This window comes from Melozone crissalis, unplaced genomic scaffold, assembly GCF_028551555.1.
Source record: "Melozone crissalis strain CALT ecotype California unplaced genomic scaffold, PUWL_Pcris_2 ptg000041l_1, whole genome shotgun sequence".
Classification (NCBI taxonomy): Eukaryota; Metazoa; Chordata; class Aves; order Passeriformes; family Passerellidae; genus Melozone; species Melozone crissalis.
Genome location: NW_026535819.1, coordinates 9,488,276 through 9,738,301, shown reverse-complemented (window position 1 = coordinate 9,738,301; position 250,026 = coordinate 9,488,276). Strand labels below are relative to the sequence as shown.

Genomic DNA, 250,026 nt, shown 5'->3' with positions numbered 1-250,026 from the left:
AGACTCTGCTGGTGCCCAGCAGTGGGCAAGAGGCAGCACTGACACACAGGGAGTTCCACCCAAAGATGGGGAACAATTTCTTTCCTGTGTGGGTGACCAAGCACTGAACAGGCAGCCCAGAGAGGGTGTGGAGTCTCCCTCACTGGAGATATTCCAGAACCTCTGTGTGAAAAATGCCAATCACTTGTTTTTAAAATTTTAAAAGTTTAATAGCAATAAAATGGTTATAAAAATAGTAATATAATTAGAATAATAATAATTTGGACAATTTGAATTAGGACAATTGAGACAATAAATACAAAGAGTTACGGACGTCCAGGTACCTTTTTCTGGGCAGCACGAGCCCAAAAAAGGACCCACGTTAACAAAGGATTAACCCTTAAAAGCAATAGCCTGTTGCATATTCATACACTTCATACATGATGCATAAATTCCATTCAAACACAGGATTCTGTCTGGTCATCGTCAACTTCTTCCTTCAAATCCTAACAGCGCCTTCAAGGCGGGAAGAAATTAGTTTCTTCTGATAAGAGGGCAATAAATTCTCTTTCTCTGAAAGATTCAGGGGTCCTGTGGCTGCTATCTCGCTGCAAGCCCTTTCTTTAAAAATGTATCCTACATAGCATCGTTTCTATTTTAACAATTTTTAGAACCTAAAACTATATTTAACACAGTACTTAAGAGAATTAATACAGCATTACTTTCTAACACAACACATATAATATTCATTTCAATATTTGTGAAAAGCCAATCATAAAATACATGCATTTTTCACACTCTGGACACGACCCTGTGCTGTGTGCTCTGGGATGGCCCTGCTTGGAAAGGAAGGTGGGCCCGGATGACCCTCTGTGGTCCCTTCCAACCCGAACCATGCTGTCATTCTCTGATTCCATGTGCCTGACAGCGCTGTCCAAAGGCTCCCTGAGCTCCATCCGCCCTGCCCGGCGCTCAGCCGAGCCGCACCGAGCTCTTCGGGCTGCGGGGAGCCCGGGGAGAACCCGGGCAGCGCCCGCGGAACCTTGGTGCGGCGGAACCTTGGTGCTGCGGCGCGGGGCCCGCGCGCGGCGGGGCCGGGCTGGGGCGGACCGCGCGGGGCCGGGGCGGGAGCTGAGGCGGGACCGGGACCGGGACCGGGACCGGGAACTGAACCGGGATCGGGAGCGGGATCTGAGCCGGGATCCGAGCCGGGAGCGGCCCCGCGGGCCCGGCCAGGCCGACATGTACGCGGGGCTGCAGGAGCTGGGAGTGGCCAACGGCGAGGATCTCAAGGAGACCCTCACGAACTGCACGGAGCCGCTGAAGGCCATCGAGCAGTTCCAGGTGCGTTAGGGGCCGTGTGGGGCCGGGCCGAGCGGGCACCGGGAGCACGGCACGGCCCGCAGTGCTGTCCGGGCTTTTCCTGGCTTTGTTTGTTATCCCGAGCGCCGCTGTCAGTCCCTCTGGCCGTGTTGCAGACGGAGAACGGGGTGCTGCTGCCCTCGCTGCAGTATGCCCTGCCCTTCCTGGACCTGCACGGCACCCCCCGGCTCGAGTTCCACCAGTCCGTGTTCGATGAGCTGCGGGAGAAGCTGCTGGAGAGAGTCTCGGCCATCGCTTTGGAGGGGAAGGTCGAGGAGAGGTTTGTCAGCAGTGACTTCTCTAAAGGTTACTCAGGGCCTGAGCTCCAGTGGCTTTGAGGTGGCCACTTTATTCCTTTGCTGCTGCATGGTACCTAGTGTGGTGTTTTTCCATGATTTCAGATACAAGAAGCTGGAAGATCTCCTAGAGAAGAGCTTTTCCCTGGTCAAGATGCCCTCGATACAGCCCGTGGTCATGTGTGTCATGAAGCACCTGCCCAAGGTGGGAGCACTGTGCTGTTTGGCCTGGTGTGATGTGGTGTGACATGCTGTGACACTGGTGTGACATCCCTGGTGTGCCTCTGGCAGGTGGGCTCTGCTCCCTCTGCACCTTCTGCAAGTGTGTTGTTCACTGTCAGGGACTGACTGAGGATTCAGTACATTCTTGTGTCTGCTAATAGCTCAGTGGACTAATTCAAAAAGCATTTCACATTTTCATAATCAGACTAGACTATTTCCCTATTTCCTTCAATCCATGCAGCTTCCTAAAAAGCCAAGTTTGCTCATAGGTGAGTTTTTCCACAGCTGATTTACAAATCCCTGACAAGGGGAAGGTAAGACTTGAAGAGTGCAATTAAAAGTAGGCCGGAAGGAGAATCAGATCTCAGAATCAGTGAAATAAAAATCTCTAGGAGTGTCCTTACTAGAAGCATCATGTTGCACTCAAGGTAATGGAATCAAAACACTGCTGGAACTTCAGTAATTTATTGAGATTGGAAATATCACCTTAAATGTCAGCACTGGAGATTTAAAGTAAATATTTTTTCTTCCTTGAAAGAATTAAGGGGGTGTCATTTTGTTGTTGAAGAAGTCTCTTAGGGCTGCTCTGCTGCTACACCAGGTAGGTGAATGCCCAGACTGCCTGAGGTGGGGATCAGGGCATGGAGAGGATTGTCCTGCTCTGTGCTGGGGCAGCCTCACCTCGAGTCCTGGGGCTGTTTGGACACAAGATAAAAAACTATCTAAAGCTGTTGGAAAATGCTAAAAGGATGGGGAAGGGTCTGGAGGGGCAGTGAGGAGCAGCTGAGGGCTCTGGGGTTGCTCAGCTGGAGCAGAGTGAGGGCAGAGCTCCCCGGGGCTGCAGCTCCTCCCGAGGGGCAGCTCCCATCTCTGCTCTGGGACAGGGACAGGAGCCAGGGCACGGCTGGGGCTGGGCCAGGGCAGCTCAGGCTGGAGCTCAGGGCAAGGCTCTGCCCCCAGAGGGTGCTGGCACTGCCCAGGCTGCCCAGGGAATGGGCACGGCCCCGAGGCTGCCAGAGCTCCAGGAGCCTTTGGGCAGCGCTGCCAGGGGTGCCCAGGGTGGGGCTGCTGGCGGGGCTGGGCAGGGACAGGATTTGAACTGGATAATCCTGGTGGGTCCCTCCAGCTCAGGATATTCTGTGATTCCATGAGGTCAGCCAAGGATGTGCTGAATTATCCTCCATCCGTGCTGCAACTGGTTGTGGCACAGGCCAGTTGTGCAGACAGCCACTCCCCAGGAACCTGAGGTGAAAATGTGGATATTTCCTCAAATCAGAAGCACTGTGCTCTCCTGGCTTTTCATTTCGTGCTTCGCTGTGCAGCCTTTCAGAATCAACCAGTTTGCAAACCCCAGGGGGATAAAAAGGAGCTGACATGGATTTCTCAATTACAGAACAACCTCAGTTTCCTTTTCCTTTGGTTTGTGGGAGACAGGGCCTGGACTGGATGATCCTGGTGGGTCCCTCCAGCTCAGGACGTTCTGTGATTCCATGATTTGGATGGTTACAGTGACAGGCAGGTGAGGAGCTGCTCACTGTGTAACTGCTCTGGGATTGCAGGTCCCTGAGAAGAAGCTGAAGCTGGTGATGGCTGATAAGGATCTGTACAAGGCCTGTGCTGTGGAGGTGAAGAGACAGATCTGGCAGGACAACCAGGCTCTCTTTGGGGATGAGGTGTCACCCCTGCTGAAGCAATACATCCTGGAGAAGGAGAACATTCTCTTCAGCAATGACATTTCCTTCTTGCAAAATTTCTTCAGTCCGTCTCCCAAAACGAGACGTCAAGGAGAGGTAAGGACAAGGAAACCCTCACAGTGTGTGTGAGGGGAATTTATCAGCTTTCAGTCAACCATCACATAACATGGGCTGTTTTCTTCTGCCCACCTTCACTGCTGAAGTTATTTAGCTGAACAAACTCTTTGCAAGAAACACCAGGTCATTTTCTCCTACACATCTTGATGAAAACAGCAGGAATTATTTTAGTTGTTGTGTAATAAAAGATGAATGTTCTAAGCTGATTATGCACTTCCAAAAAAGAAAGGGCAGATTTTTTTCTCTGTTTGTCAGTCTGGTTTTAATTCACTTCAGCTGTTCTTAAGGCTGAACATCTCTTATCACATCAGTTTGAGTATGCTGATATGTTAAATTTGCTTACTTGGGAACTTTTTTAGTGGACATGGCTTAACTGAAGTTGCTTTTTTTTATTTTAAAAGATGTAGAAAGTTGTATTTAATTGGCATCCAGAAAAGTTGAATTAAATTAAGGCAGGATAAAGCTTTAATTTCAGAGAGGGCAGCACATCTGTTACATGAGGGGTTGTTTTAGGGCTGTTTTGCTTTCAGAATCATTTGGTGTAAGTGCCCTGGTGCAATTTACTCCAGATTTGCACTGCAGAGCAGGACACTCAGCACCACACCTCCACTTGGTCACTCCCCCAAGGGGATGGGGGGAGAATCAGAAGGGTAGAAAAAAGAAACTAGTGGTTGAGACAAAACCAGGTTATGGTTGCTGAAGACCTGGTGAATGTCTTGAACAAATGCTCTTGGAAATCTTGGTGTAAACAGTCCCTGCAGATGTTTCAATCTTGGTGAATCACATCAGATAATTAATTCACATTTGTGTGTGTGTAGACTGAGAGCACCTCGTGGTGCTGAGCCCTCGTTTCCCCTGAGCTCAGGTGGTGCAGAAGCTGACCCAGATGATTGGCAAGAACGTGAAGCTCTATGACATGGTGCTGCAGTTCCTCAGGACGCTCTTCCTGCGCACCAGGAACGTCCACTACTGCACGCTCAGGGCTGAGCTCCTCATGTCCCTGCACGACCTGGAGATCAGTGAGATCTGCACTGTTGATCCCTGCCACAAGGTACCTGTCACATGGGGGTGTTTGTGGAGAATTTGCTGGAAAAAGCCATGAGAAAATGAGTCCTTTCTGTAAAGAGAGTTCAGACCTTGAACCTAAACATCATCTTACATTCCTTAGACCTTTGGGTGAAAACTTCATCTTGGTTAACCAGCACTTTGCTTTCATTTCATAATCCATCGTCATTAAGATTTAGGGTACTTTGGAAGTGTTAACAGCAATGTCTAATCTGACATCTATTCTATGTGGATGCTGCAAAAATAATAAAAAGCATCAGCTGGCCCCAGATTCTTACTCCAGGCGTCCTTCCTATAGATTTGCTAATCCTGTGGATGTGCTCCATCTGTCAGTAAACTGTGTGTGACAATAAATACTTTAGATATTGAATGAAAACAAGAAACATGAATGAAAACATGAATCCATTCAAATATTGGGAAGTGACAGATGTGATAATGTCACAGCAGCATCTTGTTACTGGCCCATTGTTCATGGTAGCATCACTCTGACCTGGAACAAGGCCTTTTCTCTGAAGTAGTTGTTAAGTCTTACATGTATTCTGCTTAAAAAATAGTTCAGTAATACAGCTCTAAAGCAGGAATACCTCCACTGTGAATATTCCTTTATTTAGTGAGTGGGAGTGCTGTTGCAATGGCCAAAATATACCACATTATTGTTTCTAAGTGATGCTGCTTCTTTCTCAGTCTCCTCCTTGTGTAAATCCACAGATGTACAGGGCAGTGGTGGATTTAATAAATGCCTGCTCCTTAATTGCCAGGGAAGTGAGAAAGTGACCCCAGGTTAACTTCCCTGAGCATTCCCAACCTGCTTTTGGGCTGTTGGCCTTTCTGACCTCTGTGTTTGTCACCACTGTGGTACTGTGCCTAGGTGCACTAATGAAGCATCTCAACTGCAGATATTTTGAGGTCATTCTGAGCCTGTTTTGTCTGACATCATGTATTCTGTTGCTGTTTGATGAGTTCCTAAAGCTCCCTCCATTTTGCAGTTCACCTGGTGCCTGGACGCCTGCATTCGGGAGAAGTTCGTGGACAACAAGAGAGCTCGGGAGCTGCAAGGATTCCTGGATGGGGTGAAGAAAGGACAAGAGCAAGTGTTGGGGTAAGGCACTTGGGCTGTTCATTGGGAACCTGAAATTGGCTTCCTGGCACTCATAACATCTGACAGGTGTTCATTCTTCCCTAAAGCCAGCAAACCTCCAGCAGCCCCTCTGTGCAGTCACAGAGTCACAGCCAAGCACAGCCTGGTGGCAGAGCTTGCACTGCTTCACTTGCCACCCTTGAGTCTCCCCTGTGGCCTCATAACAAAATTCATTAGCCTTTCTTAAGGAGTCAGAATAACTTAATATGAATGACTTGTCTGGCTTTAAACCCAGAGAAAATGGGCTGGTGATGTTTGTCAGTTAAAGTATTTCATTAACTTCAAGTGAAAACCTTGCTGTGATCTGGTACACATATTTCTGGAAGGTTGCCCTCACAGTATTTTATTTAGCTGGTACTTTCAGATTTTCTCCATTGGTATTTTAAACTATTTAAGAATTCAGTTTTACTGTTGTTTTTCAAAAGCCTCTGAGACCTTTCTGTCCTCAGCACTCTGGAGATGGTCAAAACCTGCCAGCTCAAAGAGCCCCAGTACCTGTGGGCTGTCTCCCAGCAGACCTTCAACTGGCTGTGGGGGATTTTGTGCTTGATCTCAGTGCAGAAGACTTTCACAATTGTTATTTGTGCTCTTTCACATCAAAACCCCCATGAGTGTTATTTCTTTACAAGGCAGGACAAGGTTCAGCAGGTGCACACAGCTGGGTTTGGACCAGTACAATGGGGTTGTTGGTTATGTGTGACAAGTGTTTGGTTTTTACTTCTTCTCAGGGACTTATCAATGATCCTGTGTGATCCCTTTGCCATTAACACCTTAGCCTTGAGCACCATAAGGCACCTGCAGGACCTGGTTGGGCAGGACACCTTACCCAGGGTAAGCATTGCAGCTTGTGTAGCTAACCTGGACTGTGCTCCAGGCTGACTGACAGCCATCAGGGAAGGACTGGCACCATCCAAGGCTCATTAAGTTCCCCAATGTGGCAGCTGGAACAAGGGAAACATGATTCCTGTCCAATTGCAGAGCTCTGCAGGAGCTCTTTAGACATTTTGGATCTCTCTAAACTGGCCATGAATTCTTTGCATGGCTCATTCTGCCTGGCAGCTGTGCAAATACAGAATAATGTGTAGAATCTGTGCCTCCCTGCTTTGTCCCTCCATCAGTCTGTCTGACAGCAGCACCTTCCTCCTGCCATGGTGAATGCCATGGGTTTGTTTGCACAGCTCTGCTCTGGTGGCTGAGATAAAACACAATTCCTGCTAGTGGAGTCTGCAGGAGGTGCTGAAGGGTTAAAGAAGGGCACCCTGACAGGTGTCTGAACAATGGGAGCCACTTGCTGTTTCATCCCTGAGCTGTTAAATGTTCTTGCATGGAGCAACTTCCTTGTGACAGTTTAAGACTGAAAGTCCTTTGGGTTTCAGGACACAAACAATCCATTCTTACACACCCTTTCTCCTCCTTTCTTCTGCTGAGATGACTTGGTTTATGCTCTCACACATTACATTTTAATGCACTAATTGGGCTGGACACATTTTAAAAAGATGTTCTCAGATGACTGCAAACTTCCTGGTGCATTATAAATTTACAAACCCTCCCCAAACCCTGAGGTGTGGCAGTTATTTGATGCCCATTTGAGGATCAGTTTTCAATTAACTTGAACTGAATGCCTTTAGCAGTGTTGGACAAAGCTGCTAATCCAGAACAGCTTTGAATATAAACCACTTCTTCCAAATAAATATCTCATGTGAAAATTAAAATAGCTGTTTTTCTTCTCGCCTTGACATTGGAGGAAAGCCCAGATCTACTGCTGCTCCTTAGGATGCTGTCTTTGGGACAGGGGGCCTGGGACATGATTGACAGCCAAGTCTTCAAGGAACCAAAAATGGTGAGCCCTTTTGATGTTAAGAATTTAACACAATTAATCAAATTTAGACTTGTTTATTATTTTATTGCATTCCTGATTAAACATTTGTTCTCCAAATATCTCATCAGAGCTTTCTTGGGAAAAAACAGTGGTCAGAGAGCAGCTGTTCTGGACATGCTGGGAGCTTCCATTACCTTTTTATTTCCATGGGTGCCTGGTCCTTCCTGTTCTAAAATCAGCCTGTACCTCTGTTAAATACTCCACTGGTTGCTCATTGCTCTCTCATTTTTCCTGGAGTCTTGCACACAACTGATGGGTTTGAAGAACACATCTTGCATGAGGAAAGCAGGATTTCCAGGACTGTCTCAAACTCTGGTAGCAGTTCAGAGGCTTTTCATTGACAAGAAAAATGTTTTTTTCCCCTTCCAGCTCTGTGTTACAGCAGGTCAATGTAGTGCCACATTGAGCTGTAATCTTTCCATGCTTTGGAAATCCTTTCCCAGTGTTACAGGAATCCCTGGTGTGGCTCAGCTGAGGGCAGGAAGGCCAACCCTGGTGTTGCACAGCAGGGCTGTTCCTCAGGAGGAGTTTGCTGTTTCTGTTCTGAACTATAAAGCAGTAAATGTTTTATAAACACCTGGGGGCACATTTGAAGTCTCTAAAATGCATCCACTCCTGGCTGCTAGGATGTTTAATTCACCCAGGGAGGGTGTGCATAACACTGGGACTGTAGCAGTGAGAGGGACAAGTAATTCTGAAGGCGGTGCTGTCATTTGTGCTCTCTCATGAACCTCTAAGGGAAAATGCTGTTTCTTTCCAAAGGGAGTCTCTGAATCAGTCCTTAAAATCTGATTTATTTGTGGTTGTGTTACCACAAATAAGCCTGGGCCATGCTGGGAGTCAGTGATTGTTGATATCAGCATTTTGATGTCATCCTGAACACATCCCATGCCTGCAGCAGTGCTGGTAGAGCCTCTCAGGAGAAATGGAACACAATTGTCCAAAGAAAGGGTTTGAGCAATAGTGTTCCTATAGTGAGATGAAGCAGAGTTTTCCTAATTACCATGGAACTGTGTGGAAGTGAATTATTCAGGATTTTTTACTGGAATTAGATGTCTGTCCGCTGGTTTTCCTCACTGTAGGATGAGGCTCCTCACACTGCCTTGCTTTTGTCACAGCACTTCAGGACCATGGGGTGGCATGAAGTGACTGATGATGGCTTTGTTCTCTTCCCTCCCTCCAAGGAAGCCGAGCTGATCACCAGGTTCCTGCCCCTGCTGATGTCCTTTGTGGTGGATGACCACACCTTCACAGTGGATCAGAAGCTGCCCTCGGAGGAGAAGGGACCAATCCCCTACCCCAGCGCCATTCCCGAGGCTTTCACCAAGTACGTGCCTGGCCCCACCCACTGCAGCCTCTGGCTCCGAGGCAGCAGGAGCCAGCCAGACCTGGCAGGGAAAACTGCCTGTGCTAAAGGCAGGGCTTCCTGGGGTGAGATTCAGTGCTGATTCATCCAGTTTGAACTTTAACAAAACGGGTTTCCCTTGTGCTCCCTCAAATACAATTTATCTACATAAATAATGGTCCTATAATGGACCATTCTCTCATTGAATATGAGATATATATGAATATTAATATGAATATGAAATATATTTGGTGTTTCTGTTCAGCTTCCCAGGCAGTGGATGCTGAGTTTGGGGTGATGTTTGGGTGCAGCTGGATGAGTGCCCGTGTTGAAGAGCACTATTGGAAATCATAAAGTTGGCATTTTTGGCACCCACACTATCTCTGTTGATAACCTGTCGCTCCAGGGACATCAAAAGCATAATGAAAACCTCTCTCTGCTCTTTTCTGTTCAGATCATCTGATTTCTAGCAAAATTCTTGTCTGTGTGCCAGAATCTGGGTACTGGGTCCTGGTAGTTGTGCTCTCTTCTATCACAGTGTTATGTTTGACTTTTGGGAGACTAAAACATTTTTTGATTTTTTGTAATTTGGGCTTCTTCTAAAGCCCATTTTGAGCAGCACTTTTATCAGGAATACATTATAACTGTGGACAGGTAAACACAGATGTTTGCTGAATGTTCAGTTTTTGGAAGTGTGGTAGTGAACACAGGGGTGATCCATCTGCTCACTCACTGAATAGCTGCTCTTCAGTGGGTTTGAGATGAGCCACTGCTGTACCTGCTTGATAACCATCCTACAAGTACTTTAAACCTCTTAAGAATTAAAAAAATTTGCTTTATTGATGAATAAACTTTGCTTGTGCCATAACAGGTTCCTGCAGGAGAACAGGATAGCTTGTGAGATTGGGCTGTATTACATTCTTCACATCACCAAACAGAGGAACAAGAATGCCTTTCTGAGGCTGCTGCCAGCACTAGGTACGTTTTTGTCTCATCTTCTGTTTGCCTTGTAGGGGACACCCAGGAGGCCACTGAACCTGGAGTGGCAGGGATGTCAGACCAGGGACATGTGTTCTGCCTTTGGCTCTTTTGGTGACTTAGTTGTGAGTCCCTGCAGGATTGTTTGGGTTCTGCAATTTTCTGCTGATGTGAGAGTTTGGGGGCAGTGCTGAGGTCAGTGCTTCCTTGCATCAAGGCCTCCATTAACAATGAGATCAATTGGGAACTGTTTGGAATGAATCTGAAAAATAGCAGAGCAGGTGCCCCAATTCTGCTGCTGCCCACAGTGACTGCAGGTGGCCAGAAGTTGCTGGGACTTGGCTTTGTGTGGTGGAAAAATTGGTAACAAAATAAGTAACAAAATAGGGCTGAACACAGCCTTAATTTTTTCACCAGTATTATCTTGTTCACTGACTCCTCTGGGATGAGTTGCAGGAGAGCTCTGGAGCAATCTGCTCCTAATCTTTTATGTCTGAAGGATCAAAGCCACCTGCCTGGGCTGCCTGTTAGCAAAGGAAATGAGAAAAAAATGACTGAAAGGAAGTAGGCTCACATTAGACATTGGGGAGGAATTGTTCCCTGTGAGGGTGGGCAGGCCCTGGCACAGGGTGCCCAGAGCAGCTGTGGCTGCCCCTGGATCCCTGGCAGTGCCCAAGGCCAGGCTGGACAGGGCTGGGAGCAGCCTGGAACAGTGGGAGGTGTCCCTGCCATGGCAGGGGTGGCACTGGATGGGCTTTAAGGTCTCTTCCAACTCAAACCATTCTATGATGAAACCTCACTGCAGGATTTCAGCAGGAACAGGAGCTGTGTGGACAGGTGTTGGCACATCCTTGTCAGTCTGTGTCTCTTTCCTTTCCATGTTTCATAGTTGAGACATTCAGTGACTTGGCCTTCAGTGACATTTTCCTGCACCTGCTCACTGGTAACCTCACCCTGCTCAGTGATGAGTTTGCACTCGAGGAGTTCTGCACCAGTCTCTTTGATGGCTTCTTCCTCACTGCCTGCTCCAGGTAAAGCAGGTTGTTCTCACTGGAGAGAGGGAGTTCACAGAATGCCTGACAGAGTTTTACTGCTTTGAACAACAGTTTAATAGTTCACCAAATTCTTCACAAGCAGTGAAAATATCAGCCTGATGCTGTTTTCCTTTAAGGAAAGGTGAATGTTTTGGGATGAAGTTTTTATCAGCCAAATGGATATGTCTTGACTGTGAATTATTTCATTCATTATGCCTAAGGTGGAGTTGCAAAGGAGAATATCCTTCAGGCTTTGCAGTAATTCTGGCTATGCAGAGTTAACTTCAGCTCTTTGCAGTATCAGCAGCACACAAAAATCTGTTGTTACCTCTGGTCACTCACTCTGGTTTAGCTGGTGGCCTGCAGACAAGTTCAGCCTCCAGAAAGCTTCCCTGAAAGTGGCTGAAATTCCTGCTGGAGCACAGCAGCATCTGCTGCTGCTTCTGCTGCTTCCTCCACACACTCTGTTCTTAAAATCTCCCCCTCCCTCCTCATGGTTGTGCAGGTAATCCCCTCCTTGAATCCTTGAAGGTCTAAGGCAGTGTTAGTGCTTACACTACGTTAAGCCCTTCCAGAAGCTCCAATTCTCAGGGGTTTTTGGATAATTATAACAAAGTCTGTGGTGGGGAGAATTATTCTGTTGCTCTGGCTTCCTTGTTCTCAAGATGTTTGTTTGTCTTGGTAACTGTGCTTTCAATTGGCTCTTGCAGGAAGGAGAACGTGCACAGACATGTGCTCAGGCTGATGCTGCATCTGCACCACAAAGTGGCCCCAGCCAAGCTGGAGTCTCTCCAGAAAGCTTTGGAGCCCACCAAGCAGGTAGGAAGGGAAGCAGGAGAAAGGGAATTCTGATTGCAAATGAAAGCAGCTGCCTTGCCAGACACTGTTTAATGGAACACAAGCTCTGCTTTCCAAGGCTACCAAGCTGTGGCCTAATTAATTACCTTGTGGCTCCCTCCTCCTGTGTTGGTTTGTGTTAAACACACAGGGTGAAGCACACTCGGTGCTCTGGCTAGAATGGAGTGTGACTGTGCTGTTTGCCTGTCCCTGGTTCTTTCCTGCAGAGTGGGGAAGCTGTGAAGGAGCTTTACAACCAGCTCAGTGAGAAGCTGGAGCTGCGCAAGCCCAGCCCGGCTGAAGTGACTGAGACTCCCTCCATGGAGCTGCCCCTGCCCACCGTGCCCACCCCAGCCTCACGCTGAGCTGGGCTGCAGGGCAGGCCTGAGGGGAGAGGAGCTGAGCCTCTGCTGCCTTCTGAGTGCCTCTGCCCACGGGGTGGAGACAAAAACAAAGCCACTGAAGCTCCTTCAGGATTCGCTGCAGTTCACCCAGCTCACTGGCTCTGGCTGGTTAGAAAACTGTATGCAGTGCATTGCAAGGTTTACTTTTCTTAAACATAGCTGAGTGTCTTCTTGTAGATCCACTTGAAATCTGACTGTACATTTTTAAAAGAAAAAAAAGAAAATGCATATTTTTAAGCTTAGCATCCTGTGTCTTTAAGCTCTGCTCAGTGAGTGTGGAGCCCTGGTGTGGCTGAGCAGGTGCTGTGGGCTCTTGGGGCTGATCAAGGCCTTGGTCTGCCCCTCGGGGTCTCTGGACAAGATGCTCAAGAGGAGGAAGACTCAGAGGAGATGAGCTCCACTGAAAGCAGTTCCTGTTTGAGGTTCCAGCTCGTGTAGCACATGGTAAGATGTGCTGCACTATCAGAGATGTCCAGTGCTGCCACCAACCCAGGCAGCAGTCAGCAGCCTCTTCTCAGATGGGCTTCCACAAAGAAAGCCAGAAATGGAACCAGTCTCTCCTCTTTCCTTCCAGCTTTTCTCCAAAGGACTACCTTGAAGTGAGTCCTGGAGCCAGTTACAAAGGGCAAGGCTGGGATGTTCCTCAGTGGCAGTAGGGCTTAGGTGTAGGTGGAGTGATATTCAGTTTGTGAAAACATAGAATCATAGAAATTTCCTGGGTTGGAAGGGACCTTTCAGATCATCCAGTGCCACCCCTGCCATGGCAGGGACACCTCCCACTGTCCCAGGCTGCTCCAAACCCTGCCCCACCTGGCCTTGGGCACTGCCAGGGATCCAGGGGCAGCCACAGCTGCTCTGGGCACCCTGTGCCAGGGCCTGCCCACCCTCACAGGGAACAATTCCCAATTCCCAATATCCCATCCATCCCTGCCCTCTGGCAGTGGGAATCCATTCCTTGTTTCCTGGCACTCCAGGCCCTTGTACAGAGTCTCTCCCCTTTCCTTGAAGGCTCCCTTCAGGCCCTGGCAGGTTGCACTTGGGTTACCCAGAGCTTCTCTCCTCCAGGCTGGCAGGCCTGTCCTTCATGGCTCCCTTGTGTCACTGTTTCTGTTCCACTTCTGCTTTTGCTTCTGCCTCAGCTGGACTGTGCAGGGCCCTGTTCAGTGCCCAACCACCCTCTGAGGAAAGAACCTTATCCTCATACCCAACCTAAACCTCCTTCCTTCTTTACCCATCAGCTCTCATTTCCTGGGACTAGAGCTCTGAGTGCCAAGTCACGCTCAGGAGACTCCTCTGTTTCCTGAAGCTGTGTCCAAAACACCCAAACAAACACAGTAGCTAAGTGGAGGGGTGGGACTCCCTCCCCAGTGCTGCTCCCTCCCCCTCTGTGTGGTTTTCTTCCTCCTGAGCTCAGAAATGCTGTGTGAGGGCAGTGACACCCTGCCTTCACCACCTTGGTGCTTTATTTCTGCTTTGGTGCAGGAACAGGAAAGGTGGGAGGTGTTTGTGTTTGACACAGGGGCACTGTCCTGTACCCCACATTTCCTGTGTTCTCTTGTCTCCACTGCAGCTCTCAGGTAAGGGCTGCCTTTGGGAGCCTCTCAGCAGTTCTGACACTGGATTTATTTGAAAGAGCACCTGTGTAACAATTTCCTGATACTAGATTTATTTGAAACAGCACCTGGGTGTAACAATTTCCTGCAGAGTTTTGGTTTCAAACTGTTTAAACTGTCCTGGCAACTTAGACCAAATAACATCCCACCCTGCTGCCAAACTTTGGCCATGAACCTGCTCAGGCCCATGCTCTGCTCAGACTTGGAGGTAATTTTAGGATTGTTTTGGGGATTCTCTTGGTCACTTGAGGTTCTCCATATCCCAAGGCTGATGTGCTCTCTTGCAGCAGGAATTTGTCATCCAGGATGATTATTTTTTACTGTTTGGTACAAAGGCCTGTACCTGCAGAACTGTCACACACAATGGTGATTTTTCCCAGTTTTTTACATCCATGAAGAAACTGAAGCCCAGAATATGAACTGGCCATTCCCAGTGCTGGTGGCAAGTTTGGCTGAGGAGGGGAGAGCTGGGCAGCAGAGAGGGAGTGGCTGCCAGTCTGCTGCTGCTCAAGGAGACACAATTCCAGAAAACAATGTTAGTAGTGAACATCTCTCCCTGCTTGCCTGTTTTGGTAGTGAAAATGTTCCATGTTTTGAGATGAGAAAGGTTTCACTCCTGTGCCAGGAATGACACAGAGCCCTGTTGTGCAGGTGAACCCTGCATGGCAGGAGCTGAGCTGGCTGCACTGGGCTGCAGGGGCTGGGATTCCAGGGGTGCAGGGATATGGGGTGCAGGGACTGGGATTCCAGGGGTACAGGGGTGTGGGGTGCAGGGTTGGGGATTCCAGGGATACAGGGATATGGGATTCAGGATGCTGGATGTGCAGAGTCTGGAATTCTGGGGATATAGGGATATGGGGTGCAGAATCTGGGATTCTAGGGATCCAGGGGTGTGGGGTGCAGGACCTGGGATTCCAGGGATCTGGGCTGCTGGGGATCCAGGAGTGGGGGGTATGGGGTGCAGGGTGCAGGATGTGCAGGGTCTGGGATTCCAGGGGTACAGGAATATGGGGTGCAGGATCTGGGATTCCAGGGGTACAGGAATATGGGATGCAGGATCTGGGATTCCAGGGATTTGGGCTGCCAGGGATCCAGGGGTGTGGGGTGCAGGGTCTGGCATCGCATGGCTCCAGGAGTGTGGGGTGCAGGTTGCTGGATGTGCAGAGTCTGGAATTCCAAGGATACAGGGTATGAGGTGCAAGGTGCTTGATGTGCAGAGTCTAGAGTTATGGGGATACAGGGATATGGGGTGCAGGATCTGGCATTCTGGGGATCTGGGCTGCCAGGGATCCAGGGGTGTGGGGTATGGGGTACAGGGTGCTGGATGTGCAGAGTCTGTAATTCTGGGGATACAGGGATATGGGGTGCAGGATCTGGGATTCCAGAGATCTGGGCTGCCAGGGATCCTGGAGTCTGGGGTGCAGGATGTGCAGGGTCTGGGGTCCCAGGGATATGGGGTGCAGGGTGCTGGATGTGCAGAGTCTGGAATTCTGGGGATACAAGGATTTGGGGTCCAGGGCCTGGGATTCCAGGGTCTTGGCTGCTAGGGATCAGGAGTGTGGGGTGCAGGGTGCTGGGGTGTCAGGGATGCAGGTTACAGAGATCCCAGGGGTGTGAGGTGCAGGTTGCTGGATGTGCAGAGACTGGAATTCCAAGGATACAGAGTATGGGGTGCAAGGTGCTTGATGTGCAGGGTCTGGGATTCCAGGGATCTGAGGGTGTAGGTCTGGGATTCCAGAGATCCAGGGGTGTGGGGTCCAGGGTCTGGGATTCCAGGGATCTCTGGGCTGCCAGGGATCCAGGGATGTGGGGTATGGGGTACAGGGTGCTGGATGTGCAGAGTCTGGAATTCTGGGGATACAGGGATATGGGGTGCAGGATCTGGGATTCCAGGGATACAGAGGCATGTGGTTCAGGATCTGGGATTCCAGAGATCTGGCTGCCAGGGATCCTGGAGTCTGGGGTGCAGGATGTGCAGGGTCTGGAATTTCAGGGATACAGGGATATGGGGTGCAGGGTGCTGGATGTGCAGGGTCTGGGGTTCCAGGGATCTGAGGGTGTGGGGTCCCAGGGATCTGGGCTGCCAGGGCTCTGGGTGCAGGGTGCTGCATGTGCACAGTGCTGGGTGCAGGGCAGTGGCTTTTCGCCGTGCCAAGGCCAGGCCAGCCCTTGGTTCTGCCCTGGGTTCCCTCTCAGAGGAGCTCTCTCCCTTTGCTCCCAGCTGCTGTTGCAGGGCTGTGCCAGCCCAGCTCCGGGAGGCTCAGCCGGGCTGGATCAGGAATTTTTCCCATCCTTTGAGCACAGGCACTGCTGTGGGTGTGCACTAGAGGGTGGTGCAGCCTTGCCTGCCCTGAGATCCTCCCGGAGCTGGAATCGCCCCCTGCTCACACTCAGAGGGGACAGTTTGTCCTTGCAGCACGGGTGGGATCCCTGTGGCACGAACTAACCATGAGTTCTCTCCAAACCCACTGAGCCTGACTGCAGAGAGAGTTTTCACAAACAATTCAGGTCTGTAGGCTTTCCTGAGGGATCAGAGGAACTCAGTGAGGCTCTTCAGGCTCAGCTGGGCTGTGATTTACAGGATAACAAGAGGTGAACAACTGAACCATTGTCAGGTATCCTCACACCTCTGAATGCTCCAGAGCATCTGCTCCTGGGCACAACACCCTGTCCTGGTGCTGTGGGCACTGCACCCGCTGGAAAATGCTTGGGAACAATGAATGGGAACGGTGCAGGTGGCTGGAGGGAAGATGGACATGGAAAGGAGTGTCTGATAAAGGATGGAGCAGATGCTGCACAGCAGAAAACTGAGAGAGGGACTTTTCTGGCAGAGCTGCTGCAAGATTCAGGCTTTGCAATCTCCTTTAGGTTAATTCTGGTGAGTTGTGCATGGTGGGGAATTTGGTTTGTGACTTCCCCTGTAAAGGAGGAGAAGTTCCCCTTATCCAGCTCCCTGGATGAATGTCTGTCTTCAACTTTGGAAAAGCTGCATCTAGCCCAGAAAATGAAGTGACATGAAAAATCTTCTTAACTGCTGTCCTGGTTTCAGCTGGGAGAGAGGTAATTGTTTCTTAGTTATTTAATTACTTTTTCAGTATAATTCAGTAATTTTAGGGTAGAGAACATCCCTGATTTTGCCTGTAGGTGCATTAAAGGTGTTTCTATCTGCTCTAAATGCTGTTTGAACTCTCCTCAGGCTGGGGCTGTCTCAGGAGTGTTTAGAGGTGCCCAGCAGCAGGGCTGTGCCACACCTGGACCTGGTGTTTGAGTCTCTCTGGGGGCAGAGGCAGAGCACACAGGGCTCTCCAGCCTTTATTCCAGTTTTGGTGGGTGACACACAGATGTCAGAACTCTCTGTTCCCTTTTGTACAGCAGTGTGACCTGTCCTGGCACACAAGTGCCCCTGTTCCTCCAGATGTGTCCATGCATGGGAATCTTGCTGGAGCAGCTTTGCAGGAGGATGAAGTATTTCTGAAGTATTTCTGCACTTTCTGTCCTTGCAGCTCTGGCAGATCCTTCTGTGACCTCTCTGCTCTCTCCACTTGCCTTTGTCACCTTAATTTCCCCTCCAGGCTGTTTTGTTATTGAGGACTGAGCTCCTTCCCCATGGCTCTGAACCCCAGGCATGCTCTGGGTGTCCTTACCAGCACTCCCCTTCCACCAGAGCCAAGCTCAGCATTAAAAACAAGGGGAAAATCAGCATCTCAGAGCTTCAGGTGGGTGTAAAACCTGGATTGAGGGCAGCTCCACCCTGGCCACTCAGTGCTGAGACACATCACACAGTCCATGGGCATCCTCTGCATTCCCTGCTCTTTCCCAAGCCCTTCCCTGTTCTTGCCCTCTGTGGTGCAGAAATGACCATCAGCAAATTGGGGAGAGTCCAGCAGCACAGGGAGCCCACAGCAAAGATAACAAGGTCAGTGCAGCTGAAGGAGAATTCACCAAAGCAGCTGAACCATCTGAGTGGGTGGATTTCAGCCTGCTGGACCTGCCAGGGGAGTTTGAGGAGAAGGACGAGGCTGAACACCTGGAGGCAGTGAAACCTGCTTCCTTTTCTAGCAAAACAATTGCACAAGGGGCAGAGGTGTCTCAGCTGGGCTGCCAGAGCTGCCTTGGGCTGAGTCTGAGCTCTGCTTCTCCTCATCTGCAGGGCCTGGGCCCAGGGAAGGGGAAAAACATCCCTGGGAGATGCTCACATCTCACAGCCTCACATCTGCTGTGCTGGAGAGAGCAGCCCAGGAGTGAGAACTGGGGTCTGTCCTTCAGCAGCTTCTGTGGATGTCATTCTGTGGCAGGAAAGGGAGAAAGAATCAGCAGGGTTTGGGTTGGAAGGGACCTTAAAGCCCATCCCATCCCATCCCATCCCATCCCATCCCACCCCACCCCTGCCATGGCAGGGACACCTCCCACTGTCCCAGGCTGCTCCCAGCCCCATCCAGCCTGGCCTTGGGCACTGCCAGGGATCCAGGGGCAGCCACAGCTGCTCTGGGCACCCTGTGCCAGGGCCTGCCCACCCTCAAATATTCCTGTGATATTTGTAATTCTTGTAACCAGCCCTCCAGCCTAAGCCAGAATAAACTGTGCTGGTTCTTGTGCTATTGTCATAAAAACCAGTCCAGGACTCAGGAGACAATTGTTATTGTAGTTTTAATATTAATTTTTCCCCCTCAGGCCAGCATAAGTTTGCTGTGCCAAAGCTGAGTTGCCTGATGAGGGTTAACAGAACAAAGAAGTGGGGAAATGTGTACAAAACCCTGGTAATGAATCATTACCAATCTGATCCAAAACAACCCAGTGATTAGGAATGCAGTTTCATGTTACCACTTTTTCAGGCACAGTTGTAGGTAGAAGCAAGTAAATACCCTCAGAAGAAACGTGTCTCATAGCATCTGTTCTTTCTTCTGTTAATTATTGACTCATGTGAGCCTGTGGAAGGAGCTGACACATTCTGCAGAGCCCCTTGTTCTTTTTAACTCTGAAACTCCATTTTCCTCTCTGCTCTGCATTTTCCTCTCTGCTCTGCAGGCTGGGAGCTGCTCTGGCAGGTTGTGTCCACTCTCCTCTCTGTCCCTGGTGTGCTGAGAGAGCAGACAGAGCTGTGGCTGCAGTGCCTTATTCTTTTATTGCCCTGAGCTCACACCTTGGTCAAGGTGTCACCAGGGACTTGTGAAACCAAGCCTGGGTGCCAGAAACAACAAAACATCTTCTCCAATGGGTCACAGGTTTGTTCCCAGCCACCTTCTCCAAACCAGCACCAAGGTCTCTGCTCAGTGTCCACTGAATTATCACAGAATTCCAGAGGGATTTTACAGGTGGTTCCTTGAAGGGCAGCCAAAGGGCAGAGAAGGGAATCAGTTTTCCATCTCAGCTACACCCAGCAGGACAACATTCATGGGCTTTGGCTGTGGAGGTGCAGGGAAGAGCCCTGCAACCAACAGGGCCCTGCTGGGGGATTTGGGGACACCAGGGGACACCAGGACCCCCAATGCACCTTGGCCAGGGCTGTGTCTAAGCAGAGGCACTTGCACTTGCTGGTGTTTGTGGCCTGGCTCTGCCTGGGGGGTCACTGGACCTTTTGGATGACACAGGAATTTTGGGGTATGACCTCATGGTCTCTTGCAAGCGCTCCTTGTCCTGATGTTTCAGTTTGACCTCTGTATGGGAGGTTTGGTGTTTCCAAATCTTGTCTGCCCTGGTAGCTGGAGGGATCCTGCAGCCTTTGGGCCCCAAAAAGGAAATGCAGATCATTGTCTTTGCAGTGAAACTCAGGAATTCCTTCTAAAAAGCCAAAAATTGCAGTAAGGTTTAGGTCAAGCCTGATTTACTGTAACAAACCAGTTGTTGCTGGCTTTTGGTGATGCACCTTGGGGACTGTGAGAGTTCTGGGTCGATGGTGAGTTCCAGCCTCAGGAAGGTGGGTTTTGCCTTTGTTACTCAGCCACACCACATTCCAGGAGGAACAATGGGATGCTGGATGCTTCCCAGGAGCCTGGAGGAATGTGATTGTTGGTGCTGCAGGTGCCCTTGGGCTGCAATGAATATAAATATTAACTGGCACCTCCACCTCTGGTTGTTAAAATCTCTTGAGGAGTAAAGAGGCTTGGACTGACACCCAAACTGAGGGAAATGGGCCCTGGGGAGCAGAGGGACTGTTCCAGATTGCAATGCAAGATGTTTTCCATTACCATCTGAATGGCAGATTACCTTTGTCAAGTGGGCAGTTTGCCTTATCTCTCTCTTTGAGTGATCATATTCACACCTCCCTCGGGAGGGGACATTGCTGATAACAGCTATTGAATGTCACTGCATGGCTGATAAGAACGATAACATCCCATTGTGAGATGCCCCGCCCAGAGGGAGGAGCCAAGCATTGCTACCCAGATATAATCCAGAGGTTCTGAGACACCAGCACGGCTTTCTCCACGGGATTCCCCAGAGGAACAGCAGCTACCTCTCCTTCCACTGGATCTTCAGAGGAAGAATACATCCTTCTCTACAGATCCCCCTTGCTCCAACAGAACCACCCCTGACACTGCAGGAGGGCTGCAGCCACAATTCCAATGGGACTGCCACCAACACCCTGACCCACAGGGTGGCAGGTTGGGTTCTGGTTCTGTCAGTGTTGTTCTAGTGCACTGCATTGTTTATTTTATCCTTTTATTTTCCTTCCCTATTAAAGAACTGTTATTTCCTGCTCCCATATTTTTGCCTGAGAGCCCCGAGCCCCTTAATTTAAAATTTATAGCAATTGGGAGGGTTGGGGAGGGTTTACATTCTCCATTTCAGGGGAGGCTCCTGCAGCAGCTGGGCTTGCAAGGGCTGAAGGGTTGGTGAATTAGTCTGGGGTTTAATTCCAGCCCAACTAGCTGGACTGAGCCTTGGACAAAGCAGCTTGGCCTCATGTCCAGCCTGGTTTCACAAAGGAATTTCCAACCTGCCCTTGCTGCTGCTTAGGAATGAGGTGTTGTCATTGCTCAGGGCTCAGCTGCATCCCTTCTGTGCCTGCTTCAACCTTCTCTGCTTGGCTTTGTGCCCCACCAGAGCTGGGGCACAATGCTTTGTTTTTGTTTCCCAAAGTTTGATTTAATTCCCTGCTCTCCAAACCTGCCTGAGTTCCAGCCCCTCTGATGTAGGAATGTGCTCCTTGTTGAGGGAGTGACAAAACTCTCCTTTGTCCTCTTAAAAAGGAAAACAACGAAGAAGTTTCTCTCCTGGATTAGGTGAAAAAAGCATCTTATAGGACCTGGGGGGCTTCACCTATAACGTAAGGATGGCCAATTGGACAGGAGCAAAAAAGTCCCACCTGGGCAATTTATTAAAAAAAGAAGAGAACAAAGAAACTAATGGCTTTTGTGAGGTGTTTTATCAGGAGGGCCTCTTGCACCTAAATCAGTTTTTCCCTATAAAGACTTTGTTATTTTGCCTTTTATTAAAATCTCTTTGTTTCCAACACTGCCACAGAAGCCATCCTGCTGATTTTATGCCTTCTAAAGTAGCTGAACTATCTGAAGTGTAAAATAGACCTCCAAAAGCTTGTGAGACCTGGCTCAGAGCAGCTCCTATTTCACTCTGGTCCTGCTTCTCTCTTGTTCAAGCTGGGGAGTTCTCTCCTGTCCCAGGGGTTGTCATTGCTGAGGGGCTGTGTGAGAGCAGCAGGGACAGGGTGAGGAGTGCTGCTGTCCACCAGAGCCCTTTGCTGGGCTGGGGAGCAGCTCCAGGCTCTGCAGATGAGCTCTGTTTGGTGCCTGTGGTGTGTGATAACGCTGAATATACATTTTATTGGCTTATCTCTGGGAACTGATGGTTATCAAATAGGGCAAGAGCCCAGCTGTTAATTGCTCCCAACCCTTAGAAATCCACAGGGAGTTTGCAGACACCTGCTGGGCTCTGCTGGCAGTGTTGGACACATGAAGGGTCCTCACAAGTTCTGCTCCCACCAGACTTCAGGAGAACACCCAGGCTCTGCCCTTGGGCTGAACTTGTGGAATCACAGAATCCCAGACTGGTTTGGGTTAAAAGGAACCTTGGAGCTCATCCCATCCCATCCCTACCATGGCAGGGACACCTCCCACTGTCCCAGGTGCTCCCAGCCCTGCCCAGCCTGGCCTTGGGCACTGCCAGGGATCCAGGGGCAGCCACAGCTGCTCTGGGCACCTGTGCCAGGGCCTGCCCACCCTCACAGGGAACAATTCCTGCCCAATATCTCATCTAAATCTCCCTTCAGGCAGAGAGGAAACACCAACAGGCCAGGGCTCCCCACTGATGTGAGGGGTGTTCTGTACCCCCTGTAGCCCATGGCCATCACAGGGGTCCCTCAGCAGCACCCTGCCCTCCCCATCTGGGCTTTAATCTCTCTAAAATGTAAATATTTTTTTTACTCATTTGTCCAAGAACTTACTGCTCATGGCTAGTCACAGTTTGGAAATCAGCTGCTGTGCTCTCAGCTCACAAATTGTTGGCTTTTCTACCTTATGTAGTATTAAATATTATTTCTGTTCAGCTGTTGGAGCATCTCTTACAGAGCTGAGTGAGTTGTTAGGAGTTACTCTGCTGCTCCTGCCCTGGAAATGTCTCTCCCTGTGGGAGAAGCTTCTCTCCCCTGGAACAAAGGAGTCACATTGGGTTTACTCATCAAAAATTGCACATGGATAAAATATCAGTGTTGTCCTTGGTGTCCCCTCCCCATGTCTGACTGTGCCATACATGGGAACCCATCACCCACAGCCTGGCAGCTCTCTCTGTTGCCATGGCAGCAGCTCCACTATCCCTTCATGGAGAACCTCAGATATTCCCATTTTCAGAGCTGCTCCAACACCTCCAGCCCTGGCTGCTTTCATTCACTTGCTCACTCCCTCCCAGTTTTGAGTTACTCAGCACTTCTGGGCTCCTCATGAGCTGCCTGAAGTCCCACAGCACCTGAAGGTGCACATTTGTCTGGGGACCCTGGGGTTGATTTCATGTGCAGATCCAGCATGGAATTAGCATTCCCTAATGTGTGTTAAATTGGTATTTAATAGAAAATTAACAAAGCCCTGGCTGCTGCACACTTGTCTGTGCTTACACACCCAAGGGTAAAAGTTTCTCTGGCTCAGGTGGGTGGGGTGAGCTGGGCTGGGTGGGCAGCACCTTCCCCATGGTGAGTTTATGGTGGGAGGGTGATACAGACATCTTTTATGAAAAATCCTTTCCTTAGGGTTTTTCCTCCTGAGAAGCTGGGAGGCCTCAGGAACAAAATGTAAACAATGATTATCTGCTGCTGTGGAATGCAACAGGTGCATCTGGGATTGGTCTCATGTGGTTGTTTCTAATTAATGGCCAATCACAGTCAGCTGGCTGAAACAGAGAGCCCCGAGCCACAAACCTTTGTTATCATCTCCTTCTTATTCTATTCTTAGCTTGCCTTCTGATGAAACCCTTTCTTCTATTATTTTAGTATAGTTTTAATGTAATATATCATAAAATAATATATCAGCCTTCTGAAACATGGAGTCAGATCCTCATCTCTTCCCTCATCCTAAGACCCCTGTGAACACAGTCACAGGAGGGTGGTGATGTGTTTGTCACACCTGAACTGCACTGCCCAGCTCTCCCTGTCTGTGTGGGAGCTGTGGGATGGGGATCCTGGGGGTCCCTGGGTTTGCCCCTCCTCAGGGCCCCTTTTCTGCAGCCTCACAGCTCCATTTGGCACAGGTCTGGTTCTGGATAACCATGAATAGTTATTGAGGGTTTATTGTTTCACTTATGGAAATATCGCACTGGAAGAAGGTGAATTTTGAATAAGATGGTTTTAAAAACAATAATTGGGGGGGGATTTTTTTTTTTTTTTTGTTCATACAAGTGTCATAGCAAGACACTCTGTGCTTTTATCCTGCTAGAAACTCCAGGCACAGGTATTGCATTGTGTCCATGGAGGAAAAAAGGGAGAGGCTGAGGGCATCTCAGGGTGTTCAGATCCTGGCACAGGGTGCCCAGAGCAGCTGTGGCTGCCCCTGGATCCCTGGCAGTGCCCAAGGCCAGGCTGGGCAGGGCTGGAGCAGCCTGGGACAGTGGGAGGTGTCCCTGCCATGGCAGGGGTGGAATGAGGTGAGTTTTATGGTCTCTTCCAATCCAAACCAGTCTGGGATTCTGTGATCTGGTAATTTCAGCTGGATCCTCCACTCCAAGGGAAGGAGCTCGAGGGGCTGGAGAGGAGCTGTGCTTTGGGGAGCCTGGGGGCTGTGGCCACAGCTTTCCTGCATATCAGGAGCCTCACACCGGGAAAACAGCAGCTGAACATTCAGGTAAGGGATAACAGCAAGGAAAACAAAATAAGAGAGTGAGAGAACAACAGGAGAAAAAAATTCCCAGCTGCAAAACACTCAGTAACACTCCTGAACAAGATTGGCTCGGTGCAGCCCCAAATCCTGAGGCACTGGGAAGAGCCAGCTCGGAGGATCCCCAGGCAGTGCCCGGGGTTTGATTTATTCCTGGCAGCAGGCAGAGCTCCTGCTCCTGTTCCATCTCCATCTCCTGCTCCTGCTGGGCGCAGCAGCCCCGGCTCCCCTGCAGCCCCAGAGGGGCAGCTGCTGCTCCTGCTAGTGCTCCTACTTCTGCTCCAGCTCCTACTCCTTCTCCTGCCCCTGCTGCTGCTCCTGCCACTGCTCCTGCTCCTTCTCCTGCCCCTGCTGCTGCTCTGCTCCAGCTCCTGCTCCTTCTCCTGCCCCTGCTGCTGCTCCTGCCACTGCTCCTGCTCCTTCTCCTGCTCTGCTCCTGCTGCTGCTTCTCTTGCTGCTGCTCCTGCTCCATCTCCTACTCCTGCTGCTGCTCTGCTGCTGCTCCTACCCCTACTCTGATCCTGCTCTGATCCTGCTCCTGCGCTTCTCCTTCTCCTGCTGCTCCTTCTCTGCTCCTGCTGCTGCTGTTGCTCCATCTCCTGCTCCAGCTCCCGCTCCTGCTGTTGCTGTTGCTGCTCAGGTCCTGCTGCTGCTGCTTCTCCTGCTCCTCTCCTGCTGCTGCTGCTGCTCCTCTCCTCCTCCAGCAGAGCGCTGCGGCCCCAGCGGGCAGCCAGGGGGGCTCCGGGGGCCGGCTGTGACCCAGCCCAGCGCCGGGCTCTGATCCGCGGGGATTTCCTCGCTCCGCACCGAGCCCAGCCGCTCCCGCAGCCTCCCTCGCACCCCGCGGCTCCCGGAGCGCTGCCCCCGAGCCGATGCCACCCGTGCCCGATGGAGCAGACCCCGAGGTGCCGCGCATGGATCCCAGGATTCTCATCTTCCTCCTCTACGTGATGATCCTGCACGAGCTGGTGAGCGGCTGGATGGAGTACCAGAAGCAGATGGCCAAGCCCAAGAAGCAGGCGGGTCCCGTGTGGTCCTCCAGGTGAGCTGCCGTTCCCAAAGGGGATGCTTGCATGGGGAGATCGTTTTTGTGTGCATCCACCGGTCCTGATGGATGTGTCTGTGTGTCTGTCCGTGTCTGTCTCATCTGCTGGGCATTATGCACTGAGGGGGATTAAGGTCTGTTAATCCTCTGAGCCTGCATTGTCTGAGCATCCCGTGCATTTGACACACTTGCAGATAAACACGCCTGCCCGTCTTTTCCCTGGGTTTTTGGGTTTTTTTTTTTTTTTGTTTTGTTTTGGGTTTTTTTTGAGATTTTTTTCACTGGAAATGTGCTGTAACTCAGCATATTTGCTGTGACTCAGGTTCCCAACCAGCAGACCTGGAAGAGAAAAATGTGGGTAGCACAAGGAGCTACACTTCATGCATGATATTCATCAATGAGGCACAAAGCTCCAGAGACTGCAATCAGAGTATTTCATGTTAAACCACTACGTGCATGTCACTATCTCCCTGTCTCCTCCCACTCCCTGGGCTGTGCCCACTACACCAATCCCTTGTTTTCTGCCCAACAACAACAAAAATGAGCTGCCGAAATAAGGGCAATTAATGAAAAATGCTGCATATTTTTAAAATTCAGATCTGCTCCTGCAAACGTTATTTACATGTAACAGTGTTTGGGGTTGCAATCAGCTTCATTGGGGTCTTATCAGGAAGACTATCTGGATACAGACATTCCTTATCTTCCATCAGCCCTGATATTAGGGAATCACACCCCAAAATCCACCTCCTGCCAGATCTCAGGCCATGGCACACCAACCCCTCAGAGCTTTGGACCTAAAAATGAGCCCGTGACCCAGTTTGCTCCAGGTCTGGCTGCTGCAGCTCGAGTGCACAGAGCTGTCAGCTCAGTCCTGATCCTAATCCTGTGATGTGCATCATTCCCAGCCCCAGTTCCAGCCCTGCTGTGCCTGTGCTGCACAAACACCCCCAGAGGTGGCTCCATCCATGAAACCCCAGAGAAAGAAGGAGGTGAGAAAGAAAGGGTGAGGATAAACCCATGGCTGGCTGGAAATCAGCAGCTCCCAGCCCCTTCATCCACAGCTCAGGAACACCATCCGTGGCTGGAGTTCCACAGATCAGGAATACCATCCCTGGCTGGAGTTCCACAGATCAGGAACACCATCCCTCTCTGGATTTCCACAATTCAGGAGCACCATCCCTAGCTGGATATCCACAGATCAGGAACACCATCCCTGTCTGGATCCCCACAGCTCAGGAATACCATCCCTGGCTGGATCTCCAGACCAGCAGAGCTCAGCTGCACCTTGTGCAAGTGAAATGATCAGCACTGGGAGCACTGCCATGGGTGGAGACAGCACAGAAATAGCTTGAAAGGGATGGGGCTGGCTGGGTTCTGATCGAGGTCAGAGGCAGATTTCCTCGCTGTCTCCACGGCAGAGTGCAGGGAGGAACTGGGACACAACTTGCACTGAGCTCGGGGGCACCCTGATGCCAGAGAGAAAACCTGATGGAGTAATTTGGGTTACTCAGGAGCCACCAAACAACCTGGATCCAGCAGCCAGGATAATGTATCAGGACTGGGGTTTTTAAAGAGAATTAGGTGCCCTATCAAAACCAAAAATCCCCAAGAGCTGCCACTTCACCTTTGGGATGTGGGACCAAGCTGGATGATCTGTGCAGGGCTCCCCATCCTGGAGCCATCCCAGCCCTCTCCATCCCAGCTGGGTGTGCAGCCCACCCTGCTGTCATAGCCCTGTCCCCAAGCAGAGGGGGTTTTCCAGGCTCTTCCAGGCTTTTCCAGGCTCTGCTTGGAAAGCAGAGCCAGCAGGTCCGTGTGGATCACCTGGATCATTCACAGGCTGCACCACAAGCAGGTGAAGCTCTGTGGCCCAGAGAGCTGCAGAGTCACAGGAGGAATTGGGATCCTTTTAGAGGAATTAAGATTGTCCCGTGTCAGGCTGTCCTTGCTGGTTCTGGTGTAGCTTGGGCTCACATTGCGGCTCACTCCTGCTGCAATAATGTGAGGTGCTCTGGACTGATGGCAGTGGCAGTGTATTGTTGAGGGGGTCTGTGTACAAATCACCAACAGGATGGGGCTGCTGTGGGACGTGTCTCAAGCTGTTTTATTTTCCAGCATCAGTCTCATTACATGGGTATGACAATGGGAAGATGCCATCAGCTCACGTCCCCAGCAGCAGACAAAGAACTCAATGTTAACTCAAGTGTTAATACACAAATCATTATTTTATTTGCCCTTACTTTCTTATATAATATTTTACTACCAAATCTTATAGCTACTGCTTAACTCCACATTTCTACTATTTCTAAAGCCTACCTTTTACAACTTTCCCAAAACCCTCTAATTTTAAAGGTTCCCGCAGCAGGTGCCATCTCCAGCCAGGAGAGGGACAACCAGGGGCTGCTGTGCTCTGGTACTCCAGGGTTACAGGATTTTAGGAAGGATTTGCAGAGACTTCCAAGGCAGCCACCCAAAACCTTCCTGTAAGAGCTGAACCCTGAGGTGAGAGCAAGGCAGAGCTCCCTGGATGAGCAGGGTGTGAGGGCTCTGCTTCCAGCACAGCCTGGAGCTGGGCCAGCGCTGGGGAGCTGAGCCTCCATTCCTGCCACTGGTAAAGGTAATTAATATCCAAACCAATTAGGAAATTCAGTTATAAACAGCGAGCTAATGAGGAATTAGGACAGGAGGGTGCTCTCTCTCCAGTGTAGCCTCAGCCCAGGCAGATTTCAGGGCTCTCCCTCCTTTGGTGGCTGTTGAATAGTAGCAGGCTCTGTTGTGAGCAGCTTTTTCTCACATTCACAGCTTTGCCACAGCTCGGCCTCCTCCGCTCCCAGCGTGGCTGGCGGCTCCCCCGCCCCGCTCCATTCACAGCCTTGGGCCCTGAGCTCCTGCTCCCCTTTCCCCGCTCCCTGAGCTCCTGCTCCCCTTTGCCCTGAGCTCTGAACTCCTGTTCCCATTTCCCCCAGGCCCTGAGCTCCTGTTCCCATTTCCCCCTTTCCCTGAGCTCCTGCTCCCCTTTCCCCAGGCCCTGCGGGAAGGGGGAGCCCAGCCCAGAGCCCCGGACTGTGAGGGACCACAAAGACAATTTCACTGTCCCCACAGGGTCACTCGTGTTAAGAAAATCAATCCACAAACACCAGAGGTTTATGTCCAAAAAGGAGACAGAGGAGTCCTTTTACTTTATTCCAATAAAGGCAGAGGCCATGGGGCATTCCCCTGGGATCTCTCACATTTTTGGAGGACCCAGCCTCCTTCTTATCCCTATTTCCCAGCCACATTTTCCTTCTCTCTTTCCCCATTGGCTGAGGTACTTGAGAGGTACAGACTTCCCAGAACACCTGATACCAAAGATTTCCCTCCAATGTATAACCCTCCCTTTTAATTTTTAATTCTTACTGAATTTAGGGGTTTTTCTTCCCCATTGTTTCTTTCATCTCTCAACGTCTAATTTCATTTATCAGCAAACCTAAAGTTTATTTGCAAAAGCAAATATCTTTTTCCATTCATCAATCAGTGGAATCCTACCCAAGGTTTCTTTTATCTTCCAGAGCTGGTTTTATCTACCAGCAGACCCACAGCTTGTTTGGAAAGACAAATCTGCTATTCCTCTCACTCAGACAGGTTTCTCCAAGCCCCAGTGTCCAGCCTGGCCTTGGGCACTGCCAGGGATGGAGCAGCCACTGGACATTGAGGTTTTGCCTGAAGCCCAAAACACAAAAGTAAAATGCCACATTAAATTGCTGCAATCAGGCAATGTTGGGTCCCTTTTATTTATTATCTTTAGAGGTATTTTTTTAAAAAGCTTTAGAACACAGAGCTTTTCCTGGGCACTGCCAGGGATCCAGGGGCAGCCACAGCTGCTCTGGGCACCCTGTGCCAGGGCCTGCCCACCCTCACAGGGAACAATTCCCAATTCCCAGTATCCCATCCAGCCCTGCCCTCTGGCAGTGGGAGCCATTCCCTGTGTCTGTCCCTCCATCCCTTGTCCCCAGTCCCTCTCCAGCTCTCCTGGAGCCCCTTCAGGCCCTGGCAGGGGCTCTGAGCTCTCCCTGGAGCTTCTCCTCTCCAGGTGAGCACCCCCAGCTCTGCCAGCCTGGCTCCAGCCCTCAGAGCAGCTCTGTGGCCTCCTCTGGACAATGTTTGTTGGTGGAGCCACTGGGGATCACAGGACAAGGGCCTGAGCAGGATCCGGAAAGGGGAGAGGTCTCTGCTCACCAGAGATCACCATGGACAGCTCTCCTGGCAGGAATGGGGAGGGGCTGTGCTTCACCCCGAGGGAATGTCACCCCAAATTCCTACAGATACTGCTGTGCCCACATCCCCCTCTGCCCTGGCAGCACAAGGAATCCCAAAGAAGTGCATGGTTTGGTTTAGTGGTTTTAAGGAAAGCTGCTCAAAGATACTGGAGGTTTTGAAAGGGGTTGGTTTCTGTGGCTCCCAGGCAGAGGGGACAGTCCTGGGGGCTCTGGGGCTTATGGGGTTCTGTTTAGGGGGTTTTTGAGGTTCTGTTTTGTGGGGTTTATGGGGTTTTATTTAGGGGGTTTTTGGGGTTCTGTTTATGGGGTTGATGGGGTTCTCTTTAGGGGGTTTATGGGGTTCTGTTTTATGGGGTTTATGGGGTTCATTTTGTGGGGTTTATAGGATTCTGTTTTGTGGAGTTTATGGGGTTCTGTTTTGTGGGGGTTTGGGGTTCTGTTTAGGGTTTTTTTGGGGTTGTTTTGTGGGATTCATGGGGTTCTGTTTTGTGGGGTTTATAGGGTTCTGTTTAGTGGGGGTTTGGGGTTCTGTCTAGGGGATTTTTGGGGTTCTCTTTTGTGGGGTTTATGCAGCTCTGTTTTGTGAGATTCATGGGGTTCTGTTTACAGGGTTTTTGGGGTTCTGTTTAGGGGGTTTATGAGGTTCAGTTTTGTGGAGCTTATGGGGTTCTGTTTAGGGGGTTCTGAGCTGCTCCTGTAGCTCAGCAGCTCTTTCCAAGCCCTCCAGCTGCCAGGGCAGGGCAGGTTCCCCTCAGCCAGCAGGGGCAGAGCCCTGGGACAGGCTCAGCCCCGACTCTGCTCCCCTGAGCTCCAGGGCAGGATCCAGCTCTGCATCCCTCGGCAGCAGCAGTGGGGAACCAGAATTCCAAAATTCCCTGTCTGCGGGAGGGTCGGGGGGTGGGATGGTGGGGACGGACAGAGATAAGCGATCTCTGCAGCCAGGGCTGGAACTTGGGGTTTATTGCAAAGGGCCTGGGTGCAGGGCCCTGCTGGGAGCGGCCAAACACAGCTCAGAGCAGGAATGAGAGAAGAGAGGGGGAGAGAGGATGAGAGGGTGAGAGAGTAAAAGGGTAAGAGAGTGAGGTTCCCACTACAATACAATAACTCTTCTTCTGTGTTGAATATTCTGATTCTCACTAACCAATCTAGTACAAGATACAAATCCTATAGCATTTCCATACAGCCTATAAGAATCATTACATTACCACACTGTGTTACATTTTAAACCCTACAAACTCCTCTTTGGGCCCCTTCTGCCAAGCTGTAGGGTCTGCTCTGCCCCTTGGGCCTGTCTGCAAGCAGAGGGTGTTGTTCCATCAAAAGGGGATCACCTTCAGCTGGCCACACCATTGTTTTCCAGTTGTTCAGTAACTGAGGTATCTCAAAGCTTGCTTTCATTTCAATCTCACTTATAGTTTCTATATTCTCAAAATCTTTTGCCAGGCAATCATATTTATACGGCTTTCCTGTTTCATCTTCCCCAACACCTGTCCTTTAGGAGCCCCACTGGGTGCAGCTGTGCCCCAGGCAGTAACCCTGTGTTCTTGCTGTGTTCCTGAGCAGTAACCCTGTGTTCTTGCTGTGTTCCTGAGCAGTAACCATGTCTCCTTGCTGTGTTCCCCAGCAGCAGCAGCAGCAGCAGCCCCAGGACAGCCCCGTGCAGTTTCTCCCGGCCCCTGGTGCACTCAGCGCGCCGGGAGCGCTGCCGCGACTGGAGGAAGCCGGGCAGGATCATCCGCAAAGCCTGAGCAGGATCCAGGGGCCGTGGGGGGGCTGCAGAGCCTCAGACAGCCCCCCCAGGGGCTGCAGCACCTCCACAGGGACAGCATCCATCCGTCCTGCAGGGATCTGCTGAGGGGAAGGAGCCCCTTCCTCAGGGAATCATCCCTGCCCACGGAGGAGCCACCAGGAGCAGGGGATGGCCCAAGGTGGGACAGCGGCTCTGCCACCCATCACCACCAAGTGACTTTGCTTTCTTCTCCCCCAAGGGCTGAGTGGATGGAGAGCAGATTTCCCAGGGGAAAAATGGGATTTGCTCCTGCATGGGCAGCCCTGGGAAGGCTCCCAGTGGTTTCAGGCTCCTCTTCTCCATCTCCAGGACTGCGCAGCATTTCCCAAAGTGGCCGGAAAACCTTCAGTGCCCAGTTTGTCACCACTGCCAGGAGGAGCTGCCTCCCCTGGGACACCCAGAAGTGACTTTGGGAATGCTACCTCCCCTGGGACAACCAGAAGTCACAGCCCTTTGGGAATGCTCCCTGTTAGCCTCATGCACCAAGAGCCTGCCAGCTATTCTCTGCTTTTCCTCACCTTCGCTAAATGGGTTGCTTCAGGGAAGAGGAGGGAAAATGTCCTGAACCAGTGACTCAGAGTTATGTCATCAAATGCAATTTACTGCAATGGCCTTGCAATTAGCATTTTTGGAGCCTTCCCAGCAGCTGAGGCAAATAAATGTGAGAGCTGCTTTCTAATGAGCAGATAGGTGGGGAAGGAATAGAATCCTGCTCTTTAGACTCTGCTGTTCAGGCATAAAATCAGATTTTAGAGGCAAAAGTCAGCAGCCCACAGAGCTGGAATTGTGGAGCATGGAAGGATTTTGAGATTCTGACACTGGGCTCCAACAGCAGCTGCCCATGGCAAAACTGCTCCTTATTTGCTGAACATAATGTTTGGCTCAAACACAGCCTGTTTTCCTCATTGCCAGCCATTTGTGAGCCTGACTCAGGCTCCCAGACACATTATCCAGTAGCAGATAGGAAGGGGAATAGGAATAGATTATGCATTCATTACCCAGAAGTAGCCAGCAGATACATTTGCACATTTGTCTGCTGCTCAGTTGTTTGCAAATGGTTCCTGGTGGCTGATGTTGTGTTTGTTCAGTCACCCGGGGCTGGGAGTTCCCAATCCTCTCTCCCAGGCAGGCTGGATCAGTCACCTGGATGTAAATCTCTGCTTTCACCTACAGGAGATGAAGTTTCAACCTAGAAGTTCATGCCTTGTGTTGAGATTGTTTTGAAAAAGGAGGCAGAAGTAGCTGTGAACAGTTCCTGCACATTTCAAAGCATAAACTCTGTGAAATTGTATTTAAAAAATGTGAAATTCAGCATAAAAACTGAAATTGTGCCTCAGCTCAGGGACACTGGGGCTGCTCCCCTGTCCTGATCCATGCAGGTAAAAGTGACAGCAGCAGATGGAGATGTCAGGAGGGAAAATGCTCAGGAAATGTTCTTTGTGCTGGGGGAGTTTGTTTCCCTGGAGTTGGGTGTGTCTGGGGGATGTTCTCCCCACTCTTCTGCCAGAACCTGGGTGAGTTTGGGAGCTCTGGCTGTGGAAAAAGGATTTGGATGAATTCCTGCAGTGGGGCAGGGCTGGGGCCATGCTGGGCTCCCAGCCTCAGCAGGACAGACAGACTGACAGAGATGCACCTTTAGGAAGGGTGAAGGGCCAGGACTGCCTTGCCCTGATGATCACATGCTGGATTTATCCCTGTAAATATAAATTGTGTACTGCCAATAAACTCTTTTGCATACACAGGACTCAGCCTGTCTCTGTTCTCACTCAGCCCTTGTGTCTCTCTGGGTTTGCCTTTCCCAGCTGGGACCCAGGGGAGGTATTGGCTGGAATCTGGGGGTGATCCAGAATGGATAAAAGCTGCATTTACAGCACAAATGTTCTCATCCTTGATGCAGAGGAACCCAGGCCTGCCAACCAGAGCCTGGTTTTGGGTGGTTGTGGGTTTGGTTTGGGATTTTTAATATTCAGGTCACTCTGCAGCTCTGTTGGAGAAAGTCCTGCCCAAGCAACGTCCCCTGGGGTGGGAGCTGGTGGTGGTGGAGAGCTCAGGACCCCCAGTCTGCAGTGGTGTGGACCCCAGAGCCCTGGGGAGTGCTGAAACCCAAAGCTGCTCCAGACCCTGTAGGGACTCACCCTCCCCTTGGCGTTGGGCTGACCAATGCTCCAGGGTGAGGGGACACAGCCAGGGGTGGCAATGGGCTCCTGTCTGTCCCCTCAGCCCCCTGAGGGCCTGGGGCCTGGCTCTGCACCCCTCAGCACCCCTGGGCACACATTTCCCCCTGCAGGAGCCTCCTCTGCAAGGACAGGCTGTGCTGTGCTCTCCCAACACACAAGGAATGGCTCTGGACAGGAATTCCCAAACTCCCTCTCATGTGCTGCAACCAGCAGTGCCTCTGACCCCAAACCAGCACAGTTTAGGACCAAATATCCCAGCTCACCGCACTGAGCTGGGCTATTTGCTCCAAAAGAAGACACATGCCCCAAAATACCCAAAACGCCCAAGGACCAGCACTTCATGGATGTGCAGCTTCCCCTGAGGGGGACAGGGGAAGTCACCTCCTGTACCTTCAGCTGGGGCACGAGGCTGTGGGGGCTGTTGGCTCTGCTCAAAATAGACTCTGTGGGCTGCACCCCAAACCACACTTTTGTCAGAAACTTCCTTTTTAGCTTGAATTTCAGTTTGCAGCCCTTTCACAGTGAGTCAGTGAAAGCCCTGCTCGCCCTGGAGCTGCTCAGGGAGGCTTTGAATCATCAAATTTGGGCCATCCATGGATTAACCTTCCTGCAGGGACTGTTTCCATCAGGTGCCAAAGAGTTCCTCAGGATGGAGCACTGGGATTTCCCTCTCTGGGCTCTCACCCTCAGCTGGGGATGTGTCCTGCCTTGCAGGGCAGAGCTGGGCTCAGTGAAGGTGGAGCAGTTTCACAGGTTGGATTTGGATCTGCTGGAGTCCAGACACTGGAGATCACCTTCTGAACACCTCAGCAAAGCCCTCTTGGGATTTCCTTTGGCCTGGGAAGGCATTTTCAGAAATTTCCATTTTCTGACCCACCACATGGGGCTGTTTGGGGCATTTGGTGCCACCTGGAGACCCAGCCCTGCACCCACAGCTCATGGTGCCACCACTGCAGCTCCTCCTGGGCAAACTGCACCCACTGCAGCTGAGGTCAAGCCAGAGGGCTCCAAAGCCCCGTGGGTGTCAAATTCTGCCCTGGAGGGCACAGCTGTTCACATTTATTGGTGTCTGCAGCGCCTGGCAGCCCTGAGTGCCCAGCACACCTGATGGTGTGTAGGGGGAGAATGTAAGAACATAAAGATAAATCTTGCCCCTAAGGAGTTGCAGCTGGGCCAATTATCAGAGATTAGAAGCAGGCCTGACTTTAACTGGCCACAGCTGTAAGCAATGAGAAGAAGATGCTATAAAAGAGTGGGGTGGCCTTGAGAAGGGAGCTGGAGTCAGTTGGCTGCGTTGTGAAGAAGAGTCAGTGCTCTGAGGAAGTGCCCAGAGAAACACCAAGAAGGTGTGAAACTTCTGTGATAAGGAGACAACAGTATGGAGCCCCTGTGATGAGATAACAGCAATTCTGCACTTTGGGAAGTGATATCACACCTGATGTCACCCCAGCAGTTTGGGAAGTGATGTCACCCCAGCCCTGCTGAGCTCTGCTTCCCTCCTCGGTGTTTCCTCTGTGGCTGGACCCTGCTCTCAGCAGGACCAAACAACCCCTTCACCTCCATCCTCAGCTCGTGGTGTCTCCAGGCCCAGAGGCTCCTGCTTTTGGGGCATTTTGAGCAAACCCAGCTGCTGCTTTTGCTGCCTGCAGTTTGAGTGCTAACTCTGCCATCCCCTGCTCAGCCCCAGAGCTCCTCCTGCCCATCCCTTCCTGCCTGGGCACTCTGAGGGGCTGCTGCTGCTCTGCCTTGGCCTGGCATCGTGGAGCACAGGTGAGTGTCCCTGGGGCTCTGTGTGTGCTTTATCCACATTCTGCCTTAACAGGAATAATTTCTAAAGGCAAAGATTTCCATGGAGTCACCCCAGCACTGCTGAGGTTTGTGAGGGCTGCAATAGGGGAAGGGTTTTACATAAAGGGTGGGGAAAGGACAGAAATGCCGTCCTGCTCAGAGCTGGAGGGCTGGATGTGGGTTCTGATTACTCCCCTTCACATCCAGATCAGCTCTGATTAAAAAATCACAGAATTCGTGACTGGTTTGGGTTGGAAGGGACCTTAAAGCTCCTGTTCCACCCCTGCCGTGGCAGGGACACCTCCCACTGTCCCAGGCTGCTCCCAGCCCTGTCCAATCTGGCCTTGGGCACTGCCAGGGATCCAGGGGCATTTCTACTGCTGCTTCCCAAGTTTGTGGCTAATGGTTTTGGGATTCTCCTCCAGGTTAAACAAAAAGTAACTTTTTTTCTGCTTTTCCTTGTTAAGTTAAATCCCATTTCAAATTCTGTGGTAATTCCTAGATGTTTTCATCTTACCACTCAAAATCCTTCCTCTCATTAATAAATTATTGCACATATTAAAGCTTGCTTTGTACAGAGCAAGCATTAAAGCCAGCCTATGGCTATGGGGGGGAATAAAGCCCATGGGGCTTTATTGGGGGATTTTTGTCACCCTGAGCTGGTTGCTGTCACAGTTTTGGGTAGAAAAGCAAGGACCCACTTGTTGCCAGTTCTCGGATCTGGGCTGGGATTCTGCAGCTTTGTGGATGATGGTGCCAGAAGGCAGCAACAAAACATTGTGAAAAAACCCTTGATTTAGAAAGGTTCATTTTTGGGAAGGGCAGTGAGAGACAGAGGAAAGCAAAGGGTTAAAGGCTGCCTGTGTGAGGAGCCACTGTCCTTGGCAAACAATAACCAGCATTCCCTGAGCCCCTGGGCTCCCAAGTTTACCAAAGTGAGGTTGAAGCTGCACTGAGGAAAAGCCACCCTGCTCCAGGCAGGCTGCAGGAGCCCTGCTGGGGACAGGGGGACCCTCAGCACTTCCTGGGCTGTCCCAGGCACCTTCTGTCACCTTCTGTCACCTTGTGCTGGGGACAGAGGGGCTCTCAGCACTACCTGGGCTGCTCCAGCCACCTTCTGTCACCAAAACCAGGAGCGCAAGGAAGGGGCAGGTTCATTTTGGGTACCTCTGGCTGCCCAAACCAGGAGAGAGCAAAGGCGCCTCTGTCTGAAATTAGGGCAGTGTGAGATGCCCTGAGGCTGTTCCGTGCTGGGAATGTGTCCCTCATCCCTGGGCAGGCTGAGAGCCCCAATCCCACAGAACATTTTGGGGGGTGCTGGGATGTGCCACAGTGAGCAGCAATGGGCACGGGGTGTCAGTCCAAGTGCTGAAACACAACCACAATGTGATTTCAGGACCAGCCACAGGTGAGGCTGAGGCTGTGAAGAGGCCAGGGAGGTGTTTCAGAGCTGGGCTGAAAATCTGCCTCCCAAAGAGGGGCAGTGGGTCCCTGCCAGCAGTGCCAGCCTCACCGCTCACTCCCTGCCAGCCTGGCACAGCCTGAGTGCCCTCAGCGCAGGGAGAGCCTGGGGGATGCTGTGCCCCCAGCCAGCCCCCCCAGCTGCTGGTGCAGACACCTCTGGAGCCAAGATCAGCTCTTTGATCTCCTCCCTCAGCAGTGAGTGCTGGGAGCAGCTCCTGTGCTGCCCTTCCTCCTTCCTTTGGGGCACAACTGTGCTCTGGGCTGGGGCAGCCTCACCTGCGGTGCTGGGGGCATTTTGGGGCACCACGGGAGAGGAAAGATTTTAAAATATTGTAAGAAAGATGTTGAAACATCAGAGAGTGTCCAAAGGAGGTGGTGGAAGGGTTTTGGTAGGAACTCTGTGAGGAGCAGCTGAGGGGAGACTCAGCACAGTTGGAATTTCCTCATGAGAGGAAGAGGAGGAGCAGCTCCCATCTCTGCTCTGGGACAGGGACAGGAGCCAGGGCACGGCTGGGGCTGGGCCAGGGCAGCTCAGGCTGGAGCTCAGGGCAAGGCTCTGCCCCCAGGATCAGGGTCTGTGCAGGTGTGAACCCAGCACCCACACAAGGGAAAATCCCCATGTTCAGATTCCTGGCTGTCCCTGGGCCACCCAGAGCAGCTGAGGCTGTACTGACCCAAACTGGGAGAGAAGGGATGAAATGAGGGCTAGAACAAGAGATGGAGAGAGGAAATGCTCCCCAGGCAAGGAAGTCGAGGTTGATTTTTAGGATTTGCTGTAAACTCAACTCATGAACATGACACAGGATCCACATTTCACTTCTCCACCCCTGAAATCTGAATTACCCTTCCCACCTTGCCTCTTTCAGTGAAAAACCTGCAGTTGGCAAAGCAGCTGGGATTTGCTTTTTGTATCAGCAGAGCTGGGCACAGAGCCCTGGCTTTGCTCTGGGATTCTGTGGATGCTGTGTGAGTGCTGCTGTGAGGGGATGGAGGAAGCAATTCCTCATCTCTCAAGAGGAGCTGGGCAATGTTGGGATTTCCATCAAGGTTTTTGTTCCCAGTGCCCCGTTTTGGGTTTGGGGGCTGCTCTAACATAACCCCACAAATAACCTGATTATCCTGGAGCCTGGTATGGAGGGCAGGGCAGAAGTGAGTGATGGTTGACTTGTTTTCTAACTTGGCTTCTCTGTACTAATTAATTCCTTGATTAATCCCCACCTGCCTGCCTCACTGGGGTTGCTGTGAAGCTGAATTTGTGTCTCTGATGCACCTGGCAGGCTCAGAGGTGCTGTTCCCTGCTCTCAGAACCCTCCTGTTGGATAAATCCTGTCCCCAACAAACTGCACCTGGGGTCTGGGCTCTTTCTGAGGCGAGGAAATACTTTTGGATTAGTGATTGATGAATAAATAAGAGGACATTTGTACGTATCTGTGAGGAAAATTTCTGTCCCTGTGCCCACATTTGCCAAAGTGCCACAAACAAATGAAACCTCAAATGTCAACATTCGGCTGAGCAAGAGATGGGGAGGAGCTGAATCTGGATAATCCCTTTTTATTCCACCAGGGAGCATAACTCTAATGATTTTGGTACTAAACACTTCTGCAGGCCAGCAGGCACCTTTTGACTCTAAACCAACTGTTCTTTAGGGATTCCCTTGGCACAGGCACCTCTGAAACCCAGAATTGCTCCCAGGCATGGCAAAGAACAAGGAATTAAAGCAAATCTACAGTCCTGCAAGCAGTGCTAGCTCAGGCTACATTTAAACCCCAAATCCTACCCCAAGCACCCTCCAAACCCTGTTGTTTCTCCTCAGCTGGAACAGTAACTCCAGGAAAATCCTTCCATTCTAGACATGTTTGGTTTAAAGGAGTTTTTGGGAATATGGTCCCTATTCCTTAGAGGAAAATGGTTTTGAGCTTGTAATGTGATTTCCTTATGGCTCTCTGAGATGGATTTGTGCTTGTAAGGCGCATGACCAGCCCATTCCTTGTTAATCCAGATTCTCACTGCTGGTGGGGAATTAGGAGCAGATCCTAGAGCCAGAGCTCAGGGTTCCAGCAGGAAATTACAGCTGCAAATGCTTCCTTGTGCACATTCCCTGGCTCTCCCACAACCCCTCCTGCCCAGAAACATCAGCTAATTTGCATATTAGCACAGATAATGAGCCCTGGGAGGGCTTTCATGATGTCAGACCCTCGGTCACTGCGGGAGGAGGCTCCGGGCTGCTGCCCCGGGGCTGGGGATGCTCAGGGCCGGGCTGTGGGATGCCAGCGGTGCCAGCCTGGCTGTGTGGGCAGCCCAGACACTCCTGCCCAGCAGGAACCGTGGCCATTTGCCCTCATATTTAGGTGGTGACTTGCCCAGGAGCTTCCTGTTGCTGAGCTGGCAGAGGCTCAGCAGGGCAGGGATGGCAAAACTCAGCCCAGGGATGGAGGTGCCCTCCCAAAACTCACCCAGGGATGGAGGTGCCCTCCCAAAACTCACCCAGGGATGGAGGTGCCCTCCCAAAACTCATCCCAGGGATGGATGTGGCCTCCCAAAACTCACCCAGGGATGGATGTGGCCTCCCAAAACTCACCCAGGGATGGATGTGGCCTCCCAAAACTCACCCAGGGATGGAGGTGCCCTCCTGAAACTCACCCAAGGATGGATGTGCCCTCCCAAAACTCAGCCCAGGGATAGATGTGCCCTCCCAAAACTCATCCCAGGCTCTGGGAAATGAATCTGTAGAACATTTTTAAAGTTTGACAGGAGGTTTATATGGTGTGTATCTGTATGTAAACTTTGAGATAAGAAATACTGACTTAGGAATGCCTCCCGGTTGCCCTATCTCTAGGTCAGAAAAGAGCATAATGTACATATTATTATATGTATGTATAAAACCAGGCTGGCTGCACACATGGGATGCTGCCTTGCCTGGGGGCTCTTGGGAAAGACTGCTTTTTATTTCTTATTTTATTTCTTATTTTATTTCTTATTTTATTTCTTATTTTATTTCTTATTTTATTTCTTATTTTATTTCTTATTTTATTTCTTATTTTATTTCTTATTTTTAATCTTGTTTTTAATCTTGTTTTTAATCTTGTTTTTTATTTTTATTTGTTTATTTGTTTTTATTTGGTTTTTAATTTGTTTCTTATTGATTTGGTTTTTAAATTTGTTTTTTATTTTTTAATTATTTTTATTTATATTTTTATTTAATTTATTGAATTTTAATTTTTTTTTAATTTTTAATTTTTTATTTTGTTTTTTATTCTTTATTTTGTTTTTTCAATATATATTTTTTATTTTGTGGGGGTTTTTATTTTGGGTTTTTTGTTTTTTTTATTTTGTGGTTTTTTTAATTTTGTTTATTTTGTTTTTTATTTTGTTTTTTCTTTTTCTTTTTTTATTTTTTAAATTTATATTTCTTTTTATTTTTTATTTATTTATTGTTTTGTTTTATTGTGCTGCCCTGCCTGAGGGCTCTTGGGAAAGATTTTATTTATTTATTTATTTATTTATTATGCTGCCCTGTCTGGGGGCTCTTGGGAAAGATTGCTTTTATTTTTGGTTTATTTTTGGTTTTATTTATTTAGTTTTTATTTTATTTTTATTTTATTTTTATTTTATTTTTATTTTATTTTTATTTTATTTTTATTTTATTTTTATTTTATTTTTAAATTTTTTTTATTTTGGTTTTTTATTTTGGTTTTTAAAATTTTTTGGGTTTGTTTTTTTATTTGTTTTTATTTTTTCTTTTTATTGTTTTGTTTTATTATGCTGCCCTGCCTGGGGGCTCTTGGGAAAATTTTATTCCTGCTCCACAGAGCTGTGGAGGTGGAAGGGACCTCATGAGGCCACCCAGTGCAAACTCCTGCTCAGGCAGGGTCAGTCAGAGAGGATTGTCACATCCAGGTGGCTTTTGAGCATCTCCAAGGATGGGACATCACCTCCCTCAGGCAGCCCCTGCCAGCTCAGGGTGCCATTGTCACCTTTGTTGGTGGCTCATGTTCAGCTCAGTGTCCTCCAGGACCCCCAGGTTCTTTCCTGCCTTTTCCTGGTCCCTCTCTGGAGCAGAAATTTTTATTTCCTCACTGTTGATCTTTATAAAATTCCTGCCTCCCCCTCCCAGCCTGTCCAGGTCCCTCTGGCACATTGCACATCCCTCCCACTTTGGTGCCAACAGCAAAAATTGTCAAAGGGGCATTCTGCCCCCTCATCCAGATCACTACATGTTAGTGAGGATTGGAGCCAGGATTCCCAGGATTGACCCCTGGGATGCAGAATCAGCCGCTGCCAACTAAACTTTGTGGCCCCATCACCACCCAACCACTCCCCAGTTGTCAGTCCACTCATTCCCTGCTCCTCCAGCCCCAACAGCTCACACCCCAAATCACCAAATCAGTTCTGCAGTGTTGGAGGGGATGAGCGGCGTTTTCAGGTTCATTTTGCACCCAAACCAGCTGGAAAATTGACATGGGGAAATCTGCAGCTCAGTCAATCATCACGGGTGACCTGCAGGGAGCAGAGGCTGGAAACTGAAAAGGCCACAACCCCTGTGACCTGCCAAGCAGGACCTTGGTGGCTTTTCCTGCTCTGAGCACAAACAAAAGCAATTCTTAAAGCTCCTGTCCTGGCAAGAGGGCTCTGGACTCTGCCAGCACCTCCAGGGCAGCTCACTGATGGAACTGGGAGCAGGATAAATATTTACAGATGGATTTCTATGAAAAGGTGTCCTTGGATGCCCCAGGCACAAATTTCAGTTTAAACCTTCCATATTCATAGAAATCTGCCCCACTGGGCTGTGTTCAGCTCCATGCTGAGCTGGCTCGTGGCCCTGTTGGGGTCAGTCCCCCCAAAACCAGCATAAACCATCCCAAATCGATTTCTGCTGGAAATGGGGTGATCAGTGGCTGCTTTGCACCTCAGTTTACCCCCAGAAGGTCACAATGTCCATTTGGCCCAGCACCTCCCTGCCCCAAGGGGGTACCAGCCTTTCCAAGCCCAGCCAACTAAAAGATGATGAGCCAAGAAAACCAGTGAGATTGGAACCCAGGGGATGTCAGAGAAACTCCTGCTTTCCCACAGAATCACTGGGTTGGAAGAGACCTTCAAGATCATGGAGTCCAACCCAGCCCCAACCCCTCAACTCAGCCCTGGCACCCAGTGCCACATCCAGGCTTTGTTAAACACACCCAGGGATGGGGACTCCACCACCTCCCTGGGCAGCCATTCCACAACTTTATCAATCTTTATCTCCTCCAGCCAGCTGGCAAGGGCCCATCCTTGTGCCTCAGTTTCCCCTCAAAACCCACCCTAAGCACCCTCCAAACCCTCTTGTTTCTCCTTATCTGGGGCAGTAACTCCAGGAAAATCCTTCCATTCCAGACATGTTTGACTTAAAGGAGCTTTTGGGAATATGGTCCCTATTCCTTAGAGGAAAATGGTTTTGAGCTTGTAAGGTGATTTCCTTATGGCTTTCTGAGATGAATTTGTGCTTGTAAGGAGCATGACCAGCCTATTCCTTGGTTAATGCAGATTCTCACTGCTGATGGGGAATTAGAGCAGATCCTAGAGCCAGAGCTCAGGGTTCCAGTAGGAAATTACAGCTGCAAATGCTTCCTCCTGCACATTCCCTGGCTCTCCCTGTGCCCTCTGCTGGAGCTCATCCCCATCCTGAATGCAGCAGGGGTTTCTCCTGTGCTCAGGGCTGGGGGTGCTGATCCCATCCCACTGCTGGACCACGGCACAGAGGTGACCCCAGCTGAGCTAGGAGCAGCCCTGGCAGCCCCAGGGTGCTGCTGGAGCCTTGCTGGGAGCACTGGGACCTGCCTGGTGAGGGCCAAACTCGGGGTTGCTTTGCCTTTCTGCAGAGCGGGGTGATGGGGTACCTGCTGCCCCTGTTGCCGATTTCCCGACTTCCAAGATTTTGACCAAGCCCTCCCAGGGGGCTCCCCTGGGGCAGCCTCCTCTTCCTCCTGCCTGGCCCTGGGAGGATGAGGAGGGCCTGGGGCTGCACATGGGGCTGTTCCCTGTACAGGGTGCCTCTGTCCCCTCACTGCCACCACCCAGCCTGGTCACTGCAGCCAGGACACCCTGAGCATTCTTTACTGGTTAAATGAGGAGCTGTGTCCTTCTCCTCCCCCCTGTTATGGGCAGGACCAGGGCCAGGTGTGCTGGAGCCACCACAGCCGTCCCCAGGCCAAGAGGGACACAGCTGTGCCAGCTGGGGCCGTGTCAGGGCAGGGCTGTCCCCGCAGTGCCACTGGCTGGGGACCAGCAGGGAGATCCCACGTGCCCTGAGGTGACAGTGACACCTGTGCCCATGGGCTGGTGACAGTGACATTGTGCCCATGGGCTGGCCACTGTGCCAGGGTAAACGCACAGGGTCAGTGATGTCCCTGCTCTTGCTGGGCAGCACAGGAGGGGCAGGTGAGGCTGAGGTGAGGATGAGGATGGGGGGCTGCAGCAGCAGCTCACCCCAGCCAGTGCTGAGACAGCACCCCAGGATTTTGGGCAGGGGCAGAAGCTGCATTTGGGGCTCCGTGTTGTCCAGAGGGAATTGTGTTGGGAGCTCAGGATGAGCAGCCAGGGGGAGATAACTCTGCAGTGGCTGTGGCAGGAAAATAAACCTGGGTCTGTCACAGACATCTTTTATGGAAAATCCTTTCCTTAGGATTTTTCCTCCTGAGAAGCTGAGAGACCTCAGGAACAAAATGTAAACATTGATTATCTGCTGCTGTGGAATGCAACAGGTGCATCTGGGATTGGTCTTATGTGGTTGTTTCTAATTAATGGCCAATCACAGTCAGCTGGCTCAGACAGGGAGCCTGAGCCACAAACCTTTGTTATCATTCCTTCTTTTTCTATTCTTAGCCAGCCTTCTGATGAAATCCTCTTCTATTCTTTTAATGTATTTTTTAATGTAATATATATAATAAAATAATAAATCAGCCTTCTGAAACATGGAGTCAGATCCTCATCTCTTCCCTCATCCTCGGACCCCTGTGAACACCGTCACACCTGGGTCAGCTTAACCTCATCTGGGAAAGGGATGGGAACCAGCATGGATGGGGATGCCCTGCTGGAGAGCAAAAGGAAAAATGAAGCGCTTAGAGACCATTTTCACCCAGTACAAGGGAATTTCTACAACTCCGATTTGGTTTAAATTCACATTAAAGCCCCGCCAAGGGGAGCTCCTGGTTCTACCTATAGGATCTGGATTAAGTTACAGCCTCTGAGGTTCAAGCCCTGAGTGCTGAAGCACATCTGGCTGCTTTGCTCTGCAGGAACCTGCCAGGATTTACCTTTCCTTGGGAAGGAGGCCTGCAATAAGCTGCAGTAAGGTTGTTTTCCCTAGAAAACAAACATTTTCCCCCAAAATACCCAGCCAGCTGCACCAGAGGCCTCAGACACGGCCCCTCTTCAGGGCAGCCTTGTCCTGTGTAGCAAAGGCCAAACCCTGCAAGCTCTAAAGTTGCCTTAAAAGTGCTTAATTCACTTTTTGACCCTTTAAAAGTCCCAGTTCCTGAAATCATGTGATTGCAAGGAGAAGACATTGCTGAGGAAAGCACAGGATTTGGGTAAGCACTGAGAAAACAAAAACCACCAGCAAGGAGCCTCCTCCTGTTTTCTTCAGAAAAATCCCCTCCTGACTGGGACAAACACAGTGGGGCTGCCTTGGAGGCCCTGCTGGCAGCAGCCAGGGCAGGGAGGGAAGTGAAAAAGCTTTGCATTTGTGTAAGGCTGCAAAATGGGGTTGCCAAACAGGATACAGGCTGGGAAACCAGCTGGGCAAGGAGGCTGTGGCTGCCCGGGTGCAGCAGTTGCTGGTAATTGTATTTACTTTAAAAGGAGTTGATCTTTTTGGTGGCTCACTGCTTGTTTGGGCTCTGCTCTGAGCTCTCTGCTGCTGTGGGAGCTTTGGTGCACTTTTGAGATTTTTGATATTCAGCTTTGCTGAAATGAATGCTGCTGGTTGAAGTTTGCACCCCAGGGTTCTGGCTGGAGCCTGGGGAAGGATGTGAGAGGGCAGCAATCACAGAATTATGGAATCATTCAGCCTGGAAAAGACCTTTAAGATCATCAAGTCCAACTGTGAGCCCAGCACCACCACTGCTCACCACTGAGCCTGCAGAGCAGATTCTCACATTTGTGTGGGCACTGCCAGGGATGGGTGACTCCATCAGCTCCTGGGGCAGCCTGTGCCAGTGCTTTACAAGCTTTCAAGTTATTTTATTTTCTTAATATCCAACCTCAATTGTGACCGTGTTCACAGGGGTCTGAGGATGAGGGAAGAGACGAGGATCTGACTCCATGTTTCAGAAGGCTGATTTATTATTTTATGATATATATTATATTAAAACTATACTAAAAGAATAGAAGGAAAAGTTTCATCAGAAGGCTAGCTAAGAATAGAACAGCAAAGAATGATAACAAAGGCTTGTGTCTTGGGCTCTCTGTCTGTGCCAGCTGACTGTGATTGGCCATTAATTAGAAACAACCACATGAGACCAATCCCAGATGCACCTGTTGCATTCCACAGCAGCAGATAACCATTGTTTACATTTTGTTCCTGAGGCCTCCCAGCTTCTCAGGAGGAAAAATCCTGAGGAAAGGATTTTTCATAAAAGATGTCTGTGACGCTCAATCTTCCCTGGTGCAGCCTTCCTCTCCTTCTGTCACTTGTCCTCTCCCTGAAGCCCAGAGCTGGGTGGGACAGGGCTCCTGCTCCAGTGTGGGGAGCTCCAGCTCGTGGTTTCTGTGTCAGAAGAGACGAGAAGGGAGTTTCTCCTGTGAGTTAGAGCCAGCTGGGGCCTCCTCTGCAGAGATCCCAGGGAAATGGGTCCCTTTGGCTGCCCTGGGGTGCCCTGGCCCCTCTGCCTGCTGCCCTGGGAGCTTTGTGCCCTGGGAGCTTTGTGCCCTGCTTTGTGCCCAGCTTTGTGCCCAGCTTTGTGCCCTGCTTTGTGCCATGCTTTGTGCCCAGCTTGTCCTGCCTGGCTGTGGGTGATCCCGAGGGGGTTTGGGTGAAATTCAGCCCAGCTGCTCACCTGCCCAGTGGGTTTGTGTTCCTGTGCTGCCTGTCCTGCCCTGGCAATCAGCTCTTTGGCTGGAGGTTGTCCCTGGCACTTTGGTTTCCTGGGGTCAGGCATGTGCCACGTGCCCCCTCATTTCCCCCAGTTTATTTTCCTGCAGCCTGAAGTGAGTGTCACGGGATTACAGAGTAAATTCAGATGGGAGCCTGTCAGAGGGAAGCTGTTTGGGGTTTGTTCTGTCTGTGGGCTGCTCAGGGTAGCTCTGCTGAGCCCTTTCTGCTGCCTTGAAGCAGAAAAGCCTCACCCTTACAAATGTAACACACCCCTGAAGCTGAAAATAACCCCCAAAATGTTCAACCTGGAGAAAAGGAGGCTCAGAGCCTTTTCCAACCTCACTGGCTCTGAGATTCTGTGAAAATGATTTATAAGAGCTTTCTGCAAACAGCCCTAAAGCAGCTCTGTGCTGGAGGGAGCCTGGCCTGCTCTGGAGCTCACCCAGACCTGAGGCTGCAGGGGAATCCCTGCAGGGAGCAGAGCTCCCAATCCTGCCTGGGTGGGAGGATTTCAGCTTTACAGGGTTGGTGCTGGGCGCTGCTTGGCTTGGGACTGTGGCTTTCCCAGGCATATTCAAATATGACATAAATAATGATGTGTATGTGCATATATATATGTATTTATAGATCATATATATGTGTATTTATATGCCATATATATGTATTTATACATCATATATATGCATTTATATGTAATGTATATGTATTTGTCATATGTATATGTATTTATATACCATATATATGTATTTAAATGTCATATATATGTATTTATGTCATATATATGTGTACTTATATTCATATATATATATGTAATTATATGCCATACATATATATGGAATTATATGCAATATACATGTATTTATATGCCATATATATGTGGATTTAAATGTCATATATATATATGTATTTATACATCATATATATGTATTTGTAGGTCTTATATATGTATTTGTCATAGGTATATGTATTTACATGCCATATATATGGATCTAAATGTCATATATGTATGGATTTATGTGTCATATATATGTTCTTATATGCCTTATATGTCACATCTATATTTATTTATGTCATATATATGTGTACTTATATTCATATATATATATGTAATTATATGCCATACATATGTATTTATATGCCATGTATATGCATTTAATGTCACACATATATGTATTTATATGTGTGTGCCCAGAAAAAGGCATGGCAGCACTATTTGAATGAAGCCAAAGTGGTTTAGGTGCAGCTCTGAGGAGGTTTGCTGTTGCCTAAATGTGTTTAATTGTACAGGAAAACTGTCAGTTCAGCAGTTTTGCAGGCAAGTGTAGAAGTGGCTGTGTGCTGGGGACAGGGGGTGCCAGCACAGCCCCCCTGGCACTGGGTGGTCTCTGCTGGACCCCTCAGAGTGGCTCTGACACACTGTGGCCAACCCCTGCCGCATCCCATCCCATCCCATCCCATCCCATCCCATCCCATCCCATCCCATCCCACCCCATCCCATCCCATCCCATCCCATCCCACCCCATCCCATCCCAGCCCTGCTGGGGCAGCACCGTCCCCCCCAGCCCCTCGGGGTCCCCCAGCTGCAGGAATCCCCCCTCTCCCAGCACATTGCACACAGCACAATTCCCCCCAGCCCCTCTAATCCCTTTATGGTGTTTGTGCCTTGCTCCTCCTGCCCATGCTGCTCTTTGCCTTCCCTCTAATCTCCCCCCCGAGCTGTTTGGCAGGACAAAAGCCAGCCCGGGTTGGTGACACCTATCCCGGGGAGGGGAATGCTCTCTGCAGAGGCTCTGGGAGGTGATGCGGGGGTTCAACAACCAGGGAGGGACTCCCTCAGTTCTGAGCAGCGTCCTGAAGCCTGGAGGGTGATTTAGAGTAAAATCCAAACTCTCCATCCCAAAATCCCTGCTTTGTGCCCAGGGATCTTCTTGGACAAGTGTATGGAGGGATGTGACAGCCAAGGCCCAGCCCTCTGTGTCCAGCCCTCTGCTGCAGCACCAGGGGAAGGTGTAAAAAATCTCCCCAGGATGTAAATTAGTCCGTGCTTAACCCCTTTGTGGTAAAACATATCGTGTTACTGAAGATTTTCAATCTGATAAATGTCTTAATGATTTCTTACTATCCTATCAAAGCAAGAAATATCTCTGGTGCACTTTGGCAAGGCTGGAAAATGCTCGGGCTGATAAAGCTGTACGAGAAGGAAATGTAGGAAGTGACTCCCTTAAAGCATTAGGAGTGCTTTCTGCAGAAAATTGGAAAGCAGGATCTTTGCAAATTTGGTTTAAAACCTATATATATGCAGTAGGTCTGCAAAATGCTATCAGGAGAGAAGGATAGGGCTAAATCTAGTTTATTATAAGGCAAGGAGCAGAAAGGATTTTATGCACCCCTGAGGAAATGTTCTTTTCAGTTTGATAAATGCAGCGTAAGTATCTCTCAAAGAGAGATAAAAACTGGAAGAAGAATTTAGGGCTTGGCCAAGTCTCCCTAGGCTGGGTCTCCAGACTGATCCAAAAAAGACCCTGGGGAGGGGAGCAGCCCTGCTGCATCCCTGTGGGCACGGGGTGACATCCCAGGTGGCACCAGGGGTGATGCTTGGTCCGGGCTGGAGCAGCACGGCTGAATTTGCAGCTCCTCTCCCTGCTGTGCTCCATGTGGGGAAACCCCTCTGCTGCAGCTCTGGACGGGCTTCACAAAGTCCTCAGGAGGTTTAATCTGTGACCTTTTACTTCTCCAAGGACACTCCTGCTCCCTTTCCTGCCCTGGCTCCGACCTTGGGCCCGTGGCAGGTTCTGGGAGCTGCTGGTGGTTAATATTTACTGTACCTGGCGAGGAGGGGAGCAGGCAGCAGCCCGCTGATTGCAGAGCCGGAGCTTTTTGGGGGAAATGTTACTGCAGAGCCTCAGGAGCCAGGTGTGAGTGGTGCTGCTGTTGTTGGTGTAACAGGGTTGTCGCTATGGAAATGGCTGGAATTAGGCTTGGGGAGGTGAGGCTTGATCCCAGGAAAAACTGACCAAGCACGTGCCCAGCCTTACATGGCAGAAATGCTTTTTCCTGCTTGCCAAAATCCCTTTTGGTGTGAAATCATTGTGTGTGTTTGGTGAGCTGCCTCGGGGGTGGCACTTGGGGACCTGGTGCAGTGGTGGCCTTGGCAGTGCTGGGATAACAGCTGGGCTCACTGCCCTTTTCCAGCCTTAGGAATTCTGTGATTCCAGCCCTGTGCCCTCTCAGGCTGCTGCTGTCCCTGCTGTCCCCAAACACCACAAACGCACCGTGTTTGCCCTCCTGGGGCAGGGGGGCTCTGACCAGTGAGGGATTATTGGTGTTCGTTCTGCCTTCCCCTTTCAGGTGTTTTGGTGCTCAGTGATTCCAGCTGCTCACAGAGGAGCTTCCCAATCCAGGTTACTGGGTTAACTCAGCCTGGATTTTGTTCCATTTCTCCCTGGGTTTGAGCCCCCTCAAGCTCCGGGGTGTTTGTGCACAGGTGGGCACACCAGGAGGGAACCCAGAGGGATAAAATGAGCCTCTCCCCACCCAGCTGAGTCAGGAAGGTGCAGGGTCTCGGCAGAACCCTCCTATCACACTGAGCACACCCCTGCTGCTCCTGCTGCCTCTGCAGGATGCAGCTCCGCTCTCCTCGGTGGGGTTTGTGTCCTTCCCAAGGGATGCAGATCCATCTCTGAGCTCTCTGCTCAGCATCAGCCGCTGCTTCTCCAGCCCTGAGGCGGGTTCCGCGGGCGGGATGGAGATGATGGAGATGATGGAGATGATGGAGATGATGGAGGTGATGGAGATGGGGATGGGACAGGGAGCCGAGGACCCGGAGCCGCTGGCGCCTCCCCGGCTCGGTGCTGCTCGGTGTTGCAACGCCTCCGGGAAAGGGCTGCACAGCCAGGGGTGCATTTCCTCCCGCCCTGGGACGGTTTCCAAACAAGAATGAGGAAATGCTGAGCTCTGCAGCCACGTTCGTGGATGTGTCCCTAAAATACCCCGCAGAGGGAGGCGGCTGCTTTCGAGCTGCACCCCAGCTGCAGTCGCAGGAGAGCCTGAATGTCACCGGGGCGGCGACAAGGACACGGGGGAGACCTGCGTGGCTCCGGGACCTCGGGCACATGCCCGTGTGCCAATCCCGTGCCCAGGCTCTGCTCGGGCAGCACCCACGGGCCGTGGGCTGGGTGACGTCCGGCCCGCCCGCAGCCCGCTGCCACTGATGTCACCCAAATCGCTCATTGAGTTTTGCTTCTGCCGCTGCCAATCTCATTTCCTGGTTCTTGTGCAATCCCAAGGGCTTTCAGGTTTCTTCCCGATTCTTTATCTGCCTGCGGGACCAAAACACCTTCAGAAGAAAAACAGCGCTGATGTCTTGGGTCAGTGCCCGGGGAGGAGATGTCCTGTGGGGGGCCAGCCAGCCGTGAAGCAGGTTTTTTTTAGCCGCCTTGGTGTTTTGCAGAAAAAACATTCCTGGCGGTGAGTCAGGCAGCCACAAACATGAGGCTCTCTTAAGAACCGGGGGAATTAGCAAAAACCCAACTGCTTTGGAGCCCAGTCATGCCTTAAAGCCTGTTTTTCCTTTTGTAACATCGGGAAACTGCTTGAAACCCGAGGCTGGGGAGTCGAGGCGCGTTCACCCCGCCGGGTTTGCTTGGGGGGGTTGTTTGGAATCTTGCCTTCCTCCCAGAAAAAAATCCGGGAGTGTTTGAGATAACCCCGGAGGCGCCGGCACGGGCTGTGCCCATGTTGGCTGTGCCCTTTCTGGTTGTGCCCGTGCTGTTGTGCCCTGGCTGTGCCCTGGCACGTTTTGGGTCTGTCTGCCCCGACACGTGGGAGCCTCTCCCGCAGGATCCATGGAAAACCGGGAAGGCAGTGATGCGTTTAATTCACCTTAATTGGATCTGCGTTCGGCTCAATAGCTGGAAATTGCTGCTATATTGAAATAATCGACTCAAATTCACACCTGTTGGCTGAGGATTTTTAGCTGACTGTAAATCACGGCAGAGCCTGTGCTGAGCGTGGATGGTTTGGGGGTTTAAAGAGACTCTACCACGCTCTGGTGCTTTAAAATTGTGCTTTAACTCGGCGGTTTATAGATGGGAAGGGCTGAAGTAGGAGATTGCGGTGTTTTCCCAGCAGCTCTCAGCCCTTCCTCCCTTCCTTCCCAAGGAAAGCCTTGGGGGCAAACCCAGCCCTGCAGCCACGGGAGGGCTGAAGCCGGGTGGGAAGGGAGAAGGGGTCATTCCTGGGGTGGCCAGGGCAGGATCGGGGGAGAGAGGTAATGGTAGGGGGAATCTGGCTGTCCCTGTCCCGGGAATCTGGCTGTCCCTGTAACGGGAATCTGGCTGTCCCTGTCCCAGGGATCTTGTTGCCACAGCTGTCCCCAGGTCCACCCAGATCCATTCCATCACACATCCACATGGTCCCAGCCAGGTTTTGGGGTGCTGGGGGAGCACAACCCAGCAGCCTCCCCATTTCCTCCCCCGGCAGCAACTTAGCGGCGCTGGGAGAAAAACACCTGCACGCGTGTACGAGGGCAACCCTGCACAAACAAGGGGCCAAAACGGATGACACACGCAGAGAGGGGACCGGAGGTGGTGAATAAAATTTCCAATGAGTAACACCTGTTTCTTTAAATAAACAATAAGTTATTTAGCCAGTAACTCACAACTTTAAAGAAACAAAGCGATGTTTTAGCCGTGAAATAGCTGTCGTTTTTAATAAGAAAAGAAAAGAAAACGATACTAAACGTGGTCAGTGGGTGTCCCGGAGGTGGGGGCCGGGGCCTGGCGCTGCCGCCCCGGGGCGGAGCCGCCTCCGCACCGCCCCCGGGCCGCGGGCGCCTTTAAAGCGCGGGCGGAGCGGGTGCGGACAGCGCTGGGCCCGGTGAGCGCGAGGTCGCGGGTTCGAATCCCGCCGGGGGAGGCAGAGGGGGGAGCCGGGGTGGCTCGCTATGGGCTGGGAGGTTGGTTTGTAACACACCCCTGGGGATGATGGGCCGGGGGTGATGTGGCACTCACCTGTGCGCCCCCGCAGGGCCGTCGCCATGTCGGTGTCGCACAGCTCCAGGCTGAACAAGCTGGTGCGGGAGCAGTACATGAGGCTGCCCCAGGATGGGAGGGTGCAGGTCACCTACGTCTGGATCGACGGCAGCGGCGAGGGAGTGCGCTGCAAGAGCAGGACCCTCGATAAGGAGCCCAAGAGCATCGAAGGTAACGCGGCTGCTCGTCCCTCGGGTGATGGGTGGTGTGTTAAGGGCCCTGAGCATCACCTGGGAAAAGTTCTGGAGTGCTTCGGGCGGTGGGAGCCGCGACGGGCTCTCCCTGGTTGTGTTACACCAGTGATACCTGTTGCAGCTGTCTGGTGGGTGAGTATCCAATCTGCGTCCCTGCGGTTTGCTTAACCCGCTAATCTCTGCTATTAGTGCTGGGTGGGAAGGGGAGGATGAGCTCCTCGCCCCTTTCCTCCAGGCAAACAGGCATGGAGACGTGTCGGCATCTGGATGGGGTTTGGCAGAGGGAGGTGGAGTGGCTGGGACTGATCCTGCTCGTGCCTGATGGTGCTGGGGTGGCGTGAGCACGCTGATGCTCAGGGAGCACCGATGGGATGTGCAAGAAAACCTTTGTGGCTGACATCCCATGGGACTCGGCACTCCTTGGGCGCTCCATCCTGCATCCGAGCCACCAGCACTCGGCACAATCCGAATGAGGGCCTTTTCCCGAGCTCACTCCCACCTCCTGCCCCGCAGATGTCCCCGAGTGGAATTTCGATGGCTCCAGCACGGCGCAGGCAGAGGGCTCCAACAGTGACATGTTCCTGGTGCCCGTCTGCATGTTCAGGGACCCTTTTTGCCTGGACCCCAACAAGCTGGTGCTCTGCGAAGTGCTGAAGTACAACAGGAAACCCGCAGGTGAGCACCCCGCGCTCCCGAGGGTCACCCCCTTATTATTTAGGGTGTCACCTCCCAGGGCTCCTGCTCGGGACCGCCGGCCCTGGGGCGCAGCTGAGCAACGAGCACTTGGCCTGAGGCTCCGAAATCCAAGCGCTGGTGGCGGTGGATGCTTGCAGGAACCTGTTTTAGTGGCACGGGGCGAGGAGAGCAGCAGCGAGACGTGGAGTTCATTAAAGGCGTCTCCCGGCTCTTGGGCCCGAGCTCGCCCAGCCCGGGGGGAGCGGGAGCTGCAAGTGCGGGGTTCTGCCGTGCCCGGGTTGTGGTGGCTCTTCTGGCTGGTGGGAGGCTGCAGAAAAGGAAGGAGAAGATGCTGAGACGGCGTGTGCTGCTCGCTCGGAGTGACCTTTAGCAAACAGAACGGGCGGCTCTCGCTCTTATCGCCGAGCTGCGCTCGCAGGAGCCTGCAGTCCGTCTTGCCCCTGTGATAAAGCCCCAGACACAGGAAAAGGAGCCTGTTTGCAGGGACGCGCCGAGGGGCTCCCGGAGGGGTTATTTGCCGGCAAACAACCGGATATTTGCCGCTGGAGCAGGGCTGAGCCCGCTGGGTGTGCGGGGGAGGGAGAGGGCATCTGCGGGTGATGCAGCTCTGCCCGGAGAGCGGCGGGCAGCGATGGTGAAAGACGGGGCTGATTCCTCTGTGGGCTGATTCCTCCTCCAGCAGCCTCCAGACAGGGTGGGGGAAGTGTCTTGGTTGAGATTCCTGCCCGGCAGCTCCTGCGCTGCAGGAGTTTGTAAAGAGAGCTCCTGATCCTGGGGTTCCTGGGACACACAGAGCTCAGCCCGCAGCGCTGATGGTGAGAGGGCTGCACCCTCCAGCCCTCCCCGCGATGGTTTCCATGGACCTTAAGGGCTCTGCGGGCTCAGGATAAGAAATTCTCTTAGCTTTGCTCCCCCTCTTCTACTGCTTCCCTCCAGCCCCAGGCTCTGTTGTAGCTGCTCTGGGTTTTTATTGCAAGTTAGGGCAGAATGTGCAGCCTGGAGCCTGCCTGTCCCTGCCACAGCAGTTTTTCAGCCTTTCTGGCTGATGTCTTGGTCCAAGCTCTCATTCCCCTTGCCTGGTTCGTTCATGTCTGGACAGTTCTCTGCTATCTGTGTTTTCCTGGCAAAGCCCCAGTTGCCTTGAGCACCTCGAAAGGCCGAGTCAGGGCCAGCCAGTCTGGATGCTGACCAAAACCATGGAGCTGCAGGAAGATAAGGATAATTAAGAAGAGGATGGGGGTGAAGGAGTGATGGAAGTTCCCAGGTCTGTTGAATGCCTGCAGGATGGGGCTGGGGTAATGCTCCTCATCTCTCAGTGAGTAAGAGGAGGAGGATGGACCATCAGCAGTGGTTTGGGGAACAGGGTAATTAAAGCCTCTTGGCCTGTGGCCTGATGCTCTGGTGATGGGGTAACTGTGAGGAGGAATTTGGTGAGCAGGAAGGGGGATTCATCATGATTTCCTTAAGGCTTCTGTGGGAAGCCCTTGGCAGTGGTGGAGCCTCAGGGTGGGGTGGAGCAGAGAGTGGTGGGTGCTGCCTCACAGCACGGCTCTAACCTGGACATCTCTGCCCCCAGAGACCAACCTGAGGCACACGTGCAAGAAAGTGATGGACCTGGTGAAGGACAGCCACCCCTGGTTCGGGATGGAGCAGGAGTACACCCTGCTGGGTATCAACGGGCACCCCTACGGCTGGCCCGACAACGGCTTCCCCGGCCCGCAGGGTAAGAGCCAAAACTCCAGCCCAAAATCCAGCCCAAAATCCCCCTCAGCCCCCACCCTGCTGCTGTGGGGTGCAGGAGGGGGCAGTGAGCCCATCCCCAGCCCCGTGCAGCCCTGCTGTCAGGGGTGACCCCGGTAGGGGCTGTTTGCCCAGAGCACCTGGTGCCCGTGGCTCACATGAGCCGCTCCCGCCGGGCCCTGCTTGCACAAACAGCTCGGCTGCACGACTTGTTTGGCAAGGGCTGGAGAACCGGGCTGGAAAAGCCTCCTCCCCTTGGCTGTTGAGGAAAGGGCTTGGCATGGTGCGTTGTGCCCTCCTGCAGCAGCGAGCCGGCTCCTCTGCTGCCTCCTGGGACGGAGCCAGAGGTTTCCCAAGCTGATTTTCGTGTGGAGCGGCCGCTTGCAACATCTCCCTTCCCCCAGGCGGGAGAAGATCTTTGCCTTACCTGCCTGAATGAGGAAGATATCAAAGCCCAAGCGAATTGGATTTTCTAGCTGTGAACAATGCCAGCTGTTGTCAGAACAATCTCGGAAGCTTGATGTGCTCAGAGGGTGAGGGAGGTGCCCCGGGGCAGACCAAACTTTGCTTATCTCGAGGCCACCTCCCAGCTGATGTGTTACAAGTATTATTGAACTGCCCAGATAAGGCTGAGGTTGCACAGATGAGCTGCTCACACTGCTAATCCTGGAGCTGGGGTCGGTGGCTTAATGTGCTGTGGAGAGAAACATCATTTTAATTCCCATAAATCCCCTGCCCATAGCAGCAGGTACCTAGGAGAGTGGGATTATGTTACAGTGCCGTTGTTGTTCCTTGATGTTTTCCTTGGGTGGTGACTCCTTATTCTTTCAGGCCCCTATTACTGCGGGGTTGGAGCTGATAAGGTGTATGGGCGTGATATCGTGGAGTCCCACTACAAGGCCTGTCTCTATGCGGGGGTGAAGATCTGTGGCACCAATGCCGAGGTGATGCCCTCCCAGGTAGGTGTGCATGGCCCCAGGCAGCCCATTCCCAGGGATGGATCAGATATTGTGGGGCTGGAACGACCCAGCAACTCCCAACTCCTCTGGAACTCTGAATCCAGTGACTCCTCACACTGGTTTTGCTTAGGGGGGAGCAGTTGCACTGCTGGAATGGAAATGTGCATTTGATTTTCTCCTAACTCACCCCAGCTCCTTGCACAGCTCAGCCTGAGCTCTGGCTGCTGGAGCAGAGCTGGGAGCTCCCCATGGCAGCAGGGATGTGGGGATGGAGCTGGGATGGGCTGCAGGAGCACTGTGTGGAGTGATGGGGTCTGAGCCCTGTTCTGGAACTGGGAAGCTGGGGTGGGACATGGCCTTGGGCAGCAGTTGGGAGGATTTGGGTTTATCCAGGAGTGAGCAGCAGGGAGCCCCTGATTGCATTAGGCAGGTGGCCAGACTGACTGGGACCTGCAGCCCTGACTGTCCTGCTGCTGATGTGGCAGTGATAAGCAGGGGCTTATCAGCAGTGGAGCCAAGGCAGGACTTTTACCCACCCCACTGTTTGCCCCAAATTCTTCAGGGTCCTCCTTGGCTCCTTCCACATCCTGGGCTCGGGCTCTGCCATGCCAGCAGCCACAAAGACGTCACCCTGTGCTTAGTAACCGTGGGTGGTGCAACCCTGGCTCCAGCCAGGCAGGGAGCAGCCCTGGGAAGGTCTAACAGGCTCCTCATTAATCCCCTGTCCTGTTTGCAGTGTGGGCTGGGGTCCTGCTCCCAGCAGCTCCAGCCTCAGATGTGTTTATCTACCTCTGTTTTGATTTAAAACCCTTCTGATTTGCTCTACATAGCAATGAGCAGTTTCTTCCCATTTTTTTGCATGTCAAAGTTGTTTTGTTGCTTGCCTCAATGCTCTCCATTATTGTTGCTGATTGTTTGGATAGCAGTCCAGGCTGAGCGTGGCAGGGATGTTGTGGCTGGGGAGGCCCCCACCTGCCCATCCTCACCTGTGCATCTGCTCCCCCTTGCAGTGGGAGTTCCAGGTGGGCCCGTGTGAAGGCATTGAGATGGGGGATCACCTGTGGATGGCTCGGTTCATCCTGCACCGTGTCTGCGAGGACTTTGGGGTTGTGGCCACTCTGGACCCCAAACCCATGACCGGCAACTGGAACGGTGCCGGGTGTCACACCAACTACAGCACCGAGGAGATGCGCAGAGAGGGGGGTCTCAAGTGAGTCCTGGGGGGTCTCGAGGGGAGTCTCAGGACTCAAAGGAGTCCTTGGGGGCTCCCTGGGATGTACCTGGGTGTGACCGTGTTCACAGGGGTCTGAAGTTGAGGGAAGAGATGAGGATCTGACTCTATGTTACAGAAGGCTGATTTATTATTTTATGATGTATATTATATTAAAACTATACTAAGAGAATAGAAGAAACGATTTCATCAGAAGGCTGGCTAGGAATAGACAAAGAATGATAACAAAGGCTTGTGGCTCGGACAGAGAGTCTGAGCCAGCTGACTGTGATTGGCCATTAATTAGAAACAACCACATGAGACCAATCCCAGATGCACCTGTTGCATTCCACAGCAGCAGATAATCAATGTTTACATTTTGTTCCTGAGGTCTCTCAGCTTCTCAGGAGGAAAAATCCTAAGGAAAGGATTTTTCACAAAAGATGTGTGTGACGCCTGGGAGCTTGGGGGTGTCCTGGGCCATAAGGAAGCAAATGGGCCATATGGAACCTGTGTGGCTGCGTCAGGCAGGGTTGGGGTTATCCCAGCTCGTTATTTTAAGAGCAGCTGATTACATGAGGAATCCCCTGGGCTGTCCTGGTCCCTGCACAGGAGGAGGGGGTGAATGGACCTGCTGAACCCCCCGTGCTCTCCCACAGGCACATCGAAGCCGCCATCGAGAAGCTGAGCAAGCGGCACGATTACCACATCTGCGTGTACGACCCGCGCGGCGGCAGGGACAACTCCCGGCGCCTCACCGGCCACCATGAGACCTCCAACATCTTCGAGTTCTCGGCCGGCGTGGCCAACCGGGGCGCCAGCATCCGCATCCCGCGCCAGGTGGGCCAGGACGGCTACGGCTACTTCGAGGACCGGCGGCCGGCGGCCAACTGCGACCCCTACGCCGTCACCGAGGCCATCATGAGGACGACGGTGCTCAACGAGACCGGCGTGGAGACCAAGGACTACGCTGAGCACTGAGGCACCGGGGTGGGTGGAGGTTCTGGTGCCTACAGCAGCTTCTCCCGTGGGATTTGTGCCTGTGCGGTGTCTTCAGCTGCAAGCTCAGACTCTTCTTAGGAACCTCGCTTCTGGTCTTGTGAAACTTCGCCTTAGAAATGTGTATTTTATAGCAAGAGGGAGGGGCCCAAGCTATTTTCTCAACTACTTTGTTCTGGTTCCTGATTTTAGGTCATGAGGTTTTTTTTTAAAAAAAGCTTGGATTGAATTTTTTTTTTTCCCTGATGGACTTTACACTGTGATGTACATAGATTCCAACGTGGATGCTGCAGCTGCTGCTGTTTGCACCTGAGGAGGGTGGGTGCTTTTTTTTTTTTTCCCTCATATCTCTGTTGCAAGGAAATGATAATAAATAATTTTCCTGGCTGCGTGGCAGCTGGGTTATGCTGTAGTGAGTGCATTTTCCTGTGGCTCCTAGAGCTCCGTGGAGGTTTTAATTTGGGTGGTGCTGGTGGGTTGCAGCTACTGAGCAGCCTGGACAGGAGCAGGAGGAGCAGAGATGCTGGAGGATCCTTGAGGCAGGTGCCTGGAGCTGCCTTGCCTCATTTTCTGGACCAAAGGCCATCTCCTTCCATCGTGATCCCAAAGGCAAACAGAGCGGTGCGGGCTGAGCAAACAGCGGCCGGAGCAGCAGCTGGCGGGCGTTTACACAGGGTGTGTGCTGCTGAGTCAGCACAGCCAGCCCCGGGCACAGCCAGCTCAGCCCTCCCCTCTGGGGACACCTCTGCGTGCAGCAGGGGACCCTGGGGACTTCCCCCTACTGCCTTGGTGAGCCACAGGGTCACCTGCAGCTCCTTGAGTTGGAGTCCCTTCACAAGGTGGAGGCTGTAGATTTATTGATAGAATCACAGGAGGGTTTGGGTTGGAAGGGATCTTAAAGCCCATCCAGCTCCACTCCCTGCCACGGGCAAGGACACCTTCCACTGTGCCAGGCTGCTCCCAGCCCTGCCCAGCCTGGCCTTGGGCACTGCCAGGGATCCAGGGGCAGCCACAGCTGCTCTGGGCACCCTGTGCCAGGGCCTGCCCACCCTCACAAAGAAGGATTTCTTCCTAATATGTAACCTAAACCTCCTCTCTTTCGGTTTGAAGCCATTCACCCACACCCTATGAAATTCATGCAGTAAAACCCCCAGGCAGGGCATTTAAACCTAGATGGGATGTTAACAGAACCTCTAGTCCCAGACCCTTGGGTCCCTCTGCAGTGCAGCTGTGGGGTGATGGATACAAGCACAGGGGACATCCCCCTAATCCCAGGGACATCTCAGACAGCTCAGGCCACCTGCAGGCTGTGACCCAGCTGCAGTCACCAGCAGGGAGTCACTGTAGGTGGGAGGAAGCAGCAGCGTGGACAGAAGACATCCAGTGCAGTCATGTGGATTTTGAAACTGGATTTATCCTTGAATCTGACACAGGTGACGAGCTGGGCTGGAGGGAGGCCCCTGAGTCCCTCCTGCAGGGGCACAGTGCTGCCAGTGCACAGGGAAAAGGGCCATGGGAGATGGTCAAGCCCCAGATCACAAGCAGCCAGGAGTCCTCAGTGCCTCTGAGCTGTTTAAGAATAAATGCAACCCAGTCCCCACCCTAAAAAGGAAGGATTTTCCTTCCAGAAGTTGTTGTTTGGGATGTTTATCATTTTTCATCAAAACCACAAGCCTGTCTTGTTTTCCTCTCATTTCTATGGTATCTCTAATGGGTAGTTTGAGCACTGGGACAATGACTGATGGATACAGCTGGAAAATCAATAAAGAGCTAAATTTGGAATGGGAAGACTCCTGTTTGCTTCCCTGGCTGTACCAGTGGCTGAAGCACTTCAGCTTTCGTCATGCTGCTGTACAGACACTGTCAAATTTGGGAATCATGTGAGTTCACATTCCCAGCATGGGAATGTCTGGTTGGACACAGCTCTGTGGGACAGCCAGACATTTGTGTCTCTGGCTCTCACCCTGGCCTTCCCCTGCAACCAGCACCATCCTCTCCATGGTGGGCTAGTGAGGCTCCAGGGCTAAGCCAGGAGCTCTCCCAAAGCCACTTCTGGGGCTTTTCTCAGTCCTGTCCCCACATGCCAGGAGCCACTGTGTGCTTGGAGGGATTCATGCTGTCCTCTGCCAAAACACAGATCTTCTCACTGGTGCTTTTTTGAGGTCAGACTGGGCCAGAAAACACATGTCAGGGTTTTGGATTTTCCTAAAGCAGAAGTGATTCCCACCCACAGGGCCCATAGCACTGGGGAAACAAGGACAACAACACATTCCCACAAGAATTTTTCCAATAGTTTTGCTGTGTTTGCCACTGTTGGAGGTGGATTTTTGGGTTCAGTGAGGTGCTGGGGATGGAGCCGGCCATGGGGCTGAGCCTTGAGGCCGTGGCAGGGGTTAAGGTGTCCCCATCCCCATCCAAGGGTTGGACAATGCTGGGAGGAGACGCAGCCAACATCACCAGTGCTCTGTGCTGGACTGCAATGGTGGGAGCAGTGCTGGGATCCCAGCTGGGATCCAGCCTGGAATGGGGCTGCTGAGGCTGGGTCACTGCTAACCAGGGGACTGTCCTGGGAGCATGGGTCACTGTTATCTAGGGCTCCATGAGGGACTGTCCTGGGTGGGTGGGTCACTGCTAACCAGGGCTCTCCTGAGGGACAGTCCTGGGTGCATGCGTCACTGTTATCCAGGGGACGGTCCTGGCTGGGTGGGTCACTGTTATCCCTCAGGGCTCTCCTGAAGGACTGTCCTGGATGGATGGGTCACTGTTACCCAGGGTTCCATGAAGGTCTGTCCTGGGTGGACGGGTCACTGTTACCCAGGGCTCCATGAGGGACTGTCCTGAATGGCTGGGTCACTGCTAACCAGGGGACTGTCCTGGGTGGGTGGGTCACTGCTAACCAGGGCTCTCCTGAGGGACAGTCCTGGGTAGACGGGTCACTGTTATCCCTCAGGGCTCTACTGAGGGATTGTCCTGGGTGGGTGGGTCACTGCTAACCAGAGCTCTCCTGAGGGACAGTCCTGGATGGATGGGTCGCTGTTATCCAGGGCTCCATGAGGGACAGTCCTGGGTGGCTGGGTCACTGTTATCCAGGGCTCTCCTGAAGCAGCCTCCTGAGGTTGAGAGGTCATTGTCACCCAGAGCATTCCCCAGGAACATCCCAAGGTGGCTAGGTCAGTGTCACCAGAGCATTCCTTAGGAGTTTCCTGAGGTGAATGGGTCGTTTTCACCAGAGCATTCCCCAGAGCATCACGGCTGTCCCGGCAGTGTCACCCGGAGAATTCCCCAGGATCATCCCTGGGTGGATGGGTCCTTGTCACCAGAGCATTCCCCAGGAACATCCCTGGCTGACTGGCTTGGTGTCACCTGGAGCATTCCTCAGAGCATCCCAGGATGGATGGGTCAGCGTCACCAGAGCATTCCCCAGAGCATCTTGACTGTCCCGGTGGTGTCACCCAGAGCATTCCCCACAGCATCCCAAGGTGGCTGGGTTGGTGCCACCTGGGCCATTCCCCAGAGCATCCTGAGGTGACTGGGTCCTTGTCACCAGAATCATCCCGGTATGGATGGGTCAGTGTCACCTGGCCCATTCCCCACAGCATCGCGGCCGTCCCCGCGGTGTGGCCGCCCGGCGCGGGGGTGACAGGGACATTTGAGGGGCTGGTGCCCTCTGCAGACGCGGACAGGGATGGCAGTGAGCAGTGCCCGGTTTGTGCTGGGAAAATCCGCCCGGATCCCCGAGTCCCCGCGTCCCCCAGCACTGCCGAGGCCACCCCTGACCCATGTCCCATGTCCCCATGTCCCCACATCCACACGGCTTTAAAACCCTCCAGGGACGGTGACACCACCGCTGTCCTAGGCAGGGCTGGACAATCCTTTTGGTGAGGGAATTATCCCCAATATCCAACCTAAACCTCTCCTGTCGCGACTTGAGGCTGTTTCCTGTCATCCTTGTTATCTGGGACAGGAGCCCGACCTTCCTCTCAGGCTGTAGAAGGTGCTATATAAAACATGGATCCCTGCTTCACATATTTCTACTCTAATAAAGATATTTGATAGCCAGAAATCCAGCAGCTGCCGCAGCGCCAAGAACAGTGACTATGACCAAAAGACAATCTGATCCCAGATTGGATGTGGCTTTTGTACACCTTGCAGAACTACAATGAAATACTAGGAGGGGAAGGAAAATAAATCTGCTTAACGCACTCTAAATAATTTCTTGCTGCTGTAAAGCAAAATTCAAGTTAGTCAGATGGGAGGAGATTGCAACAAAACCTTTGCCTGCATCAAATTGTTGAAATTGTTGGCAGAATTGTTGGCAGTACTTTTAGGGAGAAAAGCACCACCAAAACATCAAGCTCCTTTGGTTTGGGCTCTGACCATGCCCACCTGCCCCCAGGACTACCCTCACCCATGGGGAAAATACAAATCTTCTATTTCCACACAGATAGTGGCAAATACAGACCCCATGGGGCTGTACCCATTCCCCATGGCAGCCCTGGGCTGCAGGAACCCAGCTGGTGCTGCTGAGGGACCCCTCAGGAAGGGATGTCCCCAGGGCTGTGACCCTGCAGGTGCATAAGAGACTCTGAGACGTGGCTCCAGTAGGTGACCAAGCTGGGACACATCCTCATACCCTCATCCAGCATCCCTGAGGTCTCTTCCTTCACCAGGCACCCCAGGAAGGTGCTGCAGAGAGGCTGCCAGGGTGGGTGAGCACTGTGGCCACCCCATGACTGGAGTAACAATGCAGGGGTTTGCACATTTCTCCCTTTTCAAGTCTCTTTTTACCACTATAAATTCCATTACTTTGAATTTAGTGAAAGCCTTCAGGATTTATTATTTTTCTCCAAGCCAGTTATAAAAAGGACAGTAGAATTACAGTTCCAGTGCTAACAATAGCATTACTCAAAGCTGCTGCCGAGAAGCAGGGAGCTCTGGATAGAATAAAGACCTAAACTAAAATGTCAATAATAACTCCTTTTTTTTTTCTCTCCCTGTCTTCCAGCCCACACAATCTGCTTGGGTCCCTCTATCTTAATGAGCATTAAAATGGTTTCAAATTAGATCTACAGAAAATTGAATTTTTTTTTCTCCTGAGAAGCTCAGTCTGGCCTTTAAAGGCCACTGATGATATTTTGGTTTTGTATAAGAGCATCTTTGATCTCCAAGGCTCTCAGCTCACACAGAGACACGGCTCATTAGCAGCAATTTGTTGCTGTTGAAATGTGAGTGGAGGGGGACAAACACCATGGAGAGAGAGCCAGGGGGAGGTTTGGCTGGGGGGTCCTTGGCCCCTGACCCCACTAACCCCGTGTGGCTCTCCTGGCCCAAGCCTTGCCCCCAGGCTGGTGCTGGATTTGCAGCCAGCTGCTCTCAGCTTGGTTTTATCCCCAAAAATTGGGATTAAAGAGCCCCTGAGCCTGACCTGAGCTCCAGGTGGGCTGTTTGGGGAGTCCTTGGGGACACTCCAGGTGACAGCAGTGTCTTGTTGAGATGCAGCAGTGACCTGGCAATGCACACTGGCTTTTCTTGTATTGCTTGTGCTGAATCCCTCTCCACATCCTCGGTCCCAGGGGCTCTGGGGAAGGGGTCAGGCTGCCTGAGACCTGCTGCCTCCTCACTGCTGGGAAGATGCAGCAATCAGACCTTCCAGGAAAGCCTGTTACCATGGCAGGGCCTGGCTGCTGCTGCTGCTGCTTCGAAAGGAATAGATCTAGATGGTGCAAAGCTGAGCAATCCTGAGCACTGCAGTGCCCTGGGGCAGCGCTCACTGTCATCTGGGGGATGTTTGTGTGGCACAATGGCCTCAGGGTGACCGGCCTGGGTTAAGTTGGGGCTTGTACCTGGGTGTGAGAGGAGCCACCAGGCCTGTCCTCCTGCTCCTGGGAGGGAAGGCAGCAGAGGCTGTGATAGTGCAGAGCACACCAGGCCCTGTCCCTGCTTGTCCCAGTCACACTGGCATGGGCAGAGTCCCCGTGAGGTCACAGCAGCACTTGGTCGTTGGTTTGAGAAAGCTCTGCAAAGAGCAGAACTGCCCCAGGTGTTCCTAGAGCAGCCTCATCAAAGGAGCCCTTTGTTGGGGAAGATGGAACAGGAAAGCCTTATAAATATGATTGCCTGGAAAAAGATTTTGAGAATATGGAAACTATAAGTGAGATTGAAATGAAAGCAAGCTTTGAGATCCCTCAGTTACTGAACAACTGGAAAACAATGGTGTGGCTGGCTGAAGGTGATCCCCTTTTGATGGAACAACACCCTCTGCTTGCAGACAGGCCCAAGGGGCAGAGCAGACCCTACAGCTTGGCAGAAGGAGCCCAAAGAGGAGTTTGTAGGGTTTAAAATGTAACACAGTATGGTAATGTAATGATTCTTATAGGCTGCATGGAAATGCTATAGGATTTGTATATTGTATTAGATTGATTTGTGAGAATTAGAATATTCAACACAGAAGAAGATTTATTGTATTGTAACGGGAACTTTGCTCTCTTACCCCTTTTACGCTCTTACCTTTTTTACTCCCTTACTCTCTTTACCTGTCACTCTCTCTCCCCCTCTCTTCTCTCAGCCTGCTCTGAGCTGTGTTTGGCAGCTCCCAGCAGGGCCCTGCACCCAGGCCCTTTGCAATAAACCCCAAGTTCCAGCCCTGGCTGCAGAGATCTCTCGTCTCCGTCCATCCCCACCATCCTACCCCCGACACTCCTACAGCCCTTAATGACCTGCAGCAGCTTCTTCTGCTCACCCCAGCACCCTCCTGAGCCCACAGTCCTGCTGCTGGGGGAACAGGGCCAGGAAGTCCAGGACAAGCACCCACCAGCTGCAGGCTGAGAGCGGCACGGGGTGCCAGGCCAACAGCAGGCATTGATGGCTGTGAGCAGCCTCACCTGGATCCCAGTCCCACCTGGATCCCAACCCCTCCTGGATCCCAGCCCATGGACCCTGAGATGTTCATTTGAGCTCTGCCAGAGCCATCGCTCTCTGTTCCAGTTGAGCTGGGGAGTGTGACTCTCCTGTGTTGGCCACCCAGACCTTCACCCACTGACTGCAGAGCTGCCAGGAGATCCCCAGGCTGGCTCTCACCCTGGCTGCCCTCACCCTGACCTGGCCTCATCCTTCGGGCTTCATTTCAGGCCTACCTTGTTGTAGGGCACTTTCCTGATGATCTGGACTCCTGGGTGAACAATCCTCCCGTCCTGGATGGGTTCTTTGGGAACAGAGGGACAGCCCTTTGCTGGTGAGCTCTGCCCTGGAGCTGAGGCGTCTCTTCTGGTTTCCTGGACCTCTGGGAGCCCCTGGCCCTTGCTGTGCCCTGATGGGTGGGAGAGGGGGTTGTACAAAGGCCTACAGGAGAAAATCAAGTGTTGGGTGTGGGGAATTATATGTCTTCCTCAATCCTTACTTCCTGCAGCTGCTGAGGAGCAGTGCCAGTGATGGAATGTGAGAGGATGATGAGATGCAAGTGCCATAATGCCTTTCTCTTTTTCCTTTAAGCTCTTTGCAGTTTCTGCAGGTGCTTGGGTTGCAAGGGAGGCCAGCAGTGAAGTTCTACCAGCAGAGCTGCCCAAGAGAAGGAGGGGGAGGCTCCACAGCAGCTGGGCTGTAGCTGCAGCCAGGCAGGTGTCTAGTGGAGAGATGGTCCAAACCCAAATGAAGCTTTCTCCGGGTATTTATAGATGAAGCTATTTCTCCTGGTGCTGCTCTGGCCTGGTGACTGTGATAACAGAATTCAATGCATTTGTTGGCCTTGACTCCCATCAGGGCGGGTGTTTTCAGGGGCTGCAATGTCAATGCAAGGCAGGTTTTAGAAGGACTCTGTAAAAATAGCTGTAAGAGGGCTGGGATTGTGATATTTTACCAGGGCAGGAGTATGCAAAGGTGGTGGGTGCTGTTGGGAAACAGCTGCTGGTAGAAGAACTGGTTTAATTCTAAACCATCTTCAGCTCCCAACATGAAGGGAGGGTGGGAAAATAGAACTGTGATATTGTAGTTCAGGGAAAGTAAAAGTTTGACAGATTTGGCAGCAGCTGATATATAAGAAAACTCCAACCCTGAGGGATGAAATCAGTCTGGGGAGATGTAGCTGGGGTGATTGTCTTGTCCTGGAGTGAGCTCCATGGAGATGGACCCACGCTGTGCCTGGGATGTTTTCACCTCTCCCACGTGTTCCCAGGGAGCTGAAGCATGCTGTTAACAGTGATTCTGGCTGTATTAATTCAGGCATACCAAGTTCTTTCCCCTTCTTGTCCTCAGACCAAGGTCCCAATGTTTATTAACCAGCCTTTCAGTGTTCAGCATGTGTTTTCTCACCGCCACAAAATTTGGGGAAGGGAGAGGCAGTTTGGGTCGTGTACATCCCTCACTGCTGCTCTGTCCTCCTTTGCTTTCTGACTCATGCTGTTGGAACAAGCTGACCTGCTCTTGGCTTTCAGTTTGATGGATGGACCTCTTGGATGTCTGTATGTGGTCTGCAAGGCTCTGCCCTCCTGGCTGCACCCACTGGGTGTTTCTCTGCCAGGCTGCACCTCATACCTGCCCTGGGTGCTGGAGGCTCTCACTGCTGCCCCTGATGTGCTCCTTTGGGATTTTGTGTCAGGATAGGTCCCTGGGGCAGCACAGTGACTTCAACTCCCAATTTCCAGTGGGGAAACTGCATGGTGGTGCCTTGGCAGGTTTCCCCAGAGAGGCAGAGTTGGGGTACTGGACAGGGATGTGTAGAAGCTCATCCTGCTCTGCTCCCACCCGTGTGGGAGGAGTGGAGGCTGGCAGAGTGCTGGGGATGCTCTGGTGGCTTTTTCCATCACTGTCCCCATGGTGACAGGTGCTGGCTGCCTCCCTAGGGCCAGCCCTGGGCCACACCAAAATCATCTGTACTTCAATTGTCACCACCCTGCAGCCCCAATGGACCTGTGGAGGTGGGATCAGCAGTTTTCCCCTGTGCAGAGAACTGGGGCTTGCTGGCAGGAGCAGTGTCCAGGGGCTGCTGATAGAACCTGTCAGAGCTGCTCCATCCTGTGGGACAGTGAGTTTGATTTTTGTGACCATGTTCACAGGGGTCTGAGGATGAGGGAAGAGACGAGGATCTGACTCCATGTTTCAGAAGGCTGATTTATTATTTTATTATATATATTACATTAAAACTATACTAAAAGAATAGAAGAAAGGATTTCATCAGAAGGCTGGCTAAGAATAGAAAAAGAATGATAACAAAGGCTTGTGTCTGGGACAGAGAGTCCGAGCCAGTGATTAGCCCTTAATTAGAAACAACCACATGAGACCAATCACAGATGCACCTGTTGCATTCCACAGCAGCAGATAACCATTGTTTGCATTTTGTTCCTGAGGCCTCCCAGCTTCTCAGGAGGAAAAATCCTAAGGAAAGGATTTTTCATAAAAGATTTCTGTGACAGATTTTTGGCAATTAGCCCAGTACAAGGGCCACAGGGCAAGTGGCTGCACAGGTGCCATTGCTGCACAGGTGCCATTACTGCACAGGTGTCATTGCTGCCTGGTGTCATTGCTCCCTGGTCACTGGGTGAGAGCACATTGTAGACCTCAGCTGCTTTACCTGCCACCAGCTCAGCTGGCTGTGGCATGGGCTGGGGTTCTGGCACGGGCAGGGACTCACCTCATGCAAGCAGCCCTGTGCCAGGCTGTGCAAGGGGGAGGCATCGCTCCTGTCCTGGCACTGGAGGTGTTTCAGTGCTGCTCCTGCCCTGGCCAGGGCGGGTTTGCCAGGTGTGACTCACCTGTGCGTGACGGCTCCGGCTGGCCCGAGCGGTGACCTTTGAGTCTGGCTATTAGCTCATGGAAACCCAAATAATGGCTTGGAAAAGGGAAATATCTGGTGAGGGACAATCCCAGGGCAGCCTTGATGATCAGGGATAGGAGCAGCAGGGTGTGGTGTGGAGAACACCTCTGCTCTCCCAGCTTTTTCCCCAGCATTCCTCCCTGATGCAGCCAGCCAGCAAACTCCTTTGGAAAGCATTACTGCACAAAGAGAAATGTGCTGTGGCTGACGGTGCCCTGGGGCAGAGCCACAGCAGCAGCTTGGGCTGAGGCATTAACTCCTTCCCCTGCATGCCTGGCTCGGGGTGGTTTTCTGGTCCTTGTGTCAGCACTGCTGAGGTGCCATCCTGTCCCCTCCCCAGGCCCTGGTGATGGGGAGGGCTCTGCATGTAGCCTAATGCCACAAAGGGATGGTTTTGTTTGGAAGGGGACTCTTGGCTGTGTCACCAGGTGTTGGTTGGGCTGTTCACGCCACTGGAGCCACTCACATCAGCAGGTGGAGGGGGATCAGTGTCACCCTGTGTAGTGGGACAGAATATTAGGAAATAAAGATGGTGTAGAAAGTGATCTTATCCCTAAGGAGTTGCAGCTGGGTCAATTATCAAAGATTAGCAATAGGCCTGACTTTAACAGGCTACAGTTGTAAGCAATGAGAAGAAGAGTGCTATAAAAGAGTGGGGTGGCTGGTTGAAAAGGGAACTGGAGTCAGTTGGCTGCTTTGTGAAGAAGACAGAGCCAGTGCTCTGAGGATCTGCCCACAAACAACACCAAGAAGGTGTGAAACTCCTGTGAGAAGGAGACAAGGGTACGGAACCCCTACAATAAGATGTCAACAGCCCTGAGCCTTGCTCCTCTGGGTGTGTCTGCTCCTGCACCAAGCCATGGTTTGGTTCAGACATCCTGCTCCAGGATGTGCCAAGAGGGCTGCACTCTGAATTCCTGCAGGAGCAGCTGCTGGGACATGTTTCTTCATGCTGGAGATTGCTGTGTTTTTCTCTGGACACATGGAGTAACTGGTGAGGAGCAGGAAAATGAAGTGTTTATCTCAGCAGTGAGGTGAGGAGATGTGAGCTGGGAGAGGGAGTGGGATTGTCTATGAGCTGTCACAGGCAACAGGTGTGGGAGAGGAGGAGGAGTGTTTGTGGGGACCCTGCACCCCAGGGGTTTCCAGCTGTGTCACTGATGTGACCCTTGGTGCACCATCTCCCATCCCCAGACACCTCCTCCTGGGTTGTGTGGAGAGTTGAGGGATTTCTGAGGGATTTCTTGGTGACTTTTGTCCCTGGCATGTGGGTCAGGGGCCGTGCCAAAGCTTTTTATCACCTAGAATCGGGACAGCTAGGCTGCTTGAGTGAATTAATCCTAGCAGGGGGCTGCTGAGCCACACAGAGATCCAATCCTCTGGCTGGCAGCAGTGGTGGTCTCACATCACCACTGTTGTCACTGGCTCTCTGTCACAGGTTTCTGTGATAGAGCCAACAATGTGGGAGTGTTCCTCAGCCATTTCGGGGAAGAATTCAGTGGATTTAGGTGAAAGTGCTGCAGGAAGTGTGATTGTGGACCTTGCCTGGGAGTGGCTAATGAGATGTCCCTTCCCTGATTATGAGTCGGTGGTGGAGAGGTGAGCTCCCCACTGGGAGGGATGGGATCAAACATCAGGAGTGTGGGAAGAGCTGTTGGCTCAGGCTGTAGTGGATCACTGCCCTGGGCAGCCATGCTGAGATATTTTTACAGGACAAAAGGGAAGTAGAAAAACTGGGCAGTGAAGGGGAGGAAGGCATGAGAGCCAGGTCAAATACAGCCTCCAAATGTCTTGCACCTCAGGTGGTATCAGTGATCTCATGCTGCTGGACCCTGTGCCTGCCCAGGATGTCTCTTGGGATGGCAGACAACTCGGGATGGGACCGCCCTGCTCCCACAGCACAGCATTTCCCTGGAGGAAACTCCATGATCCTTTGACCTCAGCCTGCTCCTACGTGTGGAAAAGCAACTGCTGCTTTCCTTGGCCCTCATAAACATGGTGTCATTCTTGGTGTGGTCCTGTGCAGGGCCAGGAGTCGGACTTTGATAGTCCTTGTAGATCCCTTCCAATTCAGGATATTCCATGAATCTGTGAAATGTCTTTTTGCAGTGAGGGAGAAATTCAAAATCCTGAGTGGTGTGCTGGATTATGAGAATTCAGTCTATGGTTTCAGTTTTTCTCAGGCAAGGTCTCACTGGGATCACTGAGGTCGAGTGAATCCTCCTATTCCCACACCCTGTAAGTTGTGCAAGCAATCTGCCATCCCTGCAGATGCTGAACCCCCCAGGGAAGGGAGGACACACATCCCACCACCCAGTCCTTCACCCCAGGCTCACGCTGAGCAACGGGAACTCTTCCAGCAAAGGAGATCAGAAATCCAGGCAGTGCAATTAGAATTATAATAATAGTAATTAATGCCTTGTCTCTCTCTAAGGATTTACTAGTGAGGCTTGCCAGGTGCTGGCTGGGCATTAAGTGATCAAACCCTCAGCACCCATGTGAAGGGGACGGGTGCCAGCTGGGCCATGGGACCTCAGTGCCTCAGCTGGGGACTCGCTCTCCCTGCCCTCATCTTTCTGCATGGTTTGGAGGGGGAGATTAGGAGGAGCTGCTTTAAGAATCCCAGGGATGAAGGTTAATGGGTGGGAGAGAAGACCTGGTCAGGAGCACCCTGTGTGTTAGCCAGGGGTGCTCACCTGGCCCCATGATGAGAGCTGAAGGGCCTGTGTGTGTCTCTGTGTGTGCAGGGACACAAATGAGCTCTGCTGCTTTGACTCCTGTCTGTGCACGTGTCTGTGTGTGGGAGGCTGCTCCTGCACACACGTTTCAGTCGACACACAAATGCCAGCCTGTGGGCTTGCACAGACACAAGCCAGCAAATAACATGGGGGCTGGAGAAAATGCTCTACAGAGAGAGGCTTGAAGAGCTCAAATTGCTCTGTTTACCACAGACATTGAGAGGAGTGTTTATTCCGGTGTGTAAACACTGTCACAAGGAGGAAGGATGTGGCACCAAAGGACTCTCTGGCATCAGACAGCAGCAAAACAAGAAGCAAGGGATGAAGCTGCCAAAGCTGGCCTGGAGAGCAGGTGTGCATGCTGGCACAAAGGGGATGAGCGTTGGAAACAAACTGCTGGGGGATGGCATGGCAGGGTTTCTCTCACCTGGTGAAGGGCAGTCCCTCTGGTGGTGCCTCAGCCAAGTTACTCCATCACCAGGCTCTCAGAGTGAGGTTAAGCCAATGTTATTTGTTATGCTGTTAGAGCCACTCACGTTTCAGTCTCTTACTCTTTGGGTGAGGCCTGGGGCACGGTCTTGGGGTACAGTTGGTGAGGCCTCTGTGGGATGGAGCCCAAAGCAGCTGCCTGGCCTCCCTGCAGAGCCCCTGAGCAGTGGTGCCTCCTGGCTCTGTGCTGTGGGGGGTTTCTGGTTGCCTCCTGCTCTCCTCTCATCCTCCCAAGGGCTGGGCTGTGGTGGGCTGGTGGCCCTTGTGTCTGGGAGGCTTGGTGAAGCCAATAGGATGGTGCAGTTCCAGCAGCAGTGGGGAGCTGCTGCAGAGTCCCAGGACATTGTGCTGGAGTTGCCCAGAGAAGTTGTGGCTGCCCTATCCCTGGAAGTGTCCAAGGCCAGGTTGAACAGGGTTTGGAACACCCTGGTGTGGAGGAAAATGTGGAATGGGGAGAGGAATGAGATGGTGTTTAAGGTCCCTCCCAACCCAAACCCGTCTATAATTCTATCACATGTTGAGCCCAGAGATTTGTACAGCACTGGTGGGACATCCAACTCCACCCTTGGGGAAGCTGCCTGGGAGTTGCCTTGTAGATGAACCCACAGAAGGGGGACAGGGGGCTTTGGCTGTGGCCTCCTGATGAAGCCACAGAAGGGGGACAGGATCCCTGATGAAGCCACAGAAGGGGGACAGGGGACTTTGGCTGTGGCCTCCTGATGAAGCCACAGAAGGGGGACAGGATCCCTGATGAAGCCACAGAAGGGGGACAGGGGACTTTGGCTGTGGACTCCTGCGAGGAGGGAGGCCGTGTGCAGGGAGGTGTGGCTGAACGGTACCACCTCTGCCTGAGCTGCTGGGAGGTGACAGCCTGAGACAAATGAGTAATTGTTGTTGTTGCTCTTGGTATCAGATGACGTAGTTTACCCTCCAGCAAATCAGCTGAGAAGCGGTGAGGCACTGAGTGAAGCAGGGAAATTATTTAGAAAGGTAATAAACCTTAGTGTAATGTAAATATATTAGGGTAATGGATTTTATGTAGACAGGAATACTGTCAGTGGTGTAGGTAGCACAGGGACCTCTCCACGGCAGTTCACATCTGTGCATTTTAGTTCAAGGGAAAGAAATAAGAAACCTAAAGGTCAGCTTCCACAAAGCTCAGCGGCTTTACTTCTCCCTCCATCCCAGCCGTTCGGTGTCTGCCCTGATGGGGTGCGGTGGGATCCGCGAGTCACGCCCTCGCCAAACCCAGTAGGAGCACGGGGAGAGGCTGGAAACGCAAAAGCGAGAGAATTGAGGGCGGAGAGATAGCCTGGTCTTGTAACAAGGGAGCAGGAGAGGCTCTGGGTGTCCCGGGCAGCCCCTGCCAGGCTCGCCCCTCTCCCCTGCAGCCACCGGAGCCCAGGGCAGGTGGAGGTGACCCCGAGACACGAACCGCCCCCGGTCCCGAGGTGCTGCCTCGCCCCGCCGCGCTCCCGTGGTTAGCGCAGCATCACTCACGGCCCAGCCGTGCCCCGGCATTTCCGCTGCTCGTGCCCCGAGCAGCCCCAGCGCGGGGGAAACTGAGGCACGGTCAGGTGGGGCTGTGCCTCCTCCGTGTCAGCAGGCACAGCTGGGAACTCCTGGAAAGGCGAGAGGGGAACAAATTCAATCACAAGCAGTGTCTGTGACTTAATGATGGAGATTTGTGTGTCTCACATTTGCAGGCACTGCTGAGCCCTCTGTGGGCACATTTTCCCCGCATGTGACACCACTCACAGCTGCTCTCCCAGCTCCTGTGCTGCTGGAAAAGCACAGCTCAGGTGCTCCTGAAGGGGGTTTATTGATAATTTTTTTTTTCCTTTTAATAACTACTATGCTCTTTGTCAGAAAATTTCATGTTCCTTGAAGTTAGGGGAATGTGGTGACATGTGAAAGGAAAATTTTATTCTAAAGCATGTCTTGACATTTTCCTTCTCTCTTTTAAAATTTCCCTTTTAATAAAGGGAAAAGGAGGAAGGAGAACACACAGAATGCAGAGGAAGTGAGATTTCCCACCACAACAACAAAACTCTCCAAACCATTTTTTTTTTAACCAAAACAAGGGTCAAAAATATCAGAAAGCAAACTGTGGCAGTTTAGCAAACATCCTTAGCTTACTTTTTTTTTTAAACTGCTCTGAGTTTTAACTCCAGTGACTCCTCACACAAGTAGATAAGTGGAATGACTCTGGGGTGAGCAGGAAGGCAGGAATGTAAATACACATTTTGACTGCAATGAGTAAAATCCTCCTGAATCTGGCATCACCAGGGGAATGATGGGTGCCCTGGCACTGCAGGCATTGAATACATTGAATTATAGAACCACTGACTGGTTTGGGAACCTAAAGATCATCTCATTGAGATGATGGAAGGTGTCCCAGGGGCAGGGACACCTTCCACTGTCTCCTAGGATGCTCCCAGCCCTGTCCAACCTGGCCTTGGACACTTCCAGGGATTCAGGGGCAGCCACAGCTTCTCTGTGCCAGGTCTCACCTCTCTCTTATTAAAGCTTTTTCTTCCTAACATCCAATCTAACCCTGCTCTCTGTCCGTTTAAAACACTGGCCCTTGTCTTGTCACTATCTACCCATATAAAAAGTCCCTCTCTTTCCACTTTTAAAGCCTCCTTAAGGTACTAGAAGGCTGTAATGGGGTCTCCCTGAAGCCTTCTCTTCTCCATGCTTCAATTATATCCATGCAGCTACATTTTACAGACTGCTCTGCCCAGTGTAGCTGTGATCCAGAGGATGGATCAGTGCTGTGGGATCACTGCTGGCTGTGACATAAGGGACCCTGTGCATCTCAGCACAAGCCCTTGCACTACTGTAGCTGTGCCTGGCTGCTTTTGTTCAGCTCCTGCTGCAGGAATCCTTTTTACTCACGTTGTGACCTTGGGCGAGCAACTTTGCTGTGCTTAAAATTAACTTCTCTGCAAACAAGGTGCATAAATCTCCGTGTCAGGAGAAGCTGTGGCATGGCACGAGGGGCTCGGGTTTGGTGAAGGGTTTTTCCACCCTGAGTTGTCACATGTGTGGTGTCCCTCTGGGGCAAGGGTGCCAGTGCTGCCCCAGAGATGAGGTGGCCCCAGTTGTGCCTCAAATTATGAACCTTTGGCCAATTTCCATGGGGGAAGAGGTTTCAGTAAAATCTGCTGTAGCTCAGGGGTGTTTTCACCCCCCCCCTCCCTTCTCCTAATTTGTTTGGTTTTGCTGGCAGAGCTAAATAGGGGCTGTGGAGACTGATGAAAGAGGCTGCAGGCTCGTCTTACAAAATAAAAAGGCTGGAGCAAATTGGCGTGCTTAGCCTGGGAAAACAGCAGCTAAGGGCAGCACAAGGAGAGCGGCGTGCGGACGGATCCCAGGGTACGCCCTGCGGGAGGAGAGGAGCTGCAGAAAGCCTTGGCACAAGGCTATTGTCTGGCTGTAGCCTGTGACTACACGCAGCAGCCTGGAAACAGAGGTAGCTCCTAAGCACAGGAGGAGGGAGGGCCTGGAAAGGTTTCCCAGCAGGAGCCCTGTGTGCCCGGGGCACACAAACTCCTTTGGTGCCGTGTGAGGGATTTCAGGCTGCCACAGCCCCACATACCCAGGCTGGTGTCACTGTGGGGCCGTGGGAGGATGTCTGTCTGTCCAGCCAGGTCCGGGCTGGGTGTGCTCTGCAGATAAACAGCTCCTTTTGCACTTATTCATTCTGCCTGTGTACACAGCCTGCTCGCCAGCGGCCGGGAGGTGCCTTTTCCCGGCGCTGCCTTTGGTGTGGGTTTTACAGATGGTTTTTATTCAATCAGGCAGAGATGAGGGAGGAACATGGCAAAGGTATGAAGTGTGCGGGTTACTGCTGGCTTCCTGGGACACTCTGACCTTCACCCACAGATCCACAGAGACCGTGGGGTCATCACTGACTCCTCAGTCCCAGGTTGCTGTCAGGTCCCTTGTACTTGCCTCTTACTGACACTTAAAGCACTGGGGTTATAAAAACAGGAGCAGGGAGAGGTGACAGCTGGGCCTGGAGAATTACAGAAAGGAAATGAGATTAGAGGGAGCAAGGATCACTGGCAGGCAAGATGGCCCCATGCTGGGCAGTCAGCTCCTTCCCTCGCAGCCCAACCCCACAACCAGTCCTTTCTCTCACAGCCTCACCCCACAACAGCTCCTTTCTCTCAGAACCTGAGCCCACAAGCGGTTCCTTCCCTCACAGCCTGACCCCACAAGTGATTCCTTCCCTCACAACCTGCTCCTTCCCTCAAAGCAGTCAAGGATCCACCAGCTTCTCTTTCCCTCATAGCTCAGCTCCTTCCCTCCCAGCCTGAGCCCACAAGCAATCCCTTCCCTCCCAGCACAGCCCAAGCCCTGAAGCTGCCCTTTCCTCCACAGCTCCTTCCCTTATAGTAATCAGGGATACACCAGCTTTCCCTTTACTTCATCGCCTGACCCTACAGCAGTGAGGGATCCATCAGCTACCCCCTCCCTCACAGCCCAGCCCCACAACCTGCTCCTTCCCTTACAGCCTGACCCCACCAGTGGTTCCTTCCCTCACAAACTGCTTTTTCCCTCAAAGCAGTCAGGGATCTATCAGCTACCCCTTCCCTCACAGCCAGCCCCACAGCCTGCTCCTTTTCCTCAGCCTGGCCGCACAATTGCCCCCTTCCCTCGGCACTCAGGGACCCACCCGCAGCCCCCGGCCCGGCCGCCGCCGCCGCCTCGGGCCCGCCCCGCTCCCTCAGCGCGGCCGGGGCGGGGCGGGCGCAGGGCGGGCGCGGGGCGGTCCCGCCCGCCGGGGCAGGCACAGCGCGGGCCGCAGGTACGAGCGGAGCGGAGGAGAGCGGCCGGGCCGGCGCGGCCATGGGGAAGGTGCAGCTCTTCGAGATCCGCCTGGGCGATAGCCGCGTCGTCTACAGCCCCGGCGAGCCGCTGGCCGGCACCGTCACCGTGCGGCTCTCGGGCTCGCTGCAGTACCGAGGTGAGCCCGCGGCCTGCCGTGCCCGCGGGGCCGCACGGCGGGGCGGATATCCCGGGGAGGGGTTCCCGGGCTGCCCTGGCCCGCCGAGCGCCCCGGGGAGCGGCCGGGCTCCCTTCCCCGGCTCTGGGGACCGGCGGCTCCGGGGCTGCCCCATCGCTGCTGCCCCCGCTGCCATGCGGCGGCCGGGAGGGGCCGATGGGAGCAACCTGCTGGATTATTTCCTCCTTCGCTTCCTCCTCTTACTTTTTGCTCCTGTCCCATAAATAAGGAAACATCCTCCCAGCCCCCTTCCCAAAACAGCCCAGCGCGGGGCTGAGCCACAGCAGCCTCCGGAGCTGGCGGGTGCCCAGGGTGGCAGCGGGAGGTGGTGGAGGGGCTCGCCCGTCTCGTTCTGCTTTCCCCGAGTCCTGCGGCTTCCCAGGGCTGCCGGCATCGCCCGAACCCCGAGCTTGGTGCCCCTGGGTCGGACGGAGCCCGAATGTGTTAGGGCAGGGGGATGGCAGGAGGTGGGCGATGTGCCGTGTCCCGGTGGGCGATGCCGTGTCCCGGTGGGCAGCAGCCCTGCCCGGGCAGGAGAGGGGACATGGGCGCTGCTGTGTCCTGGCAGGAGCGGCGCCCACCCAGGCTCGCAGGCACCGTCCGCAGCGAGCAGCCGTGCTGTAACATCTCCAATGAACTCGGGCGTTGGAGTTGTGGCTCTGCTGGTGTGGGAGATGCCCGCGGTGTGTACGAGGTGCTGAGAGTGCCCGCTGGGCAGCAGTGGTCTGGAGCAGGACGTGTTGGGCTGTGGGGTTGTTGTTGTTGCTCCACGCGAGGCTCGGGCCATGCTCGTGGCTGGTGCAGTCCGTCAGGGCACGGGGATGGGGATGGGCTGCAGGGAAATGAGCGGCTGGGCTCGGATCATCCAAACTGGGAGCTTCCTCCCCCGCCTGGGAGAAGTCATTCGCATTTGCAAGTCAGCTTTGTGCTCAGCGCTGTGGAAATGTGAACCAATTTGCTGTTTTCCCTGAGGTCTTGCTTGCTTCTTGTGTGTGCATGCTGCTTCCTTTGTAACAAATTATTGGAGGGGGAAAAAAAGACCGAGTAATGTAAAATGCGAAGTCTCTGTTCAAGAGCTGTCAGCCTGTATGATGGTGCCTATGCTTGCCTGTGCCTTGCTTTTGAGAGCACCTCTCCCAGTTGTCTGCAATAGCTTTTGGAAGCTCCTGGTGGAAAAAAAAAAGTATCTAGGACATGTGTAAACTTGTAGCCTGTTTAACTCCTGTCAGAGCAAAACAGTTGCAGATCCAGCGTTTATCTCAGTGGAGAGTACTCCCAGATGCACTTCCAGCAAAGATGTTTTAATGAAGTCTGGCTGACTTCCCTCCTCAGCCCATCCCATTGCCTTCCACCCATTCCTGAAGGTGCTTCTTGGGAGGGACAGGAGTTTGGTGTGCTGGCCCCTTGTGCTGCCAGCTGGCCAAAGTTACTTGCTGCTGCCTCTACAACTCCCATTTGGAGAGGACCTGCCAGGTTCTGCTCTACACCAGCTCTCCTCTGCTTCCTGGTGGTGTTGTAGGGAAGGAGAAAAGTGTATTGGTGTTCTAGACATTCCTTCTGCTTCCTTATTGCTTCGATTCTGAGATGCATCAGGGTCTGCTGTTAAGTGCAGGTCCTGAACTCATGAGGGGTTTTGCTGTGGGATCTGGTGTTTGGGGCTAGTGCAGGGATTTTGGTAAGAGCTGGGGTAGCTGAGCTCTAGGAAAGCTGTCAGGAGCATCCAGCCAAAATCTGAGGTGGGCTCCATGTGGTTGATGTTTCTGTTGTGCTTAGGTCTCTGAGCAGCTCTTCTAGGCTGTTTCCTGTACAGTGGCTTCATGAGTTGGGGTAGAAACTTTCCATTACTCGTGTCAGAACTCACCCAGTTAAGTCACATTTGGATGTGAAACCAACTTCTGCCAAGCACAAAGTGACTCTTTGTTGTGTGTTCTCCCTCCTGCTGTGTATCTCATGGTCTCTGGTGCTTAAACCCTCCACACTTGATCTCTTGGGCACCCTCTCCTTTCTGGATGAAGGAAATGTCTCACCCTCAGAGGAAGAGGCTCATGTAGCTGCTGAAACATCCTTTTGGTGTTCCAGCAGGTGCCTATCTGCTGTAAGAGATCTTAAAGGGACTTGTGAGTCCTGTTGAGCTCTGTGGGCTCAGCACAGGAGGGATCAGACAGCCTGACAGGGTCTGGCTTCCTGCTGGGCTGTGGGGAGAGCTGGGTGGCACCAACTCATTTTACATTGTATATATACCCCCCCACACACCTTCTGTGGCCAACTGTGACTTTCCAGGCTAATAAACTGCTTCCAGGAGTTTAGTCCTCACCCCTGGCAGGTCTGGCCCACAGCCCCACAATTTGAATTTGGTGCTTTCCATTTCCTGACCAGGCGAACCCGGCGCGGTGACTCCTCGGTGCTTGGTGTGTGAGATCACAGCCGGAACCAGCCTTAGGTGACTCCTCACACGGTAACTTCTGGCTCTTGTAAATTACACCTTCTGAAAGGTGACAGTGCAAACAAACACAGCTCGCTGTGCCTTGCTAAACACAGGAGAAATCCTGGGTCATGGGGCAGCGTGGCTGGGGACACACCTTTTGGGATCATTCATGTTCCCACTCAGACTGGCGTCAGTGCCAGCCCTGCTGACTGGCAGTGAGGGCTCTTCAGAAGCACATCTTCTTCAGCTGACCTTGCAGCAGCATCACAAACACTGACTGGTCCTGGTGGCCCACGTGGGCCTTCTGAGGAGTCACACTTCTTCCTGTGCCTGTGCCAGGGTGAAGGACCTGCCCAGAAAACTTCTGAGCCTCAGGGGAGAGCGCTGATGGAAATGGAGAATTCCTTATCATTGTGCCTGGTTTGCTGGGTAAATCATCAAACATGTGTGTACAAAGAATAATTAATCTTACAGGAAGCTTGTGCAGGGACAGCTGGAGATGGAGTTAATTTGTGGGGAAGGAGGAGGGAAGCCAGTTCACTTGGAGCAGGGCAGGCAGTCCTGGTTGCTGGCAGGAGCATGTGGGAACAAAGGCTTGTGCTGCCTGGAGATGCTGGAGCACTTTCCTCTCAACTCTGTGGCTTCCAGGGGCCATGTGGATTATTTTGGTCCCGCCTGCCGTTCAGTGAGGCTTCAACCAGCATAATGTTAAAATAACAGCCCTCTCTGCCAGGTCACCAAGAGCAAAGAAACAGCAAGTGCAGATTTCAGCACTTTGCTATTCCCCACTCTGTTATTTGGCTGTCCAGGTTTATGCAGGGATGAGTTGACTTTAAAATCACTCCCTTGATCTACAAAGCTATAGACACAAGTACTCATGTTTGTTCATGCTCTAGAAATACAGATACATAATTCCCATTTCCACAGAGCGGAGAGCCTATGAATCATAATTTTCTTCTCTGATCTTAAATGTAGTAAATATTCTCACTTCTCATATAGAGGACAGAGAATGCTGGTGGTGAAGGGGGATGAAGAGCAGGGCTCTGAAATCCTGGGTCAGGTGTCCAAACTAAAAGGTAATTTCTGTTGCCTAGAAGGGCAGCAGGGAGAAATTTGGGTTTGGTGGTTCTGACATGTGTGTGACCTGTGCCCTTCCTGAGGGGAAGGGATGACACCAAAGGACTTTGTTGGCCATGATTCTCCTACTACTTGACCTCTGGTACAGTGGAAAGCATTGTTCCTGCAGGAAGGCTGTAGCTTGGGAAAAGGTGGATTCAGTCCCTGCACAGGGGTCTGGCTCTCTCCTGTAAAGGAGGGTTGGAAATCCATGTGTGGGCAGCAGGGATCCCTGGGTCACCTACTCACCATGGGGGCAGCAGGGACCCCATGGCTGGTCCTGCTTTGGGGGGCACTGTGGGGAGAGCTGAGCTAGGCCTCAGAGTTTGGAGGGCACTGTCCCTGCTGATCCTGGCAATGTCCCACGAGGTCCTTGAGCTGTCTGGTATCCACCAGCAGTGGTGGGTGCCAGGATGAAGCTCAGGGATGACTCTGCAGCATCACTCCCCCAGGCTGGATGGCTCCTGCTGGAGGGGAGCTGGATTAACTTTCTTTTCTCACTGTGTGAAGCGAGACAGCAGGCAGCTGTGTGGCCAAGTCTGTCTGAGGCTGGGGAACAAAAGAGGGATTTTTGCTCTCCTGGCTGGCTTGCTGCTAGAGCTGCAACTCCTCTGGAGTCAATAACTAATCACGAGCTGGGTTTGTGTCTCTGTCGCTGCGCTGAGCCGCTCCCCCCGCCCGCGCTCCGCTGAAAAACTGCTCGCTGCTTTCCTTGGCAGGGAGACGTGCCACGGCCTCCCATCCCTTGTTTAACAAAATGGGAGGACAAGTGGAGTGGAGTTCTGTCTGTCTGATTTGCTTCCAAGTGTGACAAACGGGGTGTGAGTGCTTATCCCTTCCCCGGAGCGGCGCGGAGCTGTCAGAGATGCAGCTTGTCTTTCTGGGCTGGAGTCAGGTAGGCGGCAGGGAGGCTCCCTGGCTGGGAGGAGGAAGCCTGTGGGTTTCCATCCCTCTCATCCCAAGGCAGCTCCCTGTCCCTGAGCAGCCACGGAGGTGCATGGATGGGTGTGCTCCACTCGGAGCTGTTGTGGAATACTTTGTGCTGTAAGTCATCCCCAGGGAAGAAGTAGGTGTGTAAAAGACACAGAGCTGTCACTTGGCTTGGTGAAGTCTTGCTAGAGGCTCTCATGGCCAGTAAGAGGAGGATGGACATGTGCATCATCCTCTACTATCTAGAGAGGCCCTTCCAAGAGAAGAAGGGAATGGCGTCATTGGGTTGTGCTGCAGACCTGTGCCAGAGCACAGAGAAAGGTGCTCTGCCAGGCATTGGGGAAGGTCTTTTCCTTCTCCTGCTCAGAGCAGCTACTCCTGAAATGGCCAGGCAAACCTGTCAGGGAGTGGGCTTTGGTTTGGTGCCTCTTTTCTTGAGGGCTGATTGCTGAGATATCCAACCTACAGCCTTTAGGCTACTGCTGTGACCTCTGGAGTCTGGCAACAGGAATTGCTGTGGAAGTTAATTGCCTCTTTGTGCTGCTCTTAAAATCTGTCACTCTTCAAATCTCTCGTGCAGAAATGCAGAGTGCTTAGGAGAGGAGAAAATGAGCAAAGGACCAGACTGTTGCCAGTCAGCATATTGCTACAGTTGTGCCTGCATGTGCTCAGGATCCAAACCAGAGGTGAAATGGATCCACACCACAAATGTGTTCAGGCTTCTGTCTGCTTGTGATGGTTTTTAAACAGCAAATCTCCATTCCCCACTCTCTCAATGGCAAATAAAAAGTAGGTGATGGGGTGCACAAGTCAGCTGGGAGTGAGGTGTTTTGCTGTCCCTAAGTTTGTGGGTAGAAGCCTTTCACCCCAATGTGGCTGGGTGTTGTTCTGTGCAGAGGAGTGGCCAGTGCCATGGGTTTGAGTTGCATGGCTTGAGTAAATTCTCACAGGTGTATTGGGATACTGAGATGCTGCATGATGGCAGTGGAGAGGATATGGGGTGTCCTAAGGTAAGCATTGAGCTGCTTTTGTCCCCCTCAACAAGATGAGGGTGGCAAGCTAGTGCCAACCTGGAATTATTAAGAGATTTGGTTTAAAAACACCCTGATCTCTGAGCACCTTAATCTTTGTTAAAAACCAGAGTTTGTCAGATATCTGTAGCAAAATCTGTTTCCAAGAAGCATGAATCATTTCTGGAGCACTAATGCTCATGACTTCCCCTCCTTTGTTCTTGCTGACAGCACTCTGCTCTCTGACAGTGGTTCTGGCTCAGGCAGCTCAGACCAGAGGTAACAATGCTGCAGCAATTCACTGTTCATCCCTTCCCAAAACACCCTCCTGAATCCCAAATATTCCCTGCAATTAGAGTGGGATAAAACTGGCTGGGAAGGTAACAGCTCTGGAGAGGAATGCTCAGTGTATGGGTAGAAATTGGAGCCTCCTCAAAGGGAATTATCAGCAGGGGTCTGTCAGTGCCAGAGGTGCAGCTCAGGTCCCAGATGTTCCTTTTCTGTCTACTTGGATCTCTGAGGAGCACAGCCTGACCATGAGGACTCTCTTACCAACTTGTAGCACTCCCAGCACAGCGAGGATTTGTTATGTATCTGGTGCTCTGGTGATAACAAGAACATAAGTCGTCTTTCCAAACTGATGATCTTGCTATAAATAGAGAATCCAGCTGCTTGTGTTGAATGGCATCAAAGAAAATCATAGGAGCAGCTCTTCTGCTTAGTGAAGTGGATTCTGGCTGTTTTCTCTGAAGATGCTGGGCTTGGGAGATTTCTTGACAACTGAGATGTGCAAAAGCAGTGCAGGAGAGCTCAATGGGGAACCTTCAGCAGGGAGCAGGTGAGGCTGGGATTTCTCATCCTGGGCTTGGGTCTCTCATCCCATGATGGGATCTCTCATCCTGTGCTGGGATCTTCATCAGGGAGAGGATGGGGCTGGGATCTCTCATTCTGTGCTGGAATCTTCAGCAGGGAGCAGATGGGACTGGGATCTCTCATCCTGGGCTGGGATCTTCAGCAGGGAGCAGGTAAGGCTGGGATCTCTCATCCTGGGCTGGGATCTCTCATCCTGGGCTGAGATCTCTCATCCCATGCTGGGATCTCTCATCCCGGGCTGGGATCTCTCATCCTGGGCTGGGATCTCTCATCCTGGGCTTGGATCTCTCATTCTGTGCTGGGATCTTCAGCAGGGAGCAGGTGAGGCTGGGATCTCTCATCCTGTGCTGGGATCTCTCATCCTGGGCTTGGATCTCTCATTCTGTGCTGGGATCTTCAGCAGGGAGCAGATGGAGCTGGGATCTCTCATCCCATGCTGTGCCTTCCTGCCTCCCCAGCAAGAACCTGCCTGTGCTGGTATCCAGCCAGGATGAGGAGGCACTAAATGCAGGCTTGCTTTACTGCTTGTAAATAAAGCTCTTCAGGAAAAAACCTCCCCTTCTAGGAGGAGGGGAGCTGGCTGCTGGCTCGTGTTGGGAGCTGCAGCAGCACTAAATCATTTGGAGGTGTCTCAGCAGTTCTGTGTGCTGAGTTGGGAGTTCAGTGCCTGGAGTGGCAGGAGGGCAGACCCTGATGTGGCTCCACGTGGTTGCCTGACTCCTTGCTCCTGCCTCCTCTCCCTGTCAGTGGGCTCCAACCCCTCCCACCAAAACTCTGTTCCCAGGATGGCTGAGCAGTCCTGAGTGTGCTGCTTTAGTCCTTCCCCTGCCATGGAGGCAGGGGCTCACTCAGGACACTGGGCTGTGACAATGTGCTCTGTGCTGAGTCCTTGCAGCCCCAGGGTGTCCAGCCTGGGACAGACCTCCTGCCCCACCAGGTGCTGGGCTGACTTTGCATGTGCTCCTCATCTGGAGAGTGGGTGATGGGGAATCTGTGTCCAGGAGCATCCCCTGAGCCCCAGGAGGGGATGGAGAAGTGTCATCCCTGCTGAACCTTACATCTGCAGGATGGAGGAGTGTCATCTCTCCTGAACTTACATCTGCAGGATGGAGGAGTGTCATCCCTGCTGAACCTTACATCTGCAGGGCTGTCTGTTGCTGAGGCCAGGAGAGCTGTGCCTGGCTGTGTCGTGGGTGGCAGTGAGGGTCTCCCAAAATGAGCATCAGCCCACAGGATTTGTAGCCTTACCTCTTAGGAAAGGGCATCTGAGAGTGTCAGAAGAAAATGAGCGTGACTCAGTCCCACAGCAGAGCCTGGCCCACGGGAGCCCTGCTGCTCTGGAATTACAGTAAGCCTGTTAAGCATGAATTTCCAGAAGTCTTTGAAGCATTTATTTAGAAAGAGTCTGAAAAGGGAGTAGGCTCTGGTGAATCAAGCCCTTTGTGGTGAGCAGGGAAACCTGATCAGTGCCTGTTTATCTCCTGCAGTGGCTGCTGCACCAGCGTGGAGGGAGATGCTCCATGGTGGGGGCAGAGGGGCTGTCTGGGCAAAGGGCTGTCAGACCTGCTCAGGCTGTGGGGAGAGTGGGGCAGGGCTGTGGGGTCACACAGAGGTGGTTCCCAGGACAGAGGTGTGTTCCCAGCACATCAGAGAGCTCAGCTGCTCCTTTTCCACGGGAGTTGTTCTGCCAGTGAGGTGGGAAAAGGTGCCAGGCTTTGCACTTGCTGGGAAAGAACAATAGAGTTTGTTTAAGCGGTTTAAAGGAGTGTTTTTTTACATCAGCATCCAGCACATTCCCCCAGAACCTGCAGGGCTCTGTGGTAGGTTGTGGTGGAGTTTCTTCCTTTTTTAGACAGCCAAGTCAATTGTACCAGAATATCTTAACTCCTGTGACCTAAAGTAGTGTTAAGTGCTGGGTGGAAACCTATTTCACTTTGGGCAAGCTATAAAAAAATGACATTCCTCACTTCTGTTTTAGCACTGCTCAGTCTGAGGAAGGGTGGCTGTGGTCCCTGTCTGGCTGAAGTGCTGAGTGCTGGCAGGTCCTGGCATCCATCAGCATTCCTGTGAGCCAGGCTGAGCTGCTGATTCTGTTCCACTTGTCTGGCTGCATGTTGGGCATGTGGGACTTGCATTCCCTTCCCAGGGGGCTGCTCTAGGGGCCAAGTGCTGAAGATTAAGATGCTCTGACTGCTTATGTATGTAGAGCCTTATTTCACTTTGAACAGGATAGCTTACTTAAATTCAGGGCTCACCAAATCCAGCTTATTACCCAGGTCCCCTGAGAAAGATGGAGTAAATTAAATCTACATTAAATTTATTAAAATAAATCTGTCTTGTGCAGGGGAGCATGAGTAAAACTTTTCTGGGTCCTGCTGAGATCCTGTGTATGAGATGTTTCTGTGCTGGCTGCCTGGAGCTTGGTCCCATCCCAGTCCCTCCCTGAGAGCAACAGAGGCTGCTTCCTCATGGATGGCATGAGCAGAAGTGAGCCTCAAATGCAATTTTAGGAGGAGGGCAGGCTCTGCAGTCTCCAAACAGGTCACAGTTTCCCACTCTGAATTTCTGTCCAGACTAGCAGAAAGGAAGGAAATCTCTTGAGATAAAAGTTGGCTTCACACCCTGGAGCATTTGAAGCTCCACATGAAATGTTGCCTCCATCTCTCCTCCAGCCTTCTGCTCCTCTGCAACCTCTCTGCTTTTCCCCTCCAGTACTTGGAGGGTGGATGGGAGAGGAGGAGGCTGTGAGTGCTGCCAGCGTGGCTCAGGTGGGTGGCTGGCATGGAGATATTCCTGGGGAGATGTGAGATCTGCCTCTCTGTGCCAAGCAGTTTCTCACTGCTGTTTGATCTGGCTGTTCCCAGCATGCCAGGATGCCTGTGGCTGCCAGCCTGGCCTGGGAGGAAGAGGATGGTCCCTCAGCATGCTGGGGTGGGGCACAGCTGCTCTCCTTGCAGGGGTACCCAAGGAATGGCATCGCTGACCTGTGCCCTGGGTGTGGCACTGTGTGGAGCGGCTCTGCTGGACTGTGCCACCTGTTTAGGATGGGATCAAAGTCTGGGCTCCCAAAACTGGTCTGAGGCACTGCCAGGACATGTCCAGACTCTGCCTGGCTGTTATGGAACCACCACCACTGCCACTGTGGGCTCTTGAGCAGAGCAAGCCCACTTCTCCCCTCCTCTTCCCCAGTCTGCCTCAGCACTGGGGCCTACATCAGTCTGGAGCTTAAAAAAAGTCCTAAACTTGTCCTGGTTTTGCAAGAGGCAGTATTGGAGAAAGGATTACCCCAGCATCCCCTTCTGGAGTGTTTGGGGAGCAGTGAGGTGGCTGTAGCAGCAGCAGCACGGTGGGATTGGGGTGAAGCCCCTCAGTCAGGCCCTGAGTGCAGGTGCTGTGCTGTTTCATGCCTGTTGCTAAGGAGCTGCCTCTGGCACATCCAAGGCACAGACTTGGTGGCACGTGTTCATCCCCCTGCCACAGCCTGTGTGGCCTTGTTCTCTGCTGAGTTTTCCCCCTGCAGCCTGATGTGTGCAGAGCCAGGCTTGTTAAGTGTGCTCAGCTGAGGATTTAATTCCAGATGTTCGAGATGACCCCCTTCCTCTGAGGGCAGCCAACATGCTGATAAAACACTGTGATGCTATAAATAAACCTGTCTGCTCCACAAGGGAGAAAAACCTTTGCTTTGAGCAGGAGTTTGTTCTAAACAGGAGCCCAAGAGTTGGCTTTTTTGTCTCAGGATTTATGTTGACCCTTGGTTTTGGGGAGGAGCTGGAAAATGTAGGTTTTCCTGCTGCTCTCAGCCTGATGGAAGAAAATGCTCCTAATGGGGGGAAGGATTGACCTACCTGGGAAAGAACTTAGAAGATTTTTTCTACTTTTCTGCAGGTCCACACCTGCCCAGTGCTGGAATGAGGGCACCCTTGTGTGTCCGTACTGCTGTCCCTCCTCAGGCTGGGCTGAAATGATTAATGCACAGCTGAAATAGTGGCTGTGGGTCACTTTGCCCCTGTGGCAGAGCTGTCACTCCCCTGGAGCTGCTACAGGTGGGGTTTTTCCAGGCTGTTTTGAGGAGCTGCTTCAGCCTTCTCACAGTTTGGGGTTCTTTAGGGGGTTCTGGGCTTCCTGCAGGGTGGGTGGGACACTCAGGTGTGTCCTCCTGCCTCAGCCTGGCACTGGACACACACAGACAGCCCTGTGGCCACAGCCAGGGCAACAGGCACTGCTTGGGATCACATCTGCTGAGCTTGGATTTGCAGGGCTGCCTCTGCTGCCCTGGGAATCAGCACATTGAAAGGTCAGGGAGGGAAGTGTGGGGAGCAAAAAATGTGATTCTTAGAATGTGAGATGCAAAGTATAAAGCAGAAAAAATATACCTTGTGATGCTGAGTAACAAATCTGTGCCCAAAAGTATACAGCACAAAGAATAAAAAAAACCAAAAATAAATAAAGCATAATAATTCTAAAAAAACCCAAAAATAAATAAAGCATGATAATTCTAAAAAATAAATGAAAAATAGGGTGTGCCCTATTGCCACAGCCAGGGCAACAGGCACTGCTTGGGATCACATTTGCTGAGCTTGGATTTGCAGGGGTGTCTCTGCTGCCCTGGGAATCAGCACATTGAAAGGTCAGGGAGAAAAAATGTGATTCTTAGAATGTGAGATGCAAAGTACAAAGCAGAAAAAATATACCTTGTGATGCTGAGTAACAAATCTGTGCCCAAAAGTATACAGCACAAAGAATAAAAAAACCCCCAAAAATAAATTAAGCATAACAATTCTAAAAAACCCCAAATAAATAAAGCATAATAATTCTAAAAAACCCCAAAATAAATAAAGCATAATAATTCTAAAAACCCCCAAAATAAATAAAGCATGATAATTCTAAAAAATAAATGAAAAATAGGGTGTGCCCTATTGCCACAGCCAGGGCAACAGGCACTGCTTGGGATCACATTTGCTGAGCTTGGATTTGCAGGGGTGTCTCTGCTGCCCTGGGAATCAGCACATTGAAAGGTCAGGGAGAAAAAAATGTGATTCTTAGAATGTGAGATGCAAAGAATAAAGCAGAAAAAATATACCTTGTGATGCTGAGTAACAAATCTGTGCCCAAAAGTATGCAGCACAAAGAATAAAAAACCCCCAAAAATAAATAAAACATAATAATTCTAAAAAATAATTTAATTGAACAACTTAAGGAGGATAGATCTTCAGAAATCATCAGTCTAAATGTGTCTTGTAAGAAACAGGTTATTTGATAGTTAAGGTATTATTTTCAGGAACTTTCTTGGCACAAAAAAGGCAATAGGAACTGCTTGTAATATTGAGTTGACAGAAAAAAGATATATTCAAGGAAATTAAAGGATTAATTGGTCTGAGAGTTTTTGAATGGAGTGATGTAAAACTCAAAAAATACAAAGTTCATGTGAATTCTACACGTTCAGAAATGGGGAAAAAAAAGTTCGAAAAGAGAGAGATCAGAAAAAGCTTTTCTATTTGACATTCATGGATTCTTATGCATTGCTGTGAGGGGTTTGGCTGGTCCAACCCCTTGTAGGTGCAGAGGGCAAGTGCCAGCCTGGGGAAGGAATGGCTGAACAGCAGAGGTTGCTCTTGCTCCTGGGGGCTAAATGATGCTGAAGTTTGTGGACAGAGAGGGGTCAGACACAGCAACCACTCAGAATTTCACTGGGAGCCTGTCTGAGCCTCTGAGCAGAGCTTGTGATGGCAGTGGGAGGTGGGATGAGCCCTTGGAGCACAGGGAGCAGCAGCCAAGTGCTCCAGGAGCTGCTGGTGCTGTGGGAGATGCTGCTCCCTGTGTGTCAGCTCCAGACAAGTCTCCTCCCAGGGCCTGCTACAGGCTTGGGTTTGATTTGAGATGGAAAGCACAGACTACTCTTCTAGACAACTCCTCTCCTTCCACATTAGGGGTCAGATCCCTTTCCTGCCCCTGTGCTGGGTTCTTGTGAAGGAAGAAGACAAAATCCTCCCCAGACAATCCTTAACCTTGTGCCAAACCTGCCTCTGCCTCCAGCACTTGTTGTAAGCTCTGCTCTTGCCTCAGTGGCTTGTAAAATGCTCAAGACTATTTGTGTCTCAAGAACTGACAGGATGGACCCAGAAGGATGGGGACAGCTGAGATTTAATTAGGAGCTGTTGGTTTAATTAGTAGCGTCTCAATATATTCATGCACGAGGGACTTGTGTGTATCTCGTGAGTTCCCAGCCTTCCTGCTCAGTCCTTTCTGTCTGGAGCTGTTTGGGTGTGTGTCTGTGTAAAGGCCATCAGTAGAAAAATCTCATCCTGCCCCTCTTGGTGTCCACTTCTCATGGAACTTTTTTAGGAATTACCCAGTCTCTACAAACTGAGAGTAACTTGCTCTGCCTGTGGGTCTTGCTCTCTCCCAGGCTTCCCATTTTCCCACTGCTATCTGGTCCTGCTTGGCTGATAGTGTGGGGAACCTCAAACCCCTCATCTTCACACAGATGCAGGTTGGAAGATCTCAGGGTGAATCCCAATTTGTGATCTTTGTGAGCCCAGAGGTGTCACTCCAAGGTGGAGCAGTGGTGCTGTGTGTTGAGGTGACCTCCTGCTGCCCATCCTTCTGCCAAAACCAGGTCCCTGCTGCCGTGCTCTGGGGAGGGGCTGGGGTTCAGGGGGATCCTTCTCCCCCTTCTCCCAAGGCTGCTCCTGCTCCCTGGGATGGAAAATGGCTCATTCCCAGCTCATGGATGCTCTGAGTCCCTGCAGCTCTGGCAGCTTGAGAGAATCTGTTAAAATCTGGTGATCACTGTCTGCCATGGCTCTGATGGAGAGGGATGAGGGAAGGGGGCTCTGCCTTCCTGTGGTTGGTTTCCATGAAATGAAGATTTCTGTGATGCACACTCACTTGACTCCCACAACTCCCACAGCACTTTCTCCTCCTCTGCTCCCTTGTTAGCTGCATCCAGGCATGCAGGAGTTTTCCAGAGGGTATCTGAGTCCCTGGGTGCCCTCAATTCTGTCACTAAAGCGTGCCCTGGTCCCTTGTGCTGTGTGGCTCTGCCATCCATCTCATCCCACGTGCGCAGGGCTGGGCCCCTCCTTCCCTGCAGCAGGGACAGCTGGAGCCTCTGGGTGCAGCAGACATGGCTGAGGCCACGTGGTGACCTGGGTGAGCTGGCAACATCCCAGGCTGTGTGTAAGTGCCATTTCAATGCCATTTCAGAGCTCAGTTGCCAGCTCTTCATCCGTCCTTGCAGAGGAAAGGGAATGACAGGAGGGTCTGTTTGTCCTGCCTGAGTTGCTGCCAGCTGCAACAGCCACCTCCAGCTGTGTCAGGTTGTGTCAGGGGCAGGGCAGATCAGGGCAAGGTTCTGCCCCCAGAGGGTGCTGGCACTGCCCAGGCTGCCCAGGGAATGGGCACGGCCCCGAGGCTGCCAGAGCTCCAGGAGCCTTTGGGCAGCGCTGCCAGGGGTGCCCAGGGTGGGGCTGCTGGGGGGGCTGGGCAGGGCAGGGGCTGCACTGGATGATCTTTGTGGGTTCCTTCCAGCTCAGGATATTTAATGATTCTACAAACTGGTTTTGCTGCTTCCCCTGCCTAACCTAGAAAATCCAAGCTGACCAAGATGCAGCAGCCTCTTCCCTCCCCCCCTGCCCATACCTGTTGTAGCAGGTGTGTGACACAGGTGGGACTTGAAAGTTCACTTGGGACTGGGGCTGAGTGCAGGGTGACCATTGAGCCTCTGCTGGCTCAGCCATGGCTGGATTTTGGAAGGGGGATGTGCACACACCCCATGCCCCTGGCAGAGGAGGGGATGTGTGTGCTGTCCTTTCCTCGTGCCCAAGGTGCCACACCAGCTCCCCTGAGGAGAGCAACTCACTGGGTGAGGAGAAAAAGCAGTTTGAAATCTAAGGCTGCTCTCCTTAAATCACCTTGGAAGGAGGCAGACGTGCCCAGCTCCTGGCATCTCTATTTTTACTTTGTGCAGAGATGGATATGGCTGAGCTGTCTCCTTTTATTTCCAGCGCTTGGCGCGTGCTGCAGCGCGTTGCTAAAGATGTGTCTGGCTGGATGTGGAGCTGCCCGCTTCCCTCAGTCCCTCAGGGACTCTGGGGTGAAGGGCTCTTGCCTTCTGCATGGCTTCATCATTCATTTCTTCTCTTTGCCTCCCCCTTCCCCTCCCCTTACAGTTTTTGGACTTTGTTTTTTTCCTGTATTTATTCAAATCAGCCTGGGTAAACAGGGAGCAGGAGGGAGGTGACTGGGGCCACTGGTAGCCCTGGATTCCAGAGGCATTTTTAATGGGTCTCTAATAACTGGAACTGGCCTATTCTGATGCAGAAACTATTCTTATTTCCTCTGTCTGCAGCTTGGCAGTTCCAGGATTTCCTTGGAAAGGCTCAGACTGTGCATTTTGCTTCCTGACAGGCAGCCTGACAAGCTCCATGCTCAGGTGGCTCCATTGCAGCAGCTGTGATGGTGCTGGTTTTGCCAGGTCCATCCTGACAATGCCATTTTTGGGTTCCAGCTGCCCCCAGAGCCACATTCCTGAGCTGTGCTTGTCACGCATCCCTGTCCCTCCTCCTGCTTGTGGGCAGGAGCCTGTACAAGAGAGAGCCAGGCAAGTCCCCATATCTCCCTCTGCCCATGGGATGCTCATGGAGAGGCTGATTTATGGTCCACTGTTCCAAAACCTGGTTAGGAGTGAGATGAATGGTTTGATCTGTTGAACCAGGCACCTCTGAAACCTCCCAGATAACCTGGCCCTGTAGCTGCCAGTCTTTCCTGCTCTGCACGAAACTGGGGGGGCTCTGTGGCTGTCCTGGACAGCATCACCCACCCTGCAGGGGCTTGGGGATCTGCTGGCTCCTCCAGGAGCCTGGGGGATGAGGGGGGTTGTGCAATCCCTGTGTCCAGCCACACTGTCAGCTGTGGGGCAATAGCTCAGAGCTGTTGTCCACCCCATTTTTCCCAAATGAGTTGTGGGGTGCTTATGTGTCTGGAGCAGGTTGAAGATGCTGTGTAACAAATCTCTGCCCTCTGAGCTGCTCCAAGGCTTGCCCCACTTGACTTGGTGTGCCTGGTGAGAGGACACTTTGGGTAGTGTAGAGGGAAGGGGAGAGTGGAATTCCTTCAAACTTTTCAGCCTGAAATGCTGCTTTCTGTTGCTTAGGGTTGGAATGGCAACCCCAGGGTGAGTGATGGTCAGGGAATGTGGCTGGAGAGGGTTTGGTGGGACTGAGGAAACCCCTCAGAGCCCCAGAGCAATCCCTCTGGGGACTGTCCCTCCCCTCTAGGCTTGCTGTGACCATGCAGTTTGGGATGCCAGTGGTTAATGGGGAAGCCTTGGAGCTGCCAGCTCCTGTGCTGGAAAACCCCTCAGCAAGCTGTGGAGGGAATTTTGGACATGGTCTGACTTCAGCCCTGGTGCTTGACCATGGCAGCAGGGCCCCAGCCAGGGCTGGCTCTGGGTGTCAGACTGCAAACCCACTGCCCCTGCCTGCTGAGCCTGTGTGCTGTGGGAAGGGAGCTGTGGCACAGCCTGGGTTCCTGAGCATCCCCACCCACCTGCCTCCCTGGAGCAGCAGAGCCTCCTCACCACAGTGCAGGATCAGGCTGCAATCAGAGCCTGTGGGCCCCTTATCTGGGCACTGAACAGATGGTGCTGATCTGTAAACTCCTGCTGTGCAGGGAGGCTGAGGGGGAGCCTGCTCAGGGGCTGTTGCTCCTGGAGGATGTGAATGTTCTCCAGTTTTTGGTTGGGCTTTTCTTGCTCACATCTCCTGTGTGAAAATGAGGGAATGGAGTGGGTGAGTCTGGGCTTGGTTTGACTGGATCCATCTGCGTTCTGTGGGCTAATTCAGAGTGGGACAGGCTTGTTGTGAGCCCAGAGATGTGGCAGTATGTCTGAGCTTGGCACCAATGTGTAGATACACAGGACACCACCCTGCTAAAGCCTTTCCTGCTCCTGATGCTGAGGCCCCTCTGTGGCTTTGGCTCTGCCACCTGCCAACAGAGAGGATTGGATGTCACCTGGGGATGTGGGGAGGGCTCATTGTGATGGTTCACCTCAGGAGGGCACCTGTATCAGCTCAGATGTGCTCTGTGCTGTGCTGGGGGAGTTCCCATCCCAGGCCATGCCATCCTGATCTTTGCCTGCCTTGCAAATGCTGAAGCACATCACAGACACAGTGGTGTGTCAGCCTCGTTGCTGTATTGATGTTTGGATAATGAGAGTTGGCATCTGGAGCTGCTTATCCTTTGTCCTTGAGTACAGAACAACACTTGGACTGCAAGGGGCTCTTCATCTCAGCTATGATCTGCTGTGGGGGTATGGCAGGAGATCTGAGGGGGTGGCAGGAGATCTGTTCTTCCTTGTGGGGTTGCAGACTTTGAGCCCTGAGGAGCTCATTCCACCTGTCTGCAGGACCCCCTGGCTGTGACTGGGGTAAGAGCTATGAGCTGCCCCTGCAGGGAGGGCTGGATTTGGGGTCTTCCCACCTTGTCCTGATTCAGTCACTTTGGCCAGGCAGGTGCTCTGGAGAGTTATTTGAGGTGGCTGCAAGCAGCAATAACATCCAGCCCTCAGTGTTTGGGTGGGTGGGTGGAGGTGTTGATATCAACAGGGCTGAGGACATTTGAGGAGGGGAGGGGAGAGCTCCTAAGCCACACAAACTGGCCACCTGCCTCCCAGGGAGATGCTTCCTGTGGATGCAGCTGGAACACAGGGGAGCTGATGGGTCAAACAGGGAAAGAATCTGTCTGGTGCATCCTGTCACCTTTCTGCCAGCAGAACTACTCACCTGGCCACTGGGGTAAGGGACTTCTGTGGGCTCCAGCTCTTGCAAAACCTGATGGGATTCAGGTGGGAGGTGTTGAGGCTGGGACAGCCCTGAGAGCTCTGTTTGTGCCATGATGGGTCTGCCTGTGTCCTCCCTGTGTGGGGGCAGCAGTGCAGATCATCTCTTGCTGTGCAGCAAGGCCAGTCTGTCACGTTTGTCTCTGTGGTCCAGTGTCGACATCAGAATCTAATTTCAACCTGCTGAGTATTGGCCAAGACTAACTGAAGGTGTCTGTGGGGAGCTCCTCTGAGAGCTGCAGGCTGAGCTCTTGGGGTGACTTTCTCCAGGCAAGGCACAAACATAGCTCAAATGACTGTCCTTGCTTTTGGGAGGGTCAGATGGCCCCTCTGGTGCTTCCAGACCTTGCTGTGTGGCTTTGCTGAGCGCTGTGTCTCTAACAGAGGAGGAAGCCAATCCTTAGAGCTGCTGGCTGGCTGGGAAGTGATGTGTGCATGGACATTTTGGAGGTCCTGATGCAGGACAAGTGTTAATGGCAAAGTGGTTTTGCTGCAAGACATTAAAGCTGAGACTGAGCCTGAGCAGGGGCTGGGAATGCCCTCTGAGGGTGACAGGGCTGTGAATTCAAGCAGCAGAGCTTGTCCAGGCTGCACTGGGGGGTTCAGCTCTCTGCTGCTGCTTCAGACAGGGCTGTTTGAGGCCCTTGTTCAGCTGCTGACTGGGCTTGTGCCAACCATGTCTCTCCTCCCAGGGATGGTGAGACCCTCAATGGGATGCCAGGCTCCTTGTGGGGTGGCAGGAGCAGCAGAGTCCTTGGCTGCTCATCCCTGTCTGGACAGTGACACCCAAGGCTTGTGCTCTCAGCCAGAGTGCCAAGGCTGGTGCATGTTTTGGGAGGGAACACTGGTGCATTTGGGAGAGAGGTTTGCCTGTCAGGGAACTGCAGTCACTGCTGCTAAGGGCTTCCTCAGTGCAAGGAAACCAGCTTGAGGGTTTCAAAGGTGGTAGTACCTAGAAATAGCACAGGGGTAGCAGAGAGTGCTCAGTTGTGTTGGGAGTGCTGGAAAACCCACTTTTGGAATGAAAGCATGACCTGATTCCTCTGCTCCAATTTCCCACCCTGTGTGTGTTTTCATGAGCACTGCTCCTGCACAGTGCAGTACCTGAGGCAGGTCTGAACCTGAGGTTTTGTTTCCTCCCAGTGCTGACGTGTGTCCTGTCTCTCCACAGCCATCAAGGTGAGCTGCATTGGATCCTGTGGGGTGTCCAACAAGATCAATGACACAGCATGGACTGTGGAGGAGCAGTACTTCAACAGCACGCTGTCCCTGGCAGACAAAGGTACGGTCCCCAAAGGCCTGGTGCAGATCTGTGTTCAGAGAAGCTTTACAGAAACACATCACCAAGATTTCAGCATCCCCTCGATGTGAAATACCCCTCACAGGCTGCCTTGGCCTGTGCACAGAGGATGGGAGCCAGGGTTAGACACTACAAGAGCTTAGCAGGAGCTGTGCAGGGAAGGATCCTGAGCAGAACTTGGCAGCAACACTGCAAACACTGCTGGCATCCTCTGGCCTGGTCTGCCTGAAGCAGAAATGTCACAGGGACTGCTCCCTGTCTCAAGGCTCTGTGGGTTCACCCTGGTCTTTTTGAAGCAGAGCTGTCACAGGGACTCCCTGTCTCAATTCTCTGTGAATTCACCTGTGGCAGTGTTCACAGGGGTCTCAGGTTGAGGGAAGAGATGAGGATTTGACTCCATGTTTCAGAAGGCTGATTTAATATTTTATGAGATATATTACATTAAAACTATACTAAAAGAATAGAAGAAAAGGTTTCATCAGAAGGCCAGCTAAGAATGGAATAGGAAGGAATGATAACAAAGGCTTGTGGCTTGGACTCTCTGTCTAAGCCAGCTGACTGTGATTGGCCATTAATTAGAAACAACCACATGAGACCAATCCCAGATGCACCTGTTGCATTCCACAGCAGCAGATAATCATTGTTTACATTTTGTTCTTGAGGCTTCTCAGCTTCTCAGGAGGAAAAATCCTAAAGAAAGGATTTTTCATAGAAGATGTCTGTGTCATTCACCCTGCTCTGCTTCCCATGTGTGTTTATGGTGCTCACACAACACTGCTCAAAGCTGGTCAGCAGAAGCCAGTAGTTTGCTGTGAAAGGGGTGTGGATGTATCACTTGTGCTCCAGGAGCGTGGCAGGATCAGCCTAGGGCAGTTACCCCTGCTCCCAGTGAGATGGGCAGAGATCGTGACGGAGTTGTATTGTCCTGTGGGTAAAGTGACACCAGAGCCTCTGGGGGATCTGGGCCTGAATGAATGCTGTCTTTCTGCTGATAAATAGGTCAGCCTTACCACAAATAATTCATGCTGTTGAAATCAAGATGTGCCAGTATTCACCTGCTGAAGGCAGTTGCTGTAGCAGGAACATGGCAGAAGCCCAGGGTAGCAGGAGCTCAGCCCTCTGATACTGTTTTGTAATGTTACAGGAAATGGGTAAAACTGAAATGGCAGTTTCTGCTAGCTCAGCAATTTCCCAAGCAGAGCTTTCAGCATCGAGGGGAGACTGAGCTCATTCTTGCAGCAACTGGTGAGAGGGCTGCTGGCTCTCAGGTCCCTGCCAGGGGAGACAGTTGGGTGGCTGGCTCTTGGCTCTCAGCCTGGGGGCTGCAGTCAGAGATAAACTGCCTGGGAGGGCAATGGGAGCCATTCCTGCCTGATTCTGGATGTGCTGAGCACAGAGAGCCCAGCTGTGGTGTCAGGGTGGGGGCACAGTCCCAGGGGGTCTGTAAGGTGCTGCAGACCATTGGGCTCATGTGGTGGTGTTCCCAGGGGTCCCAGGATGAGGGAAGAGATGAGGATCTGACTCCATGTTTCAGAAGGCTGATTTATTATTTTATGATATATATTATATTAAAACTATACTAAAAGAATAGAAGAAAGGATTTCATCAGAAGGCTAGCTAAGAATAGAAAAAGAAAGAATGATAACAAAGGCTTGTGTCTGACTGAGACAGTGCAGACAGCTGACTGTGATTGTCCATTAATTAGAAACAACCCCATGAGACCAATCACAGATGCACCTGTTGCATTCCACAGCAGCAGATAACCATTGTTTACATTTTGTTCCTGAGGCCTCCCAACTTCTCAGGAGAAAAAATCCTAAGGAAAGGATTTTTCATATAAGATGTCTGTGGCAGGCTTAGATGAGTTGGGAGTTGAAGGCTGCAACTGAGTGTGGACTTTTGGAGAGGTTTAAACCTGCAACTGCACTGAAAACTGCTCCTTCCAACTTTTGTTTCTAATATTTAATGATTGGAGGGAGAGCTGTGATCTTGTGGTCAGATCTGTGTGCTGGGCAGGCTGGGCAGTGGAAAAGCCAGGCAGGAAGGTGGAGTGGGAAGAGGTGGGTGTGCTGCTTGTGGGGCTTGCAGCCTCTGGAAAACTTTGATAGCTGCTTTGGCAGTCAGTTCTTGTGAGGCTGCCCTTGGGAGCCATTCCCTTGATAACTAGGACTAGAGTGAACTGGGAAGGATGGGAAAAAAACCCCATGTGCTGAAGTGTGCCCGTTGAAGGCCTGACATCCAAACGTGGCCAAAATTTGGTAGTCCCAGTTCTTGGAGTGTTTGTGGGAAACCCTGATCTTTTGGCTGTTGGTTTTCTGGGACCCAGACTCCTGTACACCTCTCTGTCACCCACTGGTATCACAGGCTGTGCCAGCCTTGAGCAGAGCCTGGGGCTGGCAGCAGGGCTGGGCTGCTGGCTCTGCACTGGAGCTGCCCACAGAGCCTGGCCTGTGAGTGGCACTGAAGGGGCAGCTGATGTCTCTGTACTGGAGCTGCTCACAGACCATGAGCCTGGGCTGTGAGTGGCACTGAAGGGGCAGCTGATGTCCCCAGAGCTGCCACAGCTGCAGGCAGTGAGGCAAGAAACAGCAGTGCATGATTTACCTTAGGTGTAGGGAATTGAAGGGAAATTCTGTCCCTGTGGAGTTGTGGGATTGGAAACTGAGGTGTTGTGGTGCTGTTCCTGTCCTGCCTTGCAGAGCTGCAGTGAGATCATGAGGAAAGCCCAGCCCAGGTATCAGCAGCTGGTCTGGAGCAGTGTGCTGGGTACTCACAGTCGCTGACCTCTGCTCTTCAGCTTTTTGTGTCCAAGGAGTGTGGACCCAGCTGCTGGGAGCTCTCAGCCTGATTCCCAGCAGAGGGGGAGAGAGTGGGCAGTCCCTCTGTGTGGGATTGCAGCCATGGGGGATTTGCCCTTCATGCTCAGGAATTACTGCCCTGGACTTGCAGGTTTGTCCCGTGTCTGCACCCAGACAGGACAGCTGGGCCCTGGGAGGGTGGAGGGGAGCAGTGGGATGGAGATGGGGCAGTGTCAATGCTGCCTTTAGACCCGAGTCCCCCAGCAGAGATGGCTTTGAAGCTGACCCTGGCATTTGCTGTGCTGGCTTGCAGGGATGTGGAACAAAAGCCCTGGGGGCTGGCACTGCTCCAGCCTGCAGCACAGGGACAGAGAGAGAGAGCTGTCTGCTGTCACAGCCCTCCCTGTGACATTGATGCGTGTCTGGGCTGCTCCTCCACCTCCCTGCCTCTGTGTCTGCCTGTCTGTCTGTCTGTCTCCTCTGAGGGGCTGCTGGCAGCAGTGTCCTGGCACCGCTCAGCCCTGCAGGGCTGTTGGGGGAGCCCTCCATGGCCTGGTGCAGGCAGAGCCTCGGTGCTGACTCAGCCGTGGCATTTTTAGGCTTTCCAGGAATAGCTCTCAGCTGCCCTGGCCTCTCCTGAAAAAGCATGAAGGAGCCCCAGACAGATGGAGTGTCCCATGTGGGTGTTCCCTGGGTGCCTCCCTGCAGGGCTGACCCGGCTGGGAGGGGAAACTGAGGCAGGCTGGCCTGCAGGCTCTTGGGCTGTGGGGTGGGGAGGTCACTGATGGTGATGAGAGGAGCCCAGGGTGAGTCTGGGGAGTTGGAAGCATTTCCAAGCAAGGGCTCCTACAGGAGCTGCTGGCCCACAGCACCAGCTGCCACCCGTGACAAAGCACCACAAGCAAAGGTTACTGGTGGCATCTGGTGTGGTCCTGCAGGAGAATAAAAACTGTCAGAGCTCAGTGCATCCCTCCAGGTGTCCAGAGTTGTCAAGGAGCCCCCCAGGGGCTCAGAGACCCTGGCACACAGCCCAAAACACCTGTGGGTTTGATTATGACCCCTGGAGCAAGTTACCAGCTTTATATGAGGACCTGAAAGTCACAAAAGTTTAAATAGTATAATAATAAAATTTTCACAAGGTGAAAATGTAGATTTTAGGATTTTTGGTATGGGGGTTATGGGGACAAGATGCAGGAATCTGTGCGTGTCTGGCCTTTCTTCTTCTTCTTATTCTCGTTCTCCATTTTCTGCAGTGATGTTGGCACTTTGGGATTGGTTCAGAGTAGAAGTGCACTGTCTAACACAGGTGATAGGTATTGGGAATTCAGTGTAAATATGTTATACGTAGTTTGTAGTATAAAAGGACAACACAGAGTGCCTGTGGCTGCCCTGCTGAGCAGAAAGAAAACTTTATAGATAAGAATTAATAAACTACTTCCAGACCAAAAACTGAAGAGCTCTGACTCATTCTTCAGACGCACGGGCTGAAACAGAGACATCCTGCACATCTTAACAGCAGCAATTAACAACAGCAACCCGAGAAAAATCCATGCAAAGCCCCCAGGGTGGATCCCTGCCTGTCACTCCAGGTGTGGGCTGGCTGTGCCCACCTTCTCCCACCACAAAGCAAACAGAAGGGAGGGTGGGACTGTGGGAGGCCCTGGTGCCAGGTGGAGGGGCTGCCTGCCTGCCATGCCCCCAGAGGCCCCATCCACACTGGGGATGTCACTGCTGAAAATGAGTTGGGGAAGGGAGGAATTTGCTTCTGCCTCAGAGGACTCTTCTGTTCCTGCCTTGCCCCCACTACAGCAATGCTGTTACCTCTTCCTTTTGAACAAGTGCATTTTTATAAAAGGTAAGGAGGAGCAGCATGTCCCTGCTGGGGGCAAACTGGCAGCCAGGCTGTGCCCTGGGGCAGAGGGTGGTTCCAGGCTGGCCTCTGACACCATCCCCAGCTCTCTGGAAAGGGGCTCATCCAGCCTGATGGCATTGGCCTGGATTGAGGAAGGATCCCAGGTGTCCCCAAGGCCACACAGAGAATGGGACTCTGTCTTGCCCATCCTGGTGAGTGGCTCAGCCCCAGTGCTGGCACACAGGAGGTGGTGCAGGGAGCAGGCTCAGCCTGACAAACAGCCTGCCTCACTCTATCCCTTCCCACATCCTGAGCAGTAACTTTCAAAAACACCGATCTGTGCTCTTTGAGGACACGTGGGGGGAAGGGGAGAGGAGTTTGCAAAACTGTCGAGGCTCAGATTTCTCTGTAAGCCTCCAAGAGTGACTCCACACTTCTCCTCCCACACACCTTTGCATTGAAATAAGTGAGGGGGCAGCTCCTCCTCTGGCATTAGCTGCTGCTTGTATTACACACTGCTTTTTGTATTACACACTGCTTTTTGTATTGCACACTGCTTTTTGTATTACACACTGCTTTGGGGTTTTTTCATTGCATGAACAAGGAGGCAGGCCCTGAAATAACCCAGATGCCCACTTTGGCACTTATTTAAGGCACTTTCCTTTCTCTCCCCACCTTGGAACAGGGTGTGCAGGACCTGGTTGTGCCACTGGAGCAGGTTGGTGGCAAGTGCTGCTGCAGAGAACCCAGTGGGGACAATCCCCTCAGGGCTTGTCCCTGCCCAAGCAGGGCATCCTCTGTGCCCTGGGAAAGCCTCTGGGGCTGGGCAGGAGCTGCAGGCAGCCCTGAGGAGCAGGGGATTGTGCTGTAGCCTTGGCAATCACACACAGGCCAAGGGTTTAATGAACTCAAAGCTGCTGGGAAGTGTGGGGTGTGCCAGCTGCTGCCGAGCCTCTCACTGCTCTGTTTGCTGCTGTGCCACAGAGGTCACAGGGGGGGTTGTTACTTGCCTCCTGGAGGGGAGGCTAAGAGGGTATTTACTTTTCCCACTTGGACTTTGATTGCTCGCTGGTGTTGATTTTTCCTTTTGCAAAGAAAGGCGAGAGGGGAGGGGTGGGGGCTGTGGGGTTTCTGGAGGTGTCAGCAGTGCAGGGATGGAGTGGCAGCGAGCACAGAATGGCACTGCTTGTACCCAGCTCCGGGACACAGAGCTGCTTCTCTTGCTCCAGTATAATGGAGTGATTCACTCTGCAGAGCCTCCTGCTCCTCTCCCCCTCCCTGCTGTGCCTCTGCCCTTGTTCAGCCAGACAGGAGCAGGTCCATCGTGTGCCTGTACCCCCGTGGGGCTGTTCCTTGCCTGCATCTCCAGCTGCACACACAGCTCTTGTCCTGTGGAAGGGTTGTAGGTTGTAAGTACATTTTTGGGTCTTTTTCATTCCCTCCTTGTACCTGAGTTGAACTCATGCAGGGAGCTGGCTGTAATTTCCAGCTGACCTTTCTTTTGGCAGCTTGTTAGTTAGCTTGAAGGCACTGCAGGGATTTCCTGGCAGCTCCACATGCTTCCTCTGCTGGCAGACTTCTTGCACAGAGCTATAAAAGGGGCAGCTGTGCATCACCTCTTCCCTGGGGTGGTTCTCTGCCGGCCTGGCACAACACCTTCATGGCCAGCAGTTGGCACAGGGTAACAATCCTGGCTCCCAGCTGAGTTTAAAAATCTTGGTGGCCTGACTAAACAGAATTGTGAGGCTTGTGCAGCTTGTTCTGTGTGAGCAGGAGGTCTCAGAGCAGCAGGTGATGCTCCTGGACAGCATCAGGGTGTCCATGGGCAGTGCTGAGGCACTGAGGATGTTCTGGTGCCAGCTCCTGGCCATGCTGTGCTGCTGGGTTCAGAGCAGGAACTGCAGGTTCAGCCCAGGAAAGCCACACTGAGGGCTCTGCAGTTGCCTTGGGTCACAGCAGCTTCCTCAGCACTTCCCAATTTCTTGCCTCAGTAGAGCAGTTAATCCTCTGGGGTTTTTGCAGCATTGCCACACTGCCAGATCCTGCTAATTCATTGAGAATGTCTCTGGAAGCTGCTGACACAGGGGTTTGTGAGCAGTGGAGCCCTCACCTCAGTGCTGAGTGCTTTGCTGCACCTCCTGTGGTACAGAAAGGTTGATCTCAGCAGCATTATCCATGGCGGGTTGTTCCTGCTGTGTGTTTGTGTGTTTGCAGAGCTGGAGCAGGAGAGTTGCTGCCTTGACAGGGAGTGTGGAGCCTGCTGGGGCTGTGCTCCATCACTGGCACACAGAGCAGGAGAGCTCTCCTTGGAGCTCAGCTTTCCTGGCTTTGCCTGTGCCTGCTGGCAGGTTGCTCCTCTGGCTCTTGGCTGCTCCCTCAGTGACACCTGTGCCTGCTGTGGCATGAGAAAATGTGTGCATTTCCCCTCCTTTGTGGCAGTTTGTAATCCCCTGTATTAACTCCACTCACCAGAGGCTGAGGTGAGTCCTGTGCTAAAGCTGCAGTGGCTCAGCATCACCTCAAGTGCCCTGGCACAGAATTCATGCTGGTAGAGCCTCCTGAGAGCTAAAGAGCTCTGGCCCCTTGCTTTTATCTAATATTCAGTGTTCTGGCTGCAAAGGTGGATGAGGAGAGGGAGCAGGACAGGGGTGAGTGGGGTGCTGGCTGCTGGCACTGCAGTGACACTGACATCTCTGCCTGTGGCTGGGGACTGGCACTGCAGTGACACTGACAGCTCTGCCTGTAGCTGGGGACTGGCACTGCAGTGACACTGGCATCTCTGCCTCTAGCTGGGGACTAGGGCTCCTGTGGCACAGTGCAGAGCTAGGGCTGCTCATTTCTCCTCCCCAAAGTGGAAAACACAAACCTTCTGCTTCCCTGCTCTCTGCCTGGAGAGCCTAGAGAGGAGAGCACTCAAGCTGAGCATCAGCAGCACCAGAATCAGTCTAACTCAGCACCTTGCCTTCCCCAGGGCTGGCTTTAGGCAGCAGGAGGAAAGAGCCACATTGCTGCAAGTGATGGCACAGGGGCCACAGGCACTTTCTGTGCTCCTTGAATTGGCCAACACAGTCAATGCATCACTTGTTAAATAGCCAGGGAGAAGCTGCCATATGGTCTGGCCTGCTGTTCTCTGCTAGAGGAACCAAAAAATCTGTGTGCTCCAAAGGTGCAGCCTGTTCTTGTTCTAGCACCCAGGGGGGAGCAGGGACTGGTGGGGAGGTGTGACAGTGTTCACAGGGTTCTTGGATGAGGGAAGAGATGAGGATCTGACTCCATGTTTCAGAAGGCTGATTTATTATTTTATGATATATATTACATTAAAACTATACTAAAAGAATAGAAGAAAGGATTTTACCAGAAGGCTGGCTAAGCTAAGAATAGGAAAGAATGATAACAAAGGTTTGTGGCTCGGACTCTCTGTCCAAGCCAGCTGACTGTGATTGGCCATTAATTAGAAACAACCACATGAGACCAATCCCAGATGCGCCTGTTGCATTCCACAGCAGCAGATAATCATTGTTTACGCTTTGTTCCTGAGGTCTCTCAGCTTCTCAGGAGGAAAAATCCTAAGGAAAGAATTTTTCATGAGAAGATGTCTGCAACAGGGAGGGACAGGGCTTGGGGCAGGAGTCGCATTTCAGCCACTCTCTGTCCCCTGGGGTGTGGGGACACTTCCTAGGCTCCTAGAGGTGGCTTCAGAGCTGATATCATCCTTCTCTTTGGGGGCTGGAGGGAGAATAAACAGGATTATTCACCTCTTCTGCTGTGTGGTAGCTGTGGGTGAAGCCTGGTGAGGCAGAGGTGTGTGCTGTGCCACATGTGTGGTTCCTGGCCTGCAGCCTGCTGTGTGTCACATCTGTGTGAGCCTTCACAGGAGGGGAATGAGCTCACCTGGGTCTGTTGTGTGACCAAGGCACCTCCTGACTCCCTTCTGCTACCCTGGAGCTCCTGTTTTGTCATGGTGGCCGTGACCCTTGTGCAGGGATGGCTGTGACCCCCTGTGACCACCAGACAGGGACCCTGGGGCTGGGGCAGCAGCCTGGGAGGAGCATTTGCAAGTGTCCCCACAGTGGCACTGGTTGGAACGTGCAGCCCAGCAGAGCAGGCCCCACAGGGCTGTCAGACCGGGCTGTTTGCACAGAAAGCTGCCAGACAGCCCTGGGAAGGGAAGGTGGGTGGGGCACAGCAGGCAGGGCTGTGTCCTTGTTCCTGTGGGCTGGCTCCTCCTGAGCCCCAGCCCTGCTCTTGTGCCAGGCAGAGGCTGCTGGAGGGCATTTCCCAGCCCTTGGGCAGCTGCAGGCAGGGCAGGGTGTGGGCAGGGAGGGATGATGGCTTTGGAGGGCTGGGGCCTGGCAGCACCAGCCAGGGAGGGGTCACTGCTCAGAGCAGAGCCCAGACACTTTCAGCAGCTCTGGGGGAGTGAACTGGACTTGGATCATTTGTTTCACAGTGTAAATGCAGACATGGGGTCGTTTCAGCCCCCGTGGGTGTGATGGTGGCAGCTTTGCCATGCAGAGGTGCAGCCCTGTGCTGTGCAGGGAAACCTTTGGGTGGGAAGGGACCTTAAAAATCGCCTCATTCCACTCCATGCCATGGCAGGGACAGCTCCCACTGTCCCAGGCTGCTCCCAGCCCTGCCCAGCCTGGCCTTGGGCACTGCCAGGGATCCAGGGGCAGCCACAGCTGCTCTGGGCACCCTGTGCCAGGGCCTGCCCACCCTCACAGGGAACAATTCCCAATTCCCAATATCCCATCCATCCCTGCCCTCTGGCACTGGGAGCCATTCCCTGTGTCCTGTCCCTCCATCCCTTGTCCCCAGTCCCTCCCCAGCTCTCCTGGAGCCCCTTCAGGCCCTGGCAGGGGCTCTGAGCTCTCCCTGGAGCTTCTCCTCTCCAGGTGAGCACCCCCAGCTCTCCCAGCCTGGCTCCAGCCCTGGGAGCATCTCCATGGCCTCCTCTGGACTCATCCAGCCGCTCCAGCTCCTCCCTGTGCTGGGGCAGCTCTGCAGGTGGGGTGTGAACAGGGCAGAGGGGCTGAGTCCCCCCTTTCCTGCTGCCCACGCTGGGATCAGCCCAGGCCAGGGGGGTTTCTGGGGCCAGCACACAGGGCTGGGGCACACTGAGCTTCTCATCCACCACCATTCCCAAACCCTTCTCCTCAGGCCTTTCCTCCATCCATTCCCTGCCCAGTCTCTGTGCTTGGGACTGCTCTGACCCAGGGGCAGCACCTTGCACTTGGCCTTGCCAAACTTCCCAAGGTTCCACAGGCCCAGCCCCTTCAGCCTGGCAGGGTCTCTCTGGGTGGCACCCCAGCATAACTTGGGGATCCAGAAGACTTGATCCCTCTGGATCAAGGAATTTTCTGTAAATGAAATGTTCCAGGGCTCCTCCATATCCAGTGGTACAAGTGAACAACCCCAGCCCCAATGAGGAGCAGGTGAGCCATGAATGAGACACCAGCCCTATCTCTGCTGGGCTCAGGGACATCCCCAAGGTTCTTCTGCACTATGGGTGTGTTGTTACTGCTCCTGCTATCTGCACTTGAGCTTTCTCCAGGCTGTCTGGGGCAGCAGCTTCTTTCCCTGCAGGAATGTTCTGGGAGGAAGTTTCCCAAGGCTGTGTGGGGGTGGCCAATCTCTGCTGGCTTGGCTCCTATCAGGGGGACAGGCTGCTGCAGGTATGGCCCCACAGCAGAGCCCTGCCAAGCCTGCTGCCTCTGCTGCCTAACGACTTTCTCAAGGTATTTTTAGCTGCACATCAACTTCAGGAAAAGCTTTTTTGCATCTGAGGACACCATGGCCTTTGTTCTGGCTGCTGGGAATGGGGAGGTGCTGGCTTGGCGTGGCTGGCACAGCCCTGTCCCCTCACAGGGTCTGTGAGCTGCCCCTGTTTGAGGGGTCTCAGTGCCCCCTGGAGCAGTGCTGAGGCCCCACTGCCCTGCTGTGCCCTGCCCAGGCTGGGGACGGCTTTGGCAAAGCCTCTGGTGCTGGAGGAGGATGGAAAGGGCAGGTGTTGGGGTGGCCATGGGCTCCACCATGGCTGGAAACCAGCTCATCCCTGCCTGCTGCCAACAACAGGCTCTGTTACAAAGTCCACTTGCAGATGGAATTAGCACATTAAATGTCCTGGAATGTTGCTTGAAGCTCTCTGGGCTGGAGGGACAGGGGTGATGAGTGGCTCCCCATGGGCTGTGTGTTCCCCTCACTGCTGGGATGCTGGAATTGGACAGGGGATGTTGTGGGAAGGTTCTGGACACTCTGCCTGATGCTGCATCTCCCCTGCTCTGATCTGAGGATCTGTTCAAGGCCTGGTGAGACACACATTGCCCTGTGTCACACAGTGTCCAGCCACTGTGCTGGACTGACACTGCAAGAGCTGAGTTTGCTCCTGTTTTCCATGGCAGAAGTACCTGGGTGTTGGCTCAAGGTCAGTCTGTGCCCTGCCCATGCTCACAGGGAAGCTGGGACAAGGGAAGTTGCAGATTTCCCCTATTACAGCAAGATTAGTCAGCATTTGGGAATGGAAGCTCAGCCTTTTGGAGCAAAGTTGCCAGCTGGAGAGTTTAGAGGCAGTTGCCACCTCCCTTCCCATTGTAAGGGTGCTTGGTTTGGGATTTGCCAACTTTCCACCAGGCAGAAGACAGAAATGGTTTTGTAACTCCAAGTTGCAAATGGAGCCTTTGCTGTGCCCGTGCTGGAGGAGCCTCTGCAGGAGAAGCAAGAAGGAGCCCAGATTGCTGCTGAATATCTGCCTTTCCTCCTGCTGCTGAATATCTGCCTTTCCTCCTGCTGAATATCTGCTTTTCCTCCTGCTGCTGAATATCTGCCTTTCCTCCTGCTGCTGAATATCTGCCTTTCCTGCTGCTGAATATCTGCCTTTCCTCCTGCTGCTGAATATCTGCCTTTCCTCCTGCTGCAGTGGGAGGCAGGCAGGACCCAGCTCACCTGTGGGCTCTGCTGCCTTGTCACTCTGCCAGGCACTCTGGATTGTGCCAGTGCTTTCACAGGAGTGTCCTATCTCAGTCAGGACCACTGGCTTTTCTTTATCTTAATTTTGTTAACCCTTGTCTGTGAAATAGCCCTGGCACTGAGCTCCTTTCTGTACCAGGGGGTGCCTTGGAATGCCCCCTCTGGGATACTGAGGATGCCTAAAGATGCTTCTCCTTCTTAGGGGAAGGGGAGTGGGCTGGAAGGAGCAGGTCTGTAAACAAGAGTCATTCTTAGTCACCTGCAGCATCTCCCTGCTCTATGGAGTGGAGATCAGGGCTCCCTGTGCTTCCCTGCTCAGCTCAGGACTGGGTCAGGGCTCTGTGCCCATGAGCCAGATGCTGCCCTTGGTCAGTGTGAGCTGTGGCAGGAACAGCTTCAGTCTGGGGTGGCTGCTCTGGGACCTCCTGTCTGCCTGCAAAGGGCAGGAAGGGCCTTGTCCAGCCCTCGTGGGCAGCTTGCTGCGGGCAGGAGCTGCAGGAGGGAGTTGCAGCCTGTTCAGGGGGTCACAGCTAACAGGAAACTTGGGCTGGGTCAGGACCATCAGGCTGGTCTGGGCTGACCTGTGGGCAGTTCCCACCTGGGGACCTGCTCAGAGCTTGGGCTGCCTGTGCAGAAATTGCCTCAGTGCCAGTGAGCCACACAAACCATCTCCTCTGAGGGAGATGCTGTCCACATGTGTTCCTGGGAGAGCTCAAGGCCTTGCTCAGTGATGCTGTGGGAGTTAGAAACTGTGAAAGTGCTCACAGGTTCACTTCCAGCCCAACATTCTGTTGGTGCACCTGAGCTGGGCAGGACTTGGACAGAAATGACTTCTTGGATGGTGCTGCCTGTTATAGGCAGTCCCTTTTCCCTGTAGAATAGGGACTTGTATTTGGTGGAGTCTGTGGGCTCATCCTAAGGGTCCTGGAAAGTCTGTGAACTTTCATGCCGCTGGTAGGAGGCTCAGAATTACTGCCTGCACCTTCCTGTGGGGCTCTGCATGTCACACAGCTGGGAATTCTCCTGGTGGAAATCCTCAGTGGAATTCTCTCAGTGACCCTCTGGAGCTCCCACCTCCCTTGTGCAGGGCAGGAGCAGCCCTTGCTCCCACTCCTTGTCAGGTGCAGAGTCCCTGTGCTGCAATGCAGAAGCTGCACAGGACAGTCGATGTATTCCAGTGAGCCATTTGCTTTCTAAAATAGAGATAATGGGTGTGAGATCAATGCTGAATGGTGCCTGTTAAAAACAGAAACCCTCAGGGCAGCAAACAAGGGCTGGGCTCATGGAGTCATTCACATTAACCAGGCTTTATCCTGAACCTGCCAAGGCACCTGCTGCAGCTCAGCTGGCACCTTCACTGAGCCGGGCTGCCCAGGAGGGAGCAGGGCAGGGGTCCCACAGCTGCCTCGGGGCCTGCCAGCTCTGAGCCCCAGCCCTGGCAGCGAGGGCACAGCCTGGCTTGGTGCCTCCACCTGCTGACAGCGCCGGGTGCTGCATTTTAGCCTACATAGCTCGGGTTTGTTCGGGGAACCGCAGGGGAATCTGCAGGGAGGTGATGGCAGTGGGCAAATCCTGCTCCTCTGTGAGGCCACAGTGTACAAAGAGTACAAATAGCCATCTCTGCTGTTGTCCCTTTGCAGGGGGGTGTTCTCCCTTTGCAGAAATCCACGATGTGTGTGTTGGATTGTTTATCCCTCTGTCCCGGCGCTGTGGGGACACACTCCCTGTGCCTCGTCCCCATGCGGTGGCTGGGGATGAGGAGACAGGCAGAGATCTGGCTTTTCACAGCATGAATGATGCACCAAGTCCTGCCTGGGCTGCTGTGTCAGTGGGGAGGATTTACTCCTCTCCTCCCCACTCCCCCTTCCATGTAATCCACTTAATCCCCTGGCGACAGGGCTCGGTGTCTGTCAGCTCTGCAGAGCCAGCGTTGCTAAAGGCCAAGCTGCCTCCCCCTGCCTTGCAACAACAAAAGCAACAGCCAGAGAGGGCTTTGCTACCTCCAGCAATGATCCTGCAGAGCAGAACAAACACAGCTCGATTTACTGGGCATCCAGGTGTCCCTCTCAGCTCTGCCACTCTAAAAACAAAACCTCTTGTGTATGCATGGATTTAACAAATATGGATAAACCTCGGTGGTTTTCTTACTGAAGGCAACTTTAGGAGCTGCTGGATCACACTGTGGGTTCAGTTCAGCTGTCACACTGCCCTGGAGGGGATCTGGGAGTGTTGGAGGGTGGATGGAGTTGGGGAGTAGGAATCTGTTGTTTCAGCCATGCACAGGATCTTGGCTCTGCCCTGGGCCCTCGAGACTGTTGCAGAGCAGTGGTTGAAGGAAACAAGTGCCAAGGTTGATGTGGCAATATTTTTCTGAGCTCCTGTTGTCCCAACAGCCAGGCTGAGGTATTGCAGGTCCTTTCTTGGGTCCAGGGGTGGGTGTACCTCTGGTTCCAGCTCCTGGACCCTGTCTGTGAAGGGCTTGGTATGTGTCTGAGGGTGGAGTGGCTTGATGCCCACCAGAACTCCCTGCCACCCTCAGACAGTGCCTGTGATTTCTCACATTCCCCTGACTGCCTGACAGGGGACTGACTTGAGGAAAAATAAACCCACAGCAGCCCTGCTCTGTGTCCTGTGTCAACAGCCTGGGATAACCACTTGCTGTGGCACTGGGGTCACTTAGAGCCTGCCTAAATGACCTTATTTATAGGATATCTTCCTACAGAACCTCTCCTGTCCCAGGGAGGGGTGGGTGGCAGCAGGTGCTCCTGTTGGCTCAAGCACTGCCCATTGGGTCTAGAGCTGTCCAGTGGCAGCAGAGCAGGTGGTGTGTGATTCCTGAGTGGTGGCTTCTCTCTCCCAGATCACACATTCCAAGGTAACAGCCTCTCAGCCTGTCCCATGAACACTTCATTCTTGTTTCCACAGGGGTCCTGACAGCTGGAGAACACAACTTTCCCTTCCAGTTCCTGCTGCCAGGTAAGATGCAGAAAAGTGGCTGAAGGCCCTTCCCTGTAAGCCTTGGATTTTGCATATACTTCCAGTTCAGAATCTGGCCTGGCTCAGCCTTATGACCTCTTCTTTCTCTCTCAACTCCAGCTTCTGCTCCTACATCATTTGAAGGCCCTTTTGGCAAGGTCCTGCATCAGGTGAAAGCTGTGATAGACACACCTCGCTTCTCCAAGGACTACAAATGCAACAAGATCTTCTACGTTCTCTGCCCTCTCAACCTGAACGACATCCCTGACATCGAGGTAAGGACGAGGAGGGCATGGCTGGAAATGCCAACACTCAGCACTTGTCCTTGTCCTGCTGTCTGAGGAGTCACTGAGTGGCTGGACAGCTCTGACTGTGTGCTGTGACTATGCAAGAGCAGGACAAGGACTCCTCATCTCTCCTGCCTTGCTGTCAGTGCCTACTCCAGGTGATTTCTGACCCTTGTGTGTGTTGCTCTGAAAGGTTTATCTGAATTTTCAGCATGCAGAGAAACATGTTGGCCAACAGCTTCAGGTGCTTGGAGGCACTTGGGTTTGTGGAACTTGCTTTGGAGGGGAAAGCAACTAATAGGACAGTAGATCTGTGGGGCTGGAGAAGTGAGACCTGTTGTCTGTGGCATTGCCATGTTGCTGGTTCTTTGCATCCTCTTAGATGCAAATATTTCATCTGCTTGCTTGTTGTGAATCTCTTGAGTGTTTTCCCAGAGGCTCTCTGACTCTCTTGAGCCAACACCTCTGTCTGTGCCGTCCTGCAGCAGCCCAACACCATGTCCATCACCAAGAAGTTCAACTACAAGCTTGTGAAAAGTGGCAACATCATCCTGACAGCCACATCTGACCTGAAGGGCTACATCGTGGGCCAGGCCATCCAGCTCCGCACGGACATCGAGAACAAGTCCGGCCGCGACACCGGCGCTGTGGTGGCCAGTCTGCTCCAGGTGGGTGCCCATGGGGCCATCCTCTGCCCTGTGCTGCTGCTCCACCCTATTGGGGCCTCTGTGAAACTGGGGCAGCCAAATCCCCACCTCTGGTCCTCTCTGCCTTCCTGGGGAAAGAGGATCTAGAACTTGTCTTGCTTATCCCTGCTGAGTCTGTCACACAGCAAGGGTATTCCTGGAATATGCCTCTTATGTCTGTGCTTGTGCTTATTTGACAAAGCAGTTGGGTGGGGTTGTGTCCTGGTTTACATTTGTGGGAGACAGAAGACCACCTGCAGCCTCTGAGCCAGCTGTGTTTCTCCTGTCTGTGCAGAAAGTGGCCTACAAATCCAAGCGCTGGATCTACGACCTGAGGACCATCGCCGAGGTGGAAGGCTCAGGGGTGAAAGCCTGGAAACATGCAGAATGGAAGGAGCAGATCCTGGTTCCAGCACTGCCCCAGTCCATTCTGCAGGGCTGCAGCCTCATCCACATTGACTACTACATCCAGGTGAGTTTATCTGGAGTATCCCTGGGCTGGGCCGTGGCTCTGTGCCCCCTCCCAGGCTGAGCACTGTGGTCTGGGTGCTCCAGGCATCAGGTGAACCTTCCCACTGACATGTGTCATGAGGATGCCACTGTTTTCCCTTCTCTTCCAGGTTTCCCTCAAGTCTCCAGAGGTTTCTGTCACTCTCCCCATCTACATTGGAAACATTGCTGTGAACAGGGTCCCGCTGAGCCCCTCCCGCTCCATCCAGCACATCCCATCTGTGGTGGTCCCCAGTGCCCCCCCAGAGGAAGAGGAGGCTGCCAGTGGCTATCACCCCATGGACAATGTCTCCATCCCCACCAAAAGCCATTCCCAGCAGCAGCCCTTCAGCTACGCCCCAGGACTGAGCTTCCAGGAGATTCGGGCGGACTCGGAGCAGACGGGTTCCCCAAACCACCCCACCCTCTGCCTGTCCACGGGAGCCACTGTCCCCTACTATGCTGAGGGGAACGTGGTGCCTGTCCCCACAGCCAGCTCTCTCATCCTGCCCCCAGAGTACAGCACGTGGGGATACCCCTATGGTGAGCAGCACTCCTGGGATCTGCAGCTGGGGAGGAACAGCTCCTACCTCAGTCTCTGCTAGCTGTGAACTGCTGGGGATCTGGGGATTCAGTCAGCCTGCTGCAGGCTGCTGTCAGAGGGATTGTGACAGCTCTCTGCCTGCTTTAGCCTCTGGAGGAGTCCCCTCTTCCAGCTGTACAAGCCAGCTGTCCTTCCCACATCCACGCCCAGGCCTGCCCTGGGCTCGTCGTGAGAGGATCTCCCTGTTCTTAAAAGAGCTTTCAGCCTCCCACTGATAGAAAAACTTCTTGGCTTGTGGTGAGGCTGGTGGGAGCACAGCCAGGAAAATGATGTCACTGAAATCTTCTGTCTGACTTGGAGTGGGCCTGCAGCTGGTCTAAGCTGTGTGGGTGGGAGCTGAGAAAGTGTCCAGGGCGGAGCAGCTTGGGGAAATCCCAGCGTGCTGGAATCCTGCAGCTGTGCTGGGATGGCAGAGCCAACAGTGTCTGTGGGGTTCCTGGGGCTGTGCAGGGGTGACAAGGCCAGCAGTGTGTGCTGGATTCCTGGAGCCATGCTGGGGTAAGAGGGCCAGCAGTGAGTGCTGGATCCCTGGAGCTGTGCAGGGGTGACAAGGCCAACAGTGAGGGCTGGGTTCTGGAGCTGTGCTGGGGTGACAAGGCCAGCAGTGTGTGCTGGAATCCTGGAGCCATGCTGGGGTGACAAGGCCAGCAGTGTGTGCTGGACTCTTGGAGCTGTGCTGGGTCCCTGGGGCTGTGCTGGGGTAACAGGGCCAGCAGTGTGTGCTGGATCCCTGGAGCCATGCAGGGGTGGCAGGGCCAGCAGTGTCTGTGGGGTTCCTGGGGCTGTGCAGGGGTGACAAGGCCAGCAGTGAGTGCTGGATCCCTGGAGCTGTGCTGGGTCCCTGGGGCTGTGCACGGGTGACAAGGCCAGCAGTGTGTGCTGGCACATTTGTACCCAAATCAGCCCCTCTCTTTGCACTGGGTAACAGAACACTCCATGCTTTACTTCAGCCCTGGGTTGGGGCACATGGAGCACGAGTGATCTGGAGGTGTTGGAAGACAGGAGGATTCTTAGGAAAGAAAGGGAGGAACAGAACAGGACTGTGAGGCTGTGATTTTCACCTCCATGGGGATCAGGGCAGGGATGGGACTGGCTGGCTCAAACCCTACAAAGCCCCTGCACCTCAGCTGGGCAGGCTGAGGGGCCCTGGCAGGGAGGGTGTGTTGGTGGGTTGCTTCACTCTGCCCTGGGTCACACAGACTGGGGTGAAGGGAACATCCCAAACCCACCATAACCTCTCTCATTCTTCCTTTCCCCCACAGAGGCACCTCCATCCTACGAGCAGAGCTGCAGCAGTGCCAACTCCAGCATCAGCAATGGCAATTAGCCCTCCCCTGCTCCGACCCCGCTGGCACTGCCCACCCTGGCACCACGGGGCACCCGCCTGTGGCACAGTCTGGTACAGCACAAGGCGTCTTCTTGTCTCTCTGGCTGCTTTGGGGGGGAGCTGCCACATCCCAGCCTGGGCTTTTGAAGTCTCTTTCTAGGGAGGGGGTAAAAAAACCAAAAAGGGCAGCCAGAGCAGCCTGCATGTGTGTAGGAGAGGTCAGGGAACCTGAACAGTCTGCTGCTGCTGCTGGAGAGCTGGATGGGGCCCTGGAGCTCCCCTTGGAGCTCCTCCAAGTGCTGGGGAGCTGGATGTGGCCCTGTGCCCTGGGCCAGCCTGTTCCAGTACTGTAGTCAACACTAACTGCTTTACTATCAAAGCACCTGCGATGCCTTATCTGAAACACTCCTGACTCTGCACAGCCCCACTCTGAGGGAGGGCTGGGCTGTGGGCACTTGCTCCCCTCTTTCAGGGGCTGTGTGCTCTCCACAAATGGTTTTGACAGCCCTTCCTCCTTGTCCTCAGAGGTCCTAAGGGTAGCAGGAGGTTTCTTGGAGTAAGCAGGTTCGGAAGGTCAGGGACTTTAGAAAAGCCAAAAGCACAAACCCTCACTGTACCTGAGCTGTGGGGGGAGTGATGGCAGTGTCAGTGGCCATGGGCACAGGGGGGGCTCGTGGGGACACTTGCTGATAAGCCCTGGTGAGCTCTGGGGAATATCCTGGTGTGGGATGGGATGTCCTTCTCCCCACAGAGCCCTGTGGGACACAGCCCAGCCTGGCTCACTGCTGGTCCCTGGCACACAGAACAGCAGCACTGCTCACTCTGGAGCAGGGGGAGACCACACTCCATGTCCCTGCAGGGTGCCCTCTCCTCCCAGGCTGCAGCTAAGTGACCGTCAATCACAAAAGTCTGTCTGATGCTACCTCTGAGCCTGCCCAGGGGCCCTGCCCGAGGGATCCCTCCCCTGTCTGTGGGGCTGTCCCTGGCAGTGGCTGTCCCTGCCAGGGCCCTGTGGTGGCCCTGGTTGCTGTGTGTCCCCTGGGCCTGAGCAGAATGTGACAATGAACACAACCCGTGGGGAGCTGCAGCCTCTGCTGCGCCTGGCACCTGGGGGAACGAGCTGGGTTTTCTTGCAATTTTTCTTTTGTGCTTTTCCCCACACATACCTTGTTTAGCATTGACTGCCCAAGCTGAGGAAACCACAACCACATCCCTCAGAGCCACAGGTGCCAGCCAGGCTGGAGTTGTGGTCTCCAGACCTTTGGCACCTCAGAGCTGCTCCCCACACGGCCCCAGGCTGGGCAGGCAATACCTGACAGACCTTTAGGAGCATTTCCAGCTGCTGCCTCCTTGCTCAGCCACCTCTGCACACCCTTCAGGCAGCTGGGACAGGCCCTGCTTTGCACTCTTTCTTTGCAAATGCTTTTTTATTTTATTTTTTTTTACGCATTGAACTGCTTTAAGGGTAGTGTAGCAAAGGTGCCGTTCTGAGCAGTGCTGGCACAAGATGCACCAATGATGATAGAGTGATTGTCATTGTCCCTGAATATATATAAATATATATATATATATATATGAGATGAAGTTGTTTTTAATGATTGAATTCAGAAATACAAATTTTAATGCTGTATTTAATAAATTATTCTATGAGAAATGCTGTGCTTTTTCATCCATTTCTGATGCTGATCCATGTGCCTGTTCATGCCAAATCAGGAATGCACCTTGCTGATTTCTTACAAAATGAAGTTTTTTTGCTCTCACCAGGAAGGGTGGTGAACTCTGCCAAGGCAGCTTGGGGAAAACAAACACGGTGTGGCCTGACCACAGGGCCAGGCTCAAAATTCCCCATGGCTGGAGGGAATTTGGCACCACAGGCTTGGCTCTGGAGAGAGCAGCCACTGCAGCGCTGCTGCTTCCCAGGCCCTGTGTCCCAAAGCCAGGACTTGTCCAAGGGGCCCAGGAGTCCTGGGCAGTGCTCACTGCTGGAGGGGAGGAGGGGGAGAGCAGCCTCTGCCTTTGGGAGGATGGAGATGGCACAGCCAAGGTCTGGCTGGAAGGGCTGCAGACCACCAGCCCCAGCTCCTAAAGAGCCATTTGGATAAACTTATTGAGAGTGGAAGAAGGCTCCTCCCCACAGCCCACTTTGGTCATCCCATGGCTGAAGCAGGCAGGTGTTGCCTCAGTGTTGTCACTGCAGGTAGCCTGGGGTGTGATCTGTGTCTGAGACACAAAGATCCTTCTTCATTCTCTTCTCAGCTTATGCTTCTGCCCAGCTTCCATGGTTCTGGCTCTCCTTTGTTGGGTGCTGCCATGAGCATCATTCTCATCTACAATGGGCCAAAGGCAGGCACAGCTCTTCCTCAGTGCTCTTCCTCTTCCTCCCACATGGCTGAACCAGACTTGCCTGGCTCAGTCTGCAGCTCCATGGCCTTCCTTGCTGTTGGCTGTGCAAATCCTTCAACCCAAATCCCTTCCACACCCCTGGAAAAATTCCTGTGAGCTGTCAATGCTTCTGGACCTGCTGGGTTGGGCTGCAGGCTCCTGACCCAGGCAGGCTCAGGGAGAGGCAGGAAGGGCTGGGAGCAGGCCTGGTCTCCCAGCTCCTCCATCCCTGGGGCTGAGCTGCTGCTGATGTGTCCAGCCCGTGTTCCTTGGCTAGAAAATGAGATTGCTGTTTGGTTGCTGTGGCCAGAGCCACTGGGCTGTTTTTCCAGACTCCCAGCCAGCAGCTGTCCTCCTTGTTCCACCTTTGGGAATGTTCCACCTTTGTTTGGGAATGTCCTTGTTCCACCTTTGTTTGGGACTGGCCCATCCATGGTGGAGGCTGTGGAGGAGGAGCCCCCACCCAGCCTGTGCTGTGCCCTGTCTCTGCAGTGCTCCTGTGCACCTCAGCTTGCTCTCCCCAATTATATTTGCTACAACCTGGTCTTTGGGACCTCCTGCTGTACACTTTGCAAAGCAGGCAGCAAATGGGGACACTCTTGTCTGGTGAGGAGTGTCCATCACCACCAGCTGCTGTGGAGGGAGCAGGAATGGGCTGGAGCTACACCTCAGGGTGGTGTTCATCCTTTTGGGGGCCAGGGCTGCTCCCCAGCCCAGCTGCTGTGCAGGGCCCCTCAGAGGCAGGGTGCAGCAGCCATCAGCCAGGGCTGGCTCTGAGCAGCCTCGTTGTGCAGGAGAGTTGAGATTAAAAGTGACAATCAGTGCTTTGCACCCCTCCTGCCCTGCCTTGGCTGTGCAGGGAAGTGGAGCCTGACCCAAAGAGCCTGGCTGATGTTTTATGGAGCCCTTTGAAATGGCCAGCACTGCAGGATGGAGGGGTTGGTCCAGCTCTCCTTGATCCTCCCTGCAGGGTGGCACTGTCAGCAGGTCCTTGGGGAGGGCTTTGGGTGTGGGGCAAACCCAGTGTTTGGGTTTGGGGTTGAGTTTGGACTCACCCTCTCCTGAGAGGATCAACCCCTCTGCCCTCTGTCCACAGCCTCTGATTCCACCTCTTGGGGAGCTCCTTTAGGCCCTTGGTCATCCCTCCCTCCTCTTGCTGAACACTGAACTAAAGAGGAAAAGCCCATTTTTCTGATCACAGCTCTGGGGAAAGAACTTCAGCAAGCAGGGATCCATTCTAATTCCTGGCTTTGAAGCAATTGTTTTTGAGTTTGTTTGAAATGGGGAGGGGGAGCAGTGGGGCACGAGAGAAACTTGTGAGTTAATTGTTTCCAAACTCAGTGTCCAATGGAAAACACCAAAAATATCATCAGTTCTTTTTTTTTTTTCCTGCTGCATTTATGTCCTTCACGGTTTTGTTCTTTTCCTGCTCTCCACGTGTTCCACCCCCATACCTTTGGCTTTTCCAATGTTGTTTGTGTCCTAAACTAAACTCTGCTTTGGCATCTGCTGTCCCACTGCCTGCAGGACATGAGGAAAGGGGAATTGGGGGATGCAAAGATTCTTCTTTCTTTTTGACAATGATTCTTTTTTAGCTTTCCACTGAACTTCCAGGAGTTTTGTAAAAATAAATATTTTCTGCTAGGACGTTTTCCTGTTGAGCCAGCACAAGACAGGAGATACAGGGTGTTCTAGGCTCCATTTGGGTTTTATTCTATATTTTAAAATATTTGCAACTATCTGCAACAGGAATGTCCCATCCCTCCTCCCCAAGAGAGACTGGCAGGGTAAAACCCACAAAACTTGTGCCCTTTCTTGTACCACTACTCGTGGCTGTAATTCTTTATTCCTGTGGTTCTCTTTACAGATTTTGGGGTTTTATACAACAATTTGTGATGGCTCTGTACAACCTAAGACTTCTGTGCAATTTATAACTGGGTTTTGAAATGTAAACTCGCAGTTTTCCATGTTTACCACGGCTTCTGGGGAGAATTTTTGTCCTGGGTTTTAACCCCCCAAATGTAAAGAACTGGAAAAATGTAAATAAAGATGATCTTTTTTAAAACCAAGGGTGTTTGGCTCTGGGTATGTGATGATCATAAGTGGTATCTCAGCTGTCTGGATGCTGAGACCTGATGGTGAGATGTGGTTCATGGCTGTCAGTGGAGGATCCCCACTGGAGCTGGAGCTTGGAGCCTGGTTTAGAGCTGAGGTTAAAGCAAAGCCACGGCTCCTGCAGCTCGGCAGGGGAAGGGCTGGGGTGGGGAGGTGAATCACAGAATCATGGAATGTCCTGAGCTGGAACGGACCCACAAAGATCATCCATCCTAACCCCACCCTGGGCACCCCTGGCAGCGCTGCCCAAAGGCTCCTGGAGCTCTGGCAGCCTCGGGGCCGTGCCCATTCCCTGGGCAGCCTGGGCAGTGCCAGCACCCTCTGGGGGCAGAGCCTTTCCTGATCTCCACCCTACAATCCCCCTCGCCTCAGCTCCGCGGGCAGGTGCCGCTGCAAGGACGCGGCCGCGGCCGGAGGAAGCTCCGGGCGCTGGGGTTGAGCTCTTCCTGCTGCCCGGAATCCCAGGATGTGCAGCTGCGGCTCCGCTCGCCCGGCTCGGGCGGGAGAGGGCGATGTCCGCCCGGCTGCAGCTCGGCGAGGCTGCTCCGGCTGCCCGGCCCTGTCCCGGCCCTGCCCCGGCCCTGTCCCGGCCCTGTCCCGGCCCTGCCCCGGCCCTGTCCCGGCCCTGCCCCGGCTCCCAGCAGCCGCTCCAGGAAAGCAGGGAGCACTGGCACAGTCCTCGCCCCACTGCCCCTCGCTCAGGATGGGTTTGAGGCGAACAAGAGCCGTGGCTGGTGGTGATGGGCTGCAAAAACTCAGCATGTTCCTGGTTATTTCGGTTTCTTTTGGGAGCTTCTCCCCTCCCTGGTGGCTTAGGGAGGTTTGTCCCAGTGGCCGCTGCGTCCCTGTGTCCATCTGGGGAAGGCAGAGCTGCAGCAAACGCTGGAGAGGCCGGGTCTGCTTTGTAGGAGCAGGGATGAAGGCAGACGGTCCCCAACATCCTACATGGGGCACCCCAAGTGCGGGATGGGACGATGTTAGCATTCCCAGTACAGGGTAGGTGATGTTGGCATCCCCAGTACAGGATGGGGCGATGCTGGGCACCCCCAGTACGGGATGGGCAAGGCTGGGTATCCCCAGTGCGGGATGGGCAATGCCGGGCACCCCCAGTGCGGGGTGGGCGATGTTGGGCACACCCAGTACAGAATGAGGCGGTGCTGGGTACTCCCAGTACAGGATGGGGTGATGTTGGCACCCCCAGTGCGGGATGGGAAATGCTGGGCACCCTCAGTGTGGGGTGGGCGATGTCCAGGCTGCCCCCGGCCCCTGCTGGAGCAGAGCTTTCCAGTGGTGTCTCTGCTCTTTGTGCGGGGAGCAGTCTCCCCATGCCGAGGGGATCCCAGGGGAAGGACACCCGCCCCGCCACCCTCCTCCTTCTCCTCCTCAGCCCATCCCATCCCCCGGCAGCGCTGGGACCCCCGGGGCCCCTCCGTGTCCGCACCGAGCGGAGGCACCGCAGGGGCCGCGCCGGGGGCTCCGCGGAGGCGCTGCCGCGGCCCCGCCGGTGCACAGGGGTTCTCTGAGGGGTTGGTTAATTAATTAATTAATTTAATTAATTAATTAATGAGCTGCTGCCGCCGAACTGAGGGAGAGGCTGCTCGGAGGGGCTGGGGCGGGCTGGGGGCGGGTCCCCAGGCCCGGGGACTCTTATTTTGACCGCGGCGCTGCCGGGCGGGCGCTGCCGCCGCTGCCGGGCCGCGCTCCGGGGCCGCCGCCTCCTTCCCCCGCCGGGCCCGCAGCGGCCCCGGGGCTGCTCACGGTGTGCCGGGGGCTCCCTGAGGCTGCTCACGGTGTGCCGGGGCCTCCCCGGGGCTGTCCGCGGTGTCTTGAGGGCTCGCCCGGGGCTCTGAGCGGCTCTGGGAGCCTCTCGGTGTCCCTCACACCCCCCCGAGTGCCTCCGATCCCCGGCACTGCGGGGGCTGCGGGGTCCGGCCCGGGGTGACCAGGATGGACACAGAGCCCGGAGTGACAGGAAGGGACACACAGTCCTGGGTGGCCGGAGAGACACTCAGGGTGACCGGGAGGGACACAGAGCCAGGAATGGCCGGGAGGGACAGGGTGACCGGAGGGACATTCAGGGTGACCAAGAGGGGCACATAGCCCGGGGTGACAGGAAGGGACACTCAGGATGACCAGGATGGACACACAGCCCGGAATGGCCGGGAGGGACACTCAGGGTGACCGGAGGGATACACAGCTCGGGGGGCCCCGCTGGGGACGCTCCGGTGGAGCTCAGCGCTGTCCCAGCCTGTCCCCCAGCCCGGGGCACCGCGGTGGGAGGGCAGCGGAACCCCCCGGGTCAGCCAGTGCATCGCGACAGCCCGGGGCTGGCACAGCTGTGCCGGGAGTGCCCGGGGGCTGCAGCTGTGGGATGGGAGCGGGATAACCCAGGGTGTGCACAGCCCCGGCCAGGGCTCCCCGAGGAGCTGCAGGGCGAGAGATTCCCTGTGAAGCACAGTGGGAATGGACCCACCAGGATCCCCCAGCCCAGCCTCTGTCCCTGCCCAGCCCCCCCAGCAGCCCCACCCTGTCCATCCCCGGCAGCGCTGTCCAAAGGCTTCTGGAGCTCTGGCAGCCTCGGGGCCGTGCCCATTCCCTGGGCAGCCTGGGCAGTGCCAGCACCCTCTGGGGGCAGAGCCTTGCCCTGAGCGCCAGCCTGAGCTGCCCTGGCCCAGCCCCAGCCATGCCCTGGCTACTGTCCCTGTCCCAGAGCACAGATGGGAGCTGCCCCTCGGGAGAAGCAGAACAGAAATGTCCATTTGTCCACTCAGAGGAGCGAGGTGTCAGCTGGGGCTGCAGGAGAGCGGCCTGAGGACCAAGGGATGGGGTCTGTCCCTCCAGAGAGTAGATAATAAATGTGTAAATTGACTTCAGAGCACTCAAGGCTCCTGTTTTCCCCCAAGAAACATGGATTGCTCTTCTAGGAGGCTGGTGCAGCAGTACCTGCCCATCCCTGTGTCTCCCTGGGGCAGGTGTCACTTCCTCAGGGTGGCCTCCGATGCAGCTGTGGGGCCAAGAAAGCCTTGCAGGTGTTTATCTCCCCCCTTGTGCTATTTTCTGCTTTAGTGGAGAGCTGTAAAAGGGATAATTGTTTTACAATCATGGGTTTAGGGCCTGGGCATTGGGAAGGGCCCTGCGGGGTTTGGGAGGTTTGGAGCTGTTGTGGGTGCTTGAGGTATGGGAAGGGGAGTGAGGAGGCTGAAGGGACCCCTCTGTGGGGCAGAGCCGGGTCAAACTCTCCCTCTGCCCCATCTGCCCCATCCCTGTCTTCAGGTGACACAGACACCAAAAACCTAGTCCAAACTGGGCTGAAATGACCCAAAAGTGGCAGAAGCTAAAAAAGGAGGTGATTTTCGACCTTTTGGCAGGAAAGACAGAGGGACTTTTTGACTCTTTCTGGGATTCTTGCAGGGATTTTATTTTATGTAGGTTTCTGGGCAAGCTGTGCTGCTGAAAGTTTGGGGAGCTCACGATGCGCTCAGCTGGGAGCGGGGCCGCTCTCCCCCGCAGTCTAGGCGTGTGCGGGGGACTCGGGGGGATCAGTGAGGAGCCGCGGTTTGTGGGGGCGGTGCGGGGAGCTCGGGGTCCGTCCCAGCGCAGCGCTGTCCCCGTGTCACCGCAGCGCCATCCCCGCTCCGCCCGTACGGCACCTCCCGATGGGCGCCGCCATGACACCGTACGGACAGCGGGGCCCCTGGGGGGCCGCCATGCTGCCGCGCGCATGCGCAGTGCCCGGCCGAGAGTCTCCATTGAGAAGAATGAGGGGCAAGGGGCGGAGCCAAGGCGCGAGGAGCCGCCGGGGGGGCGGGGCTGCGCTCCGGGGCTCCGGCCATGGCCACAGTGGATGCCGAGGTGAGTGAGAGCGGCGGCGTCCATCTACCCGGGCGGGGGGAAGGAAGATGGGGGAGCGTGGAGTGGTATCGCCCAGGGCCAGGCGGGTTCTGTCGGAGGCCGGGAGGGGGGCCGTGCCCCCGCCGCCCCATGGTTCAGTCCAACTCCTCTGAGGGGAAGAATGTGGGAGCTGCTGCCATTGTGTGTAGGGGGGCCCGGGACTCTGTATAAGTTACACCCCTCCACGGTGAGTCAGTGGTATGTGCCATACAGATTCCGGGGCTCCCCCCAATGGGAGCGAGTGCGTGTGGCGGAGGCGGGAGAGGGGAGCGGCGGGGCCGCCATCCATGTTCCGGGGCCGGCCCATGCGGCGGGGCGGCGCTGGCGCGGCTCCATCCAGAGTCCGGGGCCCGGCCGGGCGCGGCGGCGGCGGCGGCGGGCGGGCCGGTGCTATGAGCCATGCAGGGTCCGGGGCGGCGGCGGGCGGGAGCCATGCAGGGTCCGGGGCCGCGGGCGGGAGGAGCCCCTGAGGGAGCCGGGGCTGCGCGTCCCGGGGGAGCCCGGCCCGGAGTTGGTGCTGCCGGCGCTGGCGCCGCGGTGACACGGGGACAGCGCAGCCCTGCCTTGCCTCCCCGGAGCCGCGCCGGGCATGTGCAATCAGCCATGGAACGGTTCGGGCTGGAAGGGACTCGAGGATCCAGCGGCACCCCTGGCATGGCAGGGACACCTCCCGCTACTCCCGGCTGCTCCAAGCCCGTCCAGCCTGGCCCGGGACACTGCAGGGATCCCGGGGCAGCCGCAGCATTGCAGGGATCCCGGGGTGCCCGCAGAGGCCCCGTCACCGCCGGGCTCGGGGGGACACGGCCCCGCATCCCCCAGAACGGGCCCTGCCGTGGGTGGCGGCCGCCGGGCTGTGACCGTGCCCGGGGTGTGAGGGCACACGGGGCTGCAGCACCGCTCCATGTGCCAGCCCCGGCTGTGCACAGAGTGTAAACTTGTCACAGTCTGTGCCCTCGGGTGAGCGCTGCCGAGCAGCTGGGCTGGGCTGGCTGCTGAGCCTTCGTGCACTGAGAGAGCCACCAGGTAATGACACAGGTGTGCATCGGACACGGGCTGTGACACAGGTGTGCAGTGTTGTACAGAGGCTGTCGTACAGGTGTGCATCATACACAGACTGTCGTACACGTGTACACTGGTGTATGGACTGTAATACAGGTGTGCAGCTGTACAGAGGCTGTCATACAGGTGTGCATCATACACAGACTGTGATACAGGTGTGCATCATTGTCAGACTGTAATACCGGTGTACACTGGTGTATGGACTGTAATACAGGTGTACTGTTGTGCAGAGACTGTCATACAGGTATGCATCGTGCACAGGTTATAACACAGGTGTACATTTGTACACAGACTGTGACCCAGGTGTGCATCATTCTCAGACTGTCATACAGGTGGACAGTTGTACAGAGGCTGTCATACAGGTGTGCATCATTGTCAGACTGTCATACAGGTGTACACTCATGTATGGACTGTCATACAGGTGTACTGTTGTGCAGAGACTGTCATACAGGTGTCACTGTGCACAGATTAATACAGGTGTACATTTGTACACAGACTATAATACAGGTGTGCACTGTACACAGTAATACAGGTGTACAGTTGTACATAGGCTGTAATACAGGTGTGCACAGATGTACAGGCTGTAATTGAGGTGTGCATCATTGTCAGGCTGTCATACAGGTGTGCAGTGTACACAGACTGTGATCCAGCTGTGCATCATGCACAGACTGTGATCCAGGTGCACACTCGTGTACAGACACACTGCAGCTTGTGCCCACAGCCAGGTGTGGTCACTGTCTGTGCCCCCCAGGTGTGCCAGGCTGGCTCTGCCTCTCCCAGCTCTCTCTGCAGTGCCTGGTTGGCAGGGCTGTGCTCTGGCCCAGGTGAGGTTTGTGTCACGGTCACACAGGTGACACTGGCAGTGCTTGGAAGTGCTACAGACAGCTTGGATTTATTCCTCAGGCAGGATCCCCATCATTGTTGGAGGATTGTCCAAGGCTTCCTTTATGCTTTCTGTTCCATCCCCATTGGTCTGATCCTGCTGCCTTTCCCTGCTGTTTTGCAGAGGATGAGTGTTAATTTTCCCCTGTGACAGAGGAATGAGCCCTTGAGTGCCTCTGTGGCTCTGTGGTCCAGTTTTGCTTCCAGAAGAGTGGCAGGGCTGTAAGTGGGGCAGGAGCTGGCTCATAGCTCATCAGCTCCACTGCACAGGTCAGTCCTGACCCTGCAGGCACACAGGTTTTATTTTGGGAAGCATCTCCAGGGGCCCTGGCTGGGTCTGCCCTGTGAGCAGAGCATTAAGAACCCTGCTCTCAGTCAGGCACAGCATCCCCAGATGTTGCTGTGGATTATGGGGAGGGAACAGTGACTCATTTGGAGTTTAATTCCTCCCCTCCCCCATGAACTCAGCTCTGTCTGAGGCCACATCTTGCTTATACCCCTCTGAGGCCACAGGGGAGGAAGTTGGTGTAACTCAGGCTGGAATGTGGGGACTGGAGGAGAAGCTCTTTGCTTCCCCAGTGCTGCTGTGGGAGAGCAAGGAAAAACATCTCACATTCTGCCAAGTGCAAGATGGAGTTGTTTCACTTGGTTCAGAGAGGTGCAGAGGTGTTTTTGGGAGGAGATCCTTGCTCCCAGCAGAGAGCTGGGAGGGAGTGGGCAGGTTGAGAAGGTGATGTCTGTGTGTCTGCAGGGAGTGCCCAGCCAACTCTGCTGGCAGGCACTGAACTCCAGACAAAAACTCCCAGTCTAGAACAGCTTCTTGCCAGATCTTAGTGCTGATGGCTGAGGGAGGATCTCTTTGAACACCAAGTTCTTGCTAAATCCTGTGAACTTCAGTTGTTGTTCTCTTCTGTTACTTGTCCCAGGTGATCTCTGTGCTGGGGAATGGCAGTGCTGCAGTCCTTAGGTGCACTAACCACGAGACTGCAGAAAAATCTGACTTTGCTGTTGGATTTCTTTAGCAGATGTCTTATATCGTGTCCAGTTTGGGGTTGCTACATGCTTCAGGCCTACTGCACTAAAGTTCAGACTTTAAGGAATTGAGATTTGAGGAATTGAGCCTCACTCAGCCAGCATGTATGAGGTGCACGTTCATCAGATTTGATGCTGCTCCTGCAGTTTGCACCAGTTTGCTGGAGAGCTGCCCCTGTGTTTGTGTGCTTCCCAAAATACTTGTTTGGTGCAGGTTTGGAGTTCAGGCCGTGCTGTTTTTCCTGGGGCCTGTGGTGACCTGGGGAGGCTGGTGCAGGAAGCGAGGTGTGTGTGTGGCTTTGAGTGAAGTGGTTCCCTCAGAAGTCACGCTGCATTTTTCATCTTTTTTTTTTCCCTTCTGTCTGTTTGGATCTGTAAAATCTCCTCTTCTGGAGGTGCAGCTTTGATCTCGAAAGCGACGAGAGAGAAGAGCAGGCAGAATTCCTGGCTGGGGATCTGGGATGGGCTCAGCACCAGCAGCTCCTCATGCTGGGGCTGATCTGGGATGGACTCAGCACCCAGCAGCTCCCCCCCAGGCTGGATTTGGGGTTCTGGGATGGGCTCAGCACCCAGCAGGTCACCACACTGGATCTGGGATTCTGGGATGGGCTCAGCACCAGCAGCTCCTCATGCTGGGGCTGATCTGGGATGTGCTCAGGACCCAGCAGCTCCCCAAGGCTGGGGCTGGATCTGGGGTTCTGGGATGGGCTCAGCACCAGCAGCTCCCCAGGCTGGATTGGGGATTCTGGGATGGGCTCAGCACCAGCAGCTCCTCATGCTGGGGCTGGATCTGGGATTCTGGGATGAGCTCAGCACCCAGCAGCTCCCCATGCTCTATCTGGGATGAGCTCAGCACCCAGCAGCTCCCCATGCTCTATCTGGGATGGACTCAGCACCAGCAGCTCCCCAGGCTGGGCTGAGCAGTTCTCAGGCCAGGGTGATGCTGAGGCTTCTCCCTGGCTCTGATCTCACCTCTCATCCCCTGCAGCCGGCGCTGGGAGCTCCCTGAGCCCCCTGCCAGCTCAGTCACCTCCCCACAGCATCAAGGGCCAGCATTTCCCTGCTCTGCCTGGAGAGAGGCTCCTGCAGCAGGTGCTGAGAGCAGGAGGGATCCCTGGAGCAGGGAGGGGGAGCTGCAGATTCCCACTGTGTGTCTGCCAGGTGTGGCACCATCCAGCTCTGCTCCCAGGCCTGCCCTCCCTCATTCCCTCCTGCCAGCCAGGAGAGGCCTCTGTGGTTTTTATTCACATTTCAGTCACTCATCTCAGGCAGACCTGGTGTGTTTAAAGCCCAGCATTCCCCCTCAGAGCTGTGTCCTGCAGGGCAGCTGCTTCCCCAGGATCCCTGAGGTGTGTTCACAGCACACTGAGCACACACAGCACACCTGTGCTCACTTGTGTTACATTTCTCCTGGGGCATCAGGTTAATACATTTTAACTGTGTCTTTGGACAAAACCAGAATTTTTAGTTTTGTTTTGTTTTTTCTTTCTCCTATCTGATACTCATAAGGAGGTTTTAGAACTTTTCTGAAGTAGGGAGTTTACTTTGTTAACAAGATAATAATTACACACAGCCCTGGCGAAGTTTTATCCTGTGTCAAACAGGTGCCAACTTTTATTTTTTCCATGAATTCTCACATGTTGTGGGCTGGCAAAGGCCAATGGGGAACTCATCCTTTTCTTCCACCTAGAGAAACTTTAAATAATAACAGAATGAGCAAATAGGACTTGTGAAGCTTTAAGAAAGCCTTAGAAGTGCCCTTCAGCTGTGCTAAGCTGATGTGACTGAGCCAATGTGACTGAAGAGAGCATCTGAAGAACATTTTGTCAGTCAAGGCAGAATCAAAGGCCTGGGTTATACTTTAAATAAACTCTTCCAATATAATTATGCTGGCTGGAGAGAATGATTTTTCATTTCTTCTTGCTGAAATTGTAATAGAGATCCTTGCTGTGGATGCAGCTTTATTAGTTTAGAGGTGATCCCAGACCAAGGTGCCTCATTTTTTGCTTTTCAAAGCAGAGCCTTGGTCTCCATTTGAGGAGTTTTGCCCACATAGTTCTGTGTCCATGAATACAAAGGAATTGCTCTGCCACTGCTGTGTCAGCAGAAGGAGGGAGAGATGCAATTACCAGCAAAAAGCCCAACAGCAATGAGGAGAAGAAGCAGCTCCTCCATGGGGGAGCCTGTTGGAGTCTCTGGAGCTGGGCACAGACATCCCTGGGCTGGTGCTGGGCCATGGATATCCCTGGATATCCCATTTCCAGTGTGCACCAGGGCAGCTGTACTGGGCTGATCTGCAGTGCCAGTCTGAGCCTTGCTCTTTACCACCTTGCCTGGGCTCTGTCCCTTCCCCTCTCCACCCCAGAAATGCTCTTCCCTGTTGGAAATGGATTTATGGGAAATTCTCAACACCTGACAGAGGGCTCACATGGTATGTAAATCTTAAGGTAAGAAATGCTGAAATTTGTTATAAATCAATTTCCCACACTTTCCCTCTTGCCGAGTGCTGGTTTGGGCCACTGCACCCCAGAGAAGGAGGAGGTAAGAGGGGTCTGTGTTTTGTGAGAGGTTCAAGGAGTCTGTTTGGGTGCTTCAAGACACATTTTGGAGTGTTCCCTCTTCCTGGCTGTTGTGGCAGCCAAAGGTCACCACGGAGCTGAGCCAGCTGTGTGTGGAGCAGGAGGAGCAGGGAGCAGGGCTGTGAGTCTGTGCTCCCTTGATGTGGGGCTGTGTGGGCAGGGACAGCCCATTGCTGATGGCTGGAGTCTGCTTGAAGTGGTGAAGTGAATCCAGCAGGGAATGAAGGGTTTGGTGTGGCCCCTCCTAGCTCTGGGCAGTTCCTAAACCCAGAATAAACCATGCTTGGAAGAGCTCTCAGTGTGGTATTGCTGTGTCTAAAATAGAAAAGCTTCTCAAAGCTTTCCTGCTTTTAAGTTAAACTTTGTAGCATAGAAAGTATCAAGCACATCCAGCACATCCTCTTTTCAAGTAGGAAATGTTGCTCCAAGAGGATTCCTGTTTCCTTAATGCCCTGCACAGTCCCCACCATTGTTTTTTTGCCATTTGCTCCTGTCTCAGCCTGGATTTCTATTTGGGATGTTTCAAAGCTGCTGCCTGACTGATGGCACAGGCAGATCCTGAGCCCACCTGAGCTGTCTGGGTGCACCAGGGGCTGGCTTGGGGGTGGGGATGGGCTATTCCATATTAATCCATCCTTTTCAGTGTCTCCTTGTGGCAGGAGAGCTCTCTGAGGCAGTGTCAGTTCAGGACAGAGAGATGCTGAGTGGCAGAGCAGAAAATTCAGGTCCACTTGTGTTTGCATAAGGCTGATCATCCTGCAGAGCCAGCACATGGACAGGGAGGAAATTTGCAGGTGGTGCAGCTGGGGAGGAAGTAAATATGGAGCAGGATAACCAGGCTGACATGGATAAACCCAAAATAAAGCCAGGTAAGTGACTGAGCGTTCCAGGGAAATGTGAAATTCTGCGAACAGGGATAAAAATAATGACAGTGATTGTAAATCCTGGGGTCAGCTGGGCCAGAACCTGCTCCAGAAGGTGCTGTGAGCTCAGTGCAGCATTTACAGCAGCAGCAGGACTGGGGAGCTGAGCTGGGTGGGGATCAGAGGTGCCCAGAGATGGCTCAGATCTGTTCCCTGTGCCAGTCCAGGAGCCCTGGGATGCTGCAGCAGCACTGCCTGCCCCTGCTGCCCTTGCTGGTGGAAATCAGAGGAATGAGGAGTTTATTGCTTCTGGGGCAGCCAGGAGGGGCCTGAGGGGCTGAGCCACCCCCAGAGAAGGGAGCAGGGCAGGAGGGCAGCTCTGTGCAGAGGGAATGGCAGTGCAGGTGTCTGAGCTGCCACAGGCTGTGCTGGGGCCTTGATTAGGGTAAAAATTGTTCAGAGTGCTGCTCCAGGCTTTTAATTAATTTGGAACTCAAGTGCAGATGTGGACAGAAGGATTTGAGTGTGTTGTCTTGCAAAAGGGAGCCCTGATCTCCCCAGGCTCCTGACCATGACCTGCAGGTGCATTTGAGTACAGCCCTGAGAGCAATGAAATCCATATTTCACTCCTTCTTTTCATTTTTAAGCATCAGCTCCTGTTTTCTTGAGAATCTGAGCTACCTTCCTCCTCTCCAGTTGCACATTTCCAATCCTTGCAGTTTCAGAGGAAGTTTTAATAGGTAATTTCTCCCACAGGCTCAAAGCCAGAAGGCAAATTACCCCAATGCTTTATCCAACTTCACTGGGAATTGGGGATGTTTCATACTGCTGACCCAGAGCATTCAGAAGCTCTGCTTCTCTCAAAAATCATAATATTGTTTCAAGAAGGGGGAAATTAAACATGCACATGGTAGAAGACTTAGAAAGGATTAATGGGTTTCAAAATTACATGCTTCATCCAGCTGCTGATTTGGGAATTGAAAGTATGCCTGTTGCAGAATTGGGAGGGAGGTACTGAAACGTGGTGTTCCTCAGCATCCAGTGAATGCAAATATCCCAAATCTGTGGTTCCAAAGCCTTGCCCAATTGCCAGACTGACTCCAGGTTTGATGCTGGGTTAACTCAGCCCAGGTGGGAGCAGCTGGGTGGAAAAACCCTCTGTATATTTTATTTTGTTTTCCCTGCAGTTTAATTTGTCCTCAGTTGATTATCTCAGCTCCTGGGGTGTCACCCAAGGCACGTTTTTAGGCTGCTTTGACTGAAGTTCATTCCCTGTGTGTGAGTTTTGCTTGAGGCACATGGAAGGTGCTGGAGGCTCCTTTTGGCTCCTCCTGCCTTGTGAGGAGGATTTGGGATCTGTTTTGGGGCAGCACCTCCAGCCTGGAGATCACTGGGACCTGCACTAAATAGGAGATGGCTCTTGAAGTCACTTGCATTTTTGGGACCAGGGAAATTATCTTCATATGTCCACTGAGGCTGGCAGCAAATTTACAGCCTGTCAAGTGTGGGTTTGGAGGTGTAAAATAGAGAATATTTGGATTTGGGAGATGAAAGCATTAACAATGGGCTGGGAGCTGGTTTGTGTGGTTCCATGTAGGATCCTGCCAGTTTGCTCAAAAACCTCCAGATTATGAGAATCTAAAACACGAGTCTGAATATTTTATTAATTGAAGAGTATTATTAATATTTGATGGCTTAAATCAACACCCAGAAGGCTCTGCTGAACTGGTAACCAAGACATGAGGTGCTTTTAATTGCAAACTTGTTTGTAATGGCTTTTGTGGGCTCTGTGTTTTAAGTGTTGAGGGTCTGTGAATCCCATACATTTGAAAACCTTTTGTTCTTTGGATTAGGAAGGGTGTTCTTTAATTTTGCTGGGCTGGATTCAGATTGGTGTTTTAATGCCTTCTTAATATGCAAAGGTGATTGTTTGTAAGGTGTCCTGTCGGGCCTGGAGGTGACATCTGGAATATTTAATCCTTTTTGCCACACTCTGAGGACAAACAAGGACTGTGCCTTTAAAGATGGCCCTGGATGAGCTGGAATATTTCCTCTTGCTGTAGTGCCAGATTCAGGAGCATGTGTGGAGAGGTGAGGTGAAGGTCCTGCCTGTCCTTTAGTGCCATCCCCCTGCAGCAGGGAGGTGCCACCAGTGAGCAGACAGACAAACTGCAGCTCTGTCTGCTTTGAATCTGGGAATTCACAGCGCCGGGAGCTGCCGGCGTGCAGCGTTGGGAAAGGCCAGCGAGGGGGGATCATATTCTGTCTTTTATTTCCACTCTGGTTTCTAGGAGCTGCAAGTTGTATTTCTCATGGGTTTTTTTCAAGATTTTAAAAAGATTTCTGCCACACACAGTGAGCTCCATGCCTATCTCGCACTTCTTCTGGGTTTTTATTGTGAGTTTTGTTGTTTCCTTCCCTGTAGAATGTGCCCTTTGTGCTGGTGATCTGGTTATGTTCTTGTGTTTCCAGGAGTTTGCCTTTGATAAGAGCACGTTGGTATTAATCATTTATGGCTTTTATTAAAACCTTACTGGTTTGATGTTTTCTCAGCCTTCCAGACTGCCCTCACAGAGGCTGCTTTATAGACATCATTTATCTCCTGCCCCTGGCTGACAGCAGCCCCAAATTTTCCCTCCTCCTGCAGATGCTGGTGCTTTGTGCAGGGAGGACGTGCACGTTGTGTGGCTGTTGCTGCTGGGATTGTGACTCGTGTGTGGGCTGGAATTGGGCTTTGAGGCTGTGTCAGTGGCATGGGACACATGGATTGTCCCCATCCCCATCCCATCCCATCCCATCCCATCCCCTTGCCCATCCCATCCCATCCCCGTCCCCGACCTCGTCCCATCCCATCCCCGGTGGCTCAGGTATGGACCTGCTGTGACCCCAGGGCTGTGCAAGAGGAGGAGGAAGGGCAGGAGATGATGAGGAATGAGGCTCATCTCTCAGGTCTGGGCCTTGGCCAGTTTCCCCAGCCAGTTTGCCTTTCTCCACCGGGCCTTTGTTCCCAGCCATGCTTCCCATGAAAGGCAAAGCTGCTCCATTGGCTGCAGGGAACCTCTTCCCTACACTGCCCTGCAGGGGATGAGCCCCAGGGCTGCCTTGGGGCTGAGAGCCCCAGGCTGGCACTTGTCTTCTCCTGTGACAGGGAGGAGAACCAGCTGGGAGGGGGGATTTCCATTGTCTGCCTTGGGATGAGCCCCAGCACCCTGTGCCTCTTCAGGGTGGGCAATCCCTAAGGACACAGCTTGGATATTCCCCAAGAACAGGGAGGTTTGGGCTGGTTCCCCTCACTCGTGACCCAGCAGCTCGAGGCCGGCGTGGACAGAGCTGCAGAATTTGCAGACGTGGCCACAGAGCTGCAGGAGGAGGAGGAGGAGGAGGCCCCGTGTCTGTGTGTTTTTATACTCTGCATGCCCAGGGTAGCCAAAACTCTTCTTTAAATGACCAAAACTCCTCAGTGGAAGTTGGTGTGGGGCTGCCAAGAGTAACTTCTGATGCAACAGTGTCTGCTGTGAAGAGAGATGGGAATGTTTGCTGGTGTGTCCCGGTGACTCAGAGCCCTCCCTGCCCCATGGTGATGCTGATGCAGTTGCTGATCCCTGCCAAAGCAAGCAGTCCTCACAAGGAGATTAGACAGAGCACTCCCTGCCCCCCTGCTGGGTGCTCGTTAACATTTCCTTGCCGATGTATGATTAATTAAGCTAATTTTTATTGCCCTGTAAGTGTGGAGGGTGCTTTGTAAGCTCAGAGCTTGTGTCCCAGGGTTCCTGCAGCGTGGTCCCATGTGTGAAATGAGGCTTGGACTGTGTGGTTGAGTGTTGAGGAAAGGTAAATCTATGGGTTTGGCTTTCTTTTTTCTCCCTTAGCAGCTGCCTGGCTTGGTGTCTGGGGCTGGTGAGTGTGCTGCTGTGTGAGCAGAGGCCTGAGGAAATGCTGGCTGTGCAGAATTGGTGCAGACAGACAATGGGACTTAAGTGCAAGCAGAGTTTGCAGCATTGACCCTCCATAAGGCAGAAGATTACCCAGACTGGAGTATTATATTAAAAAGAGTTTTGGGACCTGATCCAAACCTCCAGAAGTCAGGGAGGGATTTGCCATCAGCTGCAGTGAGAGCCTCCCTGCAGTGTGCCCAGGCAATGGGGCAGGCAGCAGCCTAAAGAAGTGTCCAGGCAAGGCTGGTTGAGGTTTTGCTGCCTGTGGTGCTTTTCCCAGCTGTAAAACAGAGTCAATTTTTCCCCCAAAGTTCAAAGGCCTGACTTGGTGTTGAAAGCCTTTAACTGGAATTGTTGAAGAAGTGCTGAATGTTAATTTTTAAATGTAGAGATTATCTTCATTAGGTAAGAGATGGTGAGTTACATAACAGTCACTATTTTATGTGCTCTGGTTTTTGGCTTTATTCCTTGACATCATGGCCAGGCCTGATGAAGGGAACAGAAAACTTCCAGAAGCACTTTGTAAAGTATGAACTATTTGTGATCAAAGCCAGTGGGACTCTGAAGGTCCAGCTCCTCATCTCTGGACTTGTGATAGCAGCCTTGGATTCACCTTGAAAATGGGACCTGGGATCTTTCATATGTTCTTATTTTGTTCTTAAATTAGGCTAATGCATCCTGTTCCAACTGATGCAATTATTAACAAACCTGGGCAATTATGACATCTATTGTACAGACATTCTGTGCTCCTTGCTAGGAAAAAGACACTTTTAATAAACAAATCCACCTTGACAACCTGTCAAGGACTTTTCTAAAGCAAAATTGAAAGAGTCACCTCAGTGACCTTTCCTTTCTGTTCTGTTGTGTTTGGGTTTTTGGCGTGGTCTTGCAAGAGCACAGCAGCTGCAGCTGGAGGTTCAGGGCTGGTTTCAGAGGGCAGGGGATGCAGGAAAGCAGGGAGGGGATCCCAGGGGCTGGATCCCCCCAGCATCCCATGCCCTGCTGGATCCCCCAGCCACAGCCTCCATCTGGCCTTGCAGAAACCCTGGGAAAAACTCTGCTCTCTTGGTTGCTTCAGCTGTTTTACTTTTGAATATTTTTTTTTTTTTGAATGAGAAAAAGCCCTGAATGTTTTGGCACAAATTCTCAATGCTTTCTTTTATTCCACATGTGACAAACTGATGTGGTTTCTCAGCCTGGGGAGGATCCACTCCATCGTGGGCTGCCACCAGGAGTTCAAGGCAGATCTCAAATCCTACTTAAACCTCCCTCTCCAGCAGATCAGCTTTGTTTGGCTCTGGGCACAGGAGTGGGAAGGAGCGTGTTATATTCAGTACTAGAAGTTAAATTGCATGGAAGGAAAATCAGGCAGGATTGTTTTCTCACTGCATTATCAGAACTGTGTGAAGGTTTGGCCAATGGAGGGTTGTGCTGACTGGAAATATCCCTGTGTGTCACATCATCCAGGAGGGGAGGAAAGGAGGAGGAAAGAGAGGGTTTCCTGCCTCTGCCAGACATTCCTGGCTGTCCCAACAGATTGTTCTTCCTGCCTGGGGACTGAGAGACACAGGCCACCTCTGCAGGGCAATTCCCAGGAAAATGGGCAGCCACAGAATCACTGATCAATCAGGCTGGAAGGAGCACAGTGGCTCATCAGCCCCATTTCTTTCTGTGGGAATTCTTGAATCAAAATGATTGTTAATCTCCATGTGAGTTGAGCAGTGAGTTTTCCCCAGCTGAGTTTCAGAGCTAATCCCCTGTAGCCCCTGCCATTATCTGGGTGCTGTGTCCCCTCCCCTGAGCTCTCCAGCTGTGCTGTGGCACTGGGCACATCTGTCCCTCCCCACAGGAGGCTGTATCACCTCCCTGCCTGCTGGGCTGGGCAGCTTCTGCAAGGAGCAGTTAGCATCTCTATCTTTTCTAGGGCATCCTCTGAGCTGCTTATGTGACTGCAGCAGCTTCTCCAGGGATATGGTGCCCAAAATCAGATTAAAACCCCTTTCCTTGCCCTGACAGCCCCAGGGTGTGATGAGGGGTCTCCCTGTGGCACGGTTGTTTGTATGAACACAATTCCATGGGGGAGTAGCCCATGGTCCAGGGCAGACCCAAAGCAGGAGGAAGAGGAGCAGGGCAGTGCTGAGGGCTCAGTTTTCCTCAGGTGTGGATTCTCCCTGAGCAGCCTTGGCCCTGTGCTCCCAGAACAGGCAGGTTCTGCTGCTGGGATCCTCACAGTTCATGGGGCTTCCCCACCTCTGAATTTTAATCCAAAGTGGGGAATAAAAACTGTTCATCCTCTTTGCTGCTTGCTCTGTAACCTGTGCAGGTGGTCAGGGAGCTCTGGAATTACCCAACAAGGCCAGACTAGGGGGTTTGGGACCTGCAAACATGAATGCATCAGAGCAGTAATTACTAATTATGCCAGTAATACTGTTCCAGAGCATTCAGCCCTGCAGGGAGAGCTGTTTGTGTGACACAGGGGCACAGACACTGCAGCAGCTGCAGGTCCAGGCCCTGGCTCTGTGGGCAGGTGTGAGCCTTGCCTCCATCCAGCAATGCTGTGTGGGTGTCTTGGATGGTTTGAACCTGGCTGCAGCTTTTGCTGGCAAAATTAGCCTTCCTGAGTGAGTGAGCTGCTTCCGTGGCATAAAGATCATTTTGGATGGGCTCCTGGGCTCCTCCCAGCCCTCCTCAGCAGAGCAGAAAGAAGCAGTGATGTGTTTTCCCCTCAGTTACAGGTTTTATCCATTGCATTTGTAGAAATAATTGTCAGGATGATCATGGCAGCTCCTTTGCATGCTGAAAGCCATGACTATGAATAAATTGTGTTTTAATAATGATGATCCCCAGGTTGAAGCTCTTTGTGAAGTTTTGGGGCACAGCCATGTTGGTGTCAGCACATTCAGGCAGGAGAGCATTTCTGTTGGTCTGACTTTGACCTGTCTCAACAGAACTGTCATGTGTAGAGGTGCCTTTATCAGGAATGGCTAAAAAGATGCCAAAATTGTGGTTGGACCAGTCTTCAGGTCCTTGGATTAATTGACTTCTTTTTTTACATTATACGGTTCCAGCATTTATCATTCTGTCTGTTTGAATTTTTGTATTTTTCTGTGGTTTTTGTCGTGACAGGTCAAATGGGGAAGAAGCTATTTTGGAATTGGGAAGCTGGGCTGGAGGTGCCAGCTGAGGTGAGGCTGGAGCACATCCCAGTGCTCTGCCCTGTTTGCCATGGGCAGAGCTCAGAGGGGACAGAGATTCCCCAGAGCTGTGAGCAGGCACGAGGAGGCACCTGGGCACATTCTGACCACATCTCCTGCTGCAAGGACAACCTGCTGGACATGCAAGCGGGGATTTACTCTGCCTTGACAGAAAAACATGTCCCTAATTCCTACAAAGTCAGCTGGGAATGGCAGCCTTGTGCTGGGCATGCAAGGATGGATCACAGGGAGGAGCAGGGCTCTGGTCAGTCATGGGGCTGCTGACGAGAGGCAGACATGGGGCTGAGCTGCTGGAATTCCTTACTGGGATGATCTAGTTGCTAAATTATCCCTGTGCCCAGCAGAGGATGGGAGATGGCAGTTCCCTGCTCTCAGGGAGGTCTCCTGGTCCCATTTTACATTGTTACTGTCTCCTTGATCACATCCTCCGTAGGGCTGTGGAGTCCTTTTGTTCTCTGCTCTACTTTCCAGCATTTTTGTTGCTCTAGCAACACTTGCAGCCCCAAAGCAGCGGGATCCTGGTGCTAACACAATGCTGCATTTGAAAGAAGGAAGCAGAGCACGACAGGTGATCTCCAGCTTTTGTATGGAATGGCTGTGCCTTGAGATGGGAGGATGAATGGCAGGTTGTGATGTCTTATTGTCTTGCAACTGGCATTGCTTTTGTCATAAAAGGTGAGAAATAGTTTTGTGTTGCTGCCACAGCTGTGGTTTGTAAAGTTGCTGTGTTATTTTCCTTGTGTGGGGTAGGTCAGCACTGGTTGGAGTGGGGCTGTGGGAGCCAGGCCCATGGCAAGCATCTCCTTCCTGGGTAAATAAAAAATGTTTTCCATGCCCAGCAACTCCAGCAGCTCTGCAGGCTCCTCCCCAGAGCTGGGCTGCCACTGGACTGTCCTTACAGCATGGATCCACTCTGCTGCTGGCCATCTGCACTGCTGGAGGGGGAAGGAAAAGTGTCCAAATTTATATCAGAAAACTGCAGGTATTGGGTGAAAACCTTTCCTGCAAAACTCAGGAGCCTCTGGTGCTCTGCACTGCGGTTTGTGGGATCCTGTCAGCTGCTCTGGCATTTTGTAGCTTCTCTATATATGGTGAGAGTGATACAGGAAGATGCATTTAACACCTTTTTTTTTCCTCCTGAGTGCTCTCCCATGCTTTGCCACGGTGCTGCAGACAAGGCTGGCAGTGTAAAAGCCACCTGTAGGTGCTCTGTGGGTAAGAAGAGAAGAAATCTTTTTGTGATTTTGGGCACAGCTTCCCACAGCTTCCTGCTGGCCCAGCCACTGCTGCAAGGACCTGAGTGCACCCTGTCTAGATGGAAGTGAAAACCTTAGTAGGCTCCTCAAGAAGTCTGTCCCAGCTGCAAAGTAAAGTTGAAATAATCGATTATCTGCTGCCTTTTACCCTCCCAGACCACTGAAAAGTGTTGAAGACAGGATATTTAGAATGTATCCTCAGATACCTGAATTTTGTGGCAAGTGGAGTGTGAAGAGTGAGTACCAGCTATGGGATTGATCTTGTTTCCAGTGGGTCATCCCTTTTTATTTAGTTATTAGGCTCAAAATCTTGTTTTTTCAAGCGGGTATGACTGCAGATACTCAGTCTGCAAGATTTGGTCATCATTATACAAACACTCCCCTTCCTGGGACCAATGGTAGGATATTCCCAAGTCATTCCTTTTCCTCTCTTGGGTACTTTGCACTTTTTGGGCCCCTGGCAGCCAGCCTGGGTGGGATCACTGTGGTGTGGTGGTGGAGCTGCCCCAAACCTGATGGATCTGGGACATTTCTGTAGCACTGAAAGCCTCACAGTCTCCAAGGGGATTGGATTTACAGTCCTTGGGCAGCTTTTGGGTGTCTTGGTTCCATCCTCCTGTGCCCCTGGTGAGCTCCTGATGTGGAGCACAGAGCATCCTGCAGGCCACCACCCTCCTCAGCAGCACCAGCAGGGTTAGTGAAACGTTTCTGCTCTTTTGGTGCTTTTGGGCTGTTGCCATGACTTGTGCAAGAACCCATGGACAAAGGGAAGTTTCTAGAATCTACAGAACCAGATAGAAGTTTGTGTTTGCCCTTGCAGTGATAGATAGATAGATAGATAGATAGATAGATAGATAGATAGATATTTATTGTCATTGCTCTGGGCTGGCATATCAGCTGCATGCTCAGTCTTCTGCAAATTAAATGGGCAATTTTTATCTCTTTTCATATAAATGAGCCTGTAAAGGGAGTCTGCACTGAGAGCATGAAATGCCTCCCTGAGTTTTCAGCTGGTTTTCTTTGTTGCACTGTTGGCACTGCTGGGTTGAAAGTGTTGCCTCTGGGTCACACTGAAATGCTCATGAGGAGCCTTTGGCTCCTGTGCTTGTCTCATGTTTTAGGCCATGAAAAAGGGAGGAAGTGCATTTCCTGGGATGAAATGATTAATTGTACACCCAGGGCACAGAGTTCACAGCAGGGGGATAAGAGAGGTGCTGGTAATTTGCTGTTTGGGGGGTGTTAAACATGTTTTTGTTGGGGTTTGAGGCTCCTGGTGAGCAGCAAGGTGTGCCCCAGGTGTTTTGGGAAGGCTGCTTTTCCCCTACAAGTCATTGTTCAAAGGAGAAGGGTTTTGCTTCCTCCTCTCTCTCTCATCATCTTCCTCCAGCTGCCACTCATGCTACTTCTGAGAGGTGAGGAGTGTCAGGGGTGGATTTCAGCACATCACCTTCTATCTCCCGAGCTGTAAATTAGTGATAGCCACCACACTGTTGTGCAGGAATCCCCCTGACCTGGCTGCTCTTCCAGCCAGTTTGAAGGCTGGGTGGGTTTTTAAATGATGATATTTTAAAATTTGAGGACAGCTTTGATTTATTGACCTGCTGCCTCCACAAATCGAGCTGTCTGGGCTGGCATCTGCAGATAAGAGGCTGTCGAGTAATTGCTTATTATTGACTGATTGCCAGCTTGGGCTGTTTGCTTGCAGAAGAATCAATAGTAGTCAATCTTCAAAGTCTAAACTCTCAGGGAGTATGACTGGTTTCCAAATGAGGAATGACAGGTCAGGATAACTCCATAGCTGCTATCCCACCTTCACGTGTGGGTGTAATCCTGCTGTGGAGGAGGAAGAGCGGGACATGATCTTCCTCCATTGAGGCTTTTTCACCTCTGCCTTCTCCAAAGTCTGGGGGTTTCTTTGCTGGGTTTTCAGGGTCAGATCCCACCTGGCTCCAGACCTTCCCTGGAGGAGCTGGGGCAGGCTCAGCAGCACCTGAGACCCGTGGGAGGCGAGGGGAGGATGAGGTGTGCCATCAGTCATTAAGTCCCCGAAGGATGGAGCAGGGAGGGGTGGCTGAACAGCCTGTGCTCTGACACATCCAAACCAACCAGTTTGGATGCTTTATAAATAAAACAAAGCCTCTATTTTAATGCATGGTAACAGAGATTCCCTTTCTGGGGGTGATTCTATTTAGGTGGCAACAGAGCAAAATATCCAGTGTCACCATAGGTTTTATCATTTCTTGCGGGGATGGTCGCTATGGTGAGCGAGCACTGTCAAACACAGCCATAGCCCTTCTTTAACACTCTCCTGGCATCTTGCCTTTTTGTGGATTCACTTCTGGGGCTTAAAACATTAAAGGGGCTTCATGGCATCAAAGACACTCAAGACTTTTCGAAAAATAAGTACATGTTTAGGTGGTTGTAATGGCTGGGAGAAGCCTGGAGCTGGGTCTGGGAAGTGAGCTCAGACCTTGGGCTGCAGCCCCCTCTGGGTTTTTTCTCCTTGGGCTCAGAGGTTGTGATTTTCCCTGTACTCAGGGGCTGCAGTCTGGTTTCTGCGTGTCCTAGACTCAAGCTGGGTTTAAAAGTTGAAATAAGAGCCTTTGGGGGGAGGGGGAGGCTTGGATCTCTTTCAGCTACAAAGAGCAATTAAGCAACAGGACATAAAATAGATAAATGGGAAGGGGAAGGGCAGAACCCTGGAATATGAGAAGATGAAAATGGAAGAAACTATTTCTGCAGTGTATTTGTCCTTAATGTTGGCGCTTTATTTTCACCAGGAAGGCTTTGAATTGAGGGTCATCCTTTGAGGTGAGAGAGAAATATCTCAAATAGAGCAGTTTAATCTACAGTGGTCTAGGAGAGAATGGACAAGATTACTTGAACAGCCTTGTTTAGATACTGGATTTGTTGTCTACCAGCAAATCCTCATTTGCATGGGTCCTTAATCTGTGGAGTTAAATGTGTCTCAGGATCTGTTACCAACTGTGTTGCAGAGTTGAGAACTAGATTTTTAAAGCTGTTCCTTTTTATTAGAATGTTTTCCCTCCCCCTCCCTGCACCCCAAATTCTTCCTGATTTTTTTCTGAAAAGCAAAGATGAGCCAACAAGTGATGCAAAAGGAAAAATGTGCCAGTGAGAAGAAGCTATTTTTGACTCCAGCTTCAGTGGGTGAACTGTCCACCAGGCTGTAGAGAAAAGCCAAGGTCAGACATTTCAAACAGTGTCGCAGGGAAACCACCGCCCCCCTCCTTCCTGAAAGGGGCCATGGACCTGAAATCTTTCAACCTCCTTGGAGCTGGAGCCTTGGGCAGAGCTCCTTTGTGGAGCCCTGGGAAGGGCTTCAGCCCTTGGTTTGGGGGCTGCTCGCTGTGCCTGGAGCCCTGAAATGGCATTTCCTCATGTGTGCAGCAGCCCTCACTCATGAAATGGATGCAAGTGCTGAAAAAGCTCCCGCGTGAGCATGCTCACTGGAAGATTAATCCTTTAGAGGGAGTTGGAGAGTTAAGCTACTGTAATTTCTCTGCAGTTGGCTGCAGTAAACAACTGCTCTAAAGACACGAGGAAAAAAATTGACAGAGGTATATGGCATTAATGTACATATCTTTTTGTGTTTCTCCTTTCAGGTTGAGGGTTTGAGAAAGGTTTTTTTCTCTATGAGCCGGGGAAGAGGGAGCTGTGTAATGATTTTATGGGTGACCTTCATGTTGTGGTTTCTTTTTTTCCTCCAGGCCAAAGTAATCCTATTTCCGTGCAAGGCCATCCTGAGGCTCGGGCTGGCTTTCTAGAGCTGGGGTAGAGCACCAGGGTGGCTTCGTGTTGAGTGAAATGATTAGAGGAGGTGAGGCCTTGCTGCTGGTTGAGCTGTGTTGGCAGAAGGGAGCTGCAAACACCTCGTCCTGTTTAGTTGTGAGCAGAACCCAGTGGGACTCGATCTCTCATGCTTCTGTTGGGAAGAAAATGTGTGACAGGATTAGCTTTGCCTCCAGAAGACTAGTCTTTTGCTTTTGATTATTACCATTATTTTGCTCCCCCTCCTCCCCATGCCTGAGGAGCTGCAATCCCGTGTCAGATGGGGGAAGGAAAACAATCCTTGAGCTATTTTGGCTTTGCTTTGAAGGCTGGTGACTCTCGGCGTGTTGAGCAGGGATGCCTTGGCAGCCAGGTAAGTGTTGCAGGCACAGGGATTGTGTCAAGGTGAAACTGAGCCCCTTCCTCCCCAGTCCCTGCTTTGTGGGGGCATCCCAGAGGAAGGGAACCCTCGGATGGTTCCTATTGAGCCAAGAATGTTTTCTCTACTCGCCTCCAGAGGCGTGGGTGAAGGAGGATGTGATTTACCATCCCTGGAGCTTTTGGCAGCTTCCTCCGAACGCAGCACCAGCCATGGAGGGCCAACCTGGGGCTCCCAGGACATGGAGCAGAAATGCCTGGCTGGCTTGATTTTTGTCAGGCTGCTGGAGCTGCTCGAGTCAGCGCTCCCTGACCACGGCTGGTGTCTTTACCTTTTACAAACATCGCTGTAATCCTTGGGGATGGTGAGGAAATGAAGGTGATGTGTCAGCAAAACCTGCCTGCCGTGGGGGCGGGGGTGGGGCAGGGCATTGTTCTGTTCTGTACCTGATGATGGGAGCTGGAGGGGCTGGAGGTCACCCCTGGGCATCCCAGGCTGCAAGGAGGGCACACCCTTCCTCCTTGAGCAGGGGATCAACTGCAACTGCAGATCCAGGGGTTGCCTGGCTCTGGGAGCGCTCCTGGTGTGAAATTTATGTCCAACAGCTTTTATTGGAAAATGGCTTCGTGTTTCCTTGGAGTGGTGTGAAGAAGGGAATAATAATTCAATAATTCAGCAAATGTCAGTGGCTCCCACTAGGTCGGTCCTGACGTTTCTGTCAGCTTCCATGTGATACCCAGGTGGATTCTGACACTGCTGGATGAGTTCACAAGGGCAGCTCTATTACAGACTTGGCTGAGCTCGAGATGCTGCAGATTTGAAGAAAATTTTGCCACCCCAACGTTGAGGTTTTTTTGCTTAGTCCCTCCTTTTCCCCTCCTTTCCAGAAGCTCTGGCTAGCACAGACTGTCTGTTCTGTGGATGGTTTTAGGGAACATTGGTGGCTGTGTGCGTAGGGGGAATAATTAGCTACCAAATGCAAATAGATTGTTTCTTGCTGTTTCAAAATCATTGTAATTTCTATTGATGATGGGTTAATTATAACTTCATTTTGATGGGCGTGAGGGAAATGATAGAGATATAGCAATATAAATCTATATAGGGAAGGATGTTGTCAGAATATTGTTTTGGAGATGATTGTGAGAACAAAGACTCGTGTTGTGGAGGACCATGGTTGTGTCAGGATTCAGTGGTGCTGCTTGTTTCTCAGTGGTGGATGAGGATTTTCTCTTTCACATTTTTAACTGATGCCAGTGATGTATCTGTCACCATGACAAGGGGTTTTAGTTCAGAGAAAAATGATCAAGTTCTATTTAAAAGCACGTTTGGTGGAAGAACTGGGAAATAGTTTTTTTGGAGAAGCCAAGTTGAAAGCAAGAAAGTTAAAGGAAACTGTAAAAATCTATGATCAGGGTGTAACAAAAATGCATCTTCAGGCTGAGGCGTGTAGGTGGGGGCTGCTTCACCAGCACAGGGCCCAAGGTCTGGTCCTTGGTCTGGAATGAGGTGCTGGGCCCTGGCTGTGCCCAGTGCAGGTCATTGCTGTCCTTCCCTTTTCTACAGGGTGACTTTAGGGAGCCTGGATCCATCACCTCATTCTTTATTTCACCCTCACTGGGAAGAGTAATCAGCTTCATCCCTGAAATGGTTTGGACCAGCTTTAAACCTTCTCCTGTTTCCAGTCCCAGACTGGGGGAAAGGCTCAGCAAAGGGACAGAAGTCACACTTCCCTTAGTACCATGGGGTTTGGCTCCAAGGCAGAGGATAAAGCCCTCCCCCTCTTCTTGTTTTAGGGTATAATGGGGGAAATGAGCTATTTTCAGTGGCTGAGAAGAGTCCCCAGCACAGGGCACTGTTCTTCAGCCTTTCCAAGCCTTTGGTGTCTGGAGACTTGGTGCCTCTGGATCAGAGCAGCTTTTGGGACACCCTCACCCCAGAGCTGCTTCTCTTCTCTTCCAGGGAGACATTAATCTCCTTTCCAGCAAGCCCTGGAGCTGATCAGTCTGGAAGGAATAAAGTAGCTACAGCCAGGTCTAATTTCAGTGTGTGGGTTTGTTGTTGGGCTCTGCCAGAGGGATCTGCAGGTCCCTGCTGGGGGTTCCCATGGAGGGGGCACCTCCATCCCTTGCAGACCCTGAGCACTGTGGTGTGGCTGAGCTGAGGGAGATCCTGCATCCCATGGAGCTGTGTCCTGTGTAGGGGGTTGGATTTGCAGGGCAGGGACTCCTGGATGCTTTCTTTGAGATTGGTGACTTGGACTTTGGAGGATTCATTGCTTGAATTTGCACATTCCTGTCTTTAGATTTGTGTGGAAAATTCTGCCTGTGTGGCCAGTTTTGTCTCTTTCTCCACCAGCACAGCTTTGTTCAATGGAGGAACTGAAACCTGAATTTGGGACTTGCTCACCTTTTTGGTATCATATCAGCCCAGGACTGTGTTCAAACCAGAAAGAACAAGATGGAACTGAATCCTACAGGTGTATCCAAACACTCTCCTGCAGCCTTGGCAACCCCAGGGAGGAGGAGGTGACTGTGGATATTCACAGCATGCAGGTCCCAGGCTTTAATACCCAAATGGTGACCACTTCAAAGCCTGGGGCCTTTGCTCCTCTCCCTTCTCACTCCTTCAGCCAGCCTGGCCTCAACTGGCAATGCCTTTAGGAGCAGATATTGTGACAGGAGCCCTGTAATTATTTGCTGTGGTGAATCCTCTCTGTGGTGGTGCTGTGTGGGAGGCTTTGCTGTCACGCACAGCATTTCTCCACCTTCAGAGGAGTTTTACCTCCTGCTCTCCTAACTTCCTGGCCATTTTGAAATCCAATTTATGGCTGAATTTTGGCTTCCTTAACACCCTGGGCTCAGTCCTTGCTGCTGCATCCTTGTTTTGTGTCCTTCGGCAGTGCTGTCCCTGCCCAAAGGCTCCTGAGTGAAGCAGGGAGGGATCTTGGGCCATCCTGTGCTCCTTGGAGCTGATGGAGCCCTGCATGGAGAGGGGACCTGAGGGAGCCTGACAGCACCAGCTGGCAAAGGGGACTCCTTACCCCCCTTTTCCCTGAGGATTAATGAGTGAAGTTACAGACACAGGGGAAGGAGCTGTGATTTTTAACCCAGATGTGGAATTGTAGAAGAGGTCCATTCCCATGGTGGATGGGCTTTAATGCATTGACCAGCACAAAGGACAGCCAGGGATCTGAGAGTGAGAGAAGCAGTGCAAGGGGTTCACCATGCTAGGAAAAATATGGTTATGAGAAGGGGAAGATGGAAGGAAAATCTGGAAAATCATGCTTTGAGGACCTGCAGGAGAGAGGTGGAGTGGAACAGCTGGGAGAGAGCAGAAAGGCAGGAGACAGGGATGCAGGGAGAGGTGTGGGATGGATGGATGGATGGATGGATGGATGGATGGATGGATGGATGGATGGATGGTTGGATGGATGATGGGGTTTGAAGGTGGTGGTGAAGGGATTTGGTGGCTCCTAAACACCCAAGAAGGCAGAAGAAGGGAGAGGAACAAACTGCAGGTGATTCTTCAGGAGCTGTCTGCTCTGTGACCTGCTTGGTGCCACAGTGCTCTGCACTGGAGGAGGAGCAGAGGAAATGGGAAATGGCTGTTTCCTGTGGGAAGCACAGGCTGTGGGATGTGCAGGAGCTCTTCCTTCAGCTGCTGGGATGTGGCTGTGCCAGGGCACCAGGAGTTTGTGACTGGAGGAAGGACAGGGAGGGTTTGAGCCATTCCTGCTGGACCCTGAACCAGGCTCAGATCTGTGAGCTGCCACAAACACTCCTGGATGCAGAGATTTTCTCTTGGGGATGTGGAGCAGAACTGCCCTGTGTGGGGCCATGGCTCACCCACACCCCTGGACTGAGGGGATTGTTCATCCCCCATCCTCATAATCCACTGCAAACTGGAAGTGCCTTCTCCTGCTCCTGCTCCTTCAGGAGCCCCCACTAACCTGATCATTCTTAATCTTGTGTTATTTTCCACATCATCAATTTGATTTCTCAGTATTTCTGCAGTCTTTAGTGTTCCTGGGAATCTGTGTCTCCATCTATTATCTCTGTTTCTTTTTGAGGCTGTAGCAGCCTTGAACCACAATTTCCATCCTATTTTTATAACTCCTTCTGCTTATTAGAGGAGTCCTGCAGAAAGAACTCTACAGTTCTTACCAAGATACCCCAAATTTTTCTCAGTAAATAATTTCATCTCTTGCTAATATGAACTTGAGAGCTCTTCTCTTCCATTTGTTCCCTTCTCCCTCTGGGGTTTGGGAGTGAAATATCTGTAACTTAATTCGTATATGTAGGTGTAGATGTATGTCACAGGGTGTCAGATCCCCCTCTAACCACATTAATTGTGGTGCTGCCAAAGGCTGGTGTCCAACAGTGGCTGCTTCAGATTTGTCTCTGCTCCAAATGAGCTTGGGAAGTGGCCTCTGTATCTTTTTGGGGAGCTGTTCTGGTTTGCTATGTTAAATAAATATATAAAGTGGTTCTAAGAGTGAAATGCCAGCCTTCCTCCTGCTGAAGGCATAGAGGCAGTGATTTGTGAGTCAGCAGTCCAAGGTTAACTCCAAAACTTCTGCACTTCCCTTGCAACCTCCATTCCAGGAAATCATTTCTCTGGAAAGGAAAATGAAACAAACCTGTCCTCTGTTTTTCACAAGTTGTGAATTATGCTCTTGTTTAAGCTGATTATTTTATTTATTCCAATAATCCTCTCTTCCAGAATAAAGGAAAATTAATTGTCTTCCTGTTTCCATAATGGTTTGCCCTTCAGACAGTTGCCAGGCAAAGTGCTTAAAACTGAAATGAAAAGATTGTGAATGCTAAAAATCATTGAGCTACTATAGGAACATGTTTGTATTTAATAGGGTGGTATCACACAGTCCCAGAGTGTTATTTGCTCTGGGTTCTGTAGGATTAGGAGGGTTTTTTATTCTTTTTTTTTTTTTGCTTCTGCATATGAAAACGGGGTCAAGCCTGCTGTGGTAGATAGTGCAAGTCTTAGGTAGGATTGTGCTGGAGAGATGGACTGCCTGTAGCTGAGACCCTAAAATTATCCAGCATTAATGGGGAGAGTTGTCATTGGGCTTGGTTATGTTTGTCTGCAGGGACAGTGTCTGGAGATGGGCAAGGACTTCCCTTCCCTTCCCTTCCCTTCCCTTCCCTTCCCTTCCCTTCCCTTCCCTTCCCTTCCCTTCCCTTCCCTTCCCTTCCCTTCCCTTCCCTTCCCTTCCCTTCCCTTCCCTTCCCTTTTCACTGACACCTACCTGGATCTTGGTTATTTTTAATTCTGTCTGGCTATAAAAAAGTTACCTGATTAATGTGGGAAAATGCTGGAATGTTTCCTTAAAAGGCTCCAGAGTGATGCAATATTCAGTGATGAATCTCAGAGCTAAATGAGTGCCTCGGTGGGTGCGTTGGGTGGGGAAGGGAGCTCTGTGTTTTATCACCCAGCACATTTATTTTTCGTCCCTTCATGGGGAAGGTGCTGTGGGAGCACTGACAGAGCTCCAGGTCAGCATCAGGGCAGTGCTGGATCTCCTCTTTGCTTTCCTGTTTTATCCCAGCAAGCTTTGAAGGGAAATAGGTAAAAACCTGGAGCTGGGATGGTTGTGCTTCCGGTGGGGTTTCCCTGAGGGTGGGTGAGGATAAAAGATCCTCGTGCAGTGACCAGGGCTTGCTGCCCAGTCACTCATGTCCCAAAGCGTGTCCAGGTGTGGCTCCAGGGACAGGGGAGGTGGAGCTCATCCCCTGTGGATCCAGGAGGAGCTGCTGGCACCACCCACACCTGGGCTCGTTGCTCACCTGGCGGCTCCAGTGCTGTGTGTCCACACAAGAAAGCACCTGGGAGTAAATTCCTCCTGTCTCTGCTGTGTTTCCCTCTCCCCTCATGTGAGTTGCTCTGAAGGAGCAGAGTGTAATCCATCACAGGAGGCAGAAGGGCAGCAGTTAATTGGTTTCCATGATCTCTCCGTAGCACTTAGTGCAGCTAATGGTGAATTGTCGTGCTCGGCCCTGCCTAATCTCGTAAGGGACCCTTGGGGAAGGCTGGGCAGGAAGGACCCGTGGCCCCTGGGCACTGACATGAGCTGAGGAGCACATGAGCTCATCTGCTGCATTTCCAGCCACTTCTGAGCTGCCATCCCAAGCAGGAGAGCACCAGGGGCATCTCAGCATCACCCAGCACTGTGGCTCATCGCCTGAGCGTCCCTGAGCCTCTCCTGCTTAGGGAATAGAAAACCAGGTGTGTGAACAACCTCCCCAGGTTCTCACCTGCTCTGCCCTGCGTGCAGCAATCTTTTGTTTTCCTTTAAACATCCTAAACCCAGCAGGGGAATTCATTAACACGAGTCCCCACAGGCTTTGATTTTGCCAAACATTGATTTCAAATCACTCTCCCTCCTCTTAATAGGTGAGATCTCTCTCCTCTCTCTGTTCAGACACCTTGGGAAGGTGTAGGAGTGGGCTGCAGCAGAAACCTGCCCAGATTTGTTCGTTCTGGATTGCTTTTTCTTGCTGTTGGTGCCTTTGGCTCGTGCATGGCGTGGAAGGCTCATCCCAGACAGAAACACCCCTGTGGCCAGCTCCTGTCTGTCAAAAGCTGCTGTTGATTTCAGTATTTTAGGCTCAGTCTCCTCAATCCCAGATGGAGCTGTATTTCCAGCTAGTACACACCCATACAGTTCATTGAGGGAGGTGAAAATGCTCCAATTTACAGCACTCAGGGCCCTGATCCGTGGGCAGTGGCAGCTCCCTGTGCACGACTGGGGAGGGGAGCCTGGATCAGTCACGCACTGCTGTGAGATAGCTCCATGCACTGCTGGAAAATAGGGAAAAAACTGTATTTTTAATACAGTTTAATAATTAACTTTTAATACAGTTGATAGCTCCATGCACAGCTGTGAGATAGCTCCATGCACTGCTGTGAGATAGAGAAAAAACTGTATTTTTAATACAGTTTAATAATTAATAATTAACTTTTAATACAGTTGATAGCTCCATGCACTCCTGTGAAAGAGCTCCATGCACTGCTGTGAGATAGCTCCATGCACTGCTGTGAAATAGAGAAAAAACTGTATTTTTAATACAGTTTAATAATTAATAATTAACTTTTAATACAGTTCATAGCTCCATGCACTGCTGTGAAATAGAGAAAAACCTGTATTTTTTAATACAGTTTAATAATTAATAATTAGTAATTGATTTTTAATACAGTTAATAGCACCATGCATTCCGTGAAAGAGCTCCATGCACTGCTGGAAAATAGCTCCATGTACTCCTAGAAAAGAGCTTCATGCACTCCTGTGAAATAGCTCCATGTATTCTGTGAAACAGCTCCATGCACTGCTGGAAAAGAGCTCCATACACTGCTGTGAAATGAAGAAAAACCTGTATTTTTTAATACAGTTTAATAATAATTAATTTTTAATACAGTGAATAGCTCCATGCACTGCTGTGGCTGCCAGAAGGACTTTTGAAATGTTAAAGGTTGGGAAATCATGGCAGGAAGCAGCAGAGGCCAGAGCTGAGCCAGAGGAGGAGCTGCCCCTTCCTAGGGCACAGCCAGGACTGGAACAGTGAATATTCATGGCTTTGTTTTTGCAGGAGCCCCTCCTTGTGCTGCCAGGCCTGTAGGCTCTTTGCAATGGCAGGAGTGTCACAGATTGCTCCTTTGCTCTGCTCTTGGGTGGCTCTGTGCAGCAGGAGCTGTGCTTGGGACCTGGGGGCTGTTACCCCTCCCAGGAGACAAAACAGCTTTTGAAAATTAATAACTTTTTTCTAGTCCCCACCACGGTTCTGATGGTCTTGTCCTTTTGTCTCCTGATCCTCCCTGTGTGGGTTTTTGCCTTTACTGGATCTCATCCTGATCCCTTCTTGCAAAAATAAATCCTGGACTGGTGCTGAAATGAGTTGTGTGATGTGCTGCACTGTCTGTGGCTGTGCAGGGCAGGGAGGAGCTGGTTCATGGTAAACATTTTACTTTGGCCAAGGGCACCCAGGCTGCCTTTCTGTGTGTCCTGTCCAGCTGAAGGAAGAGGAGTTGATCGTTTTTGGGCCCTGGAAGGGGCTGCCAGGGCAGTGGTGGAGTCTCCATCCCTGTGAGTGTTCAAAACCCACGTGGATGTGGCACTTGGGGACATAGATTGATGGTGAACGTGGGAGTGCTTGGACCTGATGATCTTGGAGATGTTTCCCAGCCTTAATAATTCTGTGATTTTCTCTTGGTGCTGTGGTTAGGATTGATTATTGCTCAGCATTTCCATCATCCTGTCCCCTCCCAGCACATCAGGGCAGTGTCACATCTGCACGGGAGGAGGAGTGGAGGGGCTGATAGATCCCATCCCAGGAGCCTGGAAATGAATGTTCAGTACGGGCAGGAGCACTGTGGGTGCTGCTTTCCATCCTCTGCAGCTCATGGACAAGGAAATCACAGAATCCCTGACTGGTTTGGGTTAAAAGGGACCTTAAAGCCCATCCAGTGCCGTGGCAGGGACACCTCCCACTGTCCCAGGCTGCTCCAACCTGGCCTTGGGCACTGCCAGGGATCCAGGGGCAGCCACAGCTGCTCTGGGCACCCTGTGCCAGGGCCTGCCCTGGTTTTGAGGCAATTCCCCCTTGTTCTGTCACTAAATAATAAAAATGCTGAGGACCAGGTGTTGGTGGGTGCTCCCTGCTCATGCAGCTCCCTCAGGAAACCCCTCCCAGTCCTGCCTTCTCCCCCCTGTCCATGCCATGGCCACCTCTGACTGGGGTTTTTTGGGCACCTTTGTTGGTATCCCAGGGTGGCAACTCCATCCTGGCTCTGTGGGGAACTTCAGGAGGAGAGGATTTCACAATCTAGGCTGCATCTGTATTAAAAAATACAATTTTTTCTCCAAGTTTTGCAAGATCATCACTGTTGTTTGCTCTGAATGCTGTATTGTGCCTCTTCATGGCTGTGGTTTCCTTTGTCTCCTTGCACCTGTAATGTCACAGCGCTGAGCATGAGCTTTAAATGTAAAATTTGGAGCTTTAAATATAAAATTTGAGCCATCTGGGAGGTCTGGGACTGGGGGTGGGGAGGAAGGGGAGGAGTTACTTCTAAAAATCTGGTTAAAAATCAAACTGCTGGGTTTTGAGTTGCAGTTCACTCGTAGCTGCTTCTCTCTGTTTACTTTTCCTTGGGATTTGGAAACTCCCACAGGGCCTGGATTCTACAGTAGGAGATGGACACCGAAATTTGTGGTGTTTGCTATTGAGTCTTTCTTATATATATTTATATCTACACATTTTATATCTATTATAATACATATTTTTATATATATATATATATATATTTATATATACATTTTATACATCAAATTGACTGAACAAACCCCTCTTACCAAGTCACTGCTGCATTTTGAAGCAGGTGGAAGAGTTGCCATGGCTGCAGTGATGGTTATTGGGCCTTTTTGAGGTTTCTAGGGCTCAAATAAGGGGAAAAAAAAAAAGAAAAAAAAGATGATTTAGGTTTAGGGAAACACCATCAACAAAACCCCCCAAAACAAACAAATCTTTATCACATTTCCAATCTTCCATCTCCCCCCAGTTCCAAATGTGCTGTTTAAAGAGTTACAAATGCTTGTTGGCATAGAAACTGCAGAATGGAAGTGAAGCATGCAAATGTAAAAGGAGCCATTCTGCTGAGCAACATGGCCTGAGCCTCTGCAAAGCTGACTGAAATCTTTTACGAGGCAAAGAAAATTGTCCAGATGTTGCTTGAATTATAATGGCACTAAATATTTCAGTTTTTCAATTTACATAAATCCAAAGAGGCTTGAAATGTAGGGAATGCAGCTCCATTAGCAGTGGGCTTTCTTTTCTTATGAAAGAATTTGTAGTCCAAAAATATTGCTAAAATGTGTTTGGCTCCGAGTTGTGCCAAATCCTCATTAAAACATGTGGATATTTCTGTGGTTTAATCTGTTAGAAATGCATTCAGGATCCAGTTATGTTAAATTAAGCAACAATATTGGCCTGGATGTTGTTTGAAATATTAAATGTGGCAGTCGGAACACCAAGCAAAATGTTTGCACATTTTAATCGCTCGGTGAACAATTTTTTAAAAAAAATATATTGTATTCCAAGGAATGATCAAGAAAAAAACTGTCCCTGCTCTTCTCAAGCTGCTTCCTTGCCCCTGCCAGGCCTGTGGGCATCCTGGCTCCTCCATCCCACCATGGCATGGGATGGGTTTGTGCTGTGCCAGGAGGATGCTGCTCCCTCCTCATCCCCTTCCACGCTATGAGATTATGGACACACCCCAAAATCCTTGTTGGGAATGTAAAAACCCAGCCTGACACAGGGTTTGTCACCCCACACTTGCCCTGAGAGGTTTTTCCTGCTGATGCTTTGCTCTGTTGGGATTTCATGAGGAGTTCCTAGGACAAAACACCTCTGAACTTGCCTGGCTGCTGGTTGGTTTATCCCTGTGCTGGTGGCTCTGGCAGGATGGAGCCTCTGTGCTCTAAAAGTGACAGGAGGGCTCCTTCCCAACAGGGAAGGCCATGGATTGCATGGCCTATTTCCTATTTATTTCCTATTTATTTTATTTATTATTTATTTCCTATTTATTTTATTTATTATTAATTTTTAAATTTAATTATATTCTAATTTTAATTTTAAAATTGTAACTATTTATATGTGTATTTATATGTATATGTATATCTATATTTTTATTTATATTTATATTTATACTTATAATCATATTCATATTTACAATTTATATTTATATTTATATTTATATTTATATTTATATTTGTATTTGTATTTGTATTTCCTATCTATTTCCCATTTATTTTCCCCCCAGCTTGCTAATTGCCCCATGGTAAGGCAGGTCCTTCTCCCTGCTTTAATGCAGCCCTGCCAAGGAGGGAATTTGCAGTTGGGAATGTGGGAGTGGGTGACACAGAGAGCCATGAAACTCTGCCTGTGCCCTGGGACACTTCCATAATACATGGGATGTAGAAAATATCCCTGTGGGAGGGTTTCTAATGGGGCAGGAGGAGCTGTTTGATTGGAAATCTGACACATTGCCAAAGCAATTCTACACTGGTGCTTTGTGACCCTCATTTAAAGTTAGAAATGGGGGGACTGGGGTGTATGGGCAGGTTTTTGCTTTCTAAAATCTGGATTTGGGGCTTTTTGAATTGCATGGCAGCTTGTGCTGCACCAACAGGAGCCCAGGATGGTTCTGCCTGTACCTGTGTGTGATTTGATGGCATTCACACCTCTTTGTTTTCAGACATCAAAAGGGTAGGAGGTTGGTAGGCTCAAAATTCAACCAGGTTTGACTTTCCCTTTTTAGTATAAAGAGTTCTGTGGGATAGTTTTGCAGCTTTGTTTTTTTTTTTTTTTTTTAAACAAACCTCCAAACCTTGAAGTTCAATGCAATTTCCTTTATTTTTTTAATTTCAAGCATATGCAAAGTTATATATATAAAAAAGTCAAGCTATATATATAAAAAACTATCTGCTGATAAATTGGGATGGTTAATGATTCATGATGGAGGAAAGCAAGAGAAAGTAGGAGGCGCAGTGGAATGGGGTCATTGCTGAAGATGTCTCTTTCTGCAAAAGCAAATGGGAGCACTGGGGAGGGCAGGCAGAGCTCCAGAGTGGGGAGGGAACCAGCAGCAATCCCAGTTTTGGCTGGGATTTGTGGAATGCACCATTGGAGGGTCCCAGCAACACTGAGGGATGGAGCAGGGCAGGGAATGGAGATGGGAAGGGGCTGGAGCCCCAGGAGGGGCTGAGGGAGCTGGGAAGGGGCTCAGCCTGGAGCAAAGGAGGCTCAGGGGGCCCTTGTGGCTCTGCACAGCTCCTGACAGGAGGGCACAGCCGGGGGGGTCGGGCTGTGCTCCAGGGAACAGGGACAGGAGCAGAGGGAACGGCCTCAGGCTGGGCCAGGGGGGCTCAGGGTGGACATCAAAAGGAATTTCCTCATGGAAATGTTTCTTCAGGGCTGCCAAGCATTGGAACAGGCTGCCCTGAAAGTGTTCAAAACCATTTGTCCCCAAAAACTTTGGGATGTGGGTTAGTGGTGGCCTTAAAGGGCTGGGGGAATGTTGGGACTGGATGGTCTTGGAGGACTTTTCTGACCTTAATGATTCTATGAACTTTGGGGGGTTTAATGAAGCAGTAAAACCTGGGGGCAACTGGGGCACTTATTTGGCTGTGGAGAGCAAGGGGAGGTGTCAGTGCCACCCCTGTTTTACCCACCACCTTTATTTTTATTATTTGCTGCAAAGGAATCTTTCTCTTCATCTTTAGGTTGGGTTTCTGGTTTTGCTGCACTAATACTTGCTTAACAGTTCATTCTCCATGTGGGACAGGGGCAACTGCTTCAAAACTGCATTTCCTGACAGGATGCAATATGTGCTTGGATAGAGAAACATCATTAGCTGGGCAGGACATGTTAGGCCAAGCTTGTAGAAAAATTTTAAGTGTGAAATTAAGGCATTTAAGCCTTGTTGCTGTCTGTACCTCAAGGTAAGCAGCAGCAGGGTCCTTGTTTTTAAACCTGCCCCAAAAGTAGGATATGAAAGAATTAGAGAGAAAGAAGTGGGATGGAGAGAATAAATTAGAAACAGAAGTGGGAGAAAATACAGGAGTTAAAAATATGGGAAGAGAGTTTTGAAACACAAGAGGAGACTTTGAGGGACTGGGCATCAGTGCAATGAACAACTGCCAACAGGCAAAACTTCCCCAAAACCATTCAAGGGAGGCCCTTGGGGATGGAGGGGGGAAGGTGGGAATCAGGTGGGGATGGCAAAAGGCTGGGAGGCAAATGCTGCTGGTTGTGTCTGCAGTGGCTGCAGATTTCCTTGAATTGTCCTCCAGGCCCAGGACTAAAAAGTGATCCAAGGGAGTTCCCTGAGCCCTGGATGGATGGGGGGAAGGACTGACCCTTCCTTTCTCCATGGGGAGCTCCTCAGAGAGGCTGGGGAGGACAGGGCTCTACCAGGCTCAGAAACCTGGGTCTGGAGGTGTCCCACAAACCTGAATGGTTGAAGGAAAGGAAATGGAGCACAACTGCCTGCATGAAGAACCTGTGTAAATTGGTGTCCCACACTTGTTTTATGGTTTTGTCACAGTCTTGCCCTGTGCCCAGTGCCAGAAGTGTTGTGTTCAGGTGGCAATTCCAGCACTGCAGCCCAGCGCAGACACAACAAAGGATGCTTTCACCTTGAGAGCCAATTTAAATTAATTTCCAATTTGATCCTTCCTAGCAAATCAAGGTAACAGCATTTCAACCTTCCTGTAAGCCATCTTCACGTGGCCCTTTCAGCACAGACGTGGCTTTTGCAGTGAAGACAGAGCCTCCATTTAATTCTCAATAATGTATAAGAAAAAAATGAGTTGTCCTTGGGTAGATTTTGTGTCATGATAAGTCTTGGAAAGCCCAAGCTTGGTGAGTTTGGTTTTTCCCCCCAGAATTTGGCTTCCACTTCTAGAAAAACACATGACAAAATATTTGATGAATTTTTCCATGAGACACAGGCTGAGTTGACCTTAATTGTGGAAGGATCTTGTAGCAGTGCAGCTGTGCAAATCAGCACAGCTGGATCCACGGGGAAGTAGCTCTTTAAAACAAAATGATGGCAACAACCTTCCTTCTTCCCAAGCAGGCTGACTGAAGGTGAAGTCAACTGCTGAGTGCAAGGCAGCATTGCTGGGGTTGAAATGAGGTGTAAGAACCTGGGAAAACAAATGGATAGGAATCCCTTGAATCACTGGAGTGGGTTCTTCCCTCCCTGCAGAGTTAGTCCTGCTGTATAAACACCTGGCAGCTATTTAGGCTGCTGTGTACAGATGATGCTGTTGCAGGAAGATTTGTGTGTACTTGTGGTTTTTTTGCCTGTGCATTGCAGTGGATGCAGCCTCCCAAGTTTGATTTGTGTTATCCATTCCTTCCCCTTGGGAATGGGGCATGTTTAGATTCATAGAGGGATATGCAGGGCTTTACAGGACCTTCTGCAATGCTTTTTTCTGTGTGGAGAGATGCAGTTTGAAATGACTGGCACTTTGGGCTGCTTTAGAATTGATCCTTAACTCTGTTCCTTCTATAAAGGACTTAGGAAAAAAAATATTGGTGCTCCAGGCAGGTCACAGAATATTGACCTGTACATATCCAGCCTTGCAGGGTTTCCACATGTCAGGAAAGGGGAATATCAGCGGAGATGCAGTGATGGTGGCAGGATCTGATATTCCCTTTATATCCACCTGGATGATGATGTTATCATGGCCTGACTGGGGAATTCCCTCCTCCTTCCTTAGAGGAAAAATGGAACTTCTCAGAATTTATTGCTCCTGTTGGTTGATTCCAACGTGTCTGACTCCTTTTGTGAGTCTGGCCTGTGTCCTGGTGTCACAGATTCACCCACATGGCATCCACCCACTTTCAAACTTGGCAATGGGCATTGCCATGGAGCAATTCTGCTGCTAGGATGGGAATGTTGTGCTCAAGGCTTAGAAGCATTTGAGTTTATCTGCTGACAGACCTGTCCCAGGAAGGAGGGGACAGGAGGGGACAGGACAGCTGACCCAGGAAGGAGGGGACAGGAGGGGACAGGACAGCTGACCCAGGGCTGGCTGGAAGGGCCCCTCTGTCCCCTTGGGGCTGCCAGTGCCTGTGGGTGGGAGAAAGGGGCAGGGTGCACATGGAGGGAAAGGATCATGAAGGATTTGAGTTCCTCAGTAGTTTTTGCTTTGGAACACTGTATCACTGAGGCTGAATGAGGGCATTTCTGTTTGGGAGCTTTCCCACGGGTGGGATTGCTCTGGAGGGGCCTGAGCGGGCCCTGTCCGTGCCTGTGGCTCCCAGTGCTCTCCCAGTCCCATGTGCTGAGAGCTGAACACACTTTTAGGGAGGCACTAAAAGCTGAGTGATGTTTGCCAGGGGATGCAGCAGCTCTGGGCTCCCCTCTGAGTCTGGAGAGGGATCACCCTGCAGGCTGTGGCTGTAGGGAATGTGCTGTGCTGATCCCATGGAGATCCCCACTTTGCTCCTGGGGCTTGGCTCTGGATCCATTTTGGGCAGGGAGTCTTGGAGGAATTATTTGCAGAGCCATGTTCTGCCCTCCTGGTGGTTTTTCTTGGCTTTTACATGAGAACCCTGCTGCAGCTCCACTGCCCCAGTGCAGCAGAGTCAGCATTGGAGCTGCCTTGGTGCCCTGCTCTGGGCCTGGCTCTGAGGCTGTGATCCAGCTGCTGAATGTGAAACTCCAGAGCTTTCAGCTACCAAGTTAATGTCTGACAAAACTGCTGGAGGAAGGGAAGCTGACTCCAGCAGTCCTTGAGTTTGTTTAACTGGAGCTCAGGAGTGATCAAGGCTGGTGTTTGGCTTCCTGCTGCAGAAGAGAAATACTCAGGATTTATTTTTTATCCATTATTTTATTTTATTTTATTTTATTTTATTTTATTTTATATTTTATTTTATTTTATTTTTGGTATTATCACCAAACCAAAACCAATGACTTCTGCTTGTTTTTCCTCTGGGGTGAGGCTGTATGAGTGTGGAGGAGAAACTTCCATCATACTTTTGATTCATATTTAAATTCAGCAGATCAGCATTGGGAGGGAGAATCTGGATCCTGTACAGCCCTTTTCTGTTTCTGGTATAACAAAAATAGTGCAAATGGTATTTTTCTCAGTGTGCAGAACTTCTCCCTGGTGGAATCCCACCTTCCCTTGCTTTGCTTCCCAAACAGATTTTGGTTCCTGTGGCCAAGAGTGGGCAGAGGAGGAGAGGGGATGCTGGGCAGACATTCTGCAAAGTTCATCTTTCCCAATCTCTAGTTCACAGCTCTGAGGGCTGCTTGTTATTGCAGCATTTTGTGGTTTATTTGGTATTTTTCTTCCTAGTGTTTCACTGTATTTTGAGTCCTTCGGTTTAAAATGTTAACAAAGTGAAGCTGTGTGCCTCCTTGTGAGGCAATGAATGGGTTTTATAGAGGGAGGTGGGAAGGGGGGAAGGGAGAATTGAAGGGAAGTTATTTCTGAAATAGTGGTTTAATTTTTGTTGTGAAACCACTGCCTAATTTTGAAGTGTACTGACCATTTGCCTCTTGCTGTAATGCCTGTACATGGGGAGGAGATGTTCTTCTAGAACAATGGTGTGGAGCTGTGTCAGTGGTTCAGGCTGAGCTCAGGGCAAGGTTCTTCCCCCAGGGGTGCTGGCACTGCCCAGGCTGCCCAGGGAATGGGCCACGAGTGGGATTGATGGTCCTGGTGGGTCCCTTCAGCTCAGGATATTCTGTCGTTCCAAAAAATGATTTGAAAAACTTTACCTGAACTGGCCACTCAAAATCAGTGTGTGACTCTTGATTTAAAATTAATTTTTTTATTCTACAGAGCTTTCCTGTGGGGAAGCATCACAATGAGCTTGTCAGGCTTGCCCTGGAGCTCCACAGGCTGTCCTTGTCTCTGTTCTCCAGAATACAGCAAAGCTTTAGTGTTGTGGCTCTAGGAGCCCAAGCAATTGGGTGGTTTAATGCTTTAGATATTAAAATAAATCCCATAAATGTCACCCCAAATTCAAACCTGAGTTCAGAGGTCTCCAGACACACCTGGAGCTTTCAGCATCCATCAACTCATTGTCCCTCCCACACCTGCAATAGTTAAATTTGATAGGAAGTGGTGTCATCTCCCTCTATTTCCACATTTCCTTTTGTGTGATCCCATCTTTTCACCCACGCCTTTGCCAGCTGTTTCATGCATCTGCATTAAAACCCCATAACAGAGCTCATGCCCTTGCCCCAGGGGCTTTGACTTGCAGCCCAGTTATCTGACAGAACATTTCTAAGGAACTTCCCAGAATTTATTGCTCCTGTTGGTTGATTCCAACGTGTCTGACTCCTTTTATGAGCCTGGCCTGTGTCCTGGTGTCACAGATTCACCCACATGGCATCCACCCACTTTCAAACTTGGCAATGGGCATAAAGAGCTCCTTAGTGATTGCATGGTCACTGTTCTGCATAAATATTTCCCCTCCCCTCCAAAAACATGTTGGTTAAGGGAAGATCAGAGACAGGGGGAAAATACTGATGTGTTTGTTACGTCCATTATGTGGTTTGGGGTTTTCTGGTTGCTTTTAAATAATGGAGGGTTTTATTGAAGGGAGCTTGAGGTGCTCAGACTTCAGTGGAATTTAAATTTGACTCAGCTCTTATGGGCTGTCCAAACACATTCCTTGCTGGCCCAGTTTGTTCAGTTGAGGTGACTCAGGAAATCAGCAGCTGAGCATGACTTCACATCGAGCTCTCCTGTACCCTGTTCCTCTGCTCCATACATTTGTGGAGGGCTGCTCCAGAAATTTTTGGCAGTTAATTCTCCAAACCTTGGTTTTCCCATCTGCAAAAGTGGATACATTTGCCTACTATCCCCATCTTTTATTATAAATTGCTTTTTAAAGTCCTAATTATTGTTACAGTATCTCTAAGTAAATCCCCATGTATCTATCAGGTTCTTTTTTACCTGGTGATGTTTAGATGTTTTTTCAGTATTTGCTCTGCTTTTCATCAGGAAGAACTAGCTGGCTTTTCATGGTTTTCCCCCAGAATTCATTCAACAGTCTCCAAAATTCCTTCAGACTGTGGCATTGGTTGGAATCAAATTTAGTAATTGCAGTGCTTGGGGAAGGGTGCACATTGTTGGCAGTCTGGGGGATTTGTTTCCAGGATTCCTTGACAGCAGCAAGATTGGAACTTTGAGCTGGTGGTGCTGAGAGCTCTCCAAGTGAATGTACTGAAAAAAAATTAATTTTTCAAGCTCGAGGGTGAGACCCTGTGGGAATTCTGCTGGACATTTGCAGGGTTTAGGGTTTTTATGGGTGCTTTTTGTTTACAGATTGCCCTCCAGGTGATTGGTGCTACTGTGGGCTTGCTGAAGAGCAGAGTAAGGCTGCTCTGTCAGGAAAGTGGCCTTGCCAAGCTTGGTGCCCCTTTGGAACACCTGGAATGTTGGAGTCAAGGCCTGCAGTGTGAAGCATCCACAGTTCTATCAGATTTAGTGCTGGCCATTGGCTCCAGTGACAACTCTGGAAATCTCCAGGGACAGGGAATGGTGAAGCTTTGTCCCTTGTGTGGAAGAGGAGGGGTTTCTTGCTCCTGCCACCTCCTGTTTGTGCGGCTCCCGTTGGCTTTTTCAATGCAGTGATCTTAACAGGAGCAGGAGGAGTTTGGAGCTCTGTTCCCTTGGCTGTGAAGGTGACCTTCTCAGATAGAGACTGTAAGGTGACCCAGGGAATGATCTGGGGATGACCTCTGTGCTGAGCAGGCCTCGGGGAGGGCGTGCTTGAGGAGCCATCATTTTATTTGCTGTTCTCACATGTCGGTTTTTCGCTCTATCTGACGGATTTGTGAGAGTGCTGAGCTCCTGACAAAAGCTCTGGAGGCTGAGGGCTCTGACTCCCTTTGTAAATGAGCCTGTGGATAACCCAGCTCTGACACTTTTGCCCTCCCTCCTGTTTCATGCCCTCACAGAGAGGTTGTGTGTCGTTGTTTTAGGATTTACTGCCTTCCCTGGGAGGTGGGAGTGGGTCTGGGAGAAGAGTTATGGCTGCACAGAAGGTCTGGCTTCCCAACTTCCCTACTGCGCGTTTTGGGGAAAAGTTGGGCTTAAAACTGCCAAAACATATCTACAAGATGTTATAATTTTTGTTTTTTATGAAGCTTGTGTTGACTCTTCAGCCTGTGCTGGAGGCAGGTGTGTTTGGGCTGTGTGTGCTTTGCAGTGGTGTGGCAGGAGCAGGACAGGATTTCCTCCTCCTCCACTGGGCCCACCATCCCCAGCCCAGGGTAAGGAAATCACTCTGGGTTTTGCTGTTTTGCTCTACCTGTCCCCAAGGAAACAATATCAATGCTATGCCTCGAGTGTGCATCCATTGAGGGAAAATGGGATTTTAAAATAGCAATGTGCTCTGGTTTTCCCTCAGTGCAGCAAACCAATGGTTCATTAGTGAAATCCATTAATAATTCTCTTATGAACCCTGTTAGTAGGTGAATCTGCTTTAACTCCTTTGTATCAGCAAGAGCTGCAGGTATGGATGTCTTCGTTACATAAAATAAAAAAAAGGGAAGAAAGCAATGCTTGCAAATTGGTCTTTGTTTCCAAGGAAACAAATTTGACATGCTTGAGCTGTGCGAGATGCAAACACTGCTCGATTCAGCAGACATGCCTCGGGATTTTATGGTCTGGATATTATTTTTAAACTACCTCCAATTTCCAGGCAAAGCAGAGGATAGGAATAGAATTTGTTGGCAGGGTTTATCAATCTGTGCTTAATGAAGGCACTGGGTGGTGTCTGGGATTGCCCAGTGTGGCGTGGAGAGAATTGATCTGGGCCCCAACAGAGGGGACAGCCTGGGGCCAAATGGCCTTTGGTGACATCCTGGAGCAGGAGGAGAGGTCTGAGCAGAGCTCAGCACACTGAAGTAGTGTGGTTTATCCTGGGTCACTTTACCAAATGTTTTTGCTCTAAAAATATTTTAGTAAAAAGCAGCTCGCCAGCGCTTGGCGTGCCAGGCTGCCTGGCGCTCCCGAGGGCCCAAAGAATTTGCTAAAAAGCTGTGGCTTGGTGTTGAGAACTGGGCTGGATTTATCAGGGAAAGGATGAGGGAACAACATCGTGAGTTGTTTGTGTAGTGCATCTGGCCCAGATGTGCTGGGGCCTGATGAAAATCTTGGCTTATGGCGTTGTACAGAACGGCTGTGGCGTTGCGATTCCCTTGGAAGTTCTGCTCGGGAAGAAAAGCTGGTTTGGTGCTCAGCTGCCACCCTGGTGTTTCCTGAAATGCTGTGTTGATAAAGTCACTGGTTTTATTTCTGAATTTTCCTCCAGCTCCAGCTCTGGAGCAGACAGTGCTCGTGTTCCACGGAAGCGAGCATTGCTCGGCAGAGCACACACAATTCACGGATTTCAGCATCCAGAGCTGGTTTTGGCCTGAGCCCAACAGGAGGAACAGGATATATATGTTGCAACTTTGTTGGGATTGAATAACCAATTTTTGCCCTGGCAAAGCTTTACTTTTACCTACTGTCTTTGCTTTCTGGGGCAGTTCAGTGAGCTGGAAGGGATCTGTAGGGGATATGCAAAGAATATGTGGGGAAATAACAGTTTTTAAGGAATAGTCAATCTCCATGTGCATATCATTCAGAGCATGCAGGGTTTTATTCCCCAAGTGTGCTCCAACAATGTGTGTCTTTCATATTTTGTTGCTTGTAAACCTAGGAAGGATTTTAAAAAAATCCTCTATTAATTCTTCATTGAAACAAACCTTACTGCATTGAGGGGACAAGGCAATGATGGAGGAATTTCAGAGCTGATAAGTGAAAAACAAACCTCTCTTAAAATTCAGGTCCTTAGGAGAGCGTAGCATGAAGTGTGTTACACTGCATTCTCTTTCCTTCTCTTTCATCCTGCTGTTTAACTTCCTTGCAAATGGAGTTAAAATAACCTTCAAGGAGTTCAGGGTAGACTGGGGTAGGTTTAGCTTTAAGATGGCTGGGAAGCACTATTTGCATTGCCAGCTAAAAGCCTTGCTTGAAGCCCGTTGAGGGAAAAAATAATATTAATGGTATTTCATGAAAATATTGTAATTTGTGGAAGACCCAGAGTGACAAATTGGCTGGTTTGAATGTCACTGGGAAATGCTCCTTTTGCACAAGGCTTGCCTGAGACAGGATTTTCCTTGCTTTTGTTCTAAAACGAGATGCTTGCTGCCTAAAAATGCCTGCGATCCTTGCAGTGAGAGCTTTGCCTCCTTGACAAGAGGATGGGAAGAGGAAGGTTGGCCGGATCAGGATGAATCCTGCACCTTTTTTTTTTCCCCCTTTTTTTTTTTTTTTTTTTTTTTTTTGCTAATGACACTTCCTTATGCTTACATTTCATTAAAGCTCTGAAATGGCTGAAGATCAGCCCGTACTGAGCATGCTCCGGGGTGGAGGCTGCACCCATGGAGTGAGATGGATTTGTGGCTGGAGGAGGGATAGGCCTGGAGTCAGGAGCAGGAGGGACCCGCAGCCAGGATGGAGGTAGGGCAAATCCATGGGTTCCTTGCCGTGGCCCTGGGCTGGGGCAGCCTGGAGAGCGGCTGGAGTGCAAACTGTTGGAATTGATTCAAAAGCAGCGCAGTTAAACCACTGACACGAGATGGCTTCAAACGCTTCCTGCGGATCCGCGGGGAGGGGTTTGCAGCGCTGACCTTTGCTGGCCGCCGTGGAGAAGGGACCTGTGCAATGTCAGGGTGGTGACATGAGGTGACAGCAGGCAGGGGCTGCAGCCAGGGCTGAGCCTTCATAGTGGCAGGCACGTGATTGCGTCTCATCTCATCGTGGGCTCGGGCGTTAATTGTTATTAATGGGAAACCTCGCAGGGCTCAGACTTGCTCCAGATCCCTCTGGGATTGTGGGAGGGTGGAAGAATGTTAAACTCCAACTCCCTTCTTTCAGACTTATTTTGCATTCCAGTGATGGCAAACAAACCTTGCCACCTCAGGTCCTCCAAAGTGGCATGGAGAGGAGGGAATATGCACGTTTATTCCTTCAGCTGAGAGATTTTTCTGTGCTTCTTGCAGGGGTTTAATGTGTTGGTGAGTGGGTTTGGGGGAAGGCAGTGTGGGTTGTGCTCGCTTGGGCTCTTGGATTTCACCCGTGGTTGCCAGCTTTTTACAAGGAATGTGTAAGCACCAGCAGGTATGTGCTGCATGAGCCGATTGACTCCAGTTGTTGTACAAGCACGCTGTGTGGTGAGGTGCCAATAAAACATTTACATTGGCTCTGGATGTTTGTGTTAGAGAGGTGTAGAGGAGCTCTGGGTTGGTGTGGAGCAGGGGACATCAGCTCTGTCTGACCTGTCCCCTCACACATGGGGGGACCCACCCGTGTTCCAGCCTGGCTGTAGGTACAGGTAAGGTGAGGGGTTTGCTCTGTCAGCAGTGGGAATCCTTGGGTGGTACAGAATTATTGTGTTTGACTTTCTGGGCTGAAATCTCTGTGATCACAGCTCTGTGCTGTAAGGTAGATCAGCTCTTCCTTCAGGGCACCTCTGGCCATTTTTCACAGCATGGTTCAGGGGGTGACTGGCATAGATTTGATTTTATTGCTGTGTCCCAGGTGATGGGCAATTCTGCATGATGAGTCACTTCATTACCTAAAGTAATTTGCCTGTTTATTGCCTGGTTCCATCTTCCTTGTGAACCCAACTCTTCCTCGGTGCTTTCTGGGCCTGTTTTGCTATATCAGCCCAGTGCTGAGCTGGTGACCAGCTTGCTTACTGGACTGGCTTTTATGTTCCCTGCATAAAATCCTGCTGGAGCCCAGCTTGCTGGCCAGGCAGAACTTCTCCTACTCTTTAATGGTCACTGGCTTGTTTATGGCTGGATGAATGCACAAAGAGAAGCGTTTCTGTAAAACAAACAGCATTGTGATTGTACAGCCAGAGGGAAAAGGGGCTGATTTTCTTTGGCTCAGATGGGGGCTGCCTTTATGGCTTTGCAGAATTCACCCCCGTGGCTTTTCCTCCTTGTGTGATTCTAGCAGTGGAGGTGATCTCAGCCCCAAGTTTTCATCTAGGGCCTGGTTCCCTTGATGAGGAAATTTGACTTAATCAGTTTCAGCTGCTGGAAACCCACTGGTGTGCTCGTTCCTATTGTGCTGTGGGAAGGTGTAAGGTAGCCTTAAAGACCCACTGCCACCTTATGGCAGTTGCTGAGAAGCAGCGTCTGTGGAGCCAATTCCGTACACACATCATGCTCGCTCTATTTCTCCGCTCCTCTTAACCAGGGATATTTGCATGGAGGCAGGAGCTTTGTTTTTCCAGAGTTCATCTGCTCCTTCTGTTCCTTGCAGAAATTTGATCAAGTCAGCAGGATGGCTGGGAGAGCCGTCAACAGGCGCTGTTCCACAGGAGCTCATGATCAGGGGAGAGACACAAAGGCTTCGTGGAGCACCGATTCTCCTCCAGTGAAGAGCTTGCTTATTTTCATGTCAGTGCCTTAATCCTTAAAAAAAATAGGTGTGAGGTCAAAGAACAGGGCCGCGCTGAACACGTGAGGCTTGCTGGCAGGAGCTCCAGCTCTCGTTGCAGCAGGAGGAGGATGGAATGTGCACAGCCATTTTCCCAGCCCGCTGCTGGCAGGGCACTGCAGGATGGCTCTGCACTGACAAATGGGGCCACTGTCCCCAAATAAACCAATAAAACATTGCTCTGTGGAGCAGTGAGTGTGCTGGAAGCCTGCTAGCTCTGCTGGGGGTAGAGAATGCTGGATTTAGGATCCTTCTCCAGCAAGGCTGTGTTTGTACTGTAGGAGCTCTTGATATGCCATAGCTGAGTGAAGGGGAGAAATGGTGGATTTAGAGCTCCAAAATAGAAGGAGCTGTGGTTACTGTAAGTTAAAGCTGAAGGAATTTATAATTGCTGTTAGGAATACAGTATGTTCTAAATTACAGCTGTCTGGCCAATATGCTGCTAAATAAAGTTCTAGGATTGCCCTGTAAATGAAATATTCAATGCATAGTCTTATCAAAACAGCACCATCTCCCAGAGAGCTCACATTTCAATTGCTGTCCAAAAGGATCTTTTTTCTTTTCCTTTTTTTTTTCCTTTTTAGCATTTATGATTTACTCAATGCAGCATCCCAGAGAACATTTATTGTTTCCTATTAAATAAAAACAGTTTTCAGCTCTGCTGGGGAAAAGGGGGAAGGAAGGGAGATGGCTTGAAAGCTTTAGGGACATAAACCAGGTTTTGAAAGATGGGGAAAACTGTGATTCCAAAAGATGCATTAATGACTGCCTGTTCTTTCAAAGCTGCTACCTGGGCCTGGAGGTGGACATTGGAGGGTGCTGGGGATGGATACCCAGTGTGTCCTGGGACATTCTGATTAATAAATGTTGTATATAACTGTTAAAGAGCAGAAGGAACGTTTGAATAGCTTATGGTGGAGCTGGAGAATGGTTTATAGCAGTGCAGAAACAATCAGGATCCCAGCAGAAATGCTCTTTTCATACCCAAAGAACCTTCAGCTTTTGGGATTGCTTCTGAGGAGGCTGAAAGGGAGCAGCAGATTTGATCAGCTGGAGGGTCTGCAAGAAGAGGAGCCTGATGGAAGAAAGGAAATAAGGAAAACCCTCTGTGTTTTGCAGAGCTAAATATTGTTCTTCCTATAAAAAGAAAAAAACCTCCCTTTGCCTCCCACTTGGGCTTCCCCTGCAAGGGAGCTGTGAAAATGCTGGACTTAATGGTGTCATTAAGCAAGAGCCCTGAGGAACCTGGTGTCCTTTGTGAAGGAAGGTGTTTGTGCTGCTCCCTTCTCCTGGAAATGTGGGATTTCTGAAAGGGGTGTTTGAGCCTTCAATCAGAGAAGGAGGCTGGAGAGCCGTGGAGTGAAAATACCCTGTAATCTGTGGGCCCTGGCAGGAATGTTTGCAAAGGGGGGTGTTGGCTGTGGTGGGAAGGCAGCTGGAGGGTATTTGGGTTAAATAAAGAGCACAGCTTCTCGGGGCTTGGGCCTGTTCTCATCCTGCATCATCAGCAAAACCTCTCCCACAGCCAGCCTGCAAAGAGCCTGTGACTGCTGATGTGCAGCACCCTGCCAAGGGGGACAGGGGGGTCCTGGGCAGGAGACACCCCTCCCACTGCCAATGCCTGTGCCCTGGAAGCTTCTTGCTCCTTTTGGATGGCAGAAATGTCAGGTTTCACTGAGTGACACCCAGGCATCCCCCGTGGCAGAGATGCTGCTACGCTCGATCGATGCTTTACTCAAGTTGGTTGTTGAAGCATCTGCAGTGCCCTGATGAGCTCTGCTTTCTCCTTTTTGTTTCTAAACAGTGTTTAGTGCTTTCAAGGGTGGCCATGAGATGTGAAAAGCATCTCTGGTAGCATCTGCTCTCAGTGTATATTTAACCTCAGCAGTGAAAACATGTCTGGTGTGGAGATGCAGTGAGGAGGCTGAGGCTGTGCCGCCTTATTTTATCTCAGAAAGGGAATGTTGACTGTGCTGGATCATTGACACTGCCTTTGTTAATATCTTCATTTCTATTTCTGGGCTTTTAATGAAAGCTTGGTAATTTCATGCTGCAAGGAAGGGCAGCACATCAACTGTTTTAAAGCCATCTTTGGTTTGAAGTACAGTAATCTTTTGATGCGGTGGATAATGCAACTCCTGTCTGTTAGCTGGGGTTTGTTGCTTTTGTTTGGGGATTTTTGAATTTGTCTTTAAATGAGTTACCTCTACACCTCTCAGCAACTGAGAGGAAGGCCAGGAAAATCTCATTTTGTGTTTATTAAAACTTAAGATTCACATAAAATGAAAACCTGGTGGGTGAAAGAGCAATCCTTTCTTTATGCTGTCACCTCAAATACTCCTTGCCTGTGAATTTCAATCATCTCGATTTAGCCTTGTGTGCTTTAACTGTTTAGTAGTGAAACTTCTCCAGAGTGTGGAGAGGAAAACAATGTCCTCATAGCCGAGGGAGATCTGTAGCAACTCTTTGCTGCTTTAATTATTGCAGCTCTGCAAACGTGCCTGGCCACGGTGGTGAAAGAGCTGCTGGGCCTGGAGGAAACGTGGCTGGTGGATGTTCCCAGCCTGGCAGAGCCATGGCTGCTGTGCTGTGCTGAGGCCTGGACTGGCCTGTGCTGGGGCAGGGCAAACACCATCCCCAGGCTCCTCCAAAGCTCCCCACGGATTTGGATGCCTTGCTGCTCCTGCCCTCCCCAGCTCGCTGTCACACATTTCACTCCACTCATCTTCACTGTAGTTTCTGCTCTTAAGGAGAACTCTCTCTTAAGGAGGACTCTCTCTGGTGCTCTCCTCCTCTGCTAAGCTGTTTTTCCTTTGGCCAGGAGCACTCGGGTGGTGCCACGGGGCCATGTCGGAGTTTCCTCTTCCTTCTGGCCTCTTCCCGAGGTTGCTGGCCGCCCTCCCCCTGCTCGGGGGGAGGTTCTCCAGCCTGACACCGGCTCCAGCAGCCTCCTGCTTGTGTCTCCCATAAATGCCAGTCTTCCTTGAATCCCTTCCAGCCGAGCTCTGCTTACAGATGTTCCTGCGAGCTGCTCTGGCAGTTTTACTGGGAGCCTTAGCAGATATGAAGGTTGCCAAGAGTTTATGCTTAATTGTGAAGTGGAACAGAGACAAACTACTTTTATTTTGAAGCTAAAATTTCTTCTGTTATCTTGCTGGCTGGGGCCAGCAGTATTGTAGGATTTGACATAGGCTGAGCTTAGAGCTCCTGCGCCTCGTAGTGAACTATCCCTTCATTAGGGTGAGGATGAGGATGGATCCATGAGGATGTCCCTTCATTCCATTGCCCCCCTGTTTTTCTATGACTGTGTTTGTGATACTCTTTCAAAGTCAGTTGTAGCCGGTCAGGTTATTAATCCCCAAAGTGAAAATGATCTCCCCTTCAGATCAGCAGTTCAGATCTCAAAGACTCTGTCTTGGACACTGCTCACTGCATCAGTTTAACCCATGTGCCTTCATCCCAGCTCTCAGAGGTCGGGCACTTCATTCAACACAACAAAATCAGCCTGAGGACACCCCCAAGCCACTCACATCCCTCCCTGTCCCTCCTGCCTCTCCTTTTCCCACGGGCAAGTGCTACTCTTGAGGGCCACGAGACAGCAGTGTGGTTTAAAAAGCTTTCTCTTTTTTTCAGGCGAGTGATCAGTTTTGAGGCCTGGCGCCCTGTCAGAAAGTTGACAGATGATCTGCATTAGCGGTGCGTCCCCGGGATGCCCGGGATAATCGCGCTCCAATGGACGCCCTGGAGCCGGCAGGTTCTCTGTGAAATGGCTGCAGTGGAGGGAGCAGTGAAATGGGCTCTTCTGGGCATGCTCACTCTGTAGAGGGAGCTTTATCACATGAGCAGAAACTGAATCACTGCTCATGAGGATCTGGAATATGCAACTCTTGGAGTCTTCACCAGAAGAAGACAACAGCTGCCCGCAGGTACCGCAGGGTCCGTCCTCCTCCCGTGCCTGGCGAGGCCCTGGCAGGGCAGCCTGGGGAAGGAGAGGCCTTGGAGAGGACAGGAGAGGAGAGGAGAGGCCGGGGAAGCATGGCCGGGGTTGTTTGTTCATTTCTTTGGATATTTCTGCGCGTGGCTGGCCTGTGCAGGAGGGCTGGCATCACCCATCCTGCTGGGGTGCCCATCCTGCTGGGATGGCTGCTCCATCCTGCTGGGGTGCCCAGTCTGCTGGGGTGCCCATCCTGCTGGCATCACCCATCCTACCAGGGTGCCCATCCTGCTGGGGTGCCCATCCTGCCAGGGTGCCCCATCCTGCCGGGATGGTTGCTCCATGGGCTCCCAGGGACCTCGGGCACTGCTGGCAAACCTTGGGCTTTGTTCCCTCGTGCCTTTCCTTTGGCTCCTGGGGTGGGGAGGTTCGCTTGGGGTTGGTTTTGGTTTTGGATTTGTTTGTGCTTTTTAAGTGTGAAGTTTCTGGAAAATTCTCCAAGGAGCCCTCCCTGCTTGTAGCTCTAAGAAGAAAAAGGCACAAAGCCTGGGGTGCCCGAGCTGCTTGAAGACTGAATTTCTGAAGGGGAGGAGAGGGCCTGTGGCCACATGGAACCTCCTCACTGCGTCTCTTTTGACAGCCTCTGCCTATGGCTCACTTGGGTGGAGGCAAGAGCCAGCAGCGTTTCACCAGGAAGAAGAAATCCTTTTTATTTCGGGGCGACTTCCTCCTCTCTCTCTTCTGCTTCTTTTTTTTTTTTTTTTTTTTCATAGTAGCAATCCAAGGAAACATCTGAGTAAAAGGAAACATCCCTGGTTGATTTCATGGCAGGAGGTCCGTGCCTGCAACATATTATAAAACTCAGCCCCCTGGTTCTGCCCTTGGGAATTTTTTTTTCTCTGTGATTCATGTTACATGCAAGAACTCTGTTGGCTGCCACAGACCTCAGTGAGATTTGGGACGGACACAGGAGGTCCCAGGGCCATGGAAGGCACAGACACCCCTGCAGAACACTGGCCTGAGCTTGCTGTGCTCCGGGGAGACCCTCAAAGCTGCAATGCAGACACAATATTGAATTTTCAATCAAGGAGCAAGATGTGAAGATGGCATTGAAAAGATTAGAGAGCTTACACAGGACAATCTGAGATACCCAATCTAAATATCTATCATGTCTCCACTGGACTATAAATGTGCTCATTGTTCATCATCCAGAAGAAAAGGAAAAGGCATCAGAAGTCACGAGGAGGGAGCAGATATTTCTCTTTAACAGTGAAGAGCTGAGGCCTTGAGTTGCTGTCTGAGCAGCTCCACCCAGGGAGAAAATGGGCTTTGGGCTTGATGAAGGCTGAGGAGACAACCAAACCCTCTGAGGTGTGGGAGGTGTGCTCCTGTGTGGTGGTGACCACGGTGACACCGGTGTGGCACCGGCCGAAACGCTCTGTCCCTGCCAGCTGTGCCCTTGGGAAGCGTCTGCAGACACAGAAAAGCCTGACCTACTTTGGAGGGAAGAGAGCTGCCGAGGTCTGGGCTTGGCACTGCTTCTCAGCAAGGGTTAAGAGCCCAAAGTGGGGCCTTTGGCTCTTGGTTTTGTTCCGTTTCCTGTATTTACCTGACTGTGCGGTGCCAGCACGAGCTCTCGCCCTCGTCCCAGAACATGTTTGGGTGGAAGTAGGCTCTGTGGCACATATGGGGCATATTCCTGCAGCTCAGCCTCTGTGAGACCAGCCCTGGGCAGGGGGCAGAGGCAGCTCCATGGCCTGGCTCCCAGGAGCTCTCCCATGTGATGCCATCTCCTAAGGAAAGAGGATTGTGTGCACCTCATGCAATGGCAGTGAATTGTTTTATTCAGGTAAACAAGGAGTTTTAAAGAACTTCACTCTCCTGGCCAGCTGGTTTGGGGGAGGGCTGGCTTGGCTCCTGCTGCTCCTCTTTGTTTTCCTTTTGCTGCTTTTCCCTGAAGTTTTCCCTTCTCTCCTTCCTGCTCCTGGAGCTGAGAGTGGTCGAGGAATGGCCGCAGTGGGGAGTGACCGTGTGTTGGGGTCAGCCCAAAGGCTCGGGGCACTGATGGCGTGTGCTCCCTGCTTGCCAGCCTTGGAGGACCATATGTTCCTGCAGTGACATGGAATGTCAGTGATTTGGAAACAAATCCCTGAGTTTATAATCCTCGACTCCCATTTTCAGCCAGTTATTTTTTCTGACTCCTCCGAATTCAGAGTTTTGACACCAACCCCTCTTTGCAGACCCTTGTGGCCCCTCATGTTTCCAGTGGGATTTGTCCCTCCTGTGCCCCTGTGAGCTCCTTGGTCTCTTGGGTGCAGGATTCGTGTCTGGCTTTGCCTTAGGGTGCTGTTGGTCCTGGAGGGGGGCAGAGGAGGAGGGCAGCCTGCCAGCATTTACAGTAGTCAGGAAAGCAGCAGGAGAGAAGCACTCAAACTGTACAAGCTAATTGGAAAGCCTCCATTAGAAAGAAGAAAAAGAAAATATAGAAGAGGAGAAAATGTTGAGCAAGCTTTTACAGAATATCCTGGACTCCAACACAACAACTTGCATCCTCCAAACCAGGTGGTTTATTTCTGTTTTTCCTTCAGTCCCCATCAGGAGGGGAAAGAGGCAGTGGGGGTTAAGAAGGTCTGACGTGCAAGTGTCCTCCCTGCAACACTGCCATACTGTGCCTGAACAGCACAGTGCCTCTTGCAAAGGAAGCTTTTCACAACTTGTCCTTGTTCCAAGGATGAGGAAACCTCCAGCTCTTCTGGCATTTTCTCTCTGTCATAAGTCAGAGCTGCTTTCACCTGTGAAGTATGATCAGCACAGACAGGGAGAGGGCTGGAACGGAGCGGGGCTCTGAGCAACCTTGCAAGGCTTTTCATGGAGTTCTTGGTGTTAAATGAAGAACATTTCCCCTCCTCCTCTCCTCGTTTTCCTGTGTGCCTGCAAAAATACTCTGGTTTGCATTTAAAGGAGAAAACTGTATGTGCTGGGACTAAGCCAACTTGTTTATTTAAGGGAAATACCATATTCTCTCTCAGAGGAAGGCTCGGCAGAGGATGGCAGACTGGGCTGGGGATTATATTTTTAGGTGTCATCAAAGCACAGTTGTGATTCCAAGAAGCTAAAAATCATGGCTGGCATTTTGCATCCAGCCCTGCGAGTTCCTCCTCCCCACAGCCCCCACAGGGGTTAACGTCTCCCTCCAAAGCACGTGGATTTTCACCTAAATCAAGGAGCGAAAAAGGAGCAAAAAGAAACAAAAACCATCAGAAAAAACAACAAACCCATCACCATCACCCCCCAGGCTTCTCCTTTGCCATGCTTTCTCCCTTTGCCTGCCCCTAGGGGGGTGTTTGTGGCCGGGGCCGGGGCTCTGGGCAGGGACACGGGCCCTGTGTCCCTGTCAAAAGATGGCAGGTCCGTGTGTCCGTAAACAATGCGGTTATGAAATGGCAGCGCGGCCGCGCTGAGCATGCTCGGGAGCTGCCTGTAGGGGGAGGCGAGCCAGAAAGATGATCTAATTCCGTGCAATTCTTGGGATTGAAGGAAAAGACCAGGCTCCACTCTTAATGACAGAGCAGAAAAACCAGGCCCCACGCCGGGGACGAAGCCCGTAGGCCATGGAGGAGAGGGTGTGAGGATCTCCCACCTCCAGGACTTCGGGTGCTGGGCAGCGCTCTGTCGCTTTCTCGCCCTCCAGCAGAGTAAGGCCTTGGTGAGGTTTTGCTGTAGTTATTAGAGGGACAGGCCCGAGGGTGCAAGTTGTATGATTATGATTATTTTCATTATTATTTTGTCTTTTTTTTTCCCCTCCTTTCTCCCTGTGCGCTTTCCCGGCTCACAGGCACCGCTGCCTCGCTGCTTGGCCGCTCCATGGCCGGAGGTGACCCAGGTGGAGGTGCTGTGGGCAGCTCAGCCAGGCCGTCGTGGTCCCAGGGGAACCCACGAGGGGTTTTCCCTCCTCTGCTGCCCCATGGACCCTTTGGCTGGGCCCCATGGGCATGGGCAGGGGGACAGGGACCTGCTCCGCTGGCTGCGGTGCTTTGGGGTGGGAGGCAGAGGAGCGTGGAGGCTGAAGGAGGTACCTGAGCCCCATTGATGGGGGTGAGCTGCCTCCCACCTCCCCTGCCCTGGACTGCTGGAATCTGCTTGCTCCAGGCTCCTCTTGGTGCTCTGGCTTTGTCCTGGCTCAGCCAGTTCCTGGGGACTGGGTGTTTCTGAAATGGCTGGTTTGCTTTTGTTAGAGATAGTGATGAATCTTGGTCTCCATTTTAGGGTTTTCTTCCCCTCCTCCCCTGCCGGGGGCTAGGAGAAGGCAGGCAGCAGCTGGACTCCTTGCTACCCTCAGCCTGTGGAAGGAGGGGACGCCTTTGTCTGCTCTGGATTTACATTTGCCTGCACACACAAGTTGCACTGGCTTTAACTCTACTGGGATGCAGCTAGATGGGCCTGGAAGCAGTGAGGAAGTGTAAATCGATCTCCCCTTTCCAAGAGGGCACGGGCTCTGCAGACCCCCCTTGCCTGGAGCCTGCACGCCGTCGTGGAATGCCTTGTCTTGGGAGAAGTCACTTTCAGTCCTGTTGTGTTTCATGCACGTGTCTCCGTGTTCCCAGCTCCTGCATGCAGGGACTTGCACCTCTGTCTGTGCTTCCCCCCTTCTCAGGGGGTGTGTGCTGGAACAGGAGAGAGAGGACATGGGGATTGAGAAGGAAATGTTTCTTTTCTATGGAGAATAGTCTGGATGAAAGGATTTCGGGAGACAAAAGAATCGCAAAGAATTTGATTTGGGAGCAAACTTCAGGCTGAGGGCAGTGCTTGTTGTGAGCTGCAGATAAAATTCCATGTTCACATGATTGCATGAGGCTTATAAGGAAGTGGCCTTAGCCTGAAAAGAAGGAGCTTTGAGACTGGTGACTGCTTTGTAGGCCAGGTATGCTCGTGGTTGTGTTTCCTTCCTTCTGCAGATCAAATGCTTCTGTTGTTTGTAATGACAGACCCGTGGTCAGCGTCCCCACGAGCCTTGAGCCCAGGCCTTGCCCAAGCACAGTGCTGAGATCTGAAATGAGCAGCCTCCCCGTGCCTACAAAGAAACACTCTCTTTCTACAAACATTCTCTTAATCATTACTTCCTATATAATTAACTACAAAATGTTTGTCTTCTCTTCAAGGCAAAGGTTATCATAAGCAGGCTGGTTTGGGTTGTGTTATTTCAATTTATTTTTTTTTAGGAGAAGAAGATAAAAAATGACTGAATAAGAATCGGCTGCTGCTGGGGTTGCATCGTTTGTTGAGAGATTTGCCTCTGCCTTGCTCCAGCATTGCTGCAGCCCTCATTTTCCTGGCTGGTGGGATCTTTCCCAGGGGCTGTGTTCTTGGTGGGGTTTGGTGTCCCCTCAGAGGGGTTGGTGACCAGCTGGGGGCTGGATCCAGGCAGGATCAGTGCTGTCCATCCCACAGAGGTGTCGGTGCCTGCGCTGCCCCGCATGGGAACGGGCACTTTGAGGGGTCTCCTGCTCCCAGCCCTCTTCCAGAAGGACCTGCTGTGTGTGCACAGCTCTGCTCACAGCACCGCTGCTGCTGCGAGCCTCGGGTTCCCAGACCGTTGATTTTTAAGACATAAAAAAAAAAAAAAGAAAAAAAAAAAAAGACCCTGGTGAAGGTAGACATCTTGGCACCTCAGCCTGCGCTCCTTGCCGGGCTGCCGGGAGAGCAGGGAGCTGGGCTCATGATGTAACTCTGCTCCCTTGGGCTCGGTAAGCTGCAATATGTTGGAGTTTTGCTGTGCATGTGTTGTCTGTGCCTATAAAACCTGTTTGGACCTTTGCGAAGGGCACCCGGATGGCTGATGAAAATACCAAGGAGAGGAGGCTGAGAAAGCTCTTTCAGCTTTGTTCTTTTTCTTTTCTTTCTTTTCCCTTTTTCTTTCTTTCTTTTTTTTTTTTTTTAATTGATGGGTTTTTTTTTATTTTTTTGCTTTTTGGGTTTTTGGTTGATTTTTTTTTTTTTGGTTTGTTTTAAAGGCACCACTGTAGTTTGTAGTCATCATCTGTTTGGAAATGCTGCAGAGCCTTTCCTTGGCCGGTCTGACCTGTCTTCCATCTCCTCCAAAGACCTCATGGAGGAGAGGAAGCTTGTTTTCTTATAAACAGAGGCAGAAAGGAAAAAACTAAACCAGCAGTAGCTCCTCTGCCTGGCTCCTCATGGCTCTTAAAGCCCTTTCAGAGACCCAATCAGTCTTTCTTCAGATGCACTAATTTTTCCTACCCTTTGAAACCTAAAAATTAAGGGTTGGGGGGGCAAGAACGCTTCGTGGCTGGTTGTGTGTGCTCTTTATGGAGGTTCTCCAGCCACGGATGGTTAATAATCAGTCTGGGGTGGGCGAGGGAATGGAGGCAGACGGCTGCGGGAAAGGGGGAAAGGAGGAAAAAAATAAATGGAGCGAGTGAGACTTTTATTGTGAAGCAGCGTGTGCTTGGCAGTTGGCTTTGTTGGGACTGCTGCAAGAGCAGACATTTCTCGGCGGGGAGGGTGGGTATAGGATTTCCCTGCCAATCGGGAGCGGACGGATGGGGCATGGGGAGGGTGAGCAGAAAGGGAAGTTTGCTCTGGATTTAAGGGAGGGGAGGGCAAAAAAACTCAACACACACACACACACACACACACAAAAGCTGGAGGTATTGACACTTGCGGTGAAGTTGGTGCTAAGTTGACTGGGTGGAGCTGGGTGGGATGGATGGTGCTGGGTGCCCCATGGGTGCCCCTCGGTGCTGGGCGTTGATGGGAGAGCAATGGCCTGGGGGGACGAGGCTTTGAGCGCTTTACAGAGATTTCCTGTAGCTTCCTTCTGATCCAAATGCTTCAAAATTCACAGTTGGTTTTTTGTTTCATTTTTGTTTTTAATGATTCTTTTCTTTTCTACCTTGATGCTGAGTTTTTGGTGGGAAGTTTTAACGTTGTCGCCTCTGCTGTCTCTGAGGTAGGAAGGAGAGCCTGGGAGATGCCACCTCAGCCAGCCTTGCCTTGGCACCCAGCTTTTGTACTCTCGAAGGACAATAGTGATGGTTTCTCTCTTGGAGTTGGGACTTCTGCTTTGAGAGCTGGGCAGGCAGCTCTGAGCTGCTGGTGACTGCAGGGAGCAGGGACGGTGGTCAAGGTCTCATTGAGCCCAGGGTTCCTGCAGTGGCTTCTCCTCACGGGCGAGCAGCAGCAACGCCTGTGTGGAAGGGAGAGCGTGGGCAGTGTGTGGAGTGAGGTTACTGCTTAGGAAACACAGGAAAAATCATGCTCAGATGGCAAAGAATGGCCCCTGGAAATCCTGGGGCTTCTTGTATGAGTCAGTGGAGGAGCAGGAATATCAAGACCTCTCCTTGTTGCAACAAAGGTTGGGAAAACAAACTGGTCCCTGTTAGGCTTACTGAGGCTCTTTATTTGCTGCTGGTGCCTGTGGCCAGGGCCTGGTGCCCCTGGCTGTGGTGGGAGCCAGGGCTGCCCTCGAGCACTCTGAGCTCTCTTTGCTCAGGTCTTGCTGCAGGATAATCCATGAGAAAAACTGAGGTTATTCCCAGTTTACAAGAGGTCTGGCTAGAGGAGAGGTAGGGTTTACAAGCTCATGTTTGCAGCAAGGATATGAATTACTGGCTTAGCAAGTGAATAAATAAATCAGCTGCTCTATGCTCAGAGTTTGGGCTGTGCTTTATGGTCATTTCTCAATGGAAGCTGTTGGCCAGTGTCTGCTGAAGGTAGGTTCTGTGTAAGCTGGACTGAGCTGAGCTTTCCAGTGCTCACAGCAGCTTTTTGGTGTGTGACTGGAGATCTGAAGGTGCTGTGTTTGGAGCACAAGGTGCTGGTGCTGAGGGCACTGAGATGTGGCTGGGTTTGTGTCTCGTTGTGCTTGGGGCAGGTGGGGGACAGGCAGGGACAGGCAGCCACCCACAGCCTCTGTCCTGTGCTGCAGGAGCCATCCTTGAAGTGCCCTTAGCTCTGGGCCTGGCAGGTGGTGGAGGCTTTCCCAGGAATCTGTCTCCCTCCTTCCCTTGGTGTGTGTCTCTGCCATGGTGGATTTGGGGGCAGGACAGGGCGATCCTGCAGGGATTTGGGGCTGGGTGAGCCCTGCCTGGGGCTGGGGGCTGCTCTGCAGCACCTGCCAGCGCAGGGCATTGCTGTGAGTTCCCCAGCCTGGCAGGGTGGCTGGTGACAGCACCAGAGCCCATCTCCCCTGGCAGCTCTGGACAGTCCCACCCAGCATGGGAGAGCTGCTGGGAGCTGCTCACCGGCCTCCATGCCTGTCTCATCCCCCTCACTTGCTCTAAGGGAGGTGGGCAGGTTGTTTTTCTTTCTTTATCACCCAGTGAGCTTTAAACCCTGTGATTTGCATGGCTGCAGGCACCATCTGCTCCCCGTGCTGGCCTACAGCAGTTGGCTTGACCTGGGCTTATTCTCGTGCAGCGTTCGCTGAACCCGGCTCTGACCTCCAGCTCTGCAGGGCACTCCCAGCCCTCTCCTGAAACTCAGCTGGGGCAAAGACCCCTTCTATCTCATTTTTTAAAATACCATTTTCCTTCTGGTTTATTTTGGTAGTAGGTTGTTTGTTTTGTTTTTTTGGTTTTGTTTTTTTGGTTCAGTCTTGCTACTTCAAAATAGAGAATGGGAAGGTATGAAGGCTGCAAACCTGAGCTAACAACGTGGCGCAAGGCGTGTGAAAGGCAGAGGAGATGAGCAGGTGTTCTCTTTTTTATGTAATTTTTCTTTTTTTTTAAAGAGGAGGAAAAAGAGAAATTGCTTTCCACAGAATTAAAAATAGAGCTCATTAACTTTAATAAACATGGATGTTATGAATGAGGAGGTAGCTGTAGCTGAGTGATGGTTTGCAATTTTGGATGTTCATTTGAATGAGCTGCAAAAAAACCCAACCAAGCCACCAAAAGCACATGGGCTGGAACTGTTGATAAATGAGGTCGTAGTGAGAAGTCTGATAGATCTGAAAGTTTTGGGGGAGTCAGAGTCACCTCCTCGAGATGCCTTTCACGCAGATGGACTCAGCTGGGTTCCCAGGCACGTTGCACTGGGAAAATCTGTCTGGCTGCATCCAAGCCTGAGCTGGGAGGTGCCAGCCCTGGGCACAGCCTGGAGCCCCCGTGCTCCTGGGGCTGTCAGCCTGGGCCAGCCCTGCCGTGTTTTATCTGTGACCTGTGCCTTGGTGGCAGCTTCCTGGCAGCCTTTATTTTGCAGAGGGAGGTTTGGCTGCGCTGTAAACAGGATGTGTCCATGATTGTCTCTTCTTTTGAATGCACCGTGTGTGTCTGAGCACTGAGCTCAACCCTGATGTTTCTGTTTTTTCTTCTCCCCCACCACAGCGAGCAGTGCTGAGCAAGGGAGAGCCAAGGAAAGACGGCTGCATGAAGACTGAGCTGCTGAAAGACATCACCAACAACAAAGAGGAAGGTGAGCACTGGCTGAGGGTCAGAGCTGGCTGGTGAGGTGGGCACAGATGGGGACACAACTGGGGGTTGGAGATGTGCTCAGTGCCCCCAGCAGCTCAGCTGTGCTCCCACAAGCACAGGCTCCCTTCTCCTGTGTTTGTTCTCAGCAGGGCTCTTCCACTGGAGATGCAGATTTGCTTTTCTGTCCATCCCTCACTGCTCCCCTGAAGAAGGAGATCTAATTTTCACTTCTGCATTGGTGTGAAGTGCACAGGAGTTACTTTGAACTTCCTGTGTGTGCCTGGTTTGAGCTGAACTCTGATCCCTCCCCACCGTGACCTTTTCCTCCCTCTAGGAATGTTGACTTTCTGTTTTGCTCTGGGTTTCTCTGAGCAGCTCCAATGGCTGCAGGGTGGCTGGAGGGCTCAGACACCCCACACCTCGTGGCTCCTGTGGGGGTTCTGCAGCTCTTACTGTGCAGGATGCAGCACAGGTTCAATTGACAAAGTCTTTTCCTGCAGGGTTGTCTGTGAGTTACATGCACACAAATCTAAGGGTTTAATAAATGTGTCAGTGGGATTACGGAAAAAAAACCCACCACCCTTTATCTTTCCCCCAACTCCCTCCTTTCTTTCCATTTTTTATTATTCCTGGACTAGTTACTTCTCACAGCTCTTCAGGGATTTGGTATATTTTTGTTCTCCTTTCCATAACAGAGCATTATAAAAGCACTGAACTGGCCCCATCCAAATCCCTACTCTTATCTAGAAGCAAAATTTTGGACTTAATTCAGTTGTGTGTGAGTACAGCATTGCTTTTTTCTTTCTTTTCTGTCCAGCATAATGTTTTGTCAAGTTGCTCTAGTTAGGAAGTAAAGCTCAGAACAGGCAGAAATACTGAATTCTGTGTCAGGTGCTTGGATATTAACTGGGAGCACAGGAATCCTGCTGCCAGCAGTGGTGGCACAGGGACCTCTGGTCTGGCAGAGCAGAGACAAAGTCTGAGGTGTCAGGAGGTGCTGATGGGAGGTTGTGCTGCTTTGGGGAAACTCCCAAAGCTTTGATCCCTTGCCTTTCTTAGCTCAGGATTATAAAGGTTTTTTTGTGTAGCTCTTGGTTGATGTTAAGGTGTCAGGAATCTGTGGAGGTAAAAAATCCAAAAGAGGGTGGGAAGAGACATTTTTGTGCCTCTTGACTGGCTTTGACTTGGAGGAAATGCTGTGTCAGAGGGAAGCTGAGAGCCCTCCCTGTGCAGGGGCAGTATTGAGGCTTCACAAGGTGAAGCTGAAATTCCAACCACTCCAGTCTCTATTCCCAGGGAGAGGAGGCTCCTGAATGTGAATCTCAGTTCTTCTGGAATGTTCTGCAGTGTCCTTGCCTCCCCAGGCACACCAGGAGTGTCACAGCCCGTGGTGTGTGTGCTGCTGTGCCCCTGGCTCCCCAGCTGGGATCCTGGGAGCATCATCACCACCAGAACCTTGGTTCACAGCCCAAAAGCCTGTTAATAACAGTGTTTAGTGCTGGCACAGAATGCACATTTTTGACTGTTGCATGAACATGAAATCATTCCAGCAGGCTTGCAGGAATAGTTCCTTTGAGCACAGTTTCCTGCCTTGGGGAATCAGCTGGGATGTGTGGACTGGAAAAGCACCCTGAAGTCTCAGCTTCCAGTTCTCTTGAACAGTCATTTCCCTTCAGTGAGGAGGATGATGATGCTGAATATCCCTGTCAGTGGCACAGACTGGCTTGGTTTGGCTGCTGAGGGTGTGTTTGGTGGGAGCCATGGCTGCAGTGTGTGACTGAAGCTGCTCTGGATCCTGTTCCCTTTGGGAAAAAACCCTGCCAGGTAACCTGACAATATTAACCTGGCATCCAAACTTCCAAAACTTGAAGCTGCAGATCCAAAGGCTGACTAAAGCTCACTGTGAATTGCTCCGTTTCCCCCTCTTTTCACTCCCTCCTGCCTTAGAAAGGTGCTGATGCTGAGGGCAGGTCAGGTCCCTGGTGGAATTGTGTTAGCACATCCCATAGCTCCTCTGCTGCCTCTGAATGGCCTTGCACCAGTTCCACCTCCTCTGAATGGCCTTGCACCAGTTCCACCTCTGCACAAACTTGAGTTTTGCCTGAGTCCAGCACAAGACAGGAAATTCGGGTAGCTTGAGGCCTGGGCTGATATTCAGGGCTCTGACCCCAAGCAAGGCCTGTCAGCTGTAGTGGAGAACATCACCCTGGTGGAGATCTCCATGAAGGTCTCTTGCAGGGAAGGGTGGGGCAGTAGCTGAGCTGAGTTGATAGTCACAGAATCACAGACTGGTGTGGGCTGGAACAGACCTCAAAGCTCATCTCATTCCACCTTGTACCACGGACCAGGGTGCTCCAAGGTGCTCCCATCCATCCTGGCCCTCGCTGATGTGCAGCTTGGAGGCAGTGGACCTTTCCTGCTGGTCCTCAGCCTTCATTTGGGACACCTCATGGGTTGTTGGTGGGTGGGAGGCCCTTGTGTGGGCAGTTGTGGTGTTCTGTTCTCTGTTCCTCAGCAGGGAGGTGCTGCAGAAATCCCCTGTGGTTCCCACCTGGGCTCTCCTCTTCTGCCTTCATCCTGATAAAGAGAAATGATTGAGCTCTAAATGGGACATGTGTTTGTAGGAACAAGCTCTTTGCACATTCCAGCACTTTCATTTCCAGTTCTTGGGGTGAGTGCCAGCCTGTGGAAGTTGTTCACTAGGCTCAGTGTCCCTGTCTGTGTAAAATTGCTCAACACAGATAGAAAAAAGCTGTGGATGAGGCTGCTCTGTGGTCCATGGGAAATGTTCCAGTTCAGTTTCACATGTGGGTGTAAGCTTAGGTCCATACTTCCCTTTGACAGGGTGGGGGAAGGGGGCAGGGACATGGGAGATGAGTGGAAAAAAGCTTTTATTAGGCCATATTGTCTTTAGTCTGACTCAGAGAGAAACTATTAAAAAGTGGTTTCTTTGCAGGGATTGCAAGTGAATTCAGCTCCTCGTGTGCTTCACTCCCAGCTCTGTGTCTCCCTTGACCTTTCAAGGCAAACCACTCCTTTTGTGATTGCCCAAGCCCAGGGGTGGAAAGTTCCAGGAAAGCAGCAGCACAAAGGAGCAGGAATGGGTGTTGGGAAGGAAATTCTCCATTTGCTCCAGTGCTTCTGAATCTTCACCCAAGGCAGCTGCTTTACAAGAGCCACAGTGCTGGGTGAGACCTGCACAGTCACTGCTCTCAGATAAACTTCAGCCTGCTTTGAGAGACTGTCAGGGGTTTAAACTCCTGGAGGGGCCTTTTTTTTTTCCCTTTTTCTCCTCTTATTGCAGGTAGGAAGCTGCTGTGAGCACAGGGAGTGCTGCTTTCCACTGAGCAGCCTTTGCATTCCCAGGTGCAGGGATGGCATCTTGAAAGGAGGGAAGGACTAATCTGCTCTCCTCAGGTCCTTGGCACTGGGATCCCTGCTGAGGCTGCCAGCAGGAGGCCAGGCAGAGCAAAGTGATGCTGCAGGATTTCACATGTTCACCCAGTTGTGCACCAGGCACTCCCTGGGCTTGGGACCCTTGCTGTGCCTGGGGCAGCTCTGGAGCAGGAGCTGGGCTGTGACCCCAAACCATGGCAGAGGGATGGAGGAGTTTCCTGAGGCTGGTAACCTGCTCTGAGTCCTTGAACTGCTGAGCCAGTTTAACTGTTAATGGTCAAGCTGTGCCCTGGGGGCCAAGGGAGGGCTGGAGGGTGTTTTGGTGTGGCCAGCAGGTCAGGGGGGTTGATTCCCTTCTACTCAGCCACATCTGGAGTTTTGGGTTAAATTCTGGTTTAAGGAAGACAAGGAGCTGCTGGGGAGGCTCCAAAGGTGCTGAGGGGTCTGGGGCATCTCTCATGTGAGGAGAGACTGCAGGAGCTGGGTGTGGTTAGTCTGGAGCAGGGTGGTCTCAGAGGGATCTGATGAGAGCACATAAACATCCCCAAGGGGTGTCAGAGGATGGTGCCAGACTCTGTTCAGTGGTGCCAGTGACAGGACAGGGAGCAGTGGCCATAAACTAAAACACAAGAAGTTCCACCCCAACCTGAGGAAGGGAAAAGAGCTCTGGATCAGGTGCCCAGGGAGGGTGTGGAGTCTCCCTCTCTGGAGACATTCCAAACCCACCTGGACATGTCCCTGTGTCACCTGTTCCAGGTGGCCCTGCCTTGGCAGGGGCTTGGGCTGGGTGCTCTCCAGAGGTCCCTGTGATTCTGGGTCCCCAGCAGCATCCCCAGCCCACTGGCCAATCCCAGCAACCCAACCTGTGGAACCCCAATGCTCAGCACTCCCAGCAGAAGTTGATTCCTCCTCTTTTCTGGTTTGCTTCTCCTGTGTTGCATCTTGGTGTGCAGGGTCACAGTGCTCCAGGGAGGAGTGACATCTGAGTCTGGAAATACCTGGACACCAGTCCATCTTCACAAGGGCTTGGGGGCAAGAAAAGACCATCAATAACTCACCCCAGAGAGGAACTTTTACCTGAAAACACATTTGTCTGCATTTCTTGGCTTCAAAATGTTCTGCTTTTTGGCTTCAGTCCCAGAATCCCAGACTGGTTTGGGCTGGAAGGGACCTTAAAGATGATCCAGTTCCAACCCAGTGCCATGGGCAGAGATGCCATCACTGGGTCAGGTTGCTCAGGTGGCTTCCAGCATCCATTGATGGAGGGGATGCTTTCCTTCCCAATGGATTCAGGGTCTCCAGCTGCCCCCTCTCCCTCCTCTGTGTGGTTTCAGCCCCAGCATCTTCATGCTTGGGCTCTTCTCTGCTTGGCAGCTTTCCTTTTTGTTGGAGGAGGAAGAGGGGAGGGAAGTGCTGTAAAACAAAGATTAAAAGCAAGTGCTTTTCTCACTTTTATCCAGCAGGACAGTTGGGTATTGAATCAAAGGCTGTGGGATTTCTGGTGTTTTAAGGATGGTTAAGGTAGAACATCTGTGAGATGTGAGTGTGTATAAATCCAGCTGTATGCACTTCTTGGTCTGCACTTCCAAATCCTGAGCTTTCCCTTTAAGCTCTGTCTTTGCTTAGTTCATTTAAGCTAAGTTCATTTAAGCCGTGTCTTTGATTAAACATTTCTCTTGCAGCAGCTGAAGCCTCTTGGCTGTGCTGAGGGCTCTGGAAATGCAGGGAAAATCCCACAGGCAGAGATTTCTCAGCACCAAGATGCTCAGAAAAATGTGTAAAAATTCCAGATAGGATAGTAGTGCATTTGTTGCAGAATATAGAATATATTTTATATTATATAAAAATATAATATAGAATATATTATATTATGTATATTATATAAAAATATAATATAGAATATATTATATATAGAGAGTATATATTATATTACATTACATTATATTATATATATTATATTATATTATATTATATTATATTAATTATATTTATTATATTATATATAGAATATATTTTTATTTCTATTTCTTTTCTTTTTCACTCTCTTTTTCCCTCAGACCTGGTGGCTGCAATTTGGCCTGGAGTACAAGGGCTCATTTTTCTTATTTTGTTTCCAGAGCAGTGAACTCCAAGCTTTAAAAATACATTTAAACTTTTATTTTTTTCAGAGCATTGTCCAGGTAATACTGAGTTTTGAGTTGATATCTGGCCTCCTTCAGATGGGAGGTTCCTGTGGGTCCCCACAGAGGTTTTGTGTCCCCTCAGGTCATGCCCAGCATGGCTGCTGGGGACAGTAATGCATCTGTTAGACAGCCTCTGCCCACTGATAAGCTTTGGCAGGCTGGACCCAGCTCTGGCAAGCTCCAGGGCAGGACTGGAGCCACGTCTGGCTCTGCTGAAAGGGCTGGAAACCCCAGCAGGCAAAGAGGAACCAATATGTGGGCTGGGAGAGCAGAGGTGGCTTTAATTTTACCTAATTTTGGGGTTTTTTTTGAAGTTATCATTCTAATTCTGAATTAATCCAGCTCATTTCTGCTTAGACATGGTAGCAGGCAGGTCAGACATGGTCCAGGCTGGGGTGAACTTGTCCAAAGATCACTTTTTAAAGTCAGCCTGTGCTGCTTTTGTGGGTTTTGTGTTGCCTTTTTGTGGGTTCTCTCTGTTGGTTGCAGCAGTGACTTAGGGGCCCCCAGAGTCTGAGATGCCTTTTAGACACCTAAAATTAGATGAGGTGGTCTCACCTTGCCTTAGCTTCTCCCCTGCTTTCATCAGGGTCTGCTTTCTCCTATTTTCACCAGAGTCTGTTTTCTTTCAGGGAATTTTAATTCCATTTTGGACAACTGTGATGTTCTGAGATGAAAACTTGAGCCTGACCCTTCTGCCTGAGCCTGGGGAGGGCAGGGAGCTCTGCAGTGCTCTCAGGGAGCTGTTAATTCAGAGCAGGGATTTAAATTTATTATTGGGTGTTCTTTGCCATGTGGAGTCACAGGGATGGTGGAATAGCCCAACTTCCCAAGTCTTAAATTCCTTGGGTTACTAAAATGTACCCAGCCCCTAAATAATATGTATTTACTTGGTATCAACTTCAAAATCACCAGTAGATCTCTTGAGTTTTAAATAACCTTTGTTTTAAATGAATCCAAGCCCAGATGGGCATTCAGGCAGTGCTGGGGTCCATGGGAGAAGATTTTCCTGCTGCATCTGGCATGAGGGATGCCTAAAAAAGCTTTGAAAAAACTGGAATGTTTCTAATTAATAAGGTTACACTTCATGGATGCAGGGTAGAAATTCTTACCTTTTATTTCTTTTTAACTAAAGAAAGAATGGTTGTAGATTAAATAGCTGTGAGTTGGAGAGAAAACTGAATATAGAGAAAACCTAATTTTGGCCTACTTAGAAGGGATGAATGCTATAAAGTCACCAAGTTTTAGAGAGATAAAAACTTTGGGTTTATAATTCCCTTGCACTTGCAGCACAGGAGCAGAAAAGCTGCTGAGCAGCATTTTCAAGGGGAGAACTCACTGCCACGAGGTGTGTTTGAAATGAGGATTTTAGCAGGTTTTCAGTGAAGCTTTTTTTGGGGAATGAAAAAGGAGGGATGAAAAGGTCATGTCAGGAAGAAGTGTTTCTTCAGGTGTCTGGAGCTGTGGAAGAGCTCCTGTTTGATTCAGTATTGTCACTGGGAGGCTCCTGCTGGCTCTGGTCTGTGTGCCCATCCCTGCCTGTGGCAGAGTTCAGCAAAGCTGTGAAATATTTTGAGTTGTGCAGGTGCCCTTGGTGAGCTTGGGATGGCCATTCCTCTTTTCCTGTCACCAGATCAGGTGTCCTGCTTGGGAAAACCCAGCCACACAAATTGTGAGGCTGCTCTTGATGTAAACTGATGCTCCAAGGGCAAATCTTCAGTTTGGGTTTGAGGTGGGGATGTTGGGCTGGTGCTGCTTGCAGGAGCCCAGAGCTCAGTGTGGAGGGAACAATGCCATTCCCAACTGCTCATGGGTTTGTTTTGGGGCTGCCAGAAGTGGGAATGGGAGAATGGAGGGGTTTTACTCCAAAGAAATGGAGGATCCTGCTTGCAGTGTCTCAGGGAATTGTGGTTTCTCTCAGTCTCTGCTGTGAAGTTCCATATTTCTGTTGTATCAAACCTCTGCTCGCACAGGTTTGGAAAGCTGGTGCCACTTCCACAGTCAATCAGATTGCATTTCACAATAAGGGAAATAAGTGAGAGAGTGTGTGTGTGTGTGTGTGTGTGTGTGTGTGATTTTAATTTCAGCCTCATGGATTTTTCATAAAGCCTGTGATGCTTTCTGGAGTAATGCAGTAACTTTTTCCCTAGGGCAGTGCTCTAATTCACATTGTTTTGGTTGCTTTCATGGCAGGTAGAGCAATTCTTGCCCTCTGCTTACTCAGTTTATCTCATAGGCAGCCACTGAAGTTGTTTGACTGCTCTGGTGGGAGAGCACAGTGTTTAAATCAACAAATCTTGAAGGCTTCATTCAGCCAGGTGCTAAAGCTGAGCTCTAGAAACCTCCAGCTGTGGTTACAGAGATTATTTTTTGTTGCTTTGCATTTTTTTCCTGGCACTGACTTTGCTGCAATAATTGCTTAAATGGCCTTTTAAAGACCCTGAATGCAGAAAGAGAAACAAGAATTGAAAGAATAAAGTCATAGTTGTGGCTCCCTCTGCCCACAGCTTTTCAAATAGTTAAATAAAACAGTGAAAAAAAGGAGCACTTTATCTTCTCCCAGAGTTTTTGCTATCAAAAACAAACCCTTGTGCCTGTTTCTGTGCTCAGGGAGGTCTGGGTGGTGTGAGAGGGAGCAGGTGGAGGTGATAAATTCAAATCCTGCCTGGAGAACCCTCAGTCACTGCTCCTGCAGGTGAGGTTTGTGTCTCTGTGTGCTCCAGAGAACCCTGGGGAGCAATGTTTGGATGTTCTGGGGCTCTCTCTGGAGGCTGTGAGCCAGCAGAGCCCATGTGGGAGGCAATCCCAGGCTGGGTTTCCTGGAATGAGGGGGAATGGATCTCTTAGTGCAGTTTTTCCTCAGCAGGAAAAATGGCCACAGAGACCACTCAGGCTTTGGAGAGACTGCAAAGATGCTTTGTGCCCAACATCTGTGGCTTTCAGCTGGAAATCAGGAGCATCAGAGGGGCTGTTCCCCTCTTAATGGATGGGCAGGCTGAGGCTGGAGGGGTGAGGTGCTCCAGGAGGCCTTTGAGAGCCTGGTGTGGGTCCAGCACTGACCAGGTGTCCAGCCAGGGGTTGGATTGGATGCTTCACATGTACTGACCAGGCCTAGGAAGGCTTTCAGATTGCTGGAAATGTCTTTAAATCTCAGATGGGCACCAAAAATCAGAAAGTTTAGGGAATTATAAGGTTGTTTGAGATACTGGAATGCATCACTTTTAGAATATAGAGCTGCTAGAGCTTCCTAGGGCAGGAATTGTACCCAAATCTTTCTGGTCAACACAGTGGGAAAGAGATATCAAATATCAGGGCAAGGTTCTTCCCCCAGAGGGTGCTGGCACTGCCCAGGGAATGGGCACGGCCCCGAGGCTGCCAGAGCTCCAGGAGCTGCCAGGGATGCCCTGGGTGGGGTTGGTGGAGGATCTGTGCAGGGGCTGGGCTGGATTGATGATCCTGGTGGTGCCTTCCAGCTCAGGATATTCTGTGATTCCATTATTAAGATGGACTAAACAAATGCATTAACAAAGGGTAGGAAAAGTAGGATACTTTTATTTTCCCAATGAAAATGGAAAGAGAATTTGGGTGGGTTTTGGGAAGAGCTGTTCTGGTGAGCTGGGTGGTGCTGGGTCTCCTCCCTGCTGGCCTTTGCTTGGAGCTGCTCCAGGCACACTGGACTTGTCATCCCAGGGTCCTGGTGGTCCTTCATGAGTTAGCCTGGCCCCAGGTTCTTGCCAGGTCAGAAGTGACATTTGTGAGGCAGCTGAGGGAGCTGGGCAGGGGCTCAGCCTGGAGCAAAGGAGGCTCAGGGGGCCCTTGTGGCTCTGCACAGCTCCTGACAGGAGGGGACAGCTGGGAGGGTCAGGTTCTGCTCCCAGGGAACAGGGACAGGAGGAGAGGGAATGGCTTCAGAGTGGGCCAGGGCAGGCTCAGGGTGGAATTTCTTCTTTGGAAGGGGCTGCTCAGGAGGTTTGGGGTCCCCATCCCTGGAAGTGTCCAAGGAACACCTGGAGGTGGCACTCAGGCCTCTGGGCTGGGTGATCGATCACAGGTTGGACTTGATGGTCTTGGGAGTTTTTCCAGCCTTGGTTTTGGGCTTCAGAATGTTGTTCAGAATATTGTTCAGAATGTTCTCCTTGCCTGTTTGTGCTCTGAGGGCAGTGTGAAATGAGGTGCTGGTACCCAGTGGTCTGGCTGTTCCTCCAGTGTGACTCCAGGCTCTCTGGATCCTGTAGGTGAAAATTGCTTTGGTGGGAGCTGGTTTGAACCAATCCCCCCTGCTCTGACAGAGCTCTCCCTGTGCTTCTCGTGTTGCTTTTCATAACTGTCTGCTCTCTGGAAGGAAAACAAGCCAAGGAATCCCTAACAGCAGGTTGATGTAATCATTGCTCTGAGCATGCCAGGGAATTGTTATCACTCCTGGGTGCCTGGGGAGCTGCTGGGTTGTCATGTCAGAAACTTTTTCTGCAAGTATGTGACATTCCTAGTTGGATTTTTCAGCTTGGATTTGAAATCTTGGGTGGGACAAAGTCACTGATGGAGGAGCAGGGAAATGTTGGAAATGTTTGTTTTATGTGGGCACTGTTGTGTGTGAGCTTTGTCAGGCTGCAAAAACCTTGCTGCATTTGAATCATAGAATTATTTCAGTCTAAAAATGCATTTACCACACTTCACTCCTGTGTTTACTCCTGCTCTTCCCTCTGAAAAGACACCATGAATCCTGGACCTGTTGTGCTTTGTTGTGCTGAAAGAGCCAATTCCCACTGAAGAACATTCCCAGGAGAGCTGGGATACAGGGAGTTATTCCTTGGGATGTTCCTGTAGCAGCAGAGCCCTGATGGGGCTTACATGTGGGGGTGACATTTGGCTGCTGGGCTGTGTGTGGGCCATAAAAGCTCCCTGGGACAGCCCAGCAAAGCCTTTCTGTGTCAGACTGGCTTTGGGAAGGGCTTTGCCAAAGATCCGGATGCAAGATGGGGCAGAGTTTTGTTTGCCAGGTGAGGTGTTGACATATGGTGCAATAAATGCAGTTATTGGAAAAGCCAGAGATAATATTTACCTTGAAAAATCCATTGTTGGGAATAAATGGCCACATCTGCAACTCAGGCAGGTGGGAGTGACTGCTGTCACCTGGGCCACCACCCCAAATGTCACTGTGTGAGGAGCCAGGAGGGCTGGGCAGGTGGGTGAGGGAACAGCCTGACAAGTAAAACTGTGCTTTAATTGATGTGGTGGTGGTTGATCTATGGTTGGATATCTTGGAGATCTTTCCCAGCCCTAAATATTCTGGGATTCTGTGATTTACATCAGGCGTGGTGGCTCTTGCACTGTGAGTAGCTGTGCTTGGAGTACAACATGGGAGTTTCAACCTTGGGGTTTCAACCCACTTGTGACCCTTTTCTCCTCTCTTCCTCCCTCTCCCTGCAGGGTTTAATGCCATGGCTGCAGATGAAAGCGCTACAGAAAAGCAAGTGGGGGAACCAAAAATGGCAGTGGATGGTGAAACCAACGGTTCCTGTGAGCACAGCGAGGGTGGGGGCCACCCAAACCCAGCGAAAAACACTCAGGACAACACGAAAGTGAGCCAGCAGGACTCTTCTACTAAATTAAATAGGATAGCAGAAAATGGCATTTCGGACAGCGAGCCTGGGAAGCAAAACCATCTGAAAGCAAATGACTTCACACAGACTTCTGTCACAGGGAGCAATGGATATATCCTAACCAAGCAGATGGCACAGGAGCAGCCTCTAAGGACTACCAGCTTTGCTTCTCTCACTGGCCATGCTGCAAAAACCCTGCCTGGAGGAGCAGGCAAAGGCAGGACTGTGGGGTCCTTTGCCCAGCTCCAAGCCACGATGCCAAGCAAGCTCGGGGAGGGCAGCAAGGACATGGATGCTAAAAAAGGCCCTGCTGCTAATGCTGAAGTCAAGGTGCACAGAGCACGGAAGACAATGCCTAAACCCACCCCCAGCCTGGTAATGTACCTGCCCAGCACAGAGCTGCTCCTGCTGCTGCTGCTGGGCTTGCTCTTGGCTTTCTCTGGGGGTCTGGGGGACACCTGGCTGCATGGCAACACGTGGTGTTCACAGCTTGCCTGCTGAGTGGATTGGTGGTTTTATTATTTTTGGTTTAGTTTTTGTTTTATTTAAATTTAAATTTAAATTTAAATTTTAATTTTTATTTATATTTTATTTTTATTTTTAAATTTTATTTTATTTTTTTTATTTTAATTTAAATTTTAATTTAATTTTAATTTTTATCTTATTTTTATTTTTATAAAGATAGTTTATATTTTATATAGATATATAAATAGATATATTTCTTGTCTATATTATATTTTTAATCTATATATTTTATATTATACTTTATTTAAAATATAATATTATAATTAATGTATAATTTCATAATATACACAATTTTATATGTATATAAATAAATATATTATATTTATTTATATATTTCTATAGATATATGCATCTATATTTATATTGATATTTTATCTATATTTTTATATAGATATCTATATCTATATCTATATCTGTAGTTAGTTAGTTAGTTAGTTAGTTAGTTAGTTATTTTTATTTTATTTTTTTCTCTTCCACCAGACAGAAATGTTAAAGTAGTTGGTCACATGGCAACACCAGTTCCCATCCCCAATGCATTTCTAAATATATAATTGATCAATTGCCTCCTCCAGCAGATCTGTGTGAGACACTAAATGGCCTTTCTCTCATGGCTCTATTGCTCATCAACCTCTGCTGATATCCAGAGCTGCTTGTGAAACAAATGAGATTTTTTCTGAGGTCAACCCAAAGGAAATTAAGCCTAGCATGAAAACTTGAGGCTCCTCCCAAGCTCAGAAGCTGTCAAGGAGCTGATCTGTGAGGCAACTTGATTGCTTTGCTGTAGGAATCATTATAGGGCTAAAAGAGATGATGCTTTCTCTCCATGTCATTGGGAAATGTTCTCTCCAGGATCCTTAGGGTGGATTTACCATCACTTAATAAAGCAGAGCCCTGCTTTTTTTAAATTTTTTTCTTTTTTTGGAGGCATAAGGAAATGTCATTTGGTTCATTCATGTCGTAGTGGAGAGGACAGAAATGGGCCTCTGTTTGTCGTGGTTATTGACAAATTTGGTTCTTTTCTTGGTTCTTGGCCAGAGGTAGGGAATAGATCCTGCAACAGGCAGAGCTCCACTGTAAGCAGTTTTCATCCCTGTGATGCTTTATATGAATACAGTGAGCTGGATCCTCTCATTGTGCTGTGTCTGAGGGTGGAGGGAGCCTGGGAAGGGTGAGCCTTGGGAGTCAAGGGAAGGGGGAGCCATGGGATTGTTCCCAGAAATGCATGGAAGCTGCTGCAGCCTTGTCAAGTCGGTGCAATGCATTGGTGCTGTGATCCTGCAGATCCACAGGGCCCTCAGATGTCCCCTCCTCTCAGCACAGCAGTGTGAGGTGTGCAGGGCCCAAAGCTGGGAGTCCCTGTGGTCTGGAGCAGGGAAAGAGAGAGGAAAAAGGGAAAAGGGAGGGTGGCACCTGGCCAGCCGTGGCTGTGGCACCACCTGTGGCTCTGGGAGCAGCTGGGAGTGCAAAGAGCACAGCAGGATCCCAAACCTGTGGGCACCAGGCTCAGGAGAGGGGCAGGAGCCACAGGTGCCTGCCAGCATTCCCAGCCAGCCCCCCTGAGCCCTCATTCCCCTCTGCTCTCACCCTGCCTGTGTTTCTGGCTTGCACAGGGAAGCCCAGCTGCCATCCAGCTCCCATCTGGGTGTCTCCTACCCAGGGAAGGCTTTGCAGCCTCCAACCCCCTGTTCTGCACTGGAATTAGGCCGGGCAAACCCCCAGACCCTGGTGGGATTTAGCAGAGAGAGATTCCATGGGGCTGAGCAATTGAAAGAGGCAATTCCCTCCTAAGGGTGACTGCTGGGTTGGGAGGGAGCGTTTCCCTCATTCATATTTTATGATATATAAGAAGAATATTTCTATTTAACCCTTTGGGCTTCAAGGTTTGTGTCTGGGAAGTGGCATGGGGTGTTGGGGAGCTCTGGGAGTGCTGGGACAGCTCACTGGGATGGGGCTGCTGGTCCTTCTTTGCTCACATGACAAAAGCAGCTTCAAAAACCCAAATCCTGCACTTGCTGGACTGCTCTAGAAAGTGCATAGCCTGTCCTCAGCTCCTCTGGGCATTTGCCTTGGGCTTAAAATAGGGAGAGAAGCCACATTCCCAGGAAGGGTGGTGAGAAGAGGCTGTTCCCATGTTCTCTGCTCAAGCCTCTGCAGCTGAATGGGAACCCAAGATCTGATCTCAGTTCTGCAAGACAATGAAACATCTGTGTGTTCAGCCTTCCTGATAATTACTACCTCATTTTTCCCCATTGTCTCTGGAATTTACATGCTATTTTCTTTAGAGCAGCAGAGTCCTTGCTAAGCTGTCATTTTTCTGTCCCAATTATTTCTTTGTTGAGCTGCTTAGAGGAGGCTCCTCAGCTCAGGAGCTTTTCCTGTACCAACCTTCACACCTTCTCCCCTTAAAAAACCTCTGTGAAATCAGGTGCTGTATCCTAGGAAATAAATTGTGGAAATCACCCAGGAACTGATATTGCAGAACACAGGAATTTGCTTGGTTAGTATTTTTTAGGGCATTGCTGTTTTCTTGGTGAAACTGTTCTTGCAGAACTGTTCTGCCTGGGAGGAGGAGGAGGAGGGGAGGAAGGTGTTTTGCTGCCTGCAAAATGTGAACATTTGTTCCCCCTGGCTCCTGCAGAAACCCGCTGGGGCCAAGAAATTGTTTTGTGTAATCCAATAGGTGTCAGGGGACCTTGGTAACCTTTTCCTGCACATGTGAATTGGTCTCTGAAAGGAAGGAGAGAATTTTCTCACCAATTTAACCAGCTTCTTTTCTGTTTAGGAGTTGCTTCCTGAATTGGGATCAAAGCTGAATCTGAAACAGGTGACAATTTTAATTGATGTTGTCGCATGTTAAGGTTTTTGAGCAGAGAGCATCATTTCTGCTCCCCTTCTGAACAGAGCAGTAACACAAGCACTGCCCTTTTGGATGGAATCTTTCACTGCTAATCCATGTTACAGCCCTGTTAAGAACCCAAAAGTTTGCAGGGCCAGGCAGCAGACTGAAAGGCAAGTGTGTGTCCGTGTGTGTGTGCTGTGCTTGGAGAAGGCTCCTCCTGCTTGGGAACCAGCTGCTGAGCTGAACTTCGGTAAAACATGAGGGATAAAGGATGGTAGAGGTAGTGAGAGCATCCCAGAGTTGCTTGGAGACAGGAGGAGCAGATGGATGAATTGGGAATCCCAAGTTGTGGTTCCTTTCCTTGGTGACCACAAGGCTGGAGTTTGGGCTGTGTGTCTCTGGTGGTATTTTTTTATGCTGTGCAGAGGACTGGGTCATGAAATAGTGCAAAAATCCTTTAAATGAGTGTTTTGGCCTGATTCACAGTGTGTCCCCAAAATGCCAGGTGCCAATTTAATTGGGGGAGACCATGTGGGCAGGGAGGAAGAGCTTGGAGCAGGAGATGCTTTGCTCATGTGGGTCTTTCTACCAATGTTCATCAAACTATTCCCTTAAGTAGCAGTGCCATTAAATACCTGATCCCAGAGCTTTTAAACTGGGATCCTTTGTGGTGCTGCTGTGCTGGCCTGGGCTGGGGCTGCCCTGCAGGAGCCTCTGGCCTGCAGAACACCCTGTGGCCATCTCTGGGGCAGGCAGGTGGCAACAGGGGATTGCAGGGGTCTGGGATTGCTCAGTGAGCTCTGACCCTCCCATGTACAGGAAACATAAAGCAAAAGGGCAGGGCTGTTGGGGAGGATGAAACAGGAAAGCCTTATAAATGTGATTGTCTGGCATAAGATTTTGAGAATATGGAAACTATAAATGAGATTGAAATGAAAGCAAGCTTTGAGATCCCTCAGTTACTGAACAACTGGAAAACAATGGTGTGGCCAGCTGAAGGTGATCCCCTTTTGATGGAACAACACCCTCTGCTTGCAGACAGGCCCAAGGGGCAGAGCAGACCCTACAGCTTGGCAGAAGGGGCCCAAAGAGGAGTTTTTAGGGTTTAAAATGTAACACAGTATGGTAATGTAATGATTCTTATAGGCTGTATGTAAATGCTATAGGATTTGTATCTTGTACTAGATTGGTTAGTGAGAATTAGAATATTCAACACAGAAGAAGATTTATGGTATTGTAATTACTCTTAGCTCTTGCCTTTTACTCTCTTCTGCTTTTACTCTCTCACCCTCTCATCCTCTCTCCCCCTCTCTTCTCTCATTCCTGCTCTGAGCTGTGTTTGGCAGCTCCCAGCAGGGCCCTGCACCCAGGCCCTTTGCAATGAACCCCAAGGTCCAGCCCTGGCTGCAGAGATCTCTCGTCTCCATCTGTCCTGACTGTGCTACCCCCGATGCTTTTACACAGGGCCTAATGGGGATGGTGATAATGGGGATATTGTGTCCTTGGGGAGGACTCAGAAGGTCCATCCAGGACCTGCTCCAGAGGGGTGTCTAGGTGTGCTCCACTGGACTGAAAGAGTGAAATTGGTGTGTGTGAGGTTGGGCAGAGATAAATATCATGGAATCACAAAATGTCCTGAGCTGGGAGGGACTGAAGGGATCCCCCAGCCCAGCCCCTGTCCCTGCCCAGCCCCCCAGCAGCCCCACCCTGGGCACCCCTGGCAGCGCTGCCCAAAGGCTCCTGGAGCTCTGGCAGCCTCGGGGCCGTGCCCATTCCCTGGGCAGCCTGGGCAGTGCCAGCACCCTCTGGGGGCAGAGCCTTGCCCTGAGCTCCAGCCTGAGCTGCCCTGGCCCAGCCCCAGCCGTGCCCTGGCTCCTGTCCCTGTCCCAGAGCAGAGATGGGAGCTGCCCCTCGGGAGGAGCTGCAGCCCCGGGGAGCTCTGCCCTCACTCTGCTCCAGCTGAGCAACCCCAGAGCCCTCAGCTGCTCCTCACTGCCCCTCCAGACCCTTCCCTGACGGGGAACCTCCTTCAGGAGTGACAGTGCTGCCATTGGGCTCCTTCGACAGAGGGGTTGCTGCAGAGGGAAGTGAGAGTGAAGGCTGTTGTGCAGTGCTTTAACCTGATACTGAACTGCTGCTGCTGGAGGTGCTGCCCCAGCTCTGACCACAGCCCACAGAAATAACGGCCCTGGCCCCAGCAGAGGGGTTTGGTGGGGTCAGGAGCCCTGGTGGCACATCTGCCCTGGGCTCCCTGTTTCGGTTTGACTGATGTGTGACACTCCCTTGCCTTGGGGCAGGAGGGGATGGGGATGAGATCCACACCCCTTGCGTGCTGGTTTGGGGCCACATCTTCACTTCAGCTCAGTCTACCTGGCTGCCTAAATCATGATGTGACTGCATTCAGATCAGTGTAATTGTAACCAAGTCACCATGTAATTCCCCCTCTAATGGGCACATAATAATCAGCAGATCATTAATCTGATCTAGACTAAGAGCAAAGCCTTGCAGGCTTGTTGCTCCAAGGTGAGGCTTGATCAGGCTGCTGAAATTCAGCAGTGAAAACCACAATCCTGCAGCAGCAAAGGCAGAGCAGCACCACTACAGCTCCTACAGGCACTATCATCTGCTTGTGATCAATTTTTTATAGCAGACTGATATTTCTTGCTTAACCACCACTCACCAGTTGTTAGAGGCAGATCCCCCTGGGAGCTGCTGCTTTGTGCTCTTCAAAGGCAGTGCCTTGGTACAAATCTCCTGGCCCTGTTGCTGGTGGATGGGGAGGCAGAGCTCTCCATCCAGCTGCCCTGTTCCCTGTGGCAGGGCTGCCCAGCTCACTCCTCCTGCCCTGTTGGCTGTGCTTTGTGTGCTGGAGATGAGAGTCCTGCAGAGCACAGGACTAAGGGAGCCCAGAATCTCAGCCTGAGGTGGTTTCAGGCATCGGGAGCCTTTCTGCAGTGCTTAGAGCTGCCCTGCTCCCAGGCAGGACCTGTGCCTGTGTCCTTCCATCAGTACTCTGGTTTCTCTCCCATCTTGCTGGTTTTAGTGATGGAAAGACCCTTTAAATGCTGGGCAGTGGTAAAAATGTCCTGTGGAGTTTATAGAGCCAACATGAGAGTCCATTACTGAGGTTGGTTTGTTCTGTAGTTTTGCTTTCAGGGAAAAACCAAAACAACTGAGGATATTCTGTCTTTTGCCATTTTAATAACTTCCCCCTGCTGCTGTCGGGGACTTCAGTGCCAATAATAGAAATGTGGTTGATCCTGTTAAAATGTAGACAGCACTTGAGTTTAATTTTTGTAAACACATCAAATATCCTGTTCTTGCCCCAATCTAGCCCATTTTCTTGGCTGTATTTCACACAGAGAAGTTAGACATAGTGGTGGTTCCCATTTTTGCTGTTTCCAGGCACAACCATTGCTGGAAATGCTGGAATATCTGCCCAAATTCTTCACTATTCACTACACAAAGCTGATACCACATGAGAAGCTGCAAGAAATGAAGATGTTGGTGTTGTATTTCTTTTTCTGTCTCATTTATGGTCCTTTTTTGGCCTCCAGTGGCCCACAACGTGAGCACAGGGAGCTCAAACTGTATCCTGGAGTTTCCTTCTGCTTCTCTCAAACTGTGGGTGAAACCTGTTTAATAATAATAGCAAAAATGTGACTGTTTTATGTAGCTGAGAACCAGGAAGGGTGGTGAGAAAACTGACTTAAAAATTGGTGCTGATCCTTTTTATTACAATCCTTAGATGTAATATTTTTATAAACACAAGAAATCTCTTCACTCCTTTCTAGGAATTATTGTTATTCTTGTTTTTTTTTACCATTGCTGCATGTGCCTCCAAGTAAATCTTTAAGTATCTTCAAGTATCTCTCTTCCATGAGACTTAATTTGAGTTAAAAAAAAACTTTTTAGCAGAATTGCCATGAAAAACCTCACATTTAGCAGTTGTTTTGCAGCCTGTTGAAGATTTTAAATTTATTTCTCTGTTGTAATTATAGAGGCAGAGACAAACCCTAAACTAATAACATAATACTTTTTAATTTAAACATTGGATTGTGTTCTTCCAAGCAGCCTGGCATGGCCTGAGTGTGAATTCCTGGTGTTTGGGAGTAACAGCACCTTTTGTTAGAGACCAGTTGCAAATAACTGCACTTAAAGGACAAAAAATGCAGCCCTTGTTCACACTTGTGTCAGATCTGCCTGTCCCAAGCTCATTTTTCTAATTTTAAGTTAGAAATGGAAAGCATTGGATATATCAGGGGACTTGGGAATTCTCAGAATAATTGTGTAGCCAAGAGTTACTGTTAACCTTTAGATCTATAAACTCAGGACTTTTAAGAGGTATAAATAGTATTGTTGAGACTATTCTTGGCATCCTGTGCCCTGCACTCCTGACGTGCATTTTTGAAGGGGTAGAACAACTGGGAGCAGACTCAGGGGTGATCCAGAAAATGATCCTAAGGCCAATTAATTTGCTCATTCTATTAAAATTATTGAAGAGAAAGTTTAAAAAAAAAAAAAAAAGAAGTTGGTCCATAAGCGTCTCCTGGGAGTGAGAGGTTCTGATGAGACAGGGCTTTTTTAATTTAGTTGCAAAAACATAATGCATTTAATTATTTGACAGTGAGAGCAATTAAGCATTGGAACAACATATCAAAGGCTGTGGTGGATTTGTCATCTTTGAAATCCTTAATCCAAGACTTGCTGCCCTTTTAGAAAAGCTGTGGCAATTGAGCCATAAGTTATGGGCTTGCTGCAGGAATCATTGGCACTTTGATGGCCTTTTGCTGTGGGTCATTTCTGATTATCATTAGGGCTTTGCTGGGCCTGCCTCTGCCAGCACCACACACGTGGCACAGCCTGATGAGGGGAATCAGCCTCTTCCCTGTTTGTTCCCAAGGTCACATTGCTGGAGAGCAGTGGCTGGGGCTGCCTGCCTGAACCTGAGTGCTTTTATTGCTTCCTGCTTTTTATTCCAGCCTTGCTTCTGCCTGCATTCCTCTTTTTGCTGGGCTTTTTCAGCTCTTGCTTCACAAGTCCTGTAAAGAAGATTTTCTTGCAAGTGGAGCAGCACTTAAACCTTACAATCATGGAATGGTTTGGGTTGGAAAGGACCTTAAAGCCCATCCAGTGCCAGCCCTGCCATGGCAGGGACACCTCCCACTGTCCCAAATTGCTTCAAACCCCAATGTCCAGCCTGGCCTTGGGCACTGCCAGGGATCCAGGGGCAGCCACAGCTGTGCCAGGGCCTGCCCACCCTCACAGGGAACAATTCCTAATTCTCAATCTCCCATCCATCCCTGCTCTTTTTCATTGTGAAGCCATTCCCTTTTCCTGGCACTCTGTGCCCTTGTGAAGAGTTTCTCTCTTCCTTGTAATTCCTTCAGGTACTGTTAGGCTACAAAGGGTCTCCCCAGAGCCTTCTCTTTTCCAGGCTGAGCAATCCCAATTCTCTCAGTCTTTCCTTGTGTTCTGCTGCTTGTTCTCTTGTTTTGCTCTGCCAGACCTGCCTGCTGCCCAGCTGGATGCAGTGGGATAAACCAGAGGGCAAATCCAGTGTAAAATGGCCCAGCAGAGGCAGCTGCCACCCCAATGTCTGCTGACCCTGTGGCAGAGAAGGACCAGCAGGGACTTTGTTTCATTCCTCCATGTGTTTCCTTTCTCACCAGGCACCTCCTTGCTGGGCTGGGACAGGAAAATGTTTCAGTGAACTGGACTGAGGGGTCTTGCCCTGACCTTGGCTTCCCTTTGGCACACTTGACACAAAAGGCACAGGAATAAAAGCTCCATCAAACCAAGCCATGGCTGTTTAAAGAATAAACACCGATGGAAAAAGGAAACACACACACAGTCTGGACCTCTCTGTCTGAGGCTTTTAGGGTACATGAAATGGAGTTAGACACACAGGAAGGGGATTGTTTCCTAAATTAGAGGAGGAAAACATTGAAGCAACATCAAAAGCTGAGAAATGGCACTCAGGGACATGGCTGAGGGTGGACTTGACCCTGCTGGGTTAATGGTTGGACTTGGTGACCTTAAAGGTCTTGTCCAACCTAAATGATTCTCTGTGCAGCTATAGGAACCCTTCTTTCATAACCAGAGGTGCAGGATTTGACTTTGTCTTGGGTACAGGCTCAGATCAGAGCAGGTGTGAGTGGCTGTGGTGCCTGTGAGGAGCTGCAGGAACAACTCTAAAATCCTTTTGGTTTGCAGCAGGAGCCTGGAGCCTGCCTGGGGGCTGGAACAGCAGCAGCTGGAGTGGGAACAGGGGGTTAAGGGGAGCATGGACAGCTCTCAGTGTCAAGGAAGGAGCTGCTTTGGCTGTGCTTGGTGTGTGCTGGGCTAGAGGGGAGCCTTTGCTGAGGCTCAGTGGTGCCAGGTGCTGTCCAAAAGGAAAATCCCTTTCCTTTGCTGCCTGCTCCTCTAGAACAGTTGCTGAGCATGTTTGGTGTGACAGGGACCAAGTGCTTTGCTTGAGTTGGTTCCTCTTCTCCAGAGGCACCCAGTGCTGTGTAAGCAGAGCCTGCTCCTTGTCATCACCTCTGTCATTGCCTGTCACCTGCACAACCTTCAGCCCTGGGGAGCCACTCAGCCAGGCTGGCAGTGCTTGGGCAAAGCCCCCTGATCTGTGTGCTCCTGCTGGGAATGGGCTCCTCCTGCCCTCAAATAAAAGAGATTTTGGTCAAGAGAAATTAATTCAATTCATTTCCTATTTTTTTAAAATTCTTCAATCCAAAAACTCAATTTAACTTGCCTTTGTGTTTTCCAGCATGCAAGTAAAGACCCCAAAGATGGGAGAGACAGCAGAGATCAGAAGGAATCCAAGGAGAAGGAGTTTGAGAACATGCTGGACTTTGTGAAGCCGTTGGCGTTGCCCTCTCTCCCGGGCCTTCACCAGTCACTACCTCAGAACCAGAGCTATGTGGCCACCACCAAGGCACAGACAGGTAAAGGGAAGGGCTGGAATGTTGGAATCCTGAACAGCTCCCAACTCCCAAAGCTGTGGGGTTGAGAGGGAGATGAGGAGGTTAAAAGTCTGTTAATACCTTTTTGCCACTCAGTCTCCTCCAGGGTTCCCTTCCCTTTTTTCTCCTTTTCTTAGAGGAGACACTTTGATCCCTTTTCCTCTGGGATGTTCTGAGAGGTTTCTATCAGTTCTGTAGGGCTTTGAATATCTCCACAGCTGCTTACCAAGAATTACAGCCTTATAAATAAAATTAATTGGGTTCACAGAATTTTTTAAGTGGTCTCTTCATAAATTCTGGTGAAATTTCATTACCGTGGAAGATGAAAAAACGCTTCCGAGGAACAGGCTGTGCAAGTGCAAACAATACCAGTGGTGCTGAAGCTGGCAGCTCCTAAAAGAGCCTGCACCGAGCATCCCTGTGCTGTGCACTCACCTCAGTCAGCAGCAGGCAGGGAGCTGCGATGGCTGCTTTGATTAGAAGGCCAAGAGGGAGACTTAACAAATTAAGACCCAATCAAAGCAGTGAAAGGAATCAAACAGACTTCCATAGGAGGTGTAAAATGAGGTGAAATGGCAAACAGCTCTTTATGTAAGGTGCCTTTTCCCCCCCCTGTGTTCTTCAGTTACTGTCAGATTGCTTCCATTGTCAGTCGGTATTGTTGGCCTTGCAGTCTCAATTTGAGCAATTGGATTCCATTCAGCCTTCCACAACACCAGCAGCACTGCCAAATGCAGGATAATTTCAGGATTGGATGCTGTGTGTGCTGATGGAGGGGCCAGAAGGAGTGTGCAGAGGGCACTCAGGGTTTGGGCAGCCCTGGCATGAAGGTGTCTATGTGATCCGTGTGTCATCTTCTGCTTGTCTTGTAAATAAATCTGTTGGACTAGGAAGTTTTCCCAGGTTTTGCCCTCAGGTGTGGTTTCATAGAATCACAGAAGGTTTGGGTTGGAAGGGACCTTAAATCCCACCCAGTGCCAACCCTGCCATGGCAGGGACCCCTCCCACTGTCCCAGGTGCTCCCAGCCCTGTCCAGCCTGTAGCCCACAACGTGCGAGCACAGGGAGCTCCAACTGCATCCTGGAGTTCCCTTTGCAAGGCATTCTGCTCTCAGTGCTTCTCTCGAACTGTGGGTGAAACCTGTTTAATAAGAATAGCAAAGATGGGACTGTTTTATCTAGCTAAGGTGGTGAGAAAACTGACTTAAAAATTGGTGCTGATCCTTTTTATTACAATCCTTAGATGTAATATTTTTATACACATGAGAGATCTTTTCACCCCTTTCTGGGAATTTTTGCTTTTTTATCATTGCTGCATATGCCTTTAAATAAATCCTTACTGCATGAGACTTAATTTGATTAAAAAAAAAACTTTTAGCAGAATTGCCATGAAAAAGTCACATTTAGCAGTTGTTTTGCAGCCTGTTGAAGATTTTAAATTTATTTCTGGCCTTGGGCACTGCCAGGGATCCAAGGGCAGCCACAGCTGCTCTGGGCACCCTGTGCCAGGGCCTGCCCACCCTCACAGGGAACAATTCCCAATTCCCAATATCCCATCCAGCCCTGCCCTCTGGCACTGGGAGCCATTCCCTGTGTCCTGGCACTCCAGGCCTTGTCCCCAGTCCCTCTCCCCTGTTCTCTGTCCCTTCTTTTCATTCCTGAGCAAACTTTGGGTTCCCTCTGCTCCTCTCTTGCAGCTGCTGCAGTATCTCGGAAGAAAAAGCGGAGAATGGGAACCTATAGCCTGGTTCCCAAGAAAAAGACCAAAGTGTTAAAACAGAGAACAATGATAGAGATGTTCAAGAGCATAACTCATTCCTCTGTGGGTGCCAAGGTAAGGGCAGCACTGAGCTCACTGCACATGTTTGTTGTCACTTCCATGTCCCTTGTTTTGGACACCAAACCCATGTGGAGGTGCAGGGGTGTCCTGGCTTGTTGGGATCAACATTTTCCCTTCTGAGTCTCCTCTTCCCTCTGGCTGCCCAGAGCAGCCTTGCTGCTTTGGGAATGACTGTTCCAGAGGGGCTGTTCAGGTACCAGCTGCTAAACAAACCTTTCCCAATGAAAGTTTCACTTCTGTCTGTGAATCCTGGGCAACTGGAGAGATTTCAAGCAGGCCCCTTTTTGTTTTGGTCCTCAATGTCTCATGTTGGTGCCTGAGGCTGTACAGAAAAACACTTGAGTACTTATAAAAGTTTAGACATGGACTCACTCCTGATGAAATTCTGCTTTTGCTGCAAGCTGTGCCCTGAAGTTTTGGGCTTAGAATTCAAGGAGAACAGTGCTGGGATTTCAAGGAGTGATATGAAAATCTCAATGTGATGTAACTTCCCTTTCCGTTCCCTGGAAACCTTCCTGCATCCCTCCATGCTTCAATGGAGTTCTCCTCCCCTAACCATGTGAGTCTGCAGTGGCTCCTTGTGGTCCCCAAGTCCAGCAGGGTGAGGTGACAATGGCAGGAGCTCTGCATGGACACACAGCCAGCTTTAGAGCTCCAGGCACAGAGGGGAATCTGGGATGGATCTCAGGAATTGATGTTGTCTTTGTGTCTCGTGTGCTTGGGTGACCTGCAGAGTGACAAGGAGCTGGGGGATGGCAGCCCCCACGTGAACGGGGAGAGCATAGATGTGGACTCTGAGGAGGAGGACTCGGATGATTTGGAAGAGGAAGATGATCATGGAGCAGATCAGGCAGCCATGTTCCCTGGGGATGACAACAGGACCTCCAAGGACAGCGCGTCCGACGCAGACAACGCCAGGAAGGTGATTCCTGTGCCCTGCTGGGGCTGGGGAGCAGCATGGGGTGGCAGGGATGGAGGGGCATGGATTGAAGCAATTTCTAGGGTTTTTTTCACCTGCAAGATGGCAGCAATGGTAGAAAGGCCCTTTGTGACCATTTCCCATTGCACCTCTGAGGGTCTCCCCACCTCCCCCCCAGTTCCAGCCCTACACAGTTCTGGGATCCACTCTGCAGAACCCCAACCATGGGGTTCTGGGATTTCCTGAACCAATAGGAAACATCTTCCCAGCCTTGCTTGGGAAAGCACTAAAATAATCCAATTGCTTTTTCCCCTCAAATTTTGATACACAGTAGAGGCATGAGGCTGGTTTGGGATTATCAAAAAAGTTGAAATTTAGTTGGAAAACTTTATTCTGGAGTGGAATTTTTTTTCCTCTCTCTGTCATCCCCACGGGTGTTCCATGATGTGGTTGGAGCTCACTGGGCTCACTCAGTGCATGTGCAGCTTGGGGCTGGGGTGCTCTGGTGTGTGTGGGCACAGCAGGATGGTGGGGGATGCTCTGCTGGGATCACCAGGGGTGTGGGGGATGCTCTGTGTTGGGAGACCCGACCTGACTGACCCATTCTGTTCCTGGGCAAATGGTGGCTGCAGATCGATGATGGCGAGTCTGAGGAAGAGCAAGAGTCTGTAGAATCAGGGGAGGAGGAGGAGGATGGAGACGAGTCTGACTTGGTAAGCTGGGCTGCTAAATGTGTTTTTCAGCCCGTGGCCTGTTGATAATAATTTTTCCCCTTTGCACTGCTGCCAGAAAGAGAGAGAGAGAGCAAAGCCAAAGCGGTGCAGTTTCAAGTCTCCTTGACAAAACTCATTCTCTGAAACCACCCACACACCCGAGTATTGTTTTCCACAAGGTGCTTAACCCTGATCCGTGGCACAATTAATTACATTCTGATGCTAACTAATGGGCTTTTGTTGTTTTCAATGAGGTGTTGACTGCTTTTAATCATTTGAATGTTAGCAGAGGTGTTTAAGGGTGCCTGAGTTCCTCAGATGCGCTGTTGGCACCGGGTAGGAGCCAGCAAAGCTTTATCTTCAACCCCAACTTCTGCTGGGGTGGGGTTGTTCCCAGACCCACTGGCCCAGCCCACAGCCTAAATTCAATGTTCCTGGTGAGCAGCTCTTGCCAGGGAGACAAACAGCTCTCAGACAGACAGACAGACAGGCACTCTCCCTGGGACCTTGGTCGTACAGCAGCAGGTCAGGACTTTCAGCAGCTGCTGGGGATTTCTACTTTTTATTTTTAGACGGTTGGTGAAGAGAACCTGGTGATTTTTAAATTTAGGTTGTTCGTTGAAGTCTCTGCCTGCCTCCTTCCCCTTTCCTTAAAATCTGTCCTTCCACAGCCTCTCAGGCTGAGGAGCCAGCATTTCAGACACCCAGCTCTTCAGCAAGAGTGGAGAAAATTCTTGATGTGTTGAGCTGAAGGTGGAATCATGCTCACAAAACACACCAAGGGAATCCCTGAAGCTGTTCAGGGTCTTGTTCCCCACATTCTGACCCTGCAGCAGCCCAGAAGGAGCAGGGGCTGCCTGGGCAGCCTGGGTGGCTCAGGCCAGTCTGTTGTCCATGGCTTGGGCTGGGACTCACACCCAAACTCCCAGGTGGGATCTCCACGTCCTGGAGAGAGGTTGGAGCTCTGCTGAGTCACTCAGCTCCCAGGCAGGACTGGCTCTCACACAAACCTCTCCCCACGAGCAGAGTGATGCAGTTGGGGTAAAGCTGGGCCCACACTCAGGGGTTTTGGGGCAGCACAGACACCCTGGAGAGCCAGGCCTCAGCTCCACGTGTTCCCTCACTGGGACAGCAGGGCCTGGCACAGCTGCCTGTGGAGGCAGAGCCTGATCCAGCTGCTGGTAGTGGTACCAGGAGGTTTTCCAAGGCTTTGCTGGCAGCTGGATAAGCATCAGGAGCTGACAGTTTCAGTCTGAACATGAATTTTATGATGGCTGCATTAAACCCTGGCAGGGTTGGGGTGCCTGATTCCTGTTCTGATGTTGACTTTGAAACCCCACCCCAGACGACTGTGAATTTTTTGAAACCAAAACCCAAAGTCTGTTGTTGAGATTCATACGTGTGGCTGAGTATTTGCTGCATGACTGGTCTGTGCTGTGCCTGGCTCAGGGGCTGCTCTGCTGCCCTGGAGCTCAGTTCCCCTAGGTCCACTCCAGCCCTGCCAGGTGGCCCTTCAAGTGCAAAGTGGGTTTTTTTGTGGAGAAACATGAATATTTGAGTTTGAAAACCCAACTGCCAGAGCTCAAGAGGCATTGGGACAACCCTCTGAGGGACAGGGTGAGGTGTTTGTGCAGGACCAGTGTCACAGGGCTTGCAAGGGTTGCAGGATGAAGGGAGAGACGAGAATGTTGACCTCATGTTTAGGAGGTTTGATTTATTATTTTATGATATATATTACATTATGACTGTACTAAAAAGAAGGAAAAGTTCTCAGAAGGAGAAGCTAAGAATAGGAAAGGAATGAATAACAAAGGAGCTCTCTCTGATTCTGTCCCAGAGAGAGCTCGGTCCTTGATTGGCCATTAACTATACACATCTAACATGGGCTAATCACAGGTGCACCTCTTGCATTTTACAGCAGCAGATAACCATTGTTTACATTCTTTTTCTGGAGCCTCATCTTCCTAGAAGGCAAAATCTTAAAGAAAAGATTTTTATGAAAAGATATCTGTGACAGACCAGAAGCTGGACTTGGTGCTCTTTGTGGCTCCCTTATTGCTGAGGATATTCTGTGATTGTACAATGATTTTTTGGGAGAAGCTGGAAGTGTGCATGTGCCTGCCCACCTGCAGTGCTGCTCATGAGCGTGGTGTGAGGGCCTCCATGGAAGAGAAAGCGCAGCCTGGCCTGCTGAGCTGACAGGAAATCCACCCCCACGTGTGCCTGGGTTTCCTTTGCAGTGCTATAAAGGCACCTTAGCAGCCCTTGGTTTCAGAGCCCTGCTGGAGCTGGGTGAGGGCTGCTCCACAGAGGGACCCTGGTGCCACCATGCCTGACGTGCACGTGGCCTCTCTGCTTCCCCAGAGCTCCGAGTCCAGCGTCAAGAAGAAGCTGCTGAAGAGGAAAGGGAAGACAGACAGTCCATGGCTGAAACCCACCCGCAAGAGGAGGCGGAGGAATAAAAAGAAACAAGGAGGTGTGCTAGGTAATGGATGGGGGTTTGTTCCTGAATTCCACCCCAGGGAAGGACCTGAGGCCTGGGCTCACCCTTCCTTCCCAAGGCTGGGCTGTGTGAGGAGCCAGGCTGTGAATTGCCCCTCACTGGCAGGGGCTGCTGGTGTCACTGTCACAGCAGAACTTGTGGCTTTGTCCTTGGAATGCTGGAGGAGCTTTATTTTGTTCACCAATCCCTTTATTTTGGAGTATCCAAAAAAAGGCCTTGTGGGGCTTACAAAAAGGAGGAAGAGGAATTTTATATGGGGAGATAGTGACAGGACAAGGGGGAATGGCTTCGGACTGAGAGACAGGAAATTGATGCTATCTATACAGGAGAAATTGTTCCCTCTGAGGGTGCTGAGGCCCTGGCACAGGGTGCCCAGAGCAGCTGTGGCTGCCCCTGGATCCCTGGCAGTGCCCAAGGCCAGGCTGGACAGGTCTGGGAGCAGCCTGGGACAGTGGGAGGTGTCTCTACCATGGCAGAGTTTGGAATGGGATGAGCTTTAAGGTCCCTTCCCACCCAAAGCAATCTGGGGTTATGTGATGTGTCCATGTGGATTCCTGTCCCATGAGCTCCAGGGAGGATGTTTGGATGCAGAAGGACAGAAAGAACCAGCCTGGAGTGGTGCTGCATTGTTTTTGTGTGGGTGCCTGTGCAGCTGAATGGAATGTGCAGCTTGGCTTGGCTCCCTGTGGAAGAACCACAAGGAAGGAGCTGCCTCGGGCCCATCCCAAGTGTGGGTGTTGTTCAAGGTCCCTCTTGTTTGTCCTGAGTCACTGAGCACCAAAAAATGTCTCAAGTGAGCTCTGTTGAGAGGTGGGGAAAGGCAGGATGTGATGCTTCTTGCTTGGGAAAGGTAACAACATGGGAGAGATAAGTGGAGAGTGCAGCTGTGCCTTCAGCCTCATTGCTGGGGTGTCATACATCCACTGTCACCAAAGCAGTGAATAAAAATTCATTTTTATTCTTCTGGGTTTGCTAATTCAGGGCAAAAGGATCATTTTTGTATCAGCAGCTTTTTGGTACTTGTGAATGAATTGACCATTTTCCAGCCTCTGCTCTATGGCTGGGCTCTATCACTCACCTGGCTCCCTCCTCTTCCTCCCAGTATGCCATAGGGACCCTTGAGCCCTGTCACAGCAAATACCTAATTCTGCATTTCACCTGCAGGCTGGTTTTCTTCCCCTTCAGCTGGTCTGGAAGGGCACCCAAACCCTCTTGGCCAAGCTGGACTGGCAGAAGCAGAGCAGGAGAGAAAGTGAAGCCAAGGGAGTGCAGAGACACCGAGTTCCCTGTCCCACAATCCCTCCCCAGCAGAGCTCTGCTCACTTGGAGGCACACCTTGACTTTTTGTGTTTCCCCTCCCACTCAGCTGGACGTCACCTGCCTCATCCTCCTCCTGAGGTGCAGTTGGCCCTGCCTGGCCAGTGTGTACCAGGCTGGGGGCAGGGGGTGCTCCAGCCATGGGTCACCCCTTCCTTGTGCCCTTGCTGAGGCTGAACCCATCTCATTTGTCCCCTGTTGTTGTTCCCTGCCTGGGTGGAGGTGGCACACTCAGTGTGAGCAGAGCAGTGCCCAGCCATGCCCAGATATTGGTGGCACATTCCCTGTGCTCTGCCCTCGTGGTTCCCACAGGGACCCTGCACAGCCCGGGCCTCACAGCCATGGAGTGGCTGTTCCTGTGGGGTTTTTGTGAATCCCCTGTTCCCATCCAGGTGCTGAAGCCTACAAAGCCTCGCTGGGCAGCAGGGAGGGCCCCAGCCAGGAGAACAGCATGGAGTACATGGAGGTGTCCCTGGATTCCCTGGACCTCCGGGTGAAGGGGATCCTCTCCTCACCTGCGGGAGGTGAGTGCTGGGCTGGGCTCGGCTTGGGGGTGAGTTGGAGGTGGGGATTGGGTTGGGGTCGAGGTTGGGTTTGGGGTTGGGATTGGGGCTGGGTTTGGGGTCAGGGCTGGGTTTGGGCTTGAATTTGAATGTGAGACCAGGTTTGGGGTTGGAACTGTGTTTGGGGTCGGGTTTGGGGTCCCTTTGTTCCGAGGGTGGCGCCGTTCGGGGCCCCGGCTGCCCCCTGGCGGCCACAGAGCGCGCAGAGCAACGGGAATGGGGCGGGAGCGGGATCGGGATGGGGTTAGGGATGGGCATAGGATGGGGATTGGGGATTGGGATGGGATGGGGGTTAGGGATCGGGAAGGGATGGGGGTTAGGGATTGGGATTAGGGATCGGGATGGGATAGGAATTAGGGATCAAGATGAGGGGGAGGATAGGGCTGGAGCAGGGATGAATGTTGGGATAGGGATGGGGATGAGGATAGGCATAGATATGGGGCTGGATTTGGGATAAGAATGGATATGGGGCTGGGTTGGGCATGAGAATGGATATGGGGCTGGGTTGGGGATGAGGATGAGGATGGATATAGGGCTGGGCCGGGGATGAAGATGGATATAAGGCTGGGTTGGGGATGAGGATGGATATGGGGCTGGGTTGGGGGTGAGGATGAGGGCAGGGATGGGGCTGAGGTAGGAATGCAGCTGGGATGAGAATGAGGAGGAGATGGGAATGGGGCTGGGCTGGGGGTGAGCATGAGAATAGGGATGGGGCTGGGCTGGGGATGAGAGTAGGGATGGGGCTGGGATAGAAGTAGGGATGGATTTGGATGTGTGTGAGGATAGGGAGGGCACTGGGATGGAGTGAGGGTGTAGATGGGATACCAGTTCCAGTGAGGCACGTTAGCTCAGGAATACACTCACCAAGGGTCCCAGGTACTGCCCCAGCCCTCCTGTCCTACTCAGCAGCTCCCTCCATTCCCTGAAATATGCTGACTCAGCATCCCCCCAGAACTGCTGCCGCTGGATTCCCTCAGGAATGCTTTGTTCAGCCCTGGGAAGGGAAGGGGCTGGTGCTGGGCCCTGGGTGCTGAGCCCCAGCTGCTGCTCCCAGTGCTGAACTCTCCTCACATCCAGAATCCCCTGGCTGGATCTGCCTGTCTGTCCCCACTGCTCCCTCAAAGCTTGTCTGGCTCCTTTGATAGAGGCACTTCAAAGAGAGGGTGGGAGCCTTCCCCACCAAGGGAGGGTCAGGAGGGATGAGGGATGCTTTCACCACAGCCTCTGGATGTCAAACAGATTAGGGAAGTGACAGCTCAGAAGGAGGAATGAGCTTTGTGATTTGTGCTCCCAGAGAAAACTCTTAAACCTTTAAGATCTTGACAGGATTTTACATGAAAACAGCAAGGACTTTCCCTGGCCTTGTGTGTCTTGAAATATCCCTTTGCTAGGCTTGGGCTTGCAACTTGTTGGCTCAGGGAATTCCTGATGGGATGAAAAGGGTTTGTGCTTGGCTGGCAGGGTCAGAGGCACGGGCAGGGAGCTCTGGGGGAAGCTGAGGAGGAATCTCCCCCAGGGATGAAGTGAAATCTGCAAAACCTCACAGCAAGAGAGCTCTCCATTCCCATTCCAAAGCTTGAAAAATAGCAGCAAGCTTCCTTCTCAGTGTGAGTCAATCCATAGCAGTGGGCAGGGAAAGCTTGGGATGGAAGCTTGGGATGAAGGCTTGGGATGAAAGCTTGGGATGAAGGCTTCAGGGTGAAGCATCCCCAAGGCCAAAGGATTCTGTGCTGCAAACATTGCAGAGATGATTTGGTGCTGGTCTGGAAGAGGAGGGTAGGACTGGAATCACCCCCCTTGTCACTAGGCCAGTTTGGCAATCCTGGGTCACCCAGTGATTGATTTAAATCCAGAGGAACTACAGGAATATTCCCACAGTGATCCCCCTCCAAAGCCCTCATCCACCTTTCCACAGGTTTGTAAATGTTCAACATCTCAGAGCAATGAGGAAAAGAACATTGGAGCATCTTGCTGCTTTCTTTCCCCTGGTTTGTTCTCTTTCCAAAATAAATAATTTGTGGTTGGCTGACACCAAACAGTCCCAGGAATTTTGTTTTCCCATCTGTGTAATAAGCCTTTGCAAATAGGAGTTTGTGCTTTCCTGATCATCTCTATTTATCACTCCACTGCCTATTCAAATTTCCAGCTCTGGGTGGTTTCCTGCAAATTTCCTGGTGCCAGAGCCCAGTGTTGTGAGGAGGAGAGAGAGGCTGATAAAACCCTGCACCTCATTGCTTGGCCTTTCTGAGGCTTTCTCAGAGTAAACTGATCTTAACTTATCACTCTTGCTTTCAGCACAGCCAGCTGAGTGTGGCTGGACTTGGAAAAGTGCAGGAGGCTTTTGCAAACTCCAGCTGGTGTGAAAGGGTCTCTTTTACAGGGTGCTGCTAAAGCCTGGAGAGCATTGACATGGAATGGGAAGGTGTCACAGGGTGTTGGTGGACTGAATCCTTTCTCCTGGCAGAGAACTGGAGTTAATTCCCTGTTTTTCTGTGCCCCAGGTCTCTCCAATGGCCCTGAAGCCATGGAAGTGGATGGTCTGCAGGAGGTGCCCCTGTGCAGCTGTCGGATGGAAACCCCCAAAAGCAGAGAGATCACCACCCTGGCCAACAACCAGTGCATGGCCACAGAGAGCGTGGACAACGAGGTAGGAGCCTGTCCTTTAGCTCCCCACAGCCTTCCTGCTGAGGACAAGGCCAGACAGGGTGACAGGCAGTGCCAGGAGCACGTGTGGGGTCACCCAGGGGCTCTGGGCCTAGACTGGGACCCGCTGGTGTGAGGAGTGGCAGGGCCCGTGTCCCCCAGCACTCTGTGCCTGTCCCACCCTGGGTGAGGCCACTGGGGAGGGAGCAGCTCTGAGCCTGCACTGGGAGAGGCTCTGGGTGCCTCTCCTGGGCTTGTCCTGGCCTGTGAGGCTGGATGGGGTTGATGTAACATTCACACCTCAGGCTCAGGTACAGGAACCTGCAGCAGAGGGAGAAAATGCGCTCAAGGATTGGAGCTGCTTTCCCTTGACTGTGCAGGACCTGCTGCAAACCTTTCTGTGGTCGGGTGTTGAGTTCAGGAGCTTGGCATGGCTCTGCTGCCCCAGCCTTTCTCTGTCCTCCTCTCTTTCTGTCCCAAAGCTTCCACCCTGGTCTGACAGGGATTGCACTCGATGCCTTTGGGTCACAGCCAGGCTGCTCGGGCTCTGCTGGTTCCAGAAGTGTGGAGGGGAGTGGCAGAAGTGACTCCATTCCACAATCTGGAAAGGGAGAACTGCAGGACAGGAATGCTCTTGATGGATTCTCCTTTCACTGGGTTTCTCTTCAGCTTCAGCCTCACTGCAGCTCTCTCACACTCACCAGTGGTAGCACAAGGAGTGAGAATATCCCTAGTTCTTCTGTAGGATCCCAGGAGAAGGGTGGATGGAGGGACAAAGGGATAATCAGGTTTGTAGACCAGCTCTGCTTCTGTTAGTATGTGCTGGTACCTGCAGAGAGAGGAATTTCCAAAGAATGGCAAAATTGGTTCATTAAAGAGAAAATGTCCTGGGAGACTCATCAGAGAGAGGGGGGACCCCAGGGTTTCTAAACAAACACAAGGTGTGTGAAGGAATTGCTGCTCCTGGCTATGGTGAGTTGACAGTTCTGTCCCTGGATAAATCACAGGGAGGAATAGCAAAGGCCATGCTTTATGTTAGATTCTTTTTGATAATGGGATAAGTGACTCAGAGATGTTAGAGGAATATTATATGTGTGAATAATGGCTTCTCCAGACTGTCATGTCCTTGGAGAGTGTTATAAATAGTCATGAGCACCCTGCTGCACTCTCTAATGGTTGGAAAATAGCAATTAATCATGTTGAACTTGTTCTAGAGTTTCTAGCAAATAATAAAGTGTGGCATAACAGCTCAGGGTCTTCCTCACATGGGTAATGCAGCTTTCCACCTGTCAGTGGAATTTCCTCAGCTCAGTGAAATTCCTCCTCAGGAAAGGATCCATGGTCCCCTTGTGCCACCCTGCAGCCCCTGGGCTCGGGGTGGGGACAGGGATCAGTCTGGCCAAGGTGTCCCAACCACAGGAAATCTCTGCAGCTGGAATTTGGGAAAGCTGAACTGGAGATGCTGGGGTGGATGATGAGCCTAGGATAAAATCCATTCTCTTTTCCCACAGGGGTGTTGTGTCTGCAGGAGTGGAATTTAAAAAAATTAGAGAGAAAGTTTAGTTTTGTTGAGAAAACGCAGCAAATCCTTGGCTGGAGCAGAGGGACAGTGTGTGGCACTGAGTCCCTGACTGACTCTGTCATGAGCTCAATAAATTCTCCACCTTCCCTCCAAGGGACCCTTCCTTGGAGCAGCCTTTCACCTTGGTATTCCCAGTTTATAAATCTCCTTTGCCAGGTCTTTGGGGAAAGCAAGATTATTATCAAGAGGAGCTTGAAACAGACACAAGGAGTGTCCTGTCATGCTGGCAGGTGACAGTGGTGGCTGCAGGAGGTGCTGCTCCCTCTTGGAGCAGCAGAGCAAGGAGCACTGGCTGGGGACAGGGAACCCCAGCTCTGGAACCTGCTGCCAGTAACAGAACAAGGTGGGGCAGGAGAAGGAATGGATGATAGGAAAAGGGGATGGCTTCAAGCTGAAGGAGGACAGGTGAAGATTGGGAAGGAATTGTGAGGGTGCTGAGGCCCTGGCACAGGGTGCCCAGAGCAGCTGGGGCTGCCCCTGGATCCCTGGCAGTGCCCAAGGCCAGGCTGGGCAGGGCTGGGAGCAGCCTGGGACAGTGGAAGGTGTGGAAGGGGTGGAAGTGGATGAGCTTTAAGGTCCCTTCCAACCCAAACCATTCCAGGATTCTGTGATCCTGTGATTTTTAAATCCAGAGCTGTAGATTGGTGAAATCCTTTGGAAAACCTGCTCAAATCCTTTGGAAAACCCGCTCCAAACATGACTTTAGCTGAGCTCTCATCAAAGCCTGGCTCTTCATCCCTGTGGTCTGGGCAGGGGCCAGTGCTGGAAGCAGTACAGACGATAACTTCACTGGCAATGAGGAGCAATTATTTTCCCCTCTATCTTCCTGTGCCTGGGAGTTTTGAGCAGTAACAAGATTTAGTGTGCATGGTCTCCTTCTCTTGGTCACTGACACCCGCTCTTCCTGGCAAGAGGAGAGTGTGTGTTGTGTGAGTCAGGCCCCTGGGACTGCCCCTTCTGCTGCTTGGCTGTTGCCTATTTCCAGTTACCATTTTGTTGTTGTTGTTGTTGTTGTTGCAAGGAACAAATGACTCGGGGTGCACATGCATGTTAGTTAGTAAATGATGCATTCCTTCCTGAGAGCAGCTTTCACAGCTTCCTGCTGCACTGCTAATGCTCTCTGGCACACAGCTGAATCCCTGTGAAAAAGCCAGGCCTCCTCGAGGAGCAGTGTGCAAAAATCTTCCTCTGCACAAGCACAGGGAGTGGTGTGGTCTGCAGTAATTTCATTGCCTTTAATTTCTCCTGTTCCAGCTGGGCCGATGCACAAACAGTGTGGTTAAGTATGAACTGATGCGCCCGTCTAACAAAGTCCAGCTTTTGGTGCTGTGTGAGGACCATAGAGGGAGGATGGTGAAACACCAGTGTTGCCCTGGCTGTGGATACTTTTGCACTGCAGTAAGTTCGTGCTCTCAATCCAGGGAAGGGGGTACCTGTTGCAACAGCTGGAAGCTGAAAGTGGAGATGGTCCCTAAAGGGGTGTCCTGAATTCCTGGCATCAGCCCCACCTCGTTCCACAGCACGTCAGGAGGTGTTTTCAATAGGAATGTGTGTGAGGGCAGCTGAAATCGTCACCTTGATCTTCCTGGAGACCCCCGAGGGGTGTTACCAAAGGGATTTCACATGCTGGAAGTCTTGCCTTTGGAATTTCTTTGGAACAAGGGTTGGTTGTTTTTCTTTGTGTACAGATCAATCACATCCAAAAAAAGTCTTAGCTTGGTTTGTAAATGAAGCTGTGCCCCCACCTCTGTGTGCCCTCAGGATGGGGATCCTGAGTGGTGGCACTGGACCAAGGCAGTGTTGGAGATCTCAATTAGGTTAGATATTAGGAAGATTAAATATTGGGAAGGAATTCTCCCCTGTGAGGGTGGCACAGGGTGCCCAGAGCAGCTGTGGCTGCCCCTGGATCCCTGGCAGTGCCCAAGGCCAGGTTGGACATTGGGGCTTGGAGCAGCCTGGGACAGTGGAAGATGTCCCTGCCCATGGCAGGGGGGTGGAACCACATGAGATTCAAGGTTCCTTCCAACTCAAACCACGCTGTGATCTCCTCCTGCTTCTTCCACCTGTGCCACCGAGGCTTTTAAGGGACTTGCTGCAGTCCTTTGGTGGCCAGTGTCCTGCTTTGCCTGTGGATAAAGCTGAAAGGCACCAACTGAGGCCTCATGGAGTGATGATGAGGCTTAATTGTGTGATGCTGGTATTCTTCAAGATGGCTCAAGGAAAGATGCTGCAGTTGTCTCAAGCATTATTGTAGTAAGTGGAGCCATCCTGGGTTTTCTTGCTGAGTCAAAGATCATTTAGGAGATAAAACCCTCAAAACCCTTCAAGGCATTTGCAAAGCTGAAATAGAGTTAATTAGATTGCTTGGGAGGACTGGATTCAGGAGAAGAGGGGGTTTGGCTGGCCTTTCCTTGCACTCTCTTCCATCTCTCAGTGCTGTGTGCTGGTGCACAGAGGCGAACCTGGAGTGTTTGTCTGTGCCACCATCACAACCCAGAGCACAGCAGGGCTTCAGGCAGCACTGGCACCACAGGCAGGGAGCTCTGGGCTCCTGCACAGCAGTCACAGGGACTTTGCTAGAAAGGGAAAATAATTTTAGGAGGAATTGCCCAGTTTGTTGCATGAGCAGTGAGCTTGTTTGGGTTAATTAGGCTGGTCCAGGCAGAAGAGTGACATCATTTGGGTTCCAGTGGGGTCAGTGACAGATTGATGCAGGTTCTTGCATGGTTTGTGTACATCTGTGTTTCAGGTAGTTTTAGTGCTGGCTCAGCACAGGTCTGAAGGTTTCTCTTCCAGTTTTGGGGGCGTCCTTACAGTGCACTGGCACTTCTAGAGGCACAAGGGAGAACTTCAAGCCTTAGAGGGAAGAGCCGGAAATTGGGACTTCTTTGTTCTGTTTCCCAAACACAATTCCAAATCTTGCTTTGCAGTCTTTAACCAAGTGAGTTTTTCCCCCTTTACCTTGGTTTTGTTCTCTTCTAAAGAAGTGGCAGTGCTTGCTTTACTGTACTGGACGCAGCAGGGCCGAGAGAGGTGGTGAGGAGTGGCATGGAGCGTGTGCAGGGGCGAGCCACGGGCCCGGCAGGGGCTGAATTCCCTTCTCTGTGGTTTTTTAAGGGCACTTTCATGGAGTGTCAGCCCGAGAGCAGCATCTCCCACCGCTTCCACAAGAGCTGTGCCTCGCAGGTGAACGACACCAGCTACTGCCCTCACTGCGGGGAGGAGGCCTCCAAGGCCAAGGAGGTGACAATAGCCAAGGCTGACACCACCTCCACGGTGTCCCTGAGCTACGAGCAGCAGAAACCTGCAGCTGTGGAGGGCAGGGCCGACACCACCACGGGGAGGTGAGCACGGGGGCCTGGGGGATCTCAAAGCTCCTGCCAGGCCAGGCTTTGGTGGGAGTGGTTGGGCGCCTCCTGATGGGCTGGGGGTGGCTCAGCTGCAGGAATCTGCTGGGGGGTTTTGGGTGTGAGGCAGAGGCTTTGGAGGTTGGGGGGTTCAGGAGTTAAACCATTCCTTCCTCTTTTGTTAGGAATGGAATAACAGTGGAATTGGTTGATGTTGTCAGGTTTGCTCAGTGACAGCCATTCCCATCTGCAGCTCCCGACTCGCACCCATGAGAGGAGGAAAACACAAATTAAACCAGCCCTGTGTGGAACTCTGCTCTGAGTTAAACCATTCAGGAGTTAAACCATTCCTTCCTCTTATTGTTAGGAATGGAATAACAGTGGAATTGGTTGATGTTGTCAGGTTTGCTCAGTGACAGCCGTTCCCCATCTGCAGCTCCTGACTCGCACCCATGAGAGGAGGAAAATATAAATTAAACCAGCCCTGTGTGGAACTCTGCTCTGACTTCCCATCCCATCTGGCCTTGTTTAGGTGGCTTTAAGACTTGCCCCATGTGCCTGGGTCTCCTGTAGCACAGAGTACATCAAGATGTAGTCAGAGGGCAGTGTAATTCCTTTCTTACTGAAAAAGCTGTAAAATTTATTGGTTTGGGTTTCAATTTCAGTTACACTTATCTGTATTTAAAATGCATTTGCTTTGCTTTTTTGGCATAAGAGAAACATTGTTGTGTATTTTTAATGGTTGTGCTTTGGCTGTCTCTCATTTTTCCTCCTCAGTGGCACTGGGACGAGGTTGTCAGAGGAAGACAAGCCAGAAAGTTCTGCTGCTGAAGGGTTTGACATCCCTGGGTCTTCAGTTTTTCCAAAGCCTACTACTAGCTTGACCCAGGGACCAGTGAAAGAAACTCTGGAAAGTGCCCTGATTGCCCTGGACTCTGAAAAGTAAGAAAAAGACCATTGGGTCACTCCAGTTCCCAGCAAAGTTGTTTAGCCTAGAGAAAAGGAGATTTAGCTTTTCTGGATTTTGGTCCAGCTCAGAGCTTTTTTTGTTCACTTCACTCATTAGTCATCCCCAACAGATTTGGTAGAACTGTTAACAGCTCTAAATGTCTTATTGATTTCTCTGGAGGATTTAGTTCTTCACTGGCTCTTCAGCTGCAGCTGGAACTTCTGGGAGCTCCTGTTCACAGTAGTGAGACCCAGAATCTGTTGCTGAACAGATCCAGCACTCATTGGAACAGGACTGCCTGGGGCTGGAGCTGGAAGTTTTACCAACTTTTTAAAACCTCCTTTTGGAGACTTGTTTTTCTGTATCAGAGGATCATGGAATGGTTTGGGTTGGAACTGACCTTAAAGCTCATCCAGTGCCACCCCTGCCATGGCAGGGACACCTCCCTCTGTCCCACGCTGCTCCCAGCCCTGCCCAGCCTGGCCTTGGGCACTGCCAGGGATCCAGGGGCAGCCACAGCTGCTCTGGGCACCCTGTGCCAGGGCCTGCCCACCCTCACAGGGAAGGATTTATTTCATATATTTAATCCTAAATTTCCTGTCTTTCAGTTTGAAGCCATTCCCTGTGTCCTGTCCCTCCATCCCTTGTCCCCAGTCCCTCTCCAGCTCTCCTGGAGCCCCTTCAGGCCCTGGCAGGGGCTCTGAGCTCTCCCTGGAGCACCCTCAGCTCTCCCAACCTGGCTCCAGAGCAGAGGGGCTCCAGCCCTTGGAGCATCTCAGGGACCTCCTCTGGTTTCACTCCAGAGCTCCAGGTCCTCCTCATGTTGGGGATCCCAGATTTGGAGGCAGCTCTGCAGGTGGGGTCTCACCTGAGCACAGGGGCAGAGCTCCCCCTGCCCTGCTGCCCACGCTGGGGGATGAGCCCAGAACTTTGTCAGGCTGAGTGAGGGCTGGCAGTGAGTGAGGGTGACATTCCTGTCCTTCCCTGGGCACTAATTCCTCCTCTCTCCCCTCCTGCAGGCCCAAGAAGCTGCGGTTCCACCCGAAACAGCTCTACTTCTCTGCCAGGCAAGGGGAGCTGCAGAAGGTGCTGCTGATGCTGGGTAGGTGCCTCCTGCCCAGGCCAGGGCCTGGCTGGCAGCACTCCCAGCTCCTGCCAGGCAGTGCCAGCAGCCACTTCCCAGCAGGGCACCACGTCATCTCCCCAGGGCCCTGGGAGCAGAGACTGCTGTGGGTGATGTGTCATTGGGAGGGCTGCATCTCTCTGGGAAACGGGCTCTGATCCCCACTTGTGTCTGCATGGGCACTGATCCCCTTGTGGCTGCATCTCTCTGGGAAATGGGCTCTGATCCCCACCTGTGTCTGCTTTGAGCATGGTTTATCCATGCTGCTTGTGTCCCCACAGTCACCTCCATGTGGCTTTTCCCACCCCTCTCCATGCCTGGGGCACATATTTGATCCCAGTAGAGAGGGAATGGATGGAGTCAGTTTAAACCAAACCAAGATGGAGTCAGTTTAAACCAAGATCCATCAGCAATAAAGCAAAAAAGGAAGAGCCTTCAATCCACAGGGTTTGTTTTGGGGTACAGAGGTGCCTAGCACCAGATGCCTTTGAGCTGCTGAGCTTGTTTTTAGCATCCAATATCCTCCAGGAATTTCCCCCTCTGAGGGACACGATGTTTCACAAGGATGCTTCCTTTCCACTCCAGTACTTTGTACACTTTTGGATGCTTTCTGTTCTTGCCCTTTATCAGTTCCTTCTTTTTTTTTTTTTGTCTAGCAAGTGTTTGCTCCATTGTTCCTGTTTTCAATAGCACAGAAATGTTATTCATTGATATTTAACTACAGCCTCATCATACACAACATGTTATCATGCCCAGACATCTTTGTCTGGCTGTCAGCATCATCTGTCAGTCTCTGCACAGCTGTGAGAATCTCTGGCCAGATCCTGAGCCTGTGTGGACAAATTCCATCCATGTTGCAGCTCTGTATTTGCAGGGGTGCAAAAAGGATTACTAATATTAATTTCAATTAATAGTGGTGAGACAGAGCCCAACTCTTTGTTGTTCCCAATTTCTGGGTTGCTTTAAACCAAGCAGTGTTTCTTTTCTTTTTTTATCCTTGTGTGGTGTTTGTTGTTTTTGAGATGAGTTGTGAGGCTGAAGGACGAGGCCTTTGGAGAGATAGTAATGCCTTAAAAAGGTATTGAATTCCATGGTGTTTGCAAGCTCTGGGTGTGAGGGCTGTTTGCATATTGAATGTGCAGGGGACTGCCCTGAGAGCTTTCTGGTGAAATGTGCAGTGAGACGTGAGCAGGGCTGAGGATGGGCTGGGAATCCATCCTTTAGCAGCCTTCAGCTGAGACATGATTCCCCTGAACTGTGCTTGAAAGTGTCTCTGCTCTGTTTTGCAGTGGATGGGATTGACCCTAATTTTAAAATGGAGCATCAGAGTAAGAGAACCCCTCTCCATGCTGCTGCCGAGTCTGGCCACGTGGACATCTGCCACATGCTCATTCAGGTCTGTCTGCATTTCCAGCCCTCTGCACAAACCATTTCTGAGGGCTTTGGTCTGCCCCACATGGAAATCAGCAGGGGAAAATCCCTCCTGTAAAAACCTCCTCAATCCCAAGGTTTGCTGAGGGAGGAGTGGGGCAGAGTAATGGGAGGGCACAGCTGGAATTGTCCTGCTGGAATTGTCCTGTTCTCCAGGCAAGGAGCAGGGGAAGATTTGGTGCAGAGCAGGTGGGGATCTGTGCCTAAGCACAGCCAGGGCACTGCCAGATGTGCCAGCACTGCCAGATGTGCTGCCAGGCTGCAGGAGTTCTCCAAACTCTTGGTTTTGGTCTCCAAGCCAGGTTGCTCTTGGTGATGGGAGCTGCCAGGCCCTGCCTTCCCTTCTGTCAGAACCTGAGGAGCTCCAGCAGGATTTTCCTCTGCAGCACAAATGTCTCACATGTGGAAAGGAGTGAAGGGAGGATGGAAGTTTGGATTGTTGGCTGAGATTTGGATTCCAACTGAGGGAAGATGGTTAAAGCTGTAGGGATGTTGTTGAGCCTGCTCCAAAACAATGTGAAGAAGAAAAAGAAGGATTAAAAATTTATAGTTTTTCTTTTTTGTGCTGGTGTACCTGGTCTGGAGTGACTGGAAGTGTCTTTTGTTTATGCTGTGGGATTGGGAAACCTCAAAGGGCTGTTGAGAAGGCAGGAATGACTTGGAAATGATCCTGCTGGGCTGCTGCATTTCAGCACCTGGAATTGGAGGCTTTCAGGTACTGTTTGAAACCAGCATTGGACCTCTCTTGCTGCTCTGACTGAAATTACTGCATGTGATGACAGTGGAATGAGGAAAAGGAGCAAAACTTGTGAGATATCACAAACAATTTAATTATCAGTAGGGTTGGTTTGTTTCCAGAGTGCTTCATCTTGTCTCTCCCTGAGGTCTGGCTCCTGCAGCAGCCCAGGGTTTGGCTGGGGATGGCCCCAGCTTGTTCCACTTGAAGTGCTTCTCCTCTGCCCTGGTTTAAATAGCTCTGGCTGGGGAAAAGAGTCAAAACAAAGGAATTCAGTGGGAGGCACCTGAAAACAGCTCCTTGTGCCAGGTGAACCTGAGTCAGCTGCTGTGAACAGGTCTGAGCCTCACACACCCCCCTGCCAAGAGCTGTGGTGTGTCTGAGACCTTTTGGGTTTGAGTTTTGGGTGGTTCCTGAGCTCAGCCAAGGCCTGAAGCAGGCAGGATAACCTGACAGAGCCATGGTTTGGAAGCAGTGAGGTGTTGTTGGAGGCACTCTGGGCTGAGATGAACAGATGCTCAGAGACCTCTGTGGAACTGCCATTGACTTCCACAGGAATATTGAGCCAATCCCCAGGATATTCTTTACAGCTCCTGCCTCTGTTGCCACCAGCAAGTTGTTCCTACTGCTTGTGACATTGAGAGGAGCTGGTTGTTGGAGGCTAAATCATAGACCAGGGAAAACAAAGCTGCTGGAAGAAAGAGGAGGCTGGCTTTTCCAAATTGTTACACAAACAATATCTAGAAAGTAGGAGTACAAAATCTGGTAATAACAGGAGTTATTTAACACCAGCTGTTGGCTTTCTTACAGCTCCTTCCTGGCTGGGAAGGCAGGAGAGGGGGCAGGCAGTGTGTGCTGTTTGCAGAGCAGGTGGACTTGCACTGCCTTCTTTCCTCATTCTGTTTCTTATTTTTTTATTCTTTTTTTTCCCCTGTTTAATATGGCTAAATTTCAGGAGAAAATCTTGTTATTAAATCTCTACTCCCACATCCTTCCCCTGCTAACTGTGCTTGTCCTTGCCCTGCCTCCCAACAGGCTGGTGCCAACATTGACACCTGCTCTGAGGACCAGAGGACCCCCCTGATGGAAGCAGCAGAAAACAACCACCTGGAAACTGTGAAATACCTGATCAAGGCTGGAGCACTAGTAGATCCCAAGGTAGGAGTTTGTTCCTTCCCTTTTTCTCCTGAGGAAGCCTCTGTCCAGCATTTCTTCCTTGAAGTTTTGGGTGGAAGTGCTCAGGCTGAGGAGAAATGGACTGGTTTGTCTTGGAATGGAGGCTGGGGGTGTCATAATCTCATTTTTCTGCTGGCCATGAGCTGTTTGGGGCAAGTGTTGCCACTTGTCCCTTTAGTTTGTGGCACCAAATGTCAGGGAGTTTGATTTCTTAGGTTTTAGTGTTACAAATCCACTCCAGTGAAGCTGGATTTCAGAGTTTCCTTCTCTGTAGGCTCTAATAATGAGAGTTTTAGGGTGATGTTTTAAAATAGGCTGGTAATTAGGTGCTTGCCAAGCCAGGAAAAATGACAGAGGAAGCTTTCCCTTCCAAAGAACTGATGTGTGGATTCTTGCACTCATGCTGCAGTGGCAAAATTGAACCCCATCTTTAAACTCTACCCCTTAATTTAAACCAAAACAATAAAATGCAGCTGTCTCTTTGCCTTTAGCATGCTCTGGATGCTTTGCAATCTTGGAAAATACACAGACCATTTATTAGTCCCATAAATCAGATGCTGTTTGGAGCACAGGAACCCTCCCCATGCAAACTTATTGCCACAACCTGCTGCTCTTGGCTGGGTTTGGGAAGGCAGCACTGCGCAAGGTATCAGGTGCTGCCCAATCCAGGCCCTAAATGGATCCTTGGGAGGGGGAAAGGACTGGACAGACACCTGTGGCTTTGTGCTGGCCACTGTCCCAAGTGCCTTGGAGCAGCCCAGACATCTCTCACCTGATTTATTCCTGTGGAAGAGAAAAAAGGGGAGTTTGTGTTTCTGAAGGTCAAGGGAAGGAGATAAATCCTGAGCTTGCAAAAGCAAATGAGAAGCCTCAGATCACATCTAAGGTCTAGGCTAGTTGATGATGTTAATTAGTTTCTTAATTAGCTCAGGCTCTGTTTGAAGCAGCAGCATTGCTGTGGAAGCAGCTCCAGCCCTTACCTGGGGCAGGTGGGACTGCATGGAGCTGGGTGGGGGCTCCCCAGCTCCCAGGAGGAAGCTCTTGGTGCTGTTCCCAGCATGGAAAAGCCCCACTCAAAACCTGAATAAAACCTTTACAATAAAATCTGCCTGCTCTCCCAGGGCTGGGGAGCTGCACTTGCTTCTTGCCCATCCAAGGGGAAAGCTGTGGAATTATTCAGCTGGAGCAGGCACATGTGGGGGTGTAAAAACTCTTTCAGTGTCCCAAGGAGCCCTCCTGGTGCAATCCCTGACCTGAGATGTCCCCTCCCTCAGCCTGCATCACATCAGCTCCATCCCAAAGCTCTCACCTCCAGCGTTGCTCCCAGGGATTTAGCTGGAAGGAATCCTTTGGGTTTTTTTCAGTCTTTCATTTCCTCCTCCTGATTTCCTGCTCTCTGGGCCTTGCTCTGTGCTAAGCTCTTGGGATATAAATGCCTGATAAAAGTCAGGCTGCTGCCAGAGAGATCTTTGGTGGGAGCATCTCCACCATGACTCACAGCCTGTCCATCTCCTCCAGGCCTTGCATCCCCAGCTCCCAAAGGCTTTTTTCCTTTCAGCCTTTGGGGTTGTTTTTTATCTCCAGTCTGTGCAGATGGCTGTGGGCTGGATGGGGACCTGGTCTCACTGGAGAGAGACACCCCAGCCCTGGACCTGCTGCCAGGTGCTGGGATGAGGCCTTGGGCTAACAAAACCCAGCAAAAACCCTGGAGGAATGGAGCATTTCAACTTGAGACAGAGTGATTTTTCTGATGTAAAGTGCAAACTTTGCCTGTGTAAGGGATTTTTGCTTCACTTTGGCTCTCCAGCAAATGGAGGGGAGTGGGAAAGGGGCTGTTGGAGAAGGGGGGTATCACTGCCAGGGTTTGGGGTTTGTGCTTTCCCCAGGCTTTGCAAAGCCTTTTCCTTCTCTGCAGGGTGGCACCTCTTTGGTGTAAAGCTCCCAAGCTCTGCTTAGAGCTCTGCTTCCTCCTCTCTGCCCTCCTGGCAGTGGGGTGGAGACTTTTGGAGTTCCCTGCTCCAGCTGGGAGCTCCTGTGCTGTCCTGAGCATGGCTGAGGCTGTGTTCTGTGCTTGTGTGCAGGATGCTGAGGGCTCCACGTGTCTGCACCTGGCAGCCAAGAAGGGGCACTACGACGTGGTGCAGTACCTGCTCTCCAATGGGAACATGGATGTCAACTGCCAGGTGAGGCTTCCCCAGGGCAGGAGCTGCTTTGGCCCAGCTCAGGGGCTCCCTCAGCACTTGAGTGCTCACTCAGGTACAGTCCTGCTGCTGGGGGACACCTCCAGACACCACAGGGTGACAATTCTGTGCCCTTCCTGATCCCTCACTGACCTCAGGGAGCTCCCCTTGATTTGCAGCTTCTCCTTGAATTTGCTGTGGATCCTGCTGCTCCAGGGTGTCCCTGAGCTTTTCCTAATGGGGGGATCATGGACAGTGGTGTGGGATGGGCTGAGCCTGGCACTGGTCACTGTGGGCTTTGTCATTGCCCTTGGGGTTTATCCATTGCTGTGGGGTGACACAGGGGTAATTAGGTGGGGGTAGGGACAGAGGTAATTAACCTGGGGCAAGGACAGGTCTCCCAGGCTTCTCAGGGAGTTTCTGTAAGATCTTTTACACACCCTGGGTGCTCCTTGTGCCTTTTTGGACAATTTGTGTACCTGAACCAGCTGGAGGTGCAGGGCCAGCCTGCTGAGCTGGAGCAAACCCCAGCAGTGCTGCTCCCAGCCATGGTGGGCTCTGAGGGACCTGCAGCAGGGCAGGGGGAGGGCGGGGCTGTGTCAGGGCTGTGTGTCACCCTGCTGTCCCCTCCCAGGACGATGGTGGCTGGACCCCGATGATCTGGGCCACGGAGTACAAGCACATCGAGCTGGTGAAGCTGCTGCTGGCCAAGGGCTCGGACATCAACATCCGTGACAATGTAAGGCTCCCCTGGCACCTCCTGCAGAGATTGCAGCCTCTGCTTTACCCCAGGCTCCCCCCAGGGGACAGATTTAGGGCTCAGTCCCACCCAGTGTGAGTGAGAAGTGTCTGGTGAGAGTTTTCCTGAGTTCTGGGCAGAAGTTTGGCAGTTTCTGGGCTGTGCTGTCCCTGCAGCTGCTCTGTCAGGATGCTGTGTGGAATCCTCAGCTCTGAGCCTCCCTGCTTCCCATCCCTCTGTGCTGCCACTGCACCAGACACCAGGCAGAGCCCCTTCAGTCCAGACTTACCAGCTCTGTGTTTGTCCAGGGACTCTGGGTATGGTTTAGGGCACCCTGTGTGCCTTCTGAGGGGAATGAGCTCCTCTTTGTGTTTCTGGATGGGTTGGGCACTCTGCCAGCAGCTGTCAAAGCCTGGCTATGCCTGGGCATCCCTGGCACAAAGCTCTGATGTGTCCAGAGCTGGAGCTGCCCCTCACCTCCCTAAATGCTGCTCCAGTGGGATGCACTCAGTGCTTGAGCCCCTGGGAACTGCGTGGGACCCCCAGCTCTGCCTGTGGGGCTGTGCCAGCTGCTTTCCCAGGGATTTCCAGGGAAATAGAGAAGATGCAAAGAGATTCTGTCAGAGATACTGTCAGAGATACTGTCTGCTTTTCCCAGCCTTCTTCAGGGCAGTCATTGTAGCAGCACTATTTCCCTTATACTATGTTTCTCATTCTTTTCCTGGAGTCTCTAAGGATGTTGAAGTGTGGTGTCTCACCCCATCCCTGGAAGTGTCCAGGGCCAGGTTGGAAAGGTTTGGAGCCACCTGGGAACAGTGGGAGCTGTCTCTGTCCATGGCAGGGGGTGGCACTGGATGAGCTTTGAGGTCTCTTCCAAACCAAACCAAACCAAACCAAACCAAACCAAACTCCTCTGTGTTTCTGTGTTTGTGTAGTTTAACCCCAGCCAGGCACCAAGCCCCTCACAGCCCCTTGCTCACTCCCCAACCAGTGGGGAGAGAATCAGGAGGGAAAAAGGTAGAAAAAGACTTGTGGGTTGAGATACAGTTTAATGGAAAAGCCAAAGGCACACACACAAGCAGAACAGAACAGGGAATTCTTTCCCTGCTTCCCATGGCTGGGCAGGTGTTCAGCACCTGCAGGAGAGCCCCATCCATGGAATACTGACCTGGGAAGACAAAAACCATCACTCCAAACATCCCGTTTTCTCCTCCTTTCCCCACCTTATATCCTGAACTGATGTCAGATAGTCTGGAATGTTCCTTTGGTCAGGGTCACCTGTCCTGCTGTGTCCTCCCAGCTTTCCTTGTCCCCCAGTGAGGCAGCACAGGACAGAGCAGGCTCTGTGTCAGCCCTGCTCAGCAGGTGACATCTCTGTGTCCCCAGCCCTGCGTTCAGCACAGCCCCACACCAGAAACATTAACCCTATCCCAGCCAAACACAGCACACTTGGATAGTTCCCAGTTCCCAGGCAGGTCTGGATCCAGTCCTGTTCCTAAAAACAAAAATCAAGGTGAGAGGGAGCTTTTTGGGCTGTTACATCTGTTTGCTGACTCTGAACAAAACAGACTCTTTGATCTGTCACAGCTTCAATATCACACATTAATGATGAACATCAAATCAACTCAGTCAACAATTTCCTTGAAAGAAAACCGTGCTCTTAACAGCTGTGTGTGTGACACATCTCTCCTGGACCTGCAGCTGGGGTGTCCTGCTGGATGTGCTTCAGGACAAATGTCACTGGGAAACCTCTTGCTTTGGGGGAAATGCTTTGCTTGTGATGATGCTGCTTTTTAGGCAGGAGCAGTGCAAGGCAGAGCACCAGTCCTGGGGTCTGTGACCTCTCTGAGCTTCAGAATGTGGGTGCAACCCTCAAGATGTGTGTTTTCTGCAGATTGTATGGGTTTTTCTAGATGACACTGTAAAGGGAAGCAGGAGCTGGGTAGGAAAGTGTCTCCCTCTCCCTGATGTCTGGCAATAGCTCCCTATTTAAGGCAGGACCTTTAGTTACATGATAACAGCTCAAACACTCCAGCAGCAGCTTTGTTTTTGCTTTAAAGAGAAGGAAAAAAAGGGGAATAGCTGGGTGATCATTACTATCATTTCACTGTTGTCATCAATGTCTTTAGAGGCTGTCATGGGGAAGGGATCGACGTGTGCTGCAAATTGCAGTGTAACAGAAAACAGGATCATCCCTTAAAATATCTCCATCAGAAAGATGAGTGTTCAGCTATTTCCAGTGCTGCTAGTGAGAGATGAGTACATACAGTATTTAAGAGATGCCTGGAGTCAGATTGATTGCTTACCCCATGGCTCCTGGTTCTCTTTTTGGCACCTTCACATACCCTATGCTCTTTTTCTCCTTAATTTCATGCTGTGCTCTTTTTCTCCTTAATTTTGCAGCCCTGGGAGGCACAGTAGCTTTGCTGGCTGTTGGGGCTGGGCAAACTCAGCATCCAGCTTTTTCCAGCATGTTTGTTCATGTCTGTCACCTCTTTCCTGGATTGATCTAGATTGGTTTGTGGCTTGGAGACTGACGAGCTGTCTGTGTGTGTGTAGGGAAGGTGATGGATTGCCTTGTGTGCAGCCTCCCCATCCATGGTGTGCAGAGGTGGATGGAGTGAGAGCTCCCTGTTTGGCTGCTCTGAGGTTTCCCTGTCCACCCTGGCATCCCCATTCAGCCAGAGCAGGGTGGGGATGGCAGCCACACGCTGAACGCTGCAGGTGCAGAGCTGAGGAAGGAACCCCCACATCCACGGGGTTTTAAACAACCTCCTCTCTGTTCTCTTCCCCTCCAGGAGGAAAACATTTGTTTGCACTGGGCTGCTTTTTCTGGCTGTGTTGACATAGCTGAGATCCTGCTGGCAGCAAAGTGTGACCTGCACGCCGTGAACATCCACGGGGACTCGCCCCTGCACATCGCGGCGCGAGAGAACCGCTACGAGTGTGTGGTGTAAGTGCAGTGCCCACCCCTCCCTGTGCCCTGAACTGCTACGAGTGTGTGATATGAGTGCAGTGCTCACCCTTCCCTGTGCCCTGAACTACTGTGAGTGTGTGGTGTGAGTGCCCTGCCAGCCCTCCCTGCCCCCTGAGCCCCTGTGAGTGTGTGATGTAAGTGCATTCCCAGCCCTCCCTGCCCCCTGAACTGCTATGAGTGTGTGGTGTAAGTGCAGTGCCCACCCCTCCCTGTGCCCTGAGCCCCTGTGAGTGTGTGGTGTGAGTGCAGTGCTCACCCTTCCCTGCCCCCTGAACTGCTGTGAGTGTGTGGTGTGAGTGCAGTGCTCACTCCTCCCTGCTCCCTGAACCACTATGGGTGTGTGGTGTAAGTGCAGTGCTCACTCCTCCCTGCTCCCTGAACCACTATGGGTGTGTGGTGTAAGTGCCCTGCTCACCCCTCCCTGCCCCCTGAACTGCTACGAGTGTGTGGTGTAAGTGCAGTGCCCACCCCTCCCTGCCCCTCTGCTGCTGCCTGCCAGCCTCAGGAGAGCCTCTGAGATGCCTTTGGTCTTTACACACAGCCAGGATTGCCATGGAGGGCTTGTTTTTCTCCTGGGGTGGGGTGTATGAGCTACCAGCTGCTGCCAGAGCTGCTCAGAGAATGTGGCGTGTTTGAGTCTGAGGGGCTGTGCTCAGCCTGGGCTTCCCAGCAGGAAGGTGTCAGGCTTCCTTGATGAAAGCTTTTTTTTCCCCACCACTAGCATGGTAAAAAGGTGCCCTGCTACCTTTGTTCCTTTGCTTCATCCCTGCTCTGAATAAAGCCATCATGTTCTCACCAAAAGCTGGTGAGTATAAATGAGGGCCAAGTCCACCACCAGTTTCCTGTGGGGCTCTTCCATTTCCAGCCTACTCTTCCCACCCCATATCTTTCCCTGCCAGAGAGAGTTTCAAGCCTGTCTGAAGTTAGGCTGGTACCAGCAAGGTACCTGAAGCAAGGCATGGTTTGCCCAGAGCTCTCATGGGTGCCCAGAGCTTCTGTCAGAAGGATTCACTGAACCATGCTTAATAAAGAAAACTCAGGTGATTATTCACTACTACAGTCCCTTAAGGGCTGGCTGGAGGATGTGATTCAGCTTGTTTTCCCCTTGCCTGGTTTCTCCTGGGGAATCCTTATCCTTCCTTGCTGTTTTGCAGTCTCTTTCTTTCCCGTGGCTCGGATGTCACTTTAAAGAACAAGGAGGGTGAGACCCCGCTCCAGTGCTCCAGCCTTAACTCTCAGGTCTGGGTGGCCCTACAGATGAACAAGACTCTCAAAGAATCATCTTCTGAGAAGCCTGCCCAGATAGAGAAGGTGGTGAGCAGGTGAGAATAGGGCTGGCTTTGCTTGTGGGTCATGAAATTGAGCCCTTGCACAGGGAAGGCTGGGGGCCTGGTTTAAGAAAGAATTGTGTACCTTCTTAAGCTGGTGTGAAGGTCAGTGTGAGCCCATGCTGATTCAGTCCATGGTTTGCAAATTCATCCTCCAAATGGAAATACTCACAAGCACAAAGAACCATCTGTAAGGCAGGGTGGGAAAACATGAGCTCTGCTCTAGTCTGAATGGCTTTGAGTGCTCAGTGACTGCCCCAGGATGGCATTGAATGGCCCCTTGTCTGGGGGACTTTCCTCTGTGACAGTTCTTTCTCCATGACAGAGACATTGCCCGGGGCTACGAGCGGATCCCCATCCCCTGTGTCAACTCTGTAGACAGTGAGCCCTGCCCCAGCAACTACAAATACGTGTCACAGAACTGTGTCACCTCCCCGATGGACATTGACAGGAACATCACTCATTTACAGGTGAGGGATCCTGCTGTGTTCCTGTCCTGGGCTCTGCAGTGCTCCTCAGAACAGATCTGGCATTCCACATGGGAATGTTGTCCTGATATTGCCATCAAATTCCAGCTAAGGTTGAGTGCCTCACCTGCAGCTCTTGTTGTAGGAGATGGGATTTTGATTTTCTTCAGTTTTGAGGCTAAAGCTGAGCTCTGTGTTCAGCTGTAGCATTGGAGCTGTAGGAGATGGGATTTTGTTGTAGGAGATGGGATTTTGATTTTCTTCAGTTTTGAGGCTAAAGCTGAGCTCTGTGTTCAGCTGTAGCATTGGAGCTGTAGGAGATGGGATTTTGTTGTAGGAGATGGGATTTTGTTGTAGGAGATGGGATTTTGATTTTCTTCAGTTTTGAGGTTTAAGCTGAGCTCTGTGTTCAGCTGTAGCATTGGCCATCTGGTGCTGGCTGATGTGGCTCCCATTCATCCTTGTCCTCTCTTCTGAGGCTGCAGAGTCAGGGATTTGTTGGGAGACCTTCTCCATGCTGCCTTCCCATGGACTGCAGCAGCCAGGCTGAGGTCTTGGCTGTGATGCTGCAGCCCTGGAAGGGCTGGGTGGGAAAGCAGAGATGGGGAGGTTCAGGGTGAGGGTGAGACCTCACTGGGCACAGCTCTGAGGTGGCTGAAGTGACATTGCCAGGGCCAGTCCCTGTTGTGGTGGCCTGGGGAAGCAGCAGGGGAGGACTGAGGCAGCACAGCTGCATCATCTGCCAGCTCTGGTCCCTCCTTGGAGCTTTCCTTGTCCTCAGGTGTGGAGAACAGCTCACAGGGCATGGGGGAGGGTTACAGCAGGGGAACATCCTCTCCTGAGCAGTGAGGCTGGCTCAGAATGAGATCCTTCCTTGCCAGGCAGGATTTGGTGCTCATTGCACACAGAAATAAACAGAGGAGTAGAACTGCCCCTGAATGGTGAAGCTGGTGATCCCTCTGGTGAGGAGCTGCAGCAAGAGGAGGAGATGTGGTTTCCTGACCCAGCCTCCAGGTGCAGCCTCAGTGGTGTGAGTGGTGTGGAATTAACCCTTTGCTTCTCTTGCAGTATTGTGTCTGTATAGACGACTGCTCCTCCAGTAACTGCATGTGTGGCCAGCTCAGCATGCGCTGCTGGTACGACAAGGTGAGCACACACAGCCCCCTCTGGCTCACTCCGGGGCCTAGGAGATGAATTCTGCCTGATTCAGTTCCTTGCACAGCTCAAAGCCGGGTTGGACAGGGCTTGGAGCACCCCTGTTCTAGTGGGAGATGCCCATGCCCATGGAAGGGGTTGGGATGAGCTGAGCTTTGAGGTCCCTTCCACCCCAAACCATTCCCTGCTTCTGAAATTCCAACTCCTTTCTTCTTAACTTAAAATGCCTCAAGTTATAGTCTCAGCTCTCAGACATGTGATAATCCAAACTGCCTGCTCAGGGCAGCTTTCCTTGTGTTATTTATTGTGTTCCTCTCGTGCCAACTGAGCCATTAATTACACCCTTGTGATAGGGAGCATTTAACAATCCAAGTGTGAAATCAGCTTCCATTTCAGAGCAACGTGGAAAGTGCTGTAAGATGTAAACAAAGGGAGGGGAGTAGAAAGAGAATTTTTTAAAATCTGCTTTTATTTATTGTGATTCTCCTGGATGAAGGCAGAGTTAAGATGTTTTCACTGCCACATTGCCAGAAGTCAGGTTTGTTTTGGGTAAATGCTTCAACCCTCCAGGGAGGTTTTGAGATTCATCTTTGGGCAGGTGCTACAAAGATCAGAAGTTCTGTGAATCTCTGCAGGTTTCTCCCAGGGGCAGTGTTGGCATCTTTCTTGGCTTTGTAGCCATTTTATTTACACATTAATAGGTGATTACACCTCTCAAGCCTTAAAAGCCAAATTTGTTAAATATGATAAATTACATCCGTCACTTCCTTAATCCTGTGTGTTGGTAAATAATTGAATTGTAGGATTTTTTGAGAGTGTTATTTGGGAATGTAGTGTGATTCACAGAACTTGAGTGCACTGGCCTTGGACTCTGCAAGTTCAGGCTTTATTCCAGAGGCAGACTAAGCATCCATTTCTCCCTCCAGCACAGCAAATGGCAATAATGATGATGATGCACACCAGTTTTCCGCACAGCACTGGGAGGGTTTTTTTTTTAATGCTGTGTAGGGTGATAGCAGGCAGCAAAAATCTAAATTCTCTGGCTGTTTGTCAGCTGTGGGTGACAGTGGTGACTGTGCTGCTGTCAGGGTAGAGCAAAAAAACCACTTTGGTGATTTATTAAAAAATATGGATATTGATGTAGTACTGATATCCAACTGTGACAGATAAAGACTCTCTAACACTTCAGAGTTAGAAAGTATGTGTTTATTGTGGGATAGCTCCCAAACACACACTGCAATTTACAGGTGATTACAGAATCCTTTTATCTATACAGGTATTGAATACTCAAAATATAAATGCATATTCATAACTTTGGTACATCTCATTCCTTGCTTCCTATGGTAATAAGTTCAAAAGCCATTAAGCATGTGTAGTTTGTCCCTTGAAATGGGTTGGTGGTCCATTTAATGGGGAGGGGTCCCAAAATGAGGAAGTAAATGAAATCTTCCTCATTCTGACCTTTCTACCTTTTCAATGCAAATGTGACAAATGAACCCATTTGTAGAACTCCCATTCCCCATCTTCAATTGATTTCAGAACAGAGGAGACCACAATTGTCTTATGTTCCTAAAAGCTCTTTATCAGTTTCTATATTCTTCATTATAAACCCAGCTAACCAAACATTGTGTTCACAAGCAATCAGTTATTAGTGAACTACTAACTCTTAACTTCATCAAGGTCTATCCATTTATTTTGATTAACTCCAATAAAGCTTATCTCTAACTAAAACCTCAGCTCCTCTAAAATCCCTAAATTCTTTAAAGTTTATGTCTCAGCAGAACCTGAGCTCTGACGCTGGGTTTGGGCACAACTTCACCATGGGGTTCTCTGGACTGTTTTTAACCCTGGGGGGAATTTCTGTGATTTTGGGGATAAATAACCCAGTTTGGGGTGGTTCTCTCCTTCAGGATGGCCGACTCCTGCCTGAGTTCAACATGGCAGAGCCCCCCCTGATCTTCGAGTGCAATCACGCGTGCTCGTGCTGGAGAACCTGCAGGAACCGGGTGGTGCAGAACGGCCTCAGGTGGGCAGGAGGGGCAAACACAGCCCCAAACCCATCAGCCTTGTGGCTCTCAGCTCACCCATAATCCCACAGAACCCAGCAGGGAAGCTGGGGCTGGTGGGATGGAAGTGGGATCCTGCGTGCTGCCAGTGGGAGTGGAGCAGCAGTGGGTTGATGAGCTCAATTAACATCTCAGTTAATGTTTGCACCCTCAGGTGGGAACTGCAGTGTTCTTTCATCAGCTGACCATAAAACATACAAATGGCTTGTGGGTTTGCAGGCACAGCCCAAGTGTGGTGTCTCAGGGGGAGAGCTGAGAAGGACATGACAGCAACTGAGCTGCAGAGTCTGAATTCAGAAGATCTTGTAAGCCAGCAGTCTAGATTAGAAATACAGGCCAGAATGCCCAGACTTGGCTGCTTAAAATTTACAAGTTCTTGGCATGATTCCCCCTGAATTGGATACCTGAATGCCTGTTGGCCTCTCTGCTCCAGGTTAGACCACTGGGATTTTGAGGCCTGGCTAAAAATGTCAATGTTTTGGTTTGGACCTCTGCTATGGAGGAGTTTGCCACTGCACTAAGTTCAAAGGCATCCCACTGGAAAAAAACCCCAAAAACTTTTTAGAATTTTTTTGTAGTGCTGACAACACTCTTTTTGCAAGCTTTGTAGTTTCAATGACATTTTGCACTGTTAAAAATAAGCAAGGAAGGAACTCGATGTGTTTCCTCAGAACTTTACCTCTCTCTGGTTTTCCCTGCCAAGCTCCGGTGCCTCCGTGGGTGTTTCTACAGGAGCTGTACAGCTAGAGCTGTTGCTTTTGCATTTTTTTGCCTTGCTGAAGTGTTTTTTCTGAAAGATGGGAAGGGTTGAGAGCCCAACACAAGCCAGGGAGAGCAGCTCTGTTGGGAAGGAGGGTCAGGTGCTGGGCAGAGCTCACAGTCCCTGGGGAGGCAGTGGGGAAGGCTCCTGCCTTGGGGCTGCAGCTGACACAGGGGTGCTGCTGCTCTGTTTGCAGTGCTTCCTTTATCAGATTGGCTCCAAATTAGCTCTGCCTGGCAGAGCACACGTATCCAGCTGGCAGCCTGGCCCAGCTCAGCTGGCAGGCTCAGCTCAGAGCCACGGCCCCGCTGCTGCCATCAGTGCCGGCTCCAGAGCAGAGCCAGATCTGAGCTCTGCTCTGCTCTGATGGACAAGCCAAAAGCTGGGGGAGCTTCCCCAAGCCCAGTGTTAGACCCTGCTTCTGTGAGAGCAGTCACTCCCCTGAGGTTTGTCCTGGTGCAGCTGTGGGCAGACAGGATGAAGTTCACATCCCCTGGTTTGAGCTGACAGTGCAGGAGGGAGTGCGTGGGGGGAAGAGAAGCACTGGGAAAAGCAACAGGGGGAAGTTAAGGTGAGCATCAGATTTCACTTATTTCCGATAACAGCGTTGCTGAGAGTGGGTTTTGGTTCCCTCAGGGATAGAGCAAGCTCTTCCTAGCCCTGGAGACTGTTCATCCTGCACTTAACTCAGGTTCTGGCTGAGCAGGAGGCAGAATGACTTACAGGATTGTTTCTCTGCCTATAACCCCCATCAGTAAAATTCCACAGAGCAGCTATTACACCAAGAAGTCTCAAGTTGCAGCTTTTCTTTCTTGTCTTTCAGCCAGGCAGCTGGATATGATGGAATTGCTGAATGCCCTGGCTTTGGCAGAGGGCAGAGGGGTCAGAGCACTTACCTCAAGCTGTTTTTTAGTCCCTGGGAGATCTCTGCCTTCCCCCTCAGCACCAATCCACTGCTGTAAATCCCCTTCCACCTTCCCTGCTTCCCCCAGGGCTGTGTGGAGGGGAAGGAAATGCTGCTGGTGGGGTTCTGATATCCTCTGTAAATCATGATCACACAGAGCATCCAGCCCTGTTCCCTCTTCCCCAGCCCCTTGGTGTGCACCTGGGCAGGCAGAAGGGGCTGACTGGCACCTGTCCCTTGTCCCTGGGCTGTTTCCATGCCAGCATCTGCCCACAGCTGGGAGCTGTGGGAGTGCAGCATCCCTGCAGGGTGACAATGGGAGGGTGAATATCAAAATCCTCTGGGAGTGTGTGCTGATGGAAGGTGCTGGCTTTTTGCTCATCTCTGCATGAAAATTCATCCTTTCCATGGAGTGCTGCCATCAGTGTGGCTCCATCTCCTCCTTTCCTCTTTTCCAGGACTCGGTTGCAGCTTTACCGGACACAGAAGATGGGCTGGGGAGTGCGGACGATGCAGGACATTCCTCTGGGAACCTTCGTGTGCGAGTGAGTTGTGCAGCTTTCAGCAGCCCAAAACCCCAGCAGAGCCCAAAAAACCCCAGCACTGAGTGAGCTGTGCACCTTTCACCATCCCTAAAACCCCAGCACTGCCCAAATCCCAAGCACTGAGTGACTTGTGCAGCTTTCACCACCCCAAAACCCCAGCACTTCCCAAATCCAGCACTGAGTGAGTTGTGCAGCTTTCCCCATCCCAAAAACCCCAGCTGTTCCCAAATCCAGGAGTAAGTTGTGCAGCTTTCACGCCCCAGCAACCCAACACTGCCCAAATCCAGCACTGAGTGAGTTGTGCAGCTTCCATCATCCCTAAAACCCCAGCCTTGCCCAAATCCAGCACCGAATCAGTTGTGCAGCTTTCACCATCCCTAAAACCCCAGCACTTCCCAATCCAGCACTGAGTGAGTTGTGCAACTTTCACCATCCCTGCAGCCCCAGCACTTCCCAAATCCAGCCCTGAGTGAGTTGTGCAGTTTTCACCATCCCAAAACCCCCAGCTGTTCCCAAATCCAGGGGTGAGTTGTGCAGCTTCCATCAGCCCAGCAGCCCCAGAGTTCCCCAGGGCACACATGCTTTGCTCCCTTTCAGGGAGAGGTTTTCATGCAGATCAAGCTGGCACTGAGCCCAGCTGCCTGCCCTCAGCCAGAGGTTTCCTGACTCCATTCCCTGCTCTGTCTGTCCTGCTTCTCATAGTGTGGAGCTTTCTCTGCTTCCCTGTGTCTTGCTGGGATCTGTGCTCAGCTCTTCCCCTTTTGAAACACAAATTATAGGGGAAAAGCACATTTGGGTTGTGCTGCAAGATGTGCTCAACTCCTGTGTTTGCCACAGATATGGGGCACTGCAGGCCAGGGCAGTGGGGAACAACTTTCTCTGCTTCAATCCTGACTTCTCCAGAGGTTTTCTAGTGTCACAGCTCTGGCTTAGTCTGATTCAGCAAGACAAGGAAGCACTTGGGGTTAAGCACATGTTTTGGCCCTCACTCAATAAAGTACTTAGGCAAAGAAATGTTCAGATTTATGTCAAGTGGAAAACCTGTCATCAGACCCCACAGACTTTAAAGTGGTATATGTACTTTATGAAATAGTTTAGAAAGTATTTCCTTCATTGCAGTACTACAGTGACTGAGGATCTTCTAAATAAGGCTCATGTCCATCATGGAAATAGTTGCTGGTTGTTTTTAGAACTAGTTATTGATGTGTTTTGGAATTGGGTGAGGGATTGAGGAAGATTATTACAGTATTTAAAATAAAAAAAATAAAGGAAAAGATAATTCTGCAGTGAATTGGCCAAGTATTTCTTCTGTGTCAGGAACTGCCAGCTGCTAAGATAATTTTTTAGAGATAAAGCCAAAAGCTGCTGTTTGTGGGAGTGTCTCAGGCCTGTCCTTGTGCAGGGCTGTCCATAACTACCAAAGGTCCCAGGGTCGTGGTGCAGTGCCCAGAACAGACCAGAGCCTGTGAGGAAACTGCTGCAAGGAAGAAAGGCAGAGACTTCAGCAAACCCTGCACAGGAGGAGCAGGCAGTGAGGGCACAGCCCAGGGAAGGGGTGATGAACACACATTGCAGAGCACTGGGGCTGATGGGGGGCACATCCCACAGCCTGACTGCCCCCAGCCTTGCCAGGAGCTGCTGGCACTGTTCCACTGCTGGGTACAACCTTCATTAGCTAAATGAGCTGCTTACTAAACAGCTGAGCTAATTAATGTCGTGCCCATGCACATTCCCCCTGTGGCACACACTCATTTTCTCACTCACCAAACCCAAGCCCTTGGCTCCATGAGTCCTTCCTGTGATTCTCTATGAGCATCCATAGACCTGATTCCTGCTTTTCCTCCTCTGCAAAGCAGCCCCAGGGCTGGCTGTGCTCAGGGCTGCCAGGACACTGCAGATCCCAGGATCAGCTCCTCTGGAACAGCATTTTGTGTTAAACATCTGCATTAGAGCCCGGGGTGGGCAGCTGCTCTGTGCAGTGGTTATTGCTCTGCTTTGGAAGGATCATTGTACTGGTGTGACCTTTATTGGTGTGACCATTATCCTGGAGCTCTGCACAGGCACCAGGAGAGGCTGAGGGAGCTGGGAAGGGGCTCAGCCTGGAGCAAAGGAGGCTCAGGGGGCCCTTGTGGCTCTGCACAGCTCCTGACAGGAGGGGACAGCCGGGGGTTTGGGCTGTGCTCCAGGGAACAGGGACAGGACAAGGAAAAATGGCCTCAAGTCGCACCAGGGGAGGTTCAGATCAGAGCCATGGAAATGGTTTTTTGCTGAAGGAGTGGTCAGGCATTGGAATGAGTCACCCAGGGAGGTGTTGGAGTCACCACCTCTGGAAGTGCTCAAAAGGCATTGGGATGTGGCAGCTGGGGATGGTGCTGGTGGTGGGTTCATGGCTGGACTCAGTGGTCCTGAAGGTCTGTCCCAACCTTGATGATTCTGTGACTCTGTAACTGCCTCCTGTCCCTTGTGCACAGCCCTGGGAGCAGCAGCTTGGTGAGGGTGATGCCTCAGGTTTCAGCTTTTCTATTTTTCACATTCTGTGCTGCTTTAGTGTGTGGGTCTGAGCTTCACATGAGGGCATGGTGAGCTCTGTGCACAGAGCAGGGAGACAAAACAATTCCTGCTCCAGCTGGGCACCAAGGACAAATGATCCAAATCTCAGCCCAAGAGCACAAACACCGAGGGCTGGAGAGAGAAAAACAAGCAGGGTGGGACTGCCTGGGCTAAAGCTGGAATGGGACAATGAACTGCAAGATGCAAATGGAGCAGAACTGATCAAAGGAAGAGACCCCGTGCCCGGCCGTGCATTTTGGGACCATTTTGGTTCATCTTGGGTGCAGCCCTGGCTGGGCTCTGGTGCTGCCCAAGGTGGATCCATGGAGGCTTTTAATGAATCCCTGCTTTATTCTTTAGTTCCATCTAGTCTCTGCTCTAGGTCAGCTTTCCCAAGGCATCAAGGGGAGGTCAACCTCTTGTCCCACAGGGCTCCATGGACCCTGCAGGCTCTGCAGCCCCTCAGGGCTCTGCTCATGGGCAGTTTTCTCCCTGGCCTTGGAGTCTGCTGCTGTTCAGAAGCTGCTGTTGCTCACCCTGTGCTGCTGCTGCTGTGGGTTGGGTTGGTAGCTGCTGGAGCTGCTCCTTCTGGAAACAGCACAGCTGCTGCTGCCTTTTGTTGGAGAGGCTGGGAGTTGGTGGGATGCAGAAACCAGAGGATCTGGTCTGTTCCTTTTGCATCCATTTATGGGGTTTGAATATTTGCTTTCTGTTCCAGTGGTGCTTTAGGAAGGTGCCAGCTGCCTCAAGGCAGGTGTTTCAGCCTGATTTTCAGGCAGAGGAGCTCCAGCCAGGCCTCCTGTCCCCCACATCCTGTGGAAAACCCTGGAGCCTGTGCTAGGGACTGCTCATTGCTCTTGGTTTTTGCATGGAGTCCCCTCTGATCACAGAATCATTGAGGTTGGAAATGACCTCCAAGATGATCTGTTCCAAGCTCACTCGAGCCCAGGCTCTTTGAGCAGTGATGATCAGCCCTGGGAAGCTCTGGGATGGAGTTATTTGCCATCAGTGTGCTGAACATCTGCTGGGGAGAAAGGCACTGCCTTGGCCACAGGAGTTCTTAAATGAAGGGGCTCCTGCTGGTTTTTGGGAGGAACAGGCACCCCTTGCACATCCTTCCCTAACTTTGGGCCTGGAAAATCAAGGACCTGTTAATATCTTTGAACAGCCCTAGAAAGGAGTTACAGGAATAGGCTTTAAAGGAGCATTAAACCAACGATTTTTAATTTGCTTGTGGTATTTTATTTCATGGAATTATAAACCTGCACTGGCTGTCCCTGGGCACGGGGCCTCTCTGAGCAGAATTATTCAGCTGTTCTCAGCTGCTGCTGCCTGCTGGGCCTTCCCACAGCAATTTCCCTCCCTCTCTGGTCACCTTTCTGTGCTTCAGGCCTCCAAGGAGTGGGTGATTTCCAGTAGTGGAGCAGTGAGGGCAAACAGGAGGCTCGCAGTTGGGAGCTACAGCCAGAAATCCTGGTCACAGAGCTCAGGGATGCTCTCCAGGTTCATGTTTCCTGGCTCTCCTCCTCCCCAGCCTGGGAGTTAAGTGTTGCATTGAGCCCTGGGGGATTGGAGGCAGTTGTTTAACACTTGGAATGTGCCTGAGGGCTGCAGGAATGCTGTGAGAGCATGGCCATGGAAGTTCTGTTGATGCTGCAAGGAATATTTATTCATGTGGTGAATCCTTTCCTTGGAATAATCACTGTTTCATTGCAGGCTGGCAACACTTACACACCAAAATCACAGAAACACAGACTGGGGTGGTTGGGAGGGACCTTAAATCCCATTTCTGCCATGGGCAGGGACACTTCCACTGCCCCATATTGCTCCAAACCCTGGCCTTGGACACTTGAAAAGCTTGAAAGCTGCTGTGCTGCTCCTCTTCCTCACACCCTCCCTCAGTCCCTCCTCTCTGAGTCTCTTACTTTGACTGAAGCAACTCAGGGCAGGAAATGTTGAACCTTGACAGTCCAAAACTGTTTAAAATGGAGATGGAGAGACAGAGGTGGGAACAGCAGTGCTGTGGGGGCTCCTGCAACAAGGGGGCTTTGCATCAAACCCAGACCTCTCTGGCTGTGTGGTCCTCAGCAAGCCCAGGTTCTGCTTCATTCTCCTTGGAGGACCTGCCTGTCACCTGCCTGTCCCCTGGTTTTACAGCAGGGTGGCTGTACCTGGGACCACAGCTCACATTTATCCTGGTTCAGGAGGGATTGAGAAGGGATCCAGGGATCCTGCCAGGTTAGGTTAGACTTTTAAACCAAACCTAAGACTTTTAAACCAAAAGTTTTGAAGTTGTTTGAGGTGTAATTGCTCAAAATAACCTGGGAAATACATGAGGGGCAGACAAAAGTGTTTTGTTTTGGGGTGTGAGCAGCACAAGCCCTGCAGAGGTTGTGGGACAGCCTGAGTCTGATGAACATCAGGAGACTTGGATTGGTGTGTTGATCTTGGCCAACAGAGAGATTTGCAAAAGGAAACTTAGTTCTCAGGAAAAAATAGATTTATTTTTAATATTAAAGTGGTTTGAATATCATTAATGTAATTTTTAATATTATTTAAGTGTTGCTCTGAAGAGGTGGAGTTTGGAGCCAGATTTTCAGTGCTGGAAGTTAACAGAGTTCAGTTTGGTGGCTTGGAGCTGGCCAGCACTGTGGCTGTGGTTGCCCATCTGTGTCTGGGCTGCATTTTGGGGTGTTTCTCCTCCCAAAAGGAGGGATTTGAGGCTGTGGTCTCATTCCTGCCTGTCCCTGTGCCCACAGGTACGTTGGGGAGCTGATCTCCGACTCCGAGGCCGATGTCCGTGAGGAGGACTCCTACCTCTTCGACCTGGACAACAAGGTACCGTGTCTGCAGCCACACAAACCCCAGCTCCTGACTCCTCAAAGAGCCCAGAGAATCATTGTCTCCATCTTGATGTGCAGTGAAATCCTGCAGAGAGCACAGTTGCTGTGCTTTAGGGGAAAGGTGGTTGAGATGGGATTTAGGGCTGGTTAAAAGGGCAGCAGAACCAACATGTGCTGCCCACACCACTTCTGAGCAAGATGCTCTCCTGTCAAACCCCTTGGGGCATCCTGAGCTCCATTGTCCAGGTTTTGGTACTCCCAGCCTGGCACCTGTGTGATTGGCAGCTCTGTGAGTTCTTCACGAAGTTATCATGAGTGGAAAGATTAAAAAACACCCCACAAACCCTGTTCACTCAGAAAGGATCCATCAGGCACCTTGTGCTGCTCTTTGTTGCCCTGCACTCCTCTGTGAGGGCTCTCAGGGCAGAAATTTTACTTTGCAAAGTACAATCTGGAAGTTTTAAGCAAGGCCATGACTTCAGACTCCCCCTGGGAAAGGAGAAGTGAGAAAAGGTGAGCTGGGGACTCACAGGACTGGGGAGGCTTCCAAGGAAGGCTGTAAAACACTCTGTGCCTTGTTTCTGTCATCAGCTGGTGACAAAGAAGCTTTGCTTTATTTTTTTCCTTATTTCTTTAAAGCAACACACATTTCAAAAGCTGAGAAAAGAGAAATAATGAGTCTGCTGTGCAAACAGGGGGTCAGACTGTAATTAAGAAGTTGAAAAGGACTTTTGGCTGGTTTATGAGCCAGAGCCCAGCTGGGCCCTGCCCTGCCCCTTGCTCAGCCCTGAGGGAGAATCTCTGTGCTGGCTCCTGGGAATCCTTCAGGGAGGCAGGAAGGGACACCAGGGTGGAACATCTGGAGAAAAGCAGGCACCAAATCATTGGGGGATGGCTAAAGCTGCCCATCAGGCTGGGCAGGGAAGGGCAGGGCAGAGCCAGCAGGTTTTGTGTCCTCCAGAGTGATGGGGCATTGCCAGGGTGTGAATCCCAACCCTGGGGGGCCTCCAGGTCCTGGTGTGAATCAAAGGAAGGGCTGGAATGGTGAGAGTGGTTGGGCTGTCATTTCTGTTACCTGGTTATCATTTCTGTTACCTGGTTATCATTTCCGTTATCTGGGTTATCATTTCCGTTATCTGGGTTATCATTTCTGTTACCTGTGCTGCCATTTCTGTTACCTGGTTATCATTTCTGTTACCTGGTTATCATTTCCGTTATCTGGGTTATCATTTCTGTTACCTGTGCTGCCATTTCTGTTACCTGGTTATCATTTCTGTTACCTGGTTATCATTTCCGTTCTCTGGGTTGTCATTTCTGTTACCTAGGTTGTCTTTTCTGTTTTCTGGGTTGTCATGTCTGTTATCTGGGCTGTCATTCCTGTTGTCTGGGTTTTGTTTTCTGTTGTCCCTGTCCCTTGAGCTGTTGCTTACAGCTCCTTGTGAGGTGATCCTGGAGTGTCCCATGTCCTGCTGTGGATGTGGATGTGTCATCCTGCCCCACCATGGCATTTCTGTGCATGAAACTGAGGGAGTGAAATCTCTGATTGATGAAACCAGAGCTGGTGACACTGTATGTGCCCCAGGCCTGCTGGGGTGATGCCTCCCCCAGTTCTGGGGATGTTTTCCTGGGCTCCTGCACCCCGAGTGTGACGTGGCACAGCTCATCCATTAACGATCCGAGGTGCTTGTCCAAAAGGGACTTGGAGCACCACTAATGGATCCTTTTGCTTTTGGCCTCTTTGCAACTGAAATTAGCTGCTGTAATTAAAGCCTCTGCTTTGCACAGTCATTCTCTGCTGGAATAAAAAGCCCTGAGGGGGGTTCTTTTATTTTCAAGGAAAACAAAATATTACTGCTCTCTGGGCTCTCTGGAAAGGGAATTTTTGTGTTCTCACTTTCTCTCTTATCTGCACAACACTGTGTTTTCTCAAGGCTCTGGCTTTGTGTTTCCAAGCTGTCATGTTCAATTAGAGGACAGAACAGATGCCTGTTCCCCTATCCAGGGGCTGGAACACCCGTAAGGTGTCTGCACTGAACCTCAATCCCATTGTGCCAAATTGGTGCTTGGACTGGGAGAACTGGTGTGCCAGGGTGTTAAAAACCAGCTCTTGGGGGGTGTGGGGTGTGCAGTAAACTCTGGTTTCAGGGTACTGTTGTGTATAAAAGTCTGTGTGTGTGTGTTCCCAGTCCATTCAAACCCACACGACTGCTCCTGGGGCTGTGTGCAGCATGAATGCAGAGCCTGCTCGTTGATTAAAGCCAATGAACCCCTGACGAGCCCTGCCCCGTTTCTCCCCAGGATGGAGAGGTTTACTGCATCGACGCCCGTTTCTATGGCAACATCAGCCGCTTCATCAACCACCTGTGCGAGCCCAACCTCATCCCCGTGCGGGTGTTCATGTCCCACCAGGACCTGCGCTTCCCCCGCATCGCCTTCTTCAGCACCCGGCACATAGAGGCTGGAGAGGAGATCGGGTACGTGCCACCCCTGCCACCCCTGCTGGGGACACTGCGCTGTGCTGCTCCCCAGCTGCCCCACTCCATCCCTGTGCTCCCTTGGGGTCCCCCTGAAGTTTGCAAAGCTCCAGGATCGACCTGGCCGTGCCCACTCATAGCCCTGAGCCCAGCGTGGGCAGCAGGAAAGGGGGGATTGTGCCCCTGTGCCCAGGTGAGACCCCACTGCAGAGCTGCCCCAGCCCTGAGGTAGTTATTAGAACAGTGGCTGCTGCTAGGATGGGTCACGGGCTAGGGTCAACTGTGTGGTAAGAATGTGCTTGGTGTGCCATTGAGAGTTAGAGATTTTCTTGTAGGTAGAGGCTTAGTAGGAGTACGAAAACATAGGCCTGGATTATCGCTACTGATACTTCTAGAATAGTTAGTAAGAAGAGAACTAGTAGGGTTCCTCCAGCCCAGGGAGGAGCTGGAGCTGCTGGAGAGATCCAGAGGAGGCCACAGAGCTGCTCCAGGGCTGGAGCCAGGCTGGGAGAGCTGGGGGTGCTCACCTGGAGAGGAGAAGGCTCCAGGGAGAGCTCAGAGCCCCTGCCAGGGCCTGAAGGGGCTCCAGGAGAGCTGGAGAGGGACTGGGGACAAGGGATGGAGGGACAGGACAAGGGATGGAAGGACAGGACAAGGGGGAATGGCTTCCCACTGCCAGAGGGCAGGGTTAGATTGTGTTAGATAAAGGAAGAAATCTGTCGGGTTGTGGCCTCCCTGGATAGGATTGGTCACTGTAGCCTTCCACAATGAGAGCAGTGAGGCCCTGGCACAGGGTGCCCAGAGAAGCTGTGGCTGCCCCTGGAGCTGTCCAAGGCCAGGCTGGAGCTCTAATGGAAGCTGTCCCTGCCCATGGAACAGGATGATCTCTGAGGCTGCTCCAACCCAGCCCACCCCAGGTTCTCTTTAGCTGTGGTAGCACTGATGTCTCACTGACCCCTCCTGTCTCGCTCTCTCTCTTGCAGCTTCGACTACGGGGACAGGTTCTGGGACATCAAAGGCAAATTCTTCAGCTGTCAGTGCGGTTCACCCAAGTGCAAACACTCGAGCTCGGCGCTGGCGCAGCGGCAGGCCAGCACCTCTGCCCAGGACACGCAGGAGAACGGGCTGCCCGACACCAGCTCGGCCGCCAGCGCCGCCGGCCCCTTCTGACGCCCACCCTCCCACCCCAGGCACTCACGTACTGTCAAAATTTAAAGAGAGAGAAGAGAGAGAGAGAGAGAAAAAAAGACACAAAACAACACGGAAAATTAAAAAAAAAAAAAAAGGAAAAAAGAAAAAAAAAAAAGGAAAAAAGGATAAAAAACCCCGCTCAGTGAAAGCCAAGGGTTTGTGACACTTAGGGCTGTGCCACCGACTGTTACTTGAGGAAGGAGTGAAAGCAAATCCCACCTCTGTGGTGTTGTTCTCCCCTCCCTGCTCCTGGAAAGCTGCTGGGTTTCACAGCTCTGTGTGCAGGGGTGGCTGTTGCATTTGTTTGGCCACCCGAGCTGTCCTGGCGTCCCCTGTGAAGGCGCTGATGCTGTCAGAGGCAGGGGAGCCCTCCCGCCGTCCTCAGAATGCCCTGGAGCCCTCCCGCCCCTCCCCGCCACAGCAAACTCTGCATACTTGATGGGACTCGGTTCTGGGAGGGAGCTGCCTCTGGGTGTCCTTGGCACAGCCCCGGGGCAGGTTGTGCTGGTTGGTTTTTTGTTGGTTTGGTTGGTTTGGTTGGTTGGTTGGTTTCTTTTGTTTTGTTTGTTTGTTTTTTTTTTTTTTAATATATGAATGAATAATTCCTCCCCCATCTCGCAGGACGTTGTGGTGGGGCCCTACAAAATACCCTCAATTCTCTCCAAACCCTTTTTTCTCATCTGATGAGAAGAATCCCAGAATCTTCCCCTGTGATCCCAGGCTCTCTCCCTCCTGGATTTTCTCCGTTCAGACCAGCTCTGCTCCACGCCCTGCTCCTGTCTCAGTGTTGGGTTCCTCCGTGAAGGAATTCCCCTCACCCCATCCCACCAGTGGTTTTAGAGAGAGAGAAGGCTGAAGAGGATTTTACAAGACACTAATTCCTAAAGAAAACCAGTTTTCCCTCCCCTTTTTTTAAAGATAAAGTGAATGATATATATATTATAGAGGACCTGGACTGGCTGGGGTGGACAGACGTGTCAGGGTGAGAAGATCCCAGCTGCCACCAGCTCGTCTGTTCCCACCCCTTTGCTCCATGCTGGGCACCTTGGATTGATTTTTAAGCCACACGCTATGAGGTTTCAATAAACTGATTTATTTTTTACCATTATTGAAACATCGGGGACAAGCATTAAAAACATGGAAGAAAAAAAAGGCAAAAAAAAAGCTTAAAAAAAAAAACCACAAAAAACAACAAAACCCACAAAAAAACCAAAAAAACCAAAACGACAACAAAAAGAAACCACAAAACAAAACGGTGCTGATTCTGGTGTGATTTTTGCTCACCACGTGAATATAAACTTATCAATTGTATAAAAAGAACAAAGTGATTTTAGTATAAAAATGCAGGAAAAAAACAAAACTTTTTTTAAATTGTTAGTATTGTAGTGTGAATAAATTTGCCATCACCTTTTGTGTGGTGGCCAGGCAGGTCATTATCTTAATTTTTTTTTTTGCATATATCTTTAAATACTGTAATTAGTGCAGTAACAAGTTTTTTTTTTTTGTTCATCTCTTCTAGAACATTCATAATGCCATCATGTTTATTATTATTATTTTTTTCTGTTAATGTTTTTGACAGTTTTAAAAGGGGCAGCCTTTTGGCTCTGATCATTTTCTTGTTCTGTTTTCAATGAAATCAATAAAAAAAAAAGAAAAAAAGTGCTTTAAAAGGAGTTTGGCTTTTTTTGTCTGCTTTGGGGGAGGGATGGCCCACAGTGGGGCGGAACTGCTCCTTGATGGCTTGAAAATTCAGAAAGCACCAAAAAAAAGAAAACCCATTCCTGCAGATAAAAGCCTGAGTGATTGTTTGCTGTTTATTCTGGGGGTTTGGGGTTGTTTTTTAAATTTTGTCATTAAAAGTTTGGGATCTTGAATTCCAGTCCTAGAAGGCCAGCACTGAGGTTTGGGGATTCTGGGATGTCTCACCACCCTCTGCCAGGGGTGAAATAAAATAAAATAAAATCAAAAATAGCGAGGAAGGAAGTGAGGGGGAGAATCTGCCTGGAGCAATCCCTGGGGATGTTCCCAGCATGGAGCTCAGGGGGGGCTGGCAGTGCCAGGGCTGGTTTGGGGGTGCCAGGGCTGGTTTGGGGGTGCTGGGACTGAGCAGAACCTCCCTGGGACCGGGGACAGAGCAGCTCTGGGGCACTGCCAGCCAAAATCCCATAAAAACATTCCTAAAGGATATTCCTAAAGGGATTTAAATATTCCTAAGGGTTAAAATATTCCTAAGGGTTAAGATATTCCTAAAGGGTTAAGATATTCTTAAAGGGTTAAAATATTCCTAAAGGATTTTAAATATTTCTAAAGGGTTAAGATATTTCTAAAGGTTTAAAATATTTCTAAAGGGTTAAAGTATTCCCAAAGGGTTTTAAATATTCCTAAAGGTTTAAAATATTTCTAAAGGGTTTTAAATATTCCTAAGGGATTTAAATAGTCCTGAAGGGTTAAGGTATTCCTAAAGAGTTAAAATATTCCTAATTGGTTAAGATATTCCTAAAGCGTTAAAATATTCCTGAAGGTTTTTAAATGTTCCTAAAGGGTTAAGATACTCCTAAAGGTTTTTAAATATTCCTAAAGGGTTTTAAATATTCTAAAAGGGTTAAAATATTCCTAAAGAGTTAAAATGTTCCTAAAGGGTTTTAAATATTCCTAAAGGGCTAAAATATCCCTAAAGGGTTAAGATATTCTTAAAGAGTTAAGATATTCCTAAGGGATTTTAAATATTCCTGAAGGTTTAAATTATTCCTAGAGAGTTAAGATATTCCTGAAGGGTTTTAAATATTCTTCAAGGGTTAAAATATTCCTAAAGAGTTAAGATATTCCTGAAGGGTTAAGATATTCTTAAAGAGTCAAGGTATTTCTAAAGGGTTTTAAATATTCCTAAAGGGTTAAACTATTCCTAAAGGTTTTTAAATATTCCTGAAGGGTTAAAATATTCCTAGAGAGTTAAGATAGGTTTGAAATAGGTTTTAAATATCCCTAAAGGCTTAAAATATTCCTGAAGGTTTACAATATTCCTAAAGGCCCAGCCTGGTTCCAGTCAGGATTGGGGGACATGGAGGGACCTTGGTGGGGGGACACAGAGGGACATTGTCCCCCTGCCAAACCGGGCAGGTGGTGAATGAATTGAGGTGTCTGTGGGTTGGGTTGGGTTGGTTGGTGAGAAATGATGGATTTTGCTGCTGGAATTGTGGAAGATTTCACCCCCCAGAGCTGTGGGGACATCAAAGGCACCCGAGGGCCCCCAAAGGCACCCCCGGCCCCTCACAGCTCCAGCCCATTTAACCACAGGTTAATTACAATAATACAGCTCAATATTGCATAATTAAACATTGGCATTAAAAGAATGTGCTTTCATTGAAGGGGAGAAGTGGAAAAACCCCAGAGAAATCTGATTTCTGGGCGTGATCTCCCCAAAGTCAGCATTTTCCCTGAGGTGTGGGGTGGGAAGGTTTTGGGGTCACAGGAGAGGGGTCCTGGTAGAATCATACACAGCCCCAGTGACCCCCAGCACTTTGGGGGGATTCCTTCAGTTTTCTGTGCAAATAATTGCAAATAATTAAATAAACACAATTTGTATCCCAGCACTATTCCAGCATTAAGGATGAGCTGGCAAAGGGGTGTTTATTTGCACAGGCATTTTTGCAATGCCAGCTCAGGGACAGGCGAGGCCAAAAACCCTCACAAAAAAAAATCTGCAGTGGGTTTGAGGGGTCAGGAGCCAGGAAATGTGGGCAAAGCCACCTCAACCACTCTGCTGACCCCATCACTGGTTGCATTGGCTTGTTGGGGCACCTCATTTCAAGGATGCACCAAAATATTTACTTAATGTAAATATTTTACCCTGAAGCAAAATTAATTTAATGTGAATATTTTGCCCTGACTGCTCTGTGCTCAGCCTGGCTGCAGCCCCAGTTTTACTTTTGCTTGAAGGAGAATTTTTCCCTTTAACTCATGGGCAGCACCTGCTGCAGGCTCTGGGGCAGCGGGGCTCCCTTTGCTCCTGGCTCCAGACTTTGCTTTTCCTTTGGAGCTGCCTCCCCTCAGCTCTGCTGAAGATGCAAAGATCCTTCCATCCCTCCTTGGCTTCTTCCTGGGGATTTTGGCATCTTTGGGATGTCCCCATGGTCCTGCAGCTGTCCCATGGCTGGATGCTGGGTCTGGGTGGGGTGTGGGGGCATCCCACAGATCCCCCACTCATCCCTGTGGCTGCAGGGAGGGCTCCAGGGCAAAGCCCTCATTCCAGAGGGCTGGAGGAGAAGCCACTCTCCTTCCATGCATGGAGCATCCCTGCTCCCTTCCTCCTCTGTGGGACATCCCTCCTCCTTTCCTTCCCCATCGGACATCCCTGCTCCTTTTCTTCATGGAGCATCCCTGCTCCCCTTCCTTATCCGTGGCACATCCCTGCTCCTTTCGTTCTCCATAAAACATCCCTGCTCCCTCCCTTCTCCAAGGGACATCCCTCCTCCTTTCCTTCCCCATGGGATGTCCCTGCTCCTTTCCTTCTCCATGAAACATCCCTGCTCCCTTCTCTCTCCTTCCATGCATGAAGCATCCCTGCTCCCCTTCCTTCCCCAAGGGACATCCCTCCTCCTTTCCTTCTCCCTGGGATGTCCCTACTCCCCTTCCTTCTCCATGGGACATCCCTGGTCCTTTCCTTCTCCATGGGATGTCCTCCTCCTTTCCTTCTCCATGGACATCCCTGCTCCCTTCCTTCTCCCTAGGACATTCCTGCTTCTTCTCCATGGGACATCGCTGCTCCCCTGCTTCCCCAAGGGACATCCCCGCTCCTTTCCTTCTCTGTGGGACATCTCTGCTCCTTCTCCCCAGACATTCCTGCTCCCCTCCTTCCCCAAGGGACATTCCTGCTCCTTTCCTTTCCCATGGGATGTCCCTGCTCCCCTTCCTTCCCCTGCTCCCTTCCTCCTCCCTCCAAGCCCCCAGTGAACGTCAGGGACCCCCAGCCCAAGGTGGAGCCCCCATGGTTTTGCCCTGAGCTGCAGGATGGGATGTGGGGGCTCTTTTTGGGGTCCTGCCCCGCTCACAGCTCGGGGGGCTCTGGGGATGGGGTCCCTCACTGCAGGAGGGGCAGCTGATGGTTTGGGGGCCCTGCTGGGGTCAGGCCAGGGGGGCAGCACACGGGGCTGTCCCTGCTCCTGAGGCTCTCCTGCTCCAGGGAGGGCTCAGACCCAGCTCAGGGGGTCACAGGGCACTGCAAACCCTCTGCACACCGAGCTGAGGGGCTGCCCTGGCTCGTGCTGGGCAGGGGGTGCTGGAAAAGCACCCAAAGCAGCACCTGGGCTGACCTGGGTGTGCAAACCACAAAATTATCCTGGATACTGGAGCTAATCTGGCTTCTCTTTATAGACTCCTTCCCTCTCTTTGTGCTGCTGTGACCTCCTCCTCTGAGGAGGAAATGTGAGCCAGGCTGATGGTTATCCTGCAGCCCAGGTAAGAGTTATAAAATCCCTATAAATGTGGAATTTCACCCCACGTCTCATTTCTGAGCCTTTGCCAGAGCTGGAAGAAATATTACTTTATCTCCCTGCTGGCACAGAATATTCCCTTGTCTGCTGAAGGAGCTCCCTTATCACCCTTTTAATTTCCTTTCTGCTGCTCCAAGCAGGATGCAAAGCCTCTGCTGCTGTTGCTGCAGGAAGGGCAAGGCCTCCATGTCCTGGCTGTGAGAGACAGAACCAGCCTGGGGTTCAAGTTTAAGGCTGCAGGAGGGATGGCAGCGATGAGGGGACAGGAGTTGGTGCCAGGGGAGGTCAGGCTGAGCCTCCCTGTCCCTCCCTCAGGTCAGAAATGGCCTCAAGGCCCAGAAAAAGCAAATACTGCTGGGTGCTGCCTGTGGGGAAAGTGTGCTTCACCTGGGAAGGGGAGGTTGGACAAGCTCAGACCCACACTTGAGCTTTTGCTCCTTTCTCCTTTTAATCTCTGCTTAACCAATGTGAGAGCCATTACAGAGGGCTCAGCCCCTCAGGACTGGGTTCAGGATCTGCTGGGGCTCCCTCGTTGCTGGTGGCACTGGGGACACACACAGGGTCCTGCTGGAGGTCCCTGTGTGCCACAGGAGGGGACAGCACCCGGGCAGGGAGGGACACCTGGGTCACCCCTCAGCATCAGAGGGACCCTGTGGGGTTTGCAGGGGTCCCAGGACGAGGGAAGAGATGAGGATCTGACTCCATGTTTCAGAAGGCTGATTTATTATTTTATGATATATATTATATCAAAAGAGAATGATATATTAAAACTATACTAAAATAATAGAAGAAAGGATTTCATCAGAAGGCTTGAAAGGAAAGGAATGGAATGATAAAATCTTGTGACTGACCAGAGTCTGACACAGCTGACTGTGATTTGCCATTAATTAGAAACAACCACATGAGACCAATCCCAGATGCACCTGTTGCATTCCACAGCAGCAGATAATCATTGTTTACATTTTGTTCCTGAGGCCTTTCAGCTTCTCAGGAGAAAAAAATCCTAAGGAAAGGATTTTTCATAAAACATGTCTGTGGCAGGACGCAGCAGCCCCCACAGCACAGAAATGCCCCCCTGCCCAGGAGGTTTTTAATCCAAAAGTGCTCTCCAGCCCTCTGGGATGGGTGGGGGAGTGCAAGGAAGGAAGATCAGGCATGAGGAGAGCCCCCACCATGTCACCTGGACCTGATCAGCGCCAGCAAAGGGTTTGTGGAGCTGCTCCTCTCCCTCCTTGCTCCTGCAGGGATCAAAGGTCCCAGACCTGCCCCAGGGCTGCCAGTGTGTTGGGAAGGATGAAAGTTTGACAAGAAAGTCTCACAGGTATGTGTGTGCTTGGCAGAAAGATTTTTAAATGTAGAATCTGAAGAAGGAATAGAGATGGGAGCAAGTTTTGATATAGAAGAAAAGAATTGCTGAGCCAGTCTCACTGGATAACCAAGGAGGCAAAGGGTGTGTTAGTTAGAAGGGGATTTTATGGCTCAGAGCAAAGGATAAACCCACCCCAAACAAGAAGATGTTTTTACCAAGCAGAAAGATAGCACAGGCAAACAAGTCAGCAAAGCTGTAAGTAGAAAAAAGTTCTCAGAATTTTCCACTGCAAGAAACCTGAAAAACAACATCTAGCTTAAACTGTAATGTACTGACTTTTAGTGATTGGAGAACAGTAACATGAATATGGTAATTACAGTACTTATGATAGGCTATAGATAACAGTTAAGGTATAGATTGGTTCTACTGTATTAAGGTGCTCAGCAAAGAAAAGTACAGAATGCATTGTAACCAAAACCAAAGGGTCTCCAGGCCTGCCTGCAGCTGGAGCTGACAGCTGTAGGCACAGCTCTGTCACCCACGGCCCTGGGCTGCTGTAACGCCTTGGGTACAATAAACTGCATTTTGCATACAATAAACTGTATTTTGGAGAGCCCCTGGAGTCCCACATCCCTCATTTTGGCTCCTACACCAGTGAAGCCACCCGAGCCTGGTGTTGAGCTGGGATTAAATTCCCCATTACAAAGTGTCCCAGCTGCCCTGGGAGCAGGGCCTTGGCACAGCCAGGCTTTGTTTAAACCCTTGGAGCTCTGCACCCTGCCAAGGACGACAAGAGATTAGAAGGGCTGGTGTTGAGCAGGGAGACATTTGCCATTTGCTGCTGCAGGAACAGACAGTGCTGCACACGTGGATCCTCCCTGCCCCTCCACAGGGGTTGGCAAAAGCCTCAGAATTCCTGAGAGCCCAGCAGAGCCTTTGGGATGAGTTAATGTCCAGGAGGTGGCAGGGAGCTGTGGGCATGGCAAAGGTTGCATTCTGCATTTGGGATGTTTTCTCTTCCACAAGTGTCCTGGTTTAGGGCAAATTTGGGAGAGAATCTCCAAAGGGGCCCCTCCAGAAAGCAAACCCACACAGCCCCTCCCCACAAATGGATCGGGAAGGATTCCTTGGAGAGAAGTGGAAAGAACCTGTTTATTTAACAGGCACAGCACCCCCAGCACACAAAATGAACAATACCAGCTGACACCACTCTGTCACCGCTCTGACAAAGATGACAAATTCAGAAAGTCTCTCTGGAGGTGGTCGCTCTGTTCTCAGTCCCTCCTGTGCTGGGGCAGCTGCTGCCCAGAGCAGGCCCCGCTAGGCCCAGGGTGCAAACTGTCGGTGTTCCCAGGGCCCAGTCCGGAGCAGGTTTGAGTTGGTCCAAAAAAGGGAAAGGAGAAACAGTCCAGGGAAAATTCAGACTGCTGAGCTAAACTAACTAATGAGCAGGAGCAAAAAGCAGGAGCAAATCAGAAGCAAGAGTGAGAGCCAAAGCAAAAAGCAAAGCAAAAAGTAAAAGCAGCACCATGCACTGCCCTGTCTCTGTGTCCCACCAGACGTGGGGGAGCAGCTGATAAGAAACTAAAACAAAACTTCGCTCTTCAGAGCCAGTCTTGAAGGCACAGAACCTGATATCCAGCATAAACAGAACACATGGATGGGGATACAAGCATCATAATGTTACCCTAGGACACCAAGGAAAGTGGGGACAGGGGAAGTGTCACCCCCTGGTCCTCTTTTCAGGCCAATTTACTGTCACCCTGATTTTTTAAGTTTTTCTAAGCCTTCTGATGTTTACATTCTTGTAATGAACTTTCTCACACACTTTCTGTAAATAACTGATTGTTTTGCATTCTTTTATGGAGGAGGAGAAATTGGATGGACTGTTGGTTTGTCCAGTGTCGTTGGAGAGGTGGCACTGTCACCCTCCAATCCACTGTCACTTTTGGAAATCTATAAATGTTAGAGTCAGAAATTTAAAAGTGTCTTTCTACCTTGAAAGAGCAGTGTGTCCACATTGTGTTATTTCGTGTCCTGTAGTGACAATTGACCCCATTTCCGGCCCCCCTTCCAGGCCATAAACCCCCAGTGCTGGGGGCTGTGGCCTGATCTGGGTGAACAAAGCCTTGGGGAGATGCTCTGTAACCAAATAAGCTGGAGCAGAGCTAAAATGAGGATTTTTGGTGTTGATCAGGTAGGAAAAAAAACATTTTGGGGCTGGAATTTTTCCCTTCTGCGGGTTTGCTTTTTGCTCTGCGCTCATCCCTTGGGAGCCTGGGAATGTGAGGAGGATGGAAAGCACCTGGATGTGGAGAGCTTCCCCTCTGGAGGAGCCTCCATCTGTGTGCTCAGAATGAGGCTGATTTAAATGGTGATTTATTTGTCTGCAATGTGCAATAAGCTCGGAAAAAAAAAACCCCTCAGCAATCCTGGTTTGAAAAGCAAGAAATCATTGAGGTTTTTCTCCCTCCTTTCAGAAGACACAGAGGCAATGAAACAGCAGTGATGGGTGAATAATAAAACCCCTCTGTGGAGCTCACTGGTGCTAGATAAAGTATAAAGCCCCACTGATGCAGGGCTCAGGGTGAGCAGAAAATATTCTACCTGAGCAGCAGCAATTAGTGCACTTGGCTTTGCCTTTGTTGTGCTCTGTAAATACAATTCTGAGCAGCAAATAAG

General features: G+C 51.2%; 4 protein-coding genes across 15 annotated transcripts; all 4 read left to right on the top strand.

Annotated features, from left to right (window-relative positions):
- The first annotated feature begins 1,104 nt into the window (after positions 1–1,104).
- NELFB (negative elongation factor complex member B) lies at positions 1,105–12,992 on the top strand. The gene is made up of 13 exons (XM_054284213.1): positions 1,105–1,323; positions 1,458–1,621; positions 1,743–1,842; positions 3,419–3,649; positions 4,536–4,721; positions 5,722–5,834; positions 6,602–6,704; positions 7,618–7,713; positions 8,937–9,079; positions 9,969–10,075; positions 10,965–11,106; positions 11,820–11,928; positions 12,174–12,992. Exons 1-13 carry the CDS (start codon positions 1,222–1,224, stop codon positions 12,309–12,311), a joined length of 1,734 nt encoding a protein of 577 aa, XP_054140188.1. The 5' UTR covers positions 1,105–1,221; the 3' UTR covers positions 12,312–12,992.
- A 22,139-nt stretch (positions 12,993–35,131) lies between these two features.
- LOC128942103 (glutamine synthetase) lies at positions 35,132–58,008 on the top strand. 2 transcript variants are annotated; one of them, XM_054284346.1, is made up of 7 exons: positions 35,132–35,313; positions 51,893–52,068; positions 52,605–52,766; positions 54,364–54,510; positions 55,359–55,486; positions 56,497–56,696; positions 57,356–58,008. In XM_054284346.1, the coding sequence occupies exons 2-7, from the start codon at positions 51,903–51,905 to the stop codon at positions 57,675–57,677; spliced, it is 1,125 nt and encodes a 374-aa protein (XP_054140321.1). In that variant the 5' UTR covers positions 35,132–35,313; positions 51,893–51,902; the 3' UTR covers positions 57,678–58,008. The 2 variants fall into 2 exon arrangements, with proteins under 2 accessions (XP_054140321.1, XP_054140320.1); XM_054284345.1 differs by lacking the exon at positions 35,132–35,313 and having other exon boundaries at positions 51,864–52,068.
- A 17,522-nt stretch (positions 58,009–75,530) lies between these two features.
- On the top strand, positions 75,531–113,375 carry ARRDC1 (arrestin domain containing 1). The gene is made up of 8 exons (XM_054284403.1): positions 75,531–75,705; positions 94,110–94,220; positions 108,780–108,830; positions 108,951–109,105; positions 109,603–109,785; positions 110,099–110,275; positions 110,424–110,835; positions 112,159–113,375. The coding sequence occupies exons 1-8, from the start codon at positions 75,588–75,590 to the stop codon at positions 112,221–112,223; spliced, it is 1,272 nt and encodes a 423-aa protein (XP_054140378.1). The 5' UTR covers positions 75,531–75,587; the 3' UTR covers positions 112,224–113,375.
- A 7,144-nt stretch (positions 113,376–120,519) lies between these two features.
- LOC128942077 (histone-lysine N-methyltransferase EHMT1-like) lies at positions 120,520–240,533 on the top strand. Of its 11 annotated transcripts, none has more exons than XM_054284289.1 (28): positions 120,520–120,572; positions 175,929–176,016; positions 187,022–187,569; positions 190,502–190,543; positions 197,331–197,508; positions 199,223–199,359; positions 200,099–200,287; positions 200,917–200,997; positions 203,362–203,482; positions 205,210–205,341; positions 207,882–208,027; positions 210,860–211,003; positions 212,723–212,949; positions 213,730–213,894; positions 214,921–215,003; positions 216,314–216,420; positions 218,227–218,349; positions 220,449–220,550; positions 221,182–221,286; positions 224,085–224,239; positions 225,418–225,585; positions 225,917–226,061; positions 227,127–227,204; positions 229,124–229,239; positions 231,402–231,488; positions 236,798–236,876; positions 239,180–239,355; positions 240,339–240,533. In XM_054284289.1, the coding sequence occupies exons 1-28, from the start codon at positions 120,552–120,554 to the stop codon at positions 240,523–240,525; spliced, it is 3,930 nt and encodes a 1,309-aa protein (XP_054140264.1). In that variant the 5' UTR covers positions 120,520–120,551; the 3' UTR covers positions 240,526–240,533. The 11 variants fall into 11 exon arrangements, with proteins under 11 accessions (XP_054140264.1, XP_054140266.1, XP_054140265.1 ...); XM_054284291.1 differs by lacking the exon at positions 120,520–120,572 and adding an exon at positions 138,930–139,013; XM_054284290.1 differs by lacking the exon at positions 120,520–120,572 and adding an exon at positions 160,604–160,658.
- Positions 240,534–250,026: the final 9,493 nt, after the last annotated feature.

Bases quoted from the DNA above. Each gene is read 5' to 3' on its own strand.
- LOC128942077 (XM_054284286.1), top strand. From the start codon at position 166,514: ATGAGGATCTGGAATATGCAACTCTTGGAGTCTTCACCAGAAGAAGAC. The intron at 205,342-207,881 runs GTGAGTGCTGGG...TCTGTGCCCCAG, and splicing joins CCTCTCCTCACCTGCGGGAG to GTCTCTCCAATGGCCCTGAA. The intron at 225,586-225,916 runs GTGAGAATAGGG...TCTCCATGACAG, and splicing joins ATAGAGAAGGTGGTGAGCAG to AGACATTGCCCGGGGCTACG.
- ARRDC1 (XM_054284403.1), top strand. From the start codon at position 75,588: ATGGGGAAGGTGCAGCTCTTCGAGATCCGCCTGGGCGATAGCCGCGTC. The intron at 109,106-109,602 runs GTAAGGACGAGG...GCCGTCCTGCAG, and splicing joins ACGACATCCCTGACATCGAG to CAGCCCAACACCATGTCCAT. The intron at 109,786-110,098 runs GTGGGTGCCCAT...CTGTCTGTGCAG, and splicing joins TGGTGGCCAGTCTGCTCCAG to AAAGTGGCCTACAAATCCAA.
- LOC128942103 (XM_054284345.1), top strand. From the start codon at position 51,864: ATGTGGCACTCACCTGTGCGCCCCCGCAGGGCCGTCGCCATGTCGGTG. The intron at 52,069-52,604 runs GTAACGCGGCTG...CCTGCCCCGCAG, and splicing joins GGAGCCCAAGAGCATCGAAG to ATGTCCCCGAGTGGAATTTC. The intron at 55,487-56,496 runs GTAGGTGTGCAT...TCCCCCTTGCAG, and splicing joins CCGAGGTGATGCCCTCCCAG to TGGGAGTTCCAGGTGGGCCC.
- NELFB (XM_054284213.1), top strand. From the start codon at position 1,222: ATGTACGCGGGGCTGCAGGAGCTGGGAGTGGCCAACGGCGAGGATCTC. The intron at 1,324-1,457 runs GTGCGTTAGGGG...GCCGTGTTGCAG, and splicing joins AGGCCATCGAGCAGTTCCAG to ACGGAGAACGGGGTGCTGCT. The intron at 1,843-3,418 runs GTGGGAGCACTG...CTGGGATTGCAG, and splicing joins TCATGAAGCACCTGCCCAAG to GTCCCTGAGAAGAAGCTGAA.